The sequence below is a fragment of the Myotis myotis genome, unplaced genomic scaffold, assembly GCF_014108235.1.
Source record: "Myotis myotis isolate mMyoMyo1 unplaced genomic scaffold, mMyoMyo1.p scaffold_m19_p_12, whole genome shotgun sequence".
In the NCBI taxonomy this organism is placed as follows: Eukaryota; Metazoa; Chordata; class Mammalia; order Chiroptera; family Vespertilionidae; genus Myotis; species Myotis myotis.
In genome coordinates this window covers 6,772,259-7,057,976 of record NW_023416316.1, presented here as the reverse complement: position 1 = coordinate 7,057,976, position 285,718 = coordinate 6,772,259, and the positions used below count along the sequence as shown (strand labels likewise).

The following is a 285,718-nucleotide window of genomic DNA, read 5'->3' as shown; positions in this document are numbered from 1 at the left end:
AGATACAATGAGAAGACGGCCATTTGTGAGCCCAGAAGTGGGCCCTCACCAGATCTGCCAGTGCCTTAATCTGGGCTCCTCAGCATCCAGAACTGTGAGAAATAAATTTATGTTGTTTCTAAGTCATCCAGACTGTGGTATTTTGGGGATAGCAGCCCAAGTGGACAAAGACATAGGTGCATGGGAATCCAAAGTTTGGATGTACCATAGCTTTCCTGGCCTCTACCTTGTGGATGGATATTTGGGCTGCTGCCTCTTTTTGCTTACAAAAAACATTGCTTGTGCTTTGACCCACCAGGCCCTGCACTTCTCACTTGAAGTACTTAGTACAGTGGTTTTCAAGCTTCCTAATGCCACGGCCCTTTAATACAGTTCCTCATGTTGTGGTGACCCCAACCATAAAATTATTTTCATTGCTACTTCATAACTGTAAATTTGCTACTGTTATGAATCGTCATGTAAATATCTGATATGCAGGATGTATTTTCGTTGTTACAAATTGAACATAATTAAAGCATAGTGATTAATCACAAAAACAATATGTAATTATATATGTGTTTTCCGATGGTCTTAGGCAACCCCTGTGAAAGGGTCGTTCGACCCCCAAAGGGGTCGTAACCCACAGATTGAGAACCACTGACTTAGTATAATCTCACCTGAGGAATTCTGTGAATGGCTGTTGGACATTTCTCTCCCACTCAGCTCTGAGGTTTTTAAGGGCACCCAAGGGATCATGTCATGTGTTCATGAGACTATCTCGATGCTTAGCTCATAGTAGGACCTGGCACATAGAAGGACCTCAGTATTGTTTTGTAGGAGCAACTAGAGGAACAAATTACTGAACGGATCAATGCATGCTTGTGTTGGCTTCTGCTGGGCATACTCCTAAAGAGAAATGCTAGGTCCCAGGGCATGCGTTTTCAAAGCATGTCAACGGGCTGCAAGGCTGCCCTCTGGAAAAAGTGAACCGGTGTGAGAAAATGGGAGGATTGGTCTCCTGCAAGGAAGACACTTTGGGGGCACATGAGAGCACAGTCGTATTCCATTTAGTCTCATTTACGGTGCGGGGAACCCATTGATGAGTCTTCCCCATCTGCCCTTAAGGAGCTCTCACCTGCTACTGAGAGAAGAAAGGCACCATGAACCGGCTTGGTCCTAACCCCAGCATGTGCTCCAGGTCAGCTCCACCCTGCCTCCAGCCCCTTTGCCTCCCAGCTTGCTGGCAGCCAGCAGTTAAAGACACAGCCTTTGAAATCTCTATCTGACCTGCCACTTTGCTATGGCTGCCCCATGCCCTCTCCTCAAAGGTAGAACAGAAGCAACATCCGATTGTGCTGTAAAACAGGATTATGCCACAGCCACATGGCACTGGGAGCTCAGGCAGCCAGCAGCAACGCCGCCCTGAGCCAGGAGTGAGGTGATCAAGGAGACAGCCCGCAGGACCTCTCTGCTCATGTCAAGGGATGGTTCGTGCTAAGGGCCAGCTCTGTAGGGTTCCATATGTATGCATGGGTTGAGAACGCCAGTGTCCTAGATGTATATGCACCTCGTGGCCTGCCCTGCAGTCACCCACCTCTAAGAACACATGACATATTTGAGCTGAATCTTGAAATACCAAGCACCCTGCTGCCATACCTGCAACCTTAAAGGAAGCAATAGGAAGGCCAAGGGCGTCAAGGCTTATGGCTTGGTTGGCGGGCAGGAAACAGATGAATTCCCCCCTCATTTAGGCTGTATCCCTCTCAGATAGTGCATCACATGTTACTTTTCACTTGTTCATTCAACAATGACATGAGCACTTGCTATGTGCCAGGCACTGCTTAGGGCTCCAGTGGCAGAGGCCAGATAAGGACTCTGCTCTCATGAACTTTACATTGTGGAAGGAGGGAGCTCATGATAGGGGCATAAGCAAATAAATGAGCTAACTAACTTCAGGTGGAAAGTGAACAGAATGAAACAGGCGTTATTCTACAAAGAGCAGTGGGAGTGCCTTTAGACTGGGTGGTCAGGGGAAGTCTCCCTAGGAAGTAACTTTGGAGCTGGGGCTGGACTGAGGAGAGGGAGCAAGCCCAATGATGAAGGAAACAAAGTTCCAGGAGGAGGGCATGACAGGTGCAAAGGCCCTGAGGCCAAAATGAACTTGGTTTATCGATGCTCTGAAAGATGAACAGAACTGGAGCATGGTGGGCCAGGCACAGATCAGGCAGGCCCTTGGAGTCTGTGGGAAAAGGTTTGGATTTTAGTTTAAATACAGCGGGAAGTCATTTCCTACCTTGAATGCAAATTATTGTTGAACAACCATTCATCCATTCGCTCATTCATTCAATCAGTCAGTTGTCCAGTTACTTAATTATTTTCTGCACACAAGTGCAGGCACTGAGGATATAGAAATCAGTGACAGACATTCCTCATCCTTGCAAAACTCATAAGCCTGGCGGGCAAAAACAGTGTGGACACTGAAACTTGCCACCCAAAGGGACAAGCTGAGGGATGTTCAAAGTGCTGGGTACCCAGAGCAGGGGGCATTTGTTTCTTAAGCTGGAGAATTGGGAAGGCCTCCAAGAGCACATGACGTATTTGAGCTGAATCTTGAAATACCAGGCACCCTGCTGCCACATCAAGGTGCTTATTATATATTTATTTAATAAGAGAAAGAAGGAATGGAGGAAGAGAAAGGAGAAGGATTGATGGGGACTTACCAAGTACTGAAGAGAAAAAGAGCATTTGAAGCAGAAATTGAGAGAAAGGGCACTTGAAGCATTTGTGCAGTTTGGGACACGAAACCAAGTGGAGAAGGGGTAATTGAGCCTTGCCAGAAGTCATAGGAGACATCCCAGAGGTAACATGTGAGCAGAACACATCCCACCTGCTGTTCTGGAACTCCTACTATGCATGCCACATAGTAGGACCACAGTAAACGCTGATGGGTGTGGTGGTATTTAATGCTAGTTGTTACATATTTTGCTTTCTCTTCTTTTGTAGCTTGTGCTAGGATTGCATTTCTCTGCCATGGGTAACGTTAGGTTTGATTATGTGACGTGTCGTGGCCGGAGAAATATGAGCAGCAGTGACATGCATCACCTCTGAACAGAAGCTTTCGAGCTGGTGAGTGATCTGTAGTGTCCCTTTTCCCTCCTCAGCAATCCTAGAAGCACAGAGAAAGAGCCTCCCTCAGCGTGGGTCCCTGCGGAAGGACAATGTACAGTAGAGGTCCCCAACCAACCTGCATGTGCTTACAGAGTGGGCCACTGGGGTTCCAGACTGGTTGCTCCCACAGCAGAGCCTACTTGATTCCTGACTGGTCGAACGAGTGAGTGAACTGAAGCAAGGGAACATTTCTGAGTTAAAGCTGGGCAATGAGAGCCCCCTCAGAAGTGACGCACGTGGTGAAACTGTCAAGGAATGAATCACCCTGAAGCCAATTAAAAATATTTCTTAAAAAAGAATCTTTGGAACTCACTCTTAATTTACACCAGTCAAAGTGAGCTGGAGTATCCCTCTAGCCAAGCTGGCCTCTCCCGCAGGCCTTTGCTTCTCTTCTTTCCCAGGGACAGCATTTGGAGCCTCCTATGAGCATATCTGTAGCCTCTGTCCATTCCATTGGGCTATTCGTTCATCCCACAACATTGCTTGTGACCTCGTCTGTGCTGGACCTTGTGCTCAGGGCAGAGAGATGGAGATGGAGAGGGACAGGGATGGGGCGAGGGAGGGGGAGGAAGAGAGAGAAGGAGAGAGAGAGAGAGAGAGAGAGAGAGAGAGAGAGAGAGAGAGAGAAGAGAGAGAGAGAGAATCCAGAGCTCACATATCTGGATTCAAGTCCCAGTCTACCAGTTTTCAGCTGGATGACTTTGGCAGGTGATGTAACTTCTGTGAGCCTGAGTTTCTTTGTCTGTAAAATGGGACTGGCAGTTGTATACACCTGACAATGTTGTAAAGAGAAACAGTCCCAGGAAAGAACTTAGCAAGGTGCTTGACACATGGGAAGGTTCAACAAATGGTAGATGTGATGGTTATTAACACAGTGTGACATCATCGGGGACAAGAGTGATGTGTAATGTGTGTACAGTAACGGGAGGGAGGAGGGAGGGAGGGAGGGAGGAGGGAGGGAAGGAGGGAATGTTACTTTTCCCAGCTACACTGTAAACTCTTTGGACTCTTAGAGCCTATACGCAGTATGCTTTGGGTCTCCTCAAAGGTCCTCATTTCGTGTCCTGGGGGGTGGACTAGCCAGGTAGGTGGAAGGTTTGCATCAGGAATGTCTCTCTGAACACAGGGTCTTGGGTCTATGTCACTGTCACTCTGGCTATAAACCCTGGAACCAGGGATGGGCAGCTTTGAGGTGCAGCTACAAAGGTCCACCTGCCCCTGCCTGAGATGGCCAGGTCTGCACAGGTGACAACAGCCCACCCATTTCAGAGGATGTCTTTAATAAGGGTGTTGGAGATACCCAGTGTGCTCTGGAAAGTTCCAGCTGCTGCTTCTGGAATGAGTCTGGTTAATGTGGGCACAGAACAGAGGATAATTAGAATAAATTTCTCTTTAGGCCCAAGGAGAAAGGAGCTAGCCTTGGTTATATGCCTACTGTGTGCAGGGCACTGGCACATCCAGAATCTCAAAAATCCTCTCAGCACCCTTGTGAATCAGTCTTCTTCCTTTTTTTTTAAAGAGAAAGTAAGATATATATTTTATTTATTTTTAAATATGTTTTTATTATGTTTTTTAGAGGGAAGAAGGAAGAGGGAGAGAGAAACATTGATATGAGAAGGAAACATCCTCAGCTGCCTCTTGCACATCCTCTACCAGGGATTGAGCCTGCAACCTGAGCATGTGCCCTGACCTGGAATTGAACCAGCAACCTTCCGGTGCACGACACTCAATCAATTGAGCCACACCGGCCAAGGCATGAGTCAGTCATCTTGTCCCTGACTTACAGATGAGGACTGGAGGCTTAGAAGGGGCCAGCCACTGTCACACGGCTCCTAGAAGAGGAGCCAGAGAAGAACCAAGGTCTACCTGACCCCCAAACCCGATGACTTTTATTTCTATGAACTTGTGGGGAGCATGTTTTGATGGCCTCCGAGGGGATCTCTTCTGCCAGGCGAAGCCCTGTTCACACTCTCTTTCAGAGGATAAATCTGATGACGTCACCCTCCAATCCTGACTCCCAATCTGCTTGAAATCTTGCCAAGGCCTCCCTTGGCCTGCAGATCAAAGCTTTCTTAGGATGGAGGCTCCCTACACCCTTCACTGATGGCCCCACCCTCCCCCAGCCACTCAGCCTCCACCAGGCACCTGGTCCTGATGGATTCACCATTTTCCAGGAATACCTCCAGGCCTTTGCTCACGTTTTCCCTCTGCCTGCAGGACTTCCCTCCACCTAACTCTCTGCATGGGAAACTCTTACTTTGTGCCTTTCCTTTGGCCTCACCTTGCCTGGGAAGCCACCCTTGGGGCTCCCACAAGAACCCCCTCTATCACACAGCCCTCTCATGCTCTCTGTCATTGGCTATTTAGGGCCTTTCTCCTCCACTAGACCATAAAGCCCTTGAAGGTCAAGGTGCTTATCTGCCTCAAACTTCTAGTTCAGGAGCTCATGGATATCCTAAGCAGATTTTAATCTCTGCGCATATTATGGTTCTCAATAGGGGAGGTTTGAGGGCTATGGGGAGGGCACATTCTTCCAGGCATAGTGGTACTGAACATTCACTAAGGCCCTGCCATGACTTGGGTCATAGCCAAGCACTTTCCTCTCTCATGACTCCATATACTTTGTGAGGAAGGTTCTTTTTTCAGTACAAATTTTAACCCCGAGAAAACTGAGTCCTTGAGAGCTGAAGAATCTTGCCCAAGGCCTCTCCAGCTTCCAAGTGGCAAATCCAGGACTGTTAACTGAATCTGAATGTATCCTTTTTATGTACTTATTCAATCTATCTAAATTTACTGAGGGCCTACTCTGTGCCAGGTGGTGTTTTAGGCACTGAAGGTATAGCCAGGAACACCAGATAAGGGTGTGTGTGTGTGTGTGTGTGTGTGTGTGTGTGTGTGTGTGTAGCATGAGTGTGCATGAGTGTGAGAGTGACTATAAATGTGTGAGTGTGTAGGAGTGAGTGTGTGCGTGTGCATGTGTAGTGGAGGGTGCAGGTAGTGAGCTGTGAGCTGGGTAGGATGGGCAAGACTTCCCAGAAGTGATGCTCAAGCTGAGACCTGAGAATGAGTGGTAATTAGCTCAACATTAAGGGGTGGGTGAGTCTCTGGGATGGGGAGCAGGAGGCAGGGGTCTCCTCGTGGAGGGCTTTTCCAAGAAGTCACCTTCATGGCTTTTTAATGACTTACAAATCCAGTGCCCTTCAGGGCAGGGAAGAGGATTTCTGGGGATTCAATACCATAGGGATTTTCTGCACCCACAACCCTGCCACGTGTTCCTCTGTTACAAAACCAGAGAAGTTGGACCCAGAGGCTGGGAGGGAGGCAGCCCCAGCTCTCAGACAGCTCCACAGCGAAGTGAGGTATCTGCTGGGTCCTGGACCAGAAGCCAGGACCTTGGGGGCTGACCTCCTATGCGGGCCTGGCCAAGTCACTTTACCTCTGAGCCAAAGGCTATTCTGTGCGAAATAGAAACCAATCCCCATGCAGGTGCCTAAGAAGTGCTTGCCTCTTTATTTCCTCCTGGAGAAAGGAGCTTGTTTGGCCCAAGAGGGCCAGCTCAGAATGGAAAAAAACACGTGTTAAACATGCTCTGGTTCTTTGCGACTCCCTTCAGGCAGTAAAGGTGGAGAAGCTGTCCTGGGGTCTTTCCAGGGTGAAAGGGGTCCTTCATAAGGACGGGCTCCCCACTGGCCTCCTGGGGACCTTCTCTGCTAGCCTCTGGCGTGCTCTCCCTCTGCCCAGTGGTCAAGCAGGCCCCAGCCTTCTGTCTTTCCCCACGTTTCACTCTGCCTCTGCTCCCAGGAGAGCTTGCCAAGCAGGAGCTGCCATTTCTGGCTGTGTGCTCCTGGACAAGTCTCTTTCCCCGTCTGAGAATAGCGGTTAAGGGCGTCGGCTCAAGTTACTTCTTGGCTGTGAGGCCTGGGATGAGGCTCTCTGACACTCTGTTTCCTCATGTGGAAAATGGGGAAATAATTACCACTGTGATTGCTGCCAAGGACCAAATAGATGATAAACGGAATGCAGTCAGCAGGATGTCTGGCACACGGTGAGCCCTCAATGAACAGTGTGTCGCATGTTTTTGTTGTTGTTGTTTGTTTGTTTTGTCTTTGACTTTTAGGATAGGAAGAGCTTTGATTAGAAGTAGGGGAATTGTCAGCTTTGGGGTTTTTTATTGTGGTAAAATATGTGCAACATAAGATTTACCTTTTTAACCATTTTTAAGTGTACAATTCAGTGGCGTTAAGTACATTCTCATTGCTGTGCAAACATCACCCCTCTCCCTCACCACTTCTTCGTCTTCTCAGCCTGAAACTCTACTCATTAAACACTAACTCCCCATTCTCTCTCCTCGCAGCCCCTGACAACCACCATTCTCTTTTTTGTCTCTAGGAATCTGCCCATTCCAGGGACTTCATATAAGTGGAATCATATAGTATTGGTCCTTTTGTAACTGGCTTAATTCACTTAGCATAATGCCCTCAAGGTTCATCCGTGTTGTAACATATGTCAGAATTTCTTTTCTTTTTAAGGCTGAATAATATTCCACTGTATGTGTCTACCACATTTTGTTTATCTACGCACCCATCAATGGACACTGGGTTGTTTCTACATTTTGGCTACTGCAAATAATGCTGCTATGAGCATGGGTGTGCAGACATCTGTTTGGGTCTCTGCCTTTGATTCTTTAAAAATATATATGTTTTCATTGGTTTGAGAGAGAGAGGGAGAGAGAGAGAGAGAGAGAGAGAGAGAGAGAGAGAGAGAGAGAGAGAGAGAGAAACATTCGTGTGAAAGAAAAACATTGATTAGTTGCCTCCCACATGGACCTGGACCAGAAATTGAACCCGCAACGTGGGCATGTGCCCTGACTGGGAACCAGTGACCTTTCAGTGCATGGGAAGATGCTCCACCAACTGAGCCACAGCAGCCAGTACGCTGCTTTCAACGCTTTTGGCTATATACCTAAGAGTGAAATTGCTGGACCATATGGCAAGTCTATGTTTAATTTTTATATAGAGTGTTTTAAGGCCTTCATTTCCTTAGCTTAAACAGGAACACCATGGCCAGATATGGGCTCCTTCTCCACCCCTCCTCCCTTGCCCAGCACAGGGTTGATACAGACTCTGCTCACCAGGCTTTGGTGCCCAGTCCAAGGCTCCTCTGGGCTACACTGACCTCTACTGAGGAGGGGGTCGTTGGTGTTTTCCTGGCCCTCCACAGCCATCCCTTGTGGGGCAGGTCCCTCCTCTGGTTCCAAGAAGAATTTAGGAGCCACCTCCTGTTTCATGAAGCTCCCTAGCTGAAGTGGAAGCACTGCTGCTTGGAGCACCACCATCTGGGAGGGCTACCTTTTCCTGCTCCAGCCCAGGGGACCCCAGCCTAGGGCATCCTTGTCTTCCCAGCCCCACTGGCCCTCCAGAGTCTGCACCCAAGCGGGTTAGTGTCCTGGTTACAACATTGACTTTGGAATCAGACAGATCATAAGACCTGGCTCAGGCAGCAGCTGGCTGTGTGACTTTGAGAAAGCCACTTCTTCCCTCTGAGATTCAGTTTTCTCATCTATAAAAGGGGATAATAATAGACTCTGTTAACAGGAAATTGAGCTAATGCATGAACATCCCTGAGCCTTTTGCCTGGCACAGAGCAAGTGGTCAGTCAACAGAGCTGTCATGGCCTGGTCAGCATGAGGTGGAGGGAGTTTTGAGACAGAGGGGAACTGGGACGGTGAGGTGCTTCTGAGCAGAATCCTCAGGGTCCCAGCTGAGGATTCTTGGGAGGAGATTCCAGATTGGCCAAGCCAAACCCCTCTCTTCCCCACGAGTCTAGCTCCACTTAAATTCCTTTTCCTTATCATGAGTCGAAGGAGGGAATAGAAGCCCATATTTATGGAATATCATTGGTAGGCCTTATTGTAGTGCAAAGAAAAAGTGTCCATTCTTACCATTTAATTTATCTTTCTTTAATTGAATAGAAGAACTTTTATGAGGAAATTGGTCCTGTTTTCTGCCACTTATATTTACTAAAAGGGCATGTACAGGAGACAGCAATATGGAGATTGGTTTCCTACCTTCCTTTAAACCCCTGCATCGGAACAAGGCTTCAGTGTCCGCACAGTTCTGTCACATTGTGTGTTGGTCACCTTGACCCACTTTACAGATGGTGAAACTGAGGCTCTGAGAAGTGAAATGGGTGCCATAGTGAATTGGAGATGGAAAGGGCTCTTTCTGTTTTAGGCAATCCCCACTAAGCACATGCTGTGTGCCAGGCATTGAGCTAGGCACAAGGCCTGGGGGATGATGATGATGTGGTGCAAACCTCTTCCTCCCTCTGTCCTTGGGAGTGGATAAGTTTCCCAAGAGTCAGCGACTTGGCTCTAAATCCAATGACAAGTGTCCTTATGTAGACAGAAGAGAAGACACACACAAGAGGAGGAGGCCATGGGAAGATGGAAGCAGAGATGGAAATTATGCAGCCACAAACCCAGGAATGCCTGGAGCCAGCGGAAGCCCGAAGAGGCAAGGAAGAATTCTCCCCGATGGCCTTCGGAGGGAACCTGGCCCTGCCGACACATTGACTTCAGACTTCTAGCCTCCAGAATGTGAGAGAATACGTTTCTGTTGTTTTAAGCCACCCGCGCTTGTCGGCTTGTTACGGCAGCACTCAGAAACTAGCGTACTGGTGGGGACCAAAGCCCTGAGCTCTGCCTGCTCTTCATCATAAGCCCTCTGTGTGAGGATCACTCCACCTTCCCCCTGGCCTCCTTGCCTCCGAGCCCACTCACTCCCATCCCTCTGCTACACTGTGACTGCCGGAGAGATGTTACTAAGATACACCACAGCATTGCATTTCTGTTTGAAGCCTATCCGCCAGAACTTTCTGTTCCAAGTGACAAAAAATTCAACCTATACTGACTTACGTGCAAAGGAATTTACTGGCTCATGAAACCAAAAAGGCCAGGGGCTAGGGCTAGCTTCACCTCAGCTGGATTTAAGGCTCCAGCAATGTCACTGGAACTCTTTTTGTTCCGTCATGCTGCCTTCTGCTCTGTTGGCTTTGGTTTCAAGCTCTGCATAGCAGTGAGATGGTGATGGCAGCCCTGGCCCCTATGTCCTTTCAGCTTAGACACCAGCAGAAAGGTTCAAAGACTTCTCCCAGGTCCTCAAGCCAAAGCCCTGGATTGGCTCCCATTGGGCCAGATTACCCATTTCTCAACCAATCACTATGGCCACAGGAATGGAATGTGCTGATTGGCTTAGGTCACATGCTCCTTCCCCTGGAGTTGTGGTGGAGTTGTATCTACCACATGGCCTGAGCAGGAAGAAGGGGAGAAAGGGGGGAAGACATAATCTCAAAAGAAAAGTCCCACCTCAATTATAACAAATGCATGCTGAGCAGCCCCACCCCCCACCAAAAAAATCAGTAAGGGTTCGCATAGATGCTCTTTAATGGTTCCTACCAAGAAGCATCAAGATCTGAGTCCCTGGTCTCCAGCCTCACCTTAATTCCACTTTGCTTGACATCCCTACACATGTCTTGCCATTTCTTGCCCACATGCTTTTATTTACATGGTTCCCTTTACCCAGAATATTTTCCCCTTTCCCCCTACCTGCATCTGACTAATTCCCACTATTTCTCCAGACTCCTCACCGGGAAGCTCTGTCTCCAGTTTGGATGGACTCCCAAAGCATCCTGAAGTGCATGTATAATGGCCTTTACCCCTTTGGACTGAACTTGACTGCTAATGAGCCCGTCTCCTCTGTTGATCTCTGCACTCCACAAGGGCAGGGATTTATTTTATTTTTATTTAACAAACACATAAAGCCCTTTCCAAGGGCCAACCACCACTCTAAGCTCTTTACAAATATTAACTCATTTAATCCCCATAATAAACGCATGAAGTAGGTTCTATCAACTCTACTTTAAAGATAGGGAAATTGAGATAGGTTATATCAGGTTTACCTCTGCATTTCTCAGGCCCAGCCTAGGGCTAGGTACATGGTAGGTACTCAAAAAACACAGGGTGGGGCAAAAGTAAGTTCACAGTTGTGAGTACATGAAACACAAACGTTATTCTTACATTATTATTTATCAATTATTGTATTATTTTCCATACAAACAGCTGTAAACCTACTTTTGCCTCACTATGTACTAGTATATCTTTCAGGTTGTCTCTCTTGATTGTCCAATCTTACCCAGATGGCTACGTCCTCAGATTTTCCACTTTCCCAAAGTTGCCCACACTCTGGATCTTCCCCGCCTGGAAAGGAGGTTTTGTTGGGCAGCCTCAGCCAGCAGCCAGGCTGGCATCTCTCTGGTTCTGTATCTGGTGTCCAGGCCAGCAACCCAAGGGCTGCTGTGGCACAGGGAAGGAACTCCAATCTGGACCCTTTAGGCCCATGAAACCTCTATGATTAGAGGATGAGCCCCAAAGACCCTCAGGTGGCCCTCTATCCCCTCCCCCACCCCGCAGTACCCTCCCTCTCTCTGTATTCCCAGAGCCCAGTCCAGGGGTCCCTCTCTGATAGTCACTTACCTGAACAGACTCCCGAGGACCACTTTGTGGCTCAGAGTTTGAATGTGCATGTCTTGTTTTCCCAAAAGAGACTATTTCATTAAGACCAACAAGCTTCCACTTCTGCAGACCCACCTGGTTCTGTCTCTTTGGTCTCCTCCTCACTCAGCTTGTCCCATCCCTCCTCCATTGCCCTGTTCAAGCCGCCCATCCTCACAGCTCTTTACTCTGTCCATCCTGCCTGACTGTCCACCCTTGGCCTTGCTCTGCAGCACTATCCCCTGGTCTCTCACCTTGGTCTCGTTCTGTCTGCCTGTCTCTCTTTCTCCTTGTCTTTCTGCTGGACTCCTCTCCTGTGTCCCTTGGCGTGTGTCTGGCAGTCTGTGTCCTCTGGATATCTGTCTGTCTGTTTCTCTCCAGGCCTCTCTCTCTCCCCCATCTTTGGTTACTTAGGATGTCCTGAAATGGGCCTGGGACCCCTCACTTTCCCATGAGAGTTGGAAGAACCCCTCTGTAGCAGCCTCAGAACCCATACCCAAGACTCTCTCCCATTCTAAGAGCCTCCTCTCTGCTCTCCTTCCTTCTCAGGGCCTCTGTGCCCAGCCCAGGCGACAGGAACCCTCAGGGCCACATGGGCAGCGTGGCTGTCTGCGCCCTGAGGACCCAGGCCACGATGGCTTCCCTTAATGAGCACGCCTTCAGTGACACATTCATTATTCCTGTTCCGTCTCTTGGAGTCAAAACTGATTAGTTACACTTACCGCCACAAAGATGTAATGATTTTATTGTTTATCTTCAATTTATTTTGATTAACATCTCCGTTCTTTTCATTGCAAGTGCAATTAGGTGCAATCTAACAGCGACTACTTTAATTTTGTTGAAATTAAGATGAATAAGTGACGGTTTATGGTGCTTTGTTTAACAAATAAATCATAGTTAAGAGGAGTGTATTAGTAATAAATGAAAAAAAGACAGCTTAATTAAAATGCATGGAGCCAGCCTCTTGATGTACATCCAAAATCCAAACCGGAATTCCAAAAATCAGAGGGAGCTGAGGGTTAGGGAGACCCTTGCCGCCTCTCACCATGGTGATCAGAAAATGACAGACAGGATGGTTTGGTTTGGAGGCTGCTATGCAGAGAAGGGCAAGAAGCATTTTATGACCCTTGTGAGATGGTAACCCTTTGTCAGCAAATGCCACTGGGAACCCAGGTAGAAAGCAGATTGGGGAGGACACAGGAAGAGTGTCCCCCCGGGGAACCAGCTGGCAAGGCCACACCCTGAATTCTCCCTGGGAACCCATTGAGGACAGGGGGCAGGTTCCCCAACCCCCATGATTGCCCTGGGAGGTGGGGAGCCCCATAATAAGCCTGGAACCTCAGGACAAGCCCCTCATTGAGATCTCCTCCCCGCTGGGCTGAGAGGGACTTCCCATCTCTTGATTTGGAAACAAAGTGCAAAAAGTCAGCCCTGGAAAGTTTCCCGTGTGAAGTTTAAAAGCGCCTGGACTGAAGAGGCCGGCTTTGAAGCGGGCGCTGGGGCCCCTGGCAGGCTCCTGCGAGTCAGAGGGCGGGCCTCGCCTCAGATCCGCCAGCCAGCCAGCCACTGCAGGGCTGAGGAATGGGAATCATTTTTTTAAGCTGAAAAATTACTAGTGGAGCTCACTCCTTTGCCACCACTCTTCCTTTGTTCTCGGTCATCTCCTTCCTCTGCCTTCTCCTCCTCTTTTGCTTCCTTCTTTTAGTGAAGAGGAGCAGGCAGACCTGGGTTCAAATCTAGGTGAAGGCTTTTACTAGCTGTGTGACCTCAGGCCAGTGATTTAACCTCTCTGGACTCCAGCGCTTATTCAAAAAAGGGAGGACAGGGGTGCCCACAAGGCAGGGATGCGGTGAAGGTTGGCCAAGATCTCTGCACAGAAGTGCCCAGCCCCTGCCTGGGTGAAGGAGGAGCTCAATAATCATTAGCTCCCTTCCTCTGTACAGACCCTCTTGTGTCCTCCTGTCTGCATTGCAACTAACTAGATCTTCATAGGCAAGTCTCTTCATCTTTTCCTTTGACTCACTTTAACTCCTACTATCCTTCATCTTCCTGCATTTAAACTTCACTTTTCTTTTCCAACCTCTCAACACATGATATCAAGTGCCCACCTTGTGTCAGGCGCTGTACTGCACCCTGAAGACTGTCTTGAGTGAGCAAACCCAGGATAGACCTGCCCTCAAAGAGCTTCCAGTTCTATGCCCCACGTCCCCATGGTACTGTGTCATCACAGTTCTGTGTTCAGAAGTGTCTTTCCCACATAACCAGTGCTTTGTGAAGGCAGGGGCAATGCCAGCACAGTCTGATACAGCTGACCCAATGTCTACTTACTGTTCAATCAAACAACAAATGCCAGCTGAGGACATCCCTGTGGGCTGACTGTAAAGGTATAGAGCAGGGGTGGGCAAACTTTTTGACTCGAGGGCCACAACGGGTTCTTAAACGGGGCCGGAGGGCCGGAACAAAAGCATGGATGGAGTGTTTGTGTGAACTAATATAAATTCAAAGTAAACATCATTACATAAAAGGGTACGGTCTTTTTCTTTTTTTAGTTTTATTCATTTCAAATGGGCCGAATCCGGCCCGCGGTCTGTAGTTTGCCCATGGCTGGTATAGAGAGAACTGAGCCTAGTGTGTGCTGTCAGGGGGCCACACTCAGGTGGGTTAAAGTTGCTAAATAGGCAATGCCACTGTGGGGTGAACAGTGTTGTGTCAGAGCAGAAGAGGGGACAAGAGATGACAACTCCCAAGAAGGACAGAAGGCAAAGGGTATGAATGGGATCTGAATGTGGCTTCCTCCTTCCAGTTAAGAAATGGTAAAAGCAGGACTCAGGTGGTTCCCACGTGCTGATGCTCTGGCTCCGCCCCCTCCATGCCTGGCTCCTCCCACCTCTCAGCCTCCTTCCCCTCCTTCCTTCTGCTCAGCTGTACTGGCACATGCTCCTCACTCTGCCGGGAACACTCTCCCATTAGCAGCCTCTTCCCAGTTCCTGCCAACTGCAACCCTGGCCCCACACCTGACCTAGGTCTCACCTTGAGAAAGCCCTCCCTGAGCCCCCAGTCCAGGTCAGTTTTTCTGGATATGTGGTCTCACTGCACTCTCTCCTCAATGGTACTTGTACAACTGTCATGTAACAGTTGTGGAATAGCTGTTCACAGTCTGTCTCCCCAGCTAGACTGCAAATTGCTTGAAGGCAGAGACCACACCTGCCTTGTGAATTGCTGTATCCTCAGAGCCCAGCACAAAGCATGGACAACAGCCCTGGCCAGTGGGGCTCAGTTGGCTGGAGCATCATCCTGTGCACCAAAGGGTTGAGGGCTTGATTCCCAGTAAGAGGCACATACCCAGGTTTCAGGTTCGATCCCTGGTCAGGACATATCTAGAAGGCAACAGATTATGTTTCTCTGGAGCGTCAATGTCTCTCTCTAAATCAATTAAAAAACAAAAAGACATGTCCTCAGGTGAGGATTCAAAAGCATGGACAACAAATGCCTGTGGAATAAAATCTGGACAGAATGAATAACCTCCTAGCATGGGCTCCTCATCCATGTCATGGTTGAACTGAACCACAATCTGTAAAGGAAGGTGGTTACTCTTCTCCTTTTGCAAATGAGGGAACTGAAGCTTTGAGCTGCACGGCTTGCCCAAGGCAAGCCATGGTCTTGAACCCACATCTGTCTGATTCTGAAGCCACACTGCACCCCGGAAGCATCTTTGAAGCTTTTAAGCCGATCACGGGGTGTGTGTGTGTGTGTGTGTGTGTGTGTGTGTGTGTGTGTGTGTGAAGCCCAGAAGACTAGGCTTTCTCCTGCTTGTGTCTAAGGACAGGAGTGAGCTATGGCCCCTCTGATTGCTGTCAGTGAAGGGAAGAAACAGCAGGTGACAGGGCCTGAGACGTCAGACCCAGGCCAGGGATCTGCCCTGGGGTAGGGGTGGGGACACCACAGATGTTTTTCAGGAGAAACTTTAGGAACCCCAGAAGAAACTGCCCTCGACCTTTCTTGCTGACCTGGTCTTTTGGTACTTGTGTGGCCCTGGAGGCTGGTGACGGGTTTTATGAGGCACACAGGGCACCTGTGAGCCCTGGTATCCAAGCAGCTGCTGCAGGGACTGCTGCACTGGAGTGAGCATGGCCACCAAGAGGGGGAACCTGAGTCATTTCGCACCTCCCGCCCCCCTCCTCCCAGGACCCCTCCCCACCCCACCACCTGGAGCCGGCAATTGACTATTTTTAGAGATAAGGGAGGGCGTGACCGTGACTCCTCCGAAGTCTCAGGGCAGAGAAAAGGCTAAAGTTGGATTCTGGGGCTGCTGTTGCAAGGAGGGAGAGAGGAAGAGACAGCGGGGACTCCTGAGAAAGGGGTGGAGAGTACAGGGAGGTAGAAAGAAAGAAGAGGGGAAGGGAGAACATGGTGAGAGCGACGAGGGGTAAGAGTGGGCGCCACGGATCCAAAGAGAAAAAGAGGCTCAGCGAGCAAAGGAGCTGTGGACACAGGGAGAGACGGAGAGAGAAGATGAGAGAGAGGGAGGGAGGGAGGAAGGAGGAAGAGGTGGAGGAGGGGGGAGAGAGAGGGAGAGGGAGAGAAAGAGAGAGAGGCGCTACAGAGACTGGGAGATGGAGAGTGACAGAGGGAGGCAGGCAGAGACGGACAGACCACGGACCGAGGGCCGGAGTAGTGACAGCGACGGAGGGGCGGGCGGCGGGGGAAGCGCGCGGAGCGGGCGCGGGACGGCGGCGGGCGGGGGAGGCCGAGGGATGCGGCCGCCTCCTCCGGGCGCCGCGCCGCCCCCGCCCCGGCCACACGCGCCCGCAGCCTAATGACCGCAGCGCAGCCTGCGACGCGCGGCCCGCGCGGACCCGGGGCGGCCGGCAGCTGGCAGCGCGGGGCCCGCCCGGGAGCCCGAGCGCCGCAGCGAGGGCGGCAGCCCCCCGGCCCGGCGGCCCCGATTGATTCGCCAGCCCCGGCGACCGAGCAGCCCCTCTGAGCCGCACGCCCCGTCTTTGCTCCCGGGCGCGGGGCCGCTCTCCCGGCGCCCGGCCCGGCTCCCGGCCGGCCCAGGAGGCTGGAGCGCCCCGCCGGCTCGAGGAGGGAGCCCCCCGCCCCACGGCCCGGGACCCGGCGACCCTACCCGGCTCCCCACATCGCACACCTCCTCCGGCTCGGCCGGACCTGCCCTCGGGCCCTGGGGCTGCCCACGGCCCCGTCGCCCCCTCTGGGCACCGTGCCAGCCCCCGCAGCCCTCACCCTGCCGCTCCCCCCCAGCCCCGCACCCCCGCCCCCCGCCCCCCGGCCCTGGCCTGGGGCCGCCCGCAGAGCCGGCCACACCCGCTTCGGAGGACGCGGAAAGGTAAGGAGGCCCCCGGTCTCGCTCGGAGGGGCCAGGGGGCTGCGCGGGGGGCGCGCCCAGGGGCAGGGGGCACCCCGGGACCCAGACCTGGGACTGCGGCTCCCACCGAGCCGGGGACCCGCGAGAGCCCCGCGGCCGGGACGGCTCTGACGAGTTGCGATCACATAGGGAGGACCTGGCGGGACTTGGGTGAGGCAGTCACCCGTCCTGTCCCAGGACCACGGGGCATTTCGCGCTCAGGCGCAGATCTCAGACCCGTCGTGCATCCTCTGGGAATCCTCCTCGCTCTCCTCCATCCGAGTCTCACAGGACCATCTGCCTGTGTCTCCTTGAGGAATCACTTCTTTGCCTCCCCCTCTCTCAGCCAGGAGTCTTCTTCCTTCCCCCAGTTAAGCATATCCTCTCCCCGCCCCAGTTTAGAAGGATTTCCTTCCTCCTCACTCCCCAAGGTAGAAGGAAATGCTCTCCCCTTACAATTTACAACCATCTTCTTTCTCGCTTTCCCACTGGAAAGGCAGGCGCCCCTTCTCTGCCACCCTTTTCCTGCACTTCATTCTGAGCGCAGACAAATGCCATTTGAGGTTTCAACGATGGGGTGTGCTTTCCTGGTGCAGGGGCCGGCCATGGGCTTCTTCCCCGAAGGCAGGGTACCGGACATCACGTTCGCCTCCAGGCAAAGGGCAGCTGCCCAGGTGGACGGGGCATTTGCTCCCAGGGGCAAGGAAGGAAGACTTTACCCCGAAACAAAGAATTGAGGCCAGCCTAGACTGGCCAGCCTCTTCAGAGGTCGGAGAATCCCAGCTCCTGGGCTGAAGGGCCACAGTGAGCCTCCCTCCCCCCGCCACCCCTTTAACTTTAAAATAGTTTAATGAACACAGAGAGAGAAATCATTTTTTTCCCTCTGCGTGGTGAGCAGTCTACAAAGAGAAAGGGGAAAGGAGGGAGAGAGCTTTAACTCTGATCCCCGCAATTAGTTCCCTGGGATTGGGAAGGGGGGGCGGGCAGCCTCAGTTCTTCAGATACAAAAGCATTTAGATCGCTTTAGACCGGTTAATCCTGAGTCTGGCTCGGGTCTCTTTTGTTTCCCAACTCCATTGTGGGTCTTGTGCAGTTTCTCTCTGTTCGCGTGATTGACTAGCCAATGGATGGTAATTATCCAAATGTCCCCTCTGTCCTTTGACTGACTTCTCCGTATTATGGGCAACTGTCATGCTTTCTGTCATTCCATATCATATTACACGTATTATCATATGAGGTCTCCCTCCCCCGATATAAAGGAGGGCGCCTCAGCCCAGATGCTGCTGCATTTAGAAGGAAGGGCCCCCCTGAGAAATTTGTCCTGGGCACAGATTCGGAACACAGAGCAGGGGACTCCCGAAATGGGAGGTTCTGCAGGTAATTTGTTTTGCTGACTGGGGGAGGTCTCTGGGGTTGGGGTTAAAAAGATTGTCTTGGGGGCTTGGAGCAGGCTTGCCAGCTGGTATTATTCCTCTGGCCGGACCTTGGAGCAGTTGGGACAGATCTGGCATACCTTATGGAGAAACGTAGAGCCAGCCTTTTGACCCCAAAATATCAGAAAAGTCTGCAGGACTGGGTCCTTTTGGGGGTACTGGAGCTTAGTGGCACGTGCTCGGGACACCAGCCATGGGATCTCAAAATACACCTCACTACCTGTGGCCTTTCACAGGACAAGTCCTTTGGACTCTTGTCCCTGTTTGCTGCCATGCAGACTGGGGACGGAGGAACCAGCTGTGTCTATTTCAAACCCTCCACTAGCTGATGCTGAAGCTCTGAGGATGCACAAGCTTTTCCAGTGCTTTTGCACAGATAAACTTAGTACCCCTTGGTGCAATTGTGCGTGCCATCACTTAAGAGGGAGGCAGGATTTATAACAAGGAGGCTTTGCAGACAGAGACTCTGGGGTCCTCTGAATCTGTGGGCAGGACTAGCCTTTCTTCTGCTAAAATGGGGAAAAAGTGTTTTATTATTGCAATGAATATGAAGTACCGACCAGATGTACAGCCTCGCAGTTAATTACCTTGTTCTTCATCAAATATATGAGCAATAAATTCCCGAGGAAGGGAATGGGTGTGTGTGTCTGTGTGTGTGTCTCTGTGTGTGTGTGTGAGAGTGTGTGTGTGTGTATGGAGATAGATGGACAGATAGATGAATACAGGGGACAGAAAAATTCACACTCTTTTCAAGATCACAGAAAAAGACTATTTTGTAGGAAGCTTGATAGACTGCTTCAAGATGCTTTTAATTTTTTCATGATCAAATATACATGATCAAGCTGTGCAAGTTAGGGTGTGAGGTGCACTGACAGTCAATGGCTATTGATCAGGCGGTTAAGTATTCTGCTGTTTTATAAATATAGATAGATCCCAGGTGATTTAAAGAATTGGCTAGTTAAGAAACTGGCATTCTACATTTCTTTGGAGAAGGGGAAATGTCTGGTCCATTACAAAATACCCAAACCATTGTTTATTCCCCCACCCCACCCCACCCCACCCCCCAAGAATCTTAGAAAATGTGAACTTCATTTGTGGGGGTTTTCAAGAATAGAGTAAAAATATGCCAAATATTTTGTTTGAGGTCTGCCCAAAACAGTTAATTTACGTGCGTTCTTCCCAGGCTGGGAGTTTACTTATCTCTGTTTCTCTGTCTGTCTCTCTCTCACACACACTGAAAACCATAATTTTGACCCAGACTGTCGTGCTGCTAAGAGCCGGGGAGGGTGTCATTTCTGGGAGTGAGGTCTAAGGTCCTGAAAAACCCTTCTGGTTAGAATGAGGGTGAACTGGCCACATGGCCTTTCCCAACTAACTAATTTCTCACTAATCTAAAGATCTATTTAGAAAGGTGTGGAGGGGCTGGAGGATAGAGATTTAAAGATAACCTCTAATTGGTGTGGAAAAATTCACTTGACACCTAGAAAACCTCTCTATTTCTCTTTTCTTCTTCCCCCACCCCATCACTCTTCTCCTACACTCTTCCTTATCTCTTTCTCTCATTTTTTTTTTTCTTCTAGAAATTTAAAGTGGACTTTGAAAGGAAGAAGCAATGAGAAACAGTTGGGAAAAGGGAGGAGAGAAAGCGAACTTTCAATTTTTTTTTATTGTGTTGCATGGCAATCTCATTTGTAATCGCCTAATTAGCTATTCTTTAGAAAGATCCTGTTCAGGAAAATCAGCCTTTATCCTGATAGGAGAAATGTAAGCCTGCAGACAATTTATAGTTATGTTTCTGTTTCACATCTCAAAAAGACAGAAAGTGTAGATTTTAGATTTATTAATTTGCAAAAAAGTCTTTTCTATTTAAAGTCCTTCAGTGGAGGAGGTGAGGCATTCCCATGGATAAGTCCCCCCTGGAAATGAAACTGAAATTGGCATCCCTCAAAAAAAAGTTGATCCACGTAGAAATGGATGAATCAGACCTGATTGGATGGACATGCCCTTTCACCTCATTGTCTCTGACCTATCACTTAATTAATCTCTCCCAGATGCAGAGCTGTTGACAATGGCAAAGATAAGCAGTATTTTGAACAAAGCAGGAAGCTCATGAAAGAACAAGACACAGTGAGGTTTGAGGCTCTTAAAAATGTATAAATCATCAGCATGTAGATGGAGTGTTTGTTAAAACACAACTGGATCTCAGAGATGGTTCCATTTTTGCTATAAACTTTGCCTTTCTTTAACCATTGATTTCTGTCTACATTCATTTTCTGCCTCTCCCCTCCCTGTCTCTGATTTCCTTCCTTCTGCCACTCCCTCTCTCTGGATTCAGACTATCCTTGGTTAGTGTCCTGAAAATTATCCTCTGCTTCCCAGACTTGTCCTTAGCTCTTCAGATCATCTTTATAGCGTGAGGACAATCAAGGTGGTCAGCTTCGAAGGCTTAGGGTGACAAAATATTGACTGCATTTCCTAGTACCTTATGAAGGAGGACATTTGTGCTGAAGGCACCTCGGTGACATACAGGGAATAGTTCATTAATTAAAAGACCTGCTAATTGCTGCTTGAATGACTGTACAGAGAGAATGAAATGACTTTGTAAAAGATGACAATTGGAGGAGTAAATGGTTGTTGGTGTTGTTGTTTTGTTTTTGTTTTGTTTTTTTGCTTAAAACATCTTTAAGAACAGGTCCTAGAAAATGTGTTGCTTTTACTCATGCCTCTATCGTCAACTATTCAATTGAGCTTCAATTAATGATAATATATGGTCTGGGATCCTTAGCTGGGCTGACTGATGGAAGAGCTTTGTTGAATTTGGTGCAGGTGGCACTGTTTAATAAGCACAGGAAAGAGTGAATAATGTAGTGCTCGCAAAGAGAAGTAAATGCAAAATAGATCGCTCTAATTATGGCAGCCCCCAGAAATAGAGATACAAGCTGAAATGGCCAACTGGCTGGGAAAATCCAAATAGAGCTGATTGTCCCCTGCCTTTTTTACTTTCAAGCACTGACACCATAGCTTAAAAGTAAATTTGGATGAGCTCATCTGACTCGACACAAGCTCAAATTCCAAACGTGGGTCTGGTGACCTATCAATGTTTGCCTTAACTGTCTAGAATCCTTTACCAGATAGTACAATTCAGCTCGAAAATGAGGCTATCTGAACATTTCTTCCTGCAAGAGATCATACAAGCTCATTACCACTGGTCTCTGCTTTATCGCAAAGTGTCAGGAGATTTTGTTTTTGTTTTGTTTGAATTTCTTTATGCCCAAGAAAATGAGTCTATAGAAAATCAAAGTGTGAAGACTTAAGCAAACAGAATTTCCCATATACCTGCAAGGGCCCATAATGATTTTCATTCATGCAAAGATAATTGATGGGACATTAGTTGTTTTAATTAATGGAAGAATAAAATGGGGGAGGGGCCAGGGACTGGGCTTCAGCTGAAGCATATGTGGGAAATGACTGTTCCTCACCGAAAGAGACAATGCCGCCTTCCCCAATAGCAGTGAAGATTTGCTAGTAGGGCCAGTGGAAAGTTGGGCTGGAAACCTCCTGCTGGAAATGAGGGGTGAGAGATGGTGGCCACTCATATTCCCTCCCCTGCAATCTCACCAGTCCCCTTGCACACGTACCCGTCCTACATCACCTCACAGGGGAGGAACCTTCTCGCTTCCAAGGAAGGTGCAATTTATGCTAGGAACCTAGTATCTTTTGTGATCGTAAAATAGTGCCAGCGGCTGGGAAGCCCAAAATTGACCTTCTCTAGCCCACATTAAGGAAAGGTTGGGGCTAAATACGTGTAGGCTTCCTGAACAGGGCTGAGACACGAAATGGATGTGCTAGGTATAGGGTGCTCTGTACAGCAATGTCTCCAGTGAGTGTCTAGAGCAGCGGTTCTCAACCTGGGGGTCGAACGACCCTTTCACAGGGGTCGCCTAAATACATCCTGCATATCAGATATTTACATTACGATTCATAACAGTAGCAAAATTACAGTTATGAAGTAGCAACGAAAATAATTCTATGGTTGGGGGTCACCACACATGAGGAACCGTATTAAAGGGTCGCGGCCTTAGGAAGGTTGAGAACCACTGTCTAGAGCCTCTGTCCTCTGATTGGGAACCCAGGGAGGAGCCAAGTCCAGCGTCTTTAGCCAAAAACCCTTCTTTTTGTTCTGTGAAAATGTTTACCAAACCCACGTCCAGTCTAGCCAGCGCTGGCTGGGCAGTCCTGTCAATTAGTGTATGTAAAGCTCATAAAAAGTTTATGAGAAACCTTTGCTAGAAATAGAGTTTAGGGGTGTCCTGCTGTCAGAGAGGGGATGGCAGAGGTGCCTCTGAATAAGGGACTGTGGTAGGAAATGTTTCCAGTCTCCAGTGCATGGAGATACAAGAATTGTCAACTCAGCCACAGTTCAGCTGCTTGCTCCTCATCCCCACTTTTCTCATACAATATAGTCCTGATTCTTCCTTCAGTAAAATGTGGTTCTCTGTGTGAGAAAATGTATTGCTATTATTTGTACTTCAACCTAAAAGACAACCAGATTAGCAAAATGGCTCTTGTAGGACTGGGTAGTTTCTGGGTTAGATTAAAAAGAAATTACCCTTAAGGAATGGCTGTAGTTATACCAGCTGATTTACTTTTTTTTTTGGCTTCCAGGGCACTGTATATCTTTGCATGGAAATTAGTAGGTGGGGAGATGCAATTAGCTATTGTGTATTTTGTCACAATTCTTCTTTAAGAATAATCTGATCTGACAGATTTATATTGTTGACAATGTGATTTAAGCAAGACCCAGATACAAACTTTCCCCACCCTAATCAATAATGGTAAATCCTTTTGCTGAGGTGAACAATCTCTGACCTGGTATTCATATTTCTTTTACCAATTCCCTGTAATAAAATTGAACATTTTGTCACCACTTTGAGAAACACTGCCAAACACCTTAAAACACATGTCACACGCCAGCAGCCCCTCATTTCCCTCCTCCGGGAGTTTCTACATCTGGAATCATAATCACAGATAAAAACCTTGACAAAATTGCATCTGAGCACATTCCTCTCCGCAGCCCTTACTTTCTCATAACATTTAATACAATATTAATACCTGCTACCGAAAGGCAGGGGGGAGGAAAAGGGCTGCCAACCTCCACATTTCCCGATGCATCATGTTCAAACCTGAAATTCACACTTCGTGTTTCATTTTAAGTTCAGTGCATTTAACAGGGCCCTAGAGAGAGGGCCCTGGTTAGTTCCCCAACCTGCTCAACTGACGCCCAGGGAGGCAGTTTCAGAATTGTTCAGATCGCTGCAGGGAGAAGAGGAGGAGGTATTGGGCTCCTCTCTGCCTGAGAGGGGCCAAGCCACTTATGTACGGGATATGGGATTCTTTTTTGAAACAACTAAGGCCCCACTGTCCATAGTGGTGACCAGCAGATTGACCAAGGCAATGAGCTGATTTCATAAAGAGATAGCCATGCCCGAGCTGATTTTGCTGCTGACGGACAGCCCCTCACATCAATCTAAAACACCCCTCCCTTTGCTGAACAAAACCTATAGGCCTGGGAGGGGGGGGGTCCTTGTGGACGATATAGCGCTTTTCTGCCACCCCTGTGACTCAACCCCCCCCCCCCCCATCTTTTCTTGGAGTACATTCCTGCACAGTGGCCAGGAATCGCCACTCCGCTGCCATAAAAACAGGAGACAGAGGTTAGAGAGAAAGGAAAGGTGTAGGAAGGGTATCCCACTGAGGGGAGGGGGTCTTGGGGGCTCGTGTGATACCCTGAAAGTGGACTTCCAGATGTTGGTGGCTTTGATCAGTCCCTGCCATTCTCTAACTAGCGTCAAAAACAGACCATAGCAATGCCAGGGAGCCCAACCAGCAATGGCCCCTCCCTTTTAAAAATTTAACGGGTCCAGGTAGCCAGCACCTCTAGTAGCAGCCTCCCTGTGGAGGGACACACACACACACACACACACACACACACACATCCCTAAGCAAGCCCCACTTCATGAGCAAGGAGTATAATTTGCTGAATGGTGCAACCTGAAGGGAGGACAGGAGGCATTGCACTCAGAGAACTGAGGCAGGCAACTGGCCTGTGACTGCAGCCAAGAGCTTAAAGAACAGTCCTTTCTGCTTCCAGGCAGAGAAGAGACATTGTTTTTGCCTCTTTCTTCTTTGCAGTTCATATCCAAGAGGCTTCCCGGACCCCAATCCCCAGCACCGTCCTCAGAGTGTCAGGTCATCTAGTGCCAGTGCCCAAAGGCAAGCAGGTCTGGGCCGGGGAGGGCGGCTCTCCCGGTGCGGAATCCTTCCCTGGTGGCTCCCCAAATCTGGCGGTTTTTCTGCCCGCCTTTCCCTCCGGGGAGCCTCCGGAGAGGCTCAAAAAAATCTGGGCGCCCGCTCGCTCGCTTGTCAAGAAGCAAACTGTCTTCACATTCTCCAAGAGCAACATCCCTGCCTAGGAAGAGGAAGGAAGAGGCAAAATAAATAAAACCAGTTAATGTTGTAGTTAACTTGCAAATCAAGTAAATCTGTTGGTGCCGTATTTGAGAAATAAACCATCAGAGCGTCACAGCAAACACACACTTCTGAACGTCTTCATTTTGATTTAATGGTATATCAGCGTCAACTATCGCTTCCTCTGCTGGTACACACGGCCTGATGCCGCGGGAGGAGGATGCCCATGTTTATCACCGAGTGAGATGACTAATTACACCTTGTCAATCACCGGCTATGAAGACATAAAACCGGCGCGCACAATGAAGTAGTTGCCTGCAGCGTCAATTAGTTGGCGATTCGGAGGTTATTGCGTGGCCCTGCTTTGGCCGCCTCTAATAACGGGGCAGAGCTCCCGGAACAGCGCGCTGATCAATCACCCTCCAGCCGCGGCCCCGGCCCCGGCCCCGGCCCCCGCCCCCGCCTTCCCCTCCCAGCTTGGCCTCACTTTCTCTGGGCAGCATGTGCTTCCTCCCTCGGCGGCCCCGGCTCGGTGGCGCCGGCAGCCCCGGGAGCCCCGGGAAGTTGGTGCGCGGCGGCCCCGCAGCCGGCAGCCGGGAGCCCCGCAGCCTTCGGGGAGCGCCGGGACTGGTGGCCCCTTTGTTGGAGGAGGCGTGGAGGGAGCGCTTTTGTTCTGAGTTAGTCACGGTGGCCGGCTGGAGGCTGCTGCCTCATTATGCGCCGGGTCTGCTCGTCTGCGAGGAAGCAGATGGTGGGGAGGTAGGCAGCGGCGAGAGTAGCCAGACCTGAATTCTGTTCACCTGTCACCTCCCACAAAAGGCAGGTTCGAGCGACTTCGGGGTTCTTTTCCCCACGTCTGGGGGAGGAGCGTCGAGGGGCCGCGGTTTCCGGCACCTCGCGAGGATCCGTTCACCTGCCGGTGCCTGCTCCCCCCACCGCTGCCTTCCCGACGGCCGCGGCTCCTCGCTCCGTGTAAATGTCACTCACGTGTCAGGACGTGTGCTTACAGCCTGTTCCTCTCCTTGTTTGGTCTCCGCGGACAGGGTGTGGCGATGGTGCCACGTACCGCCGCTGCTGGGGGAGGTGAGCAAAGTTACCGGCCTCTGAACCCTGGACCGGGCACTCAGATTCGGCCCCGCGGCGGGAGATGGGTTCGAGCTTCTTGCGGACCAGAGCGCGTCCCAGCCTGGCACCCAGAGATGCATGGGCGGGTGCGCCGGGTGGGAATCCTGACTGCCAGGGGATTTGCAGTCGGTCAGCGCTGGATGTGGGCTGTTGGTCAGAGAGGTGGCGACGAAATCCTGTACTTACACGTCCGTGGCGGGGGGTGGGAGGGGGGGTGAAGAGCCGCAGTGTGTGTTTTCCAGGTTTCTTGGGGAGCCCTCGCCAAGAGTTACCCAGTCCTCCTCTTCCTCTCCCCTACCCCCCCACATACACACCCCAGCTCCTGAGGCAGCCCCTTGAGTTCTCCAGCCAGGGCTCACCAAGGACAAACGCTCTAGCGTTGTTACAATTTTTTTCTACCCCTTGGGCGACCTCCAGATGAACCCTGGTACTCCCAGATTAGATGTTCATTCCCAACTTTCTTTGAAAGAAAGTGCCCCAGATGCCTCAGTAAAACATGCCTGTGTAGGAGTCCGCGTGCCCAGGTGCAGGCCGCATGCAGGAGCCAAAGTACAGGTCTGTGTGAACACGCACGCACACATGCCGTTTTTGGGTTTAGGGTCCTGCCCTCACGTTGGGGCATCTGTACTTGTAACTTCAAGAGTTTTTGCAAATATGCAAATCATGGCCTCCTAGAAAGTGCATACAGGGATTTAGGTAGGATCACCTGAGCATGCGCTTGTACTGTAACCCCTTTACAGACGCCTGCCTCTGCTTGGCACTGGACACTTACACTTGATGTGCACGTGTAGACCCTATCTTCACCTTCCTGCTGGCCGTTTTGGGTTTTTTTTGCCAATGGAGATGATCGTGTAAATTTGCACACGGGAACATGAGAGCATGTGCTTAGGCATTACAAGCACACATCTACTCATGTCTAAAAGTTATGTATGCTATGTGGAAAGTATAATTTTGGGCTGCCTCAACTTTGTGCCCTTATGTAAGATAAACTGCATGGGTCCTCACTAGCCCCTTTCCTCCTCCTGGCAAGCAAGTCACTTCAGACTGACCCACCTCCAAAGCAGACCCAGGAGATGGGACTCTGTAATTGACTTGCTCACTCCATTTTCCTCTACAATCACTTTTTACTTTCTAAATCCAACTTCACCACACACCTGGGTATGGCCCCTGAGTCCCCAAGGGATTCTACGTTGAGCCTGAAGTCTGGGGGCTGGTGAGAGGAACAGTTGGGATTACCCTTACCCGGAAGGACAGGTTGTTGGTCTTTGGAGAAGTGGTGCAGCCAAGCAGTTGGGTGGGTGCAGGTTAACAGCTGTGTCTATGGCATGATGCACCCAGTAGCTGGAGAATGGGCCTGTGGTCTTTAAGAACCTTGTTGATGCCTAACATATCTCAGAGTGGGCAAGTTTTTAATAGGAGATGGAGAGGGGAAAAGGGGAGCGATGAAAGAATTTGCTTAGTGTCTGCTATGTTCCAGGCATTTTATGTCTATGATCTCTTTTGTTCATCACGCCCATGTGAAGGGGATTGTCTCCCATCGGAAAGATCAGACCAGCTAAGGGGAGTTAAGTCATTTGTCTAAGGTTAAGTTTGTGCGTAAATTGCAGAACTTGGATTCAAACCCATGCCTTTCTTAGTTCCTAAAGTCTGGAGAGAGAGAGAGAGAGTGGGAAGAGCGAAAAGAAATCGGCCCTAGTTCACTAGGAGTGAGGATATGCCGGTTGGCACTCCTCCCCGGGGAGTCGCAGCTCCCGAGGTCTCTCGCCTCTCTGCCCTGCTGGGTCCTCAGGAGGCCTGCAGCCTCCGGCAGTCCGCCGCGGCGCGGAGGCTGGCCCTTAGGCCGAACTGGGCGGGAAGCAGCCCAAGGCTCTGGGAGCTCTACCCCAGGCCTGCCTTCCCAGGCCTCTCCAGCCGGTGCCCCAGGCGGCGGCTCCGCTCAGAGGGAAGACGGGAGTGAGACCTCTTCAAGCATCCTCTAGATGTGCCTTCTCAGGATAGAGACGGCAGGGAGAGAGGGTTTAATTTTCCTTCCCGAAGAAATCACAGGAAAACTGTTCGCCGCTTAAAAACTCCACCACCACCCACCCCACCCCCGCTCTACCTCCTCCCTCCCTCCCACTCCTCCCCTCCAGCCTCGCCCACCAGCTCCCACCATCTCGTGGCTGTTTTCCTCCTCCTGCTTCTCCCCTCCCTCTCGGGTCTCCCGCCTTCCCGGAGCACGCGCTGCCACAGCCCGGGTGCGGGGCGGCCAATGGCGCGGCGGCAGGACGTGATGTCAGGCGCGGCTGTAGAAAAGGCGCGGACGCTTGGCTGGCGCGGACTGCAGAGCCGGGGCTGGGCTCGGCGCGCTCTTGGAGAGCTTTGCGCGCGGCTGGGCCTGTGGCCGGCGACTCCTCCTCCCACTCTGCTCCTCCTCCTTTTTCTCCTCCTCCTCTACCACCTCCTTTCCCCCCCCTCCTCCTTCTCCTCCACCTCCTCCTCCTCCTCTTCCTCCTCCTCTTCAATTCTCCGGGTAGCTCGGCTCGGCTCGCAGGCTTCGGAGCAACCCCTACTTTAGTCGCCCACCCAGCGTCTAAGCGGGTCGTCTTGGGCTGGGGACGCACCCCAGGGAGTGGAGAGGTCCTGGCATCTGGGTCGCCGCGGGCACCTAGCTGCTCCCGGGTGAGCCCCGACCGCAGCCGTCGCCGCCTCGGGCAGACTTTGCGCTCCTGCTTTGCGCCCGGGGCGCCGAAGCCTGGTCGGCAATGCCCGCGGCGTGAAAGCGCCCGCGGCGGGCGCCGACCTCTGCCCGGTCTCCCTCCTCCTTCCCCTCAGCCCCTTGCCCTTGTGACCCCGGCTTTGGCGCCGCCGCCCAGGCGCCCCGCGATGTAGCTGCCCCTGCGCCTCGGCGGGAGGCGTCCTGGCCCTCGGGCTCCCGGCCTGGGGGCGCAGCCGAGCTCGGGCGGGGCCGGGGCCGGGGCCGCGGTGGCGATGCACCGGGCCCGTTAGCGCCGGGAGCGCCCGGCAGCTGAGGCGGGGGGCAAGCCCTCCCGCGGAGGAGCCGCGCCCCTGGCCCCGCCGGTCCCGCCGCGATGCTGTTCCACAGTTTGTCGGGCCCCGAGGTGCACGGGGTCATCGACGAGATGGACCGCAGGGCCAAGAGCGAGGCTCCCGCCATCAGCTCCGCCATCGACCGCGGCGACACGGAGACGGTAGGCGCACGGCTGCGGATCGGGCCGAAAGCTGGGACGGGGCCTTGTGAGTCTGCGCCTCTGCTCCCCTAAGTTTGGGGGCACTTTGGGGAGCTTCCTTCGTGCCGCACGGGACTGGGCGCTGGGGATCCGCGGACAGGATACAAGGCCTGTAGCTCCCCGCTCGGGGGAAACCAGGCTGCTGGGGAGGCGAGGGGAAAAGGTTGAGACCGAAATTTTAGACCCAGAGGGTGGAGGAGAGCAGTTCTCCCGAAGTAAGAGCGAAGTCCTACCCGCGGCCCGAGATGGCTCTCTTCTCACTTGGCGGGGCCCTCTGGTCACCAGCCCCGAGCTCTCCTCCACCACTTGGCCCTGGCTGCTGGCGCCACGGAGAAGGGCTCCAGCCGGCTCGGCCGATCCCGCTTCTTGGCCATCAGGCTTCCTCCCGAGCGCAATTTCGGGGAGTGAAGTCTTCTGGGCCACCGCTTTCTGTTGATCTTGACCTGGGCTTTCTGATCCATTGGATTGGGCCAGGCCAGGGCTCGTAGTTCAGGCTCTGAGGCCTGGCTCTGCAGAAGCTGAGTCCATTCGAATCTCCACACCTGGCTATGCCAGCCCGGCCCCAAATAGTCAGTTCCTTGCCTCAGTCCTCCCTGGGGGCCAGATGAGCAGACGTTGCCCAAGTCGGGCCCAGAAGTGACCTTTAGAGGCAGAGGAGGTGGGAACACGGGAAGTTTCTCTGCACAGAAAGCATGAGCAGCAGTGCCAGTGCCTCTGTCTTCACAGCGAGCTCTTCTTCCCCGGGGTTAAACCATCTCAGCCTGTCAGTTTGGTTAGCCGACAATTTGGATTGGGCCTATCCTGCACTCAGAGACTTTGAGGGTGGCTCTGCACCCCCCCCCCCGCCCCCCAATCACCTCTCAGGATCCCGGGACCTGGGGCCTGCCCTAACCTAAACCTTTGGCTTAAGGATCCAGAGATCACTGGGGCTGGGCGCCAGGGACTCTGTGTCTCTGGAGAGGAGTCTGTGTGTAGGGTGACTTTTAATGGTCATCTTACCCCTTTTCCTGGGGGCCCAGCCAAGTGGCTTCTGTAAGAAACAGTTTTGGAGGTCTTGACTGGGATAGCCACCACTACCTCAGCCCCCAAACATAGCCTGAGACTTTCTGGGAAAAGGGCAGAAGGTACAGAAAAGGGGTAAAGTGGGGGAGATCGATCCAGGCCAGCAACCGGGCCTGTGGCCTGCCTGGGCCGTGTAGGTGGACTTGGGTTCTGAACCTTCTGGATATGGGCATTTTGGGGTGGAGGAAGCACACTGCACACCCTTGGCATTTTTCTTGGAGTTTAGGGTTAGCCCGTTGCGGTGGGAACTTTGGGTGCTGGTTTCTCCTTGGCGGCAGCTGCTTCTGGGTCCCAGGCTGACGCGGGGGCTGCAGTCTCCCACCTCCCTCCCTCCGCAGACCATGCCGTCCATCAGCAGTGACCGAGCTGCGCTGTGTGCGGGCTGTGGGGGCAAGATCTCGGACCGCTACTACCTGCTGGCGGTGGACAAACAGTGGCACATGCGCTGCCTCAAGTGCTGCGAGTGCAAGCTCAACCTGGAGTCGGAGCTCACCTGTTTCAGCAAGGATGGAAGCATCTACTGCAAGGAAGACTACTACAGGTAGCCCCCCACCTCGGGACCCACTGCCCTCAGAACTCCCCATCTCAGATGAAATCTCGTCTCTTTTCCCTCCAGTCCCAAGGGAGGGTTCTCTTCTCCAAGCCAGCATGGAGAGTTGGGTGACAACCTTTATACACAGTAATTTGGGGGACACGCTTGGAAATGTCTGTGAAGTGTAGGGACCCAGAGAAAAGCAGAAGCTGCCCTTTCCTGAGTTTAGACCATAAAAAGGCTTGGGTTTGGGGGGTCCTTGCACCCCTCTCCCTTTTAAGTTTCTTGGGTCAACCAGAGGGAACAGAAACTAGCACCCTCTCTCCTCCCAACCGAGGTGGCCTGGGCTGGCGGGGAACAAAGTGGGGAGAGAGCTGGGGAATTGGATGGGGGCATTTCCCGATCATTCCGGGAGATGGGAGTCCAGGATTAAAGAACCAAAATCATCACTAACAGGTACCAGGTTTCTTGTTTCTCCTCTCTGGGTTTAGGGTTAGAGTCTGTTTATATATTTCTCTCCTCTTTCTCTCCTTGTCTTTGCGTTTTTTAACAAATTACAAAGGTCTGTAGGATTCCCGGGCGCTGGGGTGGAGGGCAAGGTTAGAGTTGGAGGAAGGGTAAGTGGGGAATTTCTCCCCCGTCTCCCAAGCAAGGGCTTTCGTAGGGCTTGCTCGGGCTCTGGGTTAAGTAGAAGCCTTTGTAGGCTTGAAAGTGATGAAGGGGCACTGTGTTACAGGGTAGCATCAGACCTAGGCCAAAATGTATTCCCTCTTCCCTCATCCTCCAAGTTAGACCCAGGCTGCCCATCTTGAGGAGGGGATTTTCCCCATTGGCAGCAGCGGCACCTGGAGGAGGAATATGGGGGTACCCAACCGTGTGTCCCCACAGTCCCTCCCCTGATGGTCCCTACAGGCGGTTCTCAGTGCAGCGCTGCGCCCGCTGCCACCTGGGCATCTCGGCCTCGGAGATGGTGATGCGGGCTCGGGACTTGGTTTATCACCTCAACTGCTTCACGTGCACCACGTGTAACAAGATGCTGACCACGGGTGACCACTTCGGCATGAAGGACAGCCTGGTCTACTGCCGCTTGCACTTCGAGGCGCTGCTGCAGGGCGAGTACCCCGCGCACTTCAACCATGCTGACGTGGCGGCTGCGGCAGCTGCGGCCGCTGCGGCCAAGAGCGCGGGGCTGGGTGCAGCCGGAGCCAACCCGCTGGGTCTTCCCTACTACAACGGCGTGGGCACAGTGCAGAAGGGGCGGCCGAGAAAGCGCAAGAGCCCAGGTCCCGGGGCGGATCTGGCGGCCTACAACGCCGGTGAGTGCCAGGCGCACGGAGCGTGCGTCCCCGTCCGGTTGGGGGAAAGTGCGTGGCGTCCATCGCTCCCCTCCGCCTGAATGAATCTCGGTGTGCTCTATGCACGTATATATACAGCACTCGGAGCATGCTGCCCTGAGCTTCCCAGGCCGGAGCACCCTAGGATTTGGCTGGCGGGATCTTAGCCTCGCATGCCCCTGGCTGGAGCAGGACCAGAGAATGCTTTAGTGTCTTGCTGTCCTGGCGCAGAAATTTTTTAGAGGCGGCTTTTTGGTTTGGGCCTTACCCTCACCCTGCTGGGCAGAAAGTAAGTACAACGATGGAGAAAGCAAGGTGGAGCCCACGCCAAACAGGCTCGGGGTTTGCGAGGCTGAGGGCGGGAGCTGGGGCGTTGAATGAACCAGGCAGCGCAGCCAGGGACCCAAAAGAAAAGACTGGCAGTGAGTGGTCTGGGGAACAGAGATCCGATTGCCCTGCAGCCGGTCCTGTAAAATGTCCTGAGGGCGGCATGCCCGGGAAACTGGGCCCCGGAACCCTTTGCGCCAGGGCGGGTCGTCCTAATCCGCCGGAGCTTTCTGCTCAGCCAGGTCTCGGTTTTCCCTTGCTCTCCTTCCTCTGAGTTCCGGGCGCCAGCGGGGCGCTGGGTTAAGAGCCTGGACCCTCAGAAGCCGGCGCCTGGGGAGGAGACCCGAGAAGGCCTGGCTGTGCTTCGGGGTAGGGTGGAGGGCTTGTTTCGCATTTCCGGCGTCTTTGAACCCCACGCCGTGAGGGAGAGGCTCACCCCCTCCCGCACCCTTCCCCAGGCAGGACAGCCGCGGAGGTTCTGGGGGCCCAGCACATTGAACCGTCAACATCTGCCCGAAGTCTGCACGGGGCCGGGGACGGTTTATGACTCCCCGGGCTTCCGAACTAGACAGAGTTTACTTGCAATTATTTTCTTTCTTTCGTTTGCGACAGAATCGGATTCGGAGATTTTGTTTTCCTCCTCCTGTTCCCCTTAGTCTAATGCACCGGTGGAAACAAAACAAAGCAAAACAAGCCGAGGACCCTGCGTAGAGGGCAGTGGTGGGGAAGGAGCGAGGGTTATTTTGATCTTTAAAAAGCGGAGCTGGCTAGGGAGGAAAGTATGGGGCGGGTGGGGGTTCCCCCGTTCGCTCCAACGAAATTGGTTGTTGGAAGACCCTGGGGCGTGTGTGTGCCCGTGCGGAGCTGGAGGAAAGTGCAGCGCCCCTAGCCTGGTAGCTGGCGAAGTGACCGAGGAGGTCCGCCGCTGGATTATAGATTTGTTGAAGGCCCTACCAGAAACACTGCTGTCCGAAACTTCCATCCCTCATCTCCAGCCACCCTGAAAATAGACCAAAGCGAGTCCGGATCAGGTCCCCCAAACAAAGCCGCGCCTATTCGGCAAGTGAGGCCGGCCTCTGCAGACGCCGGGCCCCAGGGCGCGCGGAGGGCAGGGAGCGGGATTGTGTTTTCCCCAGTACGCAGGTTCACCACGGGCTTTGGATTTGAAAGGTAGAAGTTCAGAGATTGTGTGTGTGTGTGTGTGTGCTTTTTGCTGATCAGCCACCTTCCCTGGTGAGGCCGCCACACCAAGCAGGAGAGAGGTGGCTGGAGACTGAGTTTTAGGAGAGCTGGCACCTCTACAAGACATTCCCCACCCCTGCCATTTCTTTTTCTCCTTGGCTCCTCTCCCTTTTTTTCCTACAGTCTCTCTCGGTCCTTCTCTCTCTCTCTCTCTCTCTCTCTCTCTCTCTCTCTCTCTCTCTCTCTCTCTCTGTTCTCCTCCCCCCGCCCCCCGTGTGTCTCCCCGGTTCTCTGTTCCCCTCTCCGCTCTCCCGGCGTGCACGTCTCTGGCCTAGCTTGGCCGGGGCTCCCTGTGCTGGCGCGCACGCGGGCGCATCTCTAGTGGCCGTGTGGCCCGCTTATTGGGGCTCCGGGACCAGGTTGGGAAAGAGGGCGCCTCCTGGGCCACACCGCCCGGCCAGGCTGGCCAGGTTTGGCTGTTGTCTTCCTCCCTCCCTTCTGGGCACAGGCAGGAGGCAAATGGCAGCGGTGGGGGAAGGGGAGCCCTGGGAAAGGGGCAGCGTGGAGGTGCAACCGCGGGCGGTGTGTACGGGGCAAGTGTCGGTGTCTGAGTGTTTCCGACCGTGAGGACGTGAGCTTGTTTGCGCGCGTGTCTGGCACCCAGCCCTACAGCCCCCCTGCAAAGCCCGCGGCTCTGGGGGGACAGTGAGGTGGCGGGGCCGCAGCGCCGCGCTAAAGCGCGGTGAGCTCCGGCCGAGGGGGAGGGGGCGCCGTCGGTGCGCGGGTCCCGCCGCCGCGGGAAGGGCAGCTGCAGCCGCGGGGCCGCAGGTCGGAAAGTCCTTCCGGGGCGGTGGCCACGGCGGCCCTCCTCGGGCTGTCCCTCCGGTCCGAGAGCGCAGCCCCGGTCCCGGCGGTGGAACTGAAACCTGCCCCCAGCCGCGAGCGGGGCTGCCGGCCGGAGGGGGAGACGGGCACGGTGGCCGCAGCCGGCGAGGGGCCCGGGCCGCGCACTTGGCGCCGGGCTCGGAGCTCCACGGCCGCGGGGGCCCGCGCGGACCTGCCGGACGCCAGGCCTCCCCCTGCCCGGCTTTGTGTGTGTGTGTGCGCCTGGCGGCGTAATTACTGATTTGATTCCAATCCATTATTTAGACAATTGAACCTACAATCTCGTCTTTAGTAAAATGAGGCGAAGTCAGATTTGATTACAGGTTCAGCCCCAGCGACAAGAGCTCGAAACCCGATGGGTTAATAACAGATCACGAGTAAATTATTCATGATTTTACGAGCTCTTTAGCTCCATTGAATCGGCCTAATTGAGAGGAAAAAAAAATAAAAAAGAAGAGAGAAAGCCAGGTCCTCCCCCTCCCCGCGGCCCCTTGCTCCTCCCCATCCGATCCTGGGGTATCTGGACTTGCCCCGGGCACTGGGGGCGGCAGTGAGGGGGTCTGGGGCACCCGCCAAATCTGGGCTTAGCTGCCACTTCCCCCGCGGCCTCGTTTCCCCAGCACAGCCCTGTGCCCCAGCTGCTGGCCGCCTCGGCGGCTCCCTTTCCCCCTTCCCTCCTTTTCCCTTTTCGCACTCCCAGCCGGTAACAGCTTCAGAACAGGCCTCCCTGATCTCCTTGAACCCGGGATTCAGTTCAGTCGCCCGGACCCTCCACACATTCCCCCTTGTTTCTGGGCCTCACTGTCCCCTCAGGCTCTCTCTGTGTCTCTCCTAATTTCTTTCTGTCTTTGTAGCGGTCTCTGCTTCTCCAGGTCTCCACTGCTTTCCTTTCCTCTGTCTCTCCTCTTTCTTCCCTGGCTCTGTCCATCTTTCTCTTCCTACCCCTCTCCTTTTCTCGCTCTTCATTCTCTCAGTCTTTCTACCCCTATGTCTTTCTCTCCTTTCTCTGCCCTTTCTCCCTCCCACACACCCCCGCCCCCAACACACACCCTGATGTAGGCCACTCTCGGGGCACGTCCCTTGGGTGCATGGGGCGCCAGGGTCCCCACGGAACTCATTAACAGCAGCAAGGCCCAGGCAGGAGCTGGGCGGAGGGATAGGCCCAGAGATCCCCTATGGGAAGGCCTGCCCTACCCCCCTACCTCCCCAGGAGCTGGGGACTGAGGGCAAGAAGAGGGTCGCTGGCCCCCAAGAGGGGGCAGGGCAGTTTCCATGGATCCCGTTTGGAGTCATTTTCTGATCTCCTTTAAATCCTTGGACTCATGTTCTTCACTCTGGGCACTGTTAGTGGAAGTACAGTCCGAATGGGGGATTTGGGTGCCTGGGTGTCTGTGGGAAGGGACCCCTACGGTTAGGAACAAGACCTGAATTTTGCAAATTTTTTCTGCAAGAGACTACTCTCACTTGGGCAGAGGGAGGAGTAACTCACCAGGAGAGCCGGAGTACTTCTGAGGTCATGTCCTGTGGTCAGATAAAATGCAGGGTTCCCGGTTAAACTTGAATTTGGGGTAAACAACAAATAAATATTTAGTCTAAGTGTATCCCATGTAATATTTGAATTTTAAATAAACAACAAATACTTTTTTTAGTGTAAGTGTATGTCATGTAGTATTTGAATTTTTAGTATAGCTATGTTCCACGCAATATTTGAGACACACTTATACTAAAAAATTGTCCATTGTTTATCTGAAATTCAAATTTAACTGGGCACAATGTTTGTTAAATCTGGTAGCTCTATTGTGGGCATGTGATGGGGCACAAGATATATTCCCAGTTGTCCACTTTCAGGGGACTGAATCTATGAAGCTTCCCCCAAAGTAAGACCTTATGTGTGTAATAACTCCGGATGTGATGAGGGGATCTTGGAGAGGATCCTGCTTGTCTCAATCAGCCGCCAGGTTGCCAAGCAACTTCCTGAGGCTTGAGGTTTCCACCCTGTCCCTTACCCCCAGTGCCTTCCAGGCATTGGGAGCCAGGCCCCAGCTGGGCCCCTTCTGGATGGGGAAGGGCTCCCCAAAGAGTCATGCTTCATCTTTGCCTGCCTTTGTGCTGTAGTGGAGAGAAAAGGCAAGGACTACAGTGGTGAATCTGGGCTCAGCCATTACCAGTGGTACACGTGGCTTCGTGTCCCTTAGCATTAGTTTTCTCATCTGTAAAATGGGGAGAATAGCAATAGCCACCCATTGAGCAGTAGTGAAGGTCCGTGGTGTTTATAAAGCCAAAGGCGTACCCTAGGTGTCGAATACATATTAATTTCTTCCTCCAACTTCCTTCCCTTTCCAGTTAGGACTCTGCCACTCTATGAGATTTCCAAAGATCACTTAACTTCCCTGCCTCATTACCCCACTTGTAAAACTGGCAACAACTGCCTCACAGGGCAGCGGTGAGGATTAAACTACAAGATACCGTATCTGACCTGAAGCCCAGTGCCCGCAGCCCAGGAGCCCGTACAGTACTTTTGATAAGGGCCAAATGAAAGCAGGTGGAGAGAGGTCAGTTAGCAACGTCCAGGTACCTGCCCCAGACACTGTTGGGGGAGACCCGCGACAGCCCCGCCTTAGGAAGTGCAGGGGGAACAAGAAGACCCTGGGCTCCTGCGTCTCTTTGATGCTGGGTCTTCATCAAGTGACTTTCCCTTCTGAACCTCAGTTTTAATGTCAGTAAAAAAGGCGAAAATCCTGCCTGGCTTATAGGGTTTTGAAGATTCAATGAAAATGTGCCTATGAAGTCCTTTAGCACATCCTCTGGAGTTCTGGAGTTGAATAAGTCACCAACAGGTTATAATAGTTGTTATTATTCATATTATTATTATTACTGCAACATGGTGGCGCCATGTGGGGTTTGGATTCTCCTAGAGCTGGTTTTGAATCAGCATTTCCTAGCTGAGTGACCCTATGCAGGTCACTCTCCCCGGCCTCAAATTCCCCTATAAATCTATGAAATGGGGATAAGATCTCTATCTCAGTGTGGTCCCGAGGCTGGAAACATTTGGTGTCGGGGCGGGGCGGGTGTGGAGTAGGCAGTGTGTGGGAGGAGCGAGTCAGGAGGTTCACCTGCCGCCTCTGCTGCCCTCCTTAGCGCTAAGCTGCAACGAGAACGATGCGGAGCACCTGGACCGGGACCAGCCGTACCCAAGCAGCCAGAAGACGAAGCGCATGCGCACCTCCTTCAAGCACCACCAGCTTCGGACCATGAAGTCTTACTTTGCCATTAACCACAACCCCGACGCCAAGGACTTGAAGCAGCTCGCCCAAAAGACCGGCCTCACCAAGCGGGTCCTCCAGGTCAGCTGGGGCCTGGGGTGGGGGTGGGGTATCTGCCGCTGCCAAGGCCTGGGGCAGAACCACACAGGGGCTATGGGCCTTGGGAGGACCTTCTCCCTAAGCCTGCCTTTCTGTTTTGTTTATCTTCCCCCGTTCTCTTTCTCCATCTCTTCAGTCTGTCTCTATTCGTATTTCAATCTTTTTTCTTTTTTCTAACTTTACATCTTCTCTCTCCTTCAATTTTTGCCTCTCAATTTTTTCTGGGTTTGTGTGTGTGTGTGTGTATCCCTCTGCCCTCTTTGTCTTCACACTCAGTCTCTTTTCTTTCTTGTAAACAATTGATATTTGCTATTTATTACTCGTGACACTCGTATATGTTTATATTGTAGAGGGCTCAAACATTTCAGATAAATCCAGAGCCCCACCCCACCCCCCATCCCAGGAGGCCATCCAAGGCAACTACTATTGGCTATTAATTCCTTCTGCCTCTTGCTCTCTCTAGTTTCCCTCTTTCAGTGTCTCTAGATTCTTCTTCTGTCTCTTTGTTGTTTTTAAGACTCTCCCAGAAGCAAGGCTTGGTGAGGAAGGTGGATGTGGGCAGATGCCCTGGGCAGGCCAGGGGGCCTCTCCCGGGTCTGCCCACGGGGAGCTGGAGGAAGTCTATGGGCACCTCTGAAACTCCGCGGAATGGCACTTGCCTATGAGGGTGCTTCCTTTTCTTTTCTATTGAATTTATTGGGGTGACATTGGCTAATAAAATTATATAGATTTCAGGTGTACAATTCTATAATATGAGGGTGCTTTCTTGATAGAGAGGATCCAGAGCCTTCACCAGATTTTCAAAGGGTCTGTCTGTCCATCATCCCAGAGATGTTAAAAAACTCCGGTTTGGAAGTTCCAGGCTCCTGTGTGACTCATAGAGTGGTGACAGCACGTCTTAACGCTTCAGCTCCTCCTCTTACTGGGCAAGTCACTGAATTCCCCTGAGCCTGTTTCCTCACATGTGAAACCGACACAAAAAATGACCTGTGCGGCAGGCTTATTGGAAGAGCTATTGAGATGATATCTACCACAGTGGCTGACCCTTAACTGCCCAGTGGATAGTGGCTAAGAATAACGTTAACTGGGTTAACCAACTGACGGCTACTAACAGTATGAAGGATTGTTCTGGTCGCTGGACTTCAGTGTCCCCACTCGCACAATAAGGTGGGAGCATGTCCCCCTTTATAGCAAGCCTAACCGATGTATTCCTCAGAATGTGTGCTTGTAAAGAGGGCAGTGCACATTTTGGGATATGAAAATTGACAGAGGAAGTGATCCTGTCTCCCACCGGAGGGGAGGTGCTGGGATTAGAGTCCAGGCCAATCTGATCCATCCTCTAGCCCCAGGTTGTCAGGGATTGAGGGGGGAGGCAGGGGAGGCGACACCAAGGGAATGAGGGTGACGGTGATGGACAAGGAGGGCTGCCCAGCCGCCCTAAGTTTTCCTTCGAATTCGTCGGGCACCAAGGGAATGAGGGTGACGGTGATGGACAAGGAGGGCTGCCCAGCCGCCCTAAGTTTTCCTTCGAATTCGTCGGGAGGGAAAAAGGAAAAATAAAGCCTTTTGGGGGTGATGGCAGCAGTTTGGGGATGAGACTGGTCGTGGGTGAGGATCCGCAGTTCTCTGGGGAGCCGGGAGTCTGGGGCAGCTTTGTCTCTGTGGCTCTGTGACTAGGGATGGGGCGACGGCTGGCCAATGGGGTGCTGATGCGCCTCTCTGGGCCCGCCTGCTGCCACCCCCACCCCTGGGCTTCCCTGGCATGCCTTGCCTTTTCTGTTTGAGTTTGTTTGCCTGAGGGTCTCAATGGCCAGGGCTTAAGACAGGCAGGATGTTGCTGCCCCAGTCCCAGACCCGGACCCCTCCCTTCTGTTTCCCTTGGACTTGACCTTCTTGGGGTTAGATCAAGGGACCTTCCTTGGCCCCTCTTCCCGTTTCTCAGCCTGGACGAGTTTGGACTGAGGGTCGGAGGCCTCCGCCTTTTCTCTGGCTAGTAGGATACTTTGTTCCTCAACCCTATTTAGATGGCTGTTTTGTGAGTCAACCCTTGGGAGCAGGCTGGGAAAGGAGCAAGGACTTAGACTCAGGCAGAGCTGGGTTCAGGAATACCTGGGTTGGTTCTGCTCCTCCACTCACTGGCTGTGTGTCTTGGATAAATTAGTTACCCTCTCTGAGCCGTAGCTTTCGCACATGCCTCTCTGTTACCCAGATTACATGAAATAGAGCCAGTGCCCATAGCTGAGTCTGAGTTTGGAACCAGCAGGAACCAGTCTCTGCTGGCCTCGGTGAGGCAGGAGGCTTGGTTATGTGATTTAGGAGCAAATTGGATTTTCAGCATAGTTATCTCTCATTCTTTCATCTGAGCAAATGTCTATTAGCACCAAGCCCTGGGGATACAGAGGTGAATGAACCACAGCCCTGCTCCTGAAGAAAATCAGCCATGAGGTGTAGAGACAGACCCACATTCAGTTTATCAAAATGTGATTAGTTGTGGGGGTTGTTCTGTGGGAGACCAGGGGAGGGACCACCTCTCCTATGTGAGAGGAATGGTTCACCTGAGGGACCTGGGTGAATGCTTGCCTTATCCCCTCTTCCCCTCAAATCCTGAGCCAGGCCTCTCCCCCTCACATCTGCATGCCACCTCTACTATGGGGACTCAGGACTAGCTGAGGGGGAAAAAACACTAATAGTTATTATGTGTCTACTAATCAATACATGTTTATGTGCTCTATTGTGTGTCAGGAATGTTGAAAGGCCTGTGAAACACATTTGCCTATTGAGTCCTTACTGTCAGGCATTATGATCCCTCCTCCCCCACTGTGCAGATGAGAACATTGAGCCCCAAATGATTTCCACTTGCCCCAAATCCTCTAACAGCACGACTGTTGATGATGATGCAGTTGTTTGCAAAGCATTATCTTTCCAGCCACTCATCTATCTTACCTGAATATTTTCCTGCCCATTTTATAGATGAGAAGCTTAAGGCCTAGTGAGAAGAAATGACGTGCTTGAGGTTGCAGGAGCCAGGTATTGGCAGGGTAGAACTCTCCCAGGTGGCCTGACTGCTGATGAGCCAGCTGGTGGAGATGGGATGAGAATAGATTTGGGTGAGGCAGCTGGTGGTGTGGCTTTGGTTCAGATCCTTTCTGACTTACCAGCAGTATTATTTGGGTTCTTGAACTTCTCCTCCCTGAGCCTTATCTGTGAAATGGAGGGGATAATAGTTGGCACCTGAGGATTGAGACAGTGAGTGGGAGGGCTCCAGCATGGTGCCTGCTGGTATAAAGTAGATGCCTGTGAAATGGTGCCTCATCACTTGACTATACCAGCTGGATGGTACTAGGTCTTGGGTACCCCCTGCAGGTTGTGGTCCACCTCAACCCTTCAGAGAGTGCATGGCAGGGACAGGTTGAGGTTGAAGCTGTGTTCCCAAAGGTGGGCGATGTAGGGGTGTGTGTGTGTGTGTGTGTGTGTGTGTGTGTGTGTGTTTCCAGCCTATTATTGCATCTGTAATGTATAAGCATAACCAACGTGGTAGTCCTGGGCTGCACTATCTCTGCAGAAATTTAGAGTCAGCTGATGTGAGGTCTAGGCTCAGCTCTTCCATTTACTCTCTGAGTGATTCTGAGCAAGTGACTTAACCTCTCTGGCCTCAGTGGCCTCAGCTATAAAATGGAGGTAATAATAGTACTTCACTAGGAGGTTGCAGGGAGTAAATGAGATAAAATGTCATTTATAGAATGTATATTAGGGACTCAAATGCACATAATTTCATATACATTGGCATATCAGGTTTCAGTCTACCAACCTCTTTTGCGTACATTTAAAAAAAATAATTATCTTCATTTTGCAGATGAGGAAATAAAGTTCAGAGAGGCTAGGACCCTGGCCCAGAGTCTCACAGCTAGTAAGTGATGAAGCCAGGGTCTGATTCCCTAGCTCTTTCCCATGTAGCACAGTGCAAGGATTGTGATCCGCACCTGGACCTAGCTGCAGAATGCAGCAGGCTAGATGAGGGAGAGGGAAGGAGTGGGTCCTAGACACCACATCTTGGTAGGAAAGCAAGAATCCTGTGCATAAAAAGGAAGCCATAAGTGCATAAAAAGTGCTTAAGTTTGTGATCTTTAGCAGCATGACAACAATAATACTGACTTTCCATCAGTGGGCAAGGTGATTGGGAGACAGAATGGCCCCTTCAACAGAGGTCCATTAAGAAATTAAGCTTTGCAAATACTTGGAGACCATTCCTCAGAACATTAATCCCTCTCTGAGTCCCCTCCCTCCCGGGGGAGGGCCACACGATGGTGAGTGAGTGATTTGGATGGGTGAAGGTCTCCTTAGGTGTTCCTGGTGTGCCTTTGAAAGAAAATACATTTTAACCACCAACAGTTTAAAAACATCCTTGGGATGAGGAGTTAGTCATCACTAATCTGTGTGAGAACCCGAGGTGAGAACGCTAGCTTTCCCCTGTTCACTTGCTTATTCAACAAATACACTGGCCTTCTGCCATGTGCTGGGTAGGCGGGAGGCGCCGGGCGTCAGCAGTGACCCAGAGCGTGAGCACACACTCCAGAGGGCAGACAGAGGTGCACCAAGGTATAGCAATCATTAAAATGGCGATAAGATTATTCTCTATATTTTTCTCTACATGTGGGATATCTAATAATAAACATATTTTTTAAATGATTTTGGGGACCAAATAAGTTTGGAGAATGCTAAAGGTTAACTGTGTCGCTGTGTTGGAGATCAGAGCACATTAGCATTAATACGGGCACTGAGAAATCATGGAGAGATTCAACTTGGTCTAATCTAACATTTTCCACATCGAGGTGGCCACAGAACCCTTGTTTAACTCTTGACTGAAATGAAATAGAAAAAAACTCATGGAAAGAAAAACACAGGGCTGCAATGAGAGCGTGTAGTGCAGGGACCTGACCTGGTAAAGGAGGTCGTCAGGAATGGTCTCCCTGAGGAGGTGAGGTTTAAACTAGGGCCAGTCAATTCATTCCTTTGGCCTCAGCTTCCCCACCTGTAAAATGAGGAGAGTGAGCATTGTTTTGCCTGTCATTTGGACAGGGCTGTGGGGAGCGTCCAATCTAGTCACAGATGGTTGAAGCTGGATGGACTTTCATAGGTAACTTGGCTTGAAACTCTCATTTTAGAAGAGTGGAAACCAAACCTCAGAGAGGTAGAGTGACTCATCTAAAGCCCCACAGCAAAGAAGTTGAGGTCCTGGCTGGAACCAAGGGTTCATGATATCCAGCCTAGTGCTTATTATTTTTGTTTCCTTAAAGCCTTTTTAAAATTTTATAAAATAATAGAACCACTATATAGACAGATTAGAAAAATAGGAAAAAATTACCCATATAAGAGCATGGAAAATCAGTAATCCGGTGTGCAGATTAGAGGTGAAGTAGTGGCTAAGGGCATGAGCCCAGCCTGCCCAAAATCACATCTCAGCCCCAACTCTTTGGTTGGGCTCTGCCTCAGTTTCCTCATCTGGCAATAATATTAGTACCTACCTTATAAGGCGTTATTATTATGAGTTTAATATGTGTAAAGTGCTTAGAACTTTGCTTAGACAATGCCTGGCACTTAGTAAGTGACTAATACTCATCATTATTACTTTTGTTGTGAAGTTTCAATACATAATTTTTTAATTCTTTTTTTCTCACATGGCATTTGTCATAAGACATTTCCTCTTCCACTGGGTGGAGTGGCTGCATCATGACTTCCACTTGCCCATCTGGTGGGACCCTTGGGATGCAGCCATTGGTTTGATGCTATTAAAAAATGCCACAGTGGACGTCTTTGGGTGTGAAGCTTTTACTTTTTTTCTGGTTTTCTCAGAGACCCAGGAGGGGATTTTTGGGGCAAAGTAGGTTTCTCACTGTCCCTCCTGTCTCATTGAGGAAAGAATCCTGGGGAAAGGGATTTGTGAGGCGAAACACAGCCTGCAGGGACAGTTGGTGCCTGAGGAGGGGCACACAGCAGTGTGGGGTTCCTCATCCACTCAGGACTTACTGCGGGTGCCCTGTGCACCAGGCTAGGCATTCGCACAAATGAAGAGAGCGGACTGTCGGTTTCAGGAAATGGGTGGTAGAGCAGATCATCTCCTTCCTTGTTGCAGCTGCCCTGGAATCCCAGCCTGTTAGAACCCCAAGAGGCCTTAGCGATCATGTGGTGTGGTCTAACCCTCTGGTTGTACAGGTGGGGAAACTGAGGTAGGCCAAAGGTAAGGGACTCACCCAAGGTCACTTGGCTGGTCAGTAGCAGAACCAGAACTAGAAGCTACATCCAGCTCTCTTTCCACTGCACCACAGTTGCTTTCTTCATTCATTCATTCATTCATTCATTCATTCATTTGCTGACTCAGGAAGAGGAGGTAAGGAGAGCATGGATTTTTTTTTTTTATGGCAGAGAGTCCTGGATTCCTGGATTCCAATCTCAGGTTGGCCTCTGTGTGACCTTGGGCAAGTGACTTCACCTCTCTGAGCCTCACTGGCTTTAAATCTATAAAAGGGAATAATGATAGTAGTGTTCCCTACCTGGCTTATCATGGAGATCACCTGTGACTGTACATGTTAGATGGAGGCGTGCTGCCTGGCACATAGTAAGAGACCCATAAATGTTGTGTTGTTATTACTGTTAACCAATGCATATTACTGATTCTTAAGCTTTGCCAGTCCCTGTGCCACGAAGTGAAGATGACTCAGACAGGGTCCCTGTCCCAACAGCCACCCAGGAGGGGACTTTTTGAAATATCTGGGAAAGAATTCTGGCGAAGCCCCGCTTAAGGTGAAAAGCAAACCCAACACAATCCCCACAGCAGCTCCCTTTCGGCTGAGTTGTTGATTATCACCCAGCGGATGCCCAGTGCCTCTGATCCAGTACGACTGCCCGAGAAGGCACTGTGGACGATGGTGTCATTGTTTACAACCACTGTTAGGGCAACAGCAGAGAAACAGCAAACAGCCCACAGCTAAACGGCCAGTTCCAGCCCTTCCCGAGGGCTTGGCGCTCTGGAGCCCTGGACCCCCGAGCCACTTGCCACCCCCAGGGCTCCTCGTTCCAGCTGCTGCTTGGACAGACAGACACACAGGCCAGGAAAGTGGCAGAAGTTGGCACCAAGACTCCAGCCTTCCTCACCTGCCTGCCACAGGACTGGGGAAGTCACCTCCTCCCTCTGGGGGCGTCTGGGGCTTTCTCCATCAGCCATTCCCCAGACCAGCAGAAGCGGAGTCTCGCCTGCAGATGTCTGGAGGCCGGGCAGGGAAGGACCTCCCCACCGCGAGGAGAGCATGTGGAGGTGGTTTAGAAGCACTGGACTTATTTGCAAGCCTCCAAGAGGTGATGGGCTTGTTCTGGGCGAAAGGCCAGGGAAAATGCGCTTTCTTCCTGGGAAGACCCAGTGTGCTGGGGGGAGAGCTTTGTTTCCTGACTTCACAGGGCCCCTGTCTCCCTCCTCACTCCAGGATTCCGGCGGCTGTGCTTTTAATTGAGCCCAAATTGTATTAGGCCACCAAAAAGGCTGGTGTGAAGCCACAGGCTCCTGTAGCTGGGGTGGTCCCCAGAGGAGGGTGGGGCCAGGCGTCGGCCCTTCCCACCCGTCTGAGACACTGGGAAGACAGGCAGATGCAGGCACATCTGGCAATTCGCAACTGGACACCCGAGAATCTGCAGAATCCCCCAAGGCCCTGTGTTTTATGGGGAGGCTTCTGGCGGGTGATTTCCTCACGCGAAGGGAAGTGAGGGGGCCCTGCCTTTTGGGCTTCTTTCTTTGGAGACACAGCCCCCCAAGCCTATCCCCACCCCCACAACGGCGTAGATTTCCTAGGCCTTTGAGGACCCCTGGTTACAGCCAGATCTCTGTGCAGTTAGACTGGTGGGCATATTTGGGGTGAGGGAGGGGCCTGTGTAGATGAATTTAATGCTTGGCCTTCATGCCTGCGTACAGGCTCCTGTACAAAGGTATGTGTGTGGATGGGGGCATGTGTCTGCAACCAGGAAAAAGTGAAAGTAAGCCTTTATTCTGTCCCTTTGGTTTTCTTTTCATACCAAGCTCGGTTCCAACTGTGCAACCCACCCCTCCTCCCTCATGAATGGGCCTGGGACGTGGCGGGTTGGGGATGGGAACCTACGGGTCTCGGCCTCCCTGGCCTTGCTCTCCTCTCGGCTGTTCCCCTCTGCCCACTCTGCCCTGAGACCTGAAACCCAGGGTCCAGGGAAGCGGTGGCTTCTCCAGCTAATGGTGGTGGGGAGTCGACTTGTGTCCTTTCTTCCTCTTAGTAACTCTTTGTGGATTGACTCCTGTGCTCTTTACACCATTCTAGTATTTCCCAGACTTCGTGATCCTGAAACATGGTAAACATTGTGCCAACCAGAACTCGTGGGATCTATTGTGTGCTTAAAGGTGACGGCTGAAAAAAAAAATGAATCTCTCAACCGTTGTGAGGAACAATCAAGATTTGGTTTGACCGAATCTTCCAGAACAGCACTGTCTGAAAGAAATACAACATGACCACATATGTAATTTTACATTTAAAAATTTCTAGTAGCCACATTAAAAAACAAACTGGTAACATGAACTTTAAGAATATATTTCATTGATCCCAGCATATCCAAAATATTACCATTTCAACATGTAACCAGTATAAAAATTATTATTGAGATATTTTACTTTTTTTTCATATTAAATCTTTAACAGTTTGTATATTTTCACTTACAGACTAGCCACATTTGGGCTAGTCTGATGTCACATGCTCAATAGCCATGTGTGGCTAGTGGCTACCATATTGGAGAGAGTGGCTCAGCTCTGGAACCTTCTAACAGAAAGGGAAACTCAGAAATAGCCCATGAGAGAAAAAGAAATTTTTATTTTATTAAGAACAGAATATTACCAGCCCGACTTTTTATTCTCCCCTCCAAAAAAAACACACAACACCGATGAGTGATTAAGTCTCTGAGTTAGGCAGTCCGGGGAATGCTCTGCTCTGCCCTCCTGCCTGGCCGCCTTCCCCTAACCAGCCCTTCCCTCTCCCCCCACACAGGTCTGGTTTCAGAACGCCAGGGCCAAGTTCAGGCGCAACCTCTTACGGCAGGAAAACACGGGCGTGGACAAGTCCACAGAGGCGGCGCTGCAGACAGGGACGCCATCGGGGCCAGCCTCGGAGCTCTCCAACGCCTCGCTCAGCCCCTCCAGCACGCCCACCACCCTCACAGACTTGACTAGCCCCACCCTGCCAACTGTGACGTCCGTCTTAACTTCTGTGCCTGGCAACCTGGAGGGCCATGAGCCTCACAGCCCCTCACAAACGACTCTTACCAACCTTTTCTAATGACTCGCGCCCCATCCGCCCCCCCCACCTTGGCCCCACAATTTCTTTAAAAAAGAAATTATCTTTAGTTGAATTCCAAGTGTATTTTAAAATAGAGGCTTTGAGCAACTAACTAACCACATTTTAGGATCTCGCCTGGAAACAGAGGAAGACAATAATTGCGCGTCCGGCTAACGCAGCGGTGTGGACCGAGGAATTACTTGGAAGACCTATCTGCAACACAACATTTGTGTCACTGTACAGTTTTGTGGACTGAGCGAGGAAGAACAACAAATAATTTAAGTTGGCTAGAGCTTCTGTATTTTCAAAGACTGCCACGTGCCTTAGGAATACTGTTTTATCTCCATACTTCGGACGACTTGTTCATTTTTCTCTCCCTCTTTTTCTCTCTGTATATTTATGACCAGAGCAAAAATGTAAAAAAAGAAAAAAAAAGTTTGTTACTTTGAATAGTCCTAAAAAGAAAAAATTAAAAAAAAAAAAAGGAAAAATCAAACCCCCTCCAAACGGTCGCTTTGTTGTTTTAGAATTTTAAGGTGGAAGTCTGTTCGAATATCAGAATTTGTAAAATCTAACCAGTAATAAAACCACTTATTGAAACTAGTTGGTGCCGCTGCTGTTTAGTGGGGTGTGAAATTCACACGACTTAAGAGTCTTATTGAAGCCTAGAGATAAATTCCAGCCCCTCCCTATTTATGCTATTTATAATGCTTTGTAGATACTCATTTGTAATACTCATGGGGCTGTTGAGACCCAGAGATGAAGTTGGGACAGTCCCTGCCCTCAAGGACGTTAGAGTGGAGGCAGAGGCAGACACGGAGCATCTTCACACAGCGTGATAGGGGCTAAGCGAAGTGTATGTAAACAAAAGTACCTCTTTTTTTCCCTTTCTTTCCTTAATATTAAACACCCTCCACTGGTTACTTGCCCTATAGAGGTCAGAGGTTGTCACACCTGCCTTTTCTGCTCTTCTCTGGGCTGGTGACAGGCTATAAGGGAGGCTTTTCCCTCGGAGGAGTAAACACTGTCACCACAGGGCAGCTTAAACCTGTTTTATTTATTTTTTAAATATATTTTTATTGATTTCAGAGAAGAAGGGAGAGGGAGAGAGAGAAACATCAATGATGAGAGAGAATCATCCATCAACTACACCCCCCCCCCCCCCGCCACACACACACACACACACACACACACACACACACACACACTCCTACTTGGGATGGATCGATCCTGCAATCTGGGCATGTGTCCTGACTGGGAATTGAACCCTGACCTCCTGGTTCATAGTTCAATGCTCAACCACTGAGCCACACTGGCTGGACAAACCTAGATTTCTTAATGATCGACAGAACATTTAAAAAATCTCTCAAGAGGGCAAAAGCAAATGTATTTGGTTCCTTTACTCACATTTCAAACTCAGAAACCCAGAGAAAATACATATCCCACGAGAGTGGGGGTTTAGAGGCAGGCAGATTGAGGTTGTAGTCTCTATGTTGAGCAGTGTGAGTTGAGGAGAGTCATCTCACCGCTCTGGGCCTTGGTTTCCCCAGCTGGAAGGTGAAGATAATGACCCTTGCGTCACAGTTGTAGTGAGGGCATAGTAAGGTGTGATGGCCCCGCAGGAAACCTGGCACATATTAGGGGCTCAGTATATTTTATTGACGGATGGGTGATGTGATAAATGTGGAGGTGGAGAGCAGGAATGCGTGTATCCAGGCCCTGCCTATCATTGCTGAACACATCAAGCAGGTGTGGTGCCCATCCACTGGGCATTTTTGTTGTTAATCCTCACCAGAGGATATTTTTTCCATTGATTTTTAGAAAGAGTGGAAGGCAGGGAGGAGGAAAAGAGGGAGGAAGGGAGGGAGGGAAGGAGGGAGAGAGAGAGAGAGAGAGAGAGAGAGAGAGAGAGAGAGAGAGAGAGATACATACATGGATTGGTCGCCTTCTGGCATGCATCCGGACTAGGGCTGGGGATGGAACCTGCAACCCAGGTAGGTGCCCTTGACCAGAAATTGTACCAATGACACTTCAGGGTGCAGGCCAAGGCTCTACCACTGAGAAACACTGGCCAGGGCCACTGAGCCCCTTATACCCCTCATTTCGCACCCTGAGCCCTGCTTCAGAGTACTCTGTTACCAGCTTCATTGAATGCCAGCAGCTACCTAGCAAGATGTCCCCTGGTGGCCCATCAATTTGAAAATCCGGAGGGAACATCACAGCTGCCTTGAGAAACAGGCAGGGGAGTTTGGCAGGGGAGCAGTCCAGCCCAGGACTGGGGTCTCTTTCCTTCCTTTCGTCTGCTGTCATTGGTGGGACAGGATGGGAGGAGGATAGGAATGGACCGAGTGCTTAAAGCCTGGACTGACTCAATTCCTAAAATGTTAAACACACACACACACACACACACACACTGCTATTGTTGTTATTGCTATTTAATGCCTGGCAAGTAGTAGGAATTCAATAACTTTTTTGTAAACTTTGATATTGATGTATAACGTGCATAAAGGGCACGTATCTGAAGTGAACAGCTTGAATAATGTTTCCCAAATGAACACACCCATGTGACCCCCACCCAAACCAAGATGTAAGACATTACAGCACCCACAGGGCTCCCTTGGGCCCCCTCCCAGGGAACCCCTCCCAAGTCCCCAATCTAACTTCTAGCACCATGGGTAATTTTACCTGGTTTTGATCAATACACTTTTCTGAATAAATTCAGGATTGTCTCAGATTAGACAACTCGCCTGGGGTCAGGCAGGATTTGAATCAAGGCTTTTTGCCTCCAGACTCCACCCTCAAGCAGAAACCTACATAGTCACACAGCTAAGCATGGGGTTAAGAGCCTCAACTTTTCCACCTGTCAAATAGGGTAATAGAATCTGTACCTCACTGATAACTGAGGGAATGTGAGCAGAGGGGCCTGTGGACAGACACACAGATACCCCACGACTGCAGGTACTCCCAGGGACCCATCTCTGTGCCCACAGACACACATACACACGTACACTCGGAGGCATTCATGGATGATGGGGAGACCCCCAGGCTGAGGTGCTCACACCCAGACAGCCCCACACAAAGACACACACAAACGCTCGCAGACAGACATAAACAGGCCCAGATGCTCACAAATATATCCAGACAGACACCCAGACCACCCCACCCAGGGAGACCTGCACACAAACCCAGACGTGCACACGTGCAAACATTTGCAGGCACCCAGACGCCCCCGCATCGCCTGGCTGTGCCCCCTGCTCAGGCCCGGACAGAGCCGGGTCCGATCCCTATCTCCTCTGTCAGCACTGCCACCCAGACGGAGCAAGCCCTGGAATGATGCCCGGGGGTCTCCCACCGCCTACGCAGGAGCCAGTTTAGAAGCAGGGCTTGCTGCTGGGCCAGGGCTGGGGGGACTATGGAGGGGGCATTGCCCTCTGCAGAGCCAGAGACTGAGGGACACACACACACACACAGAGAAACTCAGAAAGTGGCCGTGACCGGGAGATAGGGAGAGAGGCAGGCAGACTGTGGCAAAGTCTGGGAGACAGAAAAAAAATGGGAGACAGACATAAAGGGACCGTGACAAAGGTGTACACAGAGGCAGAGACACAGAGGGCAGAGACAGAGAGTAGACTGAGGCAGAGAGACAAGAACAGCAACAGAGTAGTGACGAGGCAGAGACAGGGGTAGGGACCAAAATTAAGAGATGGTGTCAAAGACACAGGAGGAGACACGATGAGACAGAGAGAAAGGCAGGTTGACGTGAAGAAGAGAAGGCCCAGAGGTAAGGGGACCCCCTGGGACAGACTCAGGGCTGAGAGAGGCCGAGGCCGAGACAGAGAAACAGGGACGGTCACTTTGAGGCTGCAAAGAGAGCCACTCAGAGGGAGAGGGTGAAACCAAATGACAAGAGACCCAGACTGAGGAAGAGACGGGCACAGGAAGGCAGGCGCTTGGTGGGGAAGGGGTGGAGGCCGCCAGCTCTCTGTCCTCTGGCGATGGGAGTGAGGGAGAAGGTGCCACCTGTGGCTCCCCACCTCCCTGCACACTGGCTGCAGAGGGGACCAAGGGCCATCTCTGGGACCCTTTGGGCTCTGATATGCTGTGGAGATGGGGAGCCTCCTGGTTCTCGGGACCCACACGCAGGTCTCGCCTTAGGCGGTCTGCAGGGACTGGGGTCTTGAATGTGACTTTCCCGTGTCCTATCCCACCGACCAAGTCTCCTTTTCCCCAGATCTGGGGCAGACGGAAGAGACCTTCCACAGTCTTCTCTGGATTTTGGCAAGGCACTTAGCCACTCTGAACCTCAGTATCTGAATCTGTAAAATGGGGCCAATGGTATCCACCTTGCAGGGGCATTGCTAGGATTCCCTGAGAGAATATGTACCTGCTACATTTGGCATTTGACTAAATATGAGGGGGTAGGGGATCATGGAGATGTGAGCAATTGTCTCGAGAAGTTGGGAGAGTCTCCAAGGAGATGATAATGGCGGTTGGATCTAGAATGAACCAAAGGTGCCTGGGTAGAGAAGGGAGCAGGGCGAGCATTTGGGCAGAGGACACGTCTAGGGCACAGGCAGGATACAGAGCATGTTCGGGAGTGCAGAGCAGTTTAACAGCTGGGGTGGCCCCTGGACAGGTGGGTGAGGCTCAGCTTACAAATGGCTTGAAAACTGAAACTTGGTCCTGGGGGCTTTGGGGAGCTGCCACTGACCCCTTGTTCTTTCCTGGCTGTAGGCCATTCAATACTCAGGTTGGAGTCCCACGTGGCAAAACCAGCTTCCTGGAGAGGAAGTGTTTGCCTCTATGGCCTGTGTGTCCTGCTGGAGTGGACACCTCCAGGCTCCATCTGCCAGCTGAGGGCCCACAGAGAGCCACCCTGGCCCCTCTGGTCCCTGGGGACACTAGGACTGCCAGCAGGCCCTCCAGACCTTCCTTACCACCTTTCCCTCTCTGTCCCTCCCTCTCTCCTTGGCCCTTGCTGGGCACTGGGGCCTGGGGCCTGGGGCCTGGAGATGATTTGGCCAACAACCCCTCCCTATGGCTCCCGGGCTCTCTGGGAGACAGATGTGTCACCAGCCAGCCCCTGTCCAGCAGGAGGGAAGCCTGGGGCGAGGGGAGGGAGAGTCTGGCTCTGCATGTGGTAAAAGCCCTACGCACTTGCAAGGCCTTTAAAGTCGTGATCTCACTGCGTCCTCCCCACAGCTCTATGGAGCGTGGCTTGCCACTCCATTCCGCAGAGAAGGAAGCCAAGGGGAAGTCATTTGCCCAGGATCACAAAGCTTGGAGGCCCCGGCAATATTTTCATTTGCAATTCAATTCAATTCAGCGACCATGTTTCAGTCCCTCCACTGTGCCAGGCACTGTGGCTCAGGGCACCTAGGCAATTCAGGCCCATCCTGGGGTCTTGCAGGAACAAACCAGACATGAGTGCAGCTGGGGCTGGGGGCTCAAGGGGAGCCCAGAAGGGGCCAGTAACAAGAGATGATGTTGGGGGGACTTTCTGCACTGGCAGATCAGGGAACTGACCTAGAAGTGTTTGGGGCTGCAGGGTAAGGGGGGGGCCGAAGCCGGTGCTCAGGCGGTGGTGTTTTCCACCTGCGAGCAGCACCCATGTGGGCAGCAGAGAATCGCTGCCGAATCTTTGGAGCCGGAAGCAGCCTGAGAGCGCCCCTAGCCAGGGCTGTGCTTCAGAACCACTCCAGCAGCTTCTCCAAAACACCCAGCCGGGCTCCCCACCACTCTCTGGGGAGGAGCCCACGCTGGTGTGTCTTATGAAAAGCTTTTTGTTACGAACAATTTCAAACATATACAAAGTAAACAGAAGCGTATGATGAACCTCGAAGTACTCACCGGCCAGCTCCCACGATTATCAGGATTTACTCATTCCCATAACATCGATACACCCCCCCCCCCCCCACTCCCAATCTGATGGTGATGCTTACCCATGCATTTTCATTAGGGATGAGCAGCGTAAGCTCAGAGAGGGGAAGGGACTTACCTATGGGTACCCAGTCAGGAAGCAGCAGAGCTGGGCCATCCTGCTAAAGGACTTATTGAGTGCCAGGCCCTGTGCCAGTTACCAGTGAATAAGGTGGTCCCTGCCCTCATGGACTCAGAATCTAATGGGGATACAAATATCAAACAGCCTCAAAAGTAATGTCTTAACATGTCTGTGATGAGGCATAAATGGGACCAGGAGAGCATATACACAGGCAAGGGAAATGGCGGCTTCCTGGAGAAAGGTTTCACTGAGAGATCAGATAAGTGAGTGGGAATTAACTCAGCAAGGAGAAGGGGAGGGGGGGGAGGCATAACAGCATGTGCAAAGGTCCTGAGGCCCAGCAAGTTCAAGGCACCAAAAGGTGACCAGCATGGCTGGAGCTCTCAGAGCAAGAACCAGGGTGGTTGGAGGAGGGGCTAGAGACATGGCCAGGGGCTTTCCAGGCAGCAAGCCTGGGTCTTCATTCTAAGAGCACCGGGAAGCTAGGAGTGAGGAGTGAGGACAGGAGGGCACAGAGGTGGATGTGAGGAGGCCCTTGAGGTCAGCCAGATGATGAGACATCTGACTGGATGGAGACAGAGGAGATGGACTGGCCATGTAGGGAAGGAGAGCAGAGAAGGGATGGAGCCACAGCTGAATGGGTGGCAGAGCCCTTCCCTGCCTTGGGGAAAAGATCATCAGGAAGAGGATAGAGGAAGGTAATCAGGGATTTGGGGTTTGGACTTGCTGAGTTGCGTGTGTGGGTTTTTTGTTGTTGTTGTTGTTGTTGCTTAAAATCTTCACCCAAGGATATGTTTATTGATTTTAGAGACAGAGGAAGGGAGGGGGGGAGGGAGAGAGAGAGAGAGAGAGAGAGATGAGAAACATTGACTGGTTGCCTCCCATATGCGCCTAGCCAAGAATAGAACCTGAAACCTTTTTGGTGTACAGGACAACACTCCAAACAAAAGCCATGTGACCGGGGCCTGTTGACTTTTTGATGCCTTTAAGACATGAAAGTTCTGCCCTAGCTGGTTTGGCTCAGTGGAGAGAACATCAACCTGCAGACCGAAGGGTCTCAGGTTCGATTCCAGTCAGGGGCACATGCCCAGGTTGCGGACTTGATCCCCAGTAGGGGACATGCAGGAGGCAGCCAATCAATGATTCTCTCTCATCATTGATGTTTCTCTCTCTCCCTTCTCCTTTCCTCTCTGAAATCAATAAAGATATATTTTTTTTAAAAAAAAAAGACATGAAAGTTCTGGCCCACCCTCCTAGCAGGGGGCTCTGGGACACATGAAAAGGACCTGGAACATTTACCCATCGCTTCTTCTCTTCGAGCTCCCCAGCTCTCCTGGGCGAATTGGTCCTTAAGCTGGTATCTGGCTCACAAGCCGGTCCCTGCCCACCTCTCTGGTGCAGGACTTGGGACCCACCCATCTCTGGGCTTAAAGCCAGCCAGGTGCACCAAACTCCTCAATGCCTTCCACACTGGGTGGGCCTCTGCCGGGAGTCCTCCCCCTCCTCTTCCTTCAAACACTCTTGCTCAATGGCCCCCTCCTCTCCGGAGCCTTCCCTGCTTAGCCCTCTCCCTGCCTGTCCCTGCTGTAACTTCTGCCCTTGTCATCCTACAGGACTGGGGACTCCTCCCCCTCACCTCCACCCACAACAGGGCCGCCGGTGCTGGCCTGTTCCGGCCTGGGTCAGCGTGGCCAGCACAGAGCTGGGCACAGGGTGCCTTGTAACACCTCTTCAGCAAGTGAGCACATTGATGATGAACCTGGGGGTGCATGTTTGGGGACTATTTTAGTCCTTTCCCTGCTACTTTCAACTCCACGACTCAGGGTCTGTCTTCACCTTTTAATTATACCCAGCACAGTGCCTGGCAGCGGGTGAACCCTTAACAACAGTGTCCTCAATCCTGGAGAGAGTAAGTGGGCATTCACTGTGGTTGAGGGTCTAGTCCAGCGTGGGCAAACTACGGCCCGTGGGCTGGATCCGCCCGTTTGAAATGAATAAAACTAAAAAAAAAAAAGACCCTACCCTTTTATGTAATGATGTTTACTTTGAATTTATATTAGTTCACACAAACACTCCATCCATGCTTTTGTTCCGGCCCTCCGGTCCAGTTTAAGAACCCACTGTGGCCCTCGAGTCAAAAAGTTTGCCCACCCCTGGTCCATAGAGCTCTGGCCCTAGACCTGTCCTGCCACTTACTGCTGCAGGGATCCTGGGCAAATGACTTAACCTCTCTGAGCTTCCAGCATTTTAAATCTGCAGCCCTGGGGCATGGTAGCAGCCACTTCGCAGGGCTCTGTGAACACTGAGGGCTGTGATTCCTGCAGCGGTGAGCAGAGTGCTCCTGGGAGCTGGTGCGATTTATTCAAGTCAGTCTCTCATCCAGGCACCCTTATGAGTCTTTGCTCCAGAAGATGCGAGGAAGGGGGGGGCGGGCTCCAGTGTGGGATGGCCCCAGAGGAGCCTGGGGTGGGGGTGGCCTTCAGGGCGGTTCCGGGCAGAGGGGGTGGCTGCTGGCCTGGAGCTGTCAGAGGAGGACCCTGGGGACTGGGGAGGGGGCGGAAACCGGAGCCGGAGCCGAGGTGGGATCCGGTGGGGTGAGGAGCCCAGACATCCTGTGGGGGCGCCCTGCCGGGCCTAGCGAAGCTCTCCGGGGGAGCCGGGGGAGCCGGCTGGGGCCGCGGGGACTGGAGGGTGTGGGGCGACGGAGCCCCCGCAGGGGCCGTGCGGGAGCGCGCCCCCTGGCGGTGCACCTCGGCACTGCCAGTACTTCGCAGCCCTCCCTCCTCACTCATCTGAAGTCTGCGCTGATGAAATTCCACGAGGGACCTCAGAGTGGAGGTCTATTCGGGGCTCTGGGCGTTTTCCAAGCCTCAAAATGGGAGTAATAATTCCCAGTTCCTAATGTGTGCCAGGTACTGCGTTAGGCTGAGTTGAGTGGCTGTGGCAGCACAGAAACACGCAACATAGGGATTGGCACACAGTAGGTCCCCCCAAATGCCTCCTTTCCTTCAGGCTCGTTCCTGCGGGCCTCTGGGCAGGGCTCATGGGGGCTCAAGCCTGAGGGGCTCCCTGGGTATGGGAGGGGATGAGTGGGTGCAGGTCCAGGCGCCCATCCTGGGCTCCCCAGGGGCTCACTCTGCCCTCCAGTGGCCTCCACGAGAATTGGAGGCCTGTCTGTGTGGTGTGTGATGGGGTGGGAGGCTGTGGGTGTGCACTGAGGTGTGGGGGGTGTAGGTCAGGGGGTGTGCTCTGGTCTTTGTGTATCTGGTCACGTTGGTGTGGGTGTTAATGTGGGGCGCCTATATGTATTTGTTGAGATGCGTGTGTGTGTGTGATCAGTGTGTGGGTCTGTGTTCAGGGGTGCGTGTACGTCTGTGTGTTCACACAGGGTGAGTGTTCAGGTGTGCACAGGTGTTCAAGGTGGTGTCCGCTTGTGTGCTGCAGGTTGGGGTGTGTGTTAGGGCTTAAAGAGTGACCTGGGCCTGTACAAAGGGGATAAAAAACCCGAACCATGTTTCCAGCTAACAGAGGGAGGCCAGCCCCGGTCCTGTCTCCCTCAGGGACTGTATCCCTCCCAGCACCACTATTTTTCTTTCCTCTACTTCCCCCGACCCCCGCCACCCCCAAACCTGAGCCCAGCTCTCTATACCTCATTCTGGAGATGAGGAAACCAGGCTGAGAGCCAGGAGGGACTGGCCCCAGGAAACTTGCCCAGAAAGCCGCGGAGCCAGGGTACTGGCCGGACTCCCGACTCCAGCCTGAATTCTTTCCTCTCCCAGGAGGGCAGTGTGCACCCTGGGGCCAGGGTGGGGACGGGTTTCTGGGCTGGGCTGCGTGGGGAGCAGGACACAAAGGCCCAGTGTCTGCCCCTGCCTCCCCCTCCTGGCCCTGCCCTGCTCCGGGAGCCAGCCAGGTGGGTGTCCAGCGCCAGGCTGGGCGAGGGCTGCCTGTGGTATCTGCTCACCTGAGGGCCCAGCCCAGTGCTGGACCCACCTGCCCCCCACCCCATGGCTGACTCTCCTTGGGGTGTGACAAGGAAACAAAGCTTTGCCCACACTTGGGGCTCCTGGCGCCAGCTCTCAGCTGGCACCCACCCAGGCCTAAAGCGCTCCAGCTTGCCCTGCTCTGAGAAGGGATTGATGGGTAATTAAGATCGTGAGATATCAGCACAACATATTAATAAAATCATAAGAATGGCTACTGTTTGCTGAGGCCTGACTGTGTGTCCTTGCTAAGCTCTTTGTACAGGTTCTGGGGAGGCAGCAATGCCAGGTGGTTAGGGCCTTGTGCTCCGGTGCCAGCCAGCTGCCAGGGTTATTTCCCAGCTGTGCGACTGTGGCGAGTTGCTTAGAACTCTCTGCCTCAATTTCCCCAGCTGTAAAATGAATGGATATGAGTTAATATAGAAAAGTCACTAAAAACCCCTGTCTGGCCGTAACCGGTTTGGCTCAGTGGATAGAGCGTCAGCCTGTGTACTGAAAGGTCCCAGGTTCGATTCAGGCCAAGGGCATATACCTTGGATGCGGGCACATCCCCAGTAGGGGGTGTGCGGGAGGCAGCTGATCGATGTTTCTCTCTCATCGATGTTTCTAACTCTCTATCCCTCTCCCTTCCTCTCTGTAAAAACTCAATAAAATATATTAAAAAAAAAATGAAAACCCCTGTCTGACATGCAATAAGTATGCTGCAAGGATTAGCTCCTATCAGTACGGTCTTGGCTCCTCATGGAGACCTAGAAGGTAGGTATTGTGATTCCGACTCTACAGATGAAGAAACTGAGATTGAGCCATTAGCCACAGGTCACAAAACAGGGGGTGTCCCGGCCGGGTTCTGAGACCGGGCCTGATGCCAAAGCCTGTGCCCGAGGCTGCATTCCCCCACTGGCATTGCCAGGATAGTTTGCAGCTGATAGGGTTAACCCTCTGATGGTCTACAGTCGTCAGCAAACTGCGGCTCGCCAGCCACATGCGGCTCTTCGGCCCCTTGAGTGTGGCTCTTCCACAAAATACCACGTGCGGGCGCGCATGTACAGTGCGATTGAAACTTCGTGGCCCATGCGCAGAAGTCGGTATTTTGTGGAAGAGCCACGCTCAAGGGGCCAAAGAGCCGCATGTGGCTCGCGAGCTGCCGTTTGCCGACCACTTTCTAGACTCTAGAAAGTGCTTCCACATGATTGACTTGTTTGACTCTCATCAGAGCCTTAATATGGGTATGCCAGGGCAAGATGAATGTTTAATATTAGCATCTCCCTTGATAAGTGGAGGCCCAGAGAGAGATAGTGCCTTGTCCAAGGTTACACAGCAAGGGAGTGACAGAGCCAGCGTTTGCTTCCAGGTCTTTCCATTATTAAACGGCATCATTTTCTGTAATTATGGTCTTGGGGTGTATTTGTTGTGCATCAGGCACCTGCCTCCCTCCAGGCAAAGATGGATATGAGGTGGGGGTGGGGGTAAGATTTGTGCTCAGTTGTCTTATTTCACCCTTCCAGCAGCTCTGAGCACGTCTGCCTTCACTCTTCTTCACTTTTAAAAGCAAGAGAGGAGGCTTCCGATGTAGGTGAGAGTTACCCCGAATTTCCTACTAGCATAGGCCCACTTTCCTGGTTCCCATACCTACATCCCCACCCCGACCCCCATCCTCCCCTCCTCTTCCAGAGCAGGGCCAGGCATGCAGCAAGCACTCAATGGACTGGTGCTGATGGATGCCTGGATGGCCCCTCCTGGACTCTAGGCGGGACGGGGATGGGGCCTGAGCCGGTTCCCCTGGAGGCCCCGGCTGGTGCTAGAGCCCGCAGGGGAGAGGTTAAGAACAAGCATTAATTAAATGCCTCCAGCATGCTAGGCTCACATGCAGGGTGGCCTGGACGTGGCGATGGAGGTCTGGGTGGCCCCCTGAGAGCTGGTCTTCCAACACAGGGGACCCCCAGAATTCCACCCGAGCCCTGGGGAGCTGTCAGAACGAAGCCTCTCTGGGGTGAGCCAGTGTCTGGGGCCTGAGGCTCCAGCAGGCCAGGAAACGCCTGCTGGTGCATTTGTTTTTCCATCAACAACAGGCTTACGTAAACTCCTCGCCCGCTCCGGCTCCAAGGCCCCCAGCGCCCACGAGGCAGCCTTATCTGATGGGGGCTCTGCCAGAGCCAGGGTTCCCTGCGTGCCCCGGCACAGGCCCTGCAAAGAGGGGCCTGGTGGTGGGTGGGGGGCGGCGCTTGACATCCCAGACTCCTGTCCTCTCCCCAATCCCAGGCCAGGAAAGTGTAGGATTCCTTTCCCTCAAAATATGCAAGGGGAGGTGGTCTCTGTCCCGTGTCCCCCCTTCTGCATCCCAGATTCCCAGTCCCCTGTCCTGCGTCCTGCATAGGCCTTTACCTGCGCCCCATGGAGGGAGAGAAGCTGCCTGTGGCGAGATGCTGGGGTGGCCCAGCTACCAGGGTTGCCTGGCTCCTAACCCCAGCTTTGTGCTGGTCCAGTGCTGCTCAGAGTACAGTGTGCTTGGGAGCAAAGCTTGGTTCACCAGCCTCACCCCCAGAGGTTCTGATTTAATAGGGCTGGGGTGCCTCCTAGGAATCAGCAATTAAAAAAAAAAAAAACCCACACAACTTTTTATTTGGAAGAAAATTCAAAATTACAGAAAGTTGCAATGATATAGTGAACTCCCAGATACTCCTCCTAGATTCAACAGTTAAAACTTTTGCAACTTTTGCAACTTTTGCTTTCTTTCTCCACACACACACATCTTTGACGTGTCAATATTATTATTCCCATTCTACAGTTGAGGAAACTAGGGTTAGATGGCTGAAATAACTTGTCCAAGAAAGTGCTGGAGCTAAAAACTTCTACTTTTTTAATGACATCTTGGGGTTTAATATATTGGGGGTTTTTGAAATGATTAACACTTGCACATGAATTATATTGTAACTAGGGGCCTGGTGCATGAAATTCATGCATGGGTAGGGTCCCTAGGCCTGGCTGGCCCTCAGGGCCAATCGTGGCCAGGACCTCCCCTTCCCCTGCTGCAGGCTGCCGGCTGGGGTCTTCCTTCATTCCGCACCGCCCCCTGGTGGTCAGTGCATATCATAGTGAGCAATCAAACTACCAGTCTCCCAGTCGAACTTCCGAGGGGACACTTTGCATTTTAGCCTTTTATATATATAGCTTCCTTACTTAAAGGCAGGTCTCTGTTGCTTGTCTCCTGTATATCTTTGCAGAGACATTCTATTCCTAAGAAAACATGTTCACAAAATATTTTTTAAACAAATGGGATTGCATTGTCCATGCTGTTCTGCACTTTGCTACCCCCACTTGTCCTTAGCTATGCATTACAGAAATTTTTCCACATTGCATTATAAAACTGCTTTATTCTTATAAAACAGTGAATGGCATTCCCGGATGTATTTCACTAGTCCTCTGCTGACAGGAAATTAGGCTATTTCCAATTTATTATTATTATAAACAGAACTGCAATAAATAGCTGCATCCATACATTAATTTGCACACATGCGAGTATGTTTGTATGGTAAATTCCTAGAAATTGGATTGCTGGGTTAAAGGGTATGTACATTTTTAATTTACTTAGATATTGCCAAATCGCTCTTTAGGGAGGTTGTACCAATTTGCCCTCCCACTTGCAATGAATAGGAGTGCTTGTTTCCCACACCCTTGCCAACACAGCATGTTATCAAACTTTTTGATCTTTGTCAATCTGTTAGATATAAAATGATATCTCGTAGCTGTAATTTCATTTCTCCTGCTGCAAGGGAGGTTGACCGTGTTTTCATATGACTAAGAATCATTTACATTTCCTTTCCTGGGAACTGTTTGTTTATATCCTTTGCCTCTCTTTAATTAGGTTGGGGTTTTTTTTCTTTCTGATAGTAGGAGCTCTTAAAATAGCAAGGATATCAGCCCTTTGTCAATAACATATGATATGTCTATAATACATATGTCTTTTGACTTTGTTTATAGTATTTTTCATGGATAATTGAAAATAATTTTATGTGGCCAAATTTGTCAATCTTTTAATTTATGGACTCACTAAAATGTTTTTATATTTTAAAAGGCCTTCCTTACTCTAAGAATGCTTTTGAAATTACTCTCATGTTTTATTTATTCTAGAATTTACTTTGGTGTGAGGTAGGGGTTCAGCTGTTTCAATAGATGGCTATTGAGTTATTCCAACACTATTTATTGACTAATCCATCTTTTTGCTGTTGATTAGCAATGCCACTTTAGTCATGTACAAAAGTTACTAATGCAATAACTAAATTCCTACAGGCGTTGAGTTATTGCATTAGTTCTCCAGGTTGCAGCTGGAGCTGGGCACATAGGGATGAAGGGAGAGAAGTGGTTGAGGTTGGTTGCGGGAAGAGCTGAAATTTCTTTAAAAACCGTTGCACTTGTCAACTCCTAATGGTGACCATGTACTTTTTTGTTTTGTTTTTTAGGTTATATATATCCACTATTTTTTTTAAATTTTTTGAATGTGGCATAACATACATACAGTAAAGTGTGTATATAGGTGTATGGTTTGGTCATTTTTAAAAAACTGTGTATGTATACCCATGTAACCATACCCAGATCAATGTGTAGACATTTCCCAGGGAGTTCCATTTCGCCCCTTCTTGGTCTGTATCTGCCCCCATAGGTAACCATTATCCTGTCTTCTACTGTCTTGAATAGTTTTGCCTGTCCTTGAACTTCTGGCATAATACTCCTTTGTGTCTGGTCTCCTTGGCTCAGCACAATAAAGGTGAGATAATAAAAATATCATCCATGTGGTTGCACACACCAGTGGTTCATTCCTTTCTTACTGCTGTGCAGTACCCCATTGTAGAAACACACCACGACTCCCTTATCCAGCCTCCTGCCGATGGCATTTGGATTGTCTCCAGTTTGGGGCCATTATGAGCAAGGCTGCTGTGAACAAGCGTGTCAGGCCTTTTGGTGGCCACAAGTACTTGTGTCTTGAGTACACACCCAAGAGTGAAGTTGCTGGATCAGAGGGTAGGTGTATATTTAGCAAAGCAAATACTACTTTTGTTATAAAAGAAATTTGAAAGAAAGAGTAGTGCTTTGTTATCACTTTAAAAGGAGGATGTAGAGAGTGTCGTATGGAAGGTGAAGCCAGAGCTCTCTGGGACCCCACTTCCACCTTTTGGGGTGTGTGGCTTGGATTCCAGAGGGGAAGGTTAAGCACAGGTTGGGGGTGGGACAGGGCGGGTATGAGTGGTTCCTGGGCCCACTCAGTCTGCCTTCCAGGGACCAGGTCTGCCAAGATGCTGTCTCCAAGGGGCATTCTGTAAAGAGGTTGATTTGGGCCTCACTCTTTCCATCTGTGCAATGGGCTGGGGAATAGTGGACTCAGCAGCTTCTGAGGCTTCTGAGGCTTTGGGGTCTTTGGGCACCTGCCTGGCAGCCTCTTCTTTAAGCTCCTTTCCTCGGACCCCCTCACATCCCCGAGGCTGCTGTCTGTGGCAATGCTGACTCTGGTAGGTTGTAAGGGGTGGGGGAAGGACCCTGAGCCCTAAAGCTTCTGCCAAGGTGAACTCTGCGATAGAGGCCCCAGAAGCCTCCTCTCATCCCCAACCTGGCCCCAGCTGTGCCTCGTGCTCCCTGTGAACAGGAAAGGGGCCAGGAGGAGGGATGAGGCGCGCCGGCCTCAGCTGTTTCCATGAAGTCCGAGCAGCTGCTGCTTAGAGTTTGGCAAATTGTTCTCCTAGGGCCGTGGTTCTCAACCTTCTGGCCCTTTAAATACAGTTCCTCATGTTGTGACCCAACCATAAAATTATTTTCGCTGCTACTTCATAACTGTCATGTTGCTACTGTTATGAATCGTCATGTAAATATCTGATATGCAGGATGGTCTTAGGCGACCCCTGTGAAAGGGTCGTTCAACCGCCAAAGGGGTCGCGACCCACAGGTTGAGAACCGCTGTCCTAGGGACATGCTGGGCAGTCAGATCAGCCCCAGCAGAGCTCAGGACTTGCCCCTGTACCCGGAAGCTAAGCAGAAGTGCCTACCAGCCTAACCAAATACTCCTCGGTCTGGGGGAAATACGTAGCAGTGTATTTAACTGACTCAGCAGTGTGGTGGTACTGCTCACAGGGCCAGCTGAAGATGCCCGCTCAACCCCGAGTAACACCAGTCCACAGGCGAAGTCACTTATTTTTGGGGCGGGGGGGTGGGGGGTGGGGGCGTGGAACTAAACTAAAGACCTCAGAACAGCTCTGGGTTCCCATCCTGGCCCTGCCCCTTCCTGAGCTACAGGTCCTCTGGGGGGATATTCACTCCCTTTGTGGTTTGTTGGGAGAATTAAATGAGATCATGTCTATAAAGTGCTTCTCTCAGTGCCTGACGCACAGTGGGCCATCAGCAATATTTACTGAGGGCCTCTACAGCAATTCTCACAGCCCTGGAGGACGGTTGGGATGGAGTGGAGTGAGGTGGGGTGGGTATAAGTCCCAGGAGGTGGGGCTTTGGCCAAGGATGGCTTCTGTGTACAAAACACACAAGAGTTAGCCCCAGCTTGAAACATCACGTGACCTTTCGGAGTCCTGTCTGAGTGTACTTTCTGGCTCTCCTTTGACTGTGTTTAGGAAACCCTGACTCACACCCAGATCCTTCTCTTCCTTTATCGACCGCACTCACTGTCCAGCTCATCTTCTAGATGTTGGACTCAAGCCCGGAGTAAACAGCCAATTAGACTGTATTAGAAGTTGCAGTGATACTACTACTAACATCAGTTCAACTGATAACTGTTGTATGTCTGCCCATTTGCCTGTTTCCACATGATAAGGAAGTAGTTGCATGAATTGTTTGGAAGGTATATTTACTAGTAGGATGGTGTCTCTGTCCATTCAGGCTGCTATAATAAAATATCATAGACTGGGTAGCTAATAAACAGCAAAAAGTTATTTCTCACGGTTCCAGAGGCTGGATGTTCAAGATCGAGGTGCTGGCGGCAGATCCAGTGTCTGGTAGGGCCCTAGTTCTGATTCATAGATGACTGTCTTGAGGCTGTGTCGTGTCCTCACATGGCAGAAGGGGTGAGGGAGCTCTCTGGGGTCTCCTTTATGAGGGCACTAATCCAATTCATGAGGGCTCCACCTCAGGACCTAATCACCTCCCAAAGGCCCCACCTCCGAACACCATCACACTGGCGTCTAGGCTTCAACATATGAACTTTGGGGAGACACACTCAGTCTGCAGCACTCGGTGTCCGCCCCATTACTTGGAATGGCTCAAGGGGTGGGGACGTGGGGCAGGGTCGGGGAGCTTTGGTGTCCTCCGAAGCTTCTCAAATCAGTGGTCAGGGACGGGCCACTTGCTTGCTGGTTGGGAGGCCACGTGTATGTGTATAAAAATGGCCCAGAGGAAACAAATGGGTTTTACATGTGAGCTCCAAGTCAGCAGTCGCTAGGGCAGTCACTGGAGGCGGCTATTAACTTGTGATCACGCTGCTTGAACACTGGCAACTCCGAGTAGCTCCAGGATGAAATGAGGCAGAAATTGATTTTATTTCGCTGTGGTAATTGTCTCCCTCGTTATGCAGGAGAAGCCAGTTAGTAATATTACCAGAACCAGTATCAATTAAACACTTTGTCTGTGCGAGGCACTTTTAGGCATTTTATCTCCCTAAACTCCTGGAAATGACCCCAAATATGGGTGTGATTATTAGTTCAGAGAGAATAAGACTAACTCAGCTAGTAAGTATCACATCCAGGATTTAAACCCAGGTTTGCCTGTCAGATAGCAAAGTCCACGCTCTAAACACGTAGCCAACACTTTGCCCTGCCTTGGGGCCCTGGAACGCACCAAGTCCAAAGCTCCCTATTCTCCTGGCTGGAACCAGAATGTCAGGAAAGGAAGCTGCTGGATGCAAGATCAACATAGAAAATCCACAGTTAATTCATACAATCAATGCAGTATCAGTTAAAATTCCAATTTCTCATTAAACTTGTTCATCTGATTCTAAAATTCACACAGAAAGGTGAAAGTGTCAGAATAGCTAAGACAATCCTGAAATAGACCGAGGAAGGAGTCTTACTCTAACAAATATCCTGATTTATTACAAAGCTTTGATAGTGAATACATCCTGATGATTAACAGAGGGGTGGACAAATAAATCAAGGGAACAGAAAAGAGAGCCCAGAAGTAGACTCAAGTTAGATAGGATCTTGGTGTGTGATCAAAAGGCATTACAAATCTGGGAAAGAATAAACTATTCAGAATTGGAGTTTGGAGAAGCTTTATGTATGGAAAAACATAAAATTAGACCTATCTCACACCAACACAAAAATAAACTTGAGGTGAATTAATGACTTAATTGTGAAAAACAGTCTTAAAATTTTGTTGAAGAAAAGTGGGAGAATTTCTTTATGGCTCAGGACAGAGAAGGAGTTCTTAAGCAAGTTACAAAAGCTAAAAAAAAATGTTAAGGTTAAGCTCAACCAAATTAAGTGCTTTTGTGCAATAAAAAGCATTTGCAAAGTTAAAATGTGAGCAAGAGTCAATGGGAAGACATTTTCAGAATTCATAACAGACACATATAAAGAACTCCCACAAATCAATGAGAAATAGACAAACAACCCAATGGAAAAATAAGGAGAAGATATGAAGAATTCACAAAAAAGGAAACAGGAATGGTGAATAAGTATAAAAAAAGATGCCGCCTGGCCAGCGTGGCTCAGTGGTTGGGCGTTGACCTATGAACCAGGAGGTCACAGTTCAATTCCCCGTCAGGGCACATGCCCGGGTTGCGAGCTTGATCCCCAGTGTGTGGCATGAAGGAGGCAGCCGATCAATGATTCTCTCTCATCATTGAAGTTTCTATCTCTCTCTCTTCCTTCCTCTCTGGTATCAATAAAAATGTATTTTTTAAAAAAGAAAAGATGCTTAGCCATACTACATATCAAATAAATGCAAATTAAACATTTCACACACATCAGATTGGCAAAAGTTAGAAGATTTGACACTATTAATGTTGGCAAGGACATTGGAAAATGTGAGCTCTCAGATACTGTAATTTGGCAATATCTACAAAAGTCGGAAATATGCATAGCAAGTGACCAGTAGTTCTGTTCCTAAGAATGGACCCTAGAGAAATCCTTGCACAATAGTCCAGGAAACATCACGGATGTTAAACTTGGAAATCACTTACATATCTATCAGTAGAGTAATTAAATAAATCAACGTTATACCTATTTGTATAGTAGTATACCATCCTGTAAACTAAATGGCCTTGAGTTACACATATCCACATTGGGTAAATATAAAAAAGTATAATTTTGGTTGTAAGTGTTATAGGTTGAATTGTGTCCCCTCAAAAGATATGTTACAGTCCTAATCCCTGGTACCTATGAATGTGGCTTTATTTGGCAATAGGGTCTTTGTAGATGTAATCAAGTTAAGGTGAAGTCATTAGGATGGGCCCTAATTCGATATGACGGGTGTCCTTATAAGAAGAGAGAAATTGGACACAGACACACACAGAGAGGAGAACACAATGTGAAGACTGAGGCACAGAGGGAACATGCCACTTGGCGACAAAAGCAGACACTGGAATGATGCAACTGCAAGCCGAGGACCTCCAAGGATTGACAGCCACCACTTATGGACCCTAACAAGAAAGATTTGTTTGATATGAACCCTGAGAAGGAATTTATCTGTTGAGATGAATGCCCCATGGTCAACCAAGCGCCAGAATTTTAGGAGTAATGAGAGTCTAGTGGCCATTTGCTGGCAGGGGATCCTCAAATACTCTGTGTACCAGGAAGACCCGCACGTTGAACTCTGTGCCTCCCCGGTTATGCCCTGCTTGTTTACGCTGCCTGAGTCAACCACTGCAGGGAAGCCCTGGTTTCATCTTTCAACCAATGGACTGAGACCTGCCCCGTCCAATCAGACTACACAAATTGTATCCTCATTTGCATCTATATTAACCATCACAGCTGCACAATTTGGACCAATCAGAGCAGTATAATTTATAAACCTCATTTGCATAAAATTGGAAACTTTCTCTATGAAAGGCAGCCTCCCTTTTGTCTCAGTGGAGCACAATTTAGGTTGCTACCTGAATCTGCATCCCCTGGGCGGCAGCTCCTTTTGCTCAAATAAATGCTTTTTTTATTCTTTATTATAGTCTAAATATAATATTAGTTTACACACTGGATGTCAGAAGAGGCCAGAGGAATTCTACCCAGAATCTCAGAGGGAGAATAGCCCTACCTATACCCTGAGTTCAGACTTCTAGCTTCCAAAATGGTGAGAGAATAAATTCTAGTTGTTTTGAGCCACTTCGTTTGTGGCAAACCTCTGAAACTACTATATAAAGTAGGTTGAAAATGATAAGTGTAATATGACATCGTTTATGTAAAATTTTAAAACACACTCAACAATATTCTGTATTGCTTATGAATGTAAAAAATGGACCAGGAGGATACATACCAAATTCCTGATGGTCGCTGCTTCTGTGCAAGGAAAGAACATGGAACTGACAGTGGTATAAAAAGGACTTTAGTTTAAAAACCTTCAACATCTGTTTCTTTTCTTAAAAATGTCTAAAGCAAAAATGACAAATCGTCTACATTTGTCAACTCGGGGTGGTAGGGATGCGTGGGTATTTGTGCTGTTTTAGCCCCTGGGTTCTCTGTTGTCACTGAATGTGTATCTGTGACCATATAAGTATCTGTGTACATATGTAAATTTCAAATCTTGCTTAATGGGTGTGTGTTTCCCATTCTCCTCCTTACTCTGGCCACCTTCCCAACATCTTCTGCTGTACAAACTCTCATGGTGCCCCCTGGCATGCTGGGAGCAGCCTTGTTGGGCCTACACCCGGTGGCCTTGGGGGACAAGCACAGCTTGATGGAGTATCAGAGACCTGCATTCTTCCTGCCTCTCCCTAGGGTAGCTCTTGAATTTTCTGGGTAACAAACACCTCCAGAGTGGGAGGCCACGGGGGTGTGGACCTGGCAGAGGCAGGGGCAGGGACTGTCTCCCTCAGGCTCAGTCTACTCTGAATGATTTGATTCCTAGAAGCCAGGGCCACAGATGGCAGGAGTAAATGTCTCCCAAGAAAGCAGCATGACCCAGCGCCGGACAGGGACAAAGCTTGGGCTGAGCAGGGCCTGTCCCCACTCCTCACTGTCTCCTTTGAGACCATGGGCAAGAGGCTCCCACCTCTAAGCCATACACCAAGTGAGGGGCATGAATGAGAACAGGCTGACCCACGGCACACGGCGCCACGTCACACTCCTGCGTCCAGGCAAGACATCACTGATCAATCAGCACGTTCTCTGAGTCCCATAGAGCCTCAAAGCTTCATTCCTCGTGAAGCAGACCTCGGGGACCAGTCAGCCCTAGCTACATGGAGGAGGAAACCAACCCTGATGTGGATGAGCCCTCAAGGTCTTTCTGACTAGAATGTTCTGGAATCCCAACCCCTGGGTGGCAGTAAAACATCCTGGAACCTTTCTGTTACCTCATCTGGAAAACAGGAATAAGATCCCTCTGAGGTCTGCTATTAGACTAATGGAGTAGGAGGCGGGAAATGCGCTCACAGTGCGCGATACTGAGCATATGTTTGTGCCCCAGAAAATGCAGAAGAGGTTGGCACAGTAACTGGTGGGGGCGGGGGTGGGGGGAGGGAACTGGATTCCAAGTCCATCCTTGGTGTCTTCTCTCTCCTTCTCCCCAGGCTGCGAGGGGCAGCCTAGATGCCCTGGGCTCCCAAGCGCACTGTGCAGGATACACACCCAAACTCTGCAAGGTTGAAAGTAGTGATGATGATGATACTGATGGTAGCAAACAGATATAGCTCCATGTATCATGCGCCCTTATTTTTTAAGCATGAATTCACTTTACCCTCACAACGACCCATCAGACAGGGACTGTTATCCATTTTCTAGATGAGAGAAACTAGAGCTCAGGGCTGTAAGTCGCCTGCCCAAGCTCATACGGCTGTGGAGAGTTTGGACTTAGGCTGTCCCCAGTGTCAGTCCTTCCTGCCCTTCATAAGGTGGCTGCCACCACTCCCATTTAACAGGTGAGAAGACTGAGCCTGGAAGAGGACAAGTGCCCAAGTTGCCCAGGCCTCCGAGTAAGCAGAGGTGTTTGTCACCCCGCTGCCTGGCTATCCCCCCGCTCCATCCCAATTTCCCCGGGATACGCATGCTCTGAGGAAAAATAGCAGAGTGTAGGGGCACCATGTTGGGTTTGTTTGAGCTTGCAGGCATCCCATAGGGAACCCAAGCCCACCGTCTGCTGGGAAGGGATGAGGCTGCCACCTGGAAGGGTGGAGGTCTCTGGTGGGCCCATGGAGCGGCCTCTTCGGGGCTGAGCAGGGGGCAAGTCTGGAGATTGCCAATGTGGCTGGGCCCCTCCTTAGGGTGTAGGAGTCTGCAGGGCTGACCACCTTCTGCCCTCTTGGACCAGGAGAGCAGATGAAGTGGGGCCATTTCTGGGCTGTGTCCTGATTGTTGACATACAAGCCTCCTCCTCAGAGCCCAGATCGGTGGCTCCTCCCACAGGGTTATTTAGACCTGTTTCTATGTGGAGCAGATGTCCCCATGGAGTCCACGCTGGTGAGACTGGGACTGGCTTCTGAGCACAGTTATTAGAGGAAACTTCAGGGGGTTGGCCAGGCTGGCGCTCAGCCCATGTCAGAAACATGTGCATGCACGCACGTACACAGACACACAGATTCACACACACACACACACACACACACACACACACACACACACAGCTCTGACTCACACTCTCATGCCAACACGGACAGACTCTCTCCATCACCACACACTCTCCTCCTCCCCCACACACTCATTCTCACGTCCACACCCGCACACTCAGTCTCCAGCTCACGCTCTGTACACCCACCCACCAGAGACGGTGGGGGTGGAAGGATCCTGGCTCAGGGACACTCATGCCTGGTTTCCAACCCCAGGACTTCTCACTGTGTAACCGTGAACAAGGCACCTCTTCTCCCCCAGCCTTTCTCTCCTCATCTGTAAAGTGGGCATAATAATTCAGTAGAAGCCTCTCAACTAAGCCATTTGGTTCAAATAGTTGATCAGGTAACCAAGAGTTTGGGTAAGAAAGGCAACCATTAAAAAAGCACTCATAGCCCGAGCCAGTTTGGCTCGGTGGATGGAGCATCGGCCCGGGGACTGAAGGGTCCCAGGTTCAATTCCAGTCAAGGGCACAGACCTCGGTTGCAGGCTCGACCCTCGGCCCTGGCCGGGGGCCCATGCAGGAGGCAACCAATCCATCTGTCTTTCTCAAGTCGATGTTTCTCTCTCTCCGTCTCTCCCCCTCCCTTCTACTCTCTCTCAAAGAAAGAGTCAATGGAAAAATATCCTCTGGTGAGGATTAACAACAACAACAAACAAACAAACAAATAAATTGCACAGAAAATGTGGATTAAAAAAATAAAAAAGACTCATAAATACCTTAGACATTTTGTTCTAACGTAAAACAGTTGGTGTGGGCCAACGCTGCTGCTTCGAGTTCCTGGGCTCTGGCTGGACCTCGGCTTTGTTTTGCTGGCGCCCACAGATCGTTGCTAAAGATTTCCAGTTCTGTTTTTCCTTTTTGAATGGAATGCAAGGACACTTGTGAAGCCATCTGAACTTGGAATTCTACGTTATTATCCCCTCCCACCCCGGATCTCTCCCAAAACCAAATCAACAGGTTTATTTTTAGCAATTCATTTTTATTGCATATTTCCAAAGCATTAGACTGAGTTTTTCTCAAAGCATTACTTTCTTTTTTTTTTTTCCCTTTGCAGTCAGATTTTATTATTTTTGTCTTATTTAGCTAAATTCTATAATTACAACAATAAATACTTACAAGTTGGCCAAAACTTTTTGGGAACAAACTCTCCTGATGCTGGTAGCTCACAGCTCAGCCAGTGGGAGCAGAGCTCGGGCAAGGTGGAGAATGTTCTAGATAGAAGCTTGAGCCATCAGCATTGGTGGCCAGCATCTGTACATTTTTACCAGGGACTGGAGGGCAGCCATTAGTCCAGTACATCGGCTAAATGCAGGTCAGCAAAGATAACTTCTCCCGGGCCCAGGTCACAAGGCTATTGGAGGATCAGAAACAATTTAGGTCTCTCTCCCAGCACAAGGGGACCCTCAGTGAATCATAGCTCTGGCGGCTGCCCTGCACCCCTGGCCCCTTGCATATCCTGTCACGGCCCTTGTGAGGGTCAGTGACTGACTCCCTGCCCTTTGGGGCTTCTTGAAGGAAGGGGCTCCTTCTTCTCTGTCTCCTCAGAGCCCAAGGCCAGAGTTTGACATGGTTTCTGGGTCTGGAGCCTGTGTCTTTACAACAGAACCATGTGCTGCACACATGGGTGCTGGCACTGTCACTGCCCAGTGCCAGGCATCCTTCCGAAAACCAGGAAAGGACTCTGCCTTTAACAGCCCATTTCCAGATCCCTGTGAGTGCCCCATGAAGGGTCTTGCAGCCCAGGCAGCTGCAAGGAGAGCTGACTCCTGTCCAGAGCTATACTCCTTGCCCTGAGTGGAACAAGGGAGGGAGGCAGGTGGGCCACGGTGTTCCTGGGGCTTCCACTGGGGGATCCTGTACAGATGTCTAGTGGGAGGACACAGTTTGGGGAAGAGAGTCCCATTATATTCAACAGCTCCAGCCTCCAGGGTCTTTTTGCTGAGGAGCGGTGTCGATACTGTTGGTGTCAGCCCATGTTGGGTGGGACACGGGTGGGAGGGGCAGGAAAAAGGTGGGGAGAGCTTTCACTCACTAGAGAGGCCACCACCACAAAATGAAAATTCCATGATTTCAACCCCTGGGAAGGATGACTAGTTTAGTAGTTTCACAACTAGACTCTAATTTCTGGTTTGAGCTTAGCTGCTGCATAATAATAACGGTAGCTATCCTTCTTCAGGAATTTCTGGTGTCAAAACCCCTTCCCACCCTGATTTGCATTGATCACGAGGCAGGTATTACCGTCTCATCTTGCAGGAAACCTAGATGACTTGGTTAATGCTCCAGGGACCAAAAAAAAAATCACACCTGACAACATCTTATTAATCTAAATGTGGAGAAGCTATCAAACTCAGTTTTCACTTGAAACCTCAAATTTTATCATTGGCAACCAACACCAATAGTTTTCCTTGAACTGACAGGCTCACTCCTTTCATTTCTGAAGAAATTTCTGCCAAATACTTCAAGTCTGATTAACCAAAATTTACCCATGACTTGAAAGAACTTCCAAGTAGAAATGGTATTCTATGAAAAAGTGGGTAGTTGAGCTGGCAACTCAAACAGCCATTGCTATCTTGTCCAATGATTGTCCATGAGACAACCATTATATTGAAATGTGCAGCAGAAGGGCTTTCTGTGCTCTTCCCATTTTTTTTCACACAGCATATTAAAAAGGTGTGTGCTCCCAAGTTGAGACTTAATTATCTTTGCCACTTTCACTGATTTGTCAGGGGAATTTTAAGGAACTGCAGTGTGTGGTGGGGAAGAACACAATGATTCCTCGTACCGTTGGATGGCATTGCCTTCACTCATTCAAACCACATCAGTGCAAATGTCAAACCATGAAACAGAGAAAAGCAGACACCTTTTAAGTAATACTATAAGACATATCTGACTTGCAACGCCTCTAAGAGAGTCTTGGGAATGTCTGGGGTCTGCACATCACACGCTGAAATTGCTGATTCTATTTAGTGAGGTGCTGTAATGACTTAACTGTGATCAGACGTTTATATGTCTGGTGCAGTCCTGGACATGACCAACCTCGGCTGTTTCCTTTCCTTTTTCAGTTACGCTCCCGATGACCCCTTCCTTAAGAAGGTTAAAGCCCCTTCATTTATTCCATTAGGTAGAAACAACAGGACCAGTCCTCCCTTCATCCACTCCCCCACATTTGGGAGACCCGGGGAGACCTAGGAGACCACTATAGCTCTATGGGTCTTTGACCCACAGGTGATACAGAGAATTCATTGTTCACATAGTGAACCACAGTTTTGAGCTGGTCAATGTCTGAGTCCTGATATGATTCTGAAAGATGCTTTGACAAATATTTCTAAGCCTTAATATTATAGTATATTCTTTAATCTTTTCCCAATTCTGTCCTTTTATCACCATGACCAACCACATCCAAAGAGTCAGGAGGAGAGATTTCTATTGCTATCTTTATATATATATTTTATTGATTTCAGAGAGGAAGGGAGAGGGAGAGAGAGAGATAGAAACATCAATGATGAGAGAGAATCATTGATCAGCTGCCTCCTGAATGCTCCCCAATGGGGATCCAGCCCACAACCCGGGCATGTGCCCCTGGCCAGAATCGAACCTGGGACCCTTCAGTCCACAGGCCAACACTCTATCCACTGAGCCAAACCAGCCAGGGCTCTATTGCTATCTTGTCCAAGGGTATTGGCTAGCCAGGGGTGGGCAAACTTTTTGACTCAAGGGCCACAATGGGTTCTTAAACTGGACCAGAGGGCTGGAACAAAAGCATGGATGGAGTGTTTGTGTGAACTAATATAAATTCAAAGTAAACATCATTACATAAAAGGGTACAGTCTTTTTTTTTTTTTAGTTTTATTCATTTCAAATGGGCCGGATCCAGCCCGCGGGCCGTAGTTTGCCCACAGCTGGGCTAGGCTATGCCTTCAATAAATTAAAAGTAAAATAATAACATAATATGTTTTAAATATCTTAAAAGTAAGCACTTTTAAAGGTTCCAAAGATTATCTAAACTTTACATACCAACGAGGCTGGTTTCTATCAGAAGGATGCCAATGACAGCGATATTCTAAAGATTCTAAAGCCATTAGCGTGAGTGATAGAAAGAGCAAAGGAACCACAGGGAATCCATCATGTAAATTCCTGGCCATTCAGAGCTTTTGTAAACATTAGGAAAGTGCTTCTTGTCTGAATTCATTTCCAAGTCTGCTTTCTTGTTAAATCTGATTATTACTAATATTCTCAACTCCCCCCTCCCTCCCTCCCTCTCTCCTTCCTATCTTTCCTTCCTTCCTTCTCTTTTGCAGACATCTCTGAGAAAGCTGAATGGGATCCTAGCCCTGCACATATTATTATGAATCAGTTGCTTTTCCAACATCCAAGACCATCAGGCCCAACAAGAGTAAAAACATTTTTCTGAAGGTTAAAGGAGAAAATAGTTATGTAAGAGTCTTGGTGCTTGCTGGTTGCTTTAGGTATCATATATCAGTGAGGTAGCGGGACTAGGTGTGAAAGGGGAATTGTCAGACAGTGGGAGGAGTGGCCCAGAAAAGGTGGAGTAAGGTTTGAAAGACACACTTGGCTGAATTTTATGAATTGCTAGAGGTTGGCCTCTGAATTTGGCCTCTAATCATGTCCTGTGGGTACCATCCCTTCCTTTTGCTTCTCCAGGGACAAGCTGGACTTTCCAGCCAGGGTTTCTGCCATGGCTGATCAGCAAGTCACTGTGCAAGGCATTCATTCAATAAACATTTCTTCAGAACCTTTTCTCTTTCAGGCTCTGGGTTGGATGCTGGGGTTATAGGCATTGCTCTGTGCTTGACCTTGACAAGCTCTTGATCTGATAGAGGAGTCAGACCATTAATTGTCAGTCATTATGATAAAGTTTATGACCCAGGGATGTCCAAGAGACTGTGAGCCCAAGATCAGCTACTCTGCATGTTCTACAGGGGAAGTGGATAGGGTCTTGAAGATGAGTAGGAGTTTGTCAGACAAAGAAAGGTCCTCCTAGGCAAAATCATATGCAGAAGCATGTGGAGTTTTGAAAGAACATAGTTTACACAGGGAGAATGAGAAATTAGAGGACCACTGGTTAATGGGAAGGGATGAGGGTGATTATGGAAAGGTATAGAAAGAAACCAGGTGGCGAAAAACCTTGAATGTCACTGTAAGAAGTTTGATGGGGAGACGTCAGCCAGATAGTATGGGTCAAACTCAAGCCTGAGTTTGCTGAACGCTTAAGGCACAATCTTCAAAGAGTGGGAAGTTCCCAGCTCTTACCAGAGGCATCTGATCTGCTTCCTACTGGAATAGAAACCAATTCCAGGATGTTGGAAGCCCCAGAACAGCTGGATGGGGTAGGCACTGGGACCCCTGGCTGTGAAGGCCAGGGATGAGAAAACAAGAATTCAGTTCATTTCCAAGTCATCCAAAGCAATGCTGGTCATCTAACAAATGTTTGTCCTGCTCCTCCTGGATGCAAGATAGACTGTCAGTGTGTTCAAGATCAAATACTCACAGCTGAGACCTGGGTTCTAGTCCCAGCTCTGCCACTAATTTCCTGCATGCATTTGGGGTAAATTGCTTTTCCTTCTTGGGCCAAAATTTCCCCATTGTAACAGTTAGATTTGAAAATTTTGACTATGACTTCCAGTTCTTATGGCCTGTGACTCTGACTTGCTCTCTGATCTTGGGCAAGACCTTTCCCCTTTCTAGGCCTCATTTTCCTCATCTGTAAAATGGGAGGTAGGGCTAGATTTAGCTCAAGATCCATGAAGCCTGTGGGATGGACACCCAAGCCGCCCCCCCTTCCCTCCCCCCCCCCCACACAACCCAGGGTCCCAGGCCATCCCTCCAGCACACTTTGGCTTCCTCTACTTTTCTCATCAAGATGCAACATACTTTAAATAGCATCTGCATGACTGGCTGGTTTTTTTCTTCCCGGAGACGCTCTCTACAAAGTGTGCCAAGTGGCAGCTGTCAGGGCCGAGGTGGCATTTCCCTCAGTGATGCTGACAGCAGCTGTCCTGGCGCAGGCTGAATGGAATGGAAATGACATCATGTTTATTCAGGAAAGACGTTCCCAGACCCAGATCAGTGTCAGCAAGATGCTGGGATGCTCGAGGAGGAAAACACGCTCGAGACCAGGCACTGGGTCTCCTCTCCTGGAACACACGCTGCACCACGCAGCACACGTCTCCCTCCCCTCCCCCTTACGCACACGCACAGCATACACCACACCCTGTAACCCCACACAAACAGATATTTACATATACCCCACCCCTCACATACACAAACACACACCAATGCATGCCACATATTGCGCATCCTCCCCCCAAAACATGTCACACATGTACCACACACACACACACACACACACACACACACACACACACACACATCCTGCTCAGTCCTGGAGACGCTACTGCCTGACTGTGTGACCTTAAGCAGGTAACTCAACCTCTCTGAGCTTTAGTTCCTTCATCTGTAAAGGGTGGGCAATGATTTTGTCTCACGGGGTCATTGTGAGGACAAGTAAGCCATCTGGTAAATGTAGTTCCTAATCACCATCACCATTAGGATCTACTTTAAATCCTCAAATGTATAAAGGCATTACCATGCAGTAGACCGTCATTTACTTAATGTAAATTGTACAACATTAAATTACCTCATTATACAAAACCACTTTATTCAATGTAAAGTCATTGCTATTTAGAATCTGTAAGATGTGGTACCCACCAGTCACCCCTAGTGGAACCCAGGCATTCCACACTTCCAGTTTGAGATGGGCCACTGGGCTCATGCCTTCGTCTGCTGTCTTCCATCCCGACACATCATCAAAATAAAAGGAGTTAAACAAGGAATACATCCACAATAGCAAATGTGGGAGGTGGGGGGAGTTTCACCATCTTTCTCCTGAAACGAGAGATTTCAGCAAATGTGTGAAAGGTAGACAACAGATGGGAGTGGGCTGATGGTGGAACGGGCCCTGCCTAGAATACACTCCAAGAGGGTCAGAGCTTCGGTGGAGGGCAGAACGGAAGAGGGGACTGAAGGCAGCATGTTACCTACAGGTCTGTACCTGGGATCACAGTCGTTTGTCTCCAGCCCTGTCCCTTCTCTGTGTAAAAGCAGCTGCAGCATGTACGCCAGGCCCAAAGGCTCTTCTCTAAAGAGAACGAGCACGTTGTCTGGGAAAGTGAAGGCTTCTAGTAAGCATTTTGGGGACCTAGAGTGAAGGTCTGCTCATTCAGACATTTGGGGAGGGGTTCATCTGTACAGCTGGCTCTTGGCACACTTGTCTTAGATCAAAGCCCAGCCGTCACACACCCCACCCCACACCTCACAGGCCACACGGACAAAACCCTCAGTGGCTGAGAGGACTAGTAGAGAAAGTCCTTCTTCCAAAACAGCAGAGGAAACACACGCGAGCCGCCCAGTCCTTTTACAAATATGAACAGATGCCCAAGGAGCAGCAGGCATCTGAAGAACCAGCATCAAAAAAGAGAAAAATCGCACCTAGCCGGTTTGGCTCAGTGGATAGAGCGTCGACCTGCAGACTGAAGGGTCCCGGGTTTGATTCCGGGCAAGAGCACATGCCTGGGTTGTGGGCTCCATCCCCAGTATGAGGCATGCAGAAGGCCAATCAATGACTCTCTCTTATCATTGATGTTTTTATCTCTCTCCCCCTCTCCCTTCCTCTCTGAAATCAATAAAAATATGTAAAAAAAATTTTTTTAAAAAAAGAAAAATCAAGCTAATCAGAAAAATTGACCTGGGAGGAAATAGAACTAATTCTGAGAGCAGAACTTTTAAAGATCCCCTAATTAATATATCCAAGGTCAAAAATATTGTAGCCAGGAAACCAGGACAGGTTGTCATGTAAAAAAAAAATACAATCAGAAAAGAAGAAAAAAACTCTGAAAGATTAAAATCATGATTATAAAAAACAATTTCCCAAAGAGCCTGGAACAGAAATCTGAAAATATCTTCCAGAATATGGAGCAAAAAATCAGTTAGAAAACATATAAGTGTAAAAAAAGATGAGTTCTATACGGACCATCTTGATCCCTAGAAAGAATGAACAGAAACTGAAGAGGTGGAAACAGCCAGAGACAGCAGCATTCCCCAGAGGTGAAGGACGGTCCAGGCACCCAGCACCTTGATGAGAACACACCTGTGCGTAGGGACATCTTTGTAAAATGTCAGGGTGAAGAAGAAATCTCAAAAATATTTAGAGAGAAAAATCTGTCCACCGGCCAAAGAATAAAAGCAAACTAGCCATCCCACAGGGTTCTAAGAGAGAAAGGGGAGAGACTTTTAACATCCTAAAGGAAAGTGACTTTCAACTTGGATCTATACCCACCCTTATTTTCAGTCAAATGTGAGGGAGAGGCTATTTTCAATTCATATAATTTACTTTCCATGCACCCCTTTTTAGGAGGTTATTTGAAGATGTAGTCTAGCAATGGTGAGGAAATAAACCCGGAAAGAGGAAGACGTGGAACTAAGGGCCAGTGGGTCTAGCTCAGTGATGGCGAACCTTTTGAGCTCGGCGTGTCAGCATTTTGAAAAACCCTAACTTAACTCTGGTGCCCTGTCACATATAGAAATTTTTTGATATCTGCAACCATAGTAAAACAAAGACTTATATTTTTGATATTTATTTTATACATTTAAATGCCATTTAACAAAGAAAAATCAACCAAAAAAATGAGTTCGCGTGTCAGAGGTGACATAGGTTCGCCATCACTGGTCTAACTCAAGACAGCCGGCTGACAGTGAATTCGCAGGCGTAGAAGGCAACCTGTCCAGAAAGGGGGTGGAGAGTAAACGGGGCAGAGAGGGAAGTTGCTGAGGAAATGGGGAGTTGGACAGACTACGGAGTAATGGAAAATCTGTACAAAACTGAAGCTATAATAAAGTGTAAGAAAGAAAAGAACGGCAATTAGAAACACCAGGAAAAGTAAAAATGTGTAAGAAAGTCATAGTCCACATACAAAGCAAACGAAAGCGTGGCACGGTTCTGAGCGTCTGATAGAGCACAAAGATGATAAGCCACGGAATAGAAAGAAAAGCAAATTAGCTGGCGATATGGCGAGGCCCACCAGAGAGCTAGAAAGGCGAACTATGTTTTAAAAAGTCGCTTTCCCCAGGTGGGATGGATGGCCCGCGTGGGGTGGCGAAGGCTGAAGCCTTGCTTTTCGCCACAGCCTCCTCCGTACCAATTGATCTGTTACTATGTGCACATACTGCGATGATTCAAAGGGGATTGTTGAACAGAAAAAAAAGGAAGATTCCAGGTATTCTAAAAGTAGCAACTCAAGTGGGTGTCACGACTCCCTGTCTGCCATCTGGCTGCCATTTAAGCAATTTCCCCTTCTGTTGAAACCCCAGCGTTGCTTCCTGCCAGCTCCTGGATCGGGGCGTGTCCCTTCTCTCAGCCTCAGTCTTAGCCCCTGTGAAAAGGGCACACGATGCTTACCTGGCCAGGTTGTCATGGGGACTACATGACGAGGCATGAACGTCCCAGGGCCTTCCTTCTTCCCCGCCCCCCCCCCCCCTCCATCCCAGGGGGCTGCTTGGAACCTGAGGTGTAAGACTGGCTTTAAAAATTCAAAAGAAAAAGAAAAGGCCTCTCCCTAAGAAGCGTTCTTTGTGGCACAGTGGTGACGGGGGGCTTTCCTCTGTGCTGCTCCTGCCTCCAAGGAAGGTTCTGGCCCAGCTGGCGCGCGCCTGCGCAGATGTGTGTGTGTGTGTGTGTGTGTGTGTGTGTGTGTGTGTGTGTGTGTAGATCCCTATTTCATACTTGGGAAGGGGATGTCAGCTGGAAGCTGCGAGGTTCTCGCTGAAAGCGGAGGACAAGGGGGTGACTGCTTAATGACTAGATGTTAAATGTTCCAAACAATTTATACATTTAGAATCCCAAGTTTTCAAAACTCAGCCCGCCACGCGGTTCCGCAGATCTTGTTTATAACACATTCAGCTAAAATTATCTCAGTGCATCCCGCACCTCCTATAGCACAGATGCTCCGGAACCTGCAGCTCCGCTTTGATCCAGATCCTCGTGCCGGAGCTATTTGTGTTCTCAGTAAATGAAACACGAAGCGGAGGGACCGTGGCGCTGGCGACTTGTATAAATACATGCCTAATCTGCGCAGCGGACACTGGGGGTCGAGTTTTACTTATGTGTGATTTGGCCTCCTGGTGCCTCCAGGGGCTTGTTTGCCCAGGTGCCCGGGGGGCCTGCTGCCTGTGCCAGGAGGAAGAGCCAGGACAGAGCCCAGTTTCATTCCTGGGGACCGTCCTTGTCCTTGTTCTGGGAGGCAGCTTGGAGCAGGGCAATGATCGATCATGGGCTTTGGCCTCGGCCACTACTTCGGGCAATTCTTCCTCCGCCTGAGCTTTACCTGCCTCATTGGTGAGATGGGGGTCATATCAGTTCAGACCTCACCGGGTCATGGTGAAGATGATATGAATTGCTCAATAAATGTGGCTTCATTGTTTCCAGGGGTATTTGCTGAGCACTAGCCCACGGGTTCTTCAGCTCAGCTGTACATTCGGATCATGTGGGGAGCTTTCAACCATCCAGTTGTGCAGGCCTCACCCCAAGTCAAGTACTTCAGAATCTCTGGGGCAATGGGATCCAGGCATCAGTATGTTTAAAAAAAAATTCCCCAGGTGATTCCAATGTTTGAGAGCCAGTGACCCAGATCAGTGCTTCCCAGACGTTTATGTGCATACTCGTTCCCTGGGATTTGTTAAAATGCAGAACACGGTCCAGCAGGTCGGGTGGGGCAGTGTTGTTAAGAGCTGCACTTCAGCAAGTGCCCGGGAGATGCTGCTGCGGCCGGTCCACAGACCGCACTTTGAATAGCCAGGTTCTAGGCACTATGTAAGGTCCTGTGGGTACCAAGTGAGGTCGGGCAGAGGCAGAGTGGCCTACATCGATTTTGTAAGGAGTACAGACAATGGAACAGGTGATGACACTGATGAATGTTATGATTATAGGAGTGCATTGGGACCAGGCTTTGGCAATGGAGGTGGGAGGGAGTCAGGAACGACTTTCTGGAGCAAGCTAAGCATTAGCCAGATAAAGAGGAGGGATGCTAAGAGATGCTTGCAGGCGGATGGATTACATGCACAAAGGCCCGGAGGCGAGAGAGGAGCAAGGGTGACTAACGTTTCCCTGGGTAGCCCACCACTGCCACGCTCGATGCCACACCACCCTGGCTCTCCCCTGAAATTGCCAGATCTCTCTGTTCTCAAGCAACCGAAGGGTTAACATCCTGACTTCCAGGGGACCTTTGAGACCCTCACTCCAGGGCCAATGCTGCTGACTGTCAGGGACACACAGCCCAATTGTTAAATATTTGGAATCTCACACCTGGCAAGTTACTAGCAAGTAACGGAAGATACCTCTGGGAGTCTCAAGTGAGGGCGAGTTGGAGGACCCTGAACACGAGAGTTGGGTGCGGACAGACCAGCGCCTGCGCCTGCAGCAGGCAGCCCAGCAAATGCTCCTTGTCTCATGCCCCACTTCTCTCTGTGCTTCCAGTTCCCTCCCCTCCATCTCTGCTACGTGGCCTTTTCTTCTCCTGGGTCCACGTGCAGGGCATGGCCAGCAGGCCTCTGAAGTTCACATGCCCTAAGGTTTAGCCACCCAAAATTGCCTGACCTCTTACTTCAGGTCCAAGGCCAGAGTTCCAGGATTAAATTAGGGGTGGGAGATTAAGGAGAAGTGTCCAGAAAGAGGACAAGAGTCCCAGAAATGGGAAGAGGCTGGACAGCCAAATAGTAAGTGTCTGCTACACTAAACTAAGGGATGAATAGACTTTATAAATAGGCAGGGGGAGCCATGGAAGGTGTTGGAGGCAGAGCATGACCAGAGTTAGGAAAACTGATCCGAGTACGAGGAAGGAAGGCAGAGGCAGGGAGACCCATGGAGGCCACTGCTGATGTCCAGGAGAGGCGTGAGGAAGACCTGCATTAAGGGAAACAAAGCAGACAGAAAGGGGAAGGATAGAAGAAAACAATGGGGAATGAGTCACAGGAAGAAGGCAGGTGAATCCCAGTGTGGTCTGGTTGACTTGGAACCCACTCATTATTTGGGAGCGATTACACAGAGGGTGAGGGGAATGAGCCCTGGAGAAGGCCGACATCCTACATTTGGAATCCACCTGAATCCCTTCCTGGGGTGGCTGAAGAGCGGAGGGGACCTGAGACTCATTCTCATGACAAGGAGAGAGCACTCGGTACGATTTTGTTCATCTGGCGAAGGGAAGCTGGGCCCGATGTCTTCACTGCTACCTTTGCCAAGAGGCTCAAGGAATTTCCCAGAGGCTGGGCTGCCTTCCATATCGAGGGTGGGCAAACTGCACCTGTCTTGAACAAATAGTTTTGTTTGAACACAACCTGGCTCATTCATTTACAGATCGTTTTGCCCGTTCAGCCTAAGGTATTTGCTATCTGGCTCTCTACAGAGAAGGTTCCGTATCAGTTGACCTAGCTCGCTCTCATCGCCATAGTCACCAGCCCCAGAGGCCAAGGACTGCAAGTCTCTTCTTCCACCAAGTGGGACTTGGACAGGCTCCGAGATGGTCATTGGCTCTGCAGCAGGAGAACCGATGCAGTCGGGGCACCTGTGAGTGCGAGGTGTGGGTCCCTGGGGGCTATGGGAGAGTGGACGGCAAGTGTTTGTGTGTTTGAGCCTGTGGATGTTTCGGCCCATGTATGTGAGAGTGTGTGTTGGTGTGGCAAAGGGGTGTGCATGTGTGTGATAGAGCATGTGTGTGTCTATGAGAGGAAAAGCGTCTGTGCACACACATGTGCGCAGTGCCCCTCCCCCATCTTCTTTTATTACTTCCTCCCTGGGTTTGATGTTGTGGGTGAATAAAATTTAAAGAGCTCTAAATTTTTTAAAAAGAGCCCTAAAGGGAGTGAAGCTTTCTGTGTGTGAGTCATTACCAGGAACACCTGTGAACTGTTGATTTTAATTGGGCCGCAGCTGTCAGGTTGCAGTGGTGGGGGGGGGTGCTCAGTCCCTTGGCTTGTCTGTTCCCAGCCCCCACCTCCTGTTGCCTTCCTGGGTAGGCAGCAGGGACAGGAGGGCAGAATGGCCCCCTCGACCCGGTCAGGCGCAGGCCCTGGGTGCACCCAAGGGCCAGGGGAAGGGGCTCCATGCCTTTGGGAGAGGAGCCGGGCCTGGGTCTAGTCTCAGGCTGTGGCTTCACGCCTCATTGCAGGCATCTGGGCTCCCATCCATCTGCCTCTGATTTTCCTGTGCCAGGAATCACCCCCTGAGACCTGGGCACTCCCACCCCTTCACTAGGGTGTAGTGAGCACACAACACACGCACACCCATACCCAGAGACACACTTTAGTAATAACAACAGCAAGTGCATGTGCCAGGCACTCTTCTAGAGTCTCCTAATGCACCGTCTCATCAGATCCTTGCAACAGGACAGGGGTGGGCAAACTTTTTGACTCGAGGGCCACAATGGGTTCTTAAACTGGACCGGAGGGCCGGAACAAAAGTATGGATGGAGTGTTTGTGTGAACTAATATAAATTCAAAGTAAACATCATTACATAAAAGGGTACGGTCTTTTTTTTTTTTAGTTTTATTCATTTCAAATGGGCCGGATCCCACCCGTGGGCCGTAGTTTGCCCACGGCTGGCCTAGGAGGTGGGGACTAATGACCCCAGTTTACCCGTAGTAACAAGGCACAGAGGGGTGAAGTCACTTGCCCAAGGTCTCACAGTGGGTTATGCACAGTCACCGGTACACTGACCTGGACACACACAGATGTGCACATGCCTGTTCCTCCAGTGACACCCCACATGCTCACACACATTTGTCAGGAACAACCATGCACCTACCACCCTCTCAACGGATGCTCTAGTAGACACTCCCACGTGCACACACGTAACTACACACGCAAACGTGTACCCTCAAGCACCCAGGTATATCCACCACCTACACCCGTTTACCCTCCAATACAAACATATCACAATCCCACCGACCCCACCTTGAGCAGCCTCACAATACACACCCAGCCGCTCACACTAACCCCAAGCACGGGAAAGCACGTGTGCCCAGGCGCCATCTCAGCCTCAAATCCTCACGGGCTTTTAATACAGACCATGCACACTCCCTCCCAATCTGCATGCCCCACAGATCTGCACGCCCTCACCCACTCCCTGAGGCCTTCGCCTCTTTGAGGGGCCACAGAGGCCGGCCCGGGAGAGCTTTGGTGGCTCTTAGATCTGCGGGGGCTGGAGGAGGTGCTGCCTCTCAGGGACCCGGTGATGGCTGAAGCATCCGTTGTCCACTGCCCGCCCTGTCCATTGTCCATGTTCTCACCAGGAAGATGAGACCTTTTATCCGGTGAGTGGAGCGATGTCATTAGAGAGATGACTCATGTTAGGTGCTGCCTGGGGACCTCCGAGGCTTCCAGGACTCCAGGGTCACCTCTATCCTCAGGATCTAAGCAAAACGACCACCCCCAACCATGAACAGCAGGACCTAGTCCCCCTTGTGCCTCTGCCCCCACGTTAGCCCTGCCCCTCCAGGTCACCTTATCACCTGCCTTCACCCTTTGGGAAGGGAGTTGTCTCAGCCCACACGGCAGCCTGTTTCTCCGGCAGCTCCCTGTCCGTGTGCCCAGCTCCCTCGCAGGCCGCTGCTCCCAGGCCGCAGGGCACAGATGGCACCTGACGCTGCCATCCCTCCTCCCTCATCCCCCAAAGAACAACCCACTCAAGGCTGAGAAATGGGAAGCAACTTGGCCAGGACATTGGCTAGGGTCCCTGCTGGCAGGCAGGGGACCTCCCACTGTTGAGAAGGGCTCAGGGCAGCCTCCTCTGTCACAGCAGGAGCCCCTCCAAACTCTCCTCCCCCAGACCTCCCCCTCAGCACCCATGGCAGCTCTGGACCCCCTCTTTATGGCCAGAGCCATTTAACTCTTCACTGCCTGACCGCCTACCCAGAGGCCTTGTCTGACCAGCCCAGTCCGCAAGGGTGTTTTCCGTAATGAGGGGACAGTGTCCCCCAAGAAGGGCTTCTGCACCCTCCCAGGCCAGCCGGCTCACAGCCACGGCTATCTCTCATAAAAGCACTTTCTCCCGTCCCGTAACAACTTACACACGACCTGTCACGCTCCACGCGAAGATCACAATGTGGAGGAAGCTGATCTAAGTCACCTGCCTGAGGCTGCACCTCCCTGGCCCGCGGCCACGCCATGAGCTGGAGAAGAAACTGGGGTGTGAACCCACAGCCCTGCCTGCAGAGAGGGCAAGCAGGCCCGTGCTCGGTGAGGGATCCACCTGATTCATGCCGGTGGGTGAGACACACAGCAGATCTCAATGTAGCAAGGGCCGGGCTGTGGGGCCCAGAGGGAGGAGACTTCACGGAGACGCTGGGGCCAAGCAAGGAGGGTGTAGGCGCAGCTCCTGGCACTGTCCTAAAGCCCTTCTTCCTCTTCTGCTCGAAATCACACGAGAAGGCAAGTGAGAGGGACGCTGACAATCCTGGGCACAGAGGTGAGTCTCTTGCGAGTTCTGGGCAGAAGCATCGGGTAGCAAAGTGGACCTCTCCACCCGTGGGCCTCACAGCACCGGGTCTCCCACAGCCAGCACTGAGTCCACCCCTCCGCCAAGCCTGCTGTCCTCCTCGCCACCCCATTTCGTGCCAGGTGCTGCCTTCCACGTGGTGGAGGCTCAGTCGGTGTGGCTCCAGCTCTCTCTCCCTTCCCTCTTCTGCCCCACAGGAGGTGGAGTGGCTTTTCTGATTGAGAGATTTGGGAATAAAAGACTGGGCTCCTGCTTCCCTTTTATCCCTCCGAGCACGCTGCCCACAGGGAGTGGGGATTCTCTTCTGCGTCTCTACACCATCAGAACTTCCTGGGCAAGCTCCCCAGATCAGCACTACTTGGGGGTGCGTGGGCCTGATTCTGGGTTCAGTTTACCAGCCTGATAGGCTCTCACCCAAAGCTAGGTCCCCTTACCTGGCCTTCCTTAGGAACTAAGGTCACATTCGGCCTTCATCAGCCTTGGTCTTATTTCTTAAAGTGATCAGGATTCGGGTAGGAAAGAGAGGGGTTTGGGGCGGGGGGGGGGGGGGGGGGGGGAAGGGGCGTATTAAGAACTCCAGCAAAAGGCCCCACCGTCCAACCTTCCCTTAAATAAAAAGTCCACATGATCTCTTCCCTCACCACCCTATCCCGCATTTAACCGACGCCCGCCAGCACTTTCAGACCTAACAACTTCACTCCATCACGACCCCTTCCCTTGCCTAGGGTACCGCCATGTCCCAAACAATCACAGTCCTTTGCTGGTATCCCTGTGGCTCTCAGCCCCTTGTCCTTCCCCCTCCTGGCCACGTGGCGGACCCAGAGCCGGTCTCTGTCCCAGGTGCTCACTCACCACTTGAGGAAGCATCCACGTTCTATTTCGAGGGGACCATTCCTCAAGTCTCCCCCTGTTTTCTCTCTCACTTTCCCTCTGGACAGGGCGTCTATTTTTATTTTATCTCATGGAATTTGTCTTTTGAAATAATTAACCACTTTCTTGCAGCAATTTTTCTTCACCCAGGAATGCAGAAAACGCATAACACATTGGAATTTTTTAACACCCACTTTAAATTATGCAGTTGCTGTATTGTGATAAATATGTAGATCAGGGGATGTTGGGGGTAATACATTCCAAGCCTAAAGCTGGACTCCATCCAGCCCAATCCAGAGAGGAAGTCAGCAGCTGGGGAGGCGGGGGGGGGGGGGTGCTCATCCACCCTCCCCAAGTGGCCAAAAGCAAGAGCTGCCCTCAGCTTTTCCTTCCTTTGCAAACCCAGAATGCAACCCCTACAGCCATTCCACTGCCCCCTTCTCTAGCCAGATCATTTGCCCCCCCAACCCCCGCCCTTATTTCATGCTCCCAATAACCATGAAATCAGGACTCCCAGTTACAGGTGTGCAAACGGAGGCTCAATGTGGCCCAGTGAATGGCCCAGGGGGATGTGGCTAGGAATTGGGCTCAGCACCGTTGCCCAATCCAGAAAGTTTTCTGGTTGCGTTGACTGTTTTATGACTCCAAGATGACTGTCCTTATCCTGACTTTGGCCTTCTCGAGTCTCTAAGTCCCTTTTCTCCTCCTCGTGCTCAGCTCACCACGCCACCTTCCGGTTTCACTGAGCCCCCAAGGCTGTGGGAAGAGAGCCACTTCTTCTGATTGGACGTGCTGGAAGAGGATTAACAATCAGCTCTCTCTGGATACAGGGCCCTGATTTGTAGCACTTGCCAATTTCCATGGTGTAAATGTTCCCACGATAGCCCATTTCAAGCTGCCAACGGTTTCATAACCAACTCACAAAAAATTCCCGAGAACGTAATCATCTGCTCTGCTGAGTTTACTCACCCCCAGGCCCCCCAACCTTTTCACCGGTATATTCACCTGTTCCTCACCGCCCGCCCCCCCCCCCCCTCTGCTTCCCTCACAGAGGTCTACCGCCCCTCCGTGAGGCTGGTGCCTGCATGGGAAGACCCCAGAACCCTTCCCTCTCACCAGCAAGGATCGACACCTGCAGTTATAGCCGCTCCTTCTTGAACCTTCCATTTTCTCCTCCACTCCATCCATCCCGTTATCACACAAACACACTGTAAGTCCCTGGAAGAAAACCTTCCCATGACCCTATACCTCTCCAAGCGGCACCCTATTTATTGGATCTCCTTTTGAGCAAATTCTTCCAGGAGCCGCCTGGAGCTGCTGAGTCCACTCCTTCTTCTCCCATTCAGCCCTGTGTCCCCACCACTCCTGAGGACACTCTGGTCAAGGCACTGACGTGTGGGAACTGTGGCTCCTGGCTCCCTGGCCTCTGCCTTCTAGAAGGGGGTTGGAGAGCAGCGGCAAGCCTGTCCCTCACATCTGCCAAGACTTCCCTGCTGTTCCCACTGCCTGGGATGCTCTTGCCCAAGATCTTTGTGCAACTCAGTCCCTCACTTTCTCTAGATTTCTGTTCCAGTGTCCTTTCCATGACCACCTGATCTAAAAAAAGTGTCCCTCTCTCCCTCTGTGTCATTTTCCCTGCTTTGCTTCTCTCACAGCTCTTATCACCACCTGTATTTGTCCACCTGGGAGAGCAAGGGCTTCATGTTTGTGTTGATGGCGTATTCCCAGCACCTGGGACACATAGTGGGTGCTCAGTAAACACCTGAGAGCCGAGCGAATCAGTGACTGCATGAATAACACGGTGGAGCTAAAGTTCAAACCCAGATCCATTGACTTCAAAGCCCCCGGCTTCCCTCTGCTGCATGCCTTCTTTGGAGCTGTTTCCATGAGCCAATAGGGGGCCACTCCTAAGACTGTCTGTCTGTCGCAGTCTTGTTAGGTTTTTTCCTTTGGGGCACCTGTGGTTGGAGACCTGTTTCTCTCTTGCTTAAAACGTTTCATGGTACTGCATGGCCTTTAGGAAAAATCTAAACCTTGAGCCTGGCACGCACAGCCCCCCGCCTTCTGATCCCGGGGTCCTCTGGTCTCCCCCTCCAGCCCTCACCAGGGCCACCCCATGGGCAGCTGGACACTTGCAACACCCCACGCAGCCAGATTCCGTCCTCACGTGTGAGCGTGTTCTGGTTGAATACACCGTACCACAGACAAATGGTGCAGGCAACAGATTTGTTTCCTCAGTTCTGGTCGATAGAAGCCCAAGATCAAGGTTCCAGCAGGGTTAAGGGAAGAATCTGTTCTAGGCTTCCCTCCCTGGCTTGTCGACGGCTATCTTCTCCCTGCGTCTTTGGAGTCACTCCCCTTGGTATCTGTGTTCAAATGTCCTCTTCTTATGAGGACACCAGTCATAAGTTAGGGTCCAACCATATAACCTCCTTTCACCTTAATGACTCTTCCAAGACCCTATCTGCAAATACAGTCGCATCCTGAGGTATGGGGTTGGGACTTCAATAGGCATTTCTGAGGGCCATAATTCAGCCCATAGCACCTCACCCGGCTAGTTCAGCTCCATCTCGCCCCTTCCCTGGCCCCCGTCCGGCGGGCTGCATCGCCACCCTTCCCTGTTCTCCCACAGTCCCTTGCAGTGCCCGCCCTGTCCCCACAGGTCCTCCTGGGTTGGAATAATGTTTTATGTCTCCACCTCCCCTCATTAGATGTGAGGTCCTTGAGTTCAGCTGACAGACCCACTTGGCAGCCTGCTGTTGGCCCTGGCACAAGGCCCGCGCACAGTAGGTATTCAGAATATGTCTGTGGTCAGGCAGGAAAAGATGGAAAGAAGCAAGGAAGAAACTGGGGGAAATTTCTCCCTGTTCCTAAAATCTCCCTGCTTCTTACTCTCTCCCGAAACAACACCCTGGGGCGGACCCGTGACAAATTGCTGGGAAAGAAGGACATCTCTCCTGCTCTCGGCCACGGGTGAGCGTTCCTTCTGGCTTTCTCTGGGGGCAACTCACAGTGTCTTGAGAGACTGAGGCCACTGAGACCCCTGACTCAATACCGATGGCCTCGGCTACCTGGCTCACCCCTCACTTCACCGCGTGAGCGTCTGTTTTCACCTGAAAAACCAGTGTCAGAGAAAATGATGGTGGCCACATGCCCTGAAAAACATCAGCTCTGGCCAGACGAGGGGACTATGCCGTGTTCTGTTATGTTATTGAATTCTAAGTGGTGGCCTAGAAATTATTTCCCTGGGGTATTGCATATATTGCTGTTAAATAACAGAACTTCCCTGATTTGGAATAATTGGGGGAGGGGGGGTGTTCGTGAATTAGTGATAAGTTTGAATTATGGGATAGTGCAAAAATTTTTATTACTTCCACATTAAAATGAATTAATGACTAACCCCGTATTGTCAAGGCATGGTCCCTTAGGAGAGCGGTTTTAGTAAACTGATAAGAATCACAGGTAATTAAGCACTCACTGTAAACAAGGGAGGGGGCTCAAACCCAGTGGTTTTAAAAGTACTGAGAAACTTTTACTTTAAAAAAGCTAACCATCCTCCCAGTACCGCTGGCGTGCTTGGCAAATCCTTTCCTAACCCCCTGCCTAGGTCAGATGATGAAAATTTCTGAGCAAGCAGAATCGTGAATCACTGAAGCGTGGCTATTCCCAAAATGACAGCTGGGGCCACTGCTCAGAGGGGCAGGTGCTGGCAACCAGCAACCCTGTGAATTGCTCGGGACCCCTCAAGCCTGCAGATGGCTGAGGAGCTGGTGTCATGTCCACACTGCACCCCCACCACACACACACACACACACACACACACACACACACACACACACACAGCATGTACTAACAGCCATCTCTCATTTGCACATATTCGTACATACCCAATTACATGTGAACTTCCACACAAGTCACACACATTCAGATGACACACCTTTTCCTGCATTACAGATATGCATGCACACAATCTTATGCACACACACACATGCAAACACACCACCACCACTACTACAAAGGCTGAGCATTCCCCTTCGGATCCTAGCCCTAGGTAAGAGATAAAGGTCCCAGGGAATTGGGGGGTGCTCCATGTATGTCTACCCCGCCCCCCACAGTGTGAGAGTACACTAGACGGTCTCCAAATACAGGTACTCGCTCTGCTTCCAAAGAGGAGACAGCAGCTTGAGGTGGGACTCTGTACTTTCCAACTTGTCAGCGAGGAGGCAGAGCATCGCTAGAAAACAATGGCAGAAAGGAAAATCCGAAAACCAAGAGAAACAGCAACAATAGCTGATGGGCACTGGGCACTTGCCATGTGCTCCTGTGCTGAGGCCTTTCATGCACGTTCTCCTTTGCTCCCTGCAGCAAGCTCAGGAGGAAGGGGCCATTATCATCACCATTTTACAGATGAGGAAACTGAGGCTAGAGAGTCGAGGGGACTAGCCTACAGTGATACAGCATGAGCTGAGCCAGGATTCAAACCCAGCTTCGCCTGTCTGTCTAACCCCGTATTGTCAAGGCATGGTCCCTTAGGAGAGCGGTAAACTGATATTAACCAAATCCTATATTAGACTCAGGAGAGGTGAACTTGAACCAAACGAAAACATGATGAGGACAGGGAGAGGGGGATGGGTGTTATACAAAATAGGGAAAGAAAGGTGAAGGACTTACCGCCCTGGGGGGTACAATAGCCCGCGGGAGTGGAGGAAAGCTAGGCCCCCAGGGAGCCCCCAACATGAAGGAGTCTGCAGCCGACTTTACAGGAAGAGACACATGGTGATTGGTGTCCTCTCTTTGAGAGACTCAGAGTCAGATGCTTGAATTAATAATAGCTACCAGTCTGCGGAATATTTATTGGCATATTGTAAACACTTTGGGAACAACATCTCCCTTGGTCCTCCCAATAGTGCTAGGAAGAGGTGCAGTTGCTAACTTCACTTTATAGATGAGAAAACAGAATCCGAGAACTTGCCAAAGTCATAGCGCTAGTGAATAGCAGAGAGGGGACTCAAACCCAGGTCTGGCAGCCTCCAAATCCCATTCTCTTTTCCTGCTATGCGTGTACCGGCATCACCGCGGCTTTGACCACATTCTTGCCTTGAGTAATGGGTAGGGACTGAGGGATTTGGGATCCCTGGTGCTTTTTTCCTACAGATTATCAAGACTAGAAAGGAATAAGAGGAGGTGTTGTTGAAAATATTTGGATTCTGGACCGTGGTCTATGAGACTGGAGTGATGGGGAATCCTGGTTAACAATCAGTGTTCAGTAAATATTATTGTATTTGGTTCTTGTTTTTATTGTAACTCTACTTATAAGCTGGGGCTCTTGGATCCAACACGGAGAGCATTCAATGGGATATATAGGAGGAAAAACAGGCACACATTTGCCCACCCTGGGGACAATCGCCTCCATTCTACAACTGTGGTTCCAACCTGGCGATAATGGTTTGAGAGAATGAAAGCACAGTGCACTCCCCTTGATCCCCAAGACCTCTGAGAATGTCATAGAGGTCAAGGACTGAAGGGGAGACTGGGAGAGACCGTAACCTTTTATCAGCACCGTGGACAGCATCCAAGTAAGCGAGGGTGGGGTGCTGTCCTGGGTACTAGTGCTAACAGCCTGGAGAAGAGGACATTTTTCAAGTCTGCTGTGTGCCAGGCATCATTCCAAAGCTGTACATATGTCACCTCATTTAGCACGCCCAATAGGTCTGCCATGTAGGTGTCATTTCCCCCACGACAAAGAACATCTTGTCCGTGTGCACATGGCAAATAATAGAGCTGGGATTTGAATTTGGAATTATCTGGCTAGTGATCTAGTCTCCCTTCCGTGTTGTCTCCACGTATCCCAAAGACCTCCCTCTCCCCATTCTCAGGAGGGTGGGGGTCCATCCTCAGTCGCACTAGGGCAATGGGCAAACATAGGTGATCTTGGGGTGAGCCCGGTGAGGGTGCTTTAGTGCGGGGAGCAGGGCACCTGGGAAATGGAGTGTCCTGTTCACTCCGGCCACATGCCTATCTTCTGGAATTGGCCAGGGCTTTGGTCAGGGGAGATGGTGGACGGCATAACTGGCAAAGGGGAGGAGGAGTCATGCAGCCACCTAAGATGGAAGCACAGAGATCTCCGTCCACAGGCTCTGGACCCCCTCCCAGAGCCCGTTCAGAAGATCAGAGGCTATGACTGCATTAGCCTTGACAGTCCCTGCCCCCAGTGGGTGCTGCCCCACTGACATCTAGCACCACCCGCTCCCCGAGCCCCTCTGCTGAGCCCTACCTCTTTCTGTGGGAAAGATGATTTAGCAGAGCTTCGACTTCTGAGCTAAAGAATTTAGATTATTTTCCACAAAAATATGGAGCCCCCTAAAAATCGCCATCCATTTTTTTAGAGCCTTTACTAAGAGCTACGCATGGAGCTTGGCCATTTTCATACATTTCCTCATTAAGTCTTCACTACAACCTTGAGATAATTGCCATCATCCCCATTCTTACAGGCGATGAAGCTCAGGCCCAGAGAGGGAAAGGATCTTGTCTGAGGTCACAGAGCTGGTTCTGGGCAGAACCAAGATGAAAAGTCTGGTCATGTGATTTATAATACTGGACTCACTGTGTCATGGCCAAGGGCCATTGATGCCCTTGAACAGGCTCAGGAAAAAGCTCAGGGCAGAGATGGGGGCAGGGAGTTCTCTCTTGTCTCGTCGGCGTGGAGTCATCAGTTGCAGCCACAAATCCACATCACAGGGAAATTGCTTGGGAACCATACAAATTTAAGGCATTTTAAAAATATATATTTTTATTAAGTTCAGAAAGGAAGGGAGAGGGAAAGAGATAGAAACATCAACGATGAGAGAGAATCATTGATCAGCTGCCTCCTGCACACCCCACACTGGGGAATCGAGCCTGCAACCCGGGCATGTGCCCTCACTGGGAATCGAACCTCCTGGTTCATAGCTCGATGCTCAACCACTGAGCTACACTGACCGGGCGATTTATGGCATTTTTTAGAATTCTTAGATTCTTGGGGTGCTGTCTACAAGGACATGGGGGGGTAGTTATGGACTCTTAGAGAGGGTGCTGAATGTGGCATTGGCATAAAGCAAAGGAGTGCCTTAGAGGTCACTCCAAAACCAGAGATGCACTCCTGTGGGAGGAACTGACCTCAGTTGCTGAGTGTCTTTTCCAGGCCCCTCAGCCTCGCTCTCCTGCCCCTCCCAGATCCTCGCACAGCCCTCCCATGCTGCTTTCTCAACCACTCCCAGGGGACCCTTTCTCCTGATGGTCAGCTCTGGACAGTTCATGCTCTTGCTTTAAAGTCACCTCTGCAAGACTCACTTGCCTCACTTGCAAAATGGGAGTATTAATATCCTCCCAAAAGTGTCACTGGCCCAGCTCGTGTGGGTGAGACATGGCCACTGAGGTGTCTGGGCAAGCCCTGGGTTGCCAGGTGACCCAGGACAGTGAGCTAGTGCTCTGGGTCTAGGACAGCATCGGTAGCCGAGCTCCGTGGCCTGGGGGCCACAGAAGGGAGACCTGAAGCTGTGGCCACTCTTGCAGCTGCCCCAGGCTTTAGTGGTTCTTAGCTCACCCTGGTCCCTCCACAAAGGCCCAATGTCACAAGGCACAAAGCGCCCCAGCCAAGGCTTTGCTCACTCTGCAATCCCCTTTGTTCCGCTTCAGTCCTGATGAATCAATTGCAAGTCCCCAAAGGTGTTCTTTTCTTTCACTTCTGAGACTTTGCACACGCCACGCTCCAGCTAACGCTCTCCTCTGCTCTGACTCAAGGCTAATTCCCATTCCACCTTCAGATTAAGATCCTGGCTTAGACCCTCTTCCTTCTGGAAGCCTTCCTTAACCCCCAGCCTGGGTAGATATTGCTGCTCTCTGCTCGCAGGGCCCCATGCGCACTGGGGTGTGGGTGTCTCAGGAGGATAAATGGAAGGCGAGCCAAGAAAGGTGGGGATCATTGTCTCCACAATTCCCACTTGTGGCTGGAGAGGGAGCTGCGAGCAGCAGGCGGTGTGGGCTGGGGCTGGGGAGCGCCACTGTGGCGGCCACCTGGAGGTTTCCTGAGCTCCGCCTCCCATGGGAGGGGCCCAGGTGTGGTGCTTTGTGATGCTAGCCCCACGGGTGGCTCTGCTTACCTGGCGATGGGAGCAGGAGGCAGCAGCCTGTCCCCAGAGGACCTGGGCCACCAGCTGGCAGGGTTCAATGTAGCATTGCCCAACCCTCAAGCTCTTATCTGCCAAGAGGGGGCAGGGCAGGCAGGGAGGGGCGGTAAGCCTGTGCCAGGACCCACCTCTAAGTCTCAGGCGTGGTTCTGTGTGTGCTCCTGCATGTGGCCCGCATGCCAATGTGTGACTCTGGATCTGCTGCTATCGGACCCTGTGTTTATGTGTAGATGCGTGTCTCTATGCCACATGTGGGCATGTATGTCCATGCCATGTGCGTGCCTATAGCTGTGCATCAATGCGGTGTGAGTACATGTGATCTGTGTGTGAATTCACGAGTATGTGAGGTTTGCAGCTGTGTGTTAGCAACTAGACTAATGCTTATGCACTCTGGCCTTGGACTTCCGCCCACTGGGGTTCAAACCCCTGCTCGGCCACTCCCTAGCCCTGTGACCTTGGGCAAATTGCTTCACTTCTCCATAAAATGGGGTGAACTTATAACGCCCATCCTGACTGATTTTTGCCAAGGGATTAAGGTACTTAGCACAGTGCCTGGCTCATAAAAAACACTTAATAAATACTGGCAATTATTTTTGGTATCATGTGTGTTTATGGGTGTATTGTTGTCTGTGGGTTTATGTGTATATCTACACCCGTGTTGAGCCAGCCTGGGGTTTAGTGTGTTTAGTCTTGTGTTTGTGTGTAAGCACCTGTGAGAGTGTTGGCACCTGTCTATATTTCAGCTTTTTTTTTTTTTTAACTTTCCATCATCCCCTGGAAGCTCAGGTGCCAGGGCCACCACCAGCGATGAGATTTAAACTCCTCACACTCCTTAAAACCTCATTCCCTAAGGCCTGGTCTTTGAAAATAGACAATTGTTCTTTTTAAAAAATCAAATTTTGGGTTTTCTGGAACTCAGTCACACACATCTCAAAACCCCATGCTCAGGTGTTATGTGTGTGGTACACCTGTGTGTGCACACATGCCAGCATCCACTATCATTCATGGCTCACCTGTGTATCCCAGCCCACAGTCCAGAGCCAATACAAGGCAGACAGCAACTCATATTTCTTGACCGAGTGACTCCATCTTGACCTTGGAAGGGGGTGGAGGTCTCTGTGAGATGGCAAGCAGTGAATCCTGCCTCCAGCTCACGGCTATTGTTCCTGTGTATATCTCACAACACAGCACATGGACCTGGAGTCAGATAGCTGCGGTTCAAGCCCCCACTGCCCCACAGCCCCTTGCCTGGACCTGACGCCGACCCCTTGTATTTGCATGTTAAGTCAGATTTTGGGGGGTATAATTTACACACAGTGAAACCTGCCCGTTGAGCGTACAGTTCTATGAATTTTGACAAACACACGTAGCCATTTAACTATGACCACAATCAAGACACAGGGCAGTCCTAGCACCCCCAAAAGTTCTCATGCTCCTTGGTCATCAGTGCCTCCCACTCCCAAAACCCAGCGCCCTGCAACCACTGGTATGTTTTTGGTCACTATAGTTATTTTGTTTTGTTTTTTAATTTCCAGAATGTCATATAAACGGAATCATACAGAGTGCAGCCTTTTGGGTCTGGCTTCATTCACTCAGCGCCATGCAGCTGACACCCACCCAGGGGCTGTGCAGTGGGTCTGTCCTGTTTATTGCTGAGTAGGATCTCAGTGTCTGGATATGCCACCGTTTGTGTATCCCCTCACCCCTGAAGGACATGTAAGTGTTTCCAACCTTTGGCGATTACATATAAAACCCCTGTAAACATTCTCCTACAGGCTTGGGGTGGCCATATATTTTCATTTCTCCTGAGCACATACTTAGGAGTGGAATTGCTGGGACATATGAAAAGTGAATAGTTAACTTTACAAGGAACAACTTTCCCAAGGTGGTTATACCTTGCTTTGTTTTTTCATTTGGGTTTTTTTTTTTCCTAGTAGCTCTTTTTTATTATATTTTACAAAAGCATCTTCCCATGATGGGTTGGAAGGAAAAAACCCCACCAACTTGGTCTTATCTTATAGTTAGTTTGAAAAGCTCTAGTTTGGGAAGAGTTAGTAGATGAAGGATTGGGGTAAAGGCTTCGCAGCAGAGAGAGCAGCATGTGCAAAGGCCCAGGGGAAGGAAGGAAGTTGGCACAGCTAGAGAACCAGGAGTCTGGGGTGGGAGGAGTAGGCACTGTGCGGCTGGGAATGGGGTCAGGGATTAGAGGGTGCAAGATGAGGCTGATTTAGGACTTTATCTGGAGGTGGGTATGGAGAGCCTTGAAGGATTGTAAGCGGGAGATGAAAATGATTTCATTTGCATTTCAAATAAGTTCCTCTGGCTGCGAGTGGCAGCTCCCTGGAGGCAAGGAGCTCCTGCTGGTGTCCAGGCCAAAGGAGACCTGGTGTTGGCAGCAGTGGGCTCAGAAGGATAGGATTTGGGGCTGGGCTACATGAAGAGGGAGCCGGGGGGGGGGGGGGGAGTAAGGCTTTGTGTGAAGTAAGGGGGCCCCAGCTTTTCTGGCTTAGGCCAGGTGTCCCTCTAGGATGGAGAGGGTGCCTGGGTGGGGACGGGGGGAGTCAGGCTGGAGCATGGAGACCTCCCAGCTCTGGGGCTGCAGGGCCTGCCCCCCCCCCCCGCCCCAATCTGGACCCAATTCAGCTGTCACTCAGGCAGGCCAGGCTCTGAGAGGCCCCCAAAGAGCCCTTGATTTGTGCAGGCTTGGCCAGCCCATTGTCCCCCTGGGATTCTGTCTTTGCCAAGAATCACAAAGAGCTCAGCATAGAACTGGCCCTGGACGTGGGGTGGGCGGGTGAGAAGGAGGGGGAAGGGGAAGAGGGAGGGCTTCACCTCAGGCCCAGGCAGGGCTGAGTGGAGGGTGTTGCTTTCAGCCTTTTTCTCAGACATGTGTAGGTCTGTGGTGTTTGAGCTTGTGTGCACATAGCTCTAAACTGCACAGGCACTTATGTGTCCATGTGAACATGTGTGCAATGTGCATCTGACTGTGTGCCTGCATTCAAGGGCCCTATGTGCACATCTGGGCATGTCCATAGATGTGTGGGGGTTAGATACTCTCTGCCCCTCCAGATCCCCTCTCCACCAAGCTCTGTGCCCCCAAGGAGCCTGGCCTGGGAGCACATCCACCAGGCTCCTGGCTGGCTGCTCGTTGGGTTCAGCCAATGGGAGGTCCAGCCAGCAGATCAGAGGGCAGAGGCTGCACAGCTTGGCTCCTCCCCCATCAGTCTGTGGATGCAGTGGCTGAGGTCCAATCTGAGCGCCACAGTTGCTGCTGAGCAGTGCTCTGATCTCATCACTGGCCACGGTCACTCCCTCCCCTGACCTTCCAGGCTGAGGGCTGGCACCCGGCTCCCCACTACTGCTAGCCCCCAAGTGCATCACTCTTGCTTTTCAGTGTCCCTTCTCCCTGCCCTCACCTTTGTAAATGGCCCCTTTTTAAAACTGTTCTCACCTTGTTGGAATGTGCTGACTTTCTCTTGCTGGGATCTGGGCTGAGCAACAGGCGCATACATTAGAGTATGTGTACACACATGCGTACTGCATCTCTTCATAGGGCTGTACCTGCAGAGACCTGCAGGCACATCTGTGTGTATTCGTGCACACATATGCATGTGCTTTGTACCTGTGGGCATCCGTATGTGTGCACATGTGACCATTGTGAATAGGGGCACATGCATGTATGCCCATGTGGGTATGCACACATGTGCATTTTTATAGTTTCTGCACACCCGTGGGTGTTTATTTCAGCTGTGCGTGGTGTTTTGGGTGGGGATGACTGGGAGTATCTATGAGTGTGTGTGCCCACAGAGCCACAAGGGGAGGGAGGGCTGATAGCTGCAGGGACGGACTCCTCCTACAGGCTCCCAGGCAGCCAAGGAGCCGAGTAGCTCCTCCCAGGCTCCCCCTAGGGGCCTCTTAAGAAGCTTTGCCCTTCCAAAGGGACCTGCTACCAGGAGTTCAACTTGTTTTGTTCAACAAACATTATGGCGGGGGGGGGGGGGGGAGCTTGCTGCCTCCATCATTATTCTCTGGGATGCTCCCCACCACTGTGCTAGGCTGGCTGGAGGGAGGTGACTTCCTTTGGCTGCAGTCTCAGGACCTCAAATTACATGCAGCATCCATGTTCAGAGAGCAAGACCCGTCCTTACTCAAAGAGTTAATATCCCTACTCCATAAAGGGCTTGTGCGTAAGAAAGACATGAAACCCAGAAATTATAAAGAAAATGATAAACAGACTCAACTCTGCAGAAATAAAATATTCTTCTGCAGTGAAAACAATCAAAGAAACTTAAAACATAAATACCCATTCTTATGGCAATAAGTATCTATAATTCATATTTTAGGAAAGGGTCATATCTAGAACATACGAAGAGTTCCTGCAAACAAATAAGAAAATAACAGCAATCCAATAGTAAAATAGGGTAGATACATGGTTAAGTATTTCAGAAAGAAATACCACAAATTTCAATCAGGCTAAGCCCTGATTCTGTGTAGGGAGGACTGCCAAGAACTGCAGGATCTGAGCTTTTACCCTGCTTGCAAGCCAGCAAGTTAGCCTGCCTCTGCTTCCTGGAGACTGGCCGAAGACAGGAGACTCCTGGGTCAGACACAGAGGACAGTATATCACTCCCAGCAAGCGCAGTAACCAGAGTATCAGCGTTGTTTCACCCAAACCCCAATTCCCACAGCTCAACGTGAAGGGGGCTGGAAATCACCGGCCTACACCATGGGTTGTACATTAGGAGAGGAACTCTGAGCTTAGGGAACCCCAATCCATGGCCACTAGAATGCTGCAGAGTGATGCTATGAGACTTCAAGACTGAGCCGTTCAAGATGACATGGCTTCTGCCTGAGTCTCCTGGTCACCATGCTGTGAGGAAGCTCAACTTGCCGTGGAGAGAGGAACTGACAGCCCTCACCAGCTTGTTAAAAAAGTGAGTCGGCCAATTTGAAAGTGGATCCTCCAGCCCCCGTCCTACCTGCAGATAATTGCAGCCTTCCAACATCTTACTGACATCTCAGGAGCGACTCCGCTGAAACTGCCCAGCCAACCCTGCAATTCCTAACTCAGAGAAACCTTGAGAGACAGTCCGTAATTACTGTTGTTTGAAGCCATGACATTGGGGATGACTTGTTACCCAGCACAGGTGATTAACTCATGGGACACAGGCCTCAGTGTCAGCGTTACCCAGAAGAGGGACACTGGGCTTTCCTGAGCTCCCAGGGCGTGTGGGAGTTGAGGTGAGACCTGCCACCGGGTCTCTGAGCCTCAGTGTCCCCACCTTTACAATGGGAGATGCTAATAGTACCTCTTTCCTGGGGTTATGGTAAATAATCATTAAGATAGTCCACATAAAGCAGTCAGCACAGTATCTGACACAAAAATCAATGTTAACTTTTTGTGAATGACAAATATCACGAGCAGGTATTGCTTTTGTCTAATTATTTTGAGAGATTAAAAATTCAGGCATGGCTCAGGTTGAGCATTGACCTATGAACCAGAAGGTCAAGGTTCGATTCCTGGTCAGGGCACATGCCCAAGTTGCAGGCTTGATCCCCAGTGTGGGGTGTGCAGGAAGAAGCCGATCAATGATTCCCTCTCATCATTGATGTTTCTATTTCTCTCTCCCTCTCCATTCCTTTCTGAAATCAATAAAATATATTTTAAAAATAAAATATTAAAACAAAAATACAAATTCAGAAAAATCAAAAGAATAGCATCATAATTATTTATAATCCTACCACCTAGATTAACAACAAATAATTTTTTTTTGGTCACATCTGCTTGAATTGTTTTTAAAATTCCACAGTGATATATGCGTGTGTTCGCCCTTTGAGAAATGAATCCCCCATCACAGATGAGGCTGGGCTCCCCCGACCACTTCCCGAGTCCCACACCTGCCTCCTTGCACTGGGCAGGCCTCCGTCGAGTGTGGGTGTTCACTTATGGTCCGACTCTGCTCCGGACGCTGGGTGGTGGCGGCCACATCTACCCGACCCCGGCGAGTGTGGCACACCTGGCTGGCACGGATGCAGCGTGATGCCTGGAAAGAAAGGTGGCAGGAGGCAAGCAGGAGAGAAACGGGAGCCGTGGGGCAGGAGGAACGCTAAGGAGGCTCCATGAGCTGCCCAGAGACACAGGGACCTGACGCTGTGTCAGGCTTGTGATGGCCCATGGGAGCTGCTACGGCTTCCTGACCTTTGGTGGGCCATGGTCACCTGCACGGTCACAGGGCCACTCATGATGTCACCTGCACAGTTCGCCCCACCTCCAGTGTCACCAATATAGTCACAGAGTCACACACATGTCACCTGCGAAGTCAGCCCTACATCCATGTCAAACCAACACACACAGTGTCACCTGCACATAGGGAGGCTCACTGTGAGCAGCCAACACTCACTCATGGTGTCACCTGCACCCAGCCACATGGTGTCCCCAGCTCAGTCGTACACAATCTCACAACCAGCTACCCGCAGAGACTTGCCGTCGAGTACGCCACCAGCTGCGCCCCGTGGTATGACATCACACACAGTGTCACTGACAGGCGCATCCCAACGGAGCCCCACCCACGGGCCTCACTGCACACTATTGCCCGGTCCAGCCTGGGGCCTGGGTTGTCCCGCTCAGAGGTCTGGGCCAGGCCCTTGCTCGGCCAGCAGGCCCACCATTCAGGCTCCATCTCAGTGAGCTGAGGAGGTGGGGTGGGGGATGGGGGTGGAGTGGGAGCGGGGTGTGGGATTAGGGGGAGCGGGTGCAGAAGCAGAGCAAGTGCAGAGAGAAGGCTTTGTTCTTTGTGGGCAGGTCATTAAGGGGAGCGGGTGCCCCTCTGCCAGCCCCTCCCCTCCAACAAAGGAACAAAACAGCAGCTATTTTTAGCTTCGTGTCAAACTCTCCCTCAGACCCTGGGGTGGGGAGTCCCGTGAGAGGCAGTTGTGAGGGCTCTAATGAGGGCAGCAGCCATGCGACCCTCCAGGCAGCTGGCCCCCTTCTCCACCCGGGCAGGAGGAGCCCTGGATCCCGAGACAAAGAGCCGGCCAGGACAATGAGAACAATGCCCGGGCTCCCCAGATGCCTGCTTCCCGGGGAGCACCCCTGACTCTGGGAGGAGGCCCCGTTGGGCACAGGGCATGGCGTCAAGACTGCCCCCCCTTGTTGAACACACAGGCACCTCAGAGGCCCATTTCCCAAAGGACTTGACCGGAAGCGCATGGGCTCTGCACAAACCTCATGTGATGGGCAGCTGTGGAATCATCCAGACCTAAGAATGGAAACCCAGCTCAGCCCCTTATAGCTGGGGGGCCTCTGTCCTCAGCTGCCTCACCTGTAAAATGAGGGCAATAATTCTCACCTCCCAGGATTGCGGTGAGGAGTCCAGGTGATAAGAACCGACACAAAGTGGGTCCTCAGCCAGCCCAGGAGCCCGGGACTGTGTGAGCTTCTTGCAGAGCAGGGCCTGTCTTGTTCAGCGCGGGACCAGAGAGCCCAACACGCTGCCTGGCACACAGTAGGTGCTCACAAAGTTTGTTGAAAAGGTTACTGAAGGGTCCTTACCAGCCTTCTGCCCGATAGGCTTGCCCCAACTTGGGTCACCCTCTTCCCAAGTCCCGCGGACTCTCAGAAGAAATTTGCCCCCCTAAGACCAAGCCGCTGGTCAGCGCGTCAGTCAGCCTCCCAGGGCTGGGAGCTCTGTGCTACAATGACAAATTCTGGCCACCAGGGGGCGCACTCTCTTAAGGATTCCGCACCAGCTGGCGTCCCCACCACTTAGGCCTGCCTGAAGGGCTGGAGACCTTACCGCCCACCAGGTGGGGTACCTGTTCACCCTCAACCCAAGATCCTGGGGCAGTTTTCCTGAAAGGCCTGGAGGAGCAGTCTTACCACCAAGCCCATCATCTCACCTGGTTAGAAAGCAGCACCTTTTCAGGTCGGACCTGCTCCTCCTCCCACTTTCCAGTGTCCTGTGACAACCCATTGCTCCCCAATGCTTGACCCACCAGACTTCAGGATCCCCGGTTCTGTCATCCTCCCCACCCCCACTCCCCCAGCCAGAGGAGCCCAAGCCATCAGAACCAGAAGGCCCCCAAGTTGATCTGAATGTCTCCCACCCCATTTTACAGATGGGGAAGCTGAGGTCCACGGAGCAGAATCATGGTCTCAAGGCTACACAGTGAGAAGGTAGCTAGTTGGGCCAAGACCAAAACCGGGATCCTCTTTTTCAATTGTCTGTCTCAGTCAGTAAGGGTTTTATTTTTGTTCCAGGGGGGGAAAAAAAAAGTGGAGAAGGAAGATCTTTGAGGCCTTATTTTCTTCTACGTCTTTGCCCTGTAACTGCATATTTCATTGAATCCTCTACCAATCCCTTGAGTAAGATGTCATGCTCTCCATTTATGGATCAGGAAAACGAGGTCTGGTGAGGTTTCCCGAAGTTTCCCAGCCCAAACCCACATTCTTGCTGCTGCATTAGGTCAAACCATATAAAACTGCCATTCCCTTAGGTCAAAGTTTTTAAATATTTGGAAAGCTTAACAGTATGCCAAGGAGACCTCCTTCACCTAAAGGGAGGAGCCATCATTTGGAATAGTCTGGCGGCAGTGGGGGAGGGGGGGAAGGTTTCTCCGGGAGCAAAACACCCCGAGGAGATGACTATTGCTGGGGAGGTTGCCCCCTCCAACCCCAAAGTCCAGATCAGGATCCTGGCATGGCCAGATGGCTCTGGCGGCCACGTTCAAGGACCTCTGGCCACAGAGGGATCATACACCTTGGGCAGGAGGGGATTTGGGAGAGGGTCCTGAGGGGGATATGGCTTCTCCAGCTATGTCAGGGAGGCCCCGTGGACAAGGGGCAAACCCACATGGTATAAATTTAGAATGTCACAGAATGCCACCGGAGATCATGGCTAGAACGCCATGGAGTGCTGTTGAATGTCAAGGAATGTTGTAAAATGCTCTGGAAAGTCCAAGAATGCCACGGGATATTATGAATGAATCCTTGTAAATGTCATAAATGGTTGTAAATGTCAAAGGATGTCACGGAATGCTGTAGGTGGTGCTAAATGTCATTGAACGAGAAGGACTGCCTCCCAGTGTCATCACAGGGAGCTGTAGACGGTTGCAAATGTCATGGGATGACTTAGAACCTCATCCTAGTCTATCAGAGGATGTCAGCATCACAGAATGTCCTGGAAAGTTCAAGCCAGTTGGAAAGGACTTCGGGGATCGTCTAGCTTCACCTGCCCATTTTGCAGATGGGAAAGCGGAGGCCCAGAGAGGAGAAGAGCGTCTCGGAATGCAGCTCACCCAGATGGGCATCGGCAGATGCAGGTGCAGATTCAGCATCTGGGTCCCTGGACTCCCCGCCCACGCACCTCCCTTGGCTGAGGCTCACAGGGACTAATTAACCCTATGATGGAAACAGCGGTGCCCAGTGGGTATTCAGCAAAACTCCAATCCTGGCTGGCACTAGCCCTCTGTCAGAATGGGGAATTAACTCCACAGGTGGGGCTTTCTGGTCTGGAAAGCGAAATAATGAGTCCTTTGCACTGAAATCAACAACATTCCTGCTCTGCAGCAGAGAGAGGGCGGGTGTGTTGGGGGAGCCCTCAGAGGCCTCTGCAGGCCCTGTGCCAGGAAAGGTGCCCAGGCTGCCCTGGGGGCCTCTCCTTGTACAGCCAAGGACGCCGAGGTGCCCAATCTTGACCTCTCCTGGGAGAGGTCCCTGTGCCCGGGAGGCTGGGCGGGGTCTGAGAGGTGAGGGCACAGGAGAGGGACTGTGGAAAGGTCTTTCCAGCAGGTAGCAGGCAGGCAGCGAGGCTGTCATTTGGGCTACACTGGTTGCAGTGAGTGGGTTGGGTGTTAGTAACAAGACTCCAAAGAGCCCGTCCGTTGTCCTGGCGGTTTATGGGTGAGGGGTCATGGCGGTGGGAACAGGACAGCAAGGTAAAGTGCTCATCCTGAGGCCTCTGCATTGAACGGGAGACTCCGCCCCTGATAAGACAAACTCCGCTTCCCTCCTTTTGTCCCCAAGCCTTATGTCCCCCCAACCACTCCCGCCTTCCCTCATGTAAAGATCCCCACCCCCTCTAGCTTGTCCCCGACCAGCCTCCTGGGCAGGCCCCTTGGTCCTGCGACTGCCCTCCCCCCTCTGGTCCACATACAGAGACAGAGGCCTGGAGCTCCGGCCCCAGAAGGGGAGCGAACAGGCTCTGCCCACGGCCTCCGGGCAGAACCCCTTCCCCTGGCAGCTGGTCTGGGACCTTTCTGGGCACAGAGCCCAGAGCCAAGCCAGGGTGTCCCCAGCCCTGAGGGGAGAGGGCGGTGGCTCTGAGCCAGCCAGGCAGGGAAGGTCCCTCTGGCAGGTCCCGGCGCTGGTCCAGGCTGACCACAGCCACCATCCAGCCGAGCCAGGGAACCTTTGCCCCTGGGGCTGGGCTGGCCATGACTCAGAGCGTTAGGCACCCGCCCTCTTAGCAAAGCCTTCCCTGCTCCCTGAGAGTTTGCTCCCTGCAGCTGTAAAAATAACCAGGGCGCAGCAGAGCCTGGCACACAGCTGAGCTCGGGAAGAAGCACAAAGAAAGAATGTGCAGAGGAAGAGGGGCGGCGGGGCTCCGGCAGGGCAGGCCGCGGTGGGGGCTGGCGGTGGTTGGGGCCGAGGGAACCAGAGGCGGGCTGTGGTGTTGGCCCTGCTCGTGTCCATCCTGATGAAGCTGTCCTAGCGGTGCACGCACATGTGTGTTGCTCCAGGCTGTTCTCTGTGTGGGCACGCGTGCTCGCCCGTGGCGCTCTGTGTGTGCATGCAGGTCATTCTACATGATGGAGTGTGTACATGTGCGTGAGTCTGAATGTGTTTCTATGTGGGTGAGGGTGATTGTGTGTGTGTGTGTGTGTGTGTGTGTGTGTGTGTCTTAACATGAAGATGGTCTCAATATCAGGATTTTGTTTAAAAGACAGTGGAGAGAAGCATTTAAGAGCTCTGCCTAGACTCAGGAAGATCTGGGTTCAAATCCTGCCAGTGGCACATCGGGTAGGTGATTTAGTTCTTTGGATTTTAGTTTTACCATCTGTACAATGGGGGCAATACTAGTAGCACCCTCACAGGGTTATCGCGAGTTCTAGTGAGATGGCGTTCTGTGAACTGTAGAAGGCTGACGAAGTTCGGGGAAAAGACAGGTGGTACAAGAAAGCTGCCAGACCTGAGGATAAATATGATAATCATATGCAAATTGCTTGTGAGACTCAGCTCAGGAACAAGAGAATAATAGAAGGACATGCCAGGCCCGAATGGGGATCAAATGAGAAGATTTGTGCAAAGTGCATGGCACACAATGGGCACTCATCATGTTGGCGTCCTCGGGAAAAGTGTGCTGTCCATCCTGGAGCCACAGCAGTGAGCCGCTCGCTGAGTAATGAGGCCTGGGCAGGAAAAGCAGCTCTGGCGTGGATAGAAGTGGGAGGACATGAAAGTCGTGGGGGGTGAGATATGGGGAGCGGGGGGAAACAGCGAGGGAGGAGTCAAGGATATATCCTGACTGTCCAATGGAGGCCTGGTGGGGCAGTTCTGTCCGCTCCATGGGGGGACCAGAGGATGAGCAGGTTCAGGAGAGGATGAGTTTGGCCTGGGGATGAGCAGCCTGCAGCCCCTGTGACCCCCCTCTATTCCCAATGCCCACCTGCCTGTGCAGCCTGGGGGAGACCATGAGCTTCCTTCCGGCCCCAACCTTCCCTCAGACAAAGGCCTACTCTGAGCTGAGTCTCCCAGCAGAGCCTCGTATCCCTGGCAGAGTCTAGGACAGACCAGGTCTCACCAAGGCCAACCAGAGCGATGCCCTGGCGGCATCCTGGGTCCTCGATGCAGCCGGAGACGCTCCAGCCCCTGAGGGCAGGGTTGTGTGATGTCAGGATCACGGACCCACTTGTGAATGCAGACAGCCCCAGCCAGGAATTCCTGCTTAGCCTGTCCACATCCTGAACCTCTGGCAAGTTCTCTTCACCTTCTGGACCCTCGATTGGTTCAGCTTCTAAATGGGCTTGGAAATGCTGGGGCGTTTTCTGACCCCAACAACCAATTCTCCAATTCTCCCAGAACCAACCGGGTGTACAATAATGCAACTCCGTTCTGACACTGTCCCCCTGAACTTTGTGTCGGATCCCGCACGGGGAAGGGGCTCGGTCCCGACAGACTGCCCCACGCAGACGCCCAGGCCTGCCCTGGCTCCCTGAGCGGCTGGCTATAAACTGAGGGTCCCATAGGCCTTCCTCAAGTTCAACCACTTGCTAGAACAGCTCCCAGAACTCTGGAAAACACTTCACTTGCATTTGCTGGCTTATTATAAAGGATATGCCTCTCAAGAGCAGCCAAATGGAAAAGATGCATAGGGCAAGGTTTGGGGTGCGGGTGGCATAGAGCTCCCATGCCCTCGCCCGGTGCGCCACCCTCCCAGCCCCTGAAGCTCCTCACGGTGTAGAGACGGGAGTAAAGGAGCCGATGCTGAAGGGCGAGGCCCAGAGTGAATGCTCGGTGACCTTGGGCCGCTGTGAAATGCCGGGACAGGATGTGCCTGCCGGAACCACACAGTCAGCCGAGATAAGGGCAGGAAGGCAGGGCTGGTCGGGGACAGGTGGCGTAGGGTTGGCCTGGTGATCCTAAGCGCCTCATTCCCCTTTTCCCCCTAAACTGAAATCATTTTTAAGTAAATAAAAGTAACATTGATTTAAACAATTCATTGGAAACAAAAAGATTCACTGTACAACATTCAGTACAAAAGGTGAAAGAAAAGTCAGAAAAAGCCCACATCCAGATACTAACTACTAATGATATTTTGGTATATTTACCTCCCTAATGATTTCTCTTACTCTATCTATCTCTCCACCCATCCATCTGCCTACCTGTCTATCTGCTTGTTCATCCATCCATCCATCCATCCACAAAATGGCATCATAGTACACTTGATGGTTTTCAACCTACTTTTTCACATAATAATACATGCGAGCATTTGTCATGTTATTTAACATTCTTCTGTAACACCTTTTCCTATCTAATTTTTAGGGACATATTGCTTTTTAAAAACCTTTTTATTATAAAATAAAACATAGAAACAGAAGCCACATAACATAGAGCTAAATAAATAATAATGATGATGATGATAATAATAATAATAATAACCACCTGGTTCAAGAAAGAATGTGGCCAGCCTCCCAGAGGCCTCCTTGCACCTGTTCAGTCACAACTACGTCCTTCCCCCCAAATAACCACTGTGCCGAGCTTCATGTCGATTATTCCTTTGCATTTCTTTGCCGTTGCATCACCCGAGTGGACATACTTGGACACTATAGTTTATTTGGCCATTAAACATTTTTCAATATGTTATTAAGTTCTTTCCATCTTCATTGAGGGACGCTGGCCGTTTGGCCTGTAATTCAGCACTTTCCGGACTGGCTGCTGCGCAGCTCACTGTGTCTTCCCGCAAATCGGCTTCGTTTTTAACGGTGGTGCCATGATTTGCCACCAATGCCTTTTGGTTGCCTGGCCTATTTTTTCAAATGGTTGTAATAAACATCACTAAGATGAACATCCTTGTATAACCCCCTTTTCATGCTTGTGCCTATATTGTTCTTTATGATGGGGCCTGTCACCCTCTCCTCCCCCACCCCCCTCCGTCGGGATGGGTCAGTCTGTCCCGCCCTTGAGTGTTGTATCAGCAGCCCGGGCCGGTCCCACTGCAGGCAGGGCTACAACCCGTCCCGCGCTGCCCTGAGCTCCGTGACCTCACTCTCTGTGTCCCACGTCCCGTCTGAGCTGGATTCACTCTGTGCCCCCGGGGACTCTTCCCGTGTGGCCCAGCGTGTAGTCCTGCCCCACGGCCCATATTTCTGAGGTCCCAGCAGCTTTGGGAATGAGCCTACCCCAAATACAGCACATATATTTTTGTGGTCGAGGCATTTACATATTGAAAAAAATGCAACCTAGCCGATGCTATTTGTGGCTCACACCACATCCGCCTGACCCACCTCTAATTTCAGCTGCAGCTGTGGTGGCCACTTAGGGTTTTTCCAAGGCAGCTGGGATGGATAAGGGAGTTAACAGTTCCGTGGGCAGCTTTCAACCAGTGGGGGGTGGGAGGAGCCAGTGGACAAAGTCTCTGCCTCCTGTCCTTTAGAGAGACAATTTTCAGGTGTAGCCTACAGATTTCCTTGGAGGTTCCCCAGCAGGCTGGCCCTCACTTGCCCAGTCCAATGTGCACCTTCCCTGGCGTTTCTTCCTCCCTGACTCATTCCTCCTTCTCCCTTGTTCCCGTCTCCTGGGGTTAACTCACAATTAAACTCCCGGTCCCCAAGTCCTTGTCTCGGGCTCTGTTTTGGAAGAAAACAAAGACTTTAGAGTAGTATTTTGTGAAGTCACAGCCTGGGACCTGGGCTAACCAGAATTTTCCAGAAGCTTGAGGACCGACACCAAAGGAGACCTCTATCGGGTGCCCGCCTTCTGCTGACCTGAACAGCAGACTGGCACCTTCTGGAACATAGCTGTAGGGTTAATGTGCCTGCCCCCCGGCGATGACACGTACACTTGCCAAGTGGAGGCCTGAACTAGAGGAGAGAGACCGCGCCACAGCACGCGCCTGGGAGTCCCCAGGAGTAAGTGGCCAGAGTAGAGTTACCTTACAACATGGGCCTCAGGGAAGTTTGACTTTTTAATGATTTTTATAGTTACTTTCTTCATTTCATTTTTGAGCTGAGTGTTTTTTTAAAGTTCCTTTGATAGAAAAGAGTTACTTTAAACCAAAAAAAAAAGTCATTTGGTCAATAAAACTCTCTAAAAAGTGAATGGAAAAATGGACCAAAGACCTGAAAATGAATTACAGTGAAATAGAGAGTGGCCAATGAAAAATGAAAGCCTGTTTATCCTTTCTAGTGAGCAGAAAAAAAATGCAGCTTAAAATGGTGTGGCTCCGTTGGTGGCCATGCACTGAAAGGTCACCAGTTCAATTCCCACTGTGAGTGTGCAGGAGGCAGCTGATTGATGTTCCACTCTCACACATCTCTCTCTCTCTCTCTCTCTCTCTCTCTCTCTCTCTCTCTCTCTCTCTCTCAAAATTATTTAAAAATATTTTAAAAAGTAAAATAAAATGACAAAATACCATCTTTTGCCTATCAAGCTGGCAAAGATTTTAAGATATTTAAAATGCCTTGCCCTAACCGGTTTGGCTCAATGGATAGAGCATCAGCCTGCGGACTCAAGGGTCCCAGGTTCAATTCCAGTCAAGGGCATGTACCTTGGTTGCGGGCACATCCCCAGTAGGGAGGCAGCTGATGGATGCTTCTCTCTCATCAATGTTTCTAACTCTCTATCCCTCTCCCTTCCTCTCTGTAAAAAATTCAATAAAATATATTTTAAAAAATAAAATAAAATGCCTAGACAGTGTAACAGACTGTTATTTATTCCCTCAAACACATCCTTTCTTTCTTCCATTGCAGCAGAACTTTTAGGAGGGCACATGGGTGACAGACAGAGACTATGTTTCCCAGGCTCCTTTGCAGGTATGGCCATATAACTAAATTCTCACCAATGGAAGGCTACAGTGATGTGTTTAATTTGTTGTACTAGTCAGGGTTCCAGCAGGAAAGAGATGGCACCCGAAAATTGGGTAAATTGCGGAGAGCTAAATATAGGGACAATATTATACAAAGGTATGGACATTGTGTAATAAAGAATTTGGCTGGTCTTTACCCCCAGTTCCTGGGAGGTAACCCCCAAATCTTTGGAATATCCTGAGTAATAGGAGTGTCTTCCTTATTCATGGTGAGCCTCTCAGCCACACCTAAAAATTTATGCCAGCAAGGTGACGCATGATGGGGCCCTGGGGAGTTTATGTTAATGAGATGACTCAGGATGAAGGCTGACCTTGCCAGAAAGTCCAACCTTTGTGACTAGAGGGTTGGAGCTTTGAACCACATGATAAAAAAAAAATGTATCTATAAGACACAAGTGTCTACGAGCCAGCAAGAGTCTGCTCACTTGAATTGAATCACTGTCCATATAATTCTTTCCCACTTGCCTTTCCCAGCACCTGAATTTGGTTCTGATTTTCTGTCTCTGTCCCAGATGTGCTTTAGGGTGATAACATTGGAATCACAACCCTCCAACACGCCCCCCACCACCTTCACTTATGATTTGCAGCAGATTCTCCTGTTCACCACAGCGTCTGATTCTGAGCCCCACAATTACCTGGTTCTGATCTTGCTAGACGCTACAACAAATCCTAACACTTCCCTGTCTGAGTTATTTACTTCCAAACTGTTCTTTTCTCGTTCCTTAGCACAGTATTGGCCCTGTGTTATTTACAAGGTGCGTGTCTGGAGCCTGTGGGAAATTTGGACCAGGTGACAAGGATGGCAGGGTGGGAAGTGGCAGGATCCAGGGACCTGTAGGGAAATGCAGACCAATTTTCAGCACCAAGGAGAGCTCTGCACTCCAGGCCATTTCCTGCTGACAAAAAAAAACACAAAAAAACGACTCTTACCCTGGGGAGCTCATGAATAGCCCTATGGGTCATATCCACAGGGAAGAATTGTATATCCCTGGGGTGTCAAATGGTTTTCTCTTTTATGCTGAATATAATGGACTGGTGGTAGTGGCTGCTGAAGTGCTCTATGGGAGAGAACTGTAATACCTTAGATAGGTTTAACAGGAAATTGTCCCAAGATTGATTAAGGATGTCTGCCACAGGTGGAAATTAGTAAGCCATGGGATGTTTGCCCTGCATTACCAATTCTAGTCTAGCCCTTAGGGTACATACACAAATATCATATATGTTTTGCCATATCTATACTTTCTATTTAGGTTTACTGTTTGCTTTTTTTATTTTTTTAAGTGGAGGTTTTTCTGCCACAAGATTATGAAAATACTTTTACTTTTTCTTCTAAGACTTTTATAGTTATTTAGTTATCTTAAAAATCCCATGTGTTTCATCGTTCAATTCATATTCCTGTCATTGATGTTACATTGTTATAACAATAATAACTTAGTGTTTGGATTGCTTATAGTTAAAGGCTCCACTGTTGTTCCCTTTTTAAAGTTTCTTGGCTATCCTTATATAACTTTCCTCCTCCAATAAACGTTATAATTCACTTGAAAAATTTCATTAGAATTTTAATTGACATTGCTTTGAATTTGAATTTTGGAGAAAGGGATTTGGGGTAATATAAAGTATTTCTCTTCAGGAACATAACTGGTATATGTCTTTCTTTAATTCTTCCTTTATTTAACATCAATTAAGTTGGATAATTTTTTTCATTGAGACTGTACACATTTTTTGTTAAGCTTATTCCTGAACAACTTATACTTTTTAATGCTATTGTATGATTTTCCCTGTGAAAATTAGTAGTAATAAGGGCTCAGAAAGCTATTGATTTTTGTATGTTGTTCTTATATCCAGCCTCTTTACAGAATTATCTTATTAGTTCATAACAATTTTTCATTATTTTCCTTTAGGATTTTCTCCACTTTTAATCCTCACCCAAGGATATGTTTTTATTGATTTTAGAGAGAGAAGAAAGGAGAGAGAGAGAGAGAGAGAAACATCAATGTGAGAGAGAAGCATCGATCGGTTGCCTCTTGAATGCTTCCTGAACGAGAATCAAACCTGCAGTCTAGGCATGTGCCCTGACCTTGAGTCAAACCTGCTGGATTTTCTACTCTTACTGCCTTCAAAGATTGATAGTTGGTCTTCCTTTTCCAATATTAATATCTAGCCATTAATCTATATTATATTTTATGCCTTTCAATGTAAGTGTAGGCATCAGTACATTTTATCCCTAAGCACTCTAGCATTCATATCCTTAATTAGTGGTCAATTACTTGTCTATGGTTCTTTTTCTTTTGGATATTATACTGCTCCATGTATAGTGTAAGGATCAGACCACAGTCTTTTACAGCCATGGGCAAACTACGGCCCGCGGGCCGGATCCGGTTCATTTGAAATGAATAAAACAAAAAAAAAAAAAAAAAGACCGTACCCTTTTATATAATGATGTTTACTTTGAATTTATATTAGTTCACACAAACACTCCGTCCATGCTTTTGTTCCGGCCCTCCGGTCCAGTTTAAGAACCCATGGTGGCCCCCGAGTCAAAAAGTTTGCCCACCCCTGGTCCATTGCTAATTCCTCTCTCCTATCTATTGTGCTACTTTGTCATACATTTTACTTTTTTATATGCTGTGGACTCACAATGCATTGAATTTATATTTAATGTATGTCATTTTCATCACTCTTCCTTTCTTAGTGTAGTCTGATATCTTATTCCTTCTGCCTAAAAACTTCTTTTAACATGTTTTTAGTGTAGATCTTTTGCTAATAAATATTCTGGTTTTGTTTACCTAACATCATTTTAACTTATCCTGAATTTTTTAAAGCTATTTTCACTAGGTAGATAATTCTAGGTTGACAGGCTTGTTTGTTTTAAAATTTAATGCTGTCAGCTCTAAGGGCTTTTGACTTAGGTGGTTTCTGCCAGAAGTCTGCTATAATTCCCATCTTTGTTTTTCTGTAAGTAACGTGACTTTTATCTCTGGCTGCCTATATGATTTAAGGTTTTTATCTTCATCTTTAATTTCAATAGTTTGAATATGATGTAACTTTGTCTTTTTTAAAAAAACGTATCCTTTCTGATATGCTTGAGCTTCTTGGATCTGTGGTTTGCTGTCTTTGATTAATTTTGGGAAATTCTCAGATGTTATCTTTTCAAATATTTCTTCTGACTTGATTTTTCTCTCTGTTCTACTTCTGGGATTCTAGTTACATGTTTATTAGACCATTTCATATTTTGTCCCACAACTCTAGTTCTTAAGTTAGTCCTTTTACCATTTTCTGAAGAATCAAAGAATCTTACAGCAGTTTAACTATATTTACCACTTCCTGATCTTTATGATATTGTTATCATATATTTTACTTTTACATATTTTATAAGCTCCACAACACGTTTGCATCATTTTGTTATAAGTAGTTTTTACCCTTATGTTTATCTATTTTTTTAATTCTTTATTCTTTCTTGCATTTTCATGCACCCATCTGGGCTCATTTTCCTAATCTAAGAAAGTTTTCTTTAGCCTGAAATTTTTTATTTAATATTTCCTGTAGCACAAATGTGCTGGAAAAATAAAATTTTCAGCCTTTGTTTATTTGAAATGTCATTATTTCACCTTCTGTTTGAAGGGTATTTTTGTTGAGTATAGCATTCTATATTGCCAGTTTTTTTCTATACTTTAAAGATGTTATTCCATGGTCTTCTGGCTTGTGTGGTTTCTATTGAAGTGCCAGTTACAAGTCTTACTGAAATTCTTTAAAGGTAATGTGGTAATGTGTCTTTTCCCCCTCTGTGCCTCTTTTTCCTTTTAAGATCTTCTCTATCTTTTGTTTTCAACACTTTTTTTAGATGTGGTTTTCCTTGTTTTTATCTGCTAACAGTTTACTGAACTTCTTGCATTTTGGGGTTATTGCCTTTCCAAGCATTATCTTTCTAAATGTTTTTCTGCCCATTTTCTTTCTTCTTTCCTTCTTGAACTACAATTACACCATTATAATAGAGAAAAGAGAAGACGACACTCTGTTTTCATTGTTTCCCATACGTGTTTGTCTCTTTTCTGTATATTGCATTACTTTGCCTCTCTCCGTGTCTCTGATCTGTCTGAATATTTCCTTCTGACCTATTTTCCACTTTACTAATTACCTCTTCACTTGTGTCTAGGCTGCTGTTGTGCCCATTTTAAATGAGTTTTCATTTCAGTTTTTACATTTTTTGTTTTAGAATTCTCATTTGATTATTTTTTAATCAATTTCAAGTATTTTAAAATTATCCATCTTTTTATTTATTTGTCCATCTTTTCCATGATTTTGTTTAACACATTGATCATAGCTATTAAGTCCTAATCTGGTGACTTCAATATTTGGTTCATCTGTGGGTTTGCTTCCATTGTTTATTTTTTTCTATTTATTAGTGGCCACATTTCCCTGTCTCTATACATTTCTAGCAATTAAAAAAAAATTTATGCTCCACATTATGTATAAAAAATATCACAGAGGTTCCAGGTAAAAGTTTCCCCATCCCTCTGTTTTGCAGATACAATGGGGGGAGCTGATCATTTCAACACAATGAGGGCTGAGCTGGCTCTGCACTTTTAGTGAATGTTGGCCTGTCTCTGACTCATTCCTGTTCTTTGGGCCTGAACCTTCTGGGCTTTTGATTGAGGAAACTGGAAGGTTCTGCTCCTTAGATATCTTTCTCTCGCTCTTTCTTTTAAGATTCCCTCCCCCGCACCCCTTGAAAGTTTACCCTTGTGTGTCCGGGGAGTGAATGTCCCTCCCTTCATTTATCTCAGTTAGCACTTGATTGATCCTCTCAACCTGAAGACTCTTGCCTTTCTTTAATTATAGGAAATGTTCTCCCATTGATTGATTGGCTGCTTGATTATCTTTTTTTTCTCCACCTTCTGCTTATGAAACTCCTAGTGCTTCTTTGCAGTTGCCCCCGGGCTTCTACCCCTGGTACCAGACAACAGCTCCTCTGTCCTGTGCAGCACGTAGCCTTTTCTGTTTGGTTTCTTTCACTTAGCATAGTATGTTTGAGATTCAGCCATGTTTTTGCTTTCATTATTGATGTACAATTATTTTTATTACTGAATGGTATGGCTATATAACAACTTATTTACCCATTCGGCAGTTGGTAAACATTGGCTTCCAGTTTGGATCTATTCTGAATAATGCAACAATGACCATTTATGCACAGATCTTTGTGGGGGGCATATGTTTTAATTTCTCTTGGGTAAATACCTGGAAGTAGAATCGCTGTGTCACAGGATAAACGTGTGTTTAACTTTATAAAATGCTAACATACTGTCCTCCAAAGTGGCTGCGCCATTTTTTCATTCCTGCCAGCAATCTATGAGAGTTCCAGTTGCTCCATATCCTTGCCAGGACTTGGTGTTGCCAGTCTTTTTAACTTTAGTATGTAATGGCACCTCATCATTATTTTAATTTGTATTTGTCTAATGGCAGATGGGGCTGAGCATCTTTATATGTGATTATTGCCATTCATATATTTTCTTATGTGGAATTTCTGTTCAACTCTTTTGCCTATTTTTTTGTATGACATCATAAGAGTTCTTTATAAATTTTGGATACACATTTTCTATATAAGTTTTTAAATGTAAATTTTCGTTGTACTGAATGCATCCAAAAAAGGTATATGCTATTGTTTTAACTTTATAGAACCGATATTATACCAATCTGTCTTTATGCAATTGCTTTTTTTCACTCAGCTTTATATTTTTGGTATTTATCTCTTTGGTTACATGTAGCTCTAGGTAATTCATTTTGCCTCTTGTATAGGATACTATAATATAACCAAATCACTATTTATTTACTCATTCTCTGTTGCCTTATAGGTTGTTTCCAATTTTTTGTTTTATGAACAATTCTGCAGCAAACAGTCATAATATTTCCCTACACACACACACACACACAAGTTTCTCTAAGCATACACCCAGAAGTGGTATAGGGGCTGGAGATCTTTAAATTTATTCCAGTTCTCTTTAGCTATATTTATTTCACTATTTCGCCAACCTACTGAATTTAAAATTTGTACAATTATCTAAAAATTTTGAGATTTCTTAGTGATTCATGTTAGCAACAGCCTCTTGTCAATGTATAGGTATAATACCTTTTCCAGGCTCCCTAGGGATGGTCATGTGCTACTTGAAAGCCTTCTGTTTGCTGGTGTATACTCTCTGAAGTTTATTCCCGTGGGTCTAGGGTCTTCTGTTGGTTAAGTTTGATGCCCCCCTTTCATAATGTTGGTTTTCCTCAAATGCTTGGTTATTCTTGGTTTTCTGCTCAGCTTCGCTTTGAGAATCCCTGTCCCCCTCTGTCTGAAGGACAGCTGCGACCACAAGAGCTTGTCTGTGATCGTCACAGGGCAAGAGTGCCGCCAGTGCTGTGTGGTGAAAGATGGCCTTCGTCCTGCTTCCCAGGGTGTCACTAGATCCCGCAGGGCATGTCCACTCACTGCCCCAGCTTGTGGGTAAAAGCCCCTCGTCAGCGAGAGCAACGGGAGGGAGGCCAGTTGGGCAGGGACAGGCCAAGGTGGCCCCTGCGAATGTGCCGTCTCGATGGCTCACTCTCGTGGTTGCTCCAGGTCCCCCTGCTGCTCTGGGTGTCCTGTGGTCCTGTTGACGCTGAGCTTGGTTCGCTTCTGGACCCAGCCCCCTGCCCCATGCACAGTGATACTCTCCTGTGTTTTGGGCTGTGGAATCCCATGAAGTTTCTGGTCCTCTGAGGACGCTCCGTGTTCCACAGCTGCTACAGATAGCATCCATTTGCATCAACGTTTTTCCTGTGGTAACTGGAGATTCGGGGAGCTAGAACCAGAGCCAGCCTGCCGCTGTTACCTGATCCGCAGTGCTTCTTACCGTCTTTACACTCTGCCTTCCCTCTCTTCCTTGGGTCTCTCTGACCTTGGTCTCCACGTCTCTCTCTGTGCCTCCGTCTCAGCTGTGGTTCTGTTTCTGGGCCTCAGTGGCTCCATCTCAGTCCTGATGATCTCTATCCGTGACTTTCCCTCTCCCTGGTTCCGCATCACCCCCTCATCTCAGGGGCTGCTCCCCAACAGTGGGAGGCTCTGGCCCCCATGGCTGGCTGGCTCTGGAGCAGTTTGTGGGTGGGGAGCCCCAGATTGCTGCCACGTGGAACAAGGATTTCCAACACATGCTCCCCCTGGCAGCCTGCCACCAAGCTCACTGCCTGCCAACATCACACTTCAACTTAAAGAGGGAAAACTGCCAGACCAATGTTTTAGCTACAGCCCCGTGTCAGGGTTGCATGGGGAATCTCACAGCAGCCCCTGCCAGAAGCTAGTGCTGGGAAGGGGCTGGGGAAGGGGCTCGGGGCTGCTTGGTGGTGGGGGGGGATCCTGGCTGCCACCCTCTCTGGCTTCACTGGTTCTGAGCACCCGAAAGGTTGCTCGGAATCCACGCTGGGCTCTCCCTTCCTAGTCCGCGTCTGGGCAGGGAGGCGGCCAGTGGTCCTGCTTCCTCCCCGCATGTCTCTCCCTGCCCCACGCACCCACAGCGGCTGCCTCCTCCATCGCTGATCACAGTAGCCCTGTGCTGTGAGCTGAGACACCCTCAGCTCAGGAAATGGTCTGGGACTGACAGAGGAAGAGTCAGCAGAACTGCTCTGCTTTTATTGGTCAGGGATTAGAAATGGTCAGGCACCTGTGTAGAAGCCGCCTCACCAGTGGAGAAACACCCAACTTTCTGGGTACGAAAGCTCCATGCTTTTCTGGGACCTACCTCTGCCAGCCCAGGGGTGCCCATCCTCGCCAGTGTGGGCGTGCCCATCTATAGAAGACCTCGTTCCAGCAAACGCAGGGCTTCCTGTTCCTGTGAGCGTGGAGACACGTGCCACTGTCCGTGTGAAGCCCCCTCCCCTGCTAGGAGAGACCCACCAGCTCTTTCATTTGTGATAACCATGGTCGTTCCCGTCCCTGGGGACGTCCCCAGCTCACCCACCGCAGCCGCTTTTGTTCCTATCGGTGTAGGAGCGCCCACGGCTCTGAGCTCTCTTCCTGTCGATACAGAAGTGCCCTCTCGCTAACTCCCACCAGAACTCAACTTAGAAGTCTCTCCTTCCAGGCAGCCTTCCCCACTCTTCGTTCCAGGGCAAAGAGGAAACATGCTCACCTCTAGGGTACAGACGTTCCTAGTGTGGCTGGGACACGATTATTCCTCCCCATGTGCATTTACCAATTTTTCAGTAGGAATGAACCCACCTCAGACCCAGGCAATGCCTCCTTTTAGGAGTACGGTGGCTCCTAGGGCTGCAAATATAAAAGCATGCGTGTGTATAGGCATAGAAGTGCCCATTCTAACCCGTGTAGGAACAGCCCACCTTGAAAAATCCAGCAGTCCCCAGGAATGCCCATGGAGAAGCGCCAGCCCCATGGGCCCACCTGCCGGCGGGAGTGTAGAGGCTCCCAGCCCTGCCAGGGTGGGTGCACTTATCTGCTACCCGAGGCAGGCAGGCCCCTGGAGACACCTGGCAGACCCAGAAGGAGCAGGTATCATCGAGGGAAGGCACAGGGAGCGGTGGGGTCGGGAGATGGAGCCACTCGATCAAGCCGACAGCCTGGCGGAAGTGCTGGCTGCCAATTTAAACAGATCAGCATTAATAATCACTCTTTCTTAAAAGCCCCGCTTGCATGTCCCACTTTCCTGAGGACGCCACCTGCACAGCTGCTCCTAATCAAGAGCCATTTAATGCGCTCCCAGATCATTGTCTGCACTAATTGTCTTAAACAAACCGAAGTTCATTTCACCTTATTCCCCGAGGGCCCGGAGGGCTTCTAATTACCTGTAGGGGTTCTCCACACAGCCCAGCTTCATTAAAGACCACAATATGTTCCTCTAATAGGTTTCCCACTAAAATCCAACGGGTTCCCATCAAAATGAGTTATGTCCCAGAAAAAAAACACCGCTAAAATATATTTCAATTACATATTGCAAAGAGCCTGTTTCTGCCAACAGGTTGCACTTGAGACCGATGCTAGCACACAGCAGAGGGGACAGGCGGGGGAGAGAGGGGAGGGGAGGGGCAAGAAGATTCCGTTGTGGGGTAAAGAACTTTGGAATCAGACAGTGGCTCTGCCACTCCTGACAGTGTGATGATAATCTCTAGCTTGCAATTTATTTTTGTTAGAATTAGAGATAAATATATGTACATAAAGTACTTTACACACCAAAGGTACTCAATAGATGTCACTGTGATTCTATAATATTATAAATATGTTTTGTATTAGTCAACAGTGCTGTGTAACAAACATCACCCCCAATCTCAAAGGCTTACAGCAACAACTCTTTTTTAAAAATATATATTTTTTATTGATTTCAGAGAGGAAGGGAGAGGGAGAGAGAGATGAGAGAGAATCATTGATAGGCTGCCTCCTGCATGCCCCCTACTGGGGATCAAGCCCAAAACCCAGGGATGTGCTCTGACGGGAATCAAGCCCTGGACCTTGCAGTCCACAGGCTGACACTCTATCCACTGAGCCAACCCAGCTAGGACACAGCAACAACTTTTTATTCTCACAAGGACTGCATGTTAGCACTGCCCCATGTGGCTTCTTGTTCTGGGACCCAGGTCAAAAGAACAGCCCTCTCTGGGACATGTCATTGTCATGGCAGAGGGCAGAAGTCCAAGAGAGCAAGCTGAATTGTGCAAGTGCCGGAAAAGCTTGTGCTAGACATCCATCGTCAGGTCACTCCCTTTCCGATGGTCAGAGTAACTGACGGCCAAACCTGGTGGTGGTGCTGAGAACCACCCTCCACCTACCAGGAGGCAGGGCGAGGATGGGCACGAACAATCCTCTTACAGCGAAGGGAATGAATAACTGTCAACAAAAAAATAACACGCCACAGTCCTATCATTGGGAATTATAGCCCTGTTTCCCAAGCTTGCCTGATAATAAAAATCTCCTGGGGATGAAAATAAAGAGACCTGAGTCCCAATTCAGAGCCAGTGAATCAGATTCTCCGGGGGAGGGGAATCTGTATTTTTTAAAAAGTGTCTCGAGTCATCTTTATCATCAGGAACATCTGAGAAACACTTTAATAAAATAATGGATACGAACGTGGGCTTTGATGCACACAGATCTGAGATTGCGAACTGTCTCCACCACATATCAGCTGTGCAATCATGGGAAATGTTCTTAACCTCTCTGAATCTCAGTTTTTTCATTTGTGCAACAAGATAAGGCATGCAAATCACGTGGCACAGTGTCTGGTACCGGGCAGGCCTTCATAAACATGAGGTTTCCCTATTTTAAAAACAAGAACAGCAGTAATAATGATGGTGGTGGTGGTGGTGAATGTGCAGTGCCCAGCTCAGCGCGTTGTAATAAAAGGTAATTCTAAGAGCAATGGTATTAGGTTGTGATAGTAACAATAGTAATATACATAATGTAAATATATAATCATAAAAGGCACCTAGGATTAAGCGGGAAGAGCTCTCCACAGCCACATGTAAGCCCTGGCTTCTGCTCTGAACTCCTTGGTAACAGTCCTTGACCCCGGCTACACATGAGACTCCCGTGTGGAACTTTAAAAAGTCCCAGCGCCTTGGCCCCAGCCTTGAGGCTCTGATTCAATTAGTCCATGCTGTGCTCCACGCTGGTCAACCTCCCCAGGTGTTGCTTCTGTGCAACCAAATTTTAAAACCCCTGCACCAGGAACTTGCTACTCAAAGTGTGGTCCATGGACCAGCAGCATCAGCGTCCCCTGGGAGCTTGCTACAAACATGGAAGCTCAGGCCCCTCCCTGCACCTGAAGAATCAGAACTCGCCATCGGATGAGAGCTGTAGGTGTGTCTGTGCACATTCAAGCTTGGGAGGTGCGATCCCCAGGACCTCTCCCCGCACCCCTGGCCCAGTGGTTGCACCTCTCAGCCTCAGCTGTGCTCAACGCTACTGAACAAGTCAGTCTTGAAAAACACTCTTCCCACACCTCCCATCCTACCACAGACTTCCGGTTTTCTACACCTCTGGCTCCTTCTCATCTTTTCCTTGATTCCTCTCCTCCATTCACCTCTACATGCTTGCGTGCCCAGGGCTCCATGTTGGGCATTCTGCCCCAGGTGTCCTCACCTGACTCCGGGGTTTCAGAGACCATCTAGGTAAGTGTCAGCCTTTTGGTTCTTCAGCTGCAAGTGGTGCTGGGAAAATACGTGGTGGAGAAGTTCCCAGGGACCTGTGGCCTGGGCAGCCGGTTTAATGCTGCGCTCTTGCTGTCTTGAAATTCGTAATAATTCCTGAACTGAAGGCTTTGCATTTGAACTTTTCAGTGAACTTTCAACTTACGTAACTGGTCCTGCCCTCTGCTCCTACCAAGACTCCCGAGGTGGGGGGCGCCCACAGATGTGAAAAGCTTGAAGTCAAAAAATGGTAAGACACCCACCATGGGCTTCCCTCACCCCAACTTACTCCTCTCCCAAGCTTCCCCCCTTGGGGGTGTGCCACCATCACCCCCTTTTCCAGACCAACAATCTCACCAGGGTCCTTGATGACTCATTTGCCCGTCCCCCACATCTACCCATCAACTTTCGAAGTATGTTTTGACTCGGTCCCCCTTCTCTTCAGCTTGAGCCCTGCTTGGCTTTGGCTGGGATGTTTGTAATTTGTCTCCCTGGCCCTCTTTTACCTCCAGAGGAGCCAGAATAATCTTGGGGAAAGGGCTGTGTGATCACAGCTTCCCTCAGCTTGAAAGTCTGGGATGGCCTCTGACTGTTCCTTGGGCCCGTTGACTCTAGACCAGCCGTGGGCAAACTATGGCCCGCGAGCCGGATCCGGCCTGTTTGAAATGAATAAAACTAAAAAAAAAAGACCGTACCCTTTTATGTAATGATGTTTACTTTGAATTTATATTAGTTCACACAAACACTCCATCCATGCTTTTGTTCCGGCCCTCCGGTCCAGTTTAAGAACCCATTGTGGCCCTCGAGTCAAAAAGTTTGCCCACCCCTGCTCTAGACCTTCAGTCCTTGCACCACTGGGGTCTTCGCACAGGCTGTTCCCTTGCCTGGAACCTGCTCCCCTCCCCCCTCCTCCTCCAAGCTAATGTCCAAGCTTCCGGCAGCCCCCAGCTCACAGAGCATTCCCCTGGGCAGCCTTCCCAGAGCCTCCTCCCCATCTGGGGTCAGACGTTCCTTCTCTGAGCTCCCGGTCCCTGTGCACCCAGCACTTCTCACAGTGCGTTTTCACTACCTGTTTTCATGCCCACATCCTCTTTCTGACTCTGATTTCCTTGAGGGAAGGGAAGGGCAGCATCTTTCTTGTTCTCTGCTGTAACCCAATGTCTGGCACAGAGTCCAAGCTCATTAACTGCTCGTTGAATGAATGAATGAATGAATGAATGAATGAATGAAGCCTCCCCTTTGCTGCTAATACAGCCCTGCTCTCAGGCCAGAGTTCTGAGAAATGGGCTATTGCCTTGTTTCCCAGGCCTGAACCTCAGGCGTGTCTTCCCGTGGGGGCATAAGCATGGTCTACAGGCAGCCCAGAGACTTGCTGTCTTTTCTGGCCCCTTAAACACAGCCGCCCACCATGCCAGTCCCTCTGTGGTCCTGCAGATGGATGCTGCCTGGTCCTGCAGGTCCCTCCAGGGGCCCTGCCCGTGCACTCATTTTCACGCATCCCATTTCCCTGGTTGGCTGAGCTGGAGCCTCTCTCTTCCCAGCTCTATGTTCAGTGACATCGTGTTGGTGGCTTGAAATCAGCCATGGCAGGAATATTTACACCATGGAAATGGGTAAATGCTACCAATCAGGGCGCTGTTGTTGCTGTTGTGACGAGAGCCGGTTTACAGCACCTGGACGCCGGATTCCATGCTGGCTGCCTTGGGCTTTGACAGCCAGACTCTGGCCCCAGCTCGCCGAGGCCCCTCCCTTTCATGTGTCCTCCCTCCCCACTCTCTCCACCTCTGCCTCCCCCTCTCCCTCCTCTGCCTTCTCTCTCCACCCCACCCCCCACCCCCACCCCTCCTGCTCTCTCCCATAAGCTCATGTCAGCCTACGATCCAGTCTTTTCTCTGCCGTTTCATGAACATGTGGCCAAGTACGGCCAGTCTGACCCAGCTGTATGTCTCATTTCAAATAACCTGCCACAAAGGCAGCCCGGCACCTCTGACTCTCAATGCCAAAGTTGCAAGAGAGAGGAGCTGATTGGCCCAGATCAAGTCAGTGCCCACCCCTGGTCCAGCCAGCTGCTCAGGGGAGCAGAGAGGTGGGTTCTAATAGGACCCAGGAGGCCGTCCCGGGGAGAGGCAGGTCTCAGAAAAGGGAGGTGGGGGCTGGAGGAGCACAGAGGATGCCATCCTACCTGCCTGCCCAGGTGGACCCTCTCAGAGGCTGGTTAGGACCTGAATCAAGCTTGCAACCCCCTGTCTCTTTGGCCGTTGTCATCTATTGGCTGATCCCCATTCTCTTCATTCTAGCCCAGGCTACTTCCCTTCCCAGAGCCTTAGCTTCCTCATCTGTGACATGAGGACAGCAACCCCTCCAAGCAGGATGGTTGCAAGATCCCACATGAGATCATGTGGGCAGAGTGCTCGAGGCCCTGCTGGTCACAGTGACTATGACACATTTGAGTTCCCTGAGCTCACATCCCAGAAGTTCCCCTGGTCCTCACCCGCCTGCCCCTGTCCTCCCTTCTCTCCTGCTACCACCATCCGCCCCCACCGCCAGTGTGGCCCTTGGTGCCCTGTGGTCACACCCAGTGAGACATACCACCCCCTGACCCCACCAGGAATGTCACTCATTTGGGACACACATCGGGGTGCCTGCACTTAGCTGTTGAAACCACAAACTCTGACCGTCTTCTCGGTCTCTGAGCCTCATGGTCAGCCTGGGTGAGCTCCTGTAGACCAGCCATCTCCTCCCTCCCCAACACACACACACACACACACACACACACACATACACACACACACACACACGAGATACCAGACAGCAAAGGGAGGGAAGCAGAGAAACATCAGTGTCTATAGGACATCAAATGCCCCAGGTGCCTTTCAGGGTCCCCTGGGACACCCCCACATCCTGTGGACAGAAGCAGCTTTGCTGTTATGTTTCTTGCTATTTTCTCATCCCCTGAGCAAACACTCCCTGCTGCCTATTTTCTTCTGGCCGCGGGCTGGACGCTGGGGATTTGGAGGTGCAGCAGACGTGGGTGCTGACCTTGGGAACCTCAGCCCATGACCTAAGACTTCCCAAGTCCTCAGCAACCTGTGGGTGCAAAAGGTCACATGAATGCCACCCGGTCCCCCAGCCCCAGGCCACCTCCTAGCTCCAGAACGCCAGCCCCCCTCACACTCCCCACCTGCCACCCCCGTGGCATAGCTCTGGTTGTCCCTAAGTGGAGTCTTCCAGGGGCCCATGAATCTGATCGGCTGCATTGGCTTCTGCTGGCCTCTGCCCTTCTCACTGGGCTGTGGACCTCTCCGGGCTGCGGGCACCGTGGCTCGCCTCTGAGGCACTCAGGCTGCCGCAGCCTCCACTCCCCCCAGGCCCAGCGTTGGCCTTGGCCTAACTAACCTCCGACCCTTACTGGGGACTCCAGCACCCAAGGCCCAGGCAGCTCCTGGGTCTGTGACAACGTGCTTTATGCTCAGTCAGGAGGGCCCCACCGCAGAGGTGCTTAGGCCCCAACATGATGCAGAGGTTGACGAAGCTGCTCTGTTAGTTCCAAACCACACGACGACTCTCTCCCTTGAGTGCAGGGCACACCTCACCGGGATGGTGGAACTGGGGGGCAGGGGGCTTCGGGTTCCAGCCGCTGCCTCAGACCTGGTCCACTCCTGTGTCCTTGGCCCTGTGGCTTGCTCCAGAATCCATGTTTTCTAATGGTCAGTTCTCTCTCGGATGCCTGGCGGTCCCTCCCTGTACCCCAGCTTCCACTGGCCATCCTCAACTGCAAGGAAAAGGAACCCCAACTCTACCAAGGGAATTTCCTGTCTCACAGATGAGGAAACGGAAGGTGGCGGGCCTGTTCCCAGGTCCCCGGCTCTGTGATAGGCTAGAATAGTGTTGGTCACCGTGGGGTGAGGGTATGCTGGGCTCGGCCATGTGGTCTCTTCAGCCATTGGAATATGAGCAGGCACGGCACGAATCAAGGCCTTAAACGTGTTTGTGTGAGTGGGTTGTCCTCGGGCTCCTGTGGCCTGCCAGTAGAGGAATTCTCCTCCGGTCACTGTGTCCCCTTCAGCCTGGGCCCCGGGTGGAACAAACAGGAACCAAACCTGCAGCCTGAAGCGCAGGGCCCAGCCCAGCCTAAGAGAGCTGAGTCACAGTCAGCCTGCTGACCCGTGACCTGTGAGCGCGAGGAGCAATACCTGCTGTCAGTCACTGAGTCTGGAGAATGGGCGTTCGAGGCATCATGGCACCAATAGCTGACTGGGCACTTGCGCTTGGAGAGCTCACTTTGTCCTCAGGTGGCTGCTGCAAGGCCAGCAGTCATGTCTTCGCACAGCCACACAGAGGGACAGGAGAAGGGGCAGCTTTCCTGCATCTATCTTCCTGTTTTTAATCAAAGAGGACAGCTTTCCTCAGAAACCTCCTCCCCCATAGACGTTTGCCCCTGTCAGATGGACAGTGTCCCATAGACCTGTCACCTGTGCCCTAATCAATCACTGGCAAGAGGGAATCACCGTGATTAGTACACATGAGGGAACATTTCCTTCCTCCTTGGGGGGGTGGGGGAGAGGGGCCCCATAAAATACAGGGTGCCCAGTGGTCAACTGAAATGAGGGCTCCATGAGCAGGAAAGAAAGTGGGCCACAGCGACAGGGTGGGAACCCACGGGGGCGGCCGCAGACCACTGCTGTCCCAGGAAACCGGCCGTCCAACACAGTCTTTCTGAATGCAGATGTCAGACGCATAAATGGAATCCTGTTTCTCTGTGATTCCAGTAGGTCCTCTCTGAGTCTGCAGCCTTAGGCAGTGGTGGACAGCCAGGTTTTTAGTAGCAGAACCATTTTTTAGAACAAAATGTGAGGCGGATATAAAACAGATAAAAAACTCTGGTTCATGGGTCGGGGAGAAAAAGATTGATGGGGAGCTCCAAGCCCCATTTGCTTGGCCTCTCTTTTTATTCCCTTCCACCCAGGACCCCTAAAATATTTCCAAAGTCCCCAGGATTCTATCAGAGTCAACTAGGTTTCATCATATAGAGAAAACAGAGCTCACATTTATTGAGTATCCACTACATTCTAAGCAATTTTGCATCCATTTGTGCCTTTAATCCAACAATAGCCTTTACTAGAGGCCCGATGCACAACATTTGTGCATGGGAGCTGCAGGGGGACGGGGGTGCGCATCCCTCAGCCCAGTCTGCGCCCTCTCACAGTCCAGGACCCCTCGGGGGATGTCCGCCTGCTGGCTTAGGCAGGAGAGGCTCCCGCCACCACCGCTGCACTCACCAGCCATGAACCCGGCTTCTGGCTGAGCGGCGCTCCCTCTGTGGGAGTGCACTGACCACCAGGAGGCAGCTCCTGTGTTGAGCGTCTGTCCCCTGGTGGTCAGTGCTCATCACAGCAACCGGTCATTCTGCCGTTCGGTTGATTTGCATATTTGCCTTTTATTACATAGGATGCCTATTTTAAAGAGAAATGAAGTAATTGCCTAAGGTCATACAATAAGTGGCAAGGCCAAGATTAGGAACCAGATGTCTGGTCTCAGACACAGAGCAACACCCCATTCCTCACCCCTAACCCCAGCTGGGGGCTGGCCTGGGGACAGTGGCCCAGGATGCCGAGGGCAGGGCAGGGGGGTGGTTTGGAAAGAGCAATGTGGTAACTTTCAGAGAGGCATGGGTTTGAGCTCCAGCTGTGACTTTAACTTGCTGTGCAGCCTTGGGCAAGTCTCCAGACATCTCTTGGTCTCAGTTTCCTCATCTGCAACACAAGATGTTGAGTCCTCACCGCTCCGACATCCTGGGACCTAAATTTAGCCCACTCCAGACGGCCTGGATTGACATCTGCTGGGTGAGTCCTCCCCATCGACGAAATATGGAAGGGCCTGGGCCTCCGAGGGAGGAAGTGGAACTGAGCTCTCTGCACTCCCATCCCCCACCCCCACCCACGCACTGCTACCAACTGACCTGATTAAAACCCAGCCGAAGGGCCCGCCAGTGACTCAACCCCTATCTGATAGTCAAAGTCAATTCCTAGAAGTTGAAAGTCACTTCTTCTTCAGCCATCACCACCACCACCTCCCATCACGAGGCCACTTCTAATTCTGTCCTACCACAGAGCCAGGGCGAAGGCAGGGACGACACAGGGGGTTTTGGGGGAAAGTCTGGGTTGGAAGTCTGAAAGCCAGGCAATGCCAGAGGATGGTGGGGGAATTGGATGTGTAAAGTGGGCAAGAGGGGCATGGGGACAAGGCCTCAGCCCTGCCACCTACTAGCTGGGCGATCTTGGGCACCTTAGGTGACTTCTCTTTGCTTCGGATGTATGTACAATAAATGGGAAAACCCTCCTTCACGATCTCACTCCTCATGTAACCACTGCTAATGCTTCCGGGTGCCTCCTCCTGTAACCGGACAACCAATGGGTTGAGGCTGCCTGTCACTGCTTGAGCCAATGAAGCAGAGACAGTGTTGAATCATATGTGAGCGTTTATTCCAATGCTGCCGGCAGCATGAGAGAGCAGCAGGTCATCCATGAAAATCTGCTCTGCAGCCCCCCATAAGCCAGCTGCTTATATTGGGTAGAAGGACAAAGACTACATGGGGAAGCAGGGATCACAGGCATGGGGAAGCAGGCAAGGTCCGCTGGGGGTTGGGGGGCTGGGGCAGGACTCCATTGTTTATAAAGGCAACAAGGTTGTTAATCTTCCCATGATATTAGGCAGTTCTTGAACGGGCATGGACTGCATCCCAAGGCTGACTCCCAGGCCCAAGGTTGACACGCAGGGGCAAGGTGGACACCTAGGTCCCGGGGGCGTACAACTCCCAGCCAGGTTAGAATGTGCTTTCTTTAATCAGAAAAAAAAAAACAATCAGGGTTAACAGAGCATGATTAATATTTCTTATTTTATTTCTTAGCTAGTCCCCAATATTCTATTTCTGCCCCTAACGCTCCCAGGCTCTCCCCTTTAAAGATGCAAACCCAGAAGACAGCGATAAAGACAGAAATAGAGAAAGAGAAAGGAAAGATTGAACAGAGTTGATCATTGAAACAATGGGCCATGCTGTACGGGGAGGTGGTTTAGAACAGGGTTGAGAGTATAAGTGTGCTAGGAAAAACGGGTTTTGAAGCATTTTTTTATCCCCCTCACAGACCTCCAAGAGAATGTGAGCTCAACAAGAGCAGAGACGTGGCCTGTCTCGCCATCCCCCCACCTCTGGAATAGTGTGTGACGCACAGAAGCGGCAGGAGGTGAAGAAGCCGTCAGGGGGGTGCTGCCCTGTAACAAGCAGAGTCAGCAGCTCAGCGGCAGCAGCGGGGGCTGCACCAGCACCGCACCCACGCCGGGCGCCCACCTTCCAGGTGGACAACGAAAATGCTGCTTCACGTCCATTTCCCAAATCTCCCTCCAATGTCTGGGACCCACATTACACAAGAGCTATGCAGGGAAGGGGATTCTGGGAAGTGTAGTGTCCACTTATTAGGTTGTCAGAATGCAAAGCCACCCCAGTACAGGTGACTGAGATTCCTTCCGACTGTTAGCATGATCCAGGGCCGGTCAGGGAACATGAGCTGCTGCTGGCCCTCCTTTCTGCTGGGGGTGGAAAATAGCACATTCTACAGGCCCAGGCTCACTCTACGTGCCAGAGGCTACGATGATCTGGCCCAGCAGCTGTGGAGGGGCTACCACTCGGCTGAGTTTGGGGTAATTCACCATCACCTGCCACCGTCCGTCAGGCTCTCACAGGACTCGCTGCTGAACGGAAGGGGACGTGATGGGAGTCACCACTCCGGATCCTGCACGCCTCGGAGGGTGGCTCCACTCTAGTCCTCTCAGCACGTGGCACGGCTGATTTACTGCCTTGGCTGCGGTGGGGGCTGTTTCCGAGGCCTCCACTCCACCGTCCCTTTATGAAGTCTTTCACCCCACAGGTTAGGGAACCAAAGTGAGGGTTCATCCTTCACTAAGTGTGTCACCCCAACTGCACACTCGGGGACTGGAGAAATGACCATGGGTGGGTCTGAAGACCCATCAAGCCCACTGTGAGATGGACCTAGGCCACACTCTATGTATTGCCTCTGAACACCAGGATAGCAGGTTGGTGATTCTCTGACCTCATATAATGCATCCATTCTAACACGCCCACCTTCGTAAACACCTCGCCAACACTTGCCTCCAGTCCTTGTTCAAGTGCCTCCACGACTGTAATTCTCAGATTCTCACGGAGACTGCCATCCACGAGCCCTGCCCCGTTCCCACTAACCATTGGTCCCCTGCCCACCCAGTGGTCCCTCCTGGCTTCATTTCTCATCTTGATCAGCCCAATCAACGCATCATCATACTCCACTGGTGACCGGTATGCACACCATCGCACACACGCCAGCATTGCTAGGGAAAAATCACACAACCACGCTGCCAGATGTTACCCTAAGCTCCAGATGTGGCCACAGACCTCAAATGGGCACTCAGGCTGCCCCACAGAACCCTCTATGCTTTATTCTCTGGTGTGAGCATTTCCTATCTTCTCTCTACTCAGACGTCCCACCTCCTTCCCTCCCCTCTCACTCTCAGCAGATGACCTTGCCCCAAACATCCTTGAAAGAGCATGTGCCACCAGACTCAAAGTCTTGTCCGAGTCTTGTCCCTGTCCTGTGGGCCTGCTATGCCTGCCTTCATCTCTGCTGCCTCCCTCCCGACGCCAGAGGCCAAGTCCCCTCTCTTCTCAGAGGCCCATCTTGCCACTTGTGCTCTTCGTCCCGCTCCCTCTCACCTTCTCAACGACCTGAATCCTCCTGTTATCTCCTCTCTCCTCCCTCATCAGCACCTCCCTCTACACCAGCGGTTCTCAACCTTCGCTGCACATTAAAATCACCTGGGAATCTTTTTAAAATCCTGATTTCTGGGCCTCATCCTCCGGAAATTCTGTTTCTTTGTTACTAATGTTGTGGCCTCACCCCATAACGAAGAAACAGAATTTCCAGAGGAGGAGGCCCAGAAATCAGGATTTTAAAAAGATTCCCAGGTGATTCTAATGTGCAGCCAGGGTTGAGAACCACTGCTCTCCACTGATATGTTCCCATCAGCACACAGGATCTTGCTTCTTTACAAAGCCCTTCCTCGGCCCCAGACCATTCCTCCCTCCTCCCATCTTCTTCCTCCTTCTCACTCCCCATCCTCCTCTCCCCAGCCCAACCCTCATGGCCTCTGATCTTTGGCGCCCTAGGGGTTGGGGTCCAGGGGTTGGGGCAGGAGGCGAGGAGCTCTGTGCTCCCCACTCGCCAGCCTCAGCAGCAACATGCTCATCTTTCCCAGCTAGTCTGATCCAGCGTGAGCCACCCAGACCCCCTGTACGATCACCCCCAAATGGAATCTCAGCTTCTCTTCCCTGTGGGACCCTGTTTGGGGTACATTCCTTGACACTAGGTTTGGGCCTAAATTCCAGCCAATTAAGAGGGAAAAGGCAACGGGCCAGTCCCATCGCCAAAGGACCTGATCAGCTGCTTCAGTTTATGCAGCTCAGACAAATCTGCTGATCCAGGCCAACCCGGGCGCTGTGGACAGGGACCGTCAGGGGCCCCGGCGACGGCCTGTAGCTCGAGCCAGTCCAAACCTGTGTGCGGACCCCCTCCAGTGTTCTCTGGTCAGTGAGCGTTTTAAGTGCATTGGGAGCCCTGGACATTTTTGCTTGGGGGGAAAAGGTTTCTGGAAACCATTGGGTGGAATGATTGCAAAGATGCCTTCCAGCCCCGCTCTCTGCGGTGTCAACAGCTAAGGCAAAGCCAGTGTCGACCTCTGTGCTGTTTTCATTATTAATTTTTAGAGCTCTGTTCCAACTTACGTTTTAAAATTTTAGGGACTTTACATTTCTGAGCAGTTTTAGGTTAAAAAGGGAGCGAAAAGTACACAGAGTCCTTATATAATTCCTCATGTCCCCTATTATTAACACCCTCCACTACTCTGGTCCATCTGTTACAATGGAAGAGCCAATATCGATATGTTATTATCATCGATATGGTCTATAGTTTAATTAGGGTTCACGCTTTGTGTTGTGCCTTCTCTGGGTTTTGCCAAATGCGTCAGGGTAAACCCACACTATGGTACCATGTGGAACAGTTTCCCTGCCCGAAACAGCCTCCCTCCCTCCCCCGACTCCATCCCCTGGAAGCCTGACCTTTTCGCTGTCTCCATAGTTTTGCCTTCCCCAGAGGTCAGATAGTGGGAATCATACACTATGTGTAGCCTTTTCAGACCGGCTTCTGTCACTTAGCAATATGCATCTCAGGTTCCTCCGGGTCTTTTCATGGCTTAATAGCTCACTTTTGGTAATATATATATATATATATATATATATATATATATATATATAATAAAATTCTCCATTTTAACCATTTTTTATTGTAAGTGCATTCGCATTGTCGTGCAGCCGTCACCACCATCCCTCTTCAGCACGTTCTTCATTTTCCGGAGCGGACGCTCCATCGCCATGACACTGCAACTCCTCGTTCCTATCGCTCGTTTCTTTCTATCGCTGAGTAATCGTCCACTGCCTGGAGGTCCCACAGTTTCTGTGGGGCGCGGTTACGGTGTTTTGGCCAGGTTTAAGCCTCGGACTAATGAAAGGACAGGGTCCTCTCATTGCCACGTGCAAGTCCCAGCTGGAGGGCAGGGCCCTCCCAGCACAATCATAGCCAACGGCTGTGGTTGTAAGCTTGAACCTATGGTCCAAACACGTAGCCCCACGTGCCTTGTGATAGAGTTCGGGTGCATGTAGTTAAGTGAGGCTGAAACTCACGAGAATGCTGTGAACAGCGTGATCACGCCCCTACTTTGCCTCGTGGCACCTGCTATAAAATAAAGACACGGCTTGTGGGCGCTGTCGTTGTCTCCTCATCAGGGAGGCAGCGTCCCACCGAGACCCAGCTTTCATTCTCTTGTCTGTTTTTCCTTAATCCTTTCACCCCCCCACTCAGGGTCACTGAACCAGGCTGAGCTGGCATGGCACATAAGGCGCCCTGGGGCTGAGCATGCCATGGCCGTGCCGGTTCCCCATAAGTTTGTTTATCCATTTACCTACTGAAGGACATCTTGGTTGCTTCCTAGTTTGGGCAGTTGTGAATAAAGCCACAATAAACATTTGTGGGAGGTTTTTTGTGTAGACCTAAGTTTTCAACTCATTTGGGTAAATGCCAAGGAACAGGATTGCTGGATCCCTGTCCAACTTTATTTCATCAACATTATCGAGCCCCCAAAGTGCAGCAAAGCCGGTCCCAACACCCTACCTGTCTTAATCAATTGCTATCATAACCCTGAAAATGGGTGCTGTTATCCCCAATTTACAGATGAGCAAACTGAGGCTCACAGAAATGAAAAAAACTTGCCCTAGGTCGCATACATAGGAAGTGGCAGAGCCCAGACACCAATCCAAGCTTTTGGGTTTAGAGAAACGTGCAAGGCTCCAGGAGAAGGGACAAAGCAATTATGTCCCGTTTGCTTTTTCATTCAGTTCCTTTTATTCTTTTGACAAAACAAGCTCACTTGTTTCTGATCTAATTGTTCTTGGAGGAGTGTTCCTTCCTTCCCAGTTATTCTCTATTTAATTGGAGTAGCTCTTCGACTCGGGAGCCAATGGCTTCCTTTGGCTAATAAAGCCCCCCCCCTACATGTGTGTACACACACACACACACACACACACACCCATACACCCTTGTGAATCCCCTTCCTCACACAGCCGCAGCTCTGGACTCCCCAGGAAGCAACAATTCCTGTTTGTGGGAAGGCAAAAATCTTCAAGTGGATGGATCCCTTTCTCTTAAGGGACCTTTCTCCCCTGAGTGCCCCATAAAGATGGGGTCCCCGGGGAGGCCAGGAAGAGGTCGGGCATGTGGGGAGCCCGTGCAGGCAGCCTCTTCTGTGGACGGCCTTCAGCACGGTCTATGGAGGACGAGGGCAGTAGAGCCAAGTTCATGGGGTCATGTCGCTCTGGATCCAAAGGAAAACTCTACCAGAAACGGACCTGGGCCCACCTATGCCCACAGCTCAGCTCTGGGGCCCAGTTGGCACCTCCCAAATGGCCTGCCTTCCCTCCCCACGCCCTGCCCATTCGCTCCATCCCCAAGCCCCCTTAAGTACCAATAATGGAAGTGCTTACTAGGCCCCGCAACAATTCACCCTTATCTTTTATTTATAGCTGACAAAGCTCCAAGCAGGAAAAATATAATCACACTTTAAATAATGGAAGTTGTAGATATTAGAGCTACACGGGCAGTTACCGGGGGTGCCGCGATGTCTCCCTGCAGGCCTGACGGGGCGCATGCCGGCTGCATTTTTAATTTTTAAAACATATTTCTTCCCAAATTATTCTGCGTTACAGAGGAGCCACCTTTATGGGGGTGATAAATTACTGTAATAAAGTGCCTCTTCCTCAAATATATGGGGCACCGCCACGCTGAGCACAGCCCAGCACAGGCGGCCCCGAGAGAGTGGCGGGAAGGCCCGCTGCCACGCTCCTCACTTTAATTATTTGGCCGATGTGGCCTACATTTTTAATACACTCACAAGTTTTCTTTAAGCAGAGAATTCGGCCGGCCACTAATTTGTATTTGTGTGTGCCAGTGTGTGTGAGGGCATATGAATGTACATTCCTGTGCGTGTACCCAGGGTGACAAGCCAGGCATGGGTGCAAATAAACATGTAATGTGCTGTGAATATACATGCATGGGACACCTGTTCACAGGTGCAAACATGCGTATGTGGGCAGCCTGTGGGTGGTCAGATGCATGCACATGTGTATGAACAAACCCCTGAGTGTGTGGGGCATGTGTGTGTTTGCACACTTACGCGGATGTATATGCATTGGCTAAACATACATTTTTCTGTAGATGTGCTCACGTGGCATGCGTGCACTTGTGCACGGGTCTGGAGCTGTGTGCTCAGGGATGCCTTTCTTTTTTTTAAATATACATATATATTTTTAATTGATCTCAGAGAGGAAGGGAAAGGGAAAGAGAGATAGAAACATTAATAATGAGAGCGAATCATTGATCGGCTGCCTCCTGCACGTCCCACACTGGGGATCGAGCCCGCAACCTGGGCATGTGCCCTGACCGTGACTTCCTGGTTCATAGGTCGACGCTCATCCACTGAGCCACACCGGCCAGGCCAGGTGTGTTTTCTATGCTGGCCTGCCTTCTCCCTCCAGACCCTCATGTACGCTTAAGTCCTTCCTTCTGCATCGAACTGACTCCCCCTCGCCCACCCTTCCTCCTCGAACAGTAAAGCGCAGCGGCTGGGCCACAGGTCTGAGGTCAGACTGCCTGTGTCCAGCCTCAGCTCTGCCTCGCATCCCCTGTACCGCCCTGGGCGAGCCTCTCCGCCCCTCCATGTCCCCATCTGTAAAATGGAGTTCTTCCCTGCCTCAGAGGGCTGCTGGGAAGATTAATGGGTTTAATGTGTGTAAAGCAGCTCATGTATTGTGAGCTCAAGTGTTAACTATTGTTCTTCCTTCCTTCCTGCTGGATATGGCACAGGCTGCTGGAGCCTTCCTTGGAAAGTTACATGCAGGAGGGAGCCAAGGGTGGGGGACGCACGACGACGAGGAAGTGGCTTAGCTCAGCACTTACCCTCCCCTTGCCCGAGCTCAGCTGGTGGGGCTGGGGGCTCAGCGGTGCCGCCCTGGAGTCCATGTCCAGCCACACAACTTCGTGGGCTCTGGAGGGCAAGGCCCTGTGCCGTGGCTCGCACAAGGTCCGGCAGGGCGGGCACCATGAACTCTGCCTGTCTGGACAAAATCATGAGCCGATGAATGGGGTGCTGGGGTGGGTGATGGGCAGGGGGGTGATCTCAGGGCGCAGGCGTGGGGGAGTGGGGAAAGTGTGACAGGGTACTCGGGGGGACCCGGGGGCTCAGTCCCACCACAGGATCCACTGAGCGACTGTGTGGAACATGCCTGGAGTTACCCCCCCAGCGACGGCCACCCTCGCTCACTGGGCGATGGCCTCCCGGGGGACATCTCGGTGCTGGCATTTCTGGGTGTCCTGTGCGCAGCTGGGGAGCTCCCCTGGTACCGTGGACAGTTCCAGGCAGGGCAGTGGAGAGGTGGGAGCTGGGTGGGAGATGCCCCTGAGGTGGACGGTCACTGCCCAGCAGGGGGCCTCGGAGGTGGGCAGAGGAGACCTGGGCAGTGCATGAGCCGCACCTGCTCCAGGTACGTGTTACAGGTACAAAGGCGTGAATGGACATGAAGGTGGACAGCACGTGGAGGGACACGTGGAGGTCGGTGAACTTTGTCTGGCTGGGCGCAGCGGGGACAGAGGCTGGTCAGCGGGGTGACTCTGAGGCCCACATGTTCCCTGTAGGACTTGTTGAAGCCACTGAGTTGTCAAAACTAGAAGGGCAGGAGGGGAGGCAGCAAAGGGCCATTCAAGGGCCCCTCAGCCCAAGGACTGATGTCAGGGACAAAGGCCAGAGCTTCGGACTGCGGCTCCTGGGTCCTGCCCTCCCTCACAGACATGCCTCTAGCGCAGCCGTGGGCAAACTATGGCCCGCGGGCCGTTTGAAATGAATAAAACTATTGAAAAAATAGACCGTACCCTTTTATGTAATGATGTTTACTTTGAATTTATATTAGTTCACACAAACACTCCATCCATGCTTTTGTTCCGGCCCTCCGGTCCAGTTTAAGAACCCATTGTGGCCCTCGAGTCAAAAAGTTTGCCCACCCCTGCTCTAGCGGGACTGGAGTTGCCGCTGGAGGTTGAAACCCAAGAAGAAAAACAAAATCGAGGGACCTCACCTATACTACTTCTTCAGCCCCCTCTGTGCTACTCCTGGCCACACAGCCCAGATCCCCAAGGTCCTGCCCCTTCTCCCTCCCCACAAACCCCCTCCTTGACTTTGCTGTGCTGTTCCCTCTGCCTGAAATGCCCTTCCACTACCATCAGCCTGGACAATTCTTTTAGGAACCCTCCAGGGCTCTGCTCCAGTGCCATCTCCTGCACCACGGCTTCGGGTCAAAAAGGCTCCCTGCCTCCCTCTGCTCCCTAGGGACTTCCCTGGACCCCAGCTGTTACATTTCCCAGCATCCATCAGGGCTTCTAATAATGCAGGTGCTGACACCTCTGTCCCCACCAGCACTGGGCTCCCCAAGAACAAAGACCATGTCTGTGTCACAGTTGCATCCCTGGTCCCTGAGCCTGGCATGGATTTGGGGCCTCAGTTTTCTCATCTGAGACACGGGGTGATGATAGCACCTACCTCACCACGTTGTTTGAGGTTGAGCTGATTTAATGTTTAAATTGCACTACTTTGAACGGTGCCTGGCATGAGGTAAACACTAGGCAAGTGTTAGCCATTGTTGTTCTCAGTGTGGTTCAGAATGGACTTCCTGCCATGTGCCAGCTGCTGCAGCGTGCCCACAGCTGCTCTGCGTCACCCCATTTTACAGATGAGGACACCGAGGTTCAGGAAGGGTCACGCAGCCAGAAAGGGGCGGAGCTGGGACTTGCATCTGAGTCCATTTGGCTGCAGCGCCTGTGTTCTCCCCACACTGTGCTGCTGTCCATCCGTCTCTCAGGCCCTCTGTTTCTCTCTGCCTCTCTTTCCCCCTCCCCAGGGCACTCCCTGCCCCAGAGGGGCTATGAGAGGCTGTCGAGAATAGTGGGTAAGTCATAGGCATTGATCTTGACAAATCTGGGTTCAAGTCCTAGTCTGCCACTTGCTGGCTGTGTGACTGTGTTGGGCCAGTGGCATCTGCTCCCCGAGCCTCAGTTTCCCCACCATCTCCTGAGGACTTTGGGGACCCTCTCCAAAGGCAGGTTTGCGAAGACGATGAAAAACCTTAAGCTTCAGGCTCCTCACTTGCACGGGCCCTTCCTCAATAAAGGCTCACTTTCTTAGGTAAAGTTGGGATTCTCTTTTTCTTAAAGATGAGTCTCCAAAGTATAAGTTCCCAGCCCCCCAGACCTGATCTGCCTGAGCACTCTCTCAGATCCTTCTAGACCAGTGGCTCTCAACCTTCCTAATGCCACGACCCTTTAATACAGTTCCGCATGCTGCGGTGACCCCCAACCATAAAATTATTTTCATTGCTACTTCATAACTGTAATGTTGCTACTGTTATGAATCATAATGCAAATATCTGATATGCAGGATGTATTTAGGCGACCCCTGTGAAAGGGTCGTTCGACCGCCAAAGGGGTCGCGACCCACAGGTTGAGAACCGCTGTTCTAGACAGACCACTCCTCCCCACAGCACAGAGGGGACCCGGGCTGGGGAGGTGGAGGGACTCGGGGGTCACGCAGTCAGTCAGTGGCAGAGCTGGGCTGGAACCCGTCTCCCAGCTCGGACACCGGCTCCGCGTTCTGTGGCTTGTCTTCACCCCGAGTGCTTCAGGCCATGACTCACACCATGACTTGGTGCCTCCGAAGGGGCTCAGGCACAGGGGCAGCTGTGGGTGGGGTATCCAGGGATGGCTGCTAAAATAAGTAGCAGCTTCCTCTGAAATGCCTCTGCGGTCTGTGCAGAGGAAGGAAGTGGAGGCCGGAAAAGGGAGGGGGCAGAGGGTGAGAGTGCTGAAACTGCTGCCAGCATCTCCGAGACCAAGCCGGGCAGCCCCCACCCACCCAGACACAGCAGCGGCCCCAGGCAGGGCACCGTAGGCCCAGCCAGAGGCCTCCTCTGGGCTGCTCTCGACCTGGCTCCTTTGCCCTCCCAAACACGCCCCACTCCACAACTACGTCTGGCCACTTCCTTTTGCCTGGAATGTTCTTCCCCACTTTTCCTCCTTTGAGAGGCAACACCAATATCACCTCTTCTGGGAAGCCTTCCCTGAGCACGCCCCAGCCACACACACACACACACACACACACACACACACACACACACGGGCAGGATTCAGTGCGCACAGACCCCTATCGTAAACGGTACGTTCACGGTGACAGCTGGCACTCATCGAGCGCTGCGTGTTTACAGAGCGCCGGGCGCTCTGCATGGGTGATTTCATTGAATTCCTCTTACGAAAACATGATGTCGTGGTTCTACCAGTGGCTGCATTTTACAGATGAGTAAGCCACGTCAGATGATAAGCAACTTCCTCCAGGTCACACCAGCAGCAAATGGCTGAGCCCGGAGTGGACCCCAAGTCTGACTGCACAGCTGAATCCTTTAACCGGGTGCTGTCCTCTTAGACGAGGCTGCGAACGGTGTCCCTGGGGTTGTACAACACCAAGGATGCTGCACTGGGAGGCGAATCCAGCTTAAGGCTCAGCCTTGCTCCTGCCTTCACCCTGGAGTAGCTGGGAGCTATCGAGTGCTCTAGGGGAGAGGAAGCCAGGTTGCAAAGAGGAAGCATTTCTGTGTAAATATTTCTGGTAAACTGTACGAAGAGCCCTCAGAAGTATCTCCAAGTCTTCCCTACGGTGTTGGATATTCTTTTCTCCGACCTGGGCTTCCTGTTCATAAATCTGCCCCCTTAACCCAGACATCCCTGTCAACTGTGAGATCCTCATGGGCAGAGAGCGAACTTTGGTTTCTTGTTACGCTGGGAACTGCTTGGTACATAGGAGGCCAGGACAGATTTGTTGAATGAATGGATGAATGGATGGATGAAGATGGGTCCCTCCAAGGCCAGCAGCAAGTGTAAGAAGCATGATTCCAGCTTGAAAATTCTACGTCGGTCTCCCCACATGCCAGCCTGGAGAGCTGCTGGGGGGGACTGACCACGTGGACAGGGTTTAGCTCAGGCCAATGTCAGGCCAGGAGGCTCAGGACCCTTCCTGCCACCCTGCTCTCCGCAGAGGCAGTACTCCAGCCCCACAGGCCTGAGCCCTGAGCCCCAGTAGGGCCCACAGCCACCCTTCAAGGCTTTCAAGCCCCCCAAGGAAGAGGCCTCTTTCTGTAGCTGCCTCAGGTCAGAGCCTTCTCCAGCGAAGGAGGAAGTGAAAGTGCCTGTGGGTGAGTCATCAAGGGGCCTGGGAGGGGCCTGGTGCCAGGAGCAGCATGGAGGGGAATGCCAGAATGAGGAGCTTCCCAGGGGACACCTGGGAGGACACCTGGATGGGGAGGGCCAGAAGTCGCTGCCTGGCCCCTCCCCAGACACGGGGTCTTTAGCTTGGAGAAGGGGACGTGGAGGAGACACCAGATAGAGACAGACAGGGACCTCATGCCCCCCAACCCGCTCAGCGCAGGGCTCTGACGCCATGGCAGCCAGCTGGCAGCGCGGAGTGCTAACCCCCGTGAGGCAGTTCTGTGCAGCGGTCAGAGGCGGGCTCTGGATTGGAACCTCCCGACTTGGAGCCTCAGCTGTGCGCCTCACTAGCCGCATGGCTTCCCCGCTCCGCACCCCAGACTTGCTCTTCTGTAAGTGGGGTGAAGAGGCCTGGCCCGTAGGATTCCTATGACCCAGTTCAATACTCTCACATGTGAGAAGGGCACAGAGGAGGGCCTGGTCCAAGGACACCCCAGTAAATGGGGACTATGCCCCAGGCGGCATCTTGAAACACTATGTTTCAGATGCAGGGAAGCGAATGCAGGCGCGGTTGCTCCAGGACAGAGGAGCTGAGAAACCAAATTGGGGGGGGGGTGCTATCACCCAGAGATCAGCCCCAGCACGAAGCCGGTGGCACCCCCAGGCCTGCAGGCTACCAGGAGGAGGTGGCTTATCAGAGTGGGCCTCACCAAGAGGAGAGAGAATCCATATGACAGTGGAGGTGGGTTATGTGGGTCAAAGAGGGTGAGGAAGTCTGGGGGGCAGGCAGAGAATGAAGGGGTGCAGACCTCAGTCACAGTTCCTACCCAGGAGCGCCCTCTTCAGGCACTCGCTTCACCTCTCAGAGCCTCAGTCTCCTCACTTGTCACCAGAAATAAAACGAACACCAAATAGTGGCAAACACGCGACGTACGTCCTCACACCCGGCCTGTGGAGCAGGTACCATCACTGTTACACCCACTTTGCAGATGAGGAAACCGAGACACAGAACGATCCAGTCACACACGCAGTAAGGGGCAGGGCAGACATGAGCCAGGCCGCTGGGCTCTCAATCCCGCTCTCAGCCCTTACACCAGGCTCCCCGGCTTTCCATCAACCGCTCTCTCCCCAGCCGGCCTCCCCGGTGAACGCCTCTCTCCTCGGAATCTTACCCAGGGCCCAGCTCTGGCACCGGCACCAGACTCATCACTTTCTCCCGGGCTCGGGGCCCCTGGAGTCACACTGACGCGGGTGTGAGCCCTGGCTCTGCCATTTCCCAGCTGCGGGGCCTGGGAGAAGCCACTTCCCTTCGGAAAGCCTCGGTTTCCTCAGCACAGGAAGCTGGGCTCCGACGTGGCCGGGATGTGGCGGGGACATGAAGCCTCACGCGGGGAGCAGCAGTACTGGGAGATGGGGGGAGGGGAGGGCATCCATTCAAAGCTCCTATCAGGAGTTAATCAAACCCACATGCTGGGACGGTGCCAAGCATTTCTTTGCTTTTCCCAGGTTGTCGGCCCGCAGAGGGCATCAGGGAGAGTGTGCTGGGCACTGTTCCTTTCCTTTCCCCGGCGCCTGCCCAGCTGCTGCAAGCTGCTTTCCCAGGCTCCTCTGCCCGCCGGCGTCCTGCGAGGCTGGGCCAACGGGAAACACTGGCGGGGAGATTAGAGGGTAGGAGGAGGGGAGAGGCCAGGGTATGTCTCTCTGCTTAGCCGGGGGTGGGAGGGGTCATCTTCCCAGCACTGGCTGCTGTCCTTTGTGTCTTTGCACCTGCAGAACCACCTCTTCCCCTGCGATCCGACACCTCGAGGCAGTACCACCACCTCCTGCATTTGTCTCTCCGGCCCCGGAGTCCAGCAGCTCCTGCCATCGCCCACACCGGATCGCCTCACCTTTGCTGTTTGGCATTTCAGCTCTCTGTCTGCCATGGACCAACTCCCGGCATTGAGCATCCTCCGTGTGGAACCCCTAGCAGGGCTCTCTGTTCTCTCCCTCCCTGCCTGGGTGTGCTCCATCCTGAGCCCTGGGCCCTGACTTTGTCACTTGGAAGCCTCCTGCCCCTCACCCAGGGACCAAGGTAAATCCTAGGTTCCTGGGCTCTCAGCTTCCCCATATTTGCATGTTTTGGGGGTACTTACACAGGCCCCACAGTGTAGGAGCAGCCAAGGGCTCTCCCAGTCCCACGTCACCCTCCAGTGCAGGTTGGAAATTGGGTCCCAGAATAGACTTGCTGGAACCGTGCAGAACCATTGGCGGCTGGTGGGATCCATAGGGGTGATGCATGTGACGAGCCAGCCCTAGGACCCAGGGACACATGTCCCACACCAGCATGTATATGAGTAGTCGTGCTTTTACATACATTCACATGTATGTCACACATGTTTACACACCGTCATACCCCCACAGAGACCACGGGCTCAGCAGTTGGGGCTCACACAGGCACAGATACACGAACCCCTAATGGCCGACATGCCTACCCACCATGCACACACCCATACATGGATTTACACTCACAGGCACACTGATCAGTGCACACTCATAGTTACAGACCTACACGTGCCCCCATGTGCACATTATCACCTGTACTCAGTCTGCTTCATAGTCCATAACAAGCATGCATGCAAACAGCTAACAGACACACACCTCAGCTCGGCAAGGGAGGCACAGGTCACACCCTCACGGACTGGTGTTTACCCTCCCGCACCCACAGGGGACAAAACAGCCTCCAGACATCCCTCCAGTGTTGCTCCCATGCAGGTGACCATGGGGATGGTCACAGCCAGGGCCACAGCTTCCCACAGCTCACATGTGCCACGGCCCACAGGCACACACACCGTCACACGCACAGCCTTCCCGTGGCCATCCTCCTCCACCGTCCCCACAGCAGCCACGTGCTCTGACCCCTCTTGGTGGGGCCTTCCTCAGGGAACCCCTAGCCACCTGGCTGCCCTTGGAACAAAAACGTACCCTGCCCACCCCCCACGCCAGCCCCTAAGCTGGGTGCCCCGGGTCCCAGGGGAGGAATGAGGGCTGCCCAGAGCTCAGAGTCCTGGGGCCAAAGTCTTGTTTGCAGGCACCGAGCGGAAGTTGCACAACCTGCCCTCGCCGGCCGGGGTGACTCGGCTTATTGTCTCCGCTTCCCCTTGGCGGCAGGCCCAGGCCCAGGCCTGGCTTCTCTGCTCCGGGAGAAGGAAAGGCGGCGTCTCCTCTCTCCCTGCCCTGGCAGCTGACGGCCAAAGGGGCCTCTGTGGGTCCCCAGCCACGTGGGCCACATGCCTGAGGCAGAGAGGCACAGCACTCAGCACCCGCTTGTCCTTGCCCAGGTGGGGAGCTGAGCCCAGAAGAGGCCGGGGCTGGCCCGGGTCACGCGGCAAGCAGGAGGCGCAGGAGGGCTTGCACCCGCCCTCCACCTTCTTTCTAAACCTTCGTCACAAGGAAGATCACACAGAAGCCCAATCATCCTCATGCAAATGAACAGAGAGGGGCACCCCAGCGTCTGTGAGTAGGGACCCCCTTTCGCCCTCCACGGCTGAGTCAGTTCATCAAAGGAACAGTTTGCCAAACCACCAACTCATGAGCTTATGAAGTTTCTACCCCAGCCCCAGCCCCAGCCCCATCCCCTGCCCCAGCCCCTGCCCCAGCCCCAGCCCCTGCCCCAGCCCCAGCCCCAGCCCCAGCCCCAGCCCCAGCCCCAGCCCCTGCCCCAGCCCCAGCCCCAGCTCTGTTCACCAAGGTCTGGGAGCAACAAGGCTCCCGCAGCAATGAGCACACGTTGCACCGAGATCCTATTTTCAAAATGCCTTTCTCCCCTAAAAGCAATAGAGATCCTTGGAGGATAATTGACTCCCAGGCCGGGCCAGAGAAAGTATGAGGTGAGCCTGGAACTCCTTGTGTCAGAAAGTGAAGAAGTGCTCTGAGAAAGAGGGGACACAGGAGCCAGCTTCTTCTGCAGAAATCGGATGCTATTTGAACATCAAAATGAGTGATGATAGCAATGAGTCTTAGCCCACTGAATAAAATAGGGGAGTGTTTGTTGGGGGTAAGGTGGGCTTGGCACCTAGAAACCAACCAAGCAAACAAACAAAAACAGAAAAATTAACATTTCTGGGGAGCCCGGCCAAGTGGCTCAGTGGTTGAGTGTCAACCTATGAACCAGGAGGTCACGGTTTGATTCCCAGTCAGGGCACATGCCCGGTGGCAGGCTTGATCTCCAGCGGAGGGTGTGCAGGAGGCAGCCGATCAATGATCCTCTCTCATCTTTGATGTTTCTATCTCTTCCTCTATGAAATCAATTGAAAAATATATTTAAAAAATAATTCTGGGGAAAACAGAAAGGCATCCAAGGAAATAAATGTCAACTTAGCACTCCACATGGCAGACCCACCAACAGTAGTTACACCGTCACAAAGTAAACCCTGAAGTATTCATCCACCAACAAGTGTATAAGGAAATGGCGCCAGGAGACGCAGGGAGGGAGACTGTATGGGAAGGACGTGCTTAACTTCCACGTTGGGGAGATAGTCGATTCCGTCCACGAGTGAAAATGAAGAGGCCGCAGGATCAGCACGCTAGTGCACAAGGGAAAGGGAAAAGAAACTGCCAGGTCTTGTCCAAAACGGTGGCCTCCGGTGCCTGGGGAGTGGGGGCGACGGCAGCTTCGATGGAGGCCGCTGCTGTGCTGAGAAGTCTTGCGGAACAGCGTGCCCATGCAACTTTAATAACAGTTGAAATAAAAATAGAAAAATACAATGGAAAGAAAGACATTTTGAAGAAACAGTCAATTTGGACAATTTGTAGAGTTGACTATTGGGCAACTTCTGCAAAAGTATCCCCCAAATGCTAAAATGCTGATTAAACAGAAAATGACTTTTTAAGGAATTAAAAAAAAAAATCAGTCTAAAATAAAAATTTCCCATGTGATACTATGAAGAAATATCCATAGGATATTAATGAAGAAGAAGAAGAAGAGGAGGAGGAGGAGGAGGAGGAGGAGGAGGAGGAGGAGGAGGAGGAGGAGGAGTACTCGGAGAGTAACCCTTAGCTTTGGGCCAAATTGGATAGTCCTTGAAACGCTGCCAGGAAGGGGATCTATCCATTAGAAAAATGCGCATCCACTATAGTCAAAAGGACCGTTTCTGAAGCGAGTGTTTGGAAAACCCGTGCTTGGCCTTTGGAGGTTTGGCGGTCTCTTTCCCACCCTAAGACCTGCCCGGGATGCAGAGCGCTTGCATCGGTCTGGGCCCCATCCCCCCGGCAGCCTCCGGGAGAAGAGGCTCCCACTCCTCACAACAGCCCCGGGTGGCGTAAACGCACGACCCACTCCAGAGAGGAGAGAAGGAACGCCTGGAGGAATGAACTGGCTTGCCCAGAGCCTCGCAGTCCCCGAGGAGCCGGACCGGACCTGGCTCACAGGTGGGTGAACTCCAGGCCAGGGTCCTGTCCTCGCTCCTCACCCTTGGCTTCCCCACCTGCTGGCGCCAGACCTAATGAGAGCCTCGCTGGCCCCTGAGGTGGGCAGGGAGGCGATGTGTCATCAGAGCACGAGCTGCTGGCAGCTCCCGCCATGTGTCATTATGGCTAATTACAGGACTCGGGGCTGCGTGGGCTGGTGGAGCCAGAGCGTCTGTGTTCACGTAATAAGTGGGTATTGAGCGGCTGCTGTGTGCCAGGCATTGTTCTAGGCCCTCGTGTTATCAAACGAAGTCCCTGTTCTCAAGGAGTTTACTTTCTAAGGGGTGAGGGACAATAAACATACAAGCCAATACCTAAGGTGCCACATGGTGACGAGAGGTGTGAAGAAGCAGGGCGGTGGTGAGGAGCACCTGTCCGCAGGTGAGGATCCGGCCGGGGGAACAGTCAGGCCATTTCCCTGACTTGCCCCAACACAGAGGATAGTTGGAAAAATAACTGGGGGTAGAACAAAGGAGCCCATCACCCCAGTTGCCTCTTTCTCCTCTTCTCCTACCTCCTCTCCTCTTCTAATATTGCTTTTCTTTACAAAATTAAATATTTAAAACATACAGAAGTTCTAGAAAATCATATCACAAACACTCATATACCCACAACCCATGTTAAAAATCTAAAAAAATAAATAAATCTTTAGAGTTGTGGAAAACAAAAACTTAAAATACAACCAAAGCACCTTGTATCAGTCAGGAAAGTCTAGGTTATGCAGTAGTAACAAACAATCCCCAAATCTCAGCAGCTTTAAATAGCAAAGGCCTGTTTCTCGCTCACGCTCTGTGCTCAGTGACTGGAGAGAGTTGTGTTCATTGGAGTCACTCGGGAACCCAGGCCGACGGCGGCTCCGTCATTTTACAGAGCTGTGACCTCAGCAAGAGACTTCAGGGTTCGCCATTCAGGGGGGGAGGCACGAAGACACCTCACACACCCACTCTTAGATGTTCCCATGAGGAAGTGGCTTATGTCACTTCTGCTCTTGCTTCATTGGCCACCAAGTCATGTGTCCATGTCCAGCTTCAAAGGGGCAGTAGAGTGTAACCCTCTCACATGCTCAGAGGAGGAGAGAACGGAAATGTTGGTGAGCATATCTACCATTTCCCCTTCCCATTTCCATCTATCCCACCCACTCCCTGGAATTAGCCCCATCTGCAAGTTGTGTATCATTTTCATCTACGGATTTCGTTTCAACATCTAATATACCTGTATACATCAGCAAATACTATGTGGGGAAATCACAAAGAAAATTAGAAGACATCTGAGCTGAATGACAATGAAAATACAACAGGAGGATTTGATATGCATATATATTAAAAATGATCACCACAATAAGGTTAGTTAACACATCCGTCTCCTCTCACAGTTACCATTTGTGAGTGTGTGAGTGTGTGAGTGTGTGTGTGTGAGTGTGTGTGTGTGTGTGTGTGTGTGGTGAAAACTGTTAAGATCCACTCTCTTAGCAACCTCAAGTGTGCAACACAGCACTGTAGTCAGCATGTGGGACTTTACATCCCGGGTACTATTCACTGTATAACTGGAACTGTGTACACGTTGTATATACACTTCGAGTGGGTGAATTGTGTGGTATGTACATTTATCTCAATGGAACTGTTTTAAAAAGTGAGCTTAGCGATTTTCCTCCTTCCCTCTCCCTTTCCTTCCTCCTTAGTCTTTCTTCTCTCCAATGAGTAATGGCTGTTCCCCAGCAATCCCACGTCCTAATTCCCTACCTCTGCTGCTTTTCTAGCAAATGTCCTGATTTCCATCAGTCCGTGGACTGAGCTGCCAAAGAAGGGATTCTCTGGGGGAAGCTGTGGGCAGAGGAGAAGTCCCAGAGGAAACACGGATTCTCTTACCCATGGAGGCTCGGGACCAGGGGGAGGGGGAACCCAGGGTCCAAAATGTGAGAAGGCGCTCACTGCCCGGGTGTGCAAGTGCAGGCCGGCTCCGAGAGGCGGTGCTCCCTTGCAGTGTGCAGTGTGTGTGTTTGTGGTGACATACACACAACATAAATTTACCATTGAAACCTCTTTGAAGCGAACAATTCAGGGGTTAGGGCAGTCACAATGTTACGCAGCCATCGCCACTATCTAGTTCCCAGACATTTCGTCACTCCAAAAGGAAGCCCTTACCCATTAGTATTCACTCCCCAACTCCCCCTGCCACAGCCCCTGGCAGCCACAACTCTGCTTCTTGTCTCTATGGATTGGCCAATTCTGAACCTTTTACATAAATGAAATCACACAATATATGGCCATTGGTGACTGGCTTCTTTCACTTATGTTTTTAAGGTTCGACCATGTTCAGCATGAATCAATATCCCATTCTTTTTTACGGCCATATAATATTCCATTGTGTGGATATACCACATTTTGCCTATCCACTCATCAGTTGATGGACATTTTAATTTTCTCCACCGTTTGGCTGTTGTAACTAGAGCCACTATGAACATTCGTGTACAAGTATTTGCTTGAACGCCTCTTTCCAATTCTTCCGGGGATACACCTCAGAGTGGAATTGCTGGGTCATATGCTAATTCTATGTTTAACTTATGAAGGACCATCTCCTTGCATTCTACACCTTGGGCATCTAGCTTGCTTCATCCAGGTCCAGCCCTGAGACACATTCACCCATTTATGACTTGACACCACCGTCTCCATCCCCATTAGCAGCTTTGAGGCAAAGGGTGACATGGGCGACAATTCTAAGTCACATCCGGGGCCAGGAGGGATGTCCTGTGGAGCTGGAACACACGGGGAAGGCGTGCAGAGGGGCTGGAGCAGTCGGAAGATGCCAGAACACCAGCTTGTCCTTCTCGGGGGTTGGGTCTTCACACTGTCGGTTGCAGGGAGCCCAGAGAAGAGGGACTGCCAAGGGACTCTTTCTGAGCTGGAGGAAAGATGACAAACTCTGCCTTAAGATTGGGGCGTGCACAGGGACTCCGGGCGAGGTCCCTCTCATCCCGTGGAGTCCTCACCCCTCGCGGGAGTTGCGGGTGGCCACTTCCAGCTGAGGGCCTCGGTGTCTCTGATTGGAAAGTGGAGATCAGCTGCCCTTGTGAGTGGAAGGCGAGAGTCTGCCTGTGAGCTGGCTCCGTGATCTGTGAAGCTCAGGGGAGAAGTTTCCAGTTGCAATGCCTGCTCGGGGAGCGTCCAGAACGTGGTAGGACTTCAGGTGGGCCCTACTTTATTTGGCTCTATGGAGGCGTCTGGAAAGTTGCGTGCAGTTTGAAATTCTACAGGAGACCCATTTAACACAGGGAAGCCAACTACTTAAGTGGACCAGCAGTGCATCCTCAGGTGTGACTTTTGTGTTCAATCAATTGGTATTTGCATATATTGGCTTTGCAGCTCAGCCAGGTTCTGAAAAGCGAGTCCAAACCGCATGGAGGTGGAGGTGGCAGGACTCGGATTTCCATGGTTTTCAGAAAACAGGGGCTTTCTCCCGAGCCATAAGCTCATCCGCAAGCAGCCAGGGCCTCCCACGTGGGCTTGAAAGGAGAAGGCTCAAGAGGAAGGCCGTGCTTTCCCCACCCACAGAGCCTGAAGGTCAAACCAGGTGACCTAAGCAAGGGGCAGTGGTGCTTTTACCTGGGGAACTTGTGGATTACCCAGATTTGCAGGGAAGGCGGCCAGGGACTGCCTCCAGAGGGACAGGGATGTTTCAGACTCCGATTCCATCCCCATTTGTAGAGGAAACTTCGACCCCATGCCAGGCACTTGGTGCTTGTCGTTCCATTTCATTTTCCCAACCATCTCACTTTACAAAGCCAGCAGGGGTCAAAAGGGGAAAGCGTCTCAGGGCAAGTTAAACGCCGGGGCCAGAATCTGAACCCAGATCTCATGGCTCGAGGCTCGGGGCCAGGTCCACCACGCCACCTTGAGAGCAACAAGGAGTCAGGCGTGTGGGTAGCACCGGAGACAGAGGGGACCCAGGCGGTCAGTGCTAGTGTGACCCTGTGGGAAGGTCACTTGTGTCTTCACCCTTTGGTTTGTCCTGGAAAGTCCCACATCTTTTTGCAGAACTGCTTCCTGGTGTCCTTGTGTGGAGTTGACGCCAAGGGCAGCCAAAGGCAAGGCCTGACTTGGAGGCCAGAGAAGGCGGCTCAGAGCAAAGGTTCAGTTCATCTTATGTGGCCCTCCTGGCCCGGGGCCCCTGCAGGGGGGTGGGGTAGGTCTGCTCATTGCCCTCCCCCACTGTCCTGAGCAGAGTCCTGGCAGGTCCGGGGAGAGTCCCTCAGGCTGGTACTGCCCTCGCCCCAACAGAACTGTGTGGGACTCGGAGACTGCATGAGACACTTCAGGTTTAGACCTGGGTTCGAGTCTCAGTCCCATCATTTACTTGGCTGAGTTTCCTCCCCTCTCTGTGCCTTGGTTTCTCCATCTGTGAAATGGGACTGATACTCTTCAGATGGAAGGGGTGAGCTGACATGAGCACATATTCAATGGGAGAGCCCATCGAAAGCACCCCCTGTCAGGGAATGGGAGCTGTGCGAGGTTCCCTGGTGCTCCTCCAGCTCCGGGCAGTCCCTCCAGGGAGCAAAACCTGTGCCCAAAGTGTTGGCACACCTGCTTGGGCAGATACCATGATGAACCACCAGCCCTGGGCCCTGCCCTCTGGGAGCTCACCGTCCAGGAGGAGGCAGAACCAAGGCAGGCAGTGGACCCCACTGTCCGCCTGCAGCAGAGGGACCCCAGGGGACAGAAGGAGGACCCTGCCTAGGGTCAGGGAAGATTTCATAGGGGGAGTGGCTGGGGGAGAATCTAAATATTTAACTACCTGCTGGTCACAGTCACTGATCAGTCAGAAAGGATACCAGCTGCAGGTATAGGACCCATCGGTGTGATTCTGAATGTCCTGAGAAGGGACGTTTGCTTTGGGGCCTGACAGATGAATATGAGTTCTTCAGACAGGTGGGGAGAAGTGCACTCAAGGCAGAGTCAACAGCATGAGCCAAGGCCTGACCAGCAGAAAAGGCTGGTGTGCTTAGAGCAGCCTGGCTTAGAGCAGTGTGGCCGGGGCATAGGATGTGTGTAGGGGACGAGGTGGAGAAGACAGGATCTTGAACCCCAAACTAAGTTTCGGTGACACAGTTAGGACGCTTCTGGCATGGCAGTGACTCCGGTGAACAGGCACTGCAGAGGGATAAGGGCTCCAGTGTCTGAACACGATGCCCATCCCAGGCCCACAGCATCTACTGGGGCAGTGGGGAGGCTCGGGGCAGGGGTCCAGGCTCCTCGCTCTTGGGAGAAGGTCTGGCAAGGATGGGCCAAGAGAAGAGACTTGGTCAAGGTCTCTAGAGTCTAGTGGACAAGGAAACTGAGGCAGACAGTCATTGCATGGGTGGGACCAACACAGAAGGAGGTGGAGACACTGGGGACCCAGGCTCCCTGGCTTTCTCTCCAGCCCCTTGGGTGGCACCCAGGCTTCCTGTCTGCTTAGGAGCTTAGTTCTAGCACAGGCTCTGCCGTGTCTGTGCTGTGTGATCTATTTTTTACTTTATTATTGTCTAAAGTTTTACATTTGTCTTCTTTTCCCCCAGTTGACACCCCTCCCCAGCCATGCCCACCCCAGGCAAGCCCCCATTGCCCCAGTGTCTGTGTCCATTGGTTATGCTAATATGCATGCATACAAGTCCTTTGGTTGCTCTCTAACCTCCCCCTTCCCTACCATTTGTCTCTGGATCTATTCTTGTTCATCAAATTATGTTGACCATTATATCTTACATATGAGTGAGATCATGTGATACTTATCTTTCTCTGACTGGCTTATTTTGCTTAGCATTATGCTCTCCAGTTCCATCCATGCTGTTGCACATGGTAAGAGTTCTTTCTTTTTTATAGTGGCGTAGTATTCCATTGTGTAAATGTAGCACCGTTTTTTAAGCTGTTTGATTTTGAGTAAAGCACAACCCCCCTCTGGGCCTCAGGGTCTCCCTAGACAGCATGAAGGAGCCTGTTGATTCCTCCCTTGCAAATTCAGGGAGTGCCACCCTGATCCTCTCCTGCCAGGCACCCTGCTGGCCTCGTGGGAAACGTGAGGGATGGGGGCTCGGGCGGAGCTGAGTTCGAGTCTCCACCTTGGGATGTATGACATGTTTGACGCTGAGCACTGGTTACGTTCAGGCCTTCATTTCCTCATCCATAGATGGGCGAGGTCAGCGTTGTACGGAAAAAAGGCGAAAACCCTGGGGTACTGCAGACAAGACAACGGAACTGGAGCTGTCCCGCTCCCTCCCTCGCCCTCCAAGGGTGTCTTTTCCTGGTAGAACCTTGCTGCCACTGGAGCTCAGTGGAGAGTGAAGAGGGAGCCACAGCATCTACTGTTCTGTCCAGACGGGTCTGGGCACGAATCGGGGTGTGATTAGTAATGAACAGCCATAAGCCAGGGCCATCCTGAGGAAAGCGGAATCTCTGACCCCCTGGTGATGCAGGAGATGCAGAAATCAGAGCGAGACAGGCCGGGAAAGACAGAGCAGACGCCATGTGAGGCAGCCTCCGAGTGAGGGCAACGGCGCAGCTGGCGTTAGGAGGTTTCCGCAGGCCGGCCGACCGTCTCCAGCAGCCCGAAGAACTTCTGTCAAGAGTTACTTTGCTTCGCAGCAGTTTGGGGGTTGGATTTGGATTGGATCTTTTTTTTTCTTTCTTTCAATTTCATGCTTTTGCTTGCTGGTGAGTGGCTTCATTTCTTTCTTGAATGTGACTCCCTGCTGAGGTGTGTCTTGGGTTGGGAGCAAGAAGGCCCAATTATAGCTGGGTTATACAGGTAAGGAGGTTTCAGAAGCAGTAGTTACACGGTAAATATCCGGCCCCTTCCATGTTCACCAACCGGCACCCTTGCACGGCCCCCGTCCACCGTCCACCACGGTCTCAAGGCCCCAAACTAACCAATTCCTTCATCCTCTCCACGTGGTCTGAGCCCCGCCCCCCCTCCCCACACCCCTCCCCACACAAGAATCTGAACCTAGAGCTCAGGAACTCTGAGAGCAGCTGGATTCGTTTCCTTTCCGCTTCCTTTCTCTTCCTCTCAGTGGGGGCTGGGCTGGGACGCAGCTGGCGGGGTGGAGGGGGGCTCTCCCCCAGACAGCTTCTCTGCACAGCCCCCTCAAACCCTCACACCCGGGCCTGCATTCCTCCATCCTTAATGCCTCCTCTGGGAACACAGGCTTTCAGAAACCTGAGAAGACCAACCAGCCGGTGCAGGGCTGAGGGAGGTGGGCCCAGATGGGTGGGGGAGCAGGGGTGGGGCTTGGCTTCCACCTTCCATGAAAACAGAAACCTCAGGCCTTTCCCTCTTTCAGCTGCTCTGGAATCCCAGACCAGGGAGCAAAGAGCATAGGCCTTTGCTAAATCCACTTGGGGAGATGGGGGCTGGAGAAGGAGAGGAGCCATGGTACTTTGGAAGGGTAGAGGGACTTGTGCCAGGTCTATCTGGTGCGAAGGTTTCCACACTGGGGACCCTTCGCTGCTCATTCACTTCCAGACAATCGGGCAGACTACCAGCAAGACCAAAACAACCAGAGAGGTGAAGCTACTAGCCCAGGGTCACACAGCTAGGAAGTGGAGGGCCTGGGGTTCAAATCCAGGTCGGTCACAGCACTGCATGGCCCCCAAGTACATGTGTCCCAGGTACGGTTGCATGCCCTTCCTGCACACCTCTCCCTGGTAAACGTGAAATTCTTCCCTTCAAGGATTCGTCTTAAAATTGTGACTTCCATCCCTTCACCTTACATATGGGGAAACTGAGGCCCGAAAGGGGCCATGAATTGCTGGGTCAGACCCAGACCTTGTAAGAGGCAGCCTCCTTCAGTGGCAAGGGTTTAGTCAGGCAGGCTGGGTTTGAATCCTGACTCTGCCATTTACTTTCTGGGTGACCTTGGCCAGTGGTTGCTACTCTTTTGTGCCTCAGTTTTCTCACCTGTTAAATGGGGATCATAACACCTTCACTGAAGGGTTGTTGTAAAGATTAAAGGAGGTCCTTGGTTTGGATGCAGCGGCATAGTTCCTGGCACACAGTAGATACTCAGTCCTGCCTTCCTTCTTCCCTAGCAAAGGAAAACTCAATCTTAAAGCGCTGAAATCGGGGCATAGGGAGGGGAGAGCGGGGAGTAGTGAGCTAGGTGCTAGAGCTCATTTGCACTGGCAGGCGAGATGGCGATGGCTAAATAGAGCTGGTTATTGAATATTTGGGAGTTTCAAGGTAGTTGTTGGTAGCTTTACATCAGCCATGGTGGGAGTACTTTACACCATGGAAATTTGCAAACACCACAAATCGGGGACTTTTTTTTTTTTATAAAGGCCAATAATGTAGGATTTGCCAGAAGTAGGAAGTGACTCATAGTATCATTATGCTTATTTTACAGATGAGGCTCTGGGGCTAGCTGTGTCAGCTAAATGTATCTGAAGATCTGGCATAACTTTCAGCTTCACTATTTCCCAGCTGCGTGGCCATAGGCAGGTCACTTTCCCTCTCTGAGCCTTCCTGCCATGCAGGGAAACTGAGGCAAATGCCCAGCTGTATGGGTATCTGTCAAGGGAGCTAACTCTGGCACCCACCACAGAGGCTTGTTGGGATGATGAGTGAAATGACATGTGCAACACGTAAGGTGCAGGTTCTAAGGCTGATAAACACTTGATATTAATACTATGTTCAGCTGGTGCTGGCTTGCTCTCTTCTAACCATAACCTGATGAGGAAGATGTTATCACCTCTGATTTCCCAGCGAGAAAACTGGGGCTCTGGTTGGTGAGGGGACTTGTTCAAGGCTTTGAACCTGGTCTGATTGGCCCTAAGGCTGGGTTTCTGCCATCCCCTGGGCCCAAGCCAATTCTAGGGCTGCTGACTGCAGGGCATGGGGTATGGTATTTGGCAAATGGCTTTAGGTGAAATGTGTGGGGTCAGAATATCGCCTGTGCCAAGGGGCTGCCTGAGCAACTCTGCCTGTGGTGTAGAATCAAGCAGCACCCACACGTGCCCCCTTCTTCGGGGGTTCTGGAGCCCCCCACTCACTGCCTCTCCTCTGGTGAGCTCTTCTACCCCTATCCCTGTGTCCCCCAAAAGCAGGTCCCTCACAATATCATTGAATAAGGGAAAATGGATTTTCTTTTGCATGGTGGGTTAGCCCCTCATTGCCCCTCCTGGGGGCAGGAAGGGGCAGAGCCCAGACCCTGGCAAACCCCTTCTCTTTTTTTATTTTTATTTTTTAAACAAATTTTTTCATTACAGTTGACATTCAATATTATATTAGTACTGGCAAGTGCCTTCTCAAAGAAAACTAATCAAACTTTCTCTGATTCCCTGTTCTCCCTCTTCCTCTCTGCTCCGAGCCCTGTTTGCCAATCTCCATCAGGTTCCTTCTCCCCTCACCCCCAAGATGAGCCTGGCATGTTATGATGCCTGGAAAAACCACACCCATTCCCAGAAAACCAGGGGCAGAACTGGGAAACCCAGCAACCAAGTGCCTTCCTTCACGTTTGGGATCTGGGGTTCATAGATGGATGGCGCCATCGGCCCTAAATCCAGAGGGCCCCTTGCCTCCCTTCACCTGCTCTGAGAGCAGCCAGCCCCATGGGGCGTGCAGAGAGGCCTCAGGCCCAGAGGAGCCTCGCCTTAGCCACATGCTCCAGGAGTCCCAGGAAGGGGCCTTGGGCCCCTCACTTGCCCCCCACCAAAGCCAAGGGGAACACCTGGGGAAGAAATATGGTCAATGGATTGCACCTGCTGTCCCAGCATCATTGATAATAGTGGCCCCTTTCACTCGCAGAAGCGTCTTGGGTTGGACAATAGATGAAATGACTACCTTGTTACTCATGTCAAAGGAAATGATCACTGACCAGGTGACTAAATAAATGAACAGATTGTCTTGGTCGGACAGGGAGCCAGGCACCAGCTCTGTGATGTGCACGTCAATGTCCCCAGTGAGAATGCTTACAGGTGAGAAAGAACATTGATGCGTGGAGAGGTTAACCGATTTGTCTACAACACGATTTAAGGAGGCATCTGACGGGCCCAGAATTTGTGTTCCAAATTGCAAAAAAGATAAGAGAAACAATACACACACATATATGTGCATAGACACACACACACACACACACACACACCAAACAGCGTCCGGGGACGGAGAGTGCTTGTCGACACTGCTTCCCGCCGGGGGAGAGACGGAGGTCGCCGCGAGCCAGGGGTGGGATGGAAACTTTTTACTATGTGCCCTTCTACACCGTGTAGATTTTGAGTTTGGGCAAGTATTATCTATTCAAAAAATAAACTAAGGAATTATTTTAAAAACTGAAATAGCTAGAAGGAGGTTTGCTGTTTGAAAAAGCGAACCATCGGATGGCCTGGGAGGGACTGGCTTCCTGCACCCCCTGCTTTTCCCAGAACACGCAGCTGGTTTCCCAGCATGCACTGGACAACGGGAAATCCTAGAAGGTCAAGGTCCACGGGACTTTTGGAGACCCACTCGCATTGGCCGGTCGGGAAGCTGGCCCAGGGTCACCAGGAGTGAAGGGCAGCCTGGGATGGAGGCAGTACTTCCCGCCCCTGGGTTTGTTGCTCCCGAGGAGCCCTGGCTCTTGCGAGTCGGCACCCAGACGGCAGGATGTGGAGAAGGCCCTGCAGAGAAGAGGCCCCGTTCTGCATCAGATATAAAGTCAAATCCAAGTCCCCCAATGCAATGACCTCTGTAAGCAGCCAGGGCGACCCTGAAGTTGATCATCCAAATCAACAGGCGTGGGGAGTGAAAAGGGGTGCCCTTAATAACCAGGGCCAGGCGGCAAGGACCAAAGAGGCTTCCTGGGCCAACCAGGTCTATCCCCCCAAATTCCCCGACATTGGGAAGGTGGCAGCATGACCTGTTTGGGACAGAGGACCTTCCAAGGAAGATGGTGGGATTCTGGTACTTCATGCTCAACCCCCTCCTCCGCCCAAATACTGACAACAGGCTTCGGGGAAACCCGGGTTCCAATCCTGGCTGTGCTCAAACCACTTTACGTCTCTGACTTCAGCTCCTTCCTCTGTAAAACAGAAAGCATGCCCCCTCTCGAGGGACGTGTGAGAACGAAATGTCTCACTGAGCCGGGCAGGGAGAAGGCGCCCGGCGAGAGTGGTTTCTCTTCCCCTGATGCAGAGAAATAATGAACCGACACAGGCTTCATCCTGAAACTCTAGGGATGGACGGAGAGAGCCTTCCTCCCAGACCAGATTCACCAATGCCACTGTGGGAGGGAGAGTGTCAGGCGCCACGATTCGAATTCTGGGAGTCATTTTGCGAAGCACCTCTTCATGGTGACTCATCTGGGGACTTGCTGAAAATCCCTTTGAGTTAAAAACAAAAGTCGATTGAGGCTGGGGTTGTACGGAACCTTTTCCCTCCACCCCCTGCCCTCGCCAAGGTAGTGGAGGCAGTGCAAAATTTGGAGAGTCTCTGGGCAGAATTTAATCTGACTTTTCCCCCAGCATGTCACCAGGAGCTGGGACTTGGCCAAAGGAAAGGAAACTGGGGTGAGGAGGAAGAAGGCCAGGGAAATGGGTGGAGATGACTTCTCCCCTCCTCCCCCACGTGCTGCTGCTGAACCCTCCAGTCTCTAGCAGTCTCCCGCAAATGCCCCACCCACACCTGTTTCTGAATTATAGTCCAAAAGGAAGTGGGAGGGGGTGTGGACAGGAGCTCATTATTCCCCTGACACTCAGCAGCAGCCGTCAGCTGGCCTGCAGCTAGACCTGTCTCTGCTGATTATGGCTGCCTGTGTGACCTGGGGCATGTTGCTTGACCTCTCTGGGCCTCATTGGGGAGGCCTTCTCCCAGCACCTGCTACCCCTTTCCTGCTTTATTTTCTCCCCAAATTTATTATCTTGAATGCCAGATATTTTTCTCCCCCTAACCCCGCCTCCAGATTGGAGCCCATCAAGAGGTTGCACTATATTTTGTTCATGACACAGTGCCTAGACTAGTGCCTGATTGGTAGGAGGTGCTCAGACATACATGTCAGGTGAAGAATGAATGAATGAATGAACTAATGTTTGTTGCACAAACATAGCCAATATCACTGACCGCTGGTAACACTGCAACATACTTCCTTATTTTTTTTATATACTGTTAGCTTTCTGTTATTTTTTGCAATATTTATCTTTTATATTTAGCTTTTCACTCTACCTGATATTTGTTGTGAAGCGAGGTTGTAAACAGATCCCCAACTAAACAGCTAACCAATTTGCAGAATGATCCATTCTGTCCCTGTTGGCTAGTGGAAGGGCTGGGACTGGGCCGGCTCCTCTGGACCTGCTGCTGCCTGGTCTGCCCCTTCTCATACCAGCAGCCCAGAGCTATGCTGCCCGTGAGAGGGGAATTGTTTAGACTCTAGATTAGTCTCAGGCACTGGAATTAGTCTGTGGTCCAGCTTCCAATTCAACAACTTACCAGCTGGGAGGCTTTGGGCAAGAGACTTTGCTTTCTAAGTTTCAGTTCTAAGCCTCATTTACCCCATCTGTAAAATGGGCACAAAAGTAACATAATACCTCCTTCATAGAATGGCTGTGGGACGAACACCACAAGGCTGGCAGAGTCTGGCACACAGTGGGTGCTCAGCTTGTGGCATTACTGTTACAGATCATAGCCAGTTGAAGCTAGTTCATTCACTGGGCAAATGAGGCCCAGTGGGCATCCCCCTGTGCTGGGGCCCAGCCCCAGCAGGTCCAGGGGTTCCCAAAGGTGTGGACGGAGTCGGTGAAGAATGAAGGACATGGAGGCAGTGTTCAGGTGATCATCATAGCGAGGTTCTCTCTTTATTGTCCTGTTACATCTGTATTTATACTATTTGATCCCATAAGCATGCCTCTATAATTACATCATGTTATGTTTTGGGTCACGTTCTACAATTCCTTGTTTCTTATCTGACCTTTGCCAAAAATCCTGTCTCTATCTAGTTCTGTTGATTTTAATCTTGTCTAGGTTAATCTCTGTGTTCCATTACAAGGGCTATTCCAAGGTCACTGCTCTACTGATAGGCTACAAGGAAGTGGCTGAAGGAGATTCTCCTACCCAGTAAAGGTTATGTCCTCCCAGCCTCGCTGTTTGCCTTCCCTGGGACTGCCCTGTGTCTGTGGGTCTCCAGGGGTATAAGCTTTGGTGCTTTCCCTGGTGGGGATGCAGCCCCAACAAGTCCCAAATTTATTGCCAACAGTCTTAGTTCAAGTTCTTCATAAGTAGTACATGGTATTTCTGTAACACTAGGGGGATTTACTGATTTATTCTCTTCCTTAGTCCTGTTAACCCCCAACCTGGGGAAACAACCTTTCTCGGGGAGGTGGTCCTGGTTAAAACACATAGCGCTAAGAGGGGGAGCAAACATATGTCATATACACCAGGTCCCTTGAAACATAAGTTGTGCAGATGTTTCTTCCCTGCAGCGACTGCGTCAAGCAGCAAGGATGGACCAGCTTCCAGCACCCCTGAGCTCAAACTGGGCAGCTGGCATCCTGGTTCCCTTCCTGCTGGGGGACACAGCACAGTTTTGCATGTGGAGAAGCAGCAAGTGTGGAAACAGGAACCGTTCAGCCAGGAGCTGCCCCTTCTGTGGGGGGAGGGGTCACCTGAGGAAGTGAAGCTGGGAACTGAGCTGTGGCTTTGGCCCCCCGTGGAGACTGTCTCCTTAGAGGGAGTGTTAAACATTGATTAGTGGGGTCTTCCTTCTTCCAGAAAGTCTGCTCATTGACTCTGATTGGTCTTGGGGTCCACAGGAAGTGGGTAACTCCAGACGAGGAGATGCTGGCACTTGGGTAGGGAGCAGAGCCCCGCATTCAGCAGGCACAAAATAAACGCTTGTTGATTGGCCAATTTCCGTAATCCCAGGGCTGTCATGGGAGCAGTTAGGTGAGGGGTGCCCAAGGAGGCCAGGGAGGTGTCCATGGGCGGGCCCCTGCAGACCTAGCCCCCGGTGTCCAGAGCCCCCAGAAGAAGGGGAGATGCTGGCGGGACTCGCCGCGTGAGCTCGGGCCTCAGTTACCCTATCTTTGAAATGGGGAGGGGTGGCTGGGCTGAGCGAGTCCCCGGCCCTCCAAAGTTCTTGGGAGCCTGGAGGGACCCAGCGTGGCGAGGCAGCCGCCCCGGCGCCCCCCGAGCCTGCGTGGCGCGCGCGCACGAGCGCAGGGGGCGGCGCGGCCCCGCGGCGGGGAGGGGCGGGAGCGCGCGCGCGGCCCGCACAGGCGGCGGCGGCGGAACAGCGGGCGGCCGAGCGTGTGGCCGCGGCGCCGCCAACTCCTGTCGGACCCACGGCTCCGGCCCGCCCCGCGCGGTCCTCCGCCGGCAGCTGAGCCCGCCGCGCCGGTGAGTGGCCTGAGGCCGGGACCCAGCCGGATGGGCCCTCGGCCGGGGCAGGGGCGGGGGCCGGGCCGCGGACCGACACCCCCACTGGGGCCGAGGGCGGTCCGCGTGCCCGCGCGGCGCGCGCCCCAGGCTCCGCGGGGAGAGCCGGCGGGTGTGCGCGGGTGAGGTCGGGGCACGTGTGAGCGCGTGAGGCTGAGTGTAGCGTGTCCGCGGCCGTGCGTCCGACCGTGCGTGTCCGTCTGCCCCCCGGGCTGTGTTCGCAGGGGTGTGTGTTGGTGCCTCGGGCAGAGTTGGTGCGTGTGCACAGCGGCGTGCCTGGCTTGTGTGGTTTGGGGTGCATGGGGGGGGGGGGTATGGACATGGCTCCCATTGATCCATTTCCTGAGTGTTCACTATGTGCCAAGCGCTTCAGCTAAGATCTCACTTTTGTGACCGAGTGTGTGTGGATTCAGGGAGTACACGTGTGTGACCGTTCCCAAGTGATTGGTGCGGGTATTCATGCGCCTCTGAGAACGAAAGTGTTCATTGTGGATGGGAGTGTGTAATTAGTGTACAGGAGTGTGCAAAAATGTTTGTTAGGAAGGCTGAGGGTCCCCGTTCGCGCCCACCAGGACTGCTGTGTGATGTGCCCGCCTGGTCCCAATGCCAGGGAGCCCATGGAGAGAAGCAGGCCTGGCGTGGTCACCCAGTTGGTGCCAGGCCTTGTTTGGTGATGAGGGGGCCAGAGGTCAGACCCACAGAGCCTGGCTGGGTTTGGCAGAGGGGTGGCCTCAGAGCCAAGCCTTGGCAGGGTCACTGGCCGGACCCTCAGGGACTCCGGGAGGAGCAGACGGCCAGCCTGTGGTGGGCCGGACACTGGGGGACCTGTGTCCAGTTCTTTCCTAGGTAGCCTGCTGGGCCCCCTAGCTTTGTTCTTGTCCCTCTCCGACCCTGGCTAATTTTAACCTTTTCCCTAGGCCTGGTGGGGGGGGGGGGGCGCGGAGCAAGGCTGGCCGAGGGGAGGCCAGGGGTCCCCAGACACTGGGTCTGGGCGGCTCTCTGCCTACCTTGCTAAATAGAAAGCTACGCCTGTGGTTTGTTTGTATCCAGCCCGGGCCTCCCAGAGCCCCCAAGACACTAACAAATCGACCCCAGCAGGCTTGGGACACGGCCTTCCCAGCTCTGTCCCCGCAGTTTTGACTGACAGTTCTTTTGTGCTTTATGCATGTGGAAAATCTCTCCAGTCGAAAGTCTTAATTGCTTTAAGGCAAACTTTAGAAGCTCTGGAGCCCCCTAGTTTCTCTGAATTGTCGAAGTTCAGCCTGCCTTTCTGAGGGAAAATGTCGTCTGCGGCGCTGGCTGTATGTGCGGGGGAACCTCGAGGCACATTTGAAAACCATGGCGTTCATGGAAGAAGAATTTCATTGAAAGGGATGCGGAGTGGCTGGAAGTGCCTGCTCCCCACTCAGCAGCTCACCGAGTGAACTTTGGACGTCTTCTTTCAGCAAACAAAACCTGGAAGGAAACAAAAAGGACCCACATTCTTTTTCTTTTCTTAAAAAATGAAGAAAGAAAAAAAACAAAACACCTCCGGGTTTGCTGGCAGTGCTGCCTCCCCTTCCCCCATCAAGGCCGGGCCCTCCCTCCATCCCCCACCCCCAAATAAAATATGCCTGTGGGAGCTGTGGATGAGTCACTCCCTGGCAGAGAGCCCCACGGGCAAACATTTGGGAAGGTTCTTGCCTAACTTCCCAGAAGAAAGGCCCAGGATTTAAAATGGTCCCTGTGGTTTGTCAGCCCCTGCCGTCCTGTCTGCTTCGAAAATGACTACAAAGTAGTTTCTATCTCCGCAAACTAACGTCTCAGACTTAAGCCTGGGTTGGTCTGGGTTCAGGGCTGTTCAGGTTTCAAGAAAAGGTGCCCCTGGCTTTGCCAAGTGGCACTTTTGGTGGCCCTGAGCAAGGAAGGAGCAGGGGAAAGGGGAGGGAAGTGACATTTATGGGGCACCCGCTGCGTGCCCGTAACCCTCCCAATAGCCATGCTGCAGATTTTGGTTTTATCTGCACAAGGAAACTGAGGCCCAGAGAGGTCGAGCCGTGTCCTGGGACCACTAAGAGGAGGTAGGAGCAGAATCCTGTCACCTGTCTGACTTCCCACCGATCCTTTCTCCAGCATCAGGAGTGTGACATTTGCCTTGCAAAGGGGCACAGACTGGGTGCTGAGTGCCCTTACACACATCCCCTCATTTAATTTTCACCGTGAGCGAGGTGGTTATTAGCTCCATTTTACAGGTGAGAAAACTGAGGCTCAGCGAGATGAAATGTTGTACATAATATTATGAAAGTAGCACTACAACTAATGGCCTCTGTTGGTTTATTGAGCGCATACCGGTTGCCAGCCAGGGTCCTTTTAGTACCTTATTTCACCCAATCGACTCACCATCACTGAGATGGGGACGATGAGGATGCCCATTCTACAGATGGGGAGCCTGGGGCACACATAGATTAAACGACGTGCTGAAGGTCATGTGCTCATGTGCGGTTGGTTGACCCTGGATTTGAACCCATCTTGGCTGAGCAGAGCCCATAGTCTTCTTCCCGCTAAACCTGGAAAGTGGCAGTCGCTATGTCCAGTGTCTGGCCCAGGGTGAAGGTCCAGGATTGTTATCCTGATCTTGGAGGGGAAGATGAAGACACGGGAGGTTAGGTAACGTGGGCAGGGTCATAAACTGGCAAATGGCAAAGTCAGGATCCACGTCTCTGGTTCCAGAGTTGAAGTTCATAACCTTCACCCAGGTCTGTCTGCCTTTGTCCTGCTTTTCTGCTGGAAAAAAAAAAAAACAAACAAAAACAAAACACAAGTGATTAAGTCATGCTAGGTTCCTGCCCAGCTGTCCTCAGAGAGGTCTTTCTGAAGGCCGCCCTCCGTCCTTGTCCCCCGTGGCCTCTCTGGGGTAGGTGACCAGCGCCCAGGGCCAGAGCTGTCAGATAGGAAGGGCTATAGTTCGTTCACATTTCTCTTTCCTCTCTAAGTGCCAGAGATTGCTTTCAGAAGGGAAGTGTCAAAACAATTGTCAGAAAGAGAAGACTATTCCCTTCCTCTTCTCCGGTCAGACCAAGAGAGGGAGTTACAGGGTGGAGAATGGAGGACCCTGGTGAGTCATGTGAGATTAAATACAGGTTGGCACCTCCAGGCTCCTGTGGGAAAGAAGCAAGCTGGGACACTGCCCTCCGGAAGAGCCCAGCCTGCCGACCCCTGATGGCGGAGCCTCGCCTCCCAGGGGCCCGATCTCAGCTCTGAACGGCTCCTTGTCCCTTGCCATTTCAGCCCCGTGCCCATCTCTTTTCCTCCTTCATTTCCCTTTGCATCTGGGTTTATACGACACGGTACTTGCGAGGAAGGTGGTGCATGAGGACCTGTGCGGTTGGGGGGGGTGGGGGGGGTGCCCCTGTGAGTGTCGTCCGGTGATGAAAGAAAAAGGCATTTCTCTCCCTTCCCCGTTCTTCCTGCAAGTTGATGAACATTTGCAAATTGCTTTGAGATGCGTTAATTTAAGGTGTGAAATAATAGATCTTGAGCGAAGGCTCAGCCACGTTTCTGGCATTGATGGATTTCTCTCCCGTCTGGCCTGTGATTTAGAGAGGTAAAAATAGTCCTTGTTTCTACATTTTTATCTTCTTTTTTCCCTGACGTCATTCTTAGGAAGCAGCGTGCACATGCCACGGCCCTCCCCTTGGCCATCACCGCAGAGGGCGCCAGGCCGTGGGGCTCAGGGGGCCTGGAGGGCTGCTGGGGTGCAGCGGTCGTTGGGGGTGGTCTGGGCGCCCTGCGAGTGTCTGTGAAATTGCTCTGATGTGAGCGGACAGCCAGGCTTGGTCGGGGACCCTCAGTGGCGTTTTGGTATTTGGCTATCTTCTCATTTCTGACTCTTGGGTTGTGACAAGGTAGGTTTTTGGGGAAAATGTTAGTTTAAAAAGAAAATAAGCAGGCCAGCGGCTTCGCTCCTTCCTCTTGGAGCTGGCGACACACACACAGGCCCTTCCTTTGGCTGAAACCGAATTAGACCGGCAGGCTTCTCAGGCCCGACTCCCAGACAGGAGCTGACATTAGGGCAGACCGGTTGATGGTGTAATTTCCTGTGATGTTTAAGTTGGGAACTTGAACGAGCATTTTGACATCTGTCCCTCGAACAGGACTTGCTTGTGTGGAAACAGACCCCCACACACAGCCTCTGCCACTGTCTCCAATTCTGGATTTTTCCACAGACAACCTCTCGGGTGGTCTGGTGGCAAAGGACCGGTCTTCTAGCCAGGCTCCTTGGCATCCACTGGCAGGATCACCGCACCCCTCCAAACCCGCAGTGGGGTGGGGATGGGGGGGCTCCGTCTGGGGGGAGGGGGCGAGTGAGGGGCCCAGGGAACTGAAAGGAGGTGACGCAGCCAGATCTGAAATGCATTCAGTTCCAACGGCCTTGATCCGCATGGAGCCATTCTTTCTTTCTCTTAGACATCTTCGTGGTGGTGACCTCATAGAAAAGAAAAAGGGGCTTTATGTAGGAAATCCACAGAGTGTGAAGGAATTCGGACCAGGGAAGGGGGAGGGAAGCCGCCACTCAGAGCCTGCATTTTCCTGGAGTTGTTTAACCTTCACACTTCAAAACTGGTCAGGGGGAGGGGGCGGCGCTTGACCCTAGTGCATTGAGGGCCATTTACCGAGAACTTCCTGAGCCTCGGCTACGGGGTTGAGTCCCTCAGACCCGTTCTCCCTGCAGGTGTGCGGCAGAGTTCGAATTTACCCCCAGCGCCTGCCCGCTCTGTTCCTTGTGTCCCCAGCATCTTTGAAACTGGAATTACTTTACAAACGACCTTCAGCTCTGATCGGTTCAAGCTGCAGGTGAGGCATTCAGTTGGCTCACAATCCAGAGAAGAAAACGGAAACTGAGGCCCGGCGAGGGGGGGGGGCCCTCGCCCACAGTCACAGTGAAGAACGTGAGCCTTGCCCTAGCCGGTTTGGCTCAGTGGATAGAGCGTCGGCCTGCGGACTGAAGGGTCCCAGGTCCGATTCCGGTCAGGGGCGTGTACCTTGGTTGCGGGCAAATCCCCAGTTGGGGGTGTGCGGAAAGCAGCTGATGGATGTTTCTCTCTCATCGATGTTTCTGGCTCTCTATCCCTCTCCCTTCCTCTCTGTAAAAAATCAATAAAATATATTTTTAAAAAGAAAAAAAAAAAGAACGTGAGCCTTGGCACCACTCGGGAGCCAGCCGTTCGCCTCTGCGGGGAGAGCCACGTGAAGCGACGCATAGACAACGCTCAGCACGTGGGGAGCACCTCGTCCGTGCCTGCCGCCCACGTCCCCGTGTTTACGGAAGACACCATAGAAAGCGTTTCATTACTGAGGACCCGCCCACGGCCGCACGGTCCTCTCTTTGTCCCTGTCAGCTCAGTGCCCCTGCATAGCGAGGCCCTGAACGAGGCAGAAGGGGGTGTCAATTGAAGTACTTTCCGTGATCAGTGACCCTCAAAATGGACGGGGTGGGGACAGCAGCAGTTTGGAAAGAAGCAAAATCTAAATGTCAGGTGGCCCTGAGCACCTCTGGAAAACGTTTAGAAATCAGTATTTCTCGTTCCTCTCCACCCTCCCCCTGCCAGGCGACACCGTGAGCCTGACACGTTGTTGTGGTGCGACCTCTTGGCGTTGGAGGGTCCCGGGAGGCTCCCAGCGCCGCGCCGGCCACAGTGCGTTATTAAGCAAGGCAGGTGTCACGTTGGCTGTTTACACGGCGCCAGCTCCATCAGAGGCCTGTGCTGACAGCAGCGCTGTCAGAGACCCGAGGCGGGGAAGGCGGGCAGGCGGCCCTCTCCTCGCCGGCGGGAGGCCATGCGGGTTTGGCACGGACTAAGCCATGTGGGGCTCCCTCAGGCTGACATTCTTTCCTGAGGGAGAGGCGAGATCCTCGCCCCCAGGGAATGGCTGCCTCTCCTGAGGCGGCTTCTGCGGGCATTTGCCCACGTGGTGTATGCGGTGAGGGGGGAGCACCAGCAGGCCTTTCAGTCCGGCGCCTGCTGGTCACCCCCTGGCACCGCCTCTACTTCCTCATCCGGAAAATGGGTCCGTAACATCAGGCTCGAGGCCCTCGATTCTCGGACACCGTTTGGGGTGACTTGCCTTAGAACTCCAACTTTAGGGTTAGAATTCTGAAAGGAAAGGGCCTGGGATAGACTTCCCTGAAAAGCCACGATGAATGAGGGGCGTGAGTTCCAGGATGTGGGGGTGCGGGGGACCCACACCTGCCTTCAGCCACAGCGCTCCTCCCATCACGTTTTAGGCGAGGAGGTTTTGCACAAGAGTCTTTTAAAGAAAAGGTTCTTATAGGAAATACCCAGAATCCATAAGTTTAGAGACAGAGAGCAAATCTCGAGCTGGGGGAGGGGAGCCGCTGCTTCATGGCGGGCACAGGGACTCCTCTCGGGGCGATGGGAATGTTTCAGAGCTCGGTAGAGGTGGCGGCTGTACAACTTTGTGAATGTGCTCAGTGGCACGAATTGTTCACTTTAAAATGGTTAATGTTATGATATGGGGGGGGGGGGCTGGTATAAGGAAAGGTCTGGTGCTTAAACATCAAAAGCATGAAAGCCTCTCCCTTTCCAGAGCGGGACTGGGGCCCCGAGGGACTGTCCCAGCCTGAGGTCTCCGTGGCGTCTGTGGCTGCCCCGTGGCTCAGCCAGACCACGCTGCAGCCTTCAGCCCAGGCCCTGGTGGTGGCGCCTGGGCCTGGGCTGTGGCTGAGAACTTGTTGTAGAAGCACAGACCACTCAGTGCTGTGCCGGTCGAGTGGACTCTGTTTTGTTCATAGACACGCCCACGCTGGCTGGTATGTGGCTGTCCGTTCACTCATTCATTCAAGAAACACGTCCCAACATTCTGGGTCAGGCATGGTGCTGGGAGCTGGCCCAGAGACCCTCTAACAACCCCCCTCTGGACCCGCCACCAGCTGGTGGGGACACGAGTGTCACGACTCCCTTGTAGGTAATTTGCAGTAAGCATCTTTGGGGAAGTGGGAGGACGGCCGGGAGGGAGGGGCAGCTGAGCCAGAGACCTGAGGCCTGGAGACCTGAGAGGGCAGGGGTGAAGGGCAGGAAGACTGCAGAGTGAGTGGGTGTGTGGGGCTGTGGGATGGGGTGCTGGGAGCAGGACAGGGGCCCAGGCCATGGGCAGACCCCGAACAGTGTGAAGCCAGGGACCTCCTGCCACTTCCTCAGCCTTTGAGCCCGTCAATAGGTCCTTTGTATGAGCACTTACCACGTGGTACATTCTATTCTATAACCCTCTCATGAACTCCTTCATCCTCCCAGCCATCCTATGACGTAAGTACCAGTATGCCCATTTTATGGGACAAAGAAACAGAATCCAGGATATATGGTGCTTCGATATCATTAGCATGAGTGCTGGGAGGAACCTGCATGTGGGGGTTGGGTCTAAAGAGTCGGAGGGCAGAGGCTGCCATCTACTGTGCCCGTTATGTGGTCTGTGAGTCTGTGGCCAGGCCCAGGGCCTGGAGGGGGCCTCCTGGGCAGCTGGAGGGAACAGCCTGTGACAAGTTATCATGCTAAGAGCACAGAGCATTTGTTTTATCTAAGAGAAGGCTCGGGGGAAGGGGGGGTCAGCCACAGAAAACAGAGGCATAAGGTGGACGAGAAGGCTGCTGAGGTCTGACCAGACCTGGGTGATATTTGGTCTTTATTGCAAGAGCAGTGGGGTCCCTGCACCTTCTGTGGCTTTACGCTGCTCCAGCCAGGGAGCCCCCTTACTTTCCCTCACACATGCCAAGCATGCGCTCACCCCAGGGCCTTGGCACTTGCTGTCCCTCCTTCCTGAAATCCTTCCCCCACATTCCCATGACCTGCTCCTAGCCTTCATTCAGGACACTACAACAGTCACTTCTCCAAGGGGACCCCACCAGACCCACCCTATCTGAACAAGCCCCTCCCCCCCCCCCGCCCCCATTCCCTGGCCCGGCTTTATTTTCCTTCAGGGCCCTTCCCCTTCCCTGACATCCTATGTGTGTTATCTGCCTCCCAGACTAGAACCTGAACTCCATGAGGGTAAGACCTGGTCTGTGAACCACAGCTGTGTCCTTGGGGCCCAGCACTGTGCCTGGCTCACAGTGGAAAGTGCTAAGTGGCCGGATGCTCGGAGAATGTTTACATGAAGTTCCTGAATCTGTGAGCAAACCGGGCCCCTCCCAGCGGGCTGTGAAGGGCTGAGTGGTGCCTGTCAGACTCCTCTGTGCAGAGAAGGTTTCTCAGAGAAAGGCTCATCCGCCAAGTATTCTAAGTAGGAAGAACGTAAGTCCAGAAGGGCTCGTACCTCCCAGCGTCACAGGGTCTCCATCCTTTGCCCCCTCTCTTCCCAGGCTGCTCCTGAGTGTCTGAATAGGAGGGGCTTTGGGTTGGAATGGGCAAGTGCCTTGTCTTAAAGTTACATTTTCTATCAAGCACACTTCCTTTCCTAGAGGGCATATCTTTTGGGGGTTGCGTAGGGAGGGGAAGGGGCTCCTCGGCACAGACATTGCTGTGTGACAAATAAGTGGGACCCTGCATTCCACCCAGCCCAGAAAACGGGGACGCCTGGGTTGAAAGGAAATGCTTCCCTAACTGGTGGCCCGCTGGGCACCACATGGCAGCCAGGGAGCCAGGGAGCAGGCGCCCACCCCGGGAGCTGGGCAGGTCCAGCTGAGTCCCAGCGGATGCAGTTACAGCCGGATCTCAAGCGCAGACGTGGCGTGCCTGCCTCAGTGGCGGGCATTGCCTTTGTTCGTCTCCCGCAGGAATTTCAGTGGCCTTCTGTGTTTGTTTCAAATGCCAGCCTCCTTAGCTAACCCAGGAGGAAACGGGGCTAGATGTTTGTCTGTGTGGAGGCTGGGGACCAGGGTGGGAGCTGTCTGCTCCTGGTGGTGACAGCATGACATTTAGGAACCACGCAAAGAAAATACTTTTACTCCAAGCTAACACCTTCGGTTTGCGCCTCCTTCTATGACATCCCAGCTCTTCGGATATCGGTCATCTATAGGTTAGGCACATGAAGACCGCCGTTTCCAAACTCTTAAAAGGACAGTGGTCTGTACAAGCATTCTAGTGACATTTGGGGGCAGGAGAGGCAAGTTTGGAAGATGCTGTTTGATCACTGGTGTGTGAGAAGTTCCTGGATGCTGGAATGGCTTAGGGGGGGGCATCCTTGAAATTGCACAGTGCGGAAAATTCCGGGGCATATGGTCACCGCGATGTGCTAATGTTAGCAGTTGAGCTATTTAATTACCCAGAAGAACCCCCTTGCCTACCCACCACGGGTTACTGGAGAGCCTTTATTTCTCAGGAGGAGGGTCTTGTACGGTGTAATCCGACCAGGGAATCATTATCCTTCATTAATTTATTAGCTAATTAAGTGATTTGTCTGGTCACACGTTTACTCCTATAATTGCCATTCATCCAGCAACATTCCCTGGATCCCTCTCCGTGCCTGGCCTGGTGCTGGGCGCACTGGGGAGAGAATGAAACAGGAGGATCAATATTACTAAGTCGTGTTGGGTGCCAGCCCACTGGGTGGTGCTTTGGGCTACAGATGAGCTAATTCATTTCCTTATGGACGTTCACCTACTATGCGCAGACCTGTGGAAATAAAAAAAAAATGAAAATGGTACAGCTCCTAGTGGTTTGAACTCCCACCCCCTTCTGATGATGTCTTTTGGTCTGTGTCCCTTTGCTTTCGGTAACAAACACAGCCAGCCACCGTGCACAGGCCGCACGACGATGTCCCGGGCATGAACCAGAAACAATCCAGATGCCCAAGAACCGACGTGAGAACAAAGCATACCCTTCACACGTTGCGTCTCAGTTCAGCGTCTTGCCACCACCCAGCATTTTGAGACAGAATGTGAGATCTCGTGGTTGGCTAAATACATAAATATTTTATGTCTCGATATTCTGAAAACGAAGCCCAAATGTGCAGAACTGCAGCACATCAGTGCTATAGATCATATGTTATAATAATCTGATGACATGTTGTTTAAATATTTATGGGCGGATGCGACATGACAATGGGGGAGCGAGCAGTCAGTCTCCAAGCAGAGTCCTGGCAGATGCTGGGGAGGAGGGAGTGGATTCTCGGGTCCCAGGAAGCAGCACGCGATACTTGGGTTTCTGAATTGATGTTTTGGGATTTCGCGACAATAGCAATGGCTGGCATTTATTGAGCACTTGCTGTATGCTGTACCCTTCACTGACACCATTTCATCTAATCACCACAGCCACCTTTCGAGGATGGGACTCTTACCAAGTTACGGATGAGAAGCTGAGGCTCAGGGCAGGTCCGATGGGGCCCAGGCCCCACAGCTGGGGGGTGGCCCAGGATCAAGCCCAGGGTGGCTCCACTCCGAAGTCTGAGCTCTCTTCACTGGGTGATGAGTCAAATCAGAAAAGCCTCCACCGCCACCTGGCTGACCCCTTGCTGGGTCCTACCTGGACTTCCTAAGTCACAGAAAGGATATCTGTAAAATGTCAGGTGGGAATAGAAACCACAGGGAACAAATATCTAACGGCAGAGCCATCGTGGCCCCGAAGGGAGTTCGCTGCAGACTGTCCCCCAGTTAGCGTCCGTGCCTCAGCCTTTGCCTGGGCTGTGCCCTCTCCCTGCAGTGCCTGCTGGGCTGGGGGACACTCAGACACACAGCCCCTTCAGGCTCCGGCAGCCCACCTTACAGATGCGGGGCTCCTGCGTCTCCCAGAGCTGACTCCACGCCCCAGCCTTCCCAGGCAGCCGGAGGAGCTGCGGCTTCCACGCCCTCCCTGATGCTCTGCCGGACAGGCTCCTCCACCCGACCCTGCCACCATCAGTCCGCCCGGTTCATCCCCGCGCTGAGTCCTGGTCGATTGTCACATCTCCAACACCGGAAACCAGGCCTGGCCCGTGAGATGGAATAAATGACCAACCACAGGGGTTTGAAGAACAAGACCTGTTGGGGGGTGGGGGAGGGGGGTGCTGAGTTCTGAGGAGCTTCTCAGGCGGTGACTGTTTCAGACCCGGTTGTGTCTAGTTCTGCAGAGGCCTGGGGGTGTCCCCACGATCTCCCAGGCCAGGGGAGAGGGGTCAGAGTGTCATAGAAATGGAAGGCAGGGCCAGCTACATAATGTGCGGGACCCAGGACAGAATGAAAATGCGGGTCCCCGTGTGAAAAAAGGGTTTTCCTTTCCTCCGCAGTCTCTCCTCCTGTCATGTTTTTTACAGGCTGTTTAACGCCACGCTCCCTTGGGCACGGGGACACTCCTGGGGCAAGTGCAGACCCTCAAAGGTACCTGGAGCCCCACCCTGTGGCTGGGTGTGTGAGCTCATCGGACCCCAACCTTCCCCAGGCCCCTGCCAAGGATGGAGGGCGGCAGAGGTTGCTGGGCTGGGGAGGGGAGCGGGCAGCCGAGAACCCTCCTGGGGAAGGCTGGCCACAGGTGAGCTGAGGCTCCAGGCCCCCGGCACGTGCGCCTTTGTTCCACCAGACTTCACCTAAAAGTTCAAGGGCTTTCAAGACGTGAGCACACACCTTGAAGCCCCAAGCACGGGCTCCCTCCTGAGGGCAGGCCCGATGCGCCAGTCACTTGCATGTGCCACTGGCCCTGGCAGGAGGGCTGTGGCCTCCTCCCGGCAACACCCACATTTCACAGAGAGCGTGGCCCCTGCACCTGGTGTCCCCATGGGCTCGGAGCCAGATCTTACTTGAAGGAAACATCCTTCTGCGAGGCGCCGTCACGGGCCCAGGATGTGAGCGCTGTCCGCCGGTCTCCCTCCTCGCCCAGGGCCTCTCGTGCCAAGGGCACCGTAAACATGGGCCTCCTCGGAAATGCCCTGATCTGATCCCTCACGTTGTTGCTGGATGTTGTTGCAGTGACAAACCCGTCCCCTCCGACTTCCCGTCCTTGAGTGACAAGGGTCAGAAATCAAATGACAAGGTTGTTGACCTGCTGACTCGGGAAGCACGCCAAGCAGATGGTGCCCTGGATATCAGAGAGGGCGGGGAGCTCGGATTCCACCAGCCGCCCACGCTGTTCCCAGCCCTGAACTTGGGGGTCTGGCAGCCACAGGATGCGGGTGTCTGGCTACTCTTGAAACATGAACGAGGGAGGCTCGATAGAGTTAGCTATGCTTGTTATTCGGTGCCTGCTGGGGGCCAGGGATCTGGCCAAGGGTTTTACCTGTGTTGCCGTAGTTAATCCTCACAGCTTGGCGCTGACCCCATTTTTCAGATGAGGATAACTGAGGCTCAGAGAATGAAGCCACCGGTGCAAAGCCATAAGCCACACAGTTTAAAAACCGTTGACCCCAAGGCCCAGCTGACCCCCAAAGCCAGTGCCCTTTGCACAGTCCCAGGCCCGGCTGAGCCTCTACCCCCTCCGTCTGCTGCATGTGCGTGGGGATGGGACAGGAGCCAGACCTCAGCGACTGCCTCTGAGCACTCACCCTTCTTGGCGCGGAGTGGGTCCCGAGACTCCAGGTCCAGCTTTATTCCTCCCAGATCCAGCCCTTGGCCACACTTAGGCCCAGAGATGGAGGAGGCAGGCAGTGGGGTCTGGACACATCTGGACACAAGTCACATCTCCAGCTCTTGCTCACCTGTCTCCGTGGCTTGTCACTTCCCCCTGGGGCCCTCAGTTTTCTCACTTGCAAAGCCAGAGGTAATCTCAGTTGCTGCCTGTGGGGCAGTGTTCATGACCCAGTGAGATCAGCTCGTGCACCACAGGCACACAGCAAGGGGTGGCATTGTTGTGTTGATAATACATGACACTGTGGAGTGAGGCCTGCCGCTCGGTGCGCCCATGACCCTCGGGAGCACCTTCCGCACCGGGACACATTGGAAATCACAGCCCAGAGCCGCCCTCCCCAAACTGGTCATCCCTTCCTGCTTTGCTTGGTCGTTCGTTCAGCCAACAGAGCCGGGCACTGTTCTAAACGCATCGTGAAGACAAGAAGGGTCAGCGCTTCTCTCCCCGTCTCCTGCTTTTCATTTTATTTTCCTCCTGCCCCCGCCTTCAGACTGGCCGGGAATGCCTCCTCCCTCGGGCTGGGAGATGCCCCAGTGCTCAGAGGGGAATAACTGGAATTACCCACCAGGTAATGGAGCTGGCGTGCTGTGTGGGGAGGGCGATCATGAGCAAGAAGCGAATGAAGTGTGTTCAGTGTTACTGGTCCGAGCGTTGCAGACAGGTGGACAGGGCCGTGTCCTGGGAGGGCGTGGTGTCTCCGGCTGCCTGGTGGAGGGATGCGCCCCCCAGTGTCTCTCTTCCCTCCCAAGGCGGTTGCTGAGGATGTAACATGTGCCTGTTGCTCAAGGTCCCAGCTCTCCCACGGGCTGGGATGGCCTCTGGGTCTTCCTTTGCCTCAGGTGTCTGAGAAAGTGACTTCCCTGGTGTGAATTCGGGAGTTTTTCTCAGGCTCTCCCAGGACTCAGCTGCTCTCTCTCAAGGCTGCTAGTCACCAGGGCCATTGGGCAATCCCTGGCCATGCACTATCGCTCAGACTCCTCTCGGTGGCCCTGTGAGCAGGCTCCGTTAGTCCTAGACCAGGAAAGGGAGGCTGAGTCATTTGTTCAAGGACGCATAGTAGGTTTGTGGCCGAGCCAGGATTGGAGCCCAGGCCTGTGGCTCCTGGAACACACAGCCTAAACCAGTGGTCGGCAAACTCATTAGTCAAATATCAGCAGTACAACGATTGAAATTTCTTTTGAGAGCCAAATTTTTTAAACTTAAACTGTATAGGTAGGTACATTGTTATTAACTTAATTAGGGTACTCCTAAGGCTTAGGAAGAGCCACACTCAAGGGGCCAAAGAGCCACATGTGGCTCGCGAGCCGCAGTTTGCCGACCACGGGCCTAAACCAGTCTTGTCTGCTCAAGTGTGAATGGATGTTTTTGTCTAAACAGCCAAAGTCCAGAGGTTCTGCTCACAGTAGCATATGCTCAACATGCACCTACTATGCGTGGTCCCTACAGGGTGGTACTGGGTGTTGTGGGAGGGTGTGGCCGAGAAGCACAGAAAGATCGTGGGAGCCCAGATTGGCCTAAGTGACCATTTGCCATGTGAGCTGGGCTGCTCCAGAGCTGTGAGGTGGGTGGGGTTAGCCTTGCTTTGGGGATCAGAAGGCTGCGGCCCAGAGAGGTTCCGAAGCTTGTCAAGGCCACACAGCCCCGGGCAGCCTGACTCCACGCCCTCTCGCCCTGCCTGTGGTCAACCGCCACGGCTGTCCTGTCTCCGTAACAGGCTTGGCCTCCACCCTCATTTTGCATTTGGACAAACTGAAGCCCAGAGAACAATTTGGCAGCTTGCTCCTGAACTGGAGAGAAGGGTGATGAGCCCATTTTGTAATAGTGGAAATGGACGCCCATTCTGCAGTGAAATAGCCCTCGACGGTTCTCCTGGCAGGAGAAGACCTGTGAAGTGACAGTGTGTGATGAGGGCCCGTGGGTGTGATGGGGAGGGGCTGTGTCAGGGCTCCCTCCTGGGGCTGACGGGAGGGCATAGGGTTTTATAGCCTCTGGGACAGACAAGCCGCTTAAAGGAAAATGTTCCCAAAGCTCCCCCATCCCACCGTCGGCAAACAGTCCTTAAACGGCAAAGAAACCGCCGCATTCACAAAATGGTGAGCCGGCGTGCGGGCCCATTTATTTAAGCCCGGAGTCGACGAGGCTAAAGACTCCAGCTCGCCACCCGCTGCAGCAGGGGAGCGCAGTCTTCAGGGCTTCCTTCCATTATGGCTTTCGGTTGTGTGTCTGTAAAATGAGGCTTCTGCTGGCAAAAGCAGGTTTTAGCGCGTGCAGCAGCTCTTTCAAGACCTAATAAGGCCCCAAAGGAGGGTGTGTTCCAGCCACACTGTGCTTCCCCCCGGGGCGGCCGCTTCCCGGCCCCCTGCGCACACTCTGGGCACTGTGTGCCATCCGTCTCGCTCCCCATTAACAGAATTACCGTCATCACTTCTGCAGGGTGAGATGGGCCCTTTGGAACTGCCGTGGGGACAGAGGCAGGAGTTGCCGCCAAGCAGTTTTGCTTAGAGGAGAAAGAAAGGAAAAAAGGGAGAGACAGAGAAATACCAAACTCTGGTTCCTTGGGTCGAAAGAGCCTGGGCTGAGGAGGGAAGGGGCACGGGCGGGTCCAGTCGTTTCCCGCTCACGTTCCGGAGAGCCACACCGGGACACCTCTTGGAGGAGAGTGGACAGGGCACGTGCTGGCCCCGGTTCCTGACGCACGTGAGGAGGGCTGGTCACCCGTGCAGCGTGGCAGAGCAGGGTGAGGCCCCTTCAGTCCAGAGGCAGGCAAGGAGGGGGACCCGGCATTTATGGGGCACCCACAGATGCCTAGCACGGTGCCGGCCGCTTTGGGTTTTCCTTGGGGAGTAGGTACCATTGGCCCCGTTTTTCAGATAAAACAGCAGAGGCCCAGAGAGTCCCCAGATTTGCTTCCGATCACATAGCTCCCAAGTGGTCGCTGTGAGGTCTGTCTGTTTCCTGGGCTGCCCTCTGAGAACAGAGCGAGGACTCCCAAACACCCGTCACCTTCAGCCTGCCCCTGCCTCACCCCCCTCCGGTGGTCAGGAGGAGTTAGCCAGGGGGGCGGGCATGCCAGGGGGAGCACCCAGCGCGTGCCGGGGCCCAGAGGTGCAGGAAACTAAAAGGCCTGTGGAGCTGATGTGGGGAGTGACAGGTGTCACCTGGGACTGGGGTCAGGCAGGTCAGGAGGCCTTGGGTGCTGAGCTCAGGAGGTGGATAAGAAGAGGGGTATGCCCAGGAGATGTTGGAGGAAGATCATTCATGTGGCGTGTGTGGAAATGGCTTGGTGAGGGCGGGGATGCCAGGAGACTGAGGCTGGCAAGGAGGCCCCGGTGTGGATGCCCCTGTGGCCTCTCCCGGAGCCTGGCGGCTGCCTGTGAGGCCGCAGTTCCACCCATAAACCACCTTTGGCTTTCTCCCACCCCCACCCACCCAGCCCTTTCCCGCTGGGTGTCAGAGCCGGGGGTGGGAGGTGGGGGGGCTCACCCTCACACCCTCAGCCTCTCTCACAGCTTTCCTGTGACAAACAAGGCCGACGCCCGCCACTCGCTGGGGACAATGTGAGAATAAATGATAAAATATGTAAAGCTCGCAGCACTGCTTTGGGGAGGGAAAAGCAGTGCCACGGATGTGTTATTTTCCCTAAATCCGGATGTCTGCGTGTCATTTTTTTCCTCCCCGTCAGGGAAGCTGTTTTGACTCCCGGGGATGAGAGGAGCCTGAGTTAATGGGAGTGCATCAGCCCAGCCGCCGTGCCAGTGTCTGCGCGGAATACATTTATCCCCACTTCCAGGCCGGCTCATTAATCTGCAGGAGCCGGGTCTGACGCCCTTCCTGGGGAGCGAAGGTGTCGTCTCTGTGATCGGATTCCTGTTCTCCCTTGATTGATTGATTGATTGATTGATTGACTGATTGGCCTGGAGAAGTCAGAGGAAAGCTGTGAAAACGAGCAGCCCTGTCTGGGGCGCGTTGTGTGTGTTGGGGGTGGGCTGGGGTCAGAGGTTCCGCCGGCCCGCCGGGAGTCGGCTGATCTTGGGCTGCCGTGTGGCACACAGCCAGGGGGCTCCTGGCGTCGGGGTTGGTGTGCGGCAGTAGGGTGGGCAGGCAGCACCCCACGGAGGAGCTGGCTGTTCCCAGGCTTTGTCCAGGCAGCGTTTTCCATGGAGGCCAGGTCCCCAGGAGGGTGAGCCGAGGCTAGCCCACAGCCCCCTGCCCTCTCCTCACAGAGCCAGGTAAGACCAGGATAGTTCTAGAGGAGTTGGGGTTCCGCCCGCCAACGGGCTCAGCCACACCCCTCCCACTCTGGCCCACTACGGGGCCTGCGGAGCACCCGTTTGGGTGAGGTCCCGATAGTTTTATGTTGAATGGGGGTGAGGAGGCCAGCATGTCAGAGACTGGCTGGGTTACTTGATATACCTGGGGTCTCACTTTATCATCACCAGAATCCATGTCTCAGCTGGAGGGACTGATTCAGGGAGGTGAGGATTGCGGACAAGACACCCAGCAAATAACAACCCGGCGGACTCCTCTCCTTCTATGGGGCTGTTCCCTCCCCATGCCAGGCTCCCCGAGGGCTGCACGTGGCCTGCCCAGGCCAGTGCCCACACTCCCCCTTCCCTCTCACTTCCTCCCCCTGAGGGTCGTTCCCTCCTCTAGAGCACCCCGCCCCCATCAGTGCTGGGCAGAGAGTCTCTGAGTCTCATTGCACAGGTGAGCCTTTTAGGGAGATCTTAGAAGGGAAGCTCAGAGAGGTGATGAAACTTGGGCAAGATTTCCCAGCAAATAAGCGAAGGATCCCGGCTTTAAATGCAGGGAGGACAGTGCCTCCTCGCAGAGTCCTGCTGGTGGGAGAAGCGGGGGCTGTGACTCATTTTTGTGGCTAACCTGGGGCATGATGCCAGAGGCAGAGTTTTCCCACCAGGAAAGAGCAGGAGTCTCCTAGGACCAGGCAAGGTGGGGGCACCCCCTTGGCTCCCTGGGAAACATGAGGCAATCAGGGTCCCAAACCAGCCCAGCCAGTCCTTACAACCCTCTCCTGCCCTTCTCTTCTGGCTTCGGTTGCCCCTTCCCCCCACCCCGGCCATGGGAGGCCCCTGCTTATCGGTCGAGTGCTGATCATGTGCTAAGTGGTTTGCTGCACAATCGGATTTAACTGTCCCAACCACCCTGTGAAGCCGGTTCCCCTTGTTGCATGATGACCCGCTCCCTGCCTGCATGTCCCTCACGGGATGTTTTGCTGTCACAAGAACAGCCTTTTCTTTATCCACCTCCTGGGGGGCAGGTGTGTCTGAGACAGTGCTTGGCTCCGTGAGCCTCTCAAAAAATACTTGACCAATGATGACAGAATGAATGAACCCCCATTTGTTTGTGTTTTTAAAAGAAAACAGAGGCCCACAGAGCACAGACCCCGCCTGCTGGGGCCTCTCTCACTGACCACTTTGGGCCTGGAATTCCAGGTGCGCCTGTCTGTGTCCCCGAAGGGCCACGCTGCCCCGAGAAACTTCCAGTCCACACTTGTGGCTCTGGATCAGCTCAGAAAAAGCGTGTCCTGTGACTGCTCAAGGAATCTGGGCATTTAGCCCAGAAAAGAGTGTGTTTCCTGGCTTCCTAAGAACTGGGGCCCACCCTGCCCCTGGCCTGGGCGTGCAGAGCGGGAGGGAGGCAGGGAGGGAGGGAGTGATGGACTCCAGCCTGGAAGGCGACGCGTCAGACCTTATCATCAGAGGTTTGCTGCCCTGCGCCTGAGCCTGTCCGGCGGGACCACCCCTGCATGGCTATTCGCCTGAGCTCGGGGCAGAAGTTCCACAGCCCCCGGGCACCCCTGTCATGGAATCAGTGCTCTCGAGTTACTAGAAAAGCATTCCTCGTGCTCAGAGAAATCTTTGTCCCTGGGGTGGCTCTCCCGGCACGCCTCACTGGTCACCACGAGGCAGACGTGGGCGCGACGTCCACGAAGCACCGGGCGACCCGCTTCTGGTGGGTTATCAGGCCGCCAGGCCCAGATGTTTCGAAAGCCAGGCATCTGGCCTCTCCCCCAAGGCTGGTGCGGGTTTACGAGGTGTCTTTGAAGGGAGCTGGAGTCATCGCCGTGATGTCTGCCCCTTGCGTAATTCCACAATTTGGTTTTCTTTTCAGAAGAAGGGTCAGCGCTTCTCTCTCCCTCTCCTGCTTTTCATTTTATTTTCCTCCTGCCCCCTCCTCCAGGCTGGCCGGGAATGCCTCCTCCCTCAGGCTGGGAGATGCCCCAGTGCTCAGAGGGGATTAACTGGAATTGCCCACCAGGTAACTGGAATGTACTCATTAAAATTTCAAGACAGAGAAAACCTCTCTTGGGTACTCACAGGAGCGAGGAGGAGGCCAGAAGAAAAATCACCCAGAGGGCACATGGCTTGAACCGGTTTGCTGGTTCCCAGGCCCGGCCCCCGCATCCTATGAGTGTCACCCGTTCATGTGAGCAGAGACAACTTCAGGACAGGCTTGGCACTGGCTACTTTAGATGGTGACGGTAGATGGAAATTTAATCCAGAAAAAGTTGGCGACTTTAGGTTCGGCTTTGGAGTGTGAGGGAAGCTGGGCGGGCCTGTGAAACCTCCCGGCCTGGGAACTGCTGGTGCATTTCCCTCGTGGCGCCAGAAGCAGAAGTTGAGCCGAGGGAGCCCTGGGCGAAGTGTGCCGGCTGGAGAGTGAGGCCATCTGCAGCTGCACGTGCAGGCTTGCTGGGCTCCGGGCTGGGCTGGGAGACAACGCGATTCCAAGGGCCGACTTAACCAAGTGCCGCAAACTGCGTGGCTTAAAACAACAGAAATGTATTCTCTCACAGTCCTGGAGGCCAGAAGTCCATGCTCAAGTTGTCGGTAGGGTGGGTTCCCAGAGGCGCTGAGGGAGACTGTTCCAGGCCTCTCTCCCGGCCTCCAGTGGCCGCCAGTGGCCACCGGTGACCCTTGGCTTGGAGACACAGCACCCCGCTCTGTGCCTCTGTCGTCACGTGGCCTTCGCCCTGTCTGCCTGTGTCCCGGTTCTCCTCTTCTTATAAAGACACCCAGCCATTGGCCCTAGCTGGTTTGGCTCAGTGGATAGATCCTGTGTTCTGAAGGGTCCCGGGTTCGATTCCGGTCAAGGGCACATGCCCCGGTTGTGGACTCGATCCCCAGTAGGGGGCGTGCAGGAGGTAGCCGATCAATGATTCTCTCTCATCATTGATGTTTCTATCTCTCTCTCCCTCTCCCTTCCTCTCTGAAATCCATAAAAATGTATTTTAAAAAAGACACCAGCCATTGGATTAGGGCCACGCTAATCCTATATGACCTCATCTTAACTTCATTACATCTGCAAAGACCTTATTTTCCAATACGGCCACAAGCCCAGGTTTCAGGTAGATGTGAGTTTATAGGAACACTCCTCAACCCAGGACAGAGACCCAGAGGTGAGGAGGAAGGCCTGTCTGGATAGGGTGTTACAAAGCATGAAGATGTTGGAGGGTCTGTGGTCATTTAAGGTGGGTTAAAGCAGGGTTCCCAGGAGGGCCCCCCAGGCCACCTGTTCACCAGTGGGTGAGAGTGGCACGGAAGCAGCACAGTTGTGTCAGGCATGCTCTGTGCCAGGCACTGGGCTGGGGCTGAACAGGGCAGACCAGCAGACCCAAGGCGCTGGCTGACATTCCTGTGGAGGAGACAGACGCACACAGGGACTCAGGTCAGGGTTGAGAGCCGTCACCAGGCAGGGCCAGGTCTGAATAGACTCTGGGAGCTGGCCTGGCCAGGGGTGCTCTGTGTCCTAGACGTGTGTGTATGCTCTAGTGCAGGTGCCAAAGGCGAGAGGGTCGGTCCACATTAGCATGCTTTTCTGAAGCACAGGCCGTCAGCATGTAGTCCTCAGCCAAGAACCTTCAGCGCTCGGCACAAGCCCAGCCCTGGCCATGCTCCTTTGGGCCGGGGGAGCAGCCCCTCCCGTGATGACCAGGACCCGCCATTCCCGGTGGCGCCTGACCGTGCATCCTCCGCCTGCTCTGTGGATAAAGGTCAGGAAGGAGGGATCCCGGCTGTTTCCATCCCCCAGGGACCCTTATCTATTTTGGCAAAGGCTCTGTGGTCAGACGTTTCCAGATTAGCGTCCCAGCCCCAACACCTCCTAGGCAGTGATCTCGAGAAGGCAGGACCCAGGACCTCTATGCTCACATCTCCTCGCCTGTGAAATAGGGGCCATGGTTCCAGCCCTGCCCTTCTCTGAAGAATTAGGGAGTGAGTTAGAGTTCATAACTACGACGTAGGAATCCTTCCAGTGCCTACCACCGAGGCTGACACGCCGTGGGTGCTCGGTAAATGCTCACCAAATAAGAGAGTGTCTTCCAGCCCGGTCTCTGGAGAGGGAGGTTCTGTAGGCATTTCCTTCCTCCTGTCTGTGGGCACGCAGTTACCTGAGGCGACCGGGGCAGGGTGCCGAGGTCATGTGTACGCATACGGCATTGGTGGAGGAAGGATGCTGCTAAACTGATTCTGGGGCTTTGAATCATCACGTGGTCCATTGAGTAAAATCACACGTAGGCTCGGTGCAGGGGAAGCAGCGTGGTGTGCAGAGGAGCCCTGGAGGGGGATCTGGAGAGCCGAGTTCTGGGCCTGGCTTTGCACCTTTACTCGCCGTGGGGCACATGCTCACGGCGCCCTGTCGGTCCTACTGAGCACCCCTCCCCTCTGCAGACCGGAGGCCACTGCTGTCCCTGGGCCCCCTGTCCCACAGCTAGTGCTGGGCTTGCCTAGTCTCCAGGCCCTTGCACATGCTGTGCCCTCCGCCTGGAGGGCCCTCCCCCTTCTCCACGGTTGACTGAGTGGGCACCGTCGAATGTCCTCAGACACATCACTCCTCTGCCCGGAGCCTCAAATACAGGGTGTAGGCCGGCGGATTCCTCGGGGCTTTTCTGAGGTCTCTGGTGAGACATGAGACCTCACGTGCATGGATGCAGGGGTTCTCCTGCTCCCAGAAACTGACGGAAGCGTGGCCGGCGTGTTAACGATTGTCTGCCACTGACACAACAATATGAATGAAGTGTAAGCGGTTTTCTGGGGGCTCGGCGTATTCCCAGTGAGTGTATTCCCTTTGAAAAGGCAGGACTAAGGCCGCCTCATGAAGCTGTTCTAACTGCAGTTGGGCCACCTCGTCCCCACCTGTCCCTCTGCCGGGATTCTTTCCGTGCCTGTCAAGGGCTGAACGTGTGCCTCGGGGCCCGACACGGGATGTGCACCTGCCCACACAACTCTCGGTGCTTCCCCATCTGCCCAGAGCTCCTCTGAGTGGTGCAAACAGCAGGTTCCGTGGGGGCTCACCCCCACTTTCTGCACTCGGGCAGGCACCAGATTCCAAACCCCACCTCTGCCGAAGTCTGCAAAGTGGAGGTCGCCACACCCCCCTCCAGGGAGCGGCAGGTGGACGCCGGTGCAGCGCGTGGCCTGGGGTGGGGGCACGTGCCGTGGGGCCGTTCCCCCGAGCGCGAGTAATCCTCACTCTGGAGACCAGAGTGAAACAGATCGGCAGTCTGCGTGTTGAAGCCAAAAGCCTGTTGTCTGGAGAATTCCGCTTTGGAAGACAAGCTCAGGCTTTGGGTCAGAACCGTATGCGTCCGGAGTGTCACGGTTGGGCATCCGGGCATATCTCCGAGGCTTGGTGAGCACCCCCGCCTTTGAACCTTCCACGTGGACCGGCCCAGGTCAGGCTTCTGGGGATCTCTCGCACAGCTGGGCTGCATGTCGCGTTCTGGTAGCATCGTTTCCACAGAGCAGCCTGTCTGGCTATGAATAGACGTTTTTTTTCTCTCTTTCTTGGACGCCTGAATGGCAGTCTCCCTCCTGCAGTCCCAGAGGCGGGCCTGGGTTAAAGCTCCAAAACGGACATCAGAGTGGGGCCATCCGTTTCTGCTCCAACCCGTGGCTCCCAGCAAGGCTCAGAGAGCGGGCCAGTGGCTGCCGTAAGCCGGGCGTCTCCCGAGGGTCCCCCGGGCTGTGGCGCTAACGGCTGCCGAGCAGACCAAAGCAGTCAGTTCACGGGAAAGGCAGCAGCGTGGGGGAGCAGCCAGAGTTGAGGAGGATGGTCTGTGTCTCCAGAAACAGGCCTGCGGGCAGCCATGCCACAGCTGCCGAGACCCCGAGACAGGAAGGCCGCCTGGGACGAGGGACCAGCCGGCCGCAGGCTGGAGGGCCGTGTGGCCTGGCGTTGGGAGCATGGGTCTGAACCACACTACCTGGCTTCAAATCCCAGTTCTTCCTCCTATGCTGGACAGCGTGCCTGGCCTTTTTATGCCTCAGTTTTCCCCTTCTGTAAAATGGAGTTAATGTACTCTGGGGGGCGGGCAGGGGGGCGTAGGTTAATAGCACTTAAGTGCATTAGAACAAGAGTTGAGGGGCAGTAAATAAAAAAGGATAAGTCGAGGCCCAGAAAGTGCAAAGGACGGGTCTGTGGTCACCCAGAAAGTCACTGGGGGCAGCCAGGCTCACACTCATGACTCCCAGTCTCGTGGGCATTTCCCTCCTCCCCCTTCCCCCTCAGTCAGACGTTTCCAGCTCTGCCTTTTGCAAAGGAAAGCTCGTGACCCTTCAGCCGGCAAGAATTCAGACTGCCCAGAACTTCGGAAACCTCTCTGGGCTGGCCAGGGGCCTTGTTGCAGTTCTATTCAGCTGCTAGTTCTTTTTTTTTTCTCCTCCTTTTTTTTCCTTCTTTTAAAGCTTCTAGAGGGTGTCTCCTTTCCTATCTCCCAAAATAGAAAAATCAGCCTTTGACACACGTAGGTCCTGCTGTGTGTCCCCGAGCCACCCTCCTCCCGTTCTGGGCCTCCTGTTCCCCATCTGTGAAGTGAAAAGGTGCCCCCCCCCCCCCCGACAGATGGATGGCCGCCACCTGCCAGCCTGTAACTGCATTGAGGACAAGCAGACTGAGGTGCCACCCGGACGCGGGTGAGTGCTGACTCAACGAAAGCGGGTGACGCATCCTTCTAGGAAGTGAGGTGAAACCCACCAGAAATGCCGCCCGCTTCCGCCTGCCTCCCCGTTTCAAAGGTGGTTTGAGTCATCAGCGTTGTCTGCACCCTTCTCGCTCTCCTGTTTCAGCTGAACCCTCCTTAGCTGCTCTGTGCTGAGGCTAAGGTGGCCAGATGTGTCCCGTCTGCAGGCCTCCTGGGCGTCAGAACGGAGGGGCTTGGTGGTTCCCTGCTCTCTGCTGGGCACCCAGCCACCAGCTCTGGAGGCTGCCAGCCTCATTATGAATCTCGGCTCTCAGCTGTTGATACCACCCCTCTGAGCCTCAGTCCCCTCATCTGTGAAATGGGTGGATGAGCCCTGCCAGCTCAGAATAGGTGGGTGCGTAGGGGTCCTGGCTCAGCTCATTCCCCTCTCCTGCCTGCCCAAGAGGCTGGGCCTGGGAATTCAGAGATGGATGCTATGGTGGGCCTGCTACCCCCTTGCATGTGCCTTGGGCAAGTCATACCCACCCTGAACCCCATTTCCTCGTCTCAACCATGGGCTGCTCTGCCCACCTTTCAAAATTGTCATGAGGCTTCATAAGTGATGTGGGTAAAAATCCCTCTGCAGGTGATCAAGAACTAAGAACTGTTCGGATGTGAAGAATCTGATATCTGTCTTCCCCTGAGGCATCTCTGTGACTCAGACAGGCTCTGGTGCAGAGTGGGTGCTCACTGGGTGTTGAATGAATGAATGAAAATAGTTATCATTTATTAAGCACCTGCTACATACCAGGCATCACCCAGGGAACTTTCCATAAGATCCTATAATCTCACCACAACCCCAGCAGTTCAGGTATGCCCCCATTTCACAGATAAGAAAGCTGAGGCTCAACAAGGACAGTAACATCCCTAAGGCCACACAGCAAGCGGTTGAGGAGGTCAGGTTTCACTTCTGACTCTTGAGTCCATGTGTCCTTCCAGGTGCTCAGATGGTCCCCTGGGTCACTTCTCCCCAGGGTGTGCTGGTAAGTTCCTGGGCAGAGGGGCAGGGTGGGGGGAGATATTTGTACAAAGCTCTAATTGGTAGCATTTGCCAATTTCCATGGTGCACATATTCCCACTGGGCCTGATTTCCAGCAACCAGCCCTCTCCCACCAGCGCTCCAGGCACTCCCTGGGGTCTCGGAACCACACAAAGACTTGGGAGGGATGGATGGGACCCGAAGACGGTCTGTGGGCCCCGCTGTGTGCGATATTCCTGCCAGGCCCGGAGCAGAGCCCTGTAAACGCTGGGATATAATGGACAATAAAAGTCGCCGGAAAATAGTGGGTCTCCTAGGACCGCTGTCATCCCTGCCACACGCTGCCTGCCGGAAACACGGGCCCTGTGATCATGAGGCACCATCGTCATGTAAATATATAGGGTCTCTCGCCAGCCGCGGGCCAAGATTTATTTTATTGAGACAGTGGGAGGAGGGGAAGACGGCTCAGGTTCACCGTCCTGGTAGCTTTGTGAAATGCTCCGCCATCACTTCCCAGCTTCTGGGAGGACGCAGCAGGCGCCAGTGTGGCCTCCCCCAGCCTCCTCCTAAAGGGTGTTCCTCAGAGGGCCAGACACTGCCTGCCTCGTGCATAGACCCAAGGGCCTGGATGGCCATGAGACTGGGGTCCCCTAGAGGATGAGGACCAGACTTACTGTGACAAATGATTTGCTGAGCAGGTTATCAGATATGTGTGTCGCAAGGATATTGATGTTGAATGAGCACTGGTTTCTTTATAATGATAACTAGAGGCCCTGTGCACGAGTTCGTGCATGGGTGGGGTCCCTTGGGGTGGCCTGCGGGGATCGGGCCCCAGCTCGTGTCCCCAGCCTCACAGCCCTGCAGCCCCGCCTGGCACCCCATTGTGGCCTGGCACCACCCCCTCACCTGCTCCACCGTCCTGTCTCTGTGGGGCAATGGATTGGGGGGGCATGGGAGCTGGGGGGACAGGGGCGGGGTAGGGGAGGCACAGCCCGCCCACCCCTGCTGCTGGTCACCATCTGCAGGGTGCTCGGCGGGGCAATTGGGCCCCCGCTCGCACCTGCCTTTGCCTGGCGCCGCCCGCTCACCTGCTCCACCATCCCGTGGAGGTCCCGCTCTTGTCAGGGCCCATCAGGGCCGGCAGCACCCCCACTGCCACCTGCTGCCAGCGCTGCGTCACCGACACCCGCCTGTTCTGCGACACCCCCTGGTGGTCAGTGCACGTCATAGCAAGTGGTCAAACTCCCGAGGGGACAATTTGCATATTAGGCTTTTATTAGATAGGATAGGATGGTAATCATAATAGTAGCAGCAGCCATATTTATTGAGTTCTTGTGTATACCTGGGCCCTGATGGTCCTGGGCTGGCGTTTTGTCTGCATGTTCTTAGTCCTCATAACAACCCCATGAGGTGGGTCCTTCATGCCCCCCCCCCCACCCCCCATTTACAGAGCTGGAAACTGCAAAGAGGTGACCACGGGCCTGGCCAGAGCTCTCATGGCTGGACAGAGGCAGCATAGGATTTGAACTTGGGGCTCCTAGAATCCAGAGCCTGTGCTGGGCTGCCTCTCTGTCTCCTCATTACCTGGCCCTCTGGCCCCAGATCAAATGCCACCTCCTCCCTGCAGCCCCCCTTGATTGACCCACGTTGGAATCAATGGCCCCTCCTTTGATTCTGCAACATAGTTAAGCACTTGATCTGGTCCTCACCACGAACACCCATTTGGTCCCTTACTGAGGGCGGGAGCCCATGTAGAGGGCTTCCAGGCGAGCTAGGACTCAGGCCTGCATTTCATCCAGGCTCTGCCTCTCTGCAGCTGTCACATGACCCAAGAGCAGCCGTGGGCAAACTACGGCCCGCGAGCTGGATCTGGCCCATTTGAAATGAATAAAACTAAAAAAAAAACAAGACCGTACCCTTTTATGCAATGATGTTTACTTTGAATTTATATTAGTTCACACAAACACTTCACCCATGCTTTTGTTCCGGCCCTCCGGTCCAGTTCAAGAACCCATTGTGGCCCTCAAGTCAAAAAGTTTGCCCACCCCTGCCCTAGAGCCTCAGTTTCCAGATTTGTCAGGATCCCAGAGCCCAGTTTCACGGCCACCAGTGAGTCGCATGTCCTCCCATCAGCAGCACAAAAATCGTCAGCACAGGAAGGGCCCTTCTGCACCGCGGAGCCTGACCCACCCATGTTGTAGGTGGGGAAACTGAGGCCCAGGGATAGCCCGTGACTTTGCCAAGACCATGCAGCTCTATGGGAGTCCCAGACCCCGTGAAGTCCCGGCCATCGTGCCACACGCGCTGTGGCCTAGAGCAGAAATCAGTAACTCCTCATGGGGTGGTAGAGCTGGACAGAGGGGACACCGTGCCCGCAGCCTGAGCCTCGCTCAGCCACGTGGCGGGGGGGGGGGGGGGGGGCTCACAGTGACTCTGGAGCCCTGGGTGTCCGGCCACCTGTGGAGGGGACTAGGTGCCATCTGTGCCCCTCAGCACAGCTCCGCCCTGTCTTCTGTGTCCCAGGTCGACAGGCAGAGAGTGACTGACATCACATGTGTGTGCACGTGAGGGCACAGAGGCTGGCCAGAGCCACGTCAGACTTCTGGAAGGTTCTGGCTGCCTCCGGCCCAGGAGGAAGAGGAAGGCTCCATGGAGCTGGTTCACGTGGTTGTGAACCTGTACTTTCCCTGGGCGCTGGGCGCTGGGCCCTGTCCTGGGCCGAGCACATGTGCCCTCAGAGGCGCATCTCTGCCGTGGAGGGCTTTCCTCTCCAGCAGACAGGAGGCTGGAAGCAAAAGAAAAGCAGCTTAGGCAGAAAGTGCCCGTCTGGAGTCTCTTCTGTGAGTCAAGGCTGGTGCTGCCCACGTAGCTGGGTCGTGGAGGACAGTCCCTGAGGAGTGCCACCCTCACACCGCCTCAGTGGGGGTCCCCCTGCAAGTCCCTGGATGGATGGCCTGGGCCTAGCCTGGGCCACCCAGGGGGCTGGAAGGGAAGGTGCGCTGGCAGGTGGCCAAGCCCTGGTGCCAGCTCGGTATGTCCTCTGGGGCCTCAGCTGCCATATGCCCGTGCCAGTCCCAGCGGTTGAGCTACAGAGCGGGTGGCTGCGCAGGGTGTTGGCGGCTCCTGTTCGGGAGGAGGAGGCCGGGCTGGGCTGGCCTGGGGCTTGCCCTGACCTCCTACCCCATTCCTGCAGGGGCACCAGCCTCCACGCCTTTGATGTTTGACCCCACCGTGTCCTCCACCAGAATCCCCTTCCCCTCTGGTTCGAACCCTGCCCATCCCTCTCAGCCATCTCAAACTCCCCCTGTTGCGAGACGCTGTCCGTGACCTTGCCTGGCCGGACCCGCACACCCCTCTGTCGTCTTCCTGGAGGCATCTTCAGGCTCTGTTCTGGCTCGTGGATGTCTGTCCCTGTGTCCCACGGTTCTCTCCCGCGGACACTGTGAGAGCAAGAGCCCCACCTGTGTCGTCTAGGAGTCAGCACGGGCCCTGCGCCCATTAATTGGGCGTCTGTTGTATGCCAGCCCGGAAGCACTTTGGTTCACATAATGCCAGGAACCTTCCAGCCGCCGGGGGCGATGCATGCTACTCTTGTCCCCGTTTTACCCTTGGGGACACGGGACACACGGCTGGGACGGGGCAGATCCAGGACTTGAACCCAGGGCCGCTGCCTATCAAGGCATTCGTCTCTCCAGCAACAAATGATTTTGGCTCAGTTCACAAAAGAGAGAAGAGGTTAAGCTTTTAAAGGGACAGCAGGAACGTTCATGCTTCTGAGCATGTGCTGGGCCCCAGTGCAGGGGGCGGGGGGTGGGGTCCTTCCCAGGGACAAGAGAAGGACCCCTCGTTGCTCCCAAGCCCGGGTTGGATTAGTCCTGGGCTGCTGCCTGTGTTCCAAGTTCCAGTTGGGGGCAAAGGGTTGATAGAGCCTGGAGGGCTGAGCCCTTCCCCGCAGTGTGGGTGTGGAGTGGGTTGAGGAGGTTGGGTCCTGGCCCGGTGCTGCCGCTGCTGTGCTTGTGGCCCTGGCAAGTCTCTTGCTTCCTGCCTCAGTTTCCCGGGTGGGTAAAATGGGGGAGTAGGACTGACCGGTCCCAGAGTGGACCCTGGTTGCATTCCAAGCCCACTGGCTGAGGCACACATGTGCACTCTCTCCGGACTGTCCGTTGTCTGCTGCCACAGCCCAGTCCCTGGTGAGCATCGGCCTCCCTGGCGACCATGACAATTTCCATTTGCCACAGAGGTGGTAGCCGGAGCTATTTTTGGAACAGCGTGTGGTGGGGGTTTCCTTTCGGCAGTGGCTGGGCATGGAGTCTCGGGCAGGGGAAGTCCCATGCAGACAGGGCCAGCCCCTCTTCCTTCACCCGCCCAGGCACCCAGAGGCCACCCTCCACCCAGGCCGAGCAGACCTTCCCCGAGCTTCTCAGGAGCCACTGTGCAAGGTACCTGCCTCTGCCCTGCCTCCTGCGGGGGGAGCCCCTCACCCTTTCCTGCCACCTTGGGCAGCTGTGACAGAGTCAGGCCCGGGGACCCTGGGAGCCTGGGCTGACAGAGCACCGACCGCGGCTACCACTGGGCCAGTGCCATCAGCCGACTTGACCTTTGCCACCAGGCAGGGGGCGGGGAGGGGGCCACCCTGAGTGAGCCTCGGCTTTGGCAGAGCTCCTGAGGTTGCAGGGGAAGCAGAGAGCAGTGCTGCCTCGGGGTGGGTGTTGGCTGCCGGAGCCCCTTCCTGATGGCGGAGTGGTGAGTTCTCCACAGAACGTTCTCCCACCAGGTACAGCTGTTCCCTCAAACCTGAAAACGGGGCAGGAGAGAAAATTGGGGGAGGCCAGGGGCTCAAGAACGTGTCCTGGGGAGAGGCGACTGGGTGGGATTACGGGTGCTATCCTGGGGCCCAGGGCAAGCTCTTTACAAACACTGCAGCCCTCCAGCCCCCCGGGGGCTGCCTCCCTGGCTTCTTCCTCCTGACTTCTGATGTTGCTGTACCTGGGCAGCAGCCAGGGACCTGGCCCTCACTCTGTAGCCTGCTGGGCCATAGGGTGAGTGTTTAGGTCTCTGCACTCCAGGAAAACATGCAAGCAGCCAGTGACAGCACAGGCACCAGGGATGTAGAGCCAGGCGTAACTGGGGGAGTCCGGGAAGGCTGCCTGGAGGAAGTGCCCAGGTTGGGCTGTGGAGGAGGAGCCAGGTTTGCCTGGAGACAATTCATTTCAGACAGGGAGAAGCAGAGCCTGCCAAGGCCTTGAGGAAAGACCAAGTTCATTTCCCTGGAGGGCAGGGCTCCTTGGGCTGGTGAGCCTGTCTGAGGGGTCCAGTGCTCCTAGCAGAGTGAGATCCCCCAGTTCTGGAAGGATCACCCCGCACAAATGAGACTGAAAGTCAGACTTTGTAAACGTCGGATCTGGGTGCAAACGGTATGCCTTTTACTAGCTGCACGAGTTTGGCAAGTCACCTGACTTCTGTGCACCTCAGTGTCCTCATGTGTGAAATGGGGTGTCGCAGAGGAACGTGCTGAGGTGCTGCATGTAACTCGCTGGCACAGAGACATGCTCAGCAGGTCTTCCTCCTCGAAGGGGTGGGGTGGGAGCCAGGGGAAATGCAGGAAGGCAGGCCCCGACCAGCTGGGCAGAGCTTGCAGTGCCTTCTCAGTCGTGTGGGACACCCCTGGGGAGCTCGGGGTGGGGATCGGCTGGTTGGGATTTGTGTGCTGGAGAGGGGCTCTTTCCCACGGTGGCCTGGAAGTAGTTGGGTCACTGGACCCGCTGAGAAGGGGCCAGGCCAGCACAGGGCAGGGGCTCTGGGTGAGTGCAGATTCATTTGGGGAAAGAATCGGCAGAACTGGATGGAGTCCAGCTGAGGACCGAGGGAGGGCGAGGTGTGGGGTGGGGTGAGTCTGGGTTCCTGCCAAATCCCGGAGCAGACAGGTGACCCGTTGCTAAGATGGGGACTTGGGAAGGTCAGGCAAAAACTCCAGTTTGGGCCAGTGAGTCTTCGGTGCCGTGGCTTTTGTGGTTGGGGTCTGGAGCTCTGGAGAGAGAAGGAGGGGGGTGGGTAATGGGTGAGGAGAGGCGAGCTGGTGGTGCTGGGGGAGTGAGCTGAGCGGGAAGAAAGGCCCATCGTCTGGGTGGGCATCGCCCCTCAGCTGTGGCCTCCAGGTCCTGCAGGCCCACGTGGGAGGCCCGCTGCCCCAGGAGGGGTTAGGGACCTCTCTGCAGGGCTGCTTGTGGCCCCCTGTCTAAGAGAAGCCAGGCTCCTGCTGGTTATGGGGCCCAGGAATCTGAGCAGCAAGTGTGGCTTTGGTGGAGGCGGGGCTGAGGGGCCACAGGACCACTCAGGAAACCAGACACCAGCTGTGGCTGCTCCCCTACAGCTCCCAGGCCCCTGTGACTCTGGGCTGAGAACTGGCTGCTTCCTGTCAAGTGATGAATGGGTAACGGCTGCTTATCCCAAGACCAGAAGAGAAGGGAGGCTGGGGCGGGGACGGGGGCGGCCGGAGTCACAGCTCATCCATTCACTCTTGCTGTCTTCCAAGGCAGTGTGGACTGGGGGCATCAGACAGACTTGGCTTCAAGTGTTACTTCCCCCTGTTGCCTGCTGTGTGGCCATGGGCCCCTCCGTTACCTGGTCTGAACCTTCCCTTCTGCCTCGCATAAGGTAGATAACAGCCACCTGGGACTCCCTGGAGCCTCTGTTTTCCCATCTGCAAAATGGGGGTGATGGCTTCTTGAAAGATAACAAGTCACTGAGCTCAGGGGGGCTGCTTGGTAAGGATGTTGGCTGACGCTGAAGCTGGTCCGGCCTTGACACCGCCAGAGGCCCGGCTGGAGCTGCTGTCTCCTCACTGGGCCTTAGATCGCCACTGCGGAGGGGTGCGTTGGGCAGGGCAGGCCTGTGGCACGGCCCTCTCCCAGCTGGCCAAGGCCCCGGGCAGTGGGCACCCATCCCTGGCACTGGCCGCCAGGAGCCTGCTGGGCAAGTGGAAACAGCCGCAGGGGCCTGCATGGTGTTGGGTCCCTCGTTTGGGGGAAAGAAAACTGGGTGTGTGTCGGTGAGGGTGTGAAGTCAGGAGGGGGTTTCCTGCTTTGGGAAATGAGCCCGTGATGCTGCTCATGAGCCGGAAGGGCTGAGAAGGGGCCTCCCTCTGAGAAACCGGCACAGGGTCCGATGGCAGCTGCGGCCGAGCCTCCAAGGACGTCTGGGTGGCTCTCCCGAGGGCTTGGCAGAACCTGTCCGCCTTCGCCACCTTCACCCGCAAACAAGGGCAGTGGCGCCCCTGCCTCAGTGGACGCACTGCGCACTGGCTGGGCTCAGCCTCGTGGTCGCCGATGACCCTGACCGCCTGCACACACACGTGCAGGAAAGGGCAGGGACGCGCCGTTTCCACTCAGGGCTTGGGAGCAGTGACAAACGCTTGCGCCCACATGGTATAAGAATGCACTTCCAGAAGCCCCACGACACCCACCCCCCTCATGCACGTACCCCCACCCGCCCCAGGCCCGGTCCTTGGCCTGAGCCTCCTGGTGTCTTGGGTCATCTGGCCCTGGGAGGGTAAGGGCCCCGGGGAGCCGCCAGCCTCCACGAGGTGTGGCATTTGGCGGGCACAGAGGAGGGACAGGCTCTCCCTAGCTGAAGTTTCCAGAAATTGGGAGGCAAAGGCCAGACAGCAGTCTTCGTCAGAAAGGCCACTTGGGTAACCTCAGAGGCCTGCCCAGCGGGAGCTGATCCCTGCTAGGATTAAGCCCAAGTCCCCGCGTCCCCCGGGGTCACTCCCTGCAGTAGGAAGAGCTTGTCAAAGGCCAGGGGGAGGAGCCGGGCAGTGGGCGTGGCAGAGGTGGCCGCAGTTCCGTAGGTGATGCTGGTGTTTGCTCCGGAGTCATCTCACAGAGGCCACGCCGTGCGGGAGGCAGAGCCCGACCTGGGGTCCCCCAGCCCTGCTCTGTCCCTCCCAGCTGTGTGACCCGGGGCAAGACCACGCCCGTCTCTGAGCCCCAGCTCCCATCTGGCACGTGGAGGCGACCACTCCCCGTTGCCCCATGGTCAGCACTGGCGGCAGTGGAGCAGCTAAAGCCTCGGGGCCGGTGCGTGTGCCAGGCTCTGTTCTCAGGCGTTCATGTCTGTTAACATGTTTAATCCTCTCAGTTGCCCTCAGAGATGGGATTTACTATTGCCCCCATTTTCCAGATGAGGAAACAGTACTTAAAGGTTGCCCATCCCAAATAACCCCTGGGCTCCTCCTGATTCAGTCCCTGGGAGTCTGGTAGACATGGCGTGCGTGCACACACACACACACACACACACACACACACACACGCATCCCGAGCCCAGGCCGGGGAGCCACACTGCGCCCACAGCGCCTTGGAGATGCAGGACCCTCACTCCCGGCAAAGAAAGGCCCTCTCTGAGGGCACTCGGTGTGGCCTGCGGCTCTGGGCCTCACATTCCACGGATTTTTGGCCCCTGACTTGGGCTTGGCAGCCGGTTCCTCATTGTTCAGCAGCTTGGCAGGCGCCCGGCAGCGGCAGCTCCCTGCGTTACCCGGAGGCGCCGGCCTGCGCTGTGGTTCCTTGCCTGGCTCTCCATGTCCTCCCTCCCAGTCCCTTTGTCTTGATCTTTCTGCGTCTGAGCCCCCTAAGAAGCAGTTTCTGGCAGGAAATTTCTGGGATAAAAGGGTCGGGTTTCTGTTGAAGTGTAGACAAAAAAGAACAAAAATTCTCTGAAATTTTCTGGAGACTCTGGGACCGAGGGAGGGGGCGGGGGCTTGGGAGTCAGCGAGGCCTGGGTTCACCTGCCCCTCTGTAGCTCACTCAAGACACGACCTTGAGCCTCCCCTCTGAGCCTGAGCCTGATTCCTCGTGGTGAGATGGGTCTGCCAGCAGCCCCAGGGAAAGACCTGGCCCCTGGGAGCTCAGAGCCTCATTGCCTTGCCCTCCCTCCCCGCCTGTGCCCCTTTGTCGTGGCCCCTCTCTGGCACTGGGGGGACTGTGGCTTGCAGGGTCCTCCTTGGCTGCTGCTTTTCTGGAACAAAGGCCCCTCCCCCTCGCTGGGGAACGTGGTGCAGCACCTTCCATCCTAGACAGAAAGGCTCTCAGGAACAGTCATTCACCACAGCCCAGGGCCTGGCAGGAGAGGTGCGTGGACAGCAGTGCTGTAGCAGCTGGTGCCGTCCCAGAGGGCAAGGACCATGGCCCTCGTGGGGGGGGGGGGGGGTGGCCCTCGTGGCCCACTCAGCACAGATCTCATTCTCGTTCAGCGGGGAGCCCCTGGACGGGAAGAGCATGCTGGGACGGGGTGTGAGGAGCGCAACATGGAGGTTTGGCGCAAAGATGCTTTTGTGGGTTTGAGCCCTGGCTCCTCGGCCTGTGATCCATGTGATCTGGGCACATCTCGTAGCCTCCTTGTGCTTCGGTTTTCTCATCTGTAAAATGGAACCATAAGAGACCCTATTCGGTGGAATTGTTCAAATGAGATGGGCTGACAGCTGAAGTGTAGGGAGCAGGGCCGGCATAGCGAGTGCACACGGCTGTTGGCTGATCATGACTATTTCTGATGGGGCCTGGGGGGTGGGGGGGCCCTCACGTTGCTCCTCTGAGCTCAGCTGTGGGGGTGCCAGGTGGAGATGTGGGGAGTGACCTTCGCAAATACCTCCTAGGTTTCTGACCCATGTGACTTGCCCAAGGTCCCCGCTGGGGAGCGACAGGGTCACGACACAAACCCAGGCTGGCCGGCCACAGAGGCTGTGTGAGGTGGGAAGAGGGAAAGGGAAGCCAGGGCGGGTGCACGTGAGGTCTGTGAGCAGGTGAGCAGGTGAGCGAGGCACCGCGGGCCCTGCCAGTGCTTCTGCGATAAAGACAGAACCTTCCTGCTGAAGACAGCTCTCCCACCTTTCCCAGAGGCCCCCCTAAGGGCAGAGGACGGTGAACATGTCACCCCGAGGGGTCTGGGGGTGCAGCCCCAAGCAGCTGCAGAGCCTGCAGGAGCCTCGGTTTTATCTTAAAATTCATGCGCATTTTACATTCCGTTCCCTCTGTATCCGGTTTATTGTCGCACACACGTCCCCCTGAGAAACAGCGCTGCCACGGGAAGCTGCTCGTGTTTATCTGTTTATCCTGAGGCCTTTCGTACCCAAGTTCTCACCGTGTCACCTGGGGGGAGCGCTCCATGCGGAGGCGGAGGCGGGCACAGATGGTGGGCAGATGCTGAGGGGACTGCGGTCCCATCTGCATTTCAGGAAGCGGCCTCAGCGGCCCAGGCAGAGGAGGAGGGCGTGGTGGGGAGGGCCCCAGGCCCTGGAGGCCCGCGATCAGGCAGTCAGGGGTGTGCGTGCGGGGACAGAGGCCTCCGAAGAACAGGCATAGCGTCGCTGTGCCCTCACCGTGACACTGATTTGAGATAAGAAAAAGGAGACAGCAAGAGCTCTACGTACATTAGGATGAACCACATACAACGCTGTGTGTGGAAGTCAAAACTGGTTGAGTTTGGGCAACGTCACAGACAGGAGCCCGCAGGGGCCGGGCCGGGCTGGGCTGGGCAGGAGGCTCCTCGGGCGGCGCCCTGCCAGCCAGGGTGGTGTGGACCTGCAGTCCCTGTCACACCGCCTGCTCCATGTGGCCTCGCTCCCTGCCATCTCCTGTGCGGGCTGGAGAGCAGCGTTATCCGGAAACGCAGGTGGAAGGTGTGAGAGGGAGGAGCTGGGCCTGCCGAGGACGCGGGAGGAGGGGCCCTGGACACGAAGGTCCTGCAAAATGCTCGGGGTGAATGAAGGCCCGTCCTCCTCCTCTGAGGCCGCTCCCCTTGCACCCGGAGGACACGGGGCTGGGTGTGTCCCCCTGCGGCCTCACAGCTGCTTCTGCTTCTGTGCGCCTGCGCCCCCACCCCTGCCCGGGGGTGCTTGTCTGCTGGGAGCCGAGAGGCTGCCTGTGACCCCAGGAGTGGAAGGGATGTTGGGGGTGATACTCAGAAGGCCTTCAGCTCAGGCCTGGGTGCCTGGTGGCACTCAGGGACGGCTGCTGCGGTTACTATGGCAACTGGTGAGTAGCATCCGAGCTCTCGGGGAGCCTCTGATGTGACAAGCCCTGGAGGTTGAGAGGGTTGCTCCCTGGTGCCCAGAGGCTTGAGCAGGACTGTGAGAGGGACCCATGGCCTTGGCCTTCCCGTGATTGGTGCACCGGGCCCAGCAAGGATGGAGATGCGGGGCCCTTCCTGCAGCTGCTGCTTGTGGTCTGGCTCGAGGTCTGCCTCTCCTGACCACCCAGGCTGCCAGCCGGGGTTTATGTGGGACTGATGTTGGGGGGCAAGGGTGTAGAACTACCCCCAAGAGGCTTGGAGGACAGCGATGTGGACAGAACTAGGCTTTGGAGTCTGGCACAAGTGGGGTTGAATCTGGTGCCCCCTGGCTGGCTGGGGCCACCTTTTAGACTTTTCCCTGCAGAGCCTCAGTTTCCCCTCTATCCATTAGGGACAATCCTAGCAACCTAACAGGACAGCATAATGGAGGGAAAGTGTGTCACACAGGGTGTCGAGTCCTAGCCCTGCCACTTCTGAGCTGGGTGGCCACGGGCAGGGTACTTAACTGCTGTGCACCTCAACTCACACACCTGTAAAATGGGGCCAGTGAAAGCACTTCCTCCGTCCAAGGGCTGTCAGGAGGAGAGAATGCACGGGCAGATACATAAGAAGCCCTCGTTTTCTTTTGCAGCCCGTGCCCTTGTGAGGCTGGCATGCAGGATGGCAGGACAGCCCAGCCACATGCCCCACGGAGGGAACCCCAACAGCCTTTGCCACACCCCGGGGCCCGCGCACCCTCCTGACCCACAGGTAAGCCCTTTCCTCTCTCTGCAGGGCCTTGGAGTCCCCCAGGGACACATCCCTGAGGCTGGCCAACGGGGGCAGCCCCCAGACAGAGCCTCCTCTGGCACGTTTCCAGCGATGGGAGCAGAGCTCACTGCCTAACCCAGCCAGCCCTTCACTTCCTCCAGCGGCACTCAGAGAAGCATCTCTGGGTGGGATGCCAGGCGCTGGGCCTGCCCCTGGGTATTCCCATGTGAATGGAACCGCTTTGTCTCAGAGGGATCAGTGCTGCTGAGAAGGATGGACATAGAGGGGCTTGTGGCAGTGCCAAGGAGAAAGGAGGGTGCGGGGAAACGGGCAGGGAGAACTTGGGGTCAGAAAGAACTTCCTTACTCTGGGCCGAAGTCTGCCTCCCTCCTGGTCAGGACTGTGACCCTTTCAGCCTCTTTATCCAGAACCAGCAAAGCGAAGAATCACAGGTTTCCTTCCACCTGCCTCACCCTCATGGAGACCTCAGAGAGCCAGGCAGACTTGCGCAGCTTTTCTGAAGACAGCTTTTGGGGTTCTGAGCTGCTTGCACACCCCAGGCTGTTCCCTGGGCCTGGAGTGCCCTCCCCAACTCCTCCTCCAGCCTCAGAAACGCCACTGCTTCTGGGGAGCCTTGCTGCTCCACCCAGCCCCTCCTCTGTGCTGCTTCCACACCTGTGCCCAGGCCCTGGGTCCCAGCCATGAGCACATCCCACTGGGGGACTGGATCCTGGGTCTCCTTCCCTTCTTAGACAGAGAGTTCTCTGGAGCCCCTCATGCCTGCTGAGTTAATACACTGCACATACGTGTAGTGCACCCAGGACGCACACGACCCACGTCTGCTCTGACCCAGCACGCAGTCTCACGGGAGGGTCAGACAGGAAAGAATGCAGAAGAAACTCAGAGCCAGTGAAGCTCCAACGAGGCACCTGACCCAAAGCCAGATTCACACAGAGGCGACATATGAATAGGAAAAACTGTGTGTGTGTGTGCGCGCGCACACGTGCACACGTGCACATACACACAAGTGCACAAGGGTCCAAGCGCATCTACACTCTCCATTTCTGTCACTAGCTGAGATGCAGGGGCCCGTTTCCTAGACGGATTTGGGGAGGTGGATCCCAGCAATCTGGGCAGCCCGTGGACACTGCTGGTCCAGAGTCCACCAGGACATCGCAGCGGTGCTGGGGCAGCGGGGCCTCCTCGGGTAACGTAGCAATTTGTCATATTAAGTCATTCACTAACAATCGAGTCCCCCTTGATTAATCTCCCAGAATTAGCCAGTTGCATTTCAAGCAATTAGGGTTAATTATAGCCTCGTTTGGCAGAGGAGAGAGCCCCGTAATTATTTCACGAACAAGGACGCGCTGGGCTGCGGCATCGGCCATGGCGTCTCGTCGCACATGTTGGAGTGGTAATGACATAGTTAAGTGTAATTAGATCCGATTACTCAGCGTTGGCCAGCGCCTGTCGGGGAAGATGCCCCAGTGCTGCCAGCATCTGGCCGGGTCTGCAGTACCAGGAAGAACAGTGGTGTTGACGCTGGGTCTGCGGACGGTTGGGTTGGACAAAGGACAGTCTGGCACTCCCTGTCGCCTCGCCTGGAATTTAAATGCCATCTGAGGAGATATCGGGGCCTGAACCTTGCCTATTTCAGGACATAGAAACACTGAAACTGATGGCGGGGGCATTTTCCTTTATGGTAGGAGGCATTGCTATTTCCCCAAAATCATTCTTAGAGGAAGGAGAGAGGCTCCACGACAGCAAGAATGCTGCATGCTGGACCGGACTGGGTTCAGTTCCCACCTCCATCCCTCACCATCAGGTGACGTTGGTCAGTGACCTCTCTGAGCCTCAGTCTCCTCATCTGTAAAATGGGGCCATGAAGACTGAGTGAGATGGTATACTTTAAACATCCAGCATGGCACCCAGCATCGTGGGTGGTACGGAAGTGGGAAGTCATTGATCTCATTGTGATATTCTAAAATTTAATTTCGTTTTCACAGCTAAAGAGCCCAGAGCTGGAAATAACCCCAATGCAGATAGAACAAGTTAGCCCTCTGATTTTTAATAACCTTCTGTGCCCAAGACACATGGTTTGTTCAGTTCTGAGAGCTACCAGCATATGAAAATATGTTTGCTGAACACAGCAGAATTATATGTGAAATTCATATATACTAGTAATTGGGAAAGCTGAACATGCCTGCCTTTATTAAGGTTTTGAATGAATGAATGCAGTTGATAAAAAGCATTTTGCTTTATGATTTTTGCCAAGTTGCTGCAGAGCATTTTCATCAGGAATGAAAGGCAAGGCTCAGCTGACCCAGTAAGAAGCACATGAATTTCCAAGCAGGAGGACGGTGTTCTTGCCTGAGAAAGCCCTGGCTAATGCGTCTTCCATCTGGAAAGTCTTTGCAGACCTGCTCGGGCTGTGCCAAGTTCCGCTGTATCCGGCACTGTTCCGAGAGAGAGGAACGTGCCTGACTTTGCAGGAGATGAGGACAGCATTGCACAGGCCCAAACTGTTAGGAAAATATTCCCAAGCCAACGACGGTCGTTAGATAAGATTTAATGTCCAAGTATCGATGGCCATTAACGTTCAAGAAGTGTTTGCTTTGTTGTAAATTCAGCAAGCGCTTGTCTCATTTTTGCCTTCGGTCTGCGTGTTCCAGGAAGAGGGATGAGCCAGACCTGAAGGTGCAGGACCATCGGGTTAGACGAGGGTTGAAATCCCGGTGCTTAGATAAGGTAGAATGAGCAGTCGTGACGAAAGGCTTGGACTCCGCGCTGTGTCATTTGGAATTGACTGCAGCAGACGGGGGGCCCATTGGGGGTTTGAAGTTGACGGGGTTGAGGTTTTAGATCTCTGGTAGCTGAGGCTCGAGGCGCAGGGAAGGTGGAAAAAGGAGGCGAGGAGGTGAGACGATGCCTAAGCCTTAACCAGGCTGGACACGGGGCGAAGATTTCAGAGACATCCAGGGGAAAAACCACCTGCTTTTGGTGACTGAAGGGAGGAGGGAGAGGGAAGTCCAGGATGTGCCCAGCCGCTGGGTGATGGCTGCTGCTCTGTGTGGCTTCACCCTTCAAGTCTTTGCTTGTCCGTCACTGGGAGCTGAGTCCGGAGTCTCCCGTCCGCATGTTTAATTAAGCTCAGCTCTCTCTGAGCTCCAAGCTCCGAGCTCCGTTAATGAGGGTCGGCCTGGGGAGCCACCACAATGGAGATGCCTTAGGTTTTGTCATCAGACGTCTTCCACGCTTCGGGCGTCTCGCTCGCTGTTCCCATGGCGCTGCGTGTAGATGTCCGGGCGAGAGAGTCACAGGGGTGGTTGCACCTACCTCCTCCCCTCCTTCCACCAGCTCAGAGCAGTAGGTCTTATTCGGGGCTCCAGTCTGCAGGGGTGGGGGCGACGCTGCGATACATGACTTGCCCGTTAGCTTGGGAGGCGCAGAGGCCGGCGTCACTGCCGTCGCGTGGCCCGTGTGCACCTTCTTGAGTTTGAAATGAGCCAGATCGTGAAGAGCCGAGGGGGGCTGGCCTCCTTAGAGCCTGAGGATATGGACTCTCTGTAAATCGTGCCCTTTCGTGCAGCGTGGATTTGAAACGCGTTGCCATATACGCAGGTCCCGCGTTCCTTACACACGATGTCAGATGTCTTTAAAGGTGAACTTGGTTTACAGGAAATGTCATTCTGATGAAGTGTGCTTTCTGAAATCCCAGAAACGGTTGCCTTACAATTAATGATGCATTGCAAATATCGGGGGGAAAGACCCATCCAGTGTAAAGACGATTAAAATTCAGGTCAGAAGTCTGACTTAGTCAGGCTAAATTTTTTAATGAGATTTCAGGAAATTAATTGGGCGAATGCATTTTTATACTTTTAACATGTAATTTTATGCTCCTGTTTGAAAAAAAGAAGAAGAATTTGTCGATGGCCAAGGCTTATTGTGGTTCAAACATTTTTAACTCCAATTAGCACAGGGTGGGGGGCATTTGTGGCCTAATTTGATGGGACTTGGAGAAGAAAGCTGGGTTTCTCCAAGCTCTCTGGGGTGGGGGTGTCCAAGATACCCCCTTCCCTGTACGGCGGGCTTTGGCCCGAGAAGCCTGGCAGCATTCCTTAGGAGGGTGGGCTGGGGACAGAGGTGACTCAAGGACCTGGGCCGTCTTCTTGGCTCCTTAGCCAGACGTCCAGAGTTGCTTCCAGAGGCCCCCTTCTTCTGAGATGGTGTGGACTCCTGGGCATCGCAGGCCTCCTCCCTCGGGCCCCTGCAGCTGGCAGCAGAGCCTGGGTCAGCATCCCCACTGCCTACCCAGCCCTCCACCCCCTCTCCTCTACCTCTGGGGGAGAACTAAAGGGCTCCCACCCAGGGAAAGAGGAGGAGGAGTCAGAAATGACCTTTGGTGCCCATGGCGAAGCGAGGCAAGGGGAGCGCAGTTCCTTGGCTCACAGTCTCAGAGGTCACTGCTTGACCACAGCCAGGTGACATTGGGTCAATGACCTCTCTGAGCCTCAGTTTCCTCATCTGTGAAATGGGGCCATGAAGGCTATGTGAGATGGCAAACTTTAAACATCCAGCACCACATCCCACATCGCGGAAATGATAGGCCGTTGGTCTTATCCTTATCGTGTAAAATTCATTTCGTTTTCACAGCTAAAGAGCCCAGAGCTGGGCACCCCCTCAGGGCAGACCCTCGTGGGGATGAGGACGGTGGTGAGGACGCCCTGCACTGTGTCCTGGGCCAGGCGTTTGCCAGGCCAGGTGCTATACACACCCTGCCTCTGTCCGTCCGTCCGTCCCAGCCGCCTGGGAAGTAGGCGCTGCTGTTCTACAGACATCTGCAATGCCACTGCCAACACCAGTAACACACAGCCTTTCCTGTGTGCCGCGTGCTTTTATTCATTAACCTGTTTAACCCCCTGGGGGTCACAGATAAGGAAACTGAGGCCCAGAAGGGCTTGCCTAAGGTTTACAGCCAGGAAGTGGCAGAACTTGGACTTGAATCCAAGCGCAGGGCCCCAGTGTCCCTGGAGATTGTTCATTTTCCCCAGGAACCGGTCCGGGCCCAGACCTAACGGGCCGTCCACAGCATCAGATGAGCCTTCCCAGGAAGGCCGACAGGATCTTTACTGTGAACCACGCTGGTCTGAGCTGCCCGGGCCCAGCCCCGTGTTTGCCCAGCAGTTCAGAGCTCCAGGGACCCTTTTAATGCATATCATCTCCCTGGACCCTCGTGGAATCCTGAGGCTGGTGTTAGGCGGCCGGGCTGTGGACGACCTCCCCGGGCTGCAGGGGCAGGAGTGGAGCTTGCCGAGGGCCGACCCAGGACAAGGAAGGCCTTGGAGGTGGCAGCAGAGAGCGGCCTGGCCTTTCGGGCAAGAGCTGAGGTCACCTTTTCCTTTTCCACTCACAGCCCCTGAGAAAATCAGGGTCAGGGCTCTGCTGGCTCAGGCGGCTGCGCCGGGAGCCCTGCGTCCCGCTGTGCCCCCCACCAAGCAGAGGCCACCCGGTGAGGGGCCCCATTCACCTCCTGGGAGGCACCCTCACCCGGTGCTGCTGCCCCAGTGACCTGCCCCACCACAGGAGCTCATTCCTCTAATTAGGTCGGATGGGTTGTGACAGGAAATGCAAATCTGGGTCATCGCATATGCAGATGTGCAGCTGGAGCGGCAGAGAGCCGGCTGGGATGTCACCCACGTCCTCTGGGAGCTTCCTGGAGGGTGTGGAGCGGGCAGCTGGGCTCTGGGGCCAGCCCTGGGCGGGTGTGGGGACTCAGCACTCATCCTGAGGAGAAGCAGCCCAGCTTCCCAGAGCAAGGACCCTTGGAGGTCACATCCTCCAAACACTTCAAGTCCCAGGGGGGAAACTGAGGCCCAGCGCGGGAGGGTCCCTGCCCCATGTCACCCAGCAGTGCATTCAAGTCCCAGCTCCCACTGCCTGGCTGGGGGACCGTGCCTCCCTTTTCTTATTTATAAAATGGGAGTAATAATTTACAAGGCTGTTCGAAGATTTAAGTCATAAAATCTGTCTAAGCAGCCAGTACAGTAACTGACACACAGTAGGTCCTAATATACGACGGCGTGTCATATGTCCCTGAGTCCGTGTGATTCCTCCAGGCACTGACGTCACCTTTGTCTGAGGGCGTGTGATTTCGGCTGCACTCAGAAGTGACAGTGGACGGTCACAAAGACCCACTGAGCTCCAGTTTTGAGCACATTCCATGTGTCATTCAACAAACATGCTCAGCACGTGCCTTGGCTCAGGGGACATGGAGGGCACTGAGACAGGAGCCCACTTTCGGAGAGGCCGAGGTGGGGGTGCGGGGGAGGCAGACAGAAGGTAGCCGACAAGCCAGTGATCAGATCGTGAGGGGCGTGATCAGGGCTGTGGGGGAGCCAGCAGCCTGTTTCTCATCCGCAGAGCGGGGTCCTTGAGGGGAGCACCTGGGGTGGGTGTGGAGAGCACGGGGGTCGGGCGACGAGGATGACAGCGGGTGGCGACCAGAGCCCTCCTTCACCCACGGGCGCCGGGAAGGGCGGCACTCCACCTCGGCCTGGCTGGACGCCGACGCCCTCTGTCCCCCCTCCAGAGGCACCCGAACGCCCTGTCTTTCCGCTGCTCGCTGGCAGACTTCCAGATCGAGAAGAAGATCGGCCGAGGGCAGTTCAGCGAGGTGTACAAGGCCACCTGCCTGCTGGACAGGAAGACGGTGGCTCTGAAGAAGGTGCAGGTGAGCCAGCGACCCACGGGTCAAAGCTGCCTTGCAGGAGCCCGCTTCTGTGTCTAACCGTGGCGGCCCGGGCCGGTCCCTCCCCCCACCCCCTCCCTTCCCTGCCGTCCCACTGTAAAGGAGGGAAATGAGTTCCCAGCTGGCTGGGTACGGAGAGAACCAGGCGGACTCCTGGAAGTTCCATCTGAGCCGTAAAGGAAAACACTGAGTGTGCCCTGAGCACCTACTGTGTGCACGGGGGCCTGCTGGGAGCTCACGGAGCCTCGACAACAGCCCTGGCTGAGGACTAGCATCCCACCGCCCAGAAGAGGAAAGCGGTGCCGAGCAGGGAATGACTCGCCAGGCCCTCAGAGGGACTAAGGCCCACGGCCCTGCTGCCTGCACTGGCTGGTCCGTCTGGGCTGGAGTGTCCTCCCAGCCCCCGTGTCCCTCCTAAAGGGCAGAAGGGGGTTGAGCAGACGGTTTTAAGCAGCAAACTCTGGCCAGGAAGCATTTCAGTGAGAGCCGCCGGGCCCCTTGGCACGCTGCTTCGCTGCAGGAGATGGTGTTGCCTCCTCCGCAGCGTCCCGAACCCCTGTACGAGATTAGCAGCCTGGGCAGAGGAGGCGACTCAGGCGCAGTCGCAGGGTGGCAGCCGGTCGAAGGGTGGCAGCCGGGTGGAGGCCTCCCGCTGGAAGATCTGGCATCGGTTTCCTTGTTGATCCTGGACTCGCACGCGGCTTCAGGTCCCGGAGGAGAAACGGGCGCCTCTGTTCAGAAAAGGACCACGTTCTGCCCTTTGTTTCCCAAGGAGGGGCTCTCGGGCTCCTTTTGTCCGGGTTTGTTTGTGTCGTGACGGATTTGGTGACGAGCCTGCGGGCCTGCCCACCGTCTCTCTGTTCCTGTAAGTCAGAAGGCGCTGGGAGGCCCCACCCTGAGTGAGCTCTGGGGCCGGGGGCAGGAGGGGTCGAGGTGCCAAGGGCTGAACGTCACCTTCTCACTCTGTCCAGCTGGGGCTATTGGCCCCATGTACAGAGGTGAAGACTGAGGCTCTGAGTGTGTTTCCTGGCCTGCCACCTCTCAGAGCGTGACCTCAGCCGGTCCTGGGCTTCTCCGGGCCTCAGTCGCCTCCTCTGTGAGTCAGTGACAGTACTTCCTGCCTCGTGGGAGTCTCCCTGAGGATTCAGCCTAAAGCGGGCAGCATGGCGCCTGGCTCATGGCGGGGCCCACTAAGCAGAACTGTTGTCCTCACGGGGTAGGGCCACTCAACAAGGTGGCTGAACAGGACACCGGGTGCAGGGTTTTAACCATCCTATTTCTCTTTTTCCTCTCGCCCAAGATATTTGAGATGATGGATGCCAAGGCCAGGCAGGACTGCGTCAAGGAGATCGGCCTCCTGAAGGTGAGAGCCCTGAGCGGGATGGTCTCTGTGGACCGCCCTTCGTTGAGCTGGAACAGGACTGACTGGACCGGGCGTGTAAAGGGCAGACCGCCCAGGGCCTGACGGGGGGGGGGGGGGGGGGTGCAGGGTGCGGACGGTGGTGGCATCTGTGGTCGCTTCCCTCTTCCCACTGGCACCTGCATTGGCTTCCCCAGAGTCAGAGGTTACAGGACATTCTGCACTAGACTTGGCCCTGGCCCGGGCTGCTCTCTCCTGGGGATCCCTCCCTCCCCCCAGGTGTAGGATGCTGCTGAGATCTTGGAAGTGATGGGGGAGGAGGAGGGGGGGGGGAGGGGGAGGGGGAGGGGAGGGGGGGGGGGGGGGGGAAGAGCAGCAGCTCAAGGCCAAGGAACCTGGGTTCAAATCCCAATGTCTTCATTTACAAGCTGTGTGACCTGAAGCAAGTGATTTTACCCCCCTGAGCATCTGCTCGGTGGTGAGAACACCTGCCTCAAAGGATGTAGGCAGATTGAGAGGATTAAATGAAATAGTATCTGAAGAGGGCCTGGTGCCACAGAGCACACAGTAGGTGCTTGCTCGGCGTCTTCCTCCCTTCCCGGGAAACAGGAGAGCCTTTCTTTGTAGCTTCTTAAAGGGGGGCTACTGGTGGCAGGGACGTCCTTCAAAGCCACAGCTGCGGGATTTCAAATGAGCAGCTCCTCTGCCGGGCCCTGCCCTGGGCTCTCGGGCCGGGCCCTGCCCTGGGCTCCAAGGCAGGCAGCAGAGGGTGACCCTTCAGGGTGCTGCTGGCCAACTCGGGGCCCTGGAGCCAGGGGAAGCCCTGCGGAGGCCGGGGCCCGTTCCAGAGCCTGGAAGGCGGAGATGAGCTGCTGCAGGACCCCCGGCAGTGAGGATTGGGGGCCAGGTTGTGGTGGCCTCTGATGCCATACTCAGGACTTACATGTGATGACGATGCGTCTCGGTGAGTCATGGTGACAAGGCTGGAGCCGGGAGGCTTGTAGGGAGCTGTTCTTAACTCCAACTATTACAGGTCAAAATAACATAACTTTTTTCTAATAACATAATTTTTTTCTAATAACATAATTTTTTTGATATTTTATTTACATTTTTTATATATATTTATTGGTTTCAGAGAGGAAGGGAGAGGAAGAGAGGAATAGAAACATCAATGAGAGCGAATCATTGATTGGCTGCCTCCTGCATGCCCAGGATCAAGCCCGCAACCCAGGCATGAGCCCTTGATCGGAATCAAACCTGGGACCCCTCAGTTCACAGGTCGACACTCTATCCCAGGGGTCCTCAAACTACGGCCCGCGGGCCACATGCAAATACAAATACTGTATTTGTTCCCGTTTTGTTTTTTTACTTCAAAATAAGATATGTGCAGTGTGCACAGGAATTTGTTCATAGTTTTTTTAAACTATAGTCCGGCCCTCCAACGGTCTGAGGGTCAGTGAACTGGCCCCCTGTTTAAAAAGTTTGAGGACCCCTGCTCTATCCACTGAGCCAAACCTCAGAGAGAGGAAGGGAGAGGGGGAGAGGGATAGAAACATCGATGATGAGAGAGAATCATTGAGCGGCTGCCTCCTGCACGCCCCACACTGGGGATCGAGCCCACAACCTGGGCAAGTGCCCTGACCAGGAATTAAACCATGACCTCCTGGTTCATAGGTCGACCCTCAACCACTGAACCACACTGGCCGGGCCTTCAGATAACATTTTAAACTATTACATGATGGTCAACTTTGGAAGCCTGTTGTGATGTGGGGACTCTTCCTGATTCCCCAGCCTGGAGGACTAGCTGTCCCAGTCACCCCCCCCCCCACCCTTGGCCAAGAACACACGTGTGCCATCCACACCGAGTAAGGAATTGCACACGCCTGTGGACTGAGCTGAGCCCGCCTGTTTCGGGTCCCTGGGTGCAGAAACATGTGAGCACAGCCCTTCGGTGGAGCAGGCGGGCGCGGTGGGAACTGGCCTGCTGGGGCGGGCAGCTGAGTGCCGATGACCGTGGACTTCGGGGGCGGGCATGCCCCTGGCTCACGAGCTGTGTGGCTGTGGGCGAGCTGTTGACTACTCGGGCCCTCAGCCCCCTCCTCTGTCCAAGGGGGTGGTGACAGCTGTGCTGTCCTCAGGGGTGTCGGGGAACTGGTGAGCGGATGCTGGAGGAGCTCAGGTAGCACTGGTGTGTGCCAGGTGCTCTGCCAGCGGCAGCCCTGTGGCCGCGGGAGGGCCACGCCAGCCCCTTCCCAGGCCGCCGACCCGGCTCCCGCCCGCCCGTGGGAAGTCAGCAGGATGTGCCAGGGCGGGAGGTGTTTCCTGCAAAACAAAGGGAAACGCCGCTCTCAGAGGGGCCACTGGGCGACTTGTTCATATTTTCATGCCAGGACCTGAAACCAAGGCCTCCCGGTGCCGAGGCCGCTGGGCGTGGGGCAGGAAGGCGCCATGTTGGAACACAGCAGATTCACATACGCACGGGCTCGGCACCGTTTTTGAGCACAGGGGATGCAGCCCGGCGCCGGAGGCAGATCCAAGAGGCCCCGGGTGCAGAGATTCCAAGAAGAGAGGACCTTATATTGATGCGCCCTTTACTCTCAGCCCTGCCCTCTGTCCTTCCCTCTGGTCACTTTGTTGGACATTTCAAGGATGTTCATCGAATCTTCACAGCACTGTGCCCATTTTACAGATGAGAAAACTGAGGCTGAGATGCAGAATGTCACCCAGCTTTCCCAGCGTCACCCAGTTCCGCCTGACACCCAAGCACAGGCCTTTTCCATAAGACACTCACCTCTCCAGCAAATGCCAGGGCCGCGTTCGTGGGTGCCAGGGGGTGCCAGCCCGGGGCAGGCACTGAGGCTGTACCGTCTCTCACTAACTCTGCCTCTCTCTCTCTCCTTGGGCAGCAACTGAATCATCCGAACATCATCAAGTACTTGGACTCGTTTATTGAGGACAACGAGCTGAACATTGTGCTGGAGCTGGCGGACGCGGGCGACCTCTCGCAAATGATCAAGGTGAGGGTGCCAGGGGGCAGGCAGGGTCCGGAGCTGCCCAGGGTCAGGGAGCCCTTCCTCGGGCCTCTGGGACACTCAGCCCCCCTTGCTGAGCCCACAGACCTCAGGCCCCGTCCCCACGTGCTGTGAGAAGGCCGGCCATAGACAGAAAGGATCCCTCTCCCACCCCCATGGTCCCAGCCTGCCTTGGGCTCATGGCCAGTTGTCCTGCCTCACAGGAGGAGCAGGCACAGAACCCTGCACTAGGTCAGACCCCACCAGCTCACGGAATCTGGGAAAGTGTCTTGTGGGTCCAGTTGCCTCCTTTTACCGACGGGAAAACTGAGCCCATAGAGGTTAAGAGACTTCCCTGAGGATACCCAGCAGTGAGGGCACAGAGCTGGGTCTGTAGCCCAGGTCTCTGTTTAGAGCCCGGGACCCTCTAGTGGATTTCGTTCCCAAGATGATTTCCCTGAGGCGCCTCCAGCCCCTGAGGGGCGTCCTCATTCCCACGCAGCTGCAAGGCCAGGAGTCTCTGCGAATTGATTGACTTGCCAAGTTCCACAGGCAGGCTCAGGGCCAGGCCTGGCTCTCGCTGCGCATTCCACGCAGCCCTCCCGGCACTCCACCCCTCACCCCACCTCCGGGGGCCGGGACCAGGTCCACATGAGTCTAGGATCAGGGATCATCGCAGCCCCTGACAGAGCACCTACTGTGGGCCACAGTGTGCTGACCACTAGCATCACTCACTGAGTCCACACTGTTCTTGGCAAAGCTCAGAGAGGTTTAGTCACCCGCCTGTGGCGGCACAGCCTCCAAGTAGGACCGTCAGGCCCGAGCCCTTAGCCCTACTCCTTGTTTCTCTCTCACGGCCTTCACTGCTGGCTTCACATGAGTCTGTAGGCTTCTATTGCGAGTCCCCATCACCTCCCTCCCAGGCCCAGACTGTCTGCTCTTGAGCAAGGGTGGGCCAGCTCAAGCACTGACCCCCCCCCGCCCCGTCCCCACCCCCAACCCCCCTCCATCCCCCGCTCAGCTCCCAGCCACACTTTCAAATGGAACCAGACGAGGATTCTCTGTCATTCCCACCAGGCGCTGGGGATTGAGCAATTGCTTGGCGCTTGCTCTTCTGAAATTTGGCTCCTAGGAATACGGGCGTCTCTGGGAAGCGGCATTACTTGAGCTGTTATCACCTGCTTTCATATTTTCGTTGACATATTAATGCATTTGCAGGGATGTTAATCTCCACACATCCCTGGTGGGAACAGATGTGCTCTATCATGTCTTAGTTCTTCCTTCTCCCCCACCCACACTGTTGCTCCTTCACATGTCATGCTCCCACTGAACACGCATGCCCCCTGCCCCCACTGTGTGCAGGCCCGTCCTGAGACCGAGGGGTGCTGCCCCATGGGTGCTGCCCCGGGAGAGCTGTCGTCTAACCGAGGCGGGGACGGGCGCAGAGCGGGGCCACAAACCATCAGTGTGAGCCAGCGGGAACAAGCCCAGTTCAGGCCTGCCGGCCAGGAGGGGCTTCCAGGCGCGGGGACACCTGAGCCGACCTGAGGGGAGACCCCAAGTCCAATGGCAGAACCGTTTGTACAAGAGCCCAGAGGATGGGAAACTGAGGGTCCACAGAGCACTTGGTCCAGGAGAGCAGTGTGGACGGGGAGGCATCGGACAGTCCAGGCTTCGTGGTCCAGGCTCAGAATTGGGGATCTTGCCCTGAGGTCACTGGGAAGCTTCCTGAGACGCGTGGTGGAAGGAACATGGTCGGCTTTGTGTTCTAGAAGAAGGACTGGGTGCCCAGCGGGGCTGGGGGTGGGGGAGGAGCAGAGGTGACGGAGAAGAGACCCAGAATGTGGCCCACAGTGAGGGCACCAGACCGTCAGCCCCAGGAGACCCCAGACCACTTGCCACTCTCAATCCATGGAGTCTGACCGTCGGGGCGGGAGGGGTGACGGGGCAAATCAAATCTCTCCCTTCCCCGAACCTCCGTGCCCACCCCTGTCCCGAGAGACGCATGGGAACCAGGGGCCAGGCCTCATGGCCACAGCCACGGCACTAGCATTGTTTACAGCTGAAGCCGGGAACTGCCACCACCCAAACCCACCAGAGACCCGGCGCCTTCCCGCGAAATGTCACCCGGCGCTTATTGGCCGTGACATTTAAAAAATCACCACCTCGCGTCCCACTTAAATGCTGTGATGAGGATCAGCTAACATCACGGCATAAATAACACCCTGGCCCAACCCACAAGCCTGGAGTGGCCCCTGGGGGCGTGGGGTCCTGTTCTGGGAGCCTGGGGTGGCTCACCCAGGAGGCCCCTCCCCCAGAATGGAGCCTTGGGAGGGCCTGGGTGGGGGGGGGGGGCGTTTAGTGCCAGGCCGGGGTTCCGGCTGTGACTGTCCCACAGCTGGAGGACCCAGGGCCAGCCCCAGCTCAGTCCCTCGTCAGGTGGCCGCCGGTGTCATTGGAAGAGGGTTGAGCTGGGCTTTCTAGGCAGAGGCCCAGGCCCAGCTGGGACTGCCTGTGCTGGATGCGACGTAGCCCTCAGTGTCCTCGTCTGCAGGATGGGTACAGGCCCCTGCTCAGGGCCAGCACGTGGCAGGCTCTCAGCCAGTGTTCCCCAGACGCCCCTCTGCCCCGTGGGCAGGACGTGCTCCTGGTCTGCGTGGCGCAGCCTGGGCGGTTCGGGTGGCGTTTTGCTCTCTGGAGCAGTCAGTGTTTTCTCAGGCAGCGAAGCAGGTGAACGCTTGTCGAAACCGGGGATCCGTCTGAGAACGCCAGGCCGTTCCCCTGAGGTTCCGCCGTGTTTGTGCACGGTCACGTAGGCTGAGACCTGCCAGCTCTGAGGAGGGGGCAGCTGTGGTTTAACCCGCAAGCCCGGCTTGGACGTCCCCATGCTGGGCCAGGCTGCGCTGGGAGGGAGAGGCGACGCCAGCCCACTCCTGCAAGGCGCTCCCTGTCGGGTGGGGGTCAGGGGAGGGAGATGGACATGTGTCCAGGGGCTTCCAGAAACAGTGTGACTGAGAGCAGCCTTCGGGGTGTGGCCCAGGCCTCCATTCAGCAACGCTGACCGGACACCCACGTACAGGGAGCTCACCCCCGAGTGGGGGTGCACAGAGGGCCACGGCGGGCAGTCAGGGCCGAAGTCTCACTGTGAACACGGGGACCACCCGCTGCCTCTCCGCCCCTCACCGGCCTGTCCCTCTGTCTGTCCCCCACCGCAGTACTTCAAGAAGCAGAAGCGGCTGATCCCCGAGCGGACGGTGTGGAAGTACTTCGTGCAGCTGTGCAGCGCCGTGGAGCACATGCACTCCCGCCGCGTGATGCACCGAGGTGCGTGCGGGGCGCCCGGGACACCCCGGGGAGTCCTGGCCACTTTGTGTCCCAGACAAGTGGGTGTCGAGCATCTTGTCTGCCCTCAGTGAGGTCACTGAGTGGGCGTGTGTGGCCCAGGGCCCCACTGCACACACATGCCTCGACCCCACGGCAGGGGCCTCGCCCTCGTGGGTGTAAAAGCCAGATGGTTACCTGGACCCCAGGGCACAGGGGCCAGGCTCGGTACATCGTCGCCAGCCCCCAGTACCAGCCTGGGGCCAGCAGAGGAGGGTGCAGCAAGGATGGGGGGAGGGGCTGGCCAGGGAGACAGGGGCAGCAGCTCAGTAAAGGGAACTTTCAATAGGGGCTTCGAGGTCTTAGAGCAGCAGTTCTCAACCTTCCTAACACCGCGACCCTTTAACACAGTTCCTCATGTTGTGGTGACCCCCAACCATAACATTATTTTCGTTGCTACTTCATAACTGTCATTTTGCTACTGTTATGAATCGTCATGTAAATATCTGATATGCAGGATGGATTTAGGCGACCCCTGTGAAAGGGTCGTTCGACCCCCAAAGGGGTCGCAACCCACAGGTTGAGAACCGCTGTCTTAGAGGGAGTCGGCCGGGCAAAGGAAATGAGATCCCACAAAGGAGTCCTCCTTCCTAAAGCCGGCGTCCTCCTGCGCGGGAGGAAGGTGCGGGTGCCTCACACAGGTGCCTTCGCTGATCCCTCCCTCACTCATCCCACCGGGTTCCCAGCGTCCGCCGGCACTGCCCGTCCGAGAACGGCGCGAGCAGCCTCACTGAGCACTTGCTCGCTGTTACATCCGTTCTCCTGCACGGTACCTGCCGTGTGCCGGACGCCATTCTAGGCGCAAGGATGGAGCTCTTAGAAAGGACAGCAGCACCAAGATCCCTGCCCTCCTAGACCTCACCGCAGCCGGTGGAGTAAATAGTTAGGCCCACCCACAGGTGAGGACAATGAGGCTGCATCTCAAGGGCCCACAGCCGGGCAGAGCTGGGCTGGCGCAGAGGGAGCAGGACAGCGGGCTGGGTCCCCCACCCCAGACCTCCTCCCGCTCTGCCCCCTGACGCCACAGCAGCCCCCTCTCCTTCCCCTGCAGACATCAAGCCTGCCAACGTGTTCATCACGGCCACGGGCGTCGTGAAGCTGGGGGACCTCGGCCTGGGCCGCTTCTTCAGCTCCGAGACCACCGCGGCCCACTCCCTAGGTAAGGGGGCCGCCCGCGCCCCGGCAGCCCCAGCCCCGTGACCGTGACTGCGACCGTGGGGGAGATGTGGACCATCTCCCCACAGTGCCTTTGGGGAGAGTCAGCTCGAAAGTGCCTTACTGAACCCCAAACGTTACTCTTCAGGACGGTGACCCAGAGGGAGCAAACCCAGACTCGGGGGTCCTGGCTGGGCCTCCGTGTCCAGGAAAGGATGACTGAGCCCAGTGGGACTGGGGAGCCGTGGCACAGGGTCGTCACCCCGTCTTTCTCGTTGCCACGGAGTGTCCCACCTCCGGGTGCGCCGCACGTGGTCCTTTCCTCCTGCCGGGGGGCATTCGAGCCGTGTCCAGTCTTTGTCCTCGGAACGGGCAGTTTTGAAGCTGTGGGGGCTGAGTGCCCGGGAGGAGGTGGCCCTGTGGCTGGACCCTGAGGAGTGAATAGGAACTGGGTGAGCTGGAGCTCGGGGGGCAAGGAAGGCAGTGGGGCCTTGAATGCCAAGCTCAGTGGGCAAGCACCATCCCAGGAGTGTGGGGTGCCAAGCCCTGGGGGGCAAGGGAGAGAGACTGGGTCGGGTGTGTGTTTCGGGTCACGTGAAGTGTTGAGCTTCAGAACCCATATGCCAGCTACGTAACTGCACGGGAAACCTGGAACAAAGGCGGAGGGGGAATTTTACATTTAACCGCAACAGAGAAGCCAGCAAAGCCCCCCATGTGTTACCACAAGGCGTGTCGGCGTTAAACCAGGCAAAGTGGGACGTTTCGGTCGGGCAGGCGTCCCCCTTTCCCGGAGCCAGTTCCTGGCCCTTTGGGGTGGTTGGCAGAGGAAGGTCTCCGAGGCTCCGACCTGGGGGCCTGCGCAGGCCAGGCGTGCACACAGCCTCCGGGGACGGGGGTGCTTCTGGAAGACACTTTCCGAGTGGAAACTCCCTGTTCGTGCGGCCCCGATGGCTTCCGGGCGCTCAGGGCAGCGCGCCACCAGGAGAAAGGTGCTACCCCTGAGAGCAGCAGCTCTGAGCTGCTTGTAGGGGTGTGAGCGTGTGAGTGTGTGTGCATGCCAGTGTGTGTGCACGTGTGAGTGTGTATGTGCATGTGTGTGTGGGGGTGAAACTCTCAGCTCCATCTCACCCTGGAGGATGCCCGGCACGTTACTGGTCTTCCGTTAGCTCAAGAAGGAAAGAACCCGCATCCCATGAGTCTGTGACACTCCGTTCAGGCCTCAAATAGCCAGCGAGGAGTCTGAAATCCCAGAGCTCGAGTCCCAGCCCAGCCCACGCATCCTCCACCGGGGCGGGAGTGCTGGGGGGGGGGGGGGGGTAGACTATGCTGGGGCTTCCCCAGAGCTCGGCCACCCACTGCTCCCGGACACCTTGTCTTTCCCCGGCCCCTCAGACCCTCTGTGAAAATCAGTGTCTGTCGGTTTGGGACTGTGCAGGTCTCTGGTTTTAGAGCTTCGAAAGGCCAGAAACCCAGGCGACACCGTCAGAGGGAAGAGTGAAAGCCACCGGCTCCCGTGCCCTCGGTCAGGCCCAGCCCGCTCCGTCCCGCTGGGGAGAGGCTGCCGTGCTCGTCGGAGCCGGTTAAGATCACATCATTAGGAACGGGCAGGAATACGACGGGCTCAGCGACAGCACGGGTTTATCGACTTGACTGCTGTGCTTATTATATTAATGAGAAGGAATTGGGACGCGGGTAAAGGCCGCCCCCGCAAGCCCAGCTCTTCCCGAGGCCTCCTAGCGAGCGGCTGCTGGCCGTGGTGGGTGGGAGCTGACTTCCTGGGGTTGTGGCCCCAGAACAGAGGGGGGCAGTGCCGAGCCAAAGCCCCGGACCTGAAGTCTCCAAGATGCAGGAGAAAGACCTCCTTCCCTCGAGAGATTCCGCAAGCGGCGGTCTGAGGCTTGCACACCCGTTAGTTGGGAGAGGTTGAAGTCATTGCCATCGGCTCATGACCAGGAAGGATGCAGGGGTGTGAATTATGCATCTGTGCGCACCTACTATGTGGGGCTGCTGTGGTGGCAGCCGCGTTGCCCTGGCAACCACCTTCTCTCCGGAGCTGCAGACCCATTGGCAGGGTTTATGCAAATCCCATTTCCCCCTGCCGCTCCCTTCCCCAGCCCCCTCCCCGCCTCTGTATTTGCTAACACGAGGCTGGCATGAAAGGGCATTAGTCATGCCATGGCCGGGCTGACAGGTGCGGTACCCAGCGGTGGCAGAGTGGCTGCCTCGGTGTCAGGCATAGGAGCCGTAATTAGAGCGAGGAACAGAATGAGCGTCAGACGAATTACCAGGCAGCAGATCATATTTGTCAGGAAGGATTGCATACATAAAAATTAAGTGACAGTACACGCTGGCGTAATGAAAGAAAAATGAAAGATTTGCCTATACACAGCTCACAAGCTACAAGCAAGTGTCTCGCTCCGAGCAACGGCGGCAGCTGCAAGACAAATTGTGGGGCTGGGAGAGCAGGCCCTGCTTCTCAGCAGCCGTGACAGGGCGGCGTGGGGCTGGAGTCAGGGTGGGATTGAGGCCGGCTCACACCCAGCGCCCGGCAGGGCCTCACACCACCTCTCAGTCCGGTCAGGAGTAACCTACCCATCAGGTAGAGGGGTCAGGACCTGCTGGCTTTCCCAGGCTGCCAGCCCTGACCTGGCTGCAGGGCATACATTTCTTCCTTCTCCCTCCCCTGGGCTGGGTAGAGGACATGAGGTTAGGCAGCCTTCCCTGTTCAGGGGCCCCCAGACTGGTGAGGGACAGACACAGTCAGCCCCAGGATGGCGTGGTATGGGGACAGGTGGAACCGTCTGCTGAAGGCCCACTGTGTGCAGGCACAGCGCTGAGCTCCCCATGGAAACCAGGGGCATGGGACTGCCTCGGCCCCTCCCAGGCCTGCCCTTTATTTCAGTTTTGTGTAGTCACTGAACTCACCCAAGAGGTGAGTCCACAAAGAAGGCAAGGCTTACCAGCTGCTTGAAAAGGCATTTGCTTCTCAAAAATCATCCCACCGAAGCTTATCCTCTCCGTTTGACAGAGGAGGAAACGGAGGCTCGGAGAAGGGAATGGGTACTGGAGCCCTCTGGGTGCCGGTTCCTCTCCAGGCACAAGGCCGGGGATGGGACGTGGGCTTGGGTCCTGAGGAGCTCTGGGTGCAGGGACACCCAGGCACCGAGTGCCCAGACTCCGGGGAGAAGCCCATCACAGCTGGGCGTGCAGGACCTGGGCTTGTCCTGGCCACGGGGAAGCGGGTGGAGCCTCCTTCCTTGTGGAGTGCCAGCACTCCCACGGGTGTGCCCCTGCCGGCACCAGGTGGGCCCTGTGGAACATGTGCCAAGTGGGTAGACGGTCCTCCCAGCCAGGTTCCCCGAGGGACCGTGTCAGTGTGGTTAAGAGCCCTGCATAGATGTGTCCCTGGGCCTCCTCCCTCCCAGCCCAGCAGCCCGGGACACCTGGGAACAGTTGGCCTAGAAAACACATTTCAGCAGGTAAATCCAGTTCTGAGTGCTGACACCTGAGTAGGAGGTCATGGGAGGTCACACCTATCTGGCCAGTGGTGCCTGCCTTGTCTGCCGTGTCCCTGGTGTTTTTAGGGTTACAGCAAGACAAACTGATGCCAGAGAGGGGAGGGGAGGGCGTCTCAGGGGACTGCAAGTGCAGAATTGATCAGGCCTAAGATGCCAACTGCACCTGTCTGTCCACTCATTCCCTGCAGAAGGATTTGTGCCAGGCCCTGCCACTCACGGGAAGGCCCCGTCCTCTGGACTTACAGGCTGGGATGGAAATGCATTTAGAGGCTTCACCAAGAACCAAGCATGGTTCTAACCAGTACAGCCCAGGTCTGGCCTCGTTGAGCACGCCAGGCACCTGGGGTGGGAGTCGCCACAGAGCAGGTGATCAGATGGAGAAGCCAGGTGCAGTAAGGGGGCGAGGGTGAGATGAGGTCATACCTGTTCCCCACCCGACTCCCTGAGTCAGTGGGTGAGACCCCAGTACCTGGGAACACACTCTGCTGTGTGGACTCAAAGAGTTGCACCCGCAATACTCAGTGTGGGGACCAGAAATAGGCAGGTACTTGTGCAAATGCAAACAATGTAAAGTCAAGTCAATGCTGCTGACAGCAGAGTGACTTTCCACGGTCACTGCCTCTTGAGAGCGATGTGTAGCTCGGCTTGGGGTCAGCTGGTAATTCACGGTGACACAGAGGAGCCTGGTGGGGGTGTGCCCGTGGGGGTGTGCCTGTGTGTGTGTGTACATGTGTTGCTGTGGAGAGTCTGGCCTTTCTCCTGTGCGGGACAAGGAGCCAGCTGGGCAGGGGGGCCATGGCTCCTGCTTTGGTGGGTAGGGTAGGTGGGAATGGGCAGGACAGGAGGGACCAAGCCAGTTAGTTGTCCAGGCGAATGCTGGCAGGGGAGAGAGAGACAAGGGGGAGGGGACACCTCAGGATATGGGGCCTGGTGGGATGCTGGGGGTGGAGCACAGAGGGGCCAGTGCAGCTCACACTGCCCAACGCCAAGGAACCTGCTCTTCGGGCTCCAGAACCTCCTTGGCTCTTGCCCTGCTCTCGCCATCCTCTCCCTCCCAGCGTCTGGGCAGCCGGGCCTTCCCCGAACCCCTCAACCTGCTGGTTGCTCTATCCCCACATTCCACATGGGAAACCAGGGCTCCAAAGGGTGGGGGAGGGACCCCGGCACCATGAGCTCGGCCTCTGCATTTCACTGGTGGGGACACCCAGGCTAGGAGCAGTTCAGCTCTGCTGGGGAGCGGCGGGAGCGGGTCAGGGCCGTGGGGTGCAGCGCCCAGTCCCCCCTCGCCCCAGCCATGCCGTCCAGCCCAGGCGAGGCCCCGTCCTGCCTGGATGATGGATGCCGGTGACACCACATTCCTCCAGCCATTTCCACTTCGTGTAGGGAAGCCGTGCAGCCGCAGCCACCAGCCTTCCTCCATGTGGAGTCTTCGCCTTTTTCATAGCTAATGAACATGTTTCAAACACCGTGAGCGTTTCAAACCACGGCCAAGTTTGTTTTGACAGGCGCAGCTCGGGAAGCGGGGCCCCTTTAATCAGCCTCTGCTTTGAGGTCCCCGGTTCTCTGATACCTGGCCGGGTTTGAAATCTGGGCGTTGTCGGTACAGAGGCAGGAAGGTCAGGGTTTCTCAGGCGCCTCTTTCATATGCAGAGCCGGGCCCCCACTGTGAGGAGAGAGGGTGGCTCGGGCTGGCTGGTCTGAGGGGGATGTTGCTGGAGGGGGATTTGAGACCTGCTGTTGGCTGTTCGTCTGAGCATCCCTGTCAGCCTGTGCTGCTGCTCTGCCTGCCCAGGTACCCGCAGAGGACCCCTGGGGGCGGGACGAGGGCTGTCCACGTGGCCTTCGGGGCACCTCCTCTCGCCAGCTTCTCCCACTCTTCCCCAGTCACTGCTCCCTGGGGCTTGGGACCCATCTTCCAGGGCCCGCTGTAAGCATGGAGCATCTTTGAAGTTTCTCATCTTTATCTTGAAAACTCATGCAAGTTTTGCATTATGCTTCAGAATATTTGAGGACTTGTCAGTATAAAAATCGGGTTTTACAGACATTCCCAAGGGGCCCCTGGAAACAGGAGGGGCGGTGTTCACCCCCGGCAGCTGTGTGCACCCTGAAACAAGCTGAGGGTCCCTTTGATGAAGCAGAGCACTCCAGCCTTAAGACTCACAGACGAAGGCAGAGCATCTGGCCCAGCCCTCTCATTTGCAAGCCAAGGGGACAGAGGAGGGAAAGGCACAGCCCAGGGTCCCTGTGAGACGGAGTCCAGGTCTCTCCCCAGCCCTTGCCCTCCTCCCCCTTCCCCGTGCTCTGCACAGAGAATAAGCACCCACCCCTTGCTGTGTTTCAGTGGGAACGCCATACTACATGTCACCCGAGAGGATCCATGAGAACGGATACAACTTCAAGTCCGACATCTGGTCCCTGGGCTGTTTGCTATATGAGGTGAGCTCAGCAGCATTTGGCAGGGCATTCATGGTGGGCATCCAGCCAGGGCAGGGTGCACCCCACCAGCTCTGTGGGAACCCAGGGATGGGTGGCAGCCGCCTGTGGCATCTGGGTCCATTCCCAGATCTGGTGGCCATCCTGGATGACCAGGGGATACCATTTTGAATTTGTGTGGTGTGTGTGTGTGTGCATGTGCACACATGTGCAAGGTATGACCTCATTTTATACTGGGCAACTGAAGCAGGTGGGGGCTGAGTTGCCCTGGGGCCACTGGGGGGTTGATGAGAATGAGCTTTGACCTCAGGTCCTCCTGGCCAAAGTCTGGGTGCACGCCAGGACCCTGCACCTCTCTCATCTCCATCACCATGGCCCTCCTTGTGAGGCCCGAGTGGCACCTGGCTCGGAGGTGGCCCTGGGCACTGGAGGGCAGGCCTGACCTGAGGCAGGGCCTGCGGTTGGCGGTCTGCCGCCGATCACGTTTCCCTTTTTGTTTTGGCCAGTGGACACCTGAGTGAGCTCAGCTTCTGTCCCCGTGGAGGATGCAGCTCTGTCCTGCCCTCATAGACACTGTCCCTGGTCCAGATGGCTGGCCCCTGATCTTTCCATTCTGCATTTGGGATTTCCATAAGCTGTGTCTTGCCTCTGTGAACTGTGAGGGTCTCCAAACATAAACCGACAGACAGGCAGGCTGAGCAGGGTGGGATGGGCGTGCATGGCCCAGCCCCTGTGCTCCCACCAAGCCTCCCCCTGGAGAGCAGCCCTGCTCCCTGCCTGGGCCTTTGTCTCAGCTCCTAGAACAGTGATGGCGAACCTTTTGAGCTCAGGGTGCCAGCATTTTGAAAAACCCTAACTTAACTCTGGTGCTGTGTCACATAGGAATTTTTTGATATTTGCAACCATAGTAAAACAAAGACTTATATTTTTGATATTTATTTTATATATTTAAATGCCATTTAACAAAGAAAAATAAACCAAAAAAATGAGTTCGCGTGTCACCTCTGACACACGTGTCATAGGTTCGCCATCACTGCCCTAGAGGCAGCTGCATCCGGAACCTATCCAGTCTCCCCGGCCAGGCAGCCCTTCGAGTCTAAGGAGGCAGTGGCCATGTCAGTGGTTCCCGCATGGAGGCTCTGGTTCACCGGTTGGTTCATTTGTTGGCTGTGTGGGGCCACGCGACTTGTAGCCTGGGAGGGACATAGCAGCAGTATGAAGTCGATGAAATCAATCAGGCAAGGCCTGTGGGCACTGACGTATTCAGGGACAGCAGGACTGATCTCAAGCGAATGGCCCTGGGCCTTGCACAGAGGGGGACTTTCGTGGCTGACGTGGCCAGCCCTTCTGAGAGTGACAGTTGGCCAAGGGCGCTGCCCTGGGCTGCCTCCCCACTCTCCCAGACCCACTCTCCGAAGCTGATGTTTTCCCAGCAGACAGGGAGGGAGATGCTTCTGAGCCCAGGGCTTGGTAATGGAAGGAAACATCCTGCAGACACGGCTGGAGCTCCCGCTACCACCTGGTGGGTTCCAGGGGCACCAGCCAGCAGAGCTGCACAGACCACGTCTGAGGATTCGGTGTGGCCCCTCACAGGGACAAGCCTGCCGAGGTGAGGGCGGCAAGAACCAAAGCCCCTGGTGGGTTTCCTGTGGCTTCCGTAACCCTCGCCACAGTTGATGGCCTCGGGAATATAAAATCACTCTGACCGCTCTGCAGGGAGAAGTCCAGTCAGTTTCATTGGACTAAAGGCAAGTGTCATCAGGCTGGTTCCTTCTGCCACCTACATTCTTGGGCTCAGGACCCATCACTCCCTCGACACACCTCCTCCTGTAGCCACATCACTGTCTACCTCCATCTCATAAGGACACTTGTGGTTAGTTAGGGCCCACCTGGATCACCTGGGAGAACATTCCACCCAGGGATTCATTCAATCACACCCACCAAATCCCTTTTGCATGTAAGGTCACATACTCACCGGCTCCAAGGATTGGGATGAGGACCTCTTTAGGGGCCACATGCAGCTCACCACACCCCATTTCACCTGGGCAGCCAGATGTCCACTGAGGACCCCCTGGGTTACCTAAGATGCTGATGGTGACCATGGCTAGTGAGGAGCTACCACACGGCACTACACCTGGCCCAGGCCCTCAGTGCTGGGTGCCAAGTGGGATCTGTGTGGAAGAGGTCAGCATGGGCAATGCCACAGCACTGCCCTGGACACTGGAATGAATGGCAAGGATCGCCCCAGCATGCTCCCAGCCTCGCTCTAAAGGAGGAAGCTGAGGCTCAGAGACTTCCTGGTGTCACAGAGCAAGGAAGTGGCCAAGCAGGGCCCTGGTCCCCAGGCTGCCTGTTAAAGCCCACCCTCCTGGAGGCTGGAGCTGGGCCTCTCCCTTCTCCCCAGCCCGCGGGTAGGCGTGGCCTCCGTGGAGAGAGATGCAGGGGTCTCTTCCCAGAGCCCTGTGAGGGGGAAGCGGGTTGTGAGGAGCCAGAGCGACGTCTGCAGTGGGAGCTCCCAGCAGAGATGCCCGAGTTCGGCCCAGCTGGAAAGCCTGGTGCTTTATTTTCATTACCCAGCATGCCCTGTGGAGGCGCCCAGCGGGCTGCCAGGCTCTGCAGAATTTATCTACATGGGAGCTGAAGGAATTGGCTCATTCAGTGGCAGCCCTAGGATCCTCAGCTGGGGGGCCTTACCGCTGCCTCCAGGGGCCGTGAGGTACTGAGAGCCGGCAAGAAAGCAGGAGGGGAAAAGACAGGATCAGCTGCACCGTGTTGGGAATCCTGCTCTGGGTGCCCCTACCTCGTGGAGGAGCCGGGCTACAGACTGCTTGGCTTCTGGGTTCAGACTCTGGGGCGTGCTCGGGAGATGCTGGGTGATGAGAGGGGTGTCTGAGTCCCTGACAGGGTGGGAGTCTCAGCAGTCAGATTCCGTTCTCCCCCCGCCCCCCCGCCATCTCAGACCACACACACCAGTTCCTCTGAGCCCTCCCAGTGGGGCAAGTGCCCACACGCTCCCATTTCCCAGGCCATGTGTCACCCCAGTAACGCCAGGCAGAAAAGGGTCTGCATTTGAGGAGCAGCGCTGAGAGCCATGGCTTTGGCAGTTCTAACGAGGCAGCCAGATTCAGCCCCAAAGAGCAGTTACTCTTCTCTTAGGCCAGTCAGAGGGGTGGTCACTGGTACCATCAGGGTGATCAGTCTAATCCCAGCGCCTCAAGCAGCCCCCGAGTTTCCTTCACTGCCGATGCCCTGATCCGGGTGGAGGCCGGTGGCCGGCAGCTGGGGGTGTGTGTGTGGGGGGGGGGGGGGGGGTTTGCTGCTGCCACTAGCCTCCTCTGGCATGGCCCGCTGCTAACCTTGTTCAAGACACTTTTCCGAACAGTGAAGGGAAGGTGCCGGAAGGAGGGAGAAATGATCGGAGGGGATGCTGGGTATGGGGCTTGCCCCTCGCCAATTTCTGGGGCCCTTTTGGAATCGCAAACAGCAAGGTTTTTCCAGATCAGACTGACTTGTTGGAAGCATCACCAAGTCCCTCCTCCCAGGTGGGACACATGAAAAACCAGAGCCGATGTTAATGGGGCCAACACTTAAATGTCCTTTTTACAATGAACAGGAACACTGCAGGAAAATCCATCTTAATCTCGCGCCACAACCAGATCACCCCAGTGACCCCTAAGCCTCAGCTGCTCTCCACTATGGCAACAGATGTGCTTTAGAAACTGCCCAATTAACCCTTCGCGCCCGAGGTTCTCATTTTAATTATTGGAAATGCATCCCCCACGCGATGCCATTGGGGGACGCTCTGGGTCAGGCTGGCAGAGCCAGCAGGAGGCAGGGCCTCCGCACCCTCATCCTTCCCTGCCAGTGCCAGGGCTGCTCACTCTGTGGAGCCTTGTCTCGGTCCAGACGGGCTCCCAGCCCTCTTAGAGGGGCCCAAACCCCTGGTCCCGGGAGTAGAGAGGTGAGGCTGGCCCTGAAACCCCCTCCCCCTCCCCTCGGAAGCACTTGGCCTGGCCCAGACCTCTAGGCCCACAGGTGCTGCCCGGACACACTCCTGAGCCTGGGTCAGAGGAAGCCCCAAACCTCCAGGCCACACTGCTGCCACCCCAGTGGCCACTTGTAAAGCCAGGGATGCTGCTGGCCCTTCTGGAGGCAGGCCCAGGTCTTGGGGGTCACTTGACCTATTCACAGGGATGAATAGAGGATGAGGGTAGATGGAAGCTAAAGCCAGTGGGTACCCACAAGCCCAGCTCCCTCCCTGATAGGGCGCACTGGCCACCTCCAGGCCTGAGAACAGTGAGGATTCCTCCCACATCCCAGTGCCCTGCCACAGCGAGCCCAGGAGCCCTCGCCTGCATCTGCGCAGAGTGGCCTTGACAGCCTGGTTCCTCCAAGGGAACGAGGGCCAGACAGACAGGCAGGCACGACTAGCCGACTGCACTTCATTAGCAGGAGGCGTTGGGCCGCCTTTTGGCGGTAGGCAACTGAGCGGGAGTGACAAGCACTTGAATCCCATTACGGATTAATCAGCAGATGGGGCCGCGGGCACCGTGCTGGGCTGCCATGCTGCTGCCTCATGGAGCCTGCCCATGGCTCCCCTGTGCCCCCTTTGAAGACACCCCCAACAGTGCTCTAAATGGTGGGGTGGAGTCTGGGTGCCCTCCAGCAGGGTGAGGCCTGGGAGTTCCCTGACTGACCCGCTTCCCAGTGCCCCTGGTGCCTGCCTGCAGGGTGGAGCTGATGCCCACCAGAGATGGTGACAGCTCAGCCTGTGGCGCCGCCTCTTGGGCAGCCAAGCCTCACCACAGCCCTGCAGGTGGAGCCTCTTCCCACTTTAGGGACAAGGAAACCACAGGCCAGGCAGAGAGCAGAGCAGGGGATCGCAAGTGGAGGCCGCCGGCAGAGCCTGGAGCCTCTGGGACACTGTCCCAGGTCCCTGCGGCAGGGTGGCAGCCGGCCCGCCTGCCTGCCCTCCCTGGTGACTGGGCATACAGCTTCCAAGACAGCAGCAGCCAGGCCTTCGGACAGCAGCTCTGTCGTGGGCTGGAGAAAATGAAATGCCTCATCACCCCCTCAGTGTTTGTCCTTAGGTCACCCCCTAACTTTATTACGTAAATAGACATCCTCCCACGGGTGTTTTGGAATTGCTTCTTAGAAAAATATAGGCCGGTGCGCCGAAAGGACCTGCCAGGCCCAGACACCAATCCCAGTGAGCAGGGCCCATTCGCCATCTGCTGCCTGCAGACCACCATCGGTCCTTGAAAGCCGAGGCGTGAGGCGGGGGTGCGGGCCCGCGTGTGGCTGGACCCCAGTATTTGGCTGATTGCCTTTAAAGTTTTGTCTCTGAAACCTTTGTCCCATTTAATTTGCTAATGTACCAAGGATTGTGTTAAAAGGCCACGTCTGTGGAATCCCAGCTTCCTTGGGGGTTTGTGGGCGTCCTGCCGGACAGTCGCTCTAGTGGAACTGGAGGACCGCACCCCACTCTGGACCCCAAGGCTGAAACCTCCTCTCCCAACCCTTCCCCTGCAGATGGCGGCTCTCCAGAGCCCCTTCTACGGAGACAAGATGAATCTCTTCTCGCTCTGCCAGAAGATCGAGCAGTGCGACTACCCCCCTCTCCCTGGAGAACATTACTCCGAGAAGGTGAGTCCGCGCCCCAGGGCCAGACCCAGCAAGCCACGTGGGGAGGGGGCTTGAGTCTGGGTTCACTTTGGGTGGAGGACGCAGGAGGTGGCAGGATCTTAGCTGCCCCAGTGACAGGAAACCCAGCAAACACACTGGTCTCCTTGCTGTCATAGACCTAGTCACACCTTGGGTTATTTTCAACATTTTCACCAGGGACACAGACTCTGACAGGTCTGCATCAGGCTGTATGAGCATTATCTTCACCTGTTTCGGACTAATATTTACCTTCATGAATAAAATGTGAGGATGAAATGACAGGTTTACAGCACAGCTTGGCTGAGGGTATAGACAGAAACATAGGTTTACATACTCCCTCTACTGTTCTCGGGTGAGACACTGAACTTTTCTGAGTCTCTGTTTTCTCATCTGTAAAATGGGATAATCCTAGAATCTACCTCACAGGGTCAGTGCACATAATGTGCTCAGTCTAGCAACAGGCTGACAATGACCCCATCATCATTAAAAGTAGCCTTTGGATGTAGCGAAGGGCCTGATTCATAGTAAATGCTTAGTGAGCATCAACTATTATTGCCATTTCTGTTCAAGGTTAATGGTAGTAGATCCATTATTATTTCTATCCAAGGTCAACACTAGTGGGTGAAGGGGAGTCTGCAAGACCACAGGCCATTCACTGCCTCAGGACAATGACATTTCACATTTATGACCTACTATACTGGATCCTCCCCCATCCTATTTTACCAGTGAGGAAACTGAGACACAGGTTAAGTCACTTGCCCACGGTCATGTAACTTGCAAGTGGTGGAGGCAGGATTTGAACCCAGCCTCTGAACTTGATGTCATGCTCACTGGTTTCAAACTCCCAGGGGACGGAGGGTAAGGGCCAGGAGGACAGGCCCCTAGACTGTTCAGTGCTCTCATGGCTTTTGCTTCAGGGGCCTACCAAGTTCTCCGTGTGCCCTTGGAGGAAGGGCTTGTGCTCTGGAGTTGGAGTTGGCAAGAAAGAAAAACTAGTTAATTTCTTTACAGTTAACAGCTGTATTTGGTTTTTCTCCTCCTCTTCAATTTGGAATTCTATGCTAGAATTCCATCAAGCAGCCTGGAGCCACGGAACTCAGAGCAAATCATAACTTCTCTGTGCCTCAGTTTCCCACTTATAAATGGGAACCATAATCTGCCTCCCAGATATGAAGCTCAAATGAAGTCTATATAAAGCCCTCAGCCCCCTTCTCCCGTAGTTCACCTCCATGAGCTCCTGCTCCCCAGCCCCTGGCTTTCCCAGTTATGTGCACCTTTCTAGGCTGTGTCTGGGAGCGAGAGGTGCTTCTTGGCCCTGGAATCCCTGCACACCTCACTTTTGAAGCTTTGTCACCTCTTAGAAATGGAAAGACACTTAATTTTGTCTCTCCTGATTTCTAACATTTTCAAACATGCACTTACTGCCAACTGCATGGTCTACTCACAAATGACGGGGTCACATAAACGTCACCTTCATCTAGTTTTCTTGGGTACTTCACCTGTCAGAGTTCAACCTTGCCCTGAATCCTGAAAGGTCCAAAAAGTATCATCTCATCCTGGGCATGCTGGGTCTCCAGGAGTGTCCAGCAGCTGCAGGCTCAGCTCAGCTGCCGGGGCCTTCCAGGGTTTAGAGAGAAGTGGAATCCCAGAAAGGTGACATACAACTCAGAGGGATGCTTGAAATGCCTGACCCCGAACACCTCAGGAGTGACGTGGGTTGTGCACAGCAGCCCCAGGACCGCCTCAGACACCCCGAGCACGGCCACAGGGTCCACATGAGCTCTCTTATTTAGGACCACCCTCTCCTGCTGCTACCATGACCCCACAGGCAGCCAGCCCCTCCAGCAGCAGGTATTTAAATGGGGGGGGAGGGAGGGAGGGATGCAGTCAGTCCAGGGATGCAAGTTAAGATGTGGGCTTTTTAAGGTCATTATTTTAATTACCATTAAAATAATTGGCACTCTGGCTATCAGAAGGGAGGCGATCAGAGGCTCAAGGCGCCCCTCCCCCACCCCGAGGCGGGCGCAGCCTTCAGTGTCTGTGTAATTAAAAGCTCTGTCTTTCATGAGCACAATAGAGGCCAGGGGGTGGGCAGACTGCAGCCCTGCTGCATGTTAATGCATTTATTATGATCAATAAGCCCTCGCCTTCGGTTCTGTCCTCTGGCTCGGGCATCTGCGTGACTGACAGCAGACACACAGATTGGCCTAGCAGTGTGCACAGTTGAAACTTCAAAAATTATTTGGGGCAACCACTCTCAAGGTCTTAAAGCATGGCCTTCACGGCCTCGAGTGGCCCTGGCTCTGCGCAGTGGCGGTGACAGCGTGCCCATCACTTAGCCTCTTAGCATCACTGCTCACCCCTAGCTGCCTTGAGGGCTACATGATGCAGGTAGTGCTGCCAGAGCCTCAGCAAGGCTGCTTTCTTAAGACTAACACAAGCCGTCCTCTCCCTTGCAGTTACGAGAGCTGGTCAGTATGTGCATCTACCCCGACCCCAACCAGAGACCTGACATTGGATACGTGCACCAGGTTGCCAAACAGATGCACGTGTGGACTTCAAGCACCTGAACGTGGATGCAGCGTGCCTGTCAGAGCCAGCACCACTCTGCCTTACATGGGTCTTCTCTCCAAAGCGGCCACCTGGTAGCCTAGATCCACTAAGACAAGAGGCTTCCGCAGGTTCCCCAGGGGCCAGCTTTTCAGCAGATGCTGACTGCAGAGCAGCTGGGGGGAGGGGCACTGGTCACATTACCGGTGGTCAAATTCAAAAGTCCTTTCTTTAAACTGTTGTGAACAATCTCAGCTGGGTTGTTAACAGGGTGTGTGGTTCAGCAAGCCACGACACACCCCTGCAATGTGAATCTTTAGGGTAATTCCTTCAGTGACTTGGTCAAGGTTGATGCTAACAGAATTGCGGGACTGTATGATTTGTAGTGAGCCTTTGAAAATGGCTGTAGCAAGTTCCGTTTAGCGCTTAGAATCATTTCAGTCGAGCTGTGTGTTTAATTACTCTGTTGTTAAGGGATAAAGTGGACATAATATTTTAATGAGTAGAGTGAAGACTTTCCTGATGTTTTTATCCACGTTTATAACTTGATGAACGAGGATGAGAACCCAGCACCTGGCACAGAGCTTCAGAAGACAAACAGCATTTGAAAGGCATGACTTCCCTGCAGTCCAGCCCAGCCATCCTCTCCTGACACCTGCTCTCTGCCAGGCACTTCATCACCTGCCGGAGTGCTGTCAGTTCATTTAATGATCAGTGTTAAGCCTTTTCTGTGGGACGGAAGCATGGGATACAAAGCTATAAATATAAAACATGCCTTCAGGCTGTCCTCTGTGTAAGTTCTGGTTCTGTAACTTCCTATCATGACCCTGGGCACGTTTCTCAGCCTCTCTGAGCCTTAGTTTCCACATCTGTAAAATGGGACTAATGATACCTACCTTCAGGGTGCTGTCAGAATCTGAAATAAAATATGCAAGTTGTCTAGCACATTGTAGATGATCCAAAAAATGGCAGCCCTCACCCTTTCACAAAACTCAAGTCCATGGACCACGTAAATCAAGAATTAATGTACAACTGTATTATGTCAAGGAAACTAGAAATGTGTTTATTTCTTGTTCCCAGATAGGATTAACTGTGAAGACTAATTTATAAATGTGAACTTAAGGAAAACTCAAACTCTGAAAGAAATAGATTGAATTTTGTCTTTATACTCAAGTTAATCCTCAAATGGTCCAAGTTGTTGTCCACTGACTTGGTGACAGTTCCGCCCTCCAGACAGAGCACAGGCGCCCCTCCATATGCATCCTGACCTGACCGAGCTCCCGATAAAGGACTTGGGCTGGGCCGCTGCTCTGTTTCCATGTGTGACCTCTGTCCTACTGTTAACACTGTCAGGTTTGAGAGATTTTCTTCAGATGCCACCTTTGCTTTGTATGTGTCCTCTATGTTTGAAATAAAACTGGGGAAGGGGTTACTTGTGTGAATGCATATGATTCGGGGATAGTTTTGAAACAGCTTTACACTGAAGCACAATTCCTCGAGGCACCTTTAAAAACACAACTTCTCAGGACCCAGACATCCTGAGTAATCCTGGCATTTTTTTAAGCTCCCAGATAATTCTGACAGTCATCAGCCAAGTTGCTGCCCTAAACTAATTCCACTGTTCTCCCTGCCCCACTCCTGGCAGTCTAACCTGGGAGGCTGGCCCAAGAGCGGTTCACACAGCCACGCTCTCTCTGAGGAGAGTCAAGGCCCTGTCTCCTCCCCAGCACTGGCCACGGAAAGTTTTTCGGATTCCAGACAGGTATTTTGCAAAGAGCCTGCTTACAGTTCCGAGACCCTCCTGTGTCCCCCTCTGCGGAATCAGCATCAGACACAGAACTGGCTGTGTGTCAGGAGAACCACTCTGCCTTTAGGACTGTACCATATCAACCAGTCACCAGACCTAAGTGTTTGTGAAATGAGCGTATCCTGTTTATTACAAACAGTAATCCCGAAGCATTCCTCTGACTTCCCTGAAACTTGCCTGAGGTTCGACCAGTTTCCCGCAGCTATGGCCAAGCAGGCTGTCCACCTACCTGCTTTGTCTTCCTACTTGGCTGCTGGGGGGAAAGGTTGTGCTGCCCTCATCCTAAAAAAAAGAAAAAATTAAAAAGAGAACACCCAGGGACCACCCTACCCCAAAGGAAGGGAAGTTAATACAAGGGTAAGTTCATAAAGGCTCACCTGAAGAAGCAAAGTAACCTTATCTGACTTCTCCAACATGAACCTCGTCTGCTTTTAGGGATACGTTGCTCTTACACCCACCTGAACACAGACCCACTTGGGAAAGGATTAATGTCCTGAGGGGAGGCCAGGTCGATGGGCCTTAATGGCTAAAAAAACCACCACACAGCCCCTAGACCTCAGCCCCAATTTGGTTTCCATTTTTTATTGGGTCTCAATCAGCAAACTGAAATGAATGTCTTACAGGGGGGGTCTCTGTTGCCCCCCATCTTCTAGAGCAGCCATCCACTGACACCGTTCAGGAAGTGTCCATCGTCTGGACTATCTCTTCCAGCACCTCGACTTCCAGGGGAGTGACCTTTTCAGTGAGGACTGCAGTGGTCCCTTTCTCACAACTGTACCGTCCAAACCTAGTGAGAAACACAAAACAGCCAAGAGTTAAGATCCCGAGGGCTGTAGAGGGGGGTGAGTACTCAAGCTGGCAGAGGCTGGGACTGGGATCCTGGCTTTCCTGATTTCCAGCTCTGCATCCTGGGGGGACTCAACTCACTTTCCACAGTCCTCAAGAGCTACACAACAGGAACACTAGTAGACAGGATGCACTTTACTGAAGGATCAGGCAGAGCACCAGGCACTTAGTGGGCACTCACATTTCCTCCCACCTCACCAGCCCCAGGCAATGCTGGAGAACATCTGGTCATTTGCCTTCAAGCTTCATCCTCCAGAAAGCACCTCTCAGTAACCAGCAGGAGCGAATCCTTCCATTAAGCTGCCACCACCCTTCTCTGGTGTGGCAACAAGGCTGACCTGTTTCCTTAAACACTTAGGAATATTTGAAAGCATAAACAATATAAAAATGACCCACAGCCAGACTCTGGGCTTTCACTTTAGACCACACTCTCAAGACTCAAGAAAAAGTGAACTGTCCCCTGCAGAGACACGGTGGGTCTCCACTGGGACACACCCAGCACTTTCTTGGAGTGAATCTGGAAGGTTTCTTGGATGCAAGGCAGTCTCTGTAAGAACGTATCTGAACTGCTGGTCCTCGTGATGGGGCCAGGAATTACATTACGGTCACACAGCAACACAAATCCAACTGCTCCTCTGGTCTGCCCTGGCATCATTTCTGTCAACCTGGCAGGAACTACAGAACGCTGCTGGCTGTGCCATGACCACGTGCTCCTCGAAAATCCATGCTCTCAAATGGACACTTGTGCTCACCAAGCAGGAAGCAGAAAAGCGGGCGATGTGACGGAGCTCTGTATAAATTCAAGAACTTGCACAGCAAAGAATGGCTGGCCTTTATTTCTGCTGCGCCTCACCGTCCTCCACACTCCTTTGCGCCTGCACCTTTTAATACGCTCCCCACCCTCCCCTGTGGTGTGGAGTCAGAGCCCCACTCAGCTCCTGTGCACCCAAAGCATGTGAACTGCAGCGTCTGGAGGCTTGGACACACAAGAGGAGCCTGCTGGGAGAAGCATGGAGGGAGGGCTTCTACCGTAAGCAGCAGTGGACTGCAGAATGGGCTGCCGAGGGCTGAGAGCAGAGGAGCTGACGGGCATGTGCAGGGCCAGGTCCACAGGGATCAGGCACAGGATGCCTACCCCAGCCTAAGGCTCTGCCCTGCCCTGGCTGTCCACTCTGGGAGAGGTCCCCTAACCCAGGCAGTACCCGCATCACTCCGCCACTGGGAGAAAAGAAAACAGTGAGGTGCCACAGTAGGCACTGTTGCCACCTAGCACCTGCTGCAGTGCCTGGGCACCGAGGCGGGAGCAGCGCCACCCAGAGGCAGGTTACTGACACCTGCCACAGCCCCTTTCACACCACTCACTGGATGGATGTTCACAACTAGCCAAGGGGCCCTTTTGTTTGTACTCTCGAGTTTACAGAATCCTTTATAAACCTGACCTGCGTCCCGCGGGAGTAAGCTGTGCCGCTGCCGCACTTCCCGCTGGACAAGGACTCCTGCGCTGAGCACAGGTTCCTGCCCGCCACAAGTGCCACTTTTCAATGGCTCACACGAGCCTTCCAGAATCCTCACCAGCACACTATTCAGTCTGGATGGATAACCACGGACTTCTCAGGTCGTGCTGCAACTTGCAAACAGCAGGGAAGTGGGCCATGCAGGGGTACTTGCTCCCGCTTCAGAGAGCTCGGCCAAGCCTGCTTCCAACACAGCTCAGGCCTGAAAGGTTGCTCCTCTTCCGTTAAAGTCCCCACAAACTGTGTGGGGTCACTAGAGAGCACCTACACTGCCTCCATCACTTCAGTCGCCACGCCAGATAATGGCATTTCCTCACCCCCTAGCCAGAGCTCTCTGCTGCTGAGCCCCATCAAGAACACACTGAGTTTCTGCAATGCTGAGCACACACTGCAAGGAGTGCCTGCTGGTTCTCCTATTCTTTCCTTGTGAATTAGCCCTGATTTGGGTTTTGAGTATATGTTGTCAGAGTTAAAGCAAGTGTTCCAGAAGGCGATGTGCTGGCTATCCTCAGATGAATGCAGCTGGAAACTGCTCAAGGAGCCACACACGCCTTGAGTTGCTCAGGCTCCAGGAGGAGGTCAGGAGACACAGGATGGTCAAGCAGCTGGACAACCATGCGGGATTGCAAATGAGTGGTTCATCTGCACACACCAGCCACCAGGGCTAGAAACGGTGCATTTCTGTTCAGCAAATCAACCTGTCCCTGCTCTGAGCCTGGGCTGCACCAATGAGACCCAGTGCGGCTCAGCACATGCCACAGGCTGACTGGCACAGCTCCCTCAAGAGTCGGAAACACCTGTTAGCTCCCATGGCTGGGCTTCAGAGACTCTTAACCAGTGGTTTATACCCTCTTAGGACGCGCACTCGGAGAAAAGCTACGGACCGGTTCCCCGGGAAAAATGCATCTTCTCACTGAATTTCACACAGAAAGAACAGCAGGTAATTCAACCCTGTTCCCCCAACCCTCCACCCAGGACTCTTGTGGGTCTCACTCCACCTCTCCCATCAACATTTTACAAATTAAATCACGTTTCTATACCTGACAGCAGCCCAGAATCATAAATCAAATGACTCAAAGGTCTGTTGTGTGAGGCTGGTTTGGGGACACTGGATTTACTTAACGTGGGTAAGAAGCAAGAAAGCTCTGTACCCAGCCGCCGTTGCTCAATGGTTGAGCGTCAACCTATGAACCAGGAGGTCATGGTTCAATTGCAGGTCAGGGCACATGCCTGGGTTTGGGCTCAACCCCCAGTGGGGGCATGATGGGGGCAGCCGACTGATGTTTCTCTCTCATTATTGATGTTTCTCTCTCTCCCCCTCTCTGAAATCAATAAAAATATTAAAAGTATACTCTGTCCAGATGCCACAGAGAGGCCAAGGGTGGCCACGGAAGCCATGGGACACAGGAAGAACTGCACTTCCTTCACTCACCGGGTCCCCTTCTTGTTGGGTACTGAGTACGGGCGGAGAAAGTCCAGCTTGCTCTTGCTGATGACACAGAGGTCAATGTTACTTCCAGACCCCAAGTCATTGAAGATGCCAGCTGCAATGGCCTCACTCACCAGCTTCTTGGCTTCCTCCTCCTGAGAAAGAGAATGGCAACAACGATGTCCAGCAGTGTGCACACTCACCTGGAAGCAGGCACTGTTTTCAATGCCCATTTATAGATGAAGGAAAGGTCTCACAGTACCTCAATGATTTGCCACAGGTTCCTCATCTGATAAGTGCGGGACCCAGGCCTTTCAAACCTTTTATGCATGCACCCCTCTTCCACACACAGCTTCAGGCCAATCACCACATAACTGAGGATGATGGGTAGATGGAGAGCAACTTACCAGAGCTCAGTAAATTCTTCTTGTAAGGGGGCCAGGCTTTGTGAATATACAGTATATGTCATAACTCAGCCATGATAGCACAAAACAGCCAAAGACAACATGTAAACAAATATGTGTACCTATGTGCCTATAAAACTATATTAACAAAAACAGGCGGTGGAATGGATTTGGCCCATGGGCTGTAGTTTGCTAACCCCTGATTGAAAATATCCAACAATGGTTGGAACATACTTCCTGATAATACAGTGAAGAAAGTCAGTATCATAGGGAAAAGTAACACCAAACACAAGAGTTCTGGGAAAATGCTGGCAGAGTCAAGTGTGGGACCTCTTGCCCAAGAGAATCTATCCCCTCCCTGACTAACGAGCCTACATGTTCATTGAAGTGATTCATTTCTTTGAATTACTCTTTCTTTTCCTTTTCCTTTAAGAAGCCAGTCTAAGTTCCCAACAGTTACTGGTAAAAAATAGCTTAATTCACTTCTTATCCAAGAAGGCCTACAACATGATGGGTCCTGTGCTGGGAGCTAGGACTGCAGAGATGGATGAAGACCCGGAGATCCCTGCCCTGTAGGGGCTTAGACACTAGCGGGGACATCAGACCCAAGGAACTACAATGTACGGTTAGCAGATAACAGAAAGAGCAGTGGGAATACTGGCTGGGTCAGCAAAGCTTGAGAGAGGACTGAAGGAAAGGCCGCACACCGGGCACTCATAAAACAGGGCAGTGAAACAGAAGGCAGACAGGAGAAAGCAAGGTGGGGACCTGGGGACACCAAGTTCGAGCTCTTTATGCAAGAATGACAAAAGTGAATCAATCTGACAAAAGTGAATCAATCTCCCAAAGAAGAGATTCTAACTTGTGCTGCAGCCCCTTCCCTACCCACCAGGACGTGAGAGTCCATAAATATGCAAACTAAAGAGCACATCCAGTAACATCCTTTGAGAAATAAGGCTCCCCATCCCAAATTCTAGCCTGAGACCATCAATGGGCAAAGTCTCTGACTTCAAGCTGTGAGATCTGAAAGACCACTCAGGACTCCTGCTCCTCTGCCTGCCCTAAGACAGACAGTGGGATTCCAGTGTCATCAGCGCCCTCTACAGACTCAGAGAAGGATGGAGATGGCTCTGCCAGAAGTGGGATCCTCAGCAACCCAGCAACAAAGGCTAGGGTGTCATTCTGATCTTTATTCCACCAGTTTTATTCACTTTCTGATTGGCACCTATGTGGAGCACCAAAGTCGGTTATTCTCTTGCACATATACAGCCCCGTAACAAGATCGTGTGATCAGGAATTCTCTCCCGGGACTCCCAACAGTCTATGAGGCCTAAGCCTTACCAGAAACTAGTGAAGATGGTAATAAAGAAACATCTTAGAGAAGGAGATGACTGCTGCTGATGCTACCATACACACAGCAAAAGCCAACCACTAACTTAACAAATGCAACCTCATTCCAACTTGTTTTTCTTATTAAACAACCCTGAACATGCATGCCTGCGGGTGTTGGGGGCACCTTGTTTATTCCTGTTCCTGACCTACCATCTCTACTTTCCTTCTCTTCTCTGCTGCATTATTTCCTTTGCTTTGTCATCGCTGCTTTTGCTGCTGGTGCCGTGAGCCGGCCAACAGTACCTAGTGGATGTCACAAATCCTGCTGGCAGCAATTAGGACTGCAGTTACAATTATTTTATATTTGGGGATGGGGATGGGGATGGGGGAGACTTAAAGGAAACTGAAATACACACATGATATTAGGCATGCATATCTAATGTCAATCAATTAGACCGGGGACACAGATACCAGAATGCCGACAGTGCTGAGTTGTAGGTGAGCCTTCCTCTATTTTACAAATATTCTGTCAGTATATACACTTACAAAACTTAAAAATGTGCACATTTAAGATATATTATGTATAGTTTAATTCATAAAATTATCATGTGTGCTGTTATTTAAGTGTAAAATAAAGGCTTTTAAAAATTGGGATAACACCTTTTAAATTCCTTTCCTCCCCACAGTTCTAGGGAAGATAATTCCTTAAGGAAAAAAGCATCTCATAAGTCCCTTACTTTTTTCCCCGGTCCTACCCTCCTCATGTACACCAGACTCAAAAATGTTATGAACCTTACATTTTACTGAGCACTACTATAATGTGCCAAGTACTGAGTTAGGCACTTTGACAATCATGGTTTTTATCCCTGCTCCCACCCCTCCTCTGTGGTTGGTGCTGCCACAAACTATGGCAGAGAGAGAGAGAGAGAGAGAGAGAACAGACCGACCGACCTCACCCAAGGTCACACTGCTAGTAAATAGTAAAAGAGGTCTTCAGGCTCCAGGGCCGGCTTGCCACGGCACCACGCCAGCTCACAAGTAACCTGTCTCAGTTCTGAGCTGGGGGCTTCTTGGCATGTCGGGGACAGTGGACAGCAGTTCCCTGATTAAGGGTATGTCATTCCCCCATCACCAGGAATCTTCAGAACTTGGGCAAGTTTAAAAAAAGGACGGTGGTTGCCAATTTCTCTTTGAGCTCCTCTGAGGGTCATTTCCAGGGGGCGGTGGGCACTGTGTTTCACAAACTGCCCACAGACTATCACCTAAATAAACATGTCTACAATGTCATATAACGAAGATCAATATTAAGATCCAAAGTGTTATTTCACATAGCCCCACCCCCATCAAAGCCCTCTCAAAACACAAACAAGGCTCTGCTGTCCACCCACTACTTACATAGTTCATGTCTTCAACAAATATTTACAGGCACCCACTATGTCCCAGGAACTGCTTCACACGTCGAATACTGTCTTTAACCACAGGATTTCCAGTCCCAGAATTCTAGACACATATGCAAATGTGCTACTGGGCATATTCATGCTGTGTTTTCTTTATAGTAGAATTTCACAATTAAACAACTCTTGTCTTTAACACGTGCTACCAACTATTTAGAAAAACTATCAAAAAAATCACAAACAAAAAGCAAGAGGTAGGAAAAACACCACATTTGTATCTGTCTCTGGCCCACAATACAGGCAAGAAGCATTGTTTCCTCCTCTGGGATTCATTCTTCAGAGGGCACTGCACCTCCCTTTCTTGGAAGATGCAGAGTGACCGGAGTCCCGCGCATCATCTGACTGGGGCCAGCTGTGACAGGGGGCTCTGACAAGGGCCCTGCAGAGCCCGCGACCCCAGCTGTCAGGCCCAGGTGGGATGCTCTCCCACTGCCAGGTCGGCATCCTCCTCAGCCAGCTGCTCACAGATTTATGTGCTAGTCACAGAGGAACTTGGATTAGTATGTAGATGGACCAGGAGGACTCACCCTGGCTACCAGAAACATCTCCCAGGCTAATGGTATAGCTTCTTTTTATTTTGAAACGCTCAAGCAAAAGATTACCATGACCCTAGTGGTTGAAAGTTAGTTGGGGGACCCAGGGTCAAGGTAATCTGGCAGATGTGGAGGTGGACCGACTAGATTTGAATCCCCAGTTTCCTACTTACTGCTGTGCAACCTTGAGCAAGTCACTTCACCGCTCTGGGTTCACCCTCCTCCTCTGTAATACAGTGATGATAAATTAGGAGCCCTCACAAACTGCTGCAAGAATCAGAAATAAAGTATGACAAGCACCTACTATAGTGTCTGGCATATAGCTGTTGGTTAATAAATGCTAACTTATTTAATCAAGCAAACCAGAGGGCTCCTAGAGATACAGTTTATCTCTAAGCAATGACAGCCACACTAAAGCCCAGGCCAGGAGGAGGCCCACACAAACGTGCTGACAAATCTTCACCCAGTGCCATGGAGCAATTCCTGTAATAATTAATCCAAGCAAAAAGCACACTCCCTGAAGTTCAGAGAATATAAAAGGAGCACTTCCTGCTTTATGGCTACAAAGACCAAACTAACTGGGAATATCAGTCCCGCGGGCCACCCCTGCTTCTTAAATGAGATTACAATAAGAGTGATGTACTGTACTACAAGTCAGCTGTGACAAGCAGCACTTTATAGAGCTATCTGTTTGTCTCCATCACTGCATCGCACAATGTGTCCCTGGACTCCAATGTGCAGCTCCATTTACCGCTACATGACAAATGGGCAGCACTTGTAAAAGGCACAAAGAGGTCCACGCCGGCCATGTAATGGTCACCACAGCTGTACCCGAGTGCTTGAGGGGACAAAACAGACCCCCAAGTTCATTAAACTGACCAGTAATGGATCTTTCAAAAAGTGCCTTAGGAATCGTACAGAAAAGGCTAAAATAAATAACTCAGCATGGAAGGCTAATCTGAAATGGTGTTTGATAAATTATTTATAACACAGGCGATTGTCTGCATTTAATATTGGAGCTACTAGCAGCATCTTTAAAAGATGATTTATGTGTTGTAATGCTATTAAACTTTATATTGGCCCACTGCTAGCTATAAAGTCTGCTGAGATTTAGAGAATGAGTTTTAAACTGTCACTGCAACATCATAGGAGATGGAGACTGTATTAAATCTTTACTTTAAACCTGTTATCTGGAGAGTTGCATTTTGTAGACACTCACAAACTGATAGATTACCTTGGCCTCCGCTATGGTGCAGGTCCAAAATAGCACCGCAAAGAAACTTTTCCACACTATTCTCGTCTACAGTACAATTGAATTTTTCTTCTCACCTAAGTGATTTTTAGATTGGGAATGTCACCAGAGTACAGTATAGGTGCCCTAGCCAATGGGCACCCTGGACAGCTCAGCATCAAATTAATACTCTTTAAATAAACCTTCTACATCCAGCTGTTCAGTTATGCATTCTGAACAGTGCCTTACTTACAAAATATGAAATATGCATTTGACTAAAAAACTAACGTACTATTTTAGATACAGCTTTGGAATGTGAAAACACAAATATATGGTAAGTCACTTTAAATAATCAATTTGTATCTAAAATATTTTTAATTCTTAAAAAAATAAAATTGGTTATATGCTGGGAAAATATCTTTTATTTCCGTAGCTGAGGTGCTGACGTTAAAGGGGGTTGAGATGGAAATATTCCGCCTTTTTCACAAGGAAGAGAGCTCTCATGGCTCTGTTTCTCAGGGCACTGCAGAGGGGTCCCTTTGCCCTCCATCCCACCACCAAGCCAGGAGTCGGGACAGTGGCCCTCCTGCCTTTGCTTGAGGGGACACTAAGGATGGGGTGGCATCATAGCTGACCTCTCACACTACTTTCATCAATTTTCCTACTTGCTATTACATCTGAGGATATTTATTTCATATCAGTTTGCTCCTTTACTGAAAACTAAGGACTTTACTCACATAGAATGAAAGCAGTCCAAATTCATCTGGGAAAATCTGCATTATCTTTTATCACTCTGATCTGCTCTGATGATCGGCAGCAGAGCAGATAAAAGGCTGGCTGTGACCAGAGTTGGGTCTCTAAAAGAGGGACTAAAACCACACCATCTCCCTCTCTGTCCCAGGCAGCTAACACAGTGCTAGGCGTGGACGTCAACATAGAAACAAATAAAACATCAACTTCAAATGTACTCATAGCTTTACCAAACTAAAAGATGAAATTAATTATGAGACAAATTAATTACCCAAAATGGGGTAATTTCAAAACTGCATCAGTCCCCACCAGGGACCAGGGAACCAGAGCATTCAAAGACAGACACTCTAGAGGAGAGGTTTAAACCCAGTAATTGGTGGTGGCCTGAAAACATGCTGGGCCTGAAGGAGTCATTCATGGCTGACGGTTGGATAAAATTTAAAGAGCTCAAAAAGTGTTTAAAACAGCCCCCCCCCCCCCCCAAGCAGTAGGCTCCCTGTATCGTGCAGCAGACCTGATGTGTCCCATGTGTAACCCGTATCTTATAGTGGGAAAAGTTAATTTAATTATTTTAAACAGAGCTGTGCAACAAAAACAAAGGTGTCTGAGTTTTGTTTTTGGCTTGAACCGTTTGGGTAAACACAGTCTACTTGTGTGAATACCCGGGAACTGTCCAGTGTAATGGAGTTGCAGCTGCTGCTGGGTGTGCCCAAAGGGAGGAGTGAATTAGTGACCGTGTCTTTAAGGTCTAGATGGTGCTGTCATTTCTTTCCTCGGTAGCTTTTTATGGCCCATGATCTGGGTGATGCAAATAATGAGGGAAAACCTGCTGTGAGTGCAGGGTGATCTAAGGAGTGTTCAGCAGGGATGGGGAGGGGTGCTCATAAACCAGGAACTGCCAACCAAGTCATGGCCAACTTGGCCTGTCCCAGATTGCAACTTTAGGGCTAGGAGAGATGTCTGAGGCTGCAAGGCACAGTGGGCCACAAAAGGCTGTCACAGAGCACACAGAATGAGAAATGCCAGGAGAGCTGGGTCACTAATGAACACAGCACTTAGCTCTCTGAGCCACAGACTGCCCATTGGGAAAATGGGGATAATGCTTCTATCCAAGGTCTATTGGAAGGAATAAAGAAACAGGAATGCCCCTAACACAGGTTTTACAAGCAGAATTGTTAGCAAGTTCTAGGGTGGAAGGAAAGAGGCAAGGATGTGAGAAACTAACATGGGCACCCACCACATCCCTGGGTTGAGCCAAACACTTATGTTCCTTATTTCATCCTCATAATCACCACCTGTACAGCAGAGGAAACTGAGGCGCTAGAAAGTTGGCTGATGCACCAAAAGGCACACGGCTATAAGAGGGAGTGGGGGATCCATGCCAACTTAGTGCCTGGCATCACCAAAGCCTATGCCTTCCTATCCCACCAGGAAAATCAGTGGTAGACAAGAGGTTTTTGCTGGATTCTGAGACAATGACTAGAAGGAAAAACACCTAAGCTTCCAGAGGGAAAAGGACCAAGAGAGATAGGAACATACTGCTTTCCATAAGGAGAAGAAATCAGCACTCACAGCATATGTGTACATAAATATATATTTGCAAGGCTGCACTGAATCAAATATAATCAGAGGGAAAAAACAAGACTGGGTTTAAAGAAAGTGAGAAACATGTTCAACAATCCTCCAAATGAAAACCAAGCTGCCCAGGTAGTAATAAGATCTTAATAATATTTCTCTCTCCCTCCATAAAACAATTCAGTCAGTGGGATAACTCTGCCAATATATTCCTGTAGATGCTGAAAAGGTTATCACCTGGAAACGGGGGGGAATGAAGTGAATTTGTTCCTTGGTCACACAATAAAGATAAAAAGCGCCATGTTCACACTGAGCCCATCCACTCCAAGGGCTGGAGGCCGGAAACCACTGTGGAGCGCAGGGATGCGTGGGAAGGCTATGCTGGGGAACACACTCGATTGCATGATCTGCTTCGGGAGCCTCATGAGGATCAGGAGGGACAGGAAGGAGACCCAAGGAAGTACAGAGCACTCTTGGTCTAGAAAGTTTAAAGATGGCCACATATGAAGCCAATTTCAAACGATATAAAACCCCTGAAAGAAGTGTACAGGTCAGTTTAGTTCAGCGAGCATTCACTGATGACACTAATGCTCTCCATAGACACTGTGCTAACCACTGGGGACAAAGTCTCAACAGCCGTAGACCTGGACCATGGAGAGTGTAGAGTCCAAAGAGGCCAGAGGATAAGAGAGCAAACTTCTGTTAAGCCAGGCTGCAATTTACAAACACAGTTCGCCAAACAACTCCTTCAAGTACTAACCTGAGCCTGTTTACCAATGAGTTTTATATTTTATAAACTAGGGTTACAAGGGTTACACAAGAGGCAAAAATCAATCTTCAGTCCCAGACCTCTTCCAAAGCCCATGCCCACACTTTCCATCACACCCTTTTTATTCCTCTACCACCCCGATTCAATTGATCTGAGTTAGAAGAAACCAATGTATCTGAATCAAAGATAATGCGTCCTTAAATCTTTTTAATATTCTGACATCGTCGAAGTCCCAATTTCAGAAAAACAATATTCCAACATTATGACAGAATGCCAATGACTACAAGTGTGACTGCATCCTACGGATACAATGTTCACTGCAAATACTTAAAAAACCTGTATTACTAGGTGGAATTTTAAAATATCTATTTAGCACAACCTCATACCATGTTTTTATTTTTGTTCCTACAGAATTTCAGGGTTAGGGGAGAATGGTATAAATTACCTCCCAGAAACCCACAAGTAACATTATCTGTTAAGGTTAAAACTTTGCCTTCCCTGGGTATGCTGCTGGGGTCTCATTACAGCAGGTAATCTCACATTCTGCCATGCACAACACACTAAGTACCAGCATCTCCCAATTACACGGCAACATAAATCTCAAAGGACATCTGAAAAGTCTATACAGCTCCTGCACCCACTGCCGAAACACAACCATCTCTAATGGAACCTGGCAGCTTTCTAAACTAAATATTCACATGCAGGGACAGGGATGCTAAGCTCGGCCTTATTCCACACTGAAGAGCAGATGCTAATTAAAAGGCCACACTGACTCAGGAAATGACCACCTAGACAACTTCAGACACTGTCTGGAGTTTCGTTTTCCTATTTCCCAATATGTTCAGCGGTCCAAACTTCCAGGATTACACGACTGACAAAGTTAGAGCAGGAGGAGCCCCCACGCCTCTGTACCTGATGCCCTTGTCTAGAATGGTCTCTTCTCCTTCTCTTCAGCCTCCCTGCTCCACTCCTTCCTCAAACCCAAGACAGAAAAATTTCAAGCGAGGAGTCACATGCTCTTTGAGGCCATCTTACAGCCTCCTCCTCCACCCTCCAGAGAGATTCCACCAACTCTTCTTACCTCTACACCTCCTTATATCTACAGTTCTCCTGCACTTTTCATGCCATAATTTCCATCGTTTGTGGACCTGTCCACCCTCTAGGTTGTAAATGCCTCTAAGAAAAGGACCATGTCTCATAACCAGTCACAGAGCTTGGCACCCAGCTGGAGATCACTAAACTCGGGGAATGGAACACAATGGCACCCTTCACACCTCAGAATGCCCACCTCACAATAGTTTATCAAGGCCTTAAAGGCTACTCCAATGGGATATAAAAGATGTTCTTCTGGTGGCGTGGGTACCAAGAAACTTCTGGTTTCTTTGCTCACTGACCTTCTGCCTTTGCCAAATTTGTATGTCTCAGAAATCTTTGAGAAGGCACTTTAAAAAACCTTCATAATAGGAGAGGGTATCCAGGGTGTATTAGTTCTTATCGTAATCATTTGGCTATTTTTGGAACTGTTTTTACTTCAGCTAGCAAAACCTAGACTTGATATAGGCTGTGAAGCAAAAAAATAACTGTCATAATAGTAGTAATGGCTTTGAAATATCTCATCTAAGCCAACTTTATTCTCATGCCTCTTAAGAATTGCCAAGCCCTTCAAATATTGGCAGTTCCATTTATTCAGATCTTCCGATATATAAAATTTGCTGACTTTTCCCCCCTCGAGTTGATACAGATACATGAAAACTGTGAAGCCATTTTTCTTTGGCTAGAAATGAAACTTCTCTGCCAGTGAAAATTATAGGGGCATTTTGAAATTACCATATGCTTTAGATCAGAAGGTAAAAACAGTACAGCAGCCCATGAAAACTTTCCAGCCCAGAAAGCTGACAATTCGCTCACTGACACACAGTTCAAGCCCTCAAGTTCCCCTACTCTTACAGGCAGTGGTCCCACTTACCATTTAAAAATTGTTAGTAAGTTTACTATTTTTGTTTTATGTTCATTTACATGTACAATGTGAACGTATATAGCTACCACATTTAAATATTTAGCCTAAATGTTATTTTAAACTTAATATTTCCACAGAGCTATTTGATTTTTTTAAAAAATAAGAAGGAACTTTCCTAAAATTCTTAATAGCACTTCAGTGTATATTAGCAAATGTGTGATGCTTGGCTGCTTTGCACACCCACATGCCCTCCCCCCACCCCGCCTCCCCCTTTCTGATACCACACACCACACAAGTATAATAAACCATGTTAATATTTCATACCACTGTGAAATATGCTGGAGTATCAATTCAACATCTGCTGTCTTTAGGGTCCGGGAGTCCCGCAGAGACACTTTCAATTTGTAATTGAGTTCTATGCTGAATTAATCAGCAGTTTATCTTTTTTACTAAAATAACGTCTTCACCACTAACCCAGATTTACATTAACAATTTATGCCAAATTACCTGCCAAGGCAAAACTTATAAGATTCTAAGCTGCCATCCAGTTACACTCAATCCTGTATTTCACTTCTTCCGTTTCTCTAGTCTGTATACAAGAAACACAGAAAAGCCATTGTTCAAGACTTTGCAAGCCTCTAACCACAGATGACCTCTTGGATTTGTGACACACAACCTCACTTTTGACATGAAATACAGGGATGGGGGGAGGGGGGGGGCGTGGGCGGGCATCCCTTCTCTTCCCATGAAAAGTCACTGTTCAGTAAGTGGTTCTGATTCAAAATTTTTACAAAATGAGATTTCTAGAATGGAATAAATCGATGAATAAAGGAACTTCTTTATTTTCCCAAGGAGCTACAACATTCCAGATCTTGGCTTGGCTTGAATACAAAAAAAAGATGACTTAGAAAGAGGGAGTATTTTTAGTGCCTGAAATTATGACCCTGAGACCCAAGTTAGCAAAGGCATTTCAATTTGGTAAGAGATGGGGGGAAAGTCCATTTTCTCTTTGATATCATGATGTAGAATATAGAAATAATATTTTCCTTTTAATTTTACCTGTACAGGTGAAAGTCATTAAACATTTATTTCTATTCAACATCATCCCTGAATCTAGCTCTTGACTCTCTGATTACAGTCTCTGGGCACAAAAAAGTTATTTTTGCCTGCTGGATTTCTGCCACAGGTGCAGCAAGCAATATACTTTGTGAAATATTTCTCTTACATGGTATATTTTCCCCTACATTCCACAGTTACAGGGAATATGTAAAGTGAAAACATTTCAAATAGAACACCTGCTCCAAAGAAATGCATCACAAATAATTACCCATCTACTACGGAATCAAATAAACCCTTCTTTTCAATCTACTTTGCATATGGCTGTATAAGGAGCTTCCACTGTCAGACAGAACGAACAGCCTCTTTCAATACTACCTCTGGGTTACAGCACCCAGTGCAATGCCTTGCATTCTGTTGGTCCCCAATAAGTAACTGCTAACTGATTACATATTGACTTTATAAAAAAATGAATTCAGTATTTACATAGCAGAGTAGAAGACAGGGAAAAATTTGCACAGAAATATTTTTGGCAGAAAAAAATCAATGAAGAATTCTCAAAGTCAATAACTATGGCAGTTATAGCATTTGTAGTACTTTCATTACTCCTCAAAGAATTGGAAATTGAGACCTTCAAATTTTATACAAGGTCACTTTCCTAAGATTTGTTGATTCTTGAATTCCAGAGCCTAGGCACCAGGAGGGATCTATTCCCAGCTCATTGCAGATTTTGGTAAACTATATCTTTCCTTCTTGGCCTCCTCCCTTCTAATCCCCTTTTGCTTCCTGATACTAAACAGGAAAAATAGAACAAACTTTCTAAAATTTCCTTCAACCTCCTTACCCAAAAATCACACTTTGAACTTCAACTTTCATCAAAGGCAGAATACAATGGCAAGGGTAGAAATGATAATGAGCCACCACCATGACAAGGAAGACACGGACTTGGCCAGGAGACAGACATATAAGTGGTTATTTCTAAGTCAAGGAAGACTAAGGAATCCTAGAAAACCAAAGGGAGAGAAGCAATTACATGTTAAATTCCAAACTCTTATGGTAGAGAGCAGTCTTGCTGTTGAAGCATCAGGTGAAAAAACAAAACTTCCATCTGCCTTCTAAAACACCACAAGATGAAAATGTGAGCAAGAAGTTCCTTCTGCCTCTCCAAAGTTGGCCTACCAGTGGGTTCAAATTTTGGAGAACAAATTCACTTTTTAAAAGAAGGACAACTCAAAATATCCGATGCTGGTGAGAAGCTTTAGCCATCAGCAGGATCTTCTCATTAATATCTATTCTAAAGGTCAATGGTAATTCTCCAAATCACCCACTGAACAAAATGAGTGCCATCTTTAATATCTGTTCATTTCTAAAATTAACTATTTAACTCCACTGGATATGACTACTAAGAATAATTCTAATCAGGGCCCCAGAAATGTTATCTTTGGGTTCTGACATCTCTAAAAATTAATGCATTACATTAAATACAACTAAGGAGAAAATTAATACATTTTTGATCCAAAAATGAAGACACAATTTATGATGTTAATGCTGCAGATCTTAAGGAAAGCCAATAAGCAGGTATTAGGACCGAAATCAAATGACAAGAACAGCCTCAGGGAGAGCCTCTAAGAGGGACCTTTCAGTATCTAAACAAATGAGCAACCAATTCAATTACTGCCCAAATCCAGTGTGTAAAGAAGTGTGTCCAGTGCTTCAGCAGTTCCATCTAAACAGCCCCACAGTTGCATTAGTCTTACCAATAAGGAATCCATCAAAACCACAATGAGATACCAATTCACACCCACCAGGAAGGCTACAATCAAAAAGACAGATAATAAGTGTTGGCGAGGGTTAGAAATTAGAATTCTTAGACTGCTAGTGACCTAGCTGCTTTGGAAACCAGTTTGGCAGTTCCTCAAAAAGTTAAACATATGAGTCAGCAATGCCACTCCTAAGTGTATACAAGAAAAATGACAATATATATCCACACAGAGACTAGTACACGAATGTTCATAGCAGCATTACTCCTAATAGCTGAAATATGAAAACAATCCCAATGTCCACCAACTAACGGATGGATAAATAAACTGCGGTATGTCCATACAATGGAATACTGTTCAACCATAAAAAAAGAAATAAAGTACCAATACATGGCACAACATGGATGAAATATTATGAAAATATTGTAAGTTAAGGAAGCCAGTCACAAAAGACCGTATATTGTATGACTCCTACCATGAGAAATGTCCAGAATAGGCAAGTGTTTCAACACAAAAAGTAGGTTAGTTGTTGCCTAGGGCTGGGAGGGTCAGGGGATATGGGGAGTGACTGCTAATGGGTATGGGTTTCTTTTGAGGGTGATGAAAACATTCTAAAATTTACTATAGTGATATTTGCACAACTCTGTACTAAAAAATCGCTGAATTGTACACTTTAAGTAAATTATATGGGTGCAAATTATATCTCAATGAAGCTGTTACTAAATAATAAGGCATCCAGCATTTTTAGACTAGAGGACCTTAAAAAGGTCAAAACACCTAGTGACATGTCACAAGTCAATCCAAGAACTTACATTCCAATAGTAATTTTGTAAAAGCTAGAGATCACATAAATAAAAATGTCAGCATAAATCCCTAAAAGCATTTAGTAAGAATGCATTTTGGTTCTAACTATATGATTTTTCCCAGACATACAACATACCTAAATGGATATAGCAACCAGACCAACATAACCTTAAAATCTAAAAATCTGCAAAAGTGAGTCAAGTTCAGCTCATTAAACTGACACCTATTAAAGTGCTACAAGAAAAACTGTCTTAAACACCATCAATATCAATACAGACAGAAAAATCATTGTTATGATAGCTATCGAAGGTCAGATTATTTTTTTTAATTTTGCATTTATTAAAACTCTGCTTGATGCCAACAGGGTTCAAGTTGCACAGGAAGGTGCTTCGGCTAAACACTGATAGTCTTCCTTGATCTCCATTGTCTGCTGCGTGGGTTCCGTCAGCAAACCTCCCAGCAAGTGGTCACCTTCCTATGGAGTCATTAAACCTCTGAATGTCAGCTGGTGGGATTAGCCAGCAGCTTCCACACCTGAGCCCCCATGGCAGGGACAGAGGCATTTGGATCAAGATCACTAATGAATACAGAATTCATATGCCGCTTGTCAGGGCTCCTGAGCTCAGAGTCGCACAGATGCAACCTAAATAAGACGGAGGACAGAACAATTGTTGACAAAGATTAAAAAGTTTTGGCAGTTGGGAAAAAAAGAGCACCTCATTATTCAAATATGATAGCCTTGCTTATTTTTTTATTTTCGTTGAAGTTATTCATGAGTTGCCTCAAATGGACAAATGCCATTCACCAACATTTAAAGACTTCCTGGTCTCATTACTAAATTTGAAGAGGGCTATGCCAACTGAACGTTACCTATCTAGAGAAAAAGAGCTCTCTTGTAAAGAATATTTGAAAACTTGGGGGGGGGGGGGGGCGCTGAAGCAACCACAGGATATTTGGGTTAGAAGACAGTTAAGAAGTGAAAACAAATCTAGAATTCAAAGAAGAAAAAAAAGTATCTTCCATAGCCCAAATGACTTATTTCTATTTCCCATTATCTCTGTAAATCTAACTTCCTTGCACCTTTCTATTCCTGGGCTCCTTCCAATGCCGCTTGTCAGAGGTATGTGAACCTCCTCTGACACTTGTGTAGTTATTGCCATCTCCACAAGCCCTCATCAGAGAAAAGGAACAGACGAAGGAGCCCACATCTCTGCTCCCCTGGAATAAGAAGTCTTCCACACTCTGCTGTCAAAGAATTACAGGCCTAGCAAAAAAGCAAAACAGCACATGATCAATTACATCAGAGGGCTCTAAAGTCAGATGACCAGGTTCAAACCAGGAGTCCATCACTGACTAGCTGTGTGACCTCACCGTACCCTCATTTTTCTCTCTACAAAATGGGGATAACTAAGTACAGACCTCACGTGACTATTGAAATGTAAATAAGATAATGCAGAAAAGGCTGTTAGAACAAAGCCTGACACAGCAGAAGCACTCAACAAGCATCAGCTATTATGATTACTGTGTTTGCAATACCTTGCCCCCATAGTAAGTCCTTCCACAGCTGGTATTAGGTGTTAAAAAGGCTTCTTCCGCTGTCATTATGACCACTACATAGGTCTGTCTCCGATTTTAAGCTTTCAGATGGGAAAGAAGAATCATATCTATTTTCGCTATAAATCACCAAGCCTGATGCAACTACAAATAATCATGTTGCTATGGGATGTTTCTATCCTACTACTGAAAAAAAAAACAGAAGCAGCTGCCATATTTTAGAGCCAGTTTTGTGTGAGCCACCACATGAGGTGTTTTACAGACCACATCTAATCCTGATAGCAGCCTGCAGGCAGGTCTCTGGGTCCCCATCTTCTAGATGGACAGTCTTGGACCGTGGCTTGCCCAGAGACATGCGGAAGTACAGTGGAAACAGACTTACAGCCCAGTACTCTAGCTCCTGACCTCTCGTGCCCCTTTCCATCCGACTACATTGAACTCATACTCTGTTTTCCTTTGGGAGCAATGTATGTGCCAAACTGAACAGATTCTTTGTGAGTTTTTAAAATCAAAATAATACTGAGCTCTCACGCAATTGTCCATCTGCAAAGCACAAAGAAATCTATAACTTCAGTGTCTTTCTATTACTGGACTTAAAAACAAAAAACCTACAGTTATTTCTAAGATTTGCTGCCAGGGTGCCATATTAGTATCAACTCTTTCATTATTTAAAGTGGATCTATAGCTGCCTGCAATGACAGATTAATTCTATTTCCTCTGTAGCTAGGTGTTTGGCATCACGTTTGTGAGATAACCACAAGTCTTTAGGGCGAAGGCTGTGCACGTCTTTAGCAATCTATAAGGGCTTCTCTAGAGGCCAGCACTTGCTGAGTGATGAAATATGACTCCATAAATCAGACAGCTGAAGTGGCACTTATATACGTCACCATCTATCTTCGTAGCTTCTCTCGGAAGGGTATAGGGTGAGAGCTCATCCCTCGGTACTGCACCAGAGAAAGGACCATAACAGTTGGCACTGACTAAGCATGTGCTACTTAAAACTGAAGACACACTAAGACTAGGGGAAAAAGATCCTGCTGGTGTTAGCACGCCTCAGGCAGTGGGAGAAGCTTCAGCAACTCATCTTCAAAAGGCAGAGAGCCAGGGCTCTAGAAACCTGCAAAAATTGGCGAAGCCTGCAGTCTTCATTTCTTTAAGTTGAGCATCTTCAAAGTCTAGAATTCTAACTGTAGGGCACAGCAGCTGCCACTGCAGATCTGATCCTCTCAGCTTTTGGCAGCTCTCAACTTGAGATTCTAGCAAAAGAATTTTTCAAGTTGCTATTATTGCCTGTCATGGATTTATAAATATTGTGCGCTATCTGCTGTGGCATGGCTCTCATGGGACGCCAGAGCATGCCAAATGCAGAACAGAATGAAAAACAGTTTCTATTCTTCAAATAAATGCTAATTTTTTAACTGTGCTCACGTGATTTGTTTGGTGACCAACTTCAATAGTACAGAATATGTACCAGGGAGGGGGGAAAGCGGATTGTCTTTTCCAGCAGCATTCAGCTGCTACTTTCATTAAGCTTGTTTAATTAGATTCCAGATGCTAATTTGCAAGTCGATACCAGAGGGTGCAGGACAGTTTGCCTTTGAATCATCTCCCTATGATGTGAGGGTCCTGCCGCACACCACTACCCTTCAGCGGCCCTCGCACGAGATTCTGACAATTAGTGCAAAGGGGGAACAGTATTAATCTTGACAGACTAAATATTAATCTTCTACCCATTTTAATGAATGATAATCTTTAAGAGTTTAAATTTCTCACTGGGCCAAATGAAAACATTCCTTCTCACAAAGAAACAGGATGATCTTCGGATTCATTTCCTTAATTCCTTTCCCACCCTAAAACACAATCTGTTTTTATCTCAGCACTTTTAGCAATTTTCAAGAAACATATTCCCATGAAGCTAACACCATAACCCAAGTGCTATGGTCCACTTCCTTATACTTAACTGGAAAATGGACTCAAAAGGCCAGTGTGGTTATCACTTGTTTCCTGTCCAGCTAGCCTGTGGGTAATAACCAGAATCCAGGGCTTACTTCTGATACCAGCCTAAACAACAGGAAAAAAATCCGGAGGAATAGCTTCATGCAATTCATCACCACCCAAAAAACCTCTAGCTGGTGCCTTGTCATGAGGTGAATGTCCACATTTTCAAAATGCACTATTCTGCTGACACATAGGTACAATCTCCAAATATGCACCTTTGCAGATAAAAATAAAGCATAGGATTACCACCAGTAATACAATCTTTTATGCCTTCATTTCTATCACTGCTAAGTATTATGAACACTAAAGGTGAAGTTATCAAATCGGGAACTACATATTGAGCAAAGTTGCTTTTAACACCTTTTCATCCCACTCACTCAACAAATACTGGCTGAATACCTACTGTGTACCAGTTACCATGCTAGGAGAACTTCCAGGCTAACAGCAAGGAGAAAAGCAAGAAAATGAAAATTACACAAGACCACTAAAGGCAATGCGAAGGTCACATCTGGGTGAGGATTTTTAGATTTTAATGTGTCATAAACTCACATGATTAGCTGGCAGTTTCTCTGAAATCTTGAACCAAGGCTTCTACGTGGGACAAGACACTGGCTCAGATGACTGGAAACAGCAGAGGCAGTCTCAGGCATTTCTGAGTCCCAGCTGGGCTGCACTGTTCTGCTTTCTGACCTATAATCTCCCAAGGAGCACTTGCCCTTTGTCCCATCTTCACTTCTGCCTGTGTACGTGGGGGTTTGCTAGGCTGACTCTACCCCGATGATGTATGTTATTTGAGAAGTGTACTAGTTATCTTCCTCTGTTAACTAAAAAGAAAAAATTTCAGCACTTCCCAGAAGGGGGAAAAATAGTCCCTTCCATTTCCCAGGTGGGTTTTGATGACTCAGATTTTACTTTAGCTCAGGGTTATTCTATCTCAACTCAACAAACACCTACTGAACATCAGGGGCTGAGAAACAGAGATGATTTCACAGCCCCTGCCCTCAAAGGTCTCCCTCTCTCAATGGCAAGTGGGGGAAATGTCTCTGGAAACTGCCATAAGACAATGGGACAAGTGTGTGCGATGGAGTACAGGGACACAAATAAAAGAGGAAGCAACTGAGAGCACTGCTGGCAGAAACGAGCAGTGAGGAGGCTTCCTGGGCAAGTACACACGATATTCAAGGAACAGGGAGGAGGTAAGAAGGGCTGAAGTAGGGCAGGAATGGAGACCTGTTTTCCCAAAGTTTAACATTCACACCCCTGGGCTTACACATGACGGTGCTAATGAACACATTTTTACTTATATTAATAGTATGTGTTCATTTTCATATGTCTTGGAGGAAAAATATTATCAGAACATCAAACCCAAGATTTCATACATGTAAACCTATTTTTAAAAATAAATTTAAATTAAAAAGACAAAAACTGAAGTGGCTGTGAGGAGGATGGGGGAGGAAACTGATTAGAAAGGGACAGTTTGCACCCTAGCTGATTTGGCTCAGTGGATAGAGCGATGGTCTGTGGACTGAAGGGTCCCGGGTTCAATTCCAGTCAAGGGCACATGCCCAGGTTGTGGGCTTGATCCCCAATAGGGGGTGTGCAGGAGGCAGCCAATCAATGATTCTCTCATCATTGATGTTTCTATCTCTCTCTCCCTCTCTTTTCCTCTCTGAAATCAATAAACATATATTTAAAACAAACATCTTTATTAAAAAAAAAAAAAGAAAGAAAGGGAGGGAGGGAGGGAGGCAGGGAGGGTGGGTGTACGGTGAGGTGAAGGAAATATTAGGTGGTTTTGAGTCTCAGTTGGTTAATTACAAATGCCAAAACCTATCAAACTGTACATTTCATTATATGTAAATGGTACCTTAATTTATAAAACAGTGAGCTAATTTGAAAATATTTTCAAAAAAGTGCAGATGGCATCTGGATATGGCAGAAATCTTAATTGTGGTGTACAAATAACAAGTTCAAGAAATGATGCTAGCCCTAGCTGGTTTGGCTCAGTGGATAGAGTGTCGGCCTGCGGACTGAAAGGTCCCAGGTTCGATTCCAGTCAGGGGCATGTACCTTGGTTGCGGGCACATCCCCAGTGGGGAGTGTGCAGGAGGCAGCTGGTCGATGTTTCTCTCTTATCCAATGTTTCTAACTCTCTATCCCTCTCCCTTCCTCTCTGTAAAAAATCAATAAAATATATTTTAAAAAGAAAAAAGAAAAAAAAGAAATGATGCTAGACTAGCCCTGTCCAATAGAAATATGTGAACAACATATACAGTTTTAAATTTTCTAGTATCTACATTTAAAAAATAAAAGTTGGTGAAATTAACTGTACTATTTTTATTTAACCTAATGTAAAATAGTATTATTTAATATAATCAATATAAATATTATTGAGATTTTAAATAAAAAATTCATACTGCCCTAGTTGGTTTGGCTCAGTGGACAGAGCATCAGCCTGCAGACCAAATGGTCCTGGGTTCAATTTCAGTCAAGGGCACATACCTTAGTTGCAGGCTCCTCCTCGGCCCCCCTGGTCGGAGCATGTGCAGGAGGCAACAATCAACGTGTTTCTCTCACATCGATGTTACTCTGTCTTTCCCTTTCTCTTCCACTCTCTCTAAATCATCAAGGGAAAAATATCCTCAGCTGAGGATTAACAAAAAATAAGCAAACTAACAAAAATCTGTACTAAGTCTCAGTTCTGACTAGCCACATCAAGTGCTCAATAGCCACATGTGGTTGGTGGCTACTGTACTGAACAGTGCAGCTAAACACAATGAGGAAACATTCATGGTGTTTAAGGAGGGAGGGACTTTCATTCCAAGGCACAGGTTTGTAGTTAAAACACACACACACACACACAAAACCATACAACTATGGACTTCCTCTAATTTATTTGTTTCAACAATAAAGCCAAGAGTTTGCTTCATGAATATGACCTAAAAATGACTGTTTAGCAAACCATTCGTAATTACAATAGCCTAAAATTGCCCCCTCCCAACGCAATTCTCTGTGCAGTGTAATCAGTTACTGTCCTGGCAATCCCTGCGAGATTGGAGAGGCAGCAATGCTCTCCTGGGTTTCTGTTTGAGGCATGTCCAGAATCCTTTCCCCGACAGAAAGGAATGAGCAGACTTAGTCATCCAACCTTGCAGTCTCAAAATATAGACAGGAAAAGTTAAGGGTTTCTTGCCCCAGAAAAAAAAAAAGCTTCCCAGGAAAACAGAAAATAAGAAGTTTGGAAATTTGAAACCAAAATATTTCCCTGATTTCTATGAAAATGCAGAACCAAATGACACCTTGGTCAAATTCTCTTCACAACGAAGTCACTAAAACAGTGTCCTCTCAACTTGGCGAGCAGTCTCAGCCTGCCCCTGCAGCTGCACCATTTCATCTTCACGAGAGCAAGCAGGGTGCCAGCGGGCAGCTGCCTGATCTTCACAACCAACTTTTTCAGTATCAACATCTTTAGATTTTTAAAGTATTATCTACTGACAGGTGTTACACTACTATTTGCCTGCTATTTACTTTTAACTCACTTCACTGGAGAAGCAGGTGCTACCTTCACCTTACTAAAATGATTTTGTTGATTGTCAGTCTGATTCAAGTTTCAATAACTTCCGTGAATAAAAAGTCACCTGAAATTATAAATTTAGGTAATCAATCTGAAATAGAAATTTGAACAACCTGTTTAAAGTCTCGTAACTAATGCAGAATATGAAGTTCTCCAAGTTACAGATAAAATTGATCTAAGGAACACAGTCTTCAGATTGATAATATTAGAAATATTATTGAAGGGATGATCACATTTCCCTTTACTTCTCCAAATCACACCAATATTAAATTCATGGCCTTTGAATAATTTCAATTCCAAACTCTAAATAAATAATGTAAAATTACTTTAGCAGAGTGTTAAGTCACTTTTAATATACCTCATACCTCCGTTTCCTGCAATTCTCATTTTTCTTTAACATATGGAGGTCCCAATCAATTGGAAATAAACAAAGCTTTCAAGAAAATGTGAAAAGATTAATGTGGTTTAAAGGAGGGCTTGACATTACTGAAGCAATTCTCTAACGAAAGCCACCAGTCCTTCTCCCTCTACCTTCATTATTTGTAATGGATCTGTGGAGCCTAAGGAACCCCTCTCCTTTAGTTACAAGACCAGAAGACCTTGTTTTTTCTTTTTCCTTTTAGTGACCTAGTATATCTTCTTTTTTTCTCTGTACTTAAGAACCCCAAACAGAAAATAATGCTGATGTGGGAATAAATTTTCACATTGAGAAATGAGAACACAATCCTAATCTCATTTATAGTTGATACTCGGACCTGTTTACTACTCTTAATTGGAGCAAAATACTATTGTTCTTAGCCTAAAACACCTAGTTAAATCCTATCTTTAGTCAGGTGTTTTTATTCCTACAGATGTCCAAGAAAGGGAAGATCTAGCCATTAGCAACCAAGTCACTTATGTGTGTTATCTTCATGTACCCAAAGCGAAGTGGCTCTGGCAGGAGACGGCTGTGCTGGCTGAGGAGCATCCACAACTCTACGTTCTCTGGCTCTCACGGCACTTGGCCTAAACCTACAGAGCAGAGGGAGCTTCAGAGCTCCAATGACACTTGGTGCTCCAATGACAACAAATTGGTGGAAAAATAAAAAATGTTTTATCCTCATCTGAGGATATTTTTTCCACTGATTTTTAGAGAGAATGGAAGGTAGGGAGAGAAAAAAAAATTAACACGAGAGAGACACATCGTTTGGTTGCCTCCCACACGTGCCCTGACCGGATCTGGGGATCAAATCTGCAACCCAGGTACGTGCCCTTGACCAAGAATTGAACCCAAGACCCTTTAGTCCTCAGGCCGACGTTCTAACCACTGAGCAAATCGGCCAGTGCAAAAACAAATTTTTTTTTAAATGAGCAATCCTCTCCAAGGATGATTGGGCATAAAGCTTTGTCAAAAATTCCCAGAGACATCCTATTTATTAAAAATAGGGTAAACCACTCATAAACAACCTACTACTGTTGAAAACAAGTGAATACTCCCCATCAAAAATTAACATCTATCAAAAAACCAAGAGCACATGATGAATGCTGGCTTCAGGACTTGTGTGCCTACAGGCTGGGTTAGTGGCAAGGATAAAGCACAATGGGGAATAACATGGTGCCAGGAAGTATCCAAGCACATGAACACTCCTATGAAAGTGAGAACGCAAGACCTGGGGGCTTCTTCTTGGAGATTTGGGAGAGAGGGGGTTGCTTAATGGGGGTACATCTATCATTAAAGCAGACTTGGGTGGAATGTCATTCAGAAGATACCACCCTCCCCCACCACCAAAGAAAATATAATAAAAGAATGTCTTTATGAATGTATTTGAGACACTAGATCCATCACACTGACAACAGTCCACTACACTCAAGGTCTCATCCCCATCTTCTGCTGCCAGATGCAGAACAATCTAAGGGATTTTTAAAATTGCCCTCACTTTCAGACCAGGTCTGTGTGACACACAAAGACATTCACAGTTTCTCTATTCTTAATAAGAAAACAAAAAACCTGTCATTCTGAGATACCATGACACAGAAAGCTTAGTACATAAGAAAACATTCGACACTGCAGCAGCATTTACAGCCAAGAAGACTCCTAAACAGCCCAAAGCCAGAGCAAAAGCTGAACAATGCTGACCTCAAGCCCAAGAGGCACGCAGGGCCACTCCAAGTGAAGCTTTCCCTGAGCAACCGGTCTTCTCAGCAAACACAGTGTCTGTGCCAACGAGCATTCCAACTAACAACTGTGCTGTACAAGCTTTGGAGGAATCAGCAATTTGCAAATGTTCGACATACAACTGGAAAAATATCTGCAAGAATAAAACTGCAGGGACTTACATACCTCCATATCTGGCCTAAACTTAGCTTCAAACACAGCCATTGCTGCCAAGGAGCCAGAACCTGTAAGAAAAAGATGCATTTTTAGTGTATTTACCAACTCCCAGCTTCTCAAGTTACCTTGAGGCAGTAACAATGGCAAAACATGCCCAGTGTCACATTCAAGTACAGTGTAAATATTAATCCTATAGGAACACATAAACCAGGTAAATACTGCTCTTCAAAAGCCTAGAGTCACACTTACCACTATCTTGGGTAAACCTGCAACTGGCCCCACTTCTACTACTGATAGTAGTAATTGTAAATTATTTACAATAAAGTGCTGAAGCAGGAAAATGAGGTTATGGAGAATCTGTATTTTTTCGAAAAGTGAATGCCACATAATTTCATACACCCTATGCCGTGAGTCTTGTGCTCCACAACTGTGCCTTGGCAGGCTGCTGGGTACGGCGCTAAATACCAAGCCAGTTAGAAAGAATAGACTGTTTTAATGAGCTGGCCCTGGGAGAGTCACCTTGACATGCAGGGAGAAACTACAGCACCAGCAATGGTAACAGGACTGCGAGCCGCAGCCACCAGGATATTCCAGCTACAACTGTAAAACACTTTATTATGTGGCATTTATTTAGAGCTATTATTTTTAGTTTGTACTTTGAAGAGTAACAGCTGAGTAGACAAAATGACAGACAAAGAAACAAAAATTTATTATCACAATAGCAAATGGCTGAAAGGTTATGCTGCATAGATATTAACAGATGGCAAATTTCCCCCCACAAAAGTAGGATGTAAAGGCATTACAAATAAGTACAGGCTCCCTGAGAATGGATGTTAAAAGGCAGCGCAGTGCTATTTGAAATTTTAAATTAAACTTGCTTTGTTCAGAAACCAGAGAATCTTTAGAAAACCATCATCTTGTCTTTACAGTCCTGGCAATATCTCAGGATACTCTACCTTTAGAAAGAAGATAGAGTTGCCCACAATTTTTTACTCCAATTAGAAGATTTTTTTGGCATTTATTACTTTTTAACTTGTTTTGCATAACACTATCTATTTAGCTGGGTCACAGAGAAAACCATATTTTCTATTTAAAATGATTTGTGTACATCGCTTGACCACCTCAATGGTTTAGCAAAGGAAAAAGGCAGCGATTAAACAGTTTCAAATGAGGTGTCCTGCTGATTTTATCAAGTCTGCTGAATGTATAATGAAAAAGGAGAAGCTGACAGCAATGCTGCATTGAGAAAATACAGACTACCTTATCTGAACCATTTAAGGAGGTCCAATTATAGATCAAATTTAAAGGGTAGAAACAGCAGATTTACAGACACAAATCAATGAACATGGTAATCCCAATGAATATGACAGATACTCCTGTTACGGAATATTGCTGCGGTTGAGGATCATTACCTTCACAGCACCAGATACATCACATCCAAAGCAGTAGGAAGCGTCAAGTGGAGACCGGCATTACAAGCAATGACTATTCATTTAGGCTTTGGGAGCAAAAGGCAACCCCGTTTTCCCCTCTCAGAATTTTTTCTCTTTTTAAAAAAAGGGGGGGGGTGTTATTTAAAGGACTATTAAAAGCAATTCAGAAAGAGTAAAAATTAAAGATATATTAAGGTAATGCACCCAAATAATACTAGCAGATATGCCACAGCAAATTCATCAAAACCAAACCTCTTAATTTCATAGTAAATGTGTCCTTAAAAATCTGGAAATAGAGTAGTCTATTAATACTTTGTGAGTCACACGTTTACTCTGAGATTCAGGGATCAAGAGGAAAAGTAACCTACGTGTCTGTTTTAAGGCACAGGTTAAGAACCAATCTCAGACTGGGTAGTAAAAAGCAGGCTGGCCAAAACCGGTTTGGCTCAGTGGATGGAGCGTCGGCCTGCGGACTCAAAGGTCCCAGGTTCGATTCCGGTCAAGGGCATGTACCTGGGTTGCGGGCACATCCCCAGTGGGAGATGTGCAGGAGGCAGCTGATCGATGTTTCTCTCTCATCAATGTTTCTAACTCTCTATCTCTCTCCCTTCCTCTCTGTAAAAAATCAATAAAATATATTTAAAAAAAAAAAAAAAAGCAGGCTGGTTTTGTATGCAAATAAAGAAATCTCAGAAAAAATACTTTTAATTACAAAATGCTCCTACAGAGCGCACAACAGCATGTGACATGGTCCAAGAATATCTCTGTGAAGAGTCAGGGTAACCACACCAGAGGCTGAAATAAACATTAACAAAGGATAGGGGAGCCCTGACCGGTTTGGCTCAGTGGATAGAGCATTGGCCTGCGGACTAAAAGGCCCTAGGTTCAATTCCGGTCAAGGGCATGTACCTTGGTTGCGGGCACATCCCCAGTAGGAGGTGTGCAGGAGGCAGCTGATCAATGTTTCTCTCTCATTGATGTTTCTAACTCTCTATCCCTCTCCCTTCCTCTCTGTAAAAAAAATCAATAAAATATTTAAAAAAAAAAAAAGGATAGGGGAAAGTTAAGAGAACAACCAAAGGACTTGTATGCATGCATATAAGCATAACCAATGGACACAGACACTGGAGCGGTGGGAGCCTGCCCGGGGTGGGAATGGTTGGCGGGAGGGGGGAGTCAATTGGGGGGAAAGGAGACATATGTAAAACTTAAAATGAAAAAAATAAAATAAAAAGATATAAAATATTGTTTACAGAGGGATCTAGAAAACTCAAGTAATATATCTCAATTTTAAATAAAACATTTGGCCCTAACCAGTTTGGCTCAGTGGATAAAGCGTCGGCCTGCAGACTGAAAGGTCCCAGGTTCGATTCCGGTCAAGGGCATGTACCTTGGTTGTGGGCACATCCCCAGCAGGAGGTGTGCAAGAGGCAGCTGATTGATGTTTCTCTCTCATCGATGTTTCTAACTCCCTATCCCTCTCCCTTCCTCTCTGTAAAAAAATCAATAAAATATATTAAAAAAACAAAACAAAACATTTGATTAATGGATGTGGAAAAAAAAAGATAGGGGAAGGGTGGATATCTATCTAAGAGCTAACAACTTTGTGGAAAACTAGAATCATTTATTGTAAAAGGGTAAAAGGTAAAACCATGCTTATCTTAAAGGCATTCTTCCTTAAAATTTACTAACCCTGTTTTTTCTTCTTTGCCATCCTTTCTTTGGACTGTTTCACAGTAAATAAATTAGTTTTACTCTGATTTTTCCTGGGCACATCTATTTTCTTCTGCTTAGCTCCATCCACCATTTCAAGAAATGAAAAATATTTCCCTCCCAATATAATTCTTCATTTATCCAAAAATATTTTTTTCCTGCTTAGGACCAACACTGCAGACAAAATTTCTATAAGTGGAAATTACATACTAAATCTAAACTCTTGGAACAAAATGTATCTATCCAGTGTGGGGTTGCTTCACACTATCAGACACTGATTTTTAAGAGCTGGAAGGTGTAGGAAAAATAAACATAGAAAGGACACAGAGGTCCTTATTACATTGTATTTCTGCTTCCCCCTTTATAAGGCATGCCACCCTCAACACACACACACACACACACACACACACACACACACACACACACACACAGTGTTTTCTGGAAAGCGGGAGCTTGCTGAACTGCCTGATTGTTTCCCCTGAGATAAAAAAATAAGTGGACCACAAATAAACTTGAAAATAAAGGGAGATTCAATATTAAAAACAATTTCTAAGTCACTTGCAAATTAGCTCCTGCTCCCAGCTTTTTTAAAAAGGAGGACTTTGGCGCCCCCTTTTCAGAAATATACAGAAGTGTTGACTTTGTCAACAGGTTTCTAGGAAACTCTGAATGTGTGTCTGTTGTTTAGAAAACTGAAGTTAGAATTTCAAATAGGACTGCAATTGCCCAAAGTGGTCAGAGAACAAGATGCAAATTTTCACAACATTTCAAGGCAAGTAAACTTGGGGAAGGAAGAAGGAGTTGGCCATTAAGAAGAAAAAAGATGGCAAACTCAATGAGACCAGTACCCTTTAGTAATTTCATTCAAGTTCCTAGGTTTGTTTCAACATCTCTTAAAACTACATATGTATAATAAATCATCAGACAGATGCCAAACTAGTATAGCAGCCATGTGATCTACAAAATGTTTAAATATTTATATCCCATTTCCCCATGAACCATAACAATGCCCTAAGACATTCCATTATCTCAGCATCAACCTACCTAACCTGGCACTTTCATACCAAAACCAAGACAAAAATCCTTTGAAGGAACATTTACCTGATTTTCTATTCTAAAAACAATTAGGACTATATGCTTTCCCATTAAGGCAGGGGTCCTCAAACTTTTTAAACAGGGGGCCAGTTCACTGTCCCTCAGACCTTTGGAGGGCCGGACTATAGTTTAAAAAAAAACTATGAACAAATTCCTATGCACACTGCACATATCTTATTTTGAAGTAAAAAAACAAAACGGGAACAAATACAGTATTTGTATTTGCACATGGCCCGCGGGCCGTAGTTTGAGGACCCCTGCATTAAGGAATAAGTAAACAGAATAGCCAGGGGGCAGTGTACATGGTACAGGGGCCTCTGCTTTACATAAGAGGCATGTCAGGTGAAGGAAACTGATAGCGGAGGGAACAGTATGCTTCTCACCAGGGTAGGTGAGCTCTGGGAGCAATGGGTGTGGGGCCTGTCCTCAAAGAACTTACAATAAGGAGAAGGCAGCCAAGAGGGAAGAAACCAGAGCCTCCTGTTGAGCACCCACTGTGTGCTGCACATCATATGTTGTCATTTAGTCATCCGCACAGCAATCCACTGAAGTGAGAAAGCTTCTTATTTATTACAGAACTAATAAGCACAGGGGAGAATTCCTATCTCTGGTGTGACTCTATGTCACTCTCTCATACAAAAAATTCTATGTGCCACAATAGTTCAAAGCAGACACACGTGACTGACCGTCCATGATGAGGTCTCTGTCTCCCTCGGTCCCCTCCTCCTCTCCAATACATACACACTTGACACTCCAGCAGCACAAAACTGACAGTAATTTCCTAAATTCTCATACCAACCACCTCAAGCCTATCCCACCTTGGCACATAGTAGTCCCTTGCCCCTCGACAGTCCACACAGCTCATAGTTACACTTTACACCCCAGCTGAGAGATCACCTCTTCCCAGAAGCCTTCCCTAACCACCACCCACCCAAGAAAGTTTCACTCTCATCTCTGTACCTTGCCCATCCTTTCATACCCGCATCCCCCATGCCTAGCAGTTTCGGGCACACAGAAAGCACTAAACAGAATTTGTTGAGTTAAGCTGGGCTGATTTGAGTACAACTTCCAAATGGAAGAGCTGGGGAAACTCTGAGCTGGCCCTCAAGGAGTGATGACAGCTGTAAATGCCTTGATAAAGTGTAAAATAACATTTATTGCCTAATTTACCATACTGGGATGAATCTAAGACAAACTCAAATGTAAAGCAAGCTCAATTTTCAAAAAGAAAAAAAGGCTTTAAACCCACAAAACCATGTCTATTATACATCCTAGTCTGGTCCAAATCTCTGTGATATTATAAGAGTGAAATGCTCTCCTTGGATTTCTGCATTTTATTACCAAAGCTCCCTGTCTCATCAGTAGTTTCCATGTAGCTGCTCCTTAGCAACCTCCACCAAGGCTGCCTTTTTCAGCCCACCCACAGTTACTGAGTAGCCAGAGAGCCTTCCAGAACAAAGCTCTTTAAAACAGAAACGAGATGCAATTCAGCGACCAGAATTTAGAGAGATGACTGTGCAAGACACTGTTTATGGCTACCTAGTTATCCACTGACCTCCCTCCTGCATCCTCTGTCTTCCCCCAAGCATCCCTGAGCTCACCCACAGCACCCACACACACCCACTGGGCTCAATCACTCCCAACTCCCAAAAAACCACCAAGCACCGAACCTCCCAGCAGCAGAGCTGTGTGTGGAGAGAGACAAGAACAGGGAAGGAGACACAGCTCAGCCCTCTCTCATCCACAGGGACCAGGAACTGCTCTGCACTGCCTCGCCCTGGCTGCCCTGTTGGGTGCTCATTAAAAGAATTTCTCCTGCCCTAGCTGGGTGCCTCAGTTGTTTGGAGTGTCATCCCGTACACCAAACAGCTACGGGTTCAATTCCCAGTCAGGGCACATACCTAGGTTGTGGGTTCAATACTCAGTTAGGGTGCGTATGGGAGGCAACAGATCGATGTTTCTCTCTCACATCGATGTTTCTCGCTCTCCCTTTCTCTCTCTCTACAATCAATAAAAACATATCCTCAGGTGAGGATTAAAAATTAAAAAAAGAATTCCTCCTTTAACAAATGCCTCTGTGAGTCCCAGAAAGCACAGTCTGCTCCCATCTGACTGTCAGGGATTCCTCACCCGTGAGCGTCAAGATGCCACTGTGGATGCCTAAACTGCTGACCTCCAGAAGAAGGGGGCTGCAGGCACAAATGCCACCAGTGGCCACATGTCCAGCCAATCTTTTTTAAATGAAATACCTGTTAGTAATAACAGGACCTTGGCTTAAATTTTTAAAAAAAGAACAACTTCTATAAACAATGTAAAATATAAGCCCTGAAACTCAAAAAACAAAAGCAGCATACAGGGCATTAATAACTGAAAAGAGCTCAGGGAAAAATAACATCAGTACACCAGCAAAAAAATGAGACAGCAGTTCACACACACACACACACAAAGGCAGAAACCTATACACATTTAGAAACACCGTTCAAGTTCACTATTAATCAAAGAAATACAAATTGAAATTAAATAACTTTTTCTGCCTTTTAGATGAGCAAAGATTAAAAAGAATAATACCTAAGCTAACAAAGATGTGGTAAAATGGGCACTCTAACATGCTTGTAGAAGCAAAAATGGGTAGATCTTTTCTAATGGGCGATTTAGAAGTAGCAATCAGAAAACATAAAGCTATACATACCCTCCAAACCAGCAATTCTACTGCTAGAGAGTTATTCTAAAAAAAATTAATAGACAAGTACCTAAATTATGTATATAATTATGTATATTAAAAAATCACTATTTAGATTAGCAACAAAAAAATAGAAAAACTGGAGGTAAAGATTCGACAATCAAAAGATATGGAAAATAAATAATAAAATACTATATATACATTTATTAAACATGACAATATTTTTTGGCAATGGAAAGATGTCCATCCTATATAATAAAGGGCTAGTATATAAATCGACTGAACAGCGGAACAACCATTCGCTATGACGTACACTGACCACCAGGAGGCAGACGCTCAATGCAGGAGCTACCTCCTGGTGGTCAGTGTGCTCCACAGGGGGAACACCTCTCAGCCAGAAGCCGGGCTCACGGCTGGCGAACACAGCGGCAGTGGCAGGAGACTCTCCCACCTCCACAGCAGCACTAAGGATGTCTGACTGACAGCTCCCAGACTGCGAGAGGGCACAGGCCAGGCTGAGGGACTCCCCCCTGCGCCCCCGCCCCAACCCCCAGTGCACAAATTTCATGCACCAGGCCTCTAGTTATCTAATATTTAATTGGGGGGAGGGGGGAATGACATATTCCAAAGCAATATTAACAGATATGCTTATACAATACGTATTATACAAATCTGGAAAAACATAAAATATTACACTTATTTCTGGGTCGTGCTATTTACTTTCTGCTTACATTTTTTTCTTTCTATTTTTCTTCAAAGACCATGAATTAATTGCAATTTTTTTATAGTATAAGCTTAGATAAAAATGAGAATTCGACATTGCAGAAACATGGGAGGGGAAAAAAAGGCAAAAAGACCAAGATCTTACCAGCTGTCACAGTCTTGCTGTGTAACAGCAACAGCATGCCGCTTATTCCTGAAATTTGTATACAGGGGCCTGATGGTCAATCCATGCATGAGTCAATAGTCCCAAGTAACAACAGTAATCAATCATCACAAACAAATAAATACACCACGTCTCTCTACCAATGTTCTTCCTTAGAATGCTCTTAGAGGTAAAAATCATCCTCATAATGAAGTCCTTTGAGCATATCAGTGCCAAGCCAGATCCCACTTATCCAGAAGTCTACCTACCCCATGGCCAAAAAATTACTGAAAGGACCACAACAAACATGGTACACATAGTGTTGAAGAAATTTCGAAGCAGTCACATCAGTTTTGTCTGTTCTTCAGACGTGGCAGGTAGCAGTAGTCCTGTTTTACAAAGCAGGGAGACTAAACCTCGATGAGGAATTTGCCCATATCACACAGCCAATGATTAGCAAATCTGGGAATGTGCGCCCAGATCATCTGAATTTAAAGTGTCCAACACCTGGCCAATGTGGCTCAGCTGGTTGAGTGTTGTCCCGTGCACCAAAAGATCGCTGGTTTGATTCCGGTCAGGGCACATGCCCTAGTTGCAGGCTTGATCATGAGATCAATTTTTTTTCTCTCTCTCTCCCCCTTCCCCTTCCTCTCTCTCTAAAATCAATAAAAATGTTTTTGAAAAAATAAAAATAAATTTAAAAAATAAAGTGTCCGACATTCCTTCCATTCTACCATGTTGCCTCTTAAAAAACAAAGCCAAAAGCTTAAAATCAAGATTAGCAGTAAGCATGAAAGCAGCTGTATTTTCTTAGCTCCTCACCCCAAAAAAGCATGCTATCTAACTTTTCTTCAGATATCACCAGAACAATTACCACACATCTGGATATAGTTCATTTGTGTTGTTTTGCTTGGAAATTCAAATGAGACTGGGATTTTAGTTAAATGTTTTAAATGATTAAACAGATGCCATTCACTGGTTAGCAATACCACTCAGGGTCTGTTATGAGTCTTTATTTTAAAATAGCCCCATTCAAAACAAATTAAATTAGTCTCCATTTTCTAAAACCACTGAAGGTGTTTATCAGCATTAGTAGCTCAATTGGAACCTAACTTTTCCTGAGAGAATAACTCAAGAAAAAATATGAAATGTTTAAAAAAAATTTATCATCTGAGATATTGCTTTTACTTGCTCTATTTATTTAAAAAGACCTTCATTTGTATGGCTTTTTTTAAAACATGAAACATTTTTATAGAATTCACTGAAATACTAAATCAAACAGCAATTCTAGAAACTATGTTATCAGACATACTGAAGAAACAATATAAGACTGAAATAATCTTCTAAAATCTGCTGCTCTAAGTCAAACTCTAGGAAGGATCTGGAAGCCAGCGGGTAGAAATGTGCTTTAAGGTCTATGCTCACAGACTCTCAGACGGGGCTGGGGAAAAATTATTGAAGGCCTTGGACCTTGACCTCAAGTGGTGTAAGTGTTGCCCCATTTTACAAGCAAGGAAACTGAGGCTCAGCTAGTTTAAAGGTAATACCATTAAGAAGTGGAGCCAAGAGTCAAACCTAAGTCTTGTGGCTCTTAAGCTCATGCAGAGGGCAACTTCCAACTCCTTCCTTCAAACAAACCATGCCAGGTGCCCAGTTGGCAGCAACTCTGGAAACACATAGATGGGACAGGAGTGGCACTTCCTCACTGTTTCCCCCAGCACATCACTGAGTTCCCTCTCCCAACCCCGCAAGGCTGACAAGCTGCTCCAGGAAGCACCATCACATCAAGCACAATGTGCATGCTGGCCCTGAAACTGCAGTGAAGCAGCCTGCGCCCTAGCTCCCTCCCCCACACAAAGGGGATGAAGACAGAGGCATCTTCCTCACAGGGTGGCTGGAGACTTGAAGGAGAGGACGTGTAAAGCAGAATACCTGGCACATAGTAAAAGCTCAATAAAAGCTAGCTACTGTAATTATCCCCAGACAAGGTCCCCATCCTCCAAGACCATCTTATACAATCATTCTCAGCAAGTTGTATGGTCGGCAGCTTTAATGGAAACAGAGATCCTCAGAATCTCTTCTCTCGAAGTCATGGCGTTCTGGGAACCAGCAGGATTTCTACTCCTTTCCCATCAATTTAACCAGGTGGTTTCAGAGAGAAAAAGCTGTCCCTCCTGCTAAGGAGGGTCCACTGTCAGCACCCAGGACCTGCCTGGCACTGTGGCCTGCCAGGTAGAAGATATATGCAGCGATAAAAGAGACACACACAACCTTCTAATTCATCAGTGTCAGCTCTCCCTGACAGAGCGCTTACTCACACTTGCTCATTGTTAGTCCACTGGCCACTCGTCCTGGGTGAAATTTGGTGCTTTCCACAGCCCATGGACTGGGATCATTTTTCACTCTGTTCCTGTCTACAGGGCCGTCTCTGGCAGTTGGTGCTTGCTCTGGAGGCCAATGCTGCCAATGTGTGAAGAGCTGATTTATGAATATAAAACAATGTCGGTGCCAGGGGACCACGTTCTGCCACTAGAGAGCACTGGAACACCTCTCATGGCTCGGGAAAATTCAGACACCGACTTGAAGTGGTTTAATTGTATGCATGCATTTCATTATAAGTCTTGGCCAAAAGCTTCCAGGCGAGGCAGGCCAAGCAATCAGACAATCTTGCATGGGTTGCTGAAATCCAGATTTGTCCTTTGTCAGCATAAACAGTTTAATTTGATGTTTTCACTCCTGAGTAAGCACTGAGTATTACATTTAAACCCCTTGTGAGGGGAAGAATGCTTCCTTTTCATCAGCAAATGTACCTCAATGTCAGAGAGTCTATCTTTTATTCCCAATGAATAAAAAAAATATATTCCATTTAATATGCTTAGAAATAGATTTTTTAAAGCACCCAACATTTTCACTCAAAATTAATTTTTCAAAAAAGGCAGCTCTTTTTCTAAACATAATGTAGTCAAAAAGGAGTTAAATTTTACTCTAAGTAAATAATTTAAAATACCACCTTAAGGGAACAGGGATTTTTCTTATAATTGCAAGTGCAACTTCTCATTGACCTGACAGGTTATAGGCACTTATTTTTAAGAAAAAACTAACAATCGGGGCATTCAGGCCGAAAGTGTGAAAGGTTTTATTTTTATTAACGTATTTTAATGAATGTCACAAGATACGAGGACAGAAAATTGTTCTCTTTTAAAGCAGAGGAGCCACCTAACCCTATGTTTAGGAAATAAGACGATGATGAAAATTATGCCTCTCTTAAGCAGACTCCAACATCATCAGGCCCTGCCAAGAAACAGGCTCTCAGTAGCAAGTGCTCTGCTGGGCGCAGGGCACACACTTCCCCTCCTACTGTGGGCACTCAGGGTAGTCTCAGCGGACAGGTCTTTCAAAGGCATCCTTTCCTCTGGTCCACATTCCAAAATAACTTCCCAAAGTGCAGGTTATTCTACTTTGCAGGTCTTTACCAAGTTTTCATTTCCTTCAGAGCACTCAAGGGCAAAGGACCACAGAGTTTAATAATTTATAAAACACATCTAGTCTTAATCATAAGTAAAGGTTTACCTTGTCCATAGAGCCTGTGTGCAAACAATAAGAAATCCTACCTACTGTAAAAAATGTGCACAGCCCTTTTACATATATTTCCTCACTTAATTCATCTGTGGACTAGATGCTATTATCTCCATTTTATAGATGGAAAAAAATAAAGTTCAGAGAGGTGAAGGAACCTACACAAAATCACACAGCTAGTAATGACAGATCCAGCTGACACAAATTTCTAGTTTTAAGAACGCTGCAGTGAAAAGTCTTCGGATGCATAAAATGACTTTCCACTTATCTATCCAATAAGAAAGTAAAAGAGTGTCGAGCCTTAGGTTATGAGTTATAAAGGCACTTTTCTGTATCAGGGCCAATTCTGAAACAAGGGCAGGTAAGGATGAACTAGTTACCTGAAATGGGGTTTGAAAACAAAAGACTGCATTTAACTGTTCTGAAAGAGACTCCTGGCCAGGACTTTTATTTGGTTGTAGAACAGGGGTGGGCAAACTTTTTGACTCAAGGGCTACAATGGGTTCTTAAACTGGACCGGAGGGCCGGAACAAAAGCATGGATGGAGTGTTTGTGTGAACTCATATAAATTCAAAGTAAACATCACTACATAAAAGGGCACGGTCTTTTTTTTTTTTTTAGTTTTATTCATTTCAAACGGGCCGTAGTTTGCCCACGGCTGTTGTAGACTAAGGATTGAACACAAAACAGGAAGAGTAGCACCCTACATATTAATTCAGTACCTCACCATTTTGCCTACAATAGACATTCAACATTTTTATGGAGTATCAATAACAAAGTCCACTCTAATTAGAATAGATTAAGAACTGGCAAGCGCTGGCTATATTACATTCCCAGTATGTAACATGATGAATTTTAGAAGTAAATATTTTCTCATTTCCTAACAAAATGGCACCATCTATTGGCTTAGTACCACCTTTACAGCAACCAGGAATCAAGATGCATTAAGTCAACTTTCATGAGCTTTTGGTTCCCTGTTTAACTCCTGGCATTTCATACCAAATAATTTTTAAAATATAAAATCTATGCATTGCACATTTTAAATCTTCTGAAATGCATTTAATACTAAGCAAAGCAGGAAAAACTGCCAGAGAAATCCTAGTACACAGACCTGCACACAGAGGCTGTGTTAGCACTCAAATTCTCAAAACACCATGCACATGACACCACACTGGCTACATAAGACTCTGACATATGGTATTCCACTTAATCCTCACATTTTCCAGGGGACAGTTCCTCTAACCACCATTTTACAGAAAAAGACACCAGTGCTCATACTCAAAAGCTAATCTGGACTTAGACTGGAACCCAGTTGGACTCCAAAGCCCAGCTCTTGTCACTGTCCCGCACTGCCTCAAAGCGCAACAGGAAGAGCAACACGGGCACGGGAGAAACGTGTTCACACACAAAAGGACACTGCGGCATCCCAACGCCCTGTGATCTTCCCAAGTCAAAAACCATCAGCTTGTTTTTAGAAACGAGGGGTTTGAGGTTCTGAGAGATTAGGGGACTAACCCTGGTCAAGCAGGGCTGGGACTGAAGCCAGGGCTTCCATCTCTTTTTCTAGGATTACAGGTGATACTTCAGCTGGTTACAGAAAGCCTGCTCTGGGTGGTCACCTACTGTACGGACAAAGTTCCCACCAGAATAGGGTTCCCTCCACTGCATAGCCCCTGACCCACCGAGAGCAGGGGCCGAGGCTCACTCCAGTGCGGACTGGGACACACGCCTGGGGAATCCCCTGCAGAGTCACATGGCCCATGAAAAGGATTTCCAGCAACACCAGAGCCATGAAGTCCACATGCCCTCTAAGAAGCAGTCATGTAGGCCTACATACAGAGTTCACACCTGATCTAAGAGTTGAAAATGAATGTGGAAAAAATACTTGCCTTCTTCTAGTGCATTAATTTTATACAGCGCGGGAACATTTTCAAAATCGAATCATGCAGAGATATCAAAATGTTTGCACAAAGGGTGCACTTCAGTGTAAAAATACAGAGGAAGTGGCAGACCTGAATTCCCTGCCGTTGTTCTTATGTTCCAGCTTAATTTCTGAGGCTCATTTTTGCCCACAAGGTGAGACAGCAGTATGTTTACTACTCTGTCCTGCATCTTTTTAATCGCTAGGGGGCTCTGTAAATTGGGACTTGAGAGGTAGATTCCAGTAATTAGGAAACTGCATAGCCAGTTTATCTGGAGATGGAATTTTACCTGAATGGTCTGACAATGACCCAAGTCATCCCTGATGGTGCATACCAATGTTTATTCCTTAAGTTAGAATTCCGAAATTGTCCAAGGGCCTCATTTCCAGGAATGTCGTGCTTGAAATTTTATTCATATTAATTCTCTATGTGAATAAGTGGGCAAAAACAAAAATTGTATATACCTTGCCAATGCTGCTCAAGGAACACTGCCAAACTAATAGCAAAAGATTGTCCCCAGGCTTCTCCTGACACCACTTCAGTCTGCCTAATAAAGGAAAGCTGGCAAGTTAAAAGAATAAGCTAATTAATCTGAGAATTACATTTTGTCTATAAAAAAATAGAACCATAATCCTTTTCCCTTAGAGGAAAGAAAAGTCAAAGAATCTTGCCTGGCTTTCAACAATCTCAACTAATCGATCATCTGAGTCTCGTGAAAATTATTTTCTTAAAAAAGAAATAATTAAATAAAACTTAAGAAACCCCTGTTTTTTGAGAATAAACCAAATCACATTTGGTCTGGACATGCCACACACCACTCACAGCAATAACACAGCCAAGGGGAACAGTCACAGTGAATGGGGTCCCCTCCCATATCATGCACCTTCCCAGCTATGTGACCTCAGCATACCTCTGTGAGCCTCAACTTCCTCATTTGTAAGACAGGGATAACAGCGCCCACCTCACAGTCTTGCAAAGATTAAATCAGTAAAGCATCTCTCAACACTGCCGGTGCAGCAGCTGGAAAGCTGCTGGATGTGTGACGCTCTCATGGTCAACACCACGTCCATAAAAGGTTTTAGGACAGAAGCTGTCCAAGGGCCACACCATACGGAGTTTGATAGATTCTTCTCCTCAGTGAACCCTTGGGAAGGCGAGTCCTCAGAGAGGAGGCTCCTGGACTCTGCTCAATGAGCTGTGCCAGCAAGTTCAAGATGCACACGGCAAGACAGGTGTCTTCTAGTCAATGCAAATTAAGAGTAGCCTTCAGGCGCCTGGCTAGTCGCCAACACAGGCCCATGAGTAGACAAAATTTGGACACCCTTGCCTTACGGGTAATTTGTAACTTCCAGCTCTTACTGTCAAATCACTCTGATTAAAAAAAAAAAAGATTAATTACAAAGATATTTTCATTTCTTATAATAAAAAACTTATAATTTAACTGAAGCATTTAAGCAATAAAACAATAAAAAAAAACTAAAGCTTGAGAATTTGCATGAAATATTCATTTTCTCACTTAAGCTACATTCATGAAAAGCCTCAGTCCACAGTGAATGTCAATGCTCCATGGGAACCATTCATTTAGGAGGCCCTCTATTTTACCTACAGTTTGAGGTTTAGTTTGTAGCTCACCCAAAATTAGTAACATGAATTAAAACAAAGTCCACCAAATTTTGGCAATTCTAGGAATCTCTCCCAAAATCCAGCTCCCACGCCTCTCAGAGGGAAAAAAAAGAACAAAAAATAACAACAGAAGACAGCCTTCATTTGGAAGAAAGGCAGCCCTGCACAGCTACCACCACAGGCAAAGATGTGTACAAACCGGCTAGGAGTGAACAATGGCTAAGAAACTCAAAGAAAAAGACAAAGACAGGGCAGTACGAAAACTGTATTTTCTTTTACAATCTCTGGGAAAGGGCTTTTCTCCCAATGAACTCAGATTAGAAAAAAGTAAAAATAAAAATCATGTTGTCTTGGGGTGGTAGAATTGTGTATAATTGTTTAAATTTTCCTTTGATTCTATAAAACTGTTTCAGTAAATACTGTGTTTAATGTGCAGAATGGAAAATCTGCACAAAGAGTGGTCGAAAGCATGCAAAACAAACGCCCTTCAGGAATTTGTATAAATATTTTCAGTATTTAGAAGCAAGGCTTAATAGCTTAATGAAGTAACACGTGTAAGACAATCAAATCAAAGCAGCTGTGTTGTACTGCGCTTGCTTGAGCTAGAAACAAGGGTTCAAATCCCAGCTTTGCCACTTACAGGCAGAGCAATAAGAGGCAAGTTACTAAATCACTCCTTTAAGTTTCAACCATTTTCATCAATAAAATGGCAATGACAGCATCCCTTCCATAGAATTTTAACTGAAAATAATGTAACAGCATGCTCTGGCACAGAGACACTCCATAATGTGCTTTAAATGTGAACTAATACTAAGCTTTAAAAAGGGGGGGTGGAGGGGGGAGAGAAGAACCTATCACACATGCAATGCTCTGTGCTCTCCTGGAGCCACACAAATGGAACACAGTCACCAGCTCTCATCCAGCGGGGCTGTAAACTGCCAGTTCACAAACAATAACCGGCCGCTAAGGTTTCTAGCACTAAGTTTCAGACATTCTTTGGCACGAGTGAGTTAGAGGACCAGAAAATTAACCATCAAATATTCACAGAGTCACACAGGAGTCTGCAACTCTGGGAGTAAAATACAAATTCTACTCTCAAATTTTCGCAGGGGCAGGAGGGACAATAGCTAGGGAAAGTAGAGTTTGGACAAGGTTGGAATCCTGGAATTCTGTTTCACACAAATACCATGAGGGGAACAGAGTAACTCAGCCAGGGGTAGTCCAACAGAATGGCTTCTGGCTGCCCTAGGATGAGGAGTAGGAAGGCTTGGGCGGGTCTCTGAAGGCAGCAGCACTGCAGCAGTGGGTGTGAGCGTCTGCTCAGGGAGACAAGGGGAACTATTGAACAAGTGGGGGGGCGGGGGGAAGATCTAAAGCATCTAAAGCCCAACTGGAAGGGAGGTGGCCCCAGGTGACGGAGTCAAATGCCAGGAAGGGATTGGCACTGAGGAACACAGGAGAGGTCAGATGACAGAGACCTGGAATCAAGCCTAATGGTTGGCTGGTTTCTGGATGATCTCTGTAATGTCGGTGGCCATCTCTACTGCCACCTCAACACCTCTGGCCAGATGTAATCTCCCTCCCTGCCTCCAGACGCCGCATACCCAACTTCTCCCTATAAGCTGTCACACTGCTCTTCCTAACAAGCAACTCTTCCCCTATCATTCCTGCTTGAAAACATTCTATAGGAACCTCCAGGACAGAATCGAGACAACTCAGTGTGGATCATCAGGGCCCTCTCTCTCCAGCCTAGCTTTCCAGCCTTACCTCTGCTCCCTCTGAACATCCACATCCTTGCTTCTGCTGCCCCCCTCCCTGCATGGACCACTCCTCCCGCCCTCTGCACCTGCCTCACCCATTCAGCAAACTCTGGCCTTTCCGTTCCTCGACTATACCAGTCCCTTGGGCACCACAGGGCCTGAAAAGTCTTTCCCTTGGGGGCAGAGAATGGGGAAGCAAATTCCTGGCTAATTCCTACTTGTCATCTAGGTCTCGGCTGATGTTACTTCTTCCAGTCTTTCACCTATCAGACTGGTTGGTTGTCAGAGAAAGGCATTATCTTATTCTCTTGGTAGGAGTAGAAATTACTGCAATCTTTTTGCAGGGCAATTTGATAATAGCTCTCAAAAGGCAAAACATACTATATGGCCATCTGCCAGTTTTTTTGGGCTATCCAGAAGCTGTACTTCCTTCCTACATCTGGGGAACCCCACCACTGTATGAAGAGGTAACTGAGCTTCACCAGTCAGAAGCACCCACACTCCTTTACAAAGAGCTCTCTGGTGGTAAGCAAGATGGCAGGAAGACTGGGTTCCTGAGGCAGCCAGGCAGCAAAGTGAGCAGTGAGCCAGGGCCCAGCCCCATTCTGTACTCACCTGCCCTGGCCCCCCCCTCAGCATGTTTTTTGACACTGTTCTTGGCCCCAAAACCAGTTCTTGCCCTCCCAGCTATCCTGTGAGACACCTACTATCCTTTAAAAAAAAATTGTTTTCTTTTCCTTAAATCATCCAGTGATTCCACTACTTGCAATCCAGAAAGGCCACTACTAGAAATTCATCTAAGTATGTACTCATACAAGCACATCAGAACACATTTGTTACAAAATCTGAAAACCAAAATACCCATCAATGGGAGAATGGGTAGGTAAATCATGGTACAGCCATACAATGCAAGTCTATGTAGCTGTTATTGCAGACATGATATAGAGCTACATGGGCTAACACAAAACTTCTTCAAAACAAGTTAACAGTAAGGAAAGAGTATGTACAGTATGAACTATTTGTGTATTTTTAATAGGGATAGATGATAGATGGTAGAAATTTATGAAGGTGTATCATAAGACATTTTCTGGAAAAAACACACAAGAAACTTTTAATAGTTGTTACTCTGGAGGAGAAATATGAAATCAGAGACTTATTTTTCATGTAATATTTTCCCCACTTGAATGTTTTGTCATGTTTGGAACTACTGTCCCAAAGCAAAGGAAACCAATTTAATTATTCCCATCTATATATATAAAAGCCAAGCAACCAGAACAACAGAACGATTGGTCGCTATGATGCACACTGCGGTGACCAATCGGCCCCCCCAACCTCCCTCGCCGCCCCCCCAGCTGGACCAGCCCCAATTGGCCCCTCCACCCCAATTGGGGGCAGGGCCGGCAGGCCAACCTCCCACATCCCCTCCCCATGCCGGCCCAGCCCAATTGGCCTCCATAGGGCCAGGCCATCCAGATTCCACCCGTGCACAAATTAGTGCACCAGGCCTCTAGTCTTAAAAATAAAACTGCTGGAGAAACCAAGATGGAGGCATAGGTAAACACCAGAAATTGCTGCCTCACACAACCACTGCAAAAATACAACTAAAAGACAAAACAGACATCATCCAGAACCACAGGAAGGCTGGCTGAGTGGAAATTCTACAACTAGAAGGAAAGAGAAAAGCACTGAGACTCAGAGGAGGTGTGGAAGTAAAGTGCAGAGGTACGGAGGTGCACGCCGAAAGGGCTGGCAGCTGAGGACGTGGCACACGTGGAGAGGGCTGGCGGCTGAGGATGCGGTTGTCTTTTTCAATCGGGAGGGAGTCTCAAGCTCCCGACCGCTCTGAACTCCAGTTCCGGGTGAGTCTCTGGGGACCCAGACTCATACGGGGAGAAACTGGACTGTCTGGCAGCGGGCAGAACTCGAGGGCATCTTTCTCTCAGAGGTGCTTGCAGCGATTACCGGGACACTGAGACATGGGGCCTCATAGGGTAGGACTGGGGAGCAGCCATAGCTGCTTGCTCCACCCTGTTGATCCCCTGAGACCCTGCCCCACCCAAGCTGTGCACAGAGTCTTTTGCATATGAAAGGCCTGGCCCTTTGCAACCTAAAAATTACCTAACAAACTGCAGCTGAATCAGAGACCCAGAACTTCCAAAAGGTCCAAAGCCCCACAGCAGCTTGCATTGCTTCACAGGTGGGCCTCATGTGGGCACCTCCAAACCCCAAACAAAGAAGAGGAATCTGCAGATCTCTCCATAGCTCCTGCTGGGTAGCCTCAGGCAGAGGCTAAATTAGCACCTCCTTAGATCCAAGAGCCAGTGTACCCAGTGGCCAGAGTGGGACCATCCAGATTACAACTCCTCAGATGCATAAGGGACACACTCAGGAGGCAGACTCAGTGAGCACCAAAGCCCCACTGAAGCAAGTCTTGCCCCAGAAGGGTGTCTCCAGCACAGAAGTTCTCCCACTGCAGACACAGCTGATTCTCATAGCCAATTGGTCTGGAGGTCAGTTCCTCCCAGTGATACCTACAACAATCAAGACTTAACTAGAACAAGACTGTGCACAAAGCCCACAAAGGGGTGCACCAAGAGTGTCCACCTCAGGTAATTGGGGAGGCTGAGCCACTGGGCCCTATAAGACACCTAGCACACAAAGCCACTCTATCAACACAGGAAAGCATAAAAAATGCGGAGACAAAGAAACAAGTCACAAATGACAGAAATGGAGGAAAGCAAACTACTGGATATAGACTTCAAAACCACACTTTTAAGGTTTTTCAAGAATTTTCTAGAAACCGCTGATAAATTTAGTGAGACCCTCAAGAAATCTAGTGAGACCCTCGAGGTAATGAAAAAGGACCAACTAGAAATTAAGCATTCACTGACTGAAATAAAGGATATTATGCAGAGTTCCAACAGCAGACTAGAGGATTCCAAGAATCAAGTCAAAGATTTGAAATACGAAGAAGCAAAAATCACCCAATCAGAAAAACAAAAAGAAAAAAGAATCCAAAAATATCAAGATAGTATAAGGAGCCTCTGGGACAACTTCAAGTGTCCCAACATCAGAATTACAGGGGTGCCAGAAGAAGAGAGAGAGCAAGATATTGAAAACCTATTTGAAGAAATAATGACAGAAAACTTCCCCTACCTGGTGAAAGAAATAGACTTACAAGTCCAGGAAGTGCAGAGAACCCCAAACAAAAGGAATCCAAAGAGGACCACACCAAGACACATCATAATTAAAATGCCAAGAGCAAAAGACAAAGAAAGAATCTTAAAAGCAGCAAGAGAAAAACAATCAGTTACCTACAAGGGAGTACCCATACGACTGTCAGCTGATTTCTCAACAGAAACCATGCAGGCCAGAAGGGAGTGGCAAGAAATATTCAAAGTGATGAATAGCAAGAACCTACAACCTAGATTACTTTACCCAGCAAAGCTATCATTCAGAATTGAAGGTCAGATAAGAGCTTCACAGATAAGAAAAAGCTCAAGGAGTTCATCACCACCAAACCAGTATTATATGAAATGCTGAAAGGTATCCTTGAAGAAGAGGAAAAAGAAGAAAAAGGTAAAGATACAAATTATGGCCGAAACCAGTTTGGCTCAGTGGATAGAGCGTCGGCCTGCGGACTGAAAGGTCCTAGGTTCGATTCCGGTCAAGGGCATGTACCTGGGTTGTGGGCACATCCCCAGTAGGAGATGTGCAGGAGGCAGCTGATCGATGTTTCTAACTCTCTATCTCTCTCCCTTCCTCTCTGTAAAAAATCAATAAAATATATTTAAAAAAAAAAAAGATACAAATTATGAACAACAAATACACATCTATCAACAAGTGAATCTAAAAATCAAGTTAATAAATAATCTGATGAACAGAATAAACTGGTGAATATAATAGAATCAGGGACATAGAAAGGGAATGGACTGACTATTCTTGGGGGTGGAAGGGGTGAGGGGGGTGTGGGAAGAGACTGGAAAAAAATTGTACACCTATGGATGAGAACAGTGGGTGGCAGGGGTAAGGGCAGAGGGTGGGGTGGGAACCGGGTGGAGGGGAGCTATGGGGGGAAAAAAGAGGAACAACTGTAATAATCTGAACAATAAAGATTTAATTAAAAAAATAAAAATAATAAAAAATAAATAAAATAAAACTGATATGTAAAACTGCTTCATGTTAAATTTCCAGAAATTGATGATTTTATCAAGGTGATGTTAAGAAAACATCCTAAAGGATTTAAAGGTCAAAGATTATGGTATTTACTATTTATTTTCAAACTAGAGGCCCAGTGCACAGATTCATCCACCGGTGGGGTCCCTTGTCCTGGCCTACGGGAATTGGGCCGAAACCAGCTCTCCAACATCGCCCGAGGGGCCCCAGATTGCAAGAAGGCACAGGCCAGGCCGAGGGACCCCACCGGTGCATGATCCAGGCCAGGGAAGGACCTCGGAAGGGCTCCAGGGCGTGTCCAGCCTGTCTCACCCAGTCCTGATCGGCTGGACCCCAGCAGCAAGCTAACCTACCAGTCGGAGCGTCTGCCCCCTGGTAGTCAGTGCACATCATAGCGACTGCTGAATGAATGGTTGGACACTTAGCATATAAGATTTTTATTATATAGGATGGTTATACACACACATACACACACAAATTAACAAAAATGTGTGAGAGAAAACAACTGTGGTAAAATGTTAACAACTGACAAACCTGAGTAAAGGGTATATAGGAATGTTCATTGTTCTTTCCTGCAAGTGTGAAATTTTTGTAAGTAAAAAGAAGAAATAAAAGTACTTAACAGAAAAGGCTATTCCACTTTTACATTAAAAAGCATCAGATGGGGAAAAACAGTACTTTGATGGAAGATGATAAATACATTTGAATAAAGCAATTCAAAACAATTCTAAAATTACTATATCTTCATTTTAAAATAATTACAAAGATTCATCCATATGGTATCCAGGGGTAAATCATTCTCCCCACAAACACCACAAACAGGGGACAGCGATTGAATAAAAACCTTCTAAGAGGCTAGATAACGCAATGGAATAGGAAAGCCTCAAACTGGCAATTGCCAAACTATTCAGGATAGCAGTGCTCCTAGTTCTGCAGAGCCAAATGTAAAAGACCGAAAATCTATCAGGTAAAAAACAGCAGGAAAAACACCAGGTACACAGAACCTGCTCAAATTTCTAAACCGATATAATTTTTAAATGTTTTCATTGATTTTTTTTTAGAGAGGGAGAGAAACATCAATGAGAAGAACATTGATCGGCTGCCTCCTGCGCACTCCCTAATGGGGATCGAGACTGCAACCCAGGAATGTACCCTGACAGGGAATAGAACCAGTGACCTCTCAGTGCCTGGGTCAATGCTTAACCAACTGAGCCACACCGGCCAGGGCTAGACCTATATGATCTGACTCAGAAATCTATATATATAAAAGGCTAATATGCTAAGTGTCTGACCATCCAACCGGTTGCTATGACGCGCACTGACCACCAGGGGGCAGATGCTCAATGCAGGAGTTGCCGAGCTGCAGTGACTTGGCAGTGGTGGTTCTCAGGTGATGCACCCCGAAACCAGAGAGGAGGGAGCCCAATTCCTCGCAGGGCCAAGCAATTCCACCTTCGGCCGTGGGTTATGCTGTTGCTGTTGCTGGGGCACTGTCCACCCCGAATCTGGTTTACTGCACACTTGTGCTTGCATTCCACACCCTGTACAACAGCAACTTTGCAGAGTGCCCTCGCACTCCGGGACCCCTCAGCTGATGTAGGAGAGCCAGTTTCGCCCTGATCCCCACCTGCCAGAGTGACCCCACTCACTCCACAGACGCCTTTCAAGCCACAGCACCACCCCAGGTACAGCTGGCCGGGGAGGTACCACAGGAGGTTGGCTCCAGGGTGTGTCAGGTCCGTCTAGCCCAGTCCCACCCCGCTGGCCACCTTCTAATTAATTTCCTTTCAATGTGCATGAATCCATGCACTGAGTCACTAGTTTAACATAAAATTTAGAACTTACCCCAATTCTTAACATAATTTTACACTCTTTTCTTTTTGGTCATTAAAAAATTACTCTTGCTCTGGCTAGGAGGCTCAGCTGGTTGGAGCATTGTCACATACACATACCTAGGTTGCGGGTTCAATTCCTGGTTGGGGCACATAGGGGAGGTGACTCACATCAGTGTTTCTCTTTCTCTCTCTCTCTCTCTCTCTCTCTCTCTCTCTCTTTCTCTCTCTCACACACACACACACACACGAACACACAAATCAATAAAAAACATATCCTCAGGTGAGGATTAAAACTAGAGTATATAACCCTACCTGGTTTGGCTAAGTAGAGTGTCAGCTCTCGGACTAAAGGGTCTGGGTTTGATTCCAGTCAATGACATGTACCTTGGCTGCAGACTCAATCCCCAGCCCCCACGTGGGAGGCAACAACAGATGTGAGTCTCACATTGATGTCTCTCTCTCTGTCTCTCCCCATCCCTTCCACTCTCTCTAAAATCAATGGAAAGAATATCCTCGGGTGAGGATTAACAAAACAACAACAAAAAAAGGTTTAATAAATAAAGAACATATACATACTCTAGCACTTAGAGCTAAAATACAAATGTAAAAAGCTGATCTAAAAAGAGTAACTACTGCCCTAACCGGTTTGGCTCAATGGCTACAGCGTCAGCCTGCAGACTGAAAGGTCCCAGGTTCGATTCCGGTCAAGGGCATGTACCTTGGTTGCGGGCACATCCCCAGTAGGAGGTGTGCAGGAGGCAGCTGATTGATGTTTCTCTATCATCGATGTTTCTAGCTCTCTATCCCTCTCCCTTCCTCCCTGTAAATAATCAATTAAAATATATATTAAAAAAAATAAAAATAATAAAAAAAAAACAGCCCTGACTGGTTTGGCTCAGTGGATAGAGTGTCGGCCTGCAGACTGAAAGGTCCCAGGTTCGATTCCAGTCAAGGGCATGTACCTTGGTTGCGGGCACATCTCCAGTAGGAGGGTGTGCAGGAGGCAGCTGATCGATGTTTCTCTCTCATCGATGTTTCTAACTCTCTATTCCTCTCCCTTCCTCTCTGTAAAAAAATAAAGTATATTTTTTTAAAAATAAATAAATAAAAAGAGTAACTACTATTTATAAGCTAAGTACTAGAATTATATGTTATTTATAATGTTATTTATATATTATTTATAACCTGGTTGTGTGTGGAGGTATTATTTCACACTGAGGAAATTGAGGTTCAAAGGAATTAAATGCCCATGATCCCTCGGAGATTAAGTGGTAAAGAGGAACTCCAGTTACTCTGCTTAAAAGAAAAAAAAATTCCGCGTGTACCAGGTATGTTCCCACAGCGAGGCCTCCACTCCAGCTTTCCCTCTGCCCAGAAGGCTCTTCCACTCAAACCCATCTTTTCCTAAGACTTATCTTGACCTTCCTATTTAACACTACGGTCTGCCTTCCATCCCAACACTCCCAAGTCCCCCTCCCTGCATTAATTTTTTTAACTTTTTGTTTTGAGATAATTATAAATTCACATGCAAATGTAAGAACTAATACATTGAGTTGTCATATACCCTTGACCCAGTTTCCCCCAAATGTAAAATTTTGCATAACAGTAACATATCATCTACATTGCTTTTTTCGCCTAATATTTAGCACTAGAAAGTGATATTATAGTTGTTATTGTCTGTCCACTAAAATATAAACTCTTTGCAAGCAAGAATCTTATCAAAATTTTAACTGTTATATCCCTGCCCTAGCTGGTTTGGCTGAGTGGATAAAATTTTAACTGTTATATCCCAAGCACATAGCCAACCTGTAGAAAGAACTCGAATATTTGCAGAATGAATCACTTTATTGCACTGTCTTCTCTAACAAGAAATAGACCAGCTCTTTAAGAGACCATCTCGGAAAATAAGAGGATTCTGAAACATCAGAAAAACATTACACTCACCCATGGTGACATAAGGCAACTTATCAGTTGATCCATGAGGATAGATGCTGTAGAGGTGAGGTCCAGTAACGTCTACGCCCCCCAAAACTAGGGCTGCACCAATGTAACCTTGATACCTGGTGATCAGAGTGTGCATTAAAAAAAATGAGTCTACACTGTATCACTGTAACTTAACCAAAAATATCTGAGAAGACAGAAAACAAAAAGCACTATTTCATTACGTGGTTACAGCTTCGATAGAAACAAATCAGGGAATGGGATAAATTTTATGGGGATGTAACTGTGTGCCAGGCCCTGTACTAGGCATTGTCATAAGCCTTGCTTCTAAAGTCAAATCCTGCCCTAGCTGGTTTGGCTCAGCAGATAGAGCGTCAGCCTGCGGACTGAAGGGTCCCAGGTTCAATTCTGGTCAAGGGCACATGCCCAGATTGTGGGCTCGATTCCCAGTGTGGGGCGTGCAGGAGGCAGCCAATTAATGATTCTCTCTTATCATTGATGTTTCTAGCTCTTTCTTCCTCTCTGAAGTCAATAAAAAAAAAATTAAAAAAATAATAAGAGTCAAATTTTGTACTTTTTTCCTTATACAACTGACTCATTTTATGTAACTCAACAAAAATGTCAGAAGATATAAAAGACCATAATTATTCTGGTTTAAATTTTTATATGTTCCTCTAAAAACCTTTATAAAATTTAGCTTTTACAAAGTATGGTAAACTAAAAACAATAGAACACTGAAAAGAGAGAATTTAAAATTCCTAAAACATTCTAAAGAGATCAACAGAAACATCTGCAAGATTTAGCTAAATGTTTTAAATGACATTGCGAGGACTCTTGAAATAGTCTATTTACTGCAATTTTAGAAGTTTCAAAATTGTTTTAAATGTAATGCACCATACAAACCACCAGAGGGAGCTTTGTATTTAAAATCAAATCAAAATCACAAATGTCTTCAGAAATCTTTTTTTTTTTCTTTTTCCTTAAAATCCGGAAGACGGGTTTTTGGTTTTTTTACTGATTTGACAGAGGGGGGGTGGAACAGAGGTAGGGAAGAAAGGAGGGGAGGAGAGAGGGAAGGAGGGAAGGTGGGAAGGTGGGAGAGAGGGAAGGAGGGAAGGAAGGAAGGTGGGAGAGAGGGAGGGAAGGGCATCAATGTATGAGAGAAACATCAACCCAGGATCAAACCTGAAACCTAGGTATGTGCCCTGACCAGGAACTGAGCCAGTATCCTTTTGGTGCACGGTACGATGCTCCAACCAAGTAAGCCCACCTGGCCAGGGATCATCAGAAATTTTGACCACAAACGTGCTTTAACAAGTTCTGACACTATACTGGAAGAATTTGATAGGCAATAAATATCCAGGGTTAGGATGATGATTATGTACATAAATAAACAGAAATCACTGACATAAAGTCTCATACAGCCAGAGCAGAAACTGGGTGGGTATGACTAGACTTCCTGCCCATATGACTTATAAGTCCTGGTCACTCACCAGTAAAATGGGAACTATACTACTATTGCTGCAGAGCTCCATTAACCTCTTCTCCACTTACTGAGAGTCTAGGGGCCCTGCCAGATGAAAGCCTGCAAATGAACAGAAGGCAAGGGCCAGGCAGGGACTGACAGACCAGACACAGGATCCCGCTTCTCAAGGCAACATCTGACATTCAGTTCCAGAAGATTACTGCCATATGTTACCCCACACTTTTTGAATTTCTTTCAAAAGAAGCCAGAAATCCCGATTTTTCATTAAAATCTCTTGTGCTGCAGACTCAATCCCCAAAGGGGAGCCTGCAGAAGGCAGCCAATCAATGATGTTTCTCTCCTCATCTATGTTTCCATCTCTCTATCCCTCTCCTCTCCTTCCTTCCTTCCTTCCTTCCTTCCTTCCTTCCTTCCTCCCTCCCTCTCTTGCTCCCTCCCTCTCTCTCTAAAATCAATAAAAAACACTTTAAAAAAAAAAAAAAAACGGTATCATGATGCACACATTCCACAAAGGAAAGAGGAGAGAATTTGTGAAAGGTAAGGCAGGTCCCAAAAGAAGTCAAGACTACATATCCAGGCTATTTCCACTATAGTACACTGCCTCTCTTCATGAGAAGTAAATCAGAAAATGGACTTGAATTGAAAACTGTCGAGACCTATACAAACATGAAGTGATGATGTGATTATTAAGGAAGAAAGAAAAACAAAGCTACTAAGAGGAACTGTATGTGGGAGTCAGCAGGCAGTGAAGTCAGGACAGGCAAGTGACTGCACCTCTTTAAACCTCAATTTGTTCACATGTAAACTGGAGAAGCCCAGACCTCAGGATTAAAAGGATAAAATGAGACCAGGCATAAAGCACTTAGCGCAGGGCGTGGCACAAAGAGGTAAATATCGGTTAAAACCAATGTCACATTTTCCATTTTATTGTTCATGCCCCTTGAAAGAGGGAGGAAAAAACAATCATTTGTGTTTGTGTAACGAGATGAACTCCTCAGAGGTTCTTTCCAGCTCTTTCTTCCTATGAACAAAAAGGATTTTAATGCCGAAACCGGTTTGGCTCAGTGGATAGAGCGTCGGCCTGCAGACTGAAGGGTCCCAGGTTCGATTCCAGTCAAGGGCATGTACCTTGGTTTCGGGCACATCCCCAGTAGGAAGTGTGCAGGAGGCGGCTGGTCGATGTTTCTCTCTCATCGATGTTTCTAACTCTCTATCTCTCTCCTTTCCTCTCTGTAAAAACTCAATAAAATATATATAAAAAAAAAAAAAAAAGGATTTTTATCCAGTAACATCCCCATGCCTAAGGAAATGACTCAACTGGTCACATGTCATTTCCTCATTAAAAAAACACAGACAGACCCCAGCAATTCAAACCCATTATCAAAAGCCTTATAAAGTTAAAATGACTGTTTAGCCCGACCAGCTTGGCTCAGTAGTTGAGCGTTGACCTATGACCCAGGAGGTCTTGGTTCAATTCCCGATCAGGGCACGCACACGCACCTGTGCCTGGGTTTCGGGCTCGATCCCCAATGTGGGGCATGCAAGAGGCAGCCAATCAATGACTGTCTCTCATCATTGATGTTTTTATCTCTCTCTCCCTCTCCCTTCCTCTCTGAAATAAAATTTAAAAAAATAAAATAAAATGGCTTTTTATTAACAGCTGAGTTCTAAAATAAAATATGTATTTCTGAATGGTTTTTCTCTAGCTTCCAGGTTTCCCTTCCTGCAAATCTAAGGCATGAGAAAAAAACGCTGTAGAAATCCTCACCCTGGAACCTTACCTGAAAAGCATCTGCTTCAGCATCCGATTGGCTGTCACAACTCTGGGGAGGCGGCCAGTGGAGAGTGAGTGGAGCTCCAAGTTGGAAGAAATGAGCTGTGTTGTCATATCTGTGTCTGCAGCTGTCCCAGCACCACAACAACTAAAAAACATAATGAAAAACAGCTGAAATTAGTTACCAGCGGGTTCAATTAGAAGTGGAGTTTCTTCAAAAACATCCACGACGTTTAGGTACATAGAGAGATGTTTTAGAGCAGGGGTGGGCAAACTTTTTGACTCGAGGGCCACAATGGGTTCTTAAACTGGACCGGAGGGCCGGAACAAAAGCATGAATGGAGTGTTTGTGTGAACTAATATAAATTCAAAGTAAACATCATTACATAAAAGGGTACGGTCTTTGTTTTTTTTAGTTTTATTCATTTCAAACGGGCCGGATTCGGCCCGTGGGCCGTAGTTTGCCCACGGTTGTTTTTGAGTATATCTGTACTGTAACTGCTCTGTCTAACCAAACTTAAATAAACATTAAACTGGCAATATACACCTACCTATATGCAAATATATTTCCACACCAACTGAAAATCACAATGAGAAATAGCTGAAATCAATTACCACAGGGCTCAATTCGAAGTTCAGGTACACAGGGAGATGTTTTTGAGTATATCTGCACTGTAACTGCTCTGTTTAACCAAACTTAAATGAACATAAAATTGGCAATGTGCATCTAACTATATGCAAGTATATTTCCTGTGAACCAATGAAACATTTGAAATCATTAGTTCCTTGGCTCCTAAAAGTGTATATATATATATATATATAATCCTACAAATATATCCAGGTTGTACAAAAGAGCAAGGCATGTTAAAAGTCTTGCAATTTAACAATTACCAAGTATTTACTACCAGGTATCAGTCATCGCACTAAGTGCTGGAAATAAAGAAAATATGACAAAGTCCTAGCACTTAATTCCAAAACTGAGTGGAGAGGACACAAGTGAACAAAAATTATACCTGGTATAATACAATACAGTAGCACAGGTACAAAATATTAAGGGAAATTGAAGGAAAAAGCAGTTAATTCTGATCTTTGAGAAGAGGTTTCATATGAGCTGAATTTGGAAGAATAAAATAAAATATAAACACCATGTAAGCAAGAGAAGAGGAGAGAGCATTTCTAAGCAAAGGGGCTGGTATAAGCAAAGGTGAAACAGCTTGGAGATGAGGGGAATAAAGACATGAGGGAAACAGGGACCATCCAGGTGTAAGTAGAGCAGTGGGTGAAGGCAACTAAAATGGCTGAAAAGATAATAAACTGTGCAAGGCCTTAAACAGTTTCGATTTTATCCTGAAAAAGCACTGTCAATATGTAAAAAATCTCTTGAAAAGTTTTTAATAAGGAACATAATTTTAGGTTTGTGTTTTACAAAATCCAGTATGACAAGAGGAATAAACAGCAGAGACGGAGAAGAAACCAGAGGCAAAGAAGCCACTTTAAGTGAAAACTGCAACAGGCCAGCTGAGAAAGAAATCTGCACTGAGACCGTGGCCGAGGGAAGAACAGGAGGGAATAGAATAGATTCAACGGACACCGAAGGCACACCAGGTACCAACTGAACCGAAGACTAAAGCAAAGACAGCACTTAAGGAGGACTTAAGTGACAGGTGGGTAAAAATGCCATTTAAGGGAGACAGATAGAAAATACAGATTGAACAACAGGTTTTAGGGAGAAACGTAATAAATTCAATTTTAGCCCTGAAATGTTTAAAAATATGAAAGCTATTAAAACGAATCAATACTTACTAAATGTTAGGAGATATGAAGTGTATCTTTGAACAGTTCTTGTCAGCAACAACCATCCCTTCAGTTGCCCTTGTATCTGCTCCAAGTACTATGCCATCCTGTTTTTTAAAAACATATACTTACAATCTTACATATATAAGCCACAGCTCTCTACTCTAGTTTAGGGAAAACAATGTTGGCCATCACCTGCTCCCCCAACCATCCACCCCCGCAAAAAACCTCCTACCAAAAATATTGTGCTATACTTACAGCATGCCAAGAATCGGCTTATTAACAAATGTTACTGGTTGAATCCTTAGCAGGTGGTAGGAATTATCATTCCTGTTTTCAAACGAGGCTCAGAGATTTAATGAATTCCCTTACAAACCAAAGCTAACATGGGAATAGTCTGGATTAAGATCCAGGAATCCGCCAAAACCGGTTTGGCTCAGTGGATAGAGCGTGGGCCTGCGGACTGAAGGGTCCTAGGTTCGATTCCGGTCAGGGGCATGTGCCTGGGTTGCGGGCACGTCCCCGGTGGGGGATGTGCAGGAGGCGGCTGATCGATGTTTCTCTCTCATCGATGTTTCTGGCTCTCTATCTCTCTCCCTTCCTCTCTGTAAAAAATCAATAAAATATATTAAAAAAAAAAAAAAAGAAAAGATCCAGGAATCCATTAAAACATCCACCTGTCGATTTATTTTTAAAAGGTCTCACCCTTTACCCTTAATGACAATAACCATTCTCCCTTTTGACCCTTTCAACAATTCAAGGCAGGAGTTATGTCCAACTGGTTGAGGGGGCAAGTGTGGCTGTAAGAAGCAAAGTGAGCTGTCCCAAACTGCAAGCAGCAGAGACGTTCAATGGTTACACAGACGCCTGTCTGACCCCAAATCTGGCGTCCTCCCGCTACATCCTCCTGCCTTCTACAGTGGTAACTTAAGACGGGAAAGTAGATCGGCCTCCTAGCAAAAACTCTGCAAAGTGAGAAAAGAATATAGACTGCTGTCAGCACACAAAACCGAACCAGCATGGTCCCTCCTGAAGGGCCGGTTCCTGGTGGGCTCTGCAGCACGTGCCCTTCCCGACGGAGCCCCGAGGGTCCCGGCTTACCCTGTAGACCACCCCCGCGATGGTCGTGCCTGTTTTCCGGGCCTTGGGAAGCTTGTACCCTTTCTTTGCAAAATCGGCTTCCAAGACGGCATTTCTAGGAGCAAAGGAGAGAAAAACACATTGGCCTACTCGGGAACTCGGGGCGGGGGGGAGGGGGGGGGAGAACCTACTAATCACTATCACGCCCATCTGTTCACTCAATCCTCCTTCCCAAAATCAGGACTATTGTCCCGTTTTTTTTTCAGCAAAGAGAGCCTCAGAGAGGGGCTAAGGAGACGGAGAAGGAGGGTATCCAAGCGCTAGGGAAAGTGGGAGAGCAGACCCGGCCTCAGGAGAAACCCACGCTCAGGCCCCGATTCCCCTGAGTCACACGGCCGCGGGCGGTGGGCCGCGCCGCCCGCCCTGCCTTTGGACTTCCCGGACCAGGCCGCGGCCCAGCGCCGACCCCCGGCCCCGCACTCCCAATCCCACCCTGAACCCGGCGCCGGCACGGTCTCACCTGCGGCAGTTATCAAACGAGAAACCTCCCACCGGTGGCTGACACACTGATACAGCCGCCATCTTTCCCAAGAGACTACTTCCGGGCCAGGGGCGGGAGCAAACAAAAAGAGCCGAGTACTTCCGGCGCTGCGGGCGGCCGGGCTGCAGGGGCGGGGCAAACTCCGCGCTGGAGCGATTGACCTTCGAGTTGCGAGATCCTAGAGGCGCCCGGAGGTGTTTGGAGTGTACCGCCCCAAGTGGCGTGGAGGAGAAACTGACGCTCGGCGCGGGGAAAGGACGTGTCCCAAGGTGGGGAGCCCCAGAGACCGGGCCTATGCCAGCCAGACGGGAGGTGTTAATTCGGCTCCTTGGGGCTTCGGAGACAGGCACACCCAGGTTCCAGACACAGCCGCACCATCTCCTTGCATTGTGCAAGCTCTCTCAATTCTGAATGTTTCCTCTGCTGTCAAATGGAGATAATAGCTACCTCAAAAGGCTGAATTGAACAAGCTCACTA

The 285,718-nt window shown here is 51.0% G+C and overlaps 3 protein-coding genes and 1 long non-coding RNA gene across 8 annotated transcripts; 2 read left to right on the top strand and 2 right to left on the bottom strand.

Annotated features, from left to right (window-relative positions):
• The first annotated feature begins 28,422 nt into the window (after positions 1 to 28,422).
• On the top strand, positions 28,423 to 47,929 carry LHX2 (LIM homeobox 2). 3 transcript variants are annotated; one of them, XR_004971155.1, is made up of 6 exons: positions 28,423 to 29,280; positions 30,720 to 30,922; positions 31,826 to 32,229; positions 37,780 to 37,985; positions 46,337 to 46,532; positions 47,054 to 47,179. XR_004971155.1 is itself a non-coding variant. In XM_036329701.1 (5 exons), the coding sequence occupies exons 1-5, from the start codon at positions 29,161 to 29,163 to the stop codon at positions 47,339 to 47,341; spliced, it is 1,221 nt and encodes a 406-aa protein (XP_036185594.1). In that variant the 5' UTR covers positions 28,423 to 29,160; the 3' UTR covers positions 47,342 to 47,929. The 3 variants fall into 3 exon arrangements, 2 of the variants coding, with proteins under 2 accessions (XP_036185594.1, XP_036185595.1); XM_036329701.1 differs by lacking the exon at positions 46,337 to 46,532 and having other exon boundaries at positions 47,054 to 47,929; XM_036329702.1 differs by lacking the exon at positions 46,337 to 46,532 and having other exon boundaries at positions 29,215 to 29,326; positions 47,054 to 47,929.
• A 111,060-nt stretch (positions 47,930 to 158,989) lies between these two features.
• NEK6 (NIMA related kinase 6) lies at positions 158,990 to 226,721 on the top strand. 3 transcript variants are annotated; one of them, XM_036329698.1, is made up of 10 exons: positions 158,990 to 159,132; positions 195,351 to 195,469; positions 202,059 to 202,199; positions 203,518 to 203,580; positions 206,484 to 206,594; positions 209,804 to 209,912; positions 211,021 to 211,128; positions 216,984 to 217,078; positions 222,608 to 222,721; positions 225,199 to 226,721. In XM_036329698.1, the coding sequence occupies exons 2-10, from the start codon at positions 195,380 to 195,382 to the stop codon at positions 225,307 to 225,309; spliced, it is 942 nt and encodes a 313-aa protein (XP_036185591.1). In that variant the 5' UTR covers positions 158,990 to 159,132; positions 195,351 to 195,379; the 3' UTR covers positions 225,310 to 226,721. The 3 variants fall into 3 exon arrangements, with proteins under 3 accessions (XP_036185591.1, XP_036185590.1, XP_036185592.1); XM_036329697.1 differs by lacking the exon at positions 158,990 to 159,132 and adding an exon at positions 188,073 to 188,094; XM_036329699.1 differs by lacking the exon at positions 158,990 to 159,132 and adding an exon at positions 188,318 to 188,429.
• Positions 226,722 to 227,648: 927 nt separating this feature from the next.
• Positions 227,649 to 285,349, bottom strand: PSMB7 (proteasome 20S subunit beta 7). Its single transcript, XM_036329700.1, has 8 exons — positions 285,221 to 285,349; positions 284,722 to 284,815; positions 283,630 to 283,727; positions 281,834 to 281,974; positions 278,570 to 278,685; positions 253,957 to 254,015; positions 230,889 to 231,040; positions 227,649 to 227,883 (listed from the first exon to the last, which is right to left on the bottom strand). The coding sequence occupies exons 1-8, from the start codon at positions 285,280 to 285,282 to the stop codon at positions 227,772 to 227,774; spliced, it is 834 nt and encodes a 277-aa protein (XP_036185593.1). The 5' UTR covers positions 285,283 to 285,349; the 3' UTR covers positions 227,649 to 227,771.
• LOC118667071 lies at positions 241,182 to 253,950 on the bottom strand. Its single transcript, XR_004971154.1, has 3 exons — positions 253,753 to 253,950; positions 242,791 to 245,153; positions 241,182 to 241,479 (listed from the first exon to the last, which is right to left on the bottom strand). It is a non-coding gene; the product is annotated as an uncharacterized LOC118667071 (long non-coding RNA).
• Positions 285,350 to 285,718: the final 369 nt, after the last annotated feature.

Bases quoted from the DNA above. Each gene is read 5' to 3' on its own strand.
- NEK6 (XM_036329698.1), top strand. From the start codon at position 195,380: ATGGCAGGACAGCCCAGCCACATGCCCCACGGAGGGAACCCCAACAGC. The intron at 195,470-202,058 runs GTAAGCCCTTTC...TCCCCCCTCCAG, and splicing joins CGCACCCTCCTGACCCACAG to AGGCACCCGAACGCCCTGTC. The intron at 222,722-225,198 runs GTGAGTCCGCGC...TCTCCCTTGCAG, and splicing joins GAGAACATTACTCCGAGAAG to TTACGAGAGCTGGTCAGTAT.
- LHX2 (XM_036329701.1), top strand. From the start codon at position 29,161: ATGCTGTTCCACAGTTTGTCGGGCCCCGAGGTGCACGGGGTCATCGAC. The intron at 32,230-37,779 runs GTGAGTGCCAGG...TGCCCTCCTTAG, and splicing joins TCTGGCGGCCTACAACGCCG to CGCTAAGCTGCAACGAGAAC. The intron at 37,986-47,053 runs GTCAGCTGGGGC...CCCCCCACACAG, and splicing joins TCACCAAGCGGGTCCTCCAG to GTCTGGTTTCAGAACGCCAG.
- PSMB7 (XM_036329700.1), bottom strand. From the start codon at position 285,282: ATGGCGGCTGTATCAGTGTGTCAGCCACCGGTGGGAGGTTTCTCGTTT. The intron at 281,975-283,629 runs GTAAGTATTGAT...TATGTTTTTTAG, and splicing joins TTCATATCTCCTAACATTTA to TTGTTGTGGTGCTGGGACAG. The intron at 254,016-278,569 runs GTGAGTGTAATG...TTTTTCTTACAG, and splicing joins GTTGCCTTATGTCACCATGG to GTTCTGGCTCCTTGGCAGCA.